Here is a 237,853-nt window from a genome sequence, read left to right as displayed (position 1 = left end):
TCCAGTAACACTGTGAGAAATATTGGAACCATTTTTAATGTGCATATCAAACTATGTAGGACTGCTTTCTTCAATTTACACAATATCTCTAAAAGTAGACACATCCTGTTTCAGAATGATCCCATAAAACTAGTGCATTTATAACGTCTTGCTGGACTACTGTAATTTATTATTATCAGGCTGTCCCAAAATTCCCTAAAAAGCCTTCAGCTGATCCAGAATCTTACAGTGAGTACAGACAGGGACAAGAAAGAGTATATTTTGCACATATTGGCTCCTCTTTGCTGGCCACCTGTTAAATCCAGAAACAACTTTAAAATCATTGTCCTAAATTAAAAAATCTTAAAGAGCTCATAGAACTGTATCACCCCAATAGAGGACTTTGCACCTCACACCACAGGCTTACTTGTGGTTCCTAGAGTATTTAAAAGTAAAATGGGAGGCAGAGCCTTCAGCCCTCACAAGAGGCCCCTCCAGCGCTGGGTGGGGGGGCCTTTTGTAAATTTTTGCCCCTGCCCCAACAGATTCTAGAATCACCAACTGGCTGCACTGTAAGACGAATAAATCCATTGAAAATGATGAACATGACCTCGCCATTGACCGTGAGCACACTATGAGTGACGACCCATTGGGTGATTATTGTGTGCAACTTTGATTAGAGCGATCCTTGAGACGTGTTGACTTTTGACCAGGATATTTCCTTCAACGCACATATTAAACAAATATGCAAGATTGCTTTCTTCCATTTGCGCAACATCTCTAAAGTTAGAAATATCCTGTCTCAGAGTGACGCTGAAAAACTAGTTCATGCATTTATTACTTCCAGGCTGGACTACTGTAATTCATTATTATCAGGATGTCCAAAAAACTCACTGAAAAGCCTTCAGCTAATCCAAAATGCTGCAGCAAGAGTCCTGACAGGGACTAGAAAGAGAGAGCATATTTCTCCTGTTTTGGCTTCCCTTCATTGGCTTCCTGTTAAAATGAATTCAAAATCCTGCTCCTCACATACAAGGTCTTAAATAATCAGGCCCCATCTTATCTTAATGACCTTGTAGTACCATATCACCCTATTAGAGCACTTCGTTCTCGCTCTGCAGGCCTACTTGTTGTTCCTAGAGTATTTAAAAGTAGAATGGGAGGGAGAGCCTTCAGTTTTCAGGCCCCTCTTCTGTGGAACCAGCTTCCAGTTTGGATTCGGGAGACAGACACTATCTCTACTTTTAAGATTAGGCTTAAAACTTTCCTTTTTGCTAAAGCATATAGTTAGGGCTGGACCAGGTGACCCTGAATCCTCCCTTAGTTATGCTGCAATAGACGTAGGCTGCCGGGGGATTCCCATGATGCATTGAGTTTTTCCTTTCCAGTCACCTTTCTCACTCACTATGTATTAACAGACCTCTCTGCACTGAATCATATCTGTTATTAACCTCTGTCTCTCTTCCACAGCATGTCTTTATCCTGTCTTCCTTCTCTCACCCCAACCGGTCGCAGCAGATGGCCCCGCCCCTCCCTGAGCCTGGTTCTACTGGAGGTTTCTTCCTGTTAAAAGGGAGTTTTTCCTTCCCACTGTTGCCAAAGTGCTTGCTCATAGGGGTCATATGATTGTTGGGTTTTTCTCTGTATCTATGAAGCGCCTTGAGGCGACTTTTGTTGTGATTTGGCGCTATATAAATAAAATTGAATTGAATTGAATTGAATTGAATTGAATTGATTTGATCACGTCCCTACCTCCAGTATCCAGGTCAATGAGTTATGAAAAAATTCTGGGCTAATTGCAATATATACAATATCAACCGTGTTTAGAAGCAGCGGCGCCCACCAGCCAGGTGAGTGGCAGCCAATCAGAAGGAAGACAGACAGGAGCTGCTTGTTACTGCACTATGGCCTCACACAGTGGTCAGCGAGGTCCCATTGTGAAGCGTCAAGCTGAGTGTTTTCTGTTGCTTTCGTGGTGTTTTCAAAGCAGAGATGACATGCGAGGGGTGGATCTGAGTGAGAAACCAAGGGAGACTGCACATTCACAGGCTAATGACTTGTAAATCACACGGTAAACAGAGCAGAACAGAAGTTTATCTGCACATTTAATCCTGCCAAAATCTTAATAAAAGGAAAACAATTATAACAGTATGTAATTTTTCTACACGATATAGAAATGCTGCTGTAGTACATGAAATAAATCTGGACTCTGGGTTCAATTTGCAAGGAATAAACGTGTACAGAAAAAGTCCTGGTAGCTCGTTGTCCACACCCGTGATCATAAAACTGAAAGTTTCTAATTACACTATAGAAAATCTAGTTAAAAGTCAAAACTTTATATCTTCCTCCACATTTTTCAAAGCATTCAGGTGGGCCAGATTGGAGTCTTTCTCAGACTGAATCTGGCCCACGGGCCTTACATTTGACACCCCTGTCACAGAGCACCACGTTGGTTTTCCCAAAGACATCTAACCCTCTTTTTTGCCACAAGACTTATCCTCATACCTGGTTTGAGAGATGGAATCCAGCTGGACTGGAGCTAAAATTCCAAACAGAGTGCCTAAATCAACAATAGATGAAAACTGAATGAATTTATTATCAGTGACAGACCTGAAATGAAAACAAGAAGTCAAACCACAATCAAACCAGTCCTGATTCACGTACCTCGTGAGTATATCACATACAGCTCTGCAAGTTTGAGGAAGCACTTGTGTAATAAATTGTTTAAGCCTTTCACACGGGACTGTGTTCATTATCATTTTTATCACATTTTTGTCAGAGACTTCCTCAGGCTATGGATTTATGACTCAAAGCACAAACCCTTTTAAACTCAAACACACCATCTGCTCCTCATCAAAACTCTATTTCCATTGAAATATTATGTAGTAGTTTTAAGAGTGTTCCCTCTGTAGTATTTTCACACTTTTTAATGACATTTTTTAATCCAGTGACTGCAATCCAGGGCAAGCACGTCCTTGCAACCTGTACGGCCTTTTGCAAATACCTGAACCTAATTTGCACTTTCAAGCACGCTTGGACGCCTCCGGCTTGACAACAGTTTGGGAAAATGGTTTGCTGTTGTATCGCTTCAAAGTACCAGGCACTCGAGTGGGAGAAAATGAAGAAAATGACGCATTGTTTGTGGAATTACATGAAATCATGTGAGGGTGTAGAAATTATTTACAATAGCTGTTACTGCTTTTTGAATGAAGCTTTCCCGGGATCTGTTGTTTAACTGCCTGAAGGTGGATGTTTAATACTTGTCAGAGTTAGTCAGCCTCTTTGAAGAGAAGAAAACTAGAATTTCTTTTGGGGAGTGCTTGCTCTCTAACAAACTTCATGTACTTATAAATACAGGTATCACTGGTGATACATTTTGTCACTTCTTCTCTTGAAAAAACACCAATCTTTGGTTCATAATCAGAGGCCTGTATTATCAGCCTCACATAATTTCAGGTTCAACTCTGGGTGGTCAGTTGTGAGAAAGGTGGCTAAAAACTTAATAGCTATAACCTCTTACTGGGATCCACTGCCATGGCAACTTCTGCTTCACACCTTGCATGCATCGGTTAACAGATTAATGTCGCCTACTAACCAATCATTTTTGTGGGAAAGAAGCATCGCCATTTGTAAAAGACGTCGTCTTCAAGTCTCACATAGAAAAGCACAGATCGGCACATAGTACAGTTGCACAAATAAAAATATTTTTACTTTATTATGTTTGTGTGATGTTCATTGGTGGATTAATTTATAATATTTAATACATTTAAAGAAATTAAATTGAGTTGTTGTCAAACAGCTAACAGATCATCTACAGAGGAATGGTTTATTTGAAGAGTTTCAGTCAGGTTTCAGAGCTCATCACAGCACAGAAACAGCTTTATTGAAGGTTACAAATGATCTTCTTATGGCCTCTGACAGTGGACTCATCTATGTGCTTGTCCTGCTAGACCTCAGTGCAGCGTTCGATACTGTCGACCATAATATCCTATTAGAGCGATTAGAACATGCTGTAGGTATTACAGGTACTGCACTGCAGTGGTTTGTATCATATCTATCTAATAGACTCCAGTTTGTGCATGTAAATGGAGAGTCCTCTTCACACACTGAGGTTAATTATGGAGTTCCACAGGGTTCAGTGCTAGGACCAATTCTGTTTACATTATACATGCTTCCCTTAGGCAGTATCATTAGAAGACATAGCATACATTTTCACTGCTATGCTGATGACACCCAGCTCTATCTGTCCATGAAGCCAGATAACACACACCAATTAGTTAAAGTGCAGGAATGTCTTAAAGACATAAAGACCTGGATGGCCACTAACTTTCTGCTTCTTAATTCAGATAAAACTGAGGTTATTGTACTCGGCCCTGAAAATCTTAGAAATATGGTATCTAACCAGATTCTTACTCTGGATGGCATTACCTTGGGCTCCAGTAACACTGTGAGGAACCTTGGAGTCATTTTTGACCAGGACATGTCCTTCAACGCACATATTAAACAAATATGTAAGACTGCTTTCTTCCATTTGCGCAACATCTCTAAAATTAGAAATATCCTGTCTCAGAGTGACGCTGAAAAACTAGTTCATGCATTTATTACTTCCAGGCTGGACTACTGCAATTCATTATTATCAGGATGTCCAAAAAACTCACTGAAAAGCCTTCAGCTAATCCAAAATGCTGCAGCAAGAGTCCTGACAGGGACTAGAAAGAGAGAGCAGATTTCTCCTGTTTTGGCTTCCCTTCATTGGCTTCCTGTTAAATCCAGAATTGAATTCAAAATCCTGCTCCTCACATACAAGGTCTTAAATAATCAGGCCCCATCTTATCTTAATGACCTTGTAGTACCATATCACCCTATTAGAGCACTTCGCTCTCACTCTGCAGGCCTACTTGTTGTTCCTAGAGTATTTAAAAGTAGAATGGGAGGGAGAGCCTTCAGTTTTCAGGCCCCTCTTCTGTGGAACCAGCTTCCAGTTTGGATTCGGGAGACAGACACTATCTCTACTTTTAAGATTAGGCTTAAAACTTTCCTTTTTGCTAAAGCATATAGTTAGGGCTGGACCAGGTGACCCTGAATCCTCCCTTAGTTATGCTGCAATAGACGTAGGCTGCTGGGGGATTCCCATGATGCATTGAGTTTTTCCTTTCCAGTCATCTTTCTTACTCACTATGTATTAATAGACCTCTCTGCATTGAATCATATCTGCTATTAACCTCTGTCTCTCTTCCACAGCATGTCTTTATCCTGTCTTCCTTCTCTCACCCCAACCGGTCGCAGCAGATGGCCCCGCCCCTCCCTGAGCCTGGTTCTGCCGGAGGTTTCTTCCTGTTAAAAGGGAGTTTTTCCTTCCCATTGTTGCCAAAGTGCTTGCTCATAGGGGTCATATGATTGTTGGGTTTTTCTCTGTATCTATGAAGCGCCTTGAGGCGACTTTTGTTGTGATTTGGCGCTATATAAATAAAATTGAATTGAATTGAGTTAGGCTCAAAATAGCAATATTAATTCATTTGAATTCAACTATATTTCTATAGCACGAAATCACACCAACACTTGTGAGGCGCTTTATGTTGTAAGGTAAAGACCCTACAATAATACAGAGAAACCCCAAATCAGACCACCCCCTATGAGCAAACACTTGGTGACAGTGGGGAGGAAAAACTCCCTTTTAAAAGGAAGAAACCTCCGTCAGATCCAGGCTCAGGGAGGGGCAGGCATCTGCTACAACAGATTGGAGGGGGGGGGGGGGGGGGGGGGGGGGGGGGGTGATAATGGTAGCATCTGAAAGGATACAACCTTCATCTAGGGAGCAAATTAATTTAGAATTGAAAATGTAAGCTTTAATGAAATATGCAGTTATAATTAACTTCCTAGGACCTGGCGTCCACATATGTGGACATCACATTTTGGGTTATTTAGACCAAGTGATATCCACTTACAAGGATGTTATACTGCTACTGTTCTATCGAAATTTTAAACGAATATCCTCACATGTGGCTCTCAATCAGGTAAAAAAAAAAATCTGGTAATTCTTTATTTTTATATTCATCGGGTCCCAATATGCCCAAATATCAAGAGAAATTAAAAATGCATGCTGTGGAAGAGTTCAGGTCTTAGGAGGTTAATCTGAGATCTTGCTGTGCTGTAATGATGAGTTCGTGATACTGGTAAGCCCATTGACTGACCCAGTCGCCCCTTTTCCAGCCAGCTTTTCTCCCTATGTGTGTTTCTCCCGCTGTGAGTTATGTTCACACATTTTTATATTTATATTTCAGTTCTCTTCCTACTACACACACACACACACACACGCACACACACACACACACGCACACACACATTGCTTCTTTGAAAGCCACTTTGCTGCCAGTAGACCTGTCCATGTTTGTCACAGGTCAACAAGACCTTCACGTGAATGCTTTTGTGGATAGATTGGGAGACCCTGGGTGGACATCTTCATGTGTCAGTGTTAGAGTAAGTTAATTGAAAAACTATCCTTCATATGGACAAAAAATTGTGTCCAAAAGTTGTTTGTTTTTGTTTCTTTCTTTCTTTTTTACTATAACGGCAGCTATTATAATCTGAGCTAAACATTAGTATCTTTAATAAACAAATACACAGGGAACTATACTCAGCTAGCAACAACCAAAAAAACCTTTGAAGGATAATAAAAAGTCTCGAGTTTTTTTTCCAGATCTTTCAGATATATGATTAGAATGTATATTTGTCTAGATTCCAACTTTCAGCTGGTTCCCTTTTGTGTTCAGCTGTTGACCACCACAACACTAGCTCAGGATTATTATTTTTTTCTTGCTGTGCACACTAACATAGCAGGCTTAACCCAGCCCTGTATTCAGCTGTACCTAATCCCAGTGTTGGTGTTGTACCAGAATCATCATAGTCAATGTCGGTCCAGTTTAGAAGTGACCAATCACATTGTTATGATGTCATAGTTTTACGACATGGAAAAATCTGCTGATGTTCACTCAAGAAAACATCCTGAAAAGGGGGCAGTTAAGTGTCAGGGTTAGGTGATCAGGTTATAATTAGGGTTGTCTTTATGGTTATGAGGTGAGGGTTAAGGTTTGGTGTGTGGTGTTTACACAAAACAAAATGGTTACATCACGACTATGCAAATGATCACTTGCAATGTTGAACAATAGTTTTGATGATCCAGGAACAGCACCAACACATCGCATCAGATCGTGCCTGTATTCACCCCATTTCCAGTCTTTATGCTAAGCTAAGCTAATGTTTATTCTAGTTTGCTTTTTGGCAACACATGAGGCTGGTATCAGTCATAAGCATATACGTGTCACGGTCCGCTGTGACGGACCGAGTGGAAAGTGCGTGGAGGACTCAGGTGCAGACACGAGTGATAAGGAAGTGGACTTAAACAAAAGCGAGCCTTTTATTGTGGCTGATGAATACAACAGAAGCAAACCAGAATAAGGGCAGCACAAGAGCAATGACTAAACAGAAACCTAAACTGGGAATAAACTAAGGTAAGGCTATGACTTGGAATATAATAGACCGGGCATGGAAACACGGAGGGTGGGAACACAGACGACGCGACACAGACTGTACGAAACACAGAGACTAAATACACATGAGGGATGATCAGGGGAAGTGGATGCACACGGGGAACACAGGTGACACTGATAATCATAACAAGACACGGCAGGAGTGAACGTAACACTGATGGGAGATGGGCAAAGTAAAGCAGGAAGTACACAGAGGTTCAAACAGGAGGAGAGAGAGCACGGGGAGAACGCAGACATAACGGGCTGGGGAAAACATAGAATAAAGCACAAGGAGAGACGAGGGCTCATAAATACACAGAGGGGCACACAGGGGGTAAGAGTCACGAAGGGAAAACACATAAGGAACAACGTAACAGATCAACCCAGGAAGCATGGCCTAAATAAAGAACAAAATACAAAAATACATGAAAACTAAGAATACTGGGCCCACATGGCCCAGGACCATGACAATACGCATGAACTATCAGACTATGCTACTGAAGCATCTCCCTGTGCATCAGGCAAAGCCTTTTAATGGAGATGCCAATGTGGGAACAATCTTCCTGTCAGTTGCCAATTAAAACAACAAAACATCCCAGCAGACTGAAAAGCCCTCTGACGGATGAATGAGTGTTATATCATTATGTTGAGAGTAAATAGCTGTGTTCCACTGGAAATGAATGCACTGAGATCATACAACACATAATTAAATACTGAATTGAGATCTTAATAATAAACTGCATGTTTAAAATCTCAGCAAACACCTTTATTTCACACAATCCACTCAATGCAGCTACATGAGGAACATAAACTATTATTCTGAGGTCTAAACAAGAACACGTGTGTTTTAGTAGCAGATTTTCTTTTCAGAGACTAAACTGAGTCACAGTCAGTGAGAGTACGGTCCATTAGGTTTGTTTTTGTTTTTTTAAAGATATTTAAGTGTGAATATTGTGTTGTTTCCTATATTTTAAAATCAGATTTGTAAAAAATGAAAAAGACCTCGTCTGCGGCTCTCCTGTAAAACCTGTGAAATTCAGACACACTCTGGTGCACAAGCGCTTCACACGTTCAAAGCGGAAACCCCGAGCTCAACAGAGAAAACCTCATCCCTGTTCACAGTGCCGCAGCTTGTCATTTTTGAAGTCCCAGTGCTGGGTATCAGCCTCTGTGGCTCCCGCTTGAAAAAAGACAGGCTGACAGAGAGGCTAAGTCTTCATGGACGCTCTGATCTCAGCTGCCCTCTGAGCAGCCATGGACTTTCTCCGCTGTATGGCTGAAGCCGTGGCCTCTGTAATGCCATGGTAGCTGTCCGTCTCCTGGGAGTCCTCGCTGTTCTGCGACTTGGTGCTGTCCTGCGAGTCTGGCTTCTGCCTGAGCGCCCGGCTCTGCTCCTCCTTCAGCTCAACATAGGAGCGGGAGAAGGTGTGAAAGATGGACGTGACAGGAAAGGCCATGAGGAGGATACCGCTCAGGATGCTGCTAAGCGCCACCACCTGGCCAGGGATGCTTCTGGGCACCATGTCCCCGTAACCGACTGTAGTCATGGAGATGACCGCCCACCAGTAGCTACCAGGGATGCTGGTGAATTCCTGCTTTGCGCCCATTTCGCTCTCAGCTAGGAAAACGAGTGGTGAGAAAAGAGCCATGGCCACGCACAGGAACAACAGCAACAGGCCAAACTCACGCGTGCACCTCCTCACTGTTAGGCCGAGGGTCTGCAAGCCTAAGGAGTGGCGGGCCAACCTCATGACGTAAAAGATCCGTAGTGCTCGGAGAACTCGGAGAACTAACCCCACCTTCTCCAGGTAGTTGTTCCCTGAGCCTGCAGGTTTCCCACCCACCGACAGAGAGTCCACGATGAGGGTGATGTAGTAGGGAAGAATGGCTACCACATCGATGACGTTTAGAGGCGTACGCAGGAACATACACTTGCTCTGAGTCTGAATGAAGCGCAGCAGGAACTCCAGGGAGAACCAGGCGACGCACACTGTCTCCAGAACAAAGATGTTATAGCATCTCTGGGAGCACTCACCCTGCAGAGGAGGGGGAAACAACAACAACACAAAGACAAGTGTTACAACCTTCAGCGAGAGAAACAAATCCAAAAGTGTTTTAGATGAAGGTGAGGTTAGGACACAGCATGGAGCCAGTCATTAAGAAGGTATTTTAAGGCTTGTTATTTCATCTACAGGGTTTGTTATTGACAGCCGAGGTTGCCACTTAAGCTCTGACAACAAAAATGTGTCTGTCCTCTCACAGAACAAAACACAGCAGAGAAGGTGCTGAAAGATTCATGAAGCTTATAAGTACACGCTTTGATTATCTGATTTAGGCAACCTCACTGAGTCACGCATCAAACCGCACTAAACAAAAGGCTTTAAGAGGTGTACAATGTGAAGATAGTGTTAACGTGAAGAGTCCCCGACAAATGAGGCTATGCTGGATTTTTAAGATGAAACACCTCTTTTCATAATAATCTACTGTAAAATCATCTATTTTTCCAAGCCTGATGAAATAGAGTTCATGAATATTTAAAAATATAATTATAAGAGATGACTTTATTTGATTAAGTCAAAGTTACCCCTGGAGCAAACTGAAAACATAAAGTGTGTGAGTATACTTTACATTTTTCTGACATGACTCAGTGTGATTAATGGCCGAGAAATATTCTTTGCTTTGCAGTTTCTGTGGTTTTACATTCAAATATGAGGAGATACAAAACAGAGACAAAATACAGCAAACATATGGCAACTTCAGCTAGCAAGAAATCTGCAGGCTAACAGCCAGAACTCCACACTGCAGGCAGTAATAAGTGGCTTTACAGCTAACCATCACCTTCCTCTTTAGGCATGAAGTACACAGTTACAAGGAATGGAGTTGGGGGGTGCCATAAACCACCCTGAGTGCTCAGAAAGAGTAGAAAAGTGCTAAGAACCAGTCCATTTGTCATCAGTTTAACTGAATCTTAAAACTAAGAATGAATTAAATTCAATTGTATTTATACAGCACCAAATCACAACAACAGTCACCTCAAGCTGCTTTATATTGTAAGGTAGACCCCACAATAATACATCAGAGAAAAACCCAACAATCATATGATCCCCCCTTGAGCAAGCACTTTGGAGAGAGTGCGAAAGAAAAACTCTCCTTTAACAGGAAGACACCTCCAGCAGAACCAGGCTCAGGGAGGGGCGGAGCCATCTGCTGCGACAGGTCGGGGTGATGAAATGATGGGATGCTTGAAACTGACTAATCCTTGAAACATTTTTAGTATACAGCCATGTTTGCTAGTCATGGCTGAGGCAGTGGGTTTCTGAAATAACAATCTGTTCTTATTTCCTAGTTGTCATATACTGATGTGATGACAGCGTGTTTCATATGCAGGAACTACACTCTAATACATACAGTACACCTTTACTCTTTTTCAGTGTGCAGGTTAGGTGCATATTTACTGCTTTTATACTGGAGAACAACACTGACAACACTGCTCCGGATTGTTTTCATGGTTTTCAATGATTCAGTTAATCCAATGACTGCAGTGCAGTGTTAGCCAAGCGCAAATGAAAGCAGTGAACAAAATGAATGAATTATTCATCATTATTGTGTGTGTGTGTGTGTGTGTGTGTGTGTGAGAGAGAGAGATGCATCTAAAACTAACAACAATTGAACAATTGTTAGTGTCACAATTATAAGTTTGTCATAGTACAAATAGGAGGCACAAACATCACACAGACTTTCTCTCTGGCTCAGATAATCGCTTTTTGTTTAACTTTTCTGTGATACTGAAATCATTTTTTTTAATTAGTTCTGAGGATGACAATCTTACAATTTGTAATATTTTTCCTAACACCACAAATGTGAATCTTGATTGAAACTTTAAACCTCTTGGTGTCAGGAGGTCACTAATCATTACAATCTATCCTCTTTCATCAAAGCTCATGACAATTCAATCAAGAGCTGTTTATCATAAAAGCAAAAATATAAATTTCCAGGCGGCAGAAGAGCAAAAATACCATCAAGGGCAAGCTGGAGTTCGAGGACATAGAAGCATGTGGACAGGAACAACTAAGCCTTTCTGAGCTCTATCAGTTTTTCCAGTTTGGACTGACAGGCCAAGATTCCCACTTCGTGTCGTTACCTCTTGGGTGGGATGTAGTGCAGAGACTAACATATGCTTTGGGTGCAAGTCCCAAGGTGGTATTAAGAAAATTATAAAATTGTGTCATGTAACTTTTTGGTCTGGAAGCAAACTTATAAGAAATCAGAGACAGCATCCCATACATTTCAAAAGTGGATATGACTCCCATCACAAGATAATCTCCATAAAACAGTTGACAGTAGATAAAAAGGTTAGGCTTCACACTCCAATTGAGAAATATGAAATAACACAATAACTATTAGATTAAAAGAATACCATCAGCTTCATTTTTGGGAGAATTATCAGCCAATTTCGACCGCTTTGTTCTCTCTTTTAAGGAAGATTTGGACAGCTTGCAGAAACTATAATACTGTGCTAAATATAACTGTATTCTCTGAAAAAATAAGTGCATACCCATTTACAGTTTATGTGCTACATATTTGGAAAAAGCAATCATTTGATCCCCTTTGGTGTACTACCCACAGCTATGTGAGTCGTGTCAGTAAAGTTAGCTTTTTTAAATATTAAATAAAAATAGAAATCTGTAAGTGTGTGTGCCTAAAACTCTCCCTCTGTCGGGAATCCATCTTTTAGTCCTCATGCTCCCGTGGCAAACCATCACATGGCAATTTTGAAGCTTCATGTGTTATTGCAGCACGGCCATTCAAATTTGAGCTAAAATCCACCCTCTAACCACATGCTGTCATTTCACATCCAAAGTAATGAGTCTGAAGCCAAAACAAATAAGTGTGCTACTATCCAAATCCTTAAGGAACACGCTCATTTTCACATGGCAACCAGCATGCTTCGCACTTCCTTTGTTTTTCTGCTCTTCCGTGTCCACGGGGGAATCTGTCTGTTTGTGACACATTTGCAATTGATGATGCCATCCCTTCGTTTGAATCTGACCAGTGTATATGTATTGTTCTCTGTCAGAGGCTTTCTGGCTGAGTGCATTCTCCACTCCCTTCTGCTCCTTCTCCACTCTGAAAAGCCTCTGATGTACATAGATGTACCGCTGAGGATCAAATTAAAAGCATGCAATTATTCATCTCAGCAGTCAGGGGACTCTGACCCCGTCACAGCTGAAGACAAGCATGTAAACCAAACAATGCAGGAAGCAACGGCTAACCTTTGATATGCACAGTAAGTTGGAGTGGGCTCCGTATAACAAACAGGCACACTTCAAGTACTGAGCTGCTCCTGTCTTTGGCACACCCAAGATTTTAATGGATCAATTTACTATTCTCATTTGTTCACTTCACTGGGCTTTACCATGTGCAGCGAGTGTCTGTGTGTGTAATTCCCACCCAGATAAACTCCGGTCTTTTCTTCCGCACAGCAATTTACCTGTTCACATCTTTGTCTGCAAGACAGCAAGTTCCACCTCAACACACAACATTTGAGATTAGGTCAGCTTTTTCAAGGAGCAGTTTTTACATTACAAAATGCCAGCATGACTGGAAAACAGCATTGTAATTATTTGTCTGGTAAGATGGTTATGGCTTTATTACCAGTCAGTGGTTCTGGCTTGGAAACTTTTGTTGTTGATCACCAGCTGAATTAAACTCATTATATGTTATTGAAACACCTGACCAAATCTTAAATATGCCCTGTAAATATGTGAAAACATTATCAGTCCCATGGTGTAAATGCACTTCCATGCTTCCTGCTACCATGGTTGCAGTGACAGCGCTCTCCTGGAAAACTCAGAAACAAGCTAAGATACAAGAGGAGAGAGACTGTCACCAACAGTTTCAATGACTTACCTGTAAAAGCATATTAAGACAAAGTTGCATCTGCCTTATGTTTCCTCTTTGCACAAAAACTCCTAACTCAGTCTAGATTTACTGAAATGTTGTGCAGCCACAGCTTTTCTGAATGGCCAAAAAGCAATAAGGAGTGAAAATCCAACCATCACTGAGAGGAATGCCTATGGGGGCAAACTAGCATGACAATCAAAGAACCAGGTTTTAAAAATTACAAAAAAGAATGGAGGGACACTTGTACAATGGCAACATTCAGCCACTATGAAAGGTTTGACATGCAGCTTTATTTTTCTCCTTTCTTCTTCTATTATGTGCCCACTGTTGGTGCAAAGTGTCCACTACGGCGTCTGAAAGCAATGGCAACTCTCACAGAGATGTACACAATAACTGTTACACAAATCACAAACACTAACACAGAGGAGCTGTCGTGTGGAAAACACTGAGCATGCTGACAGTTGCCTTGTGCTGCATCGTCTTTGCCTCATTCTTGTTGGTCTTTTGCTGCACTCTGTGGCCAGTGAGTAGATTGAATTGTTCAGAAGTGCTCTACTGCGTCGTTGTCCCCCCCATCACCCACCGCATCATCGACAAGGAGCAGCAATAAGACCATCTCACACAGCCATACAAGAGAGATTTATCTCTCTTGTATGGCTGTGCTCTGTCAGAAGTGTCTTTGAACTGCAAGGTTTGTTTCTATTGAAAAAAAAAGAGCTTCAAGGATGAGAACAAACAGTTTGGTCAGGAAATAGTGCACAGCTGTTTCCCTGCAAATATTAGTGGAAAGAGTCTGGGGCTGTCTAACACACTGTAGATACGAAACAGGGAGTGGAAATTCAAGGAAGTCAGAGCTTATTTTAGTCTTGTCTATCCCATCACAGGGTTAGGGTCTGACCTGGGCTAACAAAAAATAAATAAAACACTAAATTTATGAAAACTCATTGCATTGATGTGTAGTTTTAAGGTTAGATATATTTAATGCTACAGTTGCACTAGGAAAAATAATGATTGGAGACTGCGGTGCCAAAGTTATTGCAACCATGTGAAAAAATGAATAAACTGTTTTAAAGACAGGGACAAGGCTGCAGTGAGTGGCACTGTCAGTTACCACGTTCAGAGTGACTTTGGTGTATCAAGATGATGATAAAATGGAAATAAGATGGAGTCAGTCTGCTATCAGCTTGCAACTGAATGAGTCCATTTTACAACTACATGCAATCTGTCTGTGATAATACAGTAATTAACTGTCATAAATCAATGGAAATCACAAATCTGTTTCTGTCTGATAAAGATGACGAAGTTCACATTGACTACTTACATTCAGAGCCTTGCTTTTATACAGGAATAAAATCAGAATACAGCCAGTTGCCAACCAGTTGATTCGAGTTCGCTAATGCAAAAACTGCCTGAGAGTGATCCAGTCAGCAGAGAGCGAGTAAACTGTCTGGCTGTCCACCACCAGACAACCTGTGTAATCACAGTCGAAAGTGGTCACCCAGAGGTTAATGGTCTTGAATGCTCAGTGTCTGGGGGACCGGTTGGTCACCACAGCTGTTTGCAAGCTGTGAAAAAATTAAAAGGCAATCACCAGCTTTATTTTAGGAGGTTTCCATCCTATTTATACTCCATCAGCTACAAAGCAATCCCTTTGCTGATGGTTGATTGCTATAATGGACTTTGTGTCAGTTGCCCTCTAGTGTAAGGGTGTCAGACTCAACTGGAGCTTAATTGGGCCAGATTATATAAAACCACTGCGTAAAACAACATGCCTCCAAAAGGTTTCCTTTCTTTAGGTTCAAGAAAATGCAAAAAAGCTGCAAATAAAAGTTCAAGTGAAAGGCTCAATTAACCCTACTCCCTTACAAATCTGACACCACAGAAGCTATGATTTCTTGATTATTATTTTTCTAATTTAATGAGTGATGATTTGCAAAGAGACAATCAACCACCAGAGTCATTTAAAGAAAACCTGCAATTTCAAAACAATATGCCCCAGTTTTACTACTCTGTCTACTTCTACAAGTTACACCTCACAGTTTGGTGGTGCTTGGTGCCACTGCTCCAGTGCACCTCAGTGGTATATTTGATTCCCACTGGTAGTTGCTGCCATTGCTTGATTTAGCTGAGGTAACTGAAAACAGTTAGCGCCTCTCTTGTCTTCAAACTACTGAATTTCATTCACAATCCACAGCCTCTGTCGACCATACAGCTGTTAGTCTTTTACTATATGTTTTTAATTTAAAGTGACACATTTGCACCAAACTGAAAGAATCGTTGGAACTGAGGAGAATGAGGTTATCCTCAAGGTCCAAGAATAATATAATTCATTTTCATTTAGAGTTTTTAGGTTATGCCTCCATCAAGGTAAAACTGACATGTGATCATGTCAGTAACACAAAAACTACTGAACCAAAGTTCATCAACCTTAGTCAAGTGGTTATGTGTAAGGCAAATGCTGAAACTTCATTTAAGAACTGGTCCAACAGTTAATAGGTCATTGGCCAGAGTTTGACACCTATGTTTTAGAGCCTTCAGTTTTCAGGCTTCCAGTTTGGATTCGGGACACAGACACTATCTCTACTTTTAAGATTAGGCTTAAGACTTTCCTTTTTGCTAAAGCATATAGTTAGGGCTGGACCAGGTGACCCTGAATCCTCCCTTAGTTATGCTGCAATAGACGTAGGCTGCCGGGGGATTCCCATGATGCACCAAGTATTTCTTCTTCAGTCACCTTTCTCACTCATTATGTGTTAATAGACCTCTCTGCATTGAATCACACTTTTTTCCTTCCCACTGTCGCCAAAGTCCTTGCTCATAGGGGGTCATATGATTGTTGGGTTTTTCCTCTGTATGTATTATTGTTGGGTCTACCTTACAATACAGGGAGTGCAGAATTATTAGGCAAGTTGTATTTTTGAGGAATAATTTTATTATTGAACAACAACCATGTTCTCAATGAACCCAAAAAAACTCATTAATATCAAAGCTGAATGTTTTTGGAAGTAGTTTTTAGTTTGTTTTTAGTTTTAGCTATTTTAGGGGGATATCTGTGTGTGCAGGTGACTATTACTGTGCATAATTATTAGGCAACTTAACAAAAAACAAATATATACCCATTTCAATTATTTATTTTTACTAGTGAAACCAATATACACTCAACAAAAATATAAACGCAACACCTTTGTTACTGCTCCCATTCCCCATGGGATGGACGTAGAGACCTAAAATTCATTCCAAATACACAATATAACCATCCCTCCCAAACAGTGGTCACAAATCAGTCCAAATGTGTGGTAGTGGGCACATCTGCTATATTGAGATAATCCATCCCACCTCACAGGTGTGCCACATCAGGATGCTGATCTGACATCATGAGTAGTGCACAGGTGTACCTCAGACTGCCCACAACAAAAGGCCACCCTGGAATGTGCAGTTTTTTGCACTATTGGGGGTCTGGGGACCCAGAACCGGTCAGTATCTGGTGTGACCACCATTTGCCTCATGCAGTGCAACACATAGTCGCATGGAGTCTATCAGATTGTCAATTGTGGCCTGTGGAATGTTGGTCCACTCCACTTCAATGGCTGTGCGAGGTTGTTGGATATTCGTGGGAACTGGTACACGCTGTCGTATACGCCGGTCAAGCACATCCCGAACATGCTCAATGGGTGACATGTCCGGTGAGTATGCTGGCCATGCAAGAACTGGGACATTCTCAGCTGCCATCTGCCCTGAACAATGTGAACCATGATTCATCCGTGAAGCGCACACCTCTCCAACGTGCCAGACGCCATCGAATGTGAGCATTTGCCCACACAAGTCTGTTACGGCGACGAGCTGGAGTCAGGTCAAGACCCCGATGAGGACGACGGGCATGCAGTTGAGCGTCCCTGAGACGGTTTCTGACAGTTTGTGCAGAAATTGTTTGGTTGTGCAAACCAATTGTTCCAGCAGCTGTCTGGGTGGCTGGTCTCAGACGATCTTGGAGGTGAACCTGCTGGATGTGGAGGTCCTGGGCTGGTGTGGTTACACGAGGTCTGCGGTTGTGAGGCCGGTTGGATGTGCTGCCATATTCTCTGGTTGAGAAATGAACATTCAATGCACGGGCGACAGATCTGGTTGACATTCCTGCTGTCAGCATGCCAATTGCACGCTCCCTCATTGCTTGTGGCATCTGTGGCATTTTGCTGTGAGACAAAACTGCACATTCCAGGGTGGCCTTTTGTTGTGGGCAGTCTGAGGTACACCTGTGCACTACTCATGATGTCAGATCAGCATCCTGATGTGGCACACCTGTGAGGTGGGATGGATTATCTCAATATAGCAGATGTGCCCACTACCACACATTTGGACTGATTTGTGACCACTGTTTGGGAGGGATGGTTATATTGTGTATCTGGAATGAATTTTAGGTCTCTACGTCCATCCCATGGGGAATGGGAGCAGTAACAAAGGTGTTGCGTTTATATTTTTGTTGAGTGTAATATCTCCACATTCACAAATGTACATTTCTGACATTCAAAAACAAAACAAAAACAAATCAGCGACCAATATAGCCACCTTTCTTTGCAAGGACACTCAAAAGCCTGCCATCCATGGATTCTGTCAGTGTTTTGATCTGTTCACCATCAACATTGCGTGCAGCAGCAACCACAGCCTCCCAGACACTGTTCAGAGAGGTGTACTGTTTTCCCTCCTTGTAAATCTCACATTTGATGATGGACCACAGGTTCTCAATGGGGTTCAGATCAGGTGAACAAGGTGGCCATGTCATTAGTTTTTCTTCTTTTATACCCTTTCTTGCCAGCCACGCTGTGGAGTACTTGGACGCGTGTGATGGAGCATTGTCCTGCATGAAAATCATGTTTTTCTTGAAGGATGCAGACTTCTTCCTGTACCACTGCTTGAAGAAGGTGTCTTCCATAAACTGGCAATAGGACTGGGAGTTGAGCTTGACTCCATCCTCAACCCGAAAAGGCCCCACAAGCTCATCTTTGATGATACCAGCCCAAACCAGTACTCCACCTCCACCTTGCTGGCGTCTGAGTCGGACTGGAGCTCTCTGCCCTTTACCAATCCAGCCACGGGCCCATCCATCTGGCCCATCAAGACTCACTCTCATTTCATCAGTCCATAAAACCTTAGAAAAACCAGTCTTGAGATATTTCTTGGCCCAGTCTTGACGTTTCAGCTTGTGTGTCTTGTTCAGTGGTGGTCGTCTTTCAGCCTTTCTTACCTTGGCCATGTCTCTGAGTATTGCACACCTTGTGCTTTTGGGCACTCCAGTGATGTTGCAGCTCTGAAATATGGCCAAACTGGTGGCAAGTGGCATCTTGGCAGCTGCACGCTTGACTTTTCTCAGTTCATGGGCAGTTATTTTGCGCCTTGGTTTTTCCACACGCTTCTTGCGACCCTGTTGACTATTTTGAATGAAACGCTTGATTGTTCGATGATCACGCTTCAGAAGCTTTGCAATTTTGAGACTGCTGCATCCCTCTGCAAGATATCTCACTATTTTTGACTTTTCTGAGCCTGTCAAGTCCTTCTTTTGACCCATTTTGCCAAAGGAAAGGACGTTGCCTAATAATTATGCACACCTGATATGGGGTGTTGATGTCATTAGACCACACCCCTTCTCATTACAGAGATGCACATCACCTAATATGCTTCATTGGTAGTAGGCTTTCGAGCCTATACAGCTTGGAGTAAGACAACATGCATGAAGAGGATGATGTGGACAAAATACTCATTTGCCTAATAATTCTGCACTCCCTGTATAAAGTGCCTTGAGGCAACTGTTGTTGTGATTTGGTGCTGTATAAATACAACTGAATTGAATTGAATTGAATACTTTGGAACCTAGTATAGCTAAAAAACTAGCATTTACATTCACTGATGGAAGTGTAACAGTGGTCTCCTTTCTGGAGTTTCCATGTAAGCATTAATCATTATTGTCAGTTTTCATCAACCAGCTTTTTTTTTGTCTGGCAATAACAAAGACGATAACTAAATAAAAACTAAAGGTCAAAAACTATGATAGACAGTGACACTGACACTGACTGACACTTTTGTCAACAAACAAAAATATTCTGGAGAGACCTGATTCAATCACAACTGAGTTGGGACGAATTTGGGAGTAATCAAGTCAGAAGTAATCTCCTTTGTGCCTGTGACATACGGACACATTTAGCATTTGATGTCAATAAAGATATGATGCTTTGTGAAACATGCGGAGCAGCTCTCACGAGTAAAACCACAACAAATTTTTCCACCTTACATTTTAGTTAACTTAATCAACTTTAGGTTTAGTCTGCTATAATCTTCTGATCTTCTGACTACGACTAAAACTAAATTTAAAAACGTTTGTGAGCTGGGTACAGATTAGGTGAACTGGAAACTAAACAGCCCATGGCAGTGAATGCATTCATACAACTATTTTTAACTGTGGAAAAACAACAACCTGCCCCCACCCGCCCTCACTTAATGAAGTATTTAATAACCATTAGTGCTGATTTAACCTGTTTCATTTCACCAGTAACTCCAGGCTTCATGGTTGTCACCTTTAATACAAAACGCTGTCACTCAAGTATTTTTGTTGTTTTGTTTTTTTAATACTCATCTGGATTTGTCTCCTGAAAGCTTCAAACAGCAATCTGTGAAACTGAAAGCTGGTTTTGAGATTACTGTAAGTAACCAGGATGCTTGAGAAAGTGGATACAGAAAGTGCTCACTGATACAAAGAAACCAGGCAGAGCAGAGAGAAGTATTTTACACAAATTGTTATAAATAGACCAATATTCCAATGGTGACCTTCTGCGTGTGTCATAATTTATCATAATAACCAAACACTAATACCTTATCAATCACATGCCTTCTCCTCATAAACCAGGCAGTTATAGCTTATGGTTTAACTAATTTCCCCGGTTCTTCTGTGTTTGTGTATAATTACTGAGTTGAATCTTAATTAGGAGGTAAATTATTCAGCTCAAACCAAGAGTCAGTAATGGTATAATCATGATGACTTTGCCAGGAACTTAAACAATAATAATCATATTCACTGACTCTGCCTGGGAGAAAATCTCTAACCCACCATCGCTGCTGAGCTTGATCAAATTTATTGAATCATCTGAAATACATTTCTTTTTCAATAATGTGAAAACACTGCTGTAACTCACGCACGCGCCACACCGACCCAAGCAGTTTTGTACCTCATGGGTTCACATTTATTACACTCGGCTGTTTGGGGATGGAAGGAGAAAAGTTTTGTGTTTGCTGCGCAGAAGTATTTTAATCATGTTGATTTGTGGCTTGTGCGGTCTGAGAGCCACATAAATTTACTCATACGTACTTTTTCTCTTTGAAAAAGCCATTAATCAATATTTACGCACTAGTGTTACCAGCAGTCGCACTGCTAGTGTGTATTTGCACTTTATGACACGTGAATGTATTTTTCCACCTCTACATCCACTTTAACTTGTAACAAAAAGAAGGCTGTGTCTTTACACTGTTATTTATATCCTGTTCTCTGCTGTGACAAGCCATATTCCCCATGGGGGCCATTATGGTTTCATCTGCTCTAATCTTACCTCAAGTAGCAGCGGTATTGATGGCTGTTGCCTAACAAGTGTATGCCCTCACTCTATCTAACTTCTATGGTCAAATGTACCTCTATTACTCATGAACAGGAAATCGTGAAAACAAAGATAGCTCGGTGAAATAAGTCAACGTGACCGGGTAAACGGGTTTCTTTATATCTAGAAGCAGGTACGGAGGATTTTCACTTTTCGCTAACAGCACTTTTTCAGCCCATCACAGATCTGGTTCATTTGCATTAACATTTATGAGCAGGGCTAATGCACTTCAATTGGGCTGACAATGATTGCCTTAAAGAAAAACATTTCTGTCTGACTGACATTGCATTCAGCAGCACATTTAGACGAGTTGAAAGCTCGTCGTCTGGCACTGAAAATCCTTTCCATGTTGTATTAGATTTTTCTTTAGGTTTTGGAACAATTGTACCCTCATATCCCCTGAGAGTTATCACTGAATAAGTCAATATTCCTCATCTTTTCCACACAGTAGAGTTCTTCTTTTGTGGTCACACTGGGAAAATATATTTTCAACATACTTGGATTCACTGGTGACCATTAATGTTGCTGGCAGATAAGACTCCTCTGGCTGGAAATGTTTGCTAATGCAAATGCTTCTCGCTAAAGCCAGTGATGTTCCTTCTTTATGTGCGGAGAAGTTGTTCAGCTGGGTGTGCTTGCAGCTCCACAGGGAGAGGAAATTACAGCCAGCACAGCTGGAGCTTTTCTGTTACATTTAGCAACCAAAAGGTAAAACAAGTGCATTGCTTATCCTCCTTTCCTTTTAGTTTTTGTTTGTTTTCAATTAATTCTGAATCCAAATGACTACATTCCAGCTGGGTAACTATATGGGGCAGGTAAGCTACCTGTGGAAATAATGGCTTTAATTTCCATAGCTGTTGTTTTGATGTTTGGAACTTAGGAGTGTCCTGATTTGTAAATGAATCTTTCTGAAAGACAAACAATTGGCGCTGAAATCAATCGTGATAAAATAAATAAACAAATAAAAATTAATTCTAAGGTTTTATATATGAAGGCAATAAAAAGTAGTATTTATCAGATATTAAAATGAGGTAAATACAACCTCAGATGAAGAGCAACATAGCACGTTAACAAAACTTGAGCCTAAATGCAGAAGCAGTATATGAAAAACTCAGTACAGCCCATGATTCACCAGCTTGTAGAGCCAGATTCAGAAGCAATAACTTAAAGTAACTGCTTTCTGTATGACTCGTTCAGCCGCTCAGGTCATTGTGGAAGAATTTTGGCCCACTCTACAACATTTCTTCTGTTCATTGAGGCTTTCAGGCATTTGTTTGTGGATAGCTCTCCAACCACAGTAATCAGTCATTTGGAGTTTGACTGGCCATCGCAATACCTTGATTCTTTTCTTTTCCTACCATTCTGTTGTGGTGTATTTGCTGGTGTGTTTAAGATTACTGTTCAGTTGCATGACCCAGTTTCAGCAAAGCTTTGGCTGTTGGACACGTGGCCTCACATCTGGCTCTAGAAACTTCATGTATACAGAGGAGTTCAGTCATTGTGCCCATGTCCTGTGGCTGCAAGAACACGCCCAATCACCCTTCCACTACCATGTTTGACAGCTTATATGATGTGTTTAGTTTTCAACAAATGATGCCAAATATCTTAATTTTTTTTTATCTTCAAGGACATTATTTTAGAAATCTTGTGGTTTGTTCAGATGCAACTTTCCAAACCTAGCCTGTGTTTCCATGTTCTTTTTAAAGAAAAGAGGTTGTCTCAGGACAACCCTTCCAAACAAGCCATACTTGTTCAGTCTTTTTATAATTGTACTTTTAACATTAAAATTTAACACTGAAACCTGCAGAATCTGAGATGTCACTCTCAGGACTTTTGCAGCCTCTCTGAGTTGTGCACAGTCAGACTTTGGGGTTTGCTAGGATGTGCACTTCAGGTAAGACTGGCAACTGTCTTGTTGACCATCTTCTTATGAGTAACTCTTCTTACTGCAGAATGATGGACTTCAACTTGTTTGGAAACAGCTTTATAACCCTTCCAAGATAATAGAACCAATGCTGTTATCATTCCTCATTGGCAAAACTAAATGCTCCAAACCAGCAAACGGCCAAAACCTGCTGACGATCAGTTAATCAAGTTAATCTGATTAGCACCACCTTTCCCTCTTAATTCATATGGTAGAATAAGGGTGTACTTATATTTTCACACACTGTTTCTGAATCTTGGTTTAATTGTTGTTAAATAAATAATGGCACAGTGTAATAGGTAGGGATGGGTATCGTTTAGGTTTTATCCGATACCGGTGCCAAATCGGTACTTTTGAAACGGTGCCGGTGCTCAAACGGTGCTCAAACCGGTGCTTAAAGAATGGAGAACACAAAATTGGTCCAAAAACCTCTCATGTTCAGCTGTTTTTTTGTAAAAAGATAACAATGTTAGCCTTTTCTGCAGCTATGGGGCATATATGGTATCACTCTTGGCTGGAAGCAGTGCTTAAACAATGGAAAAAAGACAAACTTTGTCCAAAAACCTCTCATGTTTAACTGTTTTCCACTTTTTCTTTGGTCATTTTAGCCTTTTTGGCCAGGGTGAAGGGAGTATCTGCCATCAAACAAGAAGACAGCCGCATATAGCTATGATGATGTTTGCTAGTTCACCTTACATGCATTAATGTAATAACGTGGTTAGCCTACTCAACGTAAATCACACAAGAACAACATTAAGCTACTCACGCAGAGAAGAACGGCTGCTGCTGCCATCAAATACGGCGCATTTCTCGGCTTTTAAAAAAAAACGCTATGCGTCGCCAGGTGTTTCATGAGATTCGAGGTGTTACCTCCTTTGACAGTATCACAGTATCAGCTTAAAGCACTTGTTGCAGGCTGCTGAGTTTGCATATTTTGCTGTGAAGTACAGCCAGACTTTTAACCGCTTCGCCTTGGACATTTTTAATCTGTAGCTCTGCGCTAACAGAACGTACGTACCTGGCCCCGCCTACTATCCTCAGAAACGTAAAACGATTGGCTAAAAGTGTATCACAGCTCAGGAAAAAAAAAGCACCGAAATAAAGCACCGAAATGTGCGCTGCTTTTCGGTCTGATTACTACCGTTTATGTCAGAACCGGTGCCATCATGGCACCGGACACCGGTACCCATCCCTAGTAATAGGTCATGTTTTGTTATTTATCTGAAGTTGTACGTTCCTAATTTTAAAACCTGCAAAGGACCAGATTATTTCTATTTATGTCCTGATACATAAAGCCAAGAATAAACTCAGAAGCACAACTCGGAAGAACTAATCATAAATAAAAATTCCCGAGTAAATATAAGTATTGAACTAGGGCACGGCCCAATAGACCATGCCCCAGTCCATGGGCACAGTTGAAGAGGGGACCTAGGTCTACCCTCCTATAGGCCCACCACCTGCAGGAGGTGGCGTAGTGGTCAGTGGCACGAGTTACTGCCCCAAGTGGAGGAGTTTAAGTATCTCAGGGTCTTGTTCTTGGGTGAGGGGAGCAGAAGATCAACAGACGGATTGATGCTGCAGCTGCGGTGATGCAGACGCTGTATTGGTGCATCGTGGTGAAAAGAGAGCTGAACATAAAAACGAAGCTCTCGATTTACCGGTCAGTCTACGTCCCCGCAATCACCTAAGGTCACGAGCTTTGGGTAGTGACTGAAAGAACAAGATTGTTGATATAAGTGGCAGAAATGAGCTTTGAAATGAGGGTGGCGGGCCTCTCCCTTCAAGATAGGGTGAGGAGTTTGGCCGTTCGGAAGGGGCTCAAAGTACTATTCCACTTCAAAAGGAGCCAGTTGAGGTGGTTCAGGTATCTGACAAGGATGCCTTCTGGGTGACTTCTGGTTGAGATGGTCCAGGCATGTCCCACTGGGCGGAGGCCCTGGGGCAGGCCCAGGACACACTGGAGAGGTTATATTTCTTGGCTGGTCTGGGAATGCTTTGGCATTCCCCCAGACAAGCTGTAGGACCCAACTCTGGATAATGGACGAAACTGGAAGGGTGGATATATTTCCATATAAACACAATAGTGCTCATCATGTCTCTGAACATTACACTTTGAAACTGATTGTAGAGAAGGTCTGCTAAAGTTCTTGCATAAAACATGAACAATATTCCCACTGTTGTAAAGTCAAAGAGAATCACAATTCAACTAGAATTATTCACCAAAACTCAGAGTGAGCAGCAAATCATCACCACTGAGAAAAATGATGAAGCGGATCATCACCACCAATCATCAGCACACACTAAGACAAAATTACTGGCTTTCCTAAAGCTTTTGCGCACATCTTTCTTCCTTGCGATCACAGTCTGAGCTCTTGCTCCCCTGTTGCCCTGTGAGGATATATGACTGTGGCAGGGCTATACTTTAAAGTGGCTGGCATTTACATCACAGTGGAGTGTATGGGCCAGTGAGGCATTGGGCAGAGTCACTGAGGAGATTGCTTGTGTGAGAGAGAGAAAAAGGCGAGAGCCACTGAATGCTTCTCTAAGAGCCACATTAGATTAGACAGACAGGCTAAGTGCTTTCCATCTAAGACGACGCCTTAAAAACTTCCGGTTTCAGCCAAACTCTTTCCTCCGGCTAAAGAGATTGAGTGCATTGTGGCTTCCTGGGCTTAGGTTGCAACGCTCCCTTGGTTAACAGTGAAATGTCATTTAATTTACTGGCAAACTAGAACTGCATTTGAATATGTGTGCCAGCTGCTGCTCCTCTCTGTCCATCTAACAAGTACCTGGTATGAGCAGGTTTTTCCTCTCTCAGGTCCTGTGTTTGTTTGTTTGTATTTGGGAATACCTTCGTGTGTCACACTGTCATCTTTGAGATTTTTCTAAGATTCATCTACAGAAATGAAAACAAATGATGTCTAATGTGTCAGGCTGGTAGTAACAAAATGCCTAAAGATACAGTTTTAAACTGGTTCTCTGTTAATGTAGATACAACAGTACTGCTTGAAACCACTTTAAATTACAGGTCTGACTCCTTGGAAGTAAACGATAAAGAAATGAGGGGTGGTATGAGACTTGAATAGTATGGTAGTTTAAGTACAGTAAATACAACATTCGGGCACCTCCCCACACACGTCAGAAGCAGAGAGAGCGCCAAGAAGATCCAACGCATAACAGAGCTTTCATCAGTGTCAACAGATGTGAGACTAATGAAGTCAGATACAACACTAAATGAAGAGTGAGGTGTCAGTGTGATGGAAAGCGATATGAAGAAGTGCAGCAACTGTGGGAAGGCTAAAGTAGCTTAAATATCCCTATGTCAGATTTGCCAGTTGCCAGCTGAGCTGATCAAATAAATGATCATGTTGATTTATGTAATTGTTTCCTGACACTTCTTCCACTCTTAGCGTGTTGTCAAACCCTGGAGCAAGCCCACTTTATTCCAAGTTAGCAAGTGTCCAGTGACACAGTGCAGCATTTAAAAGCAAAACAGCTGACTAACAGTTTGTATCTAGTTTTGACCTTTAAATCCAATCCTATAATAACTCTCTTTACTGAATGTACATTACAACCTTGTGGAATCAAAATCAGTTTGTCCGTGTTGTGTTTAGAGCATACCTTTGACCCGTGTGGCCACAGTATCACTTTTAAATGAAGAGTGTACATTTCATTTACGTCAGTAAAATTCTATTCAAGGAGCAGCGCTGATCAAACGATACATTGTGGCATCATATACCAGCCAACAAGTTATTCCAAGTTTAGTTTTATAAAGCAGAGTATCAATTATATTGCCAACACTGGGGCCACATCATAAGCATCATAAACATTCTATCTAATAATTTTGCAATATATTATTACAATCTTGAATTGGGTAGCCTGTCTATTTAAGAAGCCATTTCATTTCATTAGTGTAATTTGTACAGAACATTTGTTGAGATCTAAATGGCAGGCTATTAAAGCCATTAGGATGCAGTGTAATAGAGAAGGAGGGTTAGTGGGCGGATTCAACTGGAAGATTCTAAGAAAAGTGTTTAGCTGGGTAAATGCTGACATTAGTGCTACGAAGGGGTCTACACATAGAACTGATTCACTTCTGAGCCAAAACATTAAACCCAACAGACTAGCACTGAAGGGATTCCTCTCATGTCACCAGAAACTCTGACCTGTACATAAGAAGGTGTGCTATGCTGCTGAAAATGCCAAGACCAGATACGTTGGCTTATTCTTCTGTGGACTGAGGTTGCTCCAGGCCTCAAGGGCCGGTGTTCTGCAGGTTTTAGATGTGTCCTTGATCCAACACAGCTGATTTAAATGGATAAATTACCTCCTCAACATGTCTCAACAGTTCTCCAGAGGCCTGGTAATGAACTAGTCATTTGGTTAAGGTGTGTAGACCCAGGGTGAGATCTAAAACCTGCAGGACACCGGCCCGTGAGGCCTGGAGTTCCCCACCCTGAGGACTGATCAGACCTGGAAATTAGGATTTTTTTTCCATCCACTTTTTATTAACCATGATGTTAGTTTGTTTTTATAAGCTCCTAAAAAGCCAAAGTTTTAGAGAGGTGGGTGGCACTGTTGCGAGAAGCTTCAGGGTTTGGGTCCAGCCTGGGACCTTTCAGTGTGGAGTTCTCTCCGAAAATACTGGCTTCCCCCAGCAGTCCAAAGACACGCAGAGGGTTAGGTTAACTGGTGATTCTAAATTAGCCTAAATGTGAGTGTGAATGGTTGTCTGTCTTTATGTATTAGTACTGCAACCTATCCAGGGTGTAACCTGCTTCCCATTTCATTGAATCTGCAATTAGATTTCACCGCCCACCACAACCCCGAATTAGATAGTTAGAAGAACATGGAGGGATATTCTTCATCTATAATGCACATTTTAAACACTTAGTGCCAGTTTCCATTAATAATAATAATAATAATAAAAAGAGGAAGAAGAAACACTTCCTCAGACAGCAAGGTACGAAGTGTCCACGACAGTCTGGGCAGAATACAACCAGATGCTAGAGAGTGTCAGCAGAGAAAAGCAACACAAAGTCCTGAAATGCTGTTTTACTTTGGTCCATTTGTTCCGGTGAAGCATTAAACAGCTCAACTGCTCATTAAGATGGTTTGGTGTCACCACATCCCATGTGATAATACTACCCACACAAATGCCAGCACCTGAGCAGAGCAGTGCATTTAATGATGCATGATCAGCGTTAATCGTTTCACCTGTCTGCAGTTCTAATGTTGTGGCTGATCAGTTCTCCAGACCAAACTCTTCTACAAACACTGACGGAGGAAAGGAGACTCTCTTCTGCCAATTACTCCGACAGCATGGTGTACACCACGACTGTTGGGAACATAACAGCTCGATCACACCTATATTTTTTTTATGCACCACTGAGAGAGAAACTTTTCTTCATCTCATTTTTCATTTATGAGCATGTGCACATTGCCCAATTAACATTTCTTACCAGAAGCTGTAAACAAAAGTGACTCTTTTATTTTATTCTCTGTCTCTAACTTCTGATACTTAAAAATACGTTGGGGGGAGTGGCACACTGTGGTTTGTCTCAGTTTAACATGGTAGGTTTGTCAAGAATGACACAGCTGTCTCATTATACCGTAAAATTCTGGGTTTGGGGGTTGCCTCCTATAGCTGCTTCAAATCAGCTTCCCGGCCCTAATGAACCACCATCTGCAAGACATTCCAGGGAAGCCCCGGTTGTTTAATTAGTGCCACAATGACACAATTTTCAGCTGTCCAATGACATACTGTTTTCTTGATCAGTCCTCTTCTGACTTGGATAATTAAATAATTTGATTTAGAATGACAGATGTCTTCAGTCAGCGTTCACCTTGTTTTCTGTTTCTGGCTGATTTTCCCGTTCAAGCTTACGTACATGCAAACACACCCGGCTGTGTTGATGAAGATGGATCTTTTAAGAAAAGGAAAACTGCCATATGGCCCCTTTATAATCACACTGAGGTCTTTTGACATCATTCAAAAGGTGAATTAGTGTGACACAAACACTCTCCTCAGCCTGATCTCAAAGTCTCTCACGCAAAGGCGAACATGAAAAGGAACCAGAGGGAGACATCGGCAGCTTTAATATGCTTTTTTGCTCCACTTGTCATTGACTGTGACAACATGTCTAGTTAGCTGGGGGGAAAGAAAAGGCCTGGGGTGGCAGTGCTTTTCTTCCTGCAAGATGAAAGCTAAATGCAGCAACAAGTGAATCCAATCTCCTTGCACTTTTAGACCTAATTAGAGCTCAGAGACTGCAAGTTATGAGCATCATCGCGTTATTTCACAATTTTACAGGTTCAAGCTTTGTATTGTTTTGAACGTACAGCATTTCCTCTCAGTTTGTAATAATCATACATCTTCTCTAGGGTATACTGCCATTAAAGGGCTAGGTCTATGATCTGGGATACACATATGATCGCGAGGTTTCTACCAAACAACTTTATATTTTTTATTCTTGAACTCTACTAGACTATTAGAATCAATAGTTTAAAATAATCCTCATTTATCTGATACTAGGTCTGAAATCAGCTATTGTGAATTATCTCCTCTTAGGCCAACTTTGATGCATGCATTTATAGAAAACAGACTGGAACAGACCAACAAACCAACAGCAGTTACCATCGTCCGAGTTTGATAAAGGGTCTTCCATGAAGCATTAAGAGTGAAAAGAAAATGCAGTATAGATAAATTATATTGTCAAATGTATTTACATGTCTGCCTTCTCACACACGTATGGACTTGAGTAAAATCCCAGCCCACCCTTTGCAGCTATAACACCTTCAAACATTCTGGAAAGGCTTTAAACGAGGTTTAGGAGTGTTTATGGGAATTTCTGACCAATGTTTGAGAAGTACTTTTGTCAGGTCGGACACTGAGGTTGGATGATAAAATCTGGCTCACAGTTTTCGCTCTAATTCATCCCAAAGATGTTCTGTCAGGCTGAGGTCAGGACTGTGTAGGCCAGTCAAGTTCCTCCACAGCAAACTCGCTCATCCATGTCTTTATGGACCTTGCTTTGTGTACTGGTGTGCACAAAATGTTCCCACAATATTGGGAGCGTGAAATTTCCAAAATGTCTTGGTGTTCTGAAGCACTAAGAGTTCCTTTTCACTGGAACTTAGGGGCCAAGCCCAACTCGTGGAAAACAACCAGACACCATAATCTCCCCTCCTTTGTCTATTTTTTGCATTTGGTATTTGGTAGTGGCTGCTATGATGTCTCCCTCTTGCGACAGGTGGTGGTCTTAAGTATTATTAGTAAACACTGGCATGTTTTATCTTTTGACCCCTCCATAGTTTACTTCTGTATGAATATCTATTTTTTTGCAAACAAATGTGCCCATTAGACTGATTGGCGTGAATCTCCTCAGCCTTCCTCATCTTCCGTATCCAGTTTACTGTGTGGCCATTTCCCACATCTAAACTGTGTTATGATCAAAGAGTGTCATTTCTTGCACCGCCACACTGGCAGGAAGTTTAAAACCAAAATCAGGATTTCTTGTAAAACCAAATTTGGGGTCCATTTGTTGACCTGTCCCTGTGGGCTGGCATACTTAGGTTAAATTAAAAGAGGACTAAACGTCATGATCTTTGGGATTCTTTATTATATTATTTGTGTGCTCAGTGGCCATCATACCAATTCCTTCATTTCCAAGGCCTCCTCCTAAAAGATGAGCTGACTGACAAAGAGCTTTGCTACAAGGGAAGTGTATTCATGCACTACACACTGAAAGCCCTGAAGGCTTGAATGAAAAACTATTTTTAAATTGTTTTCGGGATCATTATAAATTCTTAGAATGATTCATTTGAGGATTTTTTCTTTCACTTAGTTAAGGAGTGTTTCTGCATTTTTTTAAATCTGTGATCACTTTAGTGGAAAAAATTATTTTGCTAAAGTTATTGTATCTATATTTTTGTGTGTATTTTATGCTGTGTTGACATTTTGGTTTGGAAAACTATATTCTTGTACAAGTATATTTTGATTAGGACTTTTTTAGCAACAATTGTTGCCATGTTTATAACCTTTTGGGTTAGTTTTCTCTGCAGATGGGTTTAATTATCTAAATAATTGGAACTGGAATATTATCTGGCATATATATATACACATACAGTGGGGCAAAAAAGCATTTAGTCAGCCACCGATTGTGCAAGTTCCCCCACTTAAAATGATGACAGAGGTCAGTAATTTGCACCAGAGGTACACTTCAACTGTGAGAGACAGAATGTGAAAAAAAAAAAATCCATGAATCCACATGGTAGGATTTGTAAAGAATTTATTCGTAAATCAGGGTGGAAAATAAGTATTTGGTCAATAACAAAAATACAACTCAATACTTTGTAACATAACCTTTGTTGGCAATAACAGAGGTCAAACGTTTACTATAGGTCTTTACCAGGTTTGCACACACAGTAGCTGGTATTTTGGCCCATTCCTCCATGCAGATCTTCTCGAGACCAGTGATGTTTTGGGGCTGTCGCCGAGCAACACGGACTTTCAACTCCCGCCACAGATTTTCTATGGGGTTGAGGTCTGGAGACTGGCTAGGCCACTCCAGGACTTTCAAATGCTTCTTACGGAGCCGCTCCTTTGTTGCCCGGGCGGTGTGTTTTGGATCATTGTCATGTTGGAAGACCCAGCCTCGTTTCATCTTCAAAGTTCTCACTGAAGGAAGGAGGTTTTGGCTCAAAATCTCACGATACATGGCCCCATTCATTCTGTCCTTAACACGGATCAGTCGTCCTGTCCCCTTGGCAGAAAAACAGCCCCATAGCATGATGTTTCCACCCCCATGCTTTACAGTAGGTATGGTGTTCTTGGGATGCAACTCAGTATTCTTCTTCCTCCAAACACGACGAGTTGAGTTTATACCAAAAAGTTCTACTTTGGTTTCATCTGACCACATGACATTCTCCCAATCCTCTGCTGTATCATCCATGTGCTCTCTGGCAAACTTCAGACGGGCCTGGACATGCACTGGCTTCAGCAGCAGAACACGTCTGGCACTGCGGGATTTGATTCCCTGCCGTTGTAGTGTGTTACTGATGGTGACCTTTGTTACTTTGACCTGCAGAGAGCTGGGACCATTCACCAGGTCCCCCCGTGTGGTTCTGGGATCTTTGCTCACCGTTCTCATGATCATTTTGACCCCACGGGATGAGATCTTGCGTGGAGCCCCAGATCGAGGGAGATTATCAGTGGTCTTGTATGTCTTCCATTTTCTGATGATTGCTCCCACAGTTGATTTTTTCACACCAAGCTGCTTGCCTATTGTAGATTCACTCTTCCCAGTCTGGTGCAGGTCTACAATACTTTTCCTGGTGTCCTTCGAAAGCTCTTTGGTCTTGGCCATGGCGGCGTTTGGAGTCTGACTGTTTGAGGCTGTGGACAGGTGTCTTTTATACAGATGATGAGTTCAAACAGGTGCCATTCATACAGGTAACGAGTGGGGGACAGAAAAGCTTCTTACAGAAGACGTTACAGGTCTGTGAGAGCCAGAGATTTTCCTTGTTTGAGGTGACCAAATACTTATTTTCCACCCTAATTTACGAATAAATTCTTTACAAATCCTACCATGTGAATTCATGGATTTTTTTTTCACATTCTGTCTCTCACAGTTGAAGTGTACCTCTGGTGCAAATTACTGACCTCTGTCATCATTTTAAGTGGGGGAACTTGCACAATCGGTGGCTGACTAAATACTTTTTTGCCCCACTGTATATATATATCAGGATTGTTGTAAAATACTTGTTTTTTTGAGAATCCTGGTGTTTTCTTTGCACCTCTATGCTCACAGTTGTGTGCCTGAGATGACCACATTAGAATTATTAGCTCTACACTGATAACATATCGAGCCAAGAGTGGAAAAATCTATCTCAGATGCTGCAAGCCGAAGCTTTATTACTCACAAGGAATTTTTGTACATACATTTACCTTCTTATTCAGAAGTTTGGACATATTTAACATAAACAACCACCATTATAATTGAACAAAATAAGAAAAAGCACAATTAGTCAGCTGTGAGTAGGAACTAAAGTACTGTGAAAAAGTCTCATTTCTTTACATCTTGATAGAAAAACAGGAACTAGGTGCAGCAATTTATTGAAATGTGCAAACACGCAAAGAAAGAGTATGTAAGATAAAAAGGGAGTTTGCACAATTCTAACAAGCTTGTAAGTCAATATTTGGTATGACCACCTTTTTTTTTTTTTCGAACGCAGCCTGAACTCTGTTAAAAACATTACAAGGAAGATTGTCTAAGCAGTCTTCAGGAATAGTTCTCCAGGCTTTCTGGAGGACATTTAAAGCTCTTCTTTGGATGTTGGCTGCCTTTTGATCTGTTCTCTGTCAAGAGGATCCCACACTGCTTCTATAGTGTTGAAATTCGGGCTCTGCATGTGTTCTGTTGTGTGTTCTTGTGTTTTTCTATCCAGGTATGCTTTCATTGCATTGGCAGTGTGTTTATTTGTGTGTGATGATTGTCATGTTGACAATGAAACTGTTGCCTGTCAGATGCTTTCCATATTGTACTGTCTCTGATGGTCCTTTTCTGTGTTCATAATTCTATCAACACCACTGACCGAAATGCAACTCCAAACCAGACACTCTCTCCTGTACCTCTCTCATGACCTCCTTTATACATCATGATGTTGTGATTTCACATTTGGACATCTAGTATTTCCATTTTTGTGACCTTTTGCAGGTGCAGATTTACAGTTTTAGTGCTGATCTCAAACTCTGGCAGAAAGCAGACATCAAATTCTCTTTGAAATCTGGAGAATCGACCGCAACCGCGACTTTTGAAATCCTCCCCAAAGCCCATGAAAGTGAAGCAGTGAGGATAACCATCAGGGAAACTGCTAACATTCTCGCCCTAGTTCAGGAAATCAATTTTGAAAATGGATTTTGTTGCATCTCCTGAAGGTCAGGTCATCCTACGGGATCCTAGGGAAAGCCTCTCTGGACCTTCAGGTCCAGAATTACCAGAGGTGTGTGGTTGGATGTGCAGCTATGACCCGATAACCAGACTTCACATCAGTCTTCATAGTTAAAGAGCAGTTGGCAAGACTGAAGAGGGTCAGCAGCAAAACCAAGACCAAGCTCATCATTTTCTTTGACACTCATGAGGTTGTGAATTATGAATTCATGCCCAAGGGTCAATTCTGTTTAAAGCCAGGGCGCGTCTTTTTCTCCAAAAACAAAAAGAAAACAAACTGAAGTTCAAGGTTCACCATGTTGACAAAAACCAAGGCTCATTACAGAATTGGGCTTCCAAGATTTCCAAGGCTCTTTTTTTGACTAGTAGTGAACCCCTTTTAGTGAAAGATATACACAAACAGAACCATAAAAAAGGTTTTGATTGTTGTGGTTGGATGGAGTGGATGGAGTTAGAGTTGCCATTCTTTCAAAGGACATTTTGGGGCCATTCTTTTCTCCACACTAATTATATGTAGCAAAAGATAATTAATGGCCTAATTCCTCACACGGTAGCCCACACACTCCAAGTTACGCAAACATCGTGCTAACAGATGTAAACACATCCTTAAAATGTTTGCCTTGCCCATACGGGAGGAAAGTACAGACTGAAGTGCTGCTGTAGCTGTGATTCACTGCAAGGGAATGCTGCATATTTAGTGATCGGTTGACTGAACATACAACACAGTGAAGTGAGGCCTGAGTGCCAGCTGGAAACACAAACCGCCCAAATCGAGATCAGCAATTCCAAGAGTAAGGCTGAAATGTAGATCAGTTTAAAATATATATATAAAAAGTTAAAAGTCGTTAAAGTATATTCACTTAGGGTACTTTTACCAGCTATTAAAAGTACTAAGCAAAGCGCTGCAGTAGCTCACACATGTCAGTGCTAAGTTATGGCAACATTTATGGATGTCAGAGAAACTGAGGTGATGATGTAAGTTTCCCTGCTGCTGCAGTTTCTTCAGCATCTTTTTCTGTGCTTGCAAACTATTCTGTTGCAAATATTTGTTCAAATTGCAGACATTTTGATATCCTGTTCTAAAATAGTGCACATGCTTCTTTAGATTTTTTACAAAGATGGATAAAAGTCATGCTGAAGAATGAGTTACTGTGACAGTCAAGAAGTGCTGGCAGAAGAGAAATTGCCAGATTTCTCTAATTTATTTTCCTTACAATGTAAAGTATCACTGAGTACTTAGAAGTGAGCAGTTTTCTCTAATTTATTAGAATGTTTCATAATATTAATATTAGTGCTGTCAGCGTTAATCTCGTTAAAATGATGTTAATGCATAACCGCATTAATGCGGCAAATCTCTGTTAGCTAGTTAACGCGGATTGCCCCGTGCGTGGGGCTGCACGGTGCTAATGCGGTAACAAGCTAACCGCGCTAACACGTTGACGCCGTGCAGCCCCACGCACGGGGCAATCCGTGGTTTAAAGTATACAGCTGCTAACTGTACAGATTAGCATGTCACGGTGTTATATAACAATAATGAGCTTAATTCATATTAATTTTTTGAAGCAGGTCAAATAAAATCAGCCACATGGAGAGACATTCAGTGGGATTCTGCTAATGAAAAATTAAAATCCATTTATTCTTTTAAAGATGAATACAGAGCCTCGTTATCGTCCTTGTAAGGCGCTTGCTGTCACTTATTCCATATAGGAGAGAACATATATCATGTGTTGCTGTGTAATAACATATGCAGAGACTGTGAAGGGAGCCTCTCAATAATCTGGTATTCGAGTGAGGGGAGACGAAGCCTGAGCTGTTGTGCCTGAGCCTTCGCCTCAGTATGTGGGCTGCTGCATCAACATAATCTGAATTTTACTGAAGCAGCTGTACAGCACATACAGCCTGAGGCTATACTGAAACAAAGAGAATTGCTAGGACAGGGTTCCCTTCCCATCAGACTTAAAGATTGTTTTTGTGTGTAAAGCCATAACTGTGGTGTTCCTCATAAAGAATCTGCTGCTATACTGGATCAGCGCTGAGTGGGAGCCAGAATCCATGACTGCTATCTGTTTGTCTAAACTTAGTGAGGAAATCCTGTCTTATCTTCTAAAGTTCAGAGATGCCACCTTTGGATTTAGTCATGATTTCTAATAATAGATATTCTGGTGCCCAGCGCTGCAGTTTTTACTGAATAAAAGCAAAGCAGTAACTCAAAAAGGCTTCATTCTGGAAACCAGTTAGGAATTTTTGAATAATTTCAATTAAAATCTGTGGATCTGGAAAGATTTGCAAGTTCTCTTACTTAGAAATCATGGAGGGGTCTAATATTTTCAGCAGAGGTACATTTCCACTGTGAGACACAGAATCTAAAAAGAAAAATCCAGAAATCACATTGTATGATTTTTGAACAATTTATTTGTGAATTACTGTGTCAAATAAATATTTGATCACTTAAGTCAAAAAATGTTAGATATTGATACAGAAGCCTTTGTTAACAATTACAGAGGTCAAACGGTTCCTGTAGTTCAGGGAGGGATTTTGTCCCACTCCTCCATACAGATCTTCTCTAGATCTGTTAGGTTTCGGGGCTGTCGCTGAGCAACACGGAGTTTCAGCTCCCTCCAAAGATTTTCTATTGGATTTAGGTCTAGAGACTGGCTAGGCCACTCCAGAACCTTGATATGCTTCTTAGGAGCCACTCCTTGGTTTTCCTGGCTGCGTGCTTTGGGTCATTGTCATGTTGGAAGACCCAGCCACGACCCATCTTTAATGCTCTGACTGAGGGAAGGAGTTTTTTCCCAATATGTCACAATACATGGCCCCATTCATTCTCTCCTTAATACAGTGCGGTCGTCCTGTCCCCTGAGCAGGAAAACACCCCCAGAGCATGATGCTTCCAGCCCCATGCTTCACAGTAGGTATGGTATTATTGGGATGATACTCATCATTCTTCTTCCTCCAAAATGGCGAATGGAGTTAAGACCAAAATGTTCTACTTTGGTCTCATCTGACCATAGGACTTTCTCCCATGACTCCTCTGGATCATCCAGATGGTCCCTGGCAAACTTCAGACGGACCTGGGCATGGGCTGACTTAAGCAGGGGAACCTTCCATGCAATGCAATTTTAAACCATGACGTCTTAGTGTATTACTGACAGTAGCCTTGGAAACGATGGTCCCAGCTGTCTTCACGGCATTGACCAGCTCCTCCCGTGTAGTTCTGGGCTGATTCTTCACCATTCTTAGCATCATTGAAACCCCACGAGGAGAGATCTTCCGTGGGGCCCCAGTCCGAGGGACATTGACAATCATCATTAGCCTCTTCCATTTTCTGGCAGTTGCTCCAACAGTTGTTCTTTTTTCACCAAGCTGCTTGGCAATTGTAGCCCTTTCCAGCTTTGTGAAGGTCTACAATTTTGTTTCTTGTGTCTTTTGACAGCTCTTTGGTTTTGCCCATGTTGCTACTTAGACTTTGGCTGAATGTGGGGTGCACAGGTGTCTTTATGACAGCTAACGATCTCAAACAGGTGCTACAAATTTAGAATCATGAGCAGAGTGTAGCTGGACTATTTGAAAGCCAAATAACAGATCTTTGAGGGTCAGAAATCTGGCCAATAAACAAGTGATCAACTACTTATTTGACACAGTAATTCACAAATTAATTGTTCAAAAATCATACAATGTGATTTCCGGATTTTTCTTTTTAGATTCTGTCTCTCACAGTGGAAATGCACCTCTGCTGAAAATTGTAGACCCCTCCATGATCTCTAAGTAAGATAACTTGCAAAATCACACAATACTTATTGACCTCACTGTATTTTGAAAAAAAAAGTTATTTCTGAAGAGAACTCACTCTCTCCTCCTCCTCTCTGAGGTCGGGCATGGTGCTGACACACAGGGTCACAGCAGTGATGGCTACAAATAAGACCGAGAGGCAGGCGAAGATCTTCCCTGGAAGGCCCGAGTGGGGGTTCTCCACCATGTCCCTCAGCCTCCGCATGCAGCCTCCTGAAAAGGTCTCCTCTGGTCCTTCCACAGGCTGCTGGGTCTCCTCGCAGGACTGCGGTGAGTTGAGCTCGGCCCCCTCCTCCTCCTCCAGCCTCTGCTGCTCTTTGTACTCCTCCTGCCTTAATCGCAGCTTCCTGAGGCAGCACCAGTCCAGGTTGTTCTCCTCCACCCCCCAGTACAGCAGCTCCTCCTGGAAGGACAATGCACACATCTCCCTCAGGAGCCTCAGTTTTCCCGCTGCCAGGAAAGTCACGATGATGCGGAAAGCTGACGGGTTTCGGTCGAAAAAGTACTCGTTGCAGCTGCCGTCGTAATCATCGCACACGTCCATGATCTCTGCTTCATTGCTACAAGCCCGTAGCTTCCCCAGTCGCGTCAGAGGGAAGTCATCCAGCGTGGACCAGGGTATGTGGTACTTAATGCCACCCACATTGATGATGGCTGCCCCATCCGCCAGGTCAATCTCACCTCCATCCTCTCGGTGAGACTGAGGCTGAAGCAGGAGCTGAGCGCGCTTATAGAACAACCCCTTCTTGGATGTGACCTCTTGTGGGTTCTCCAAGCGTTTAAACTGGAATGTGGTGAACTGGTGATCAGTGCTCCCTGCCAGGAAGGCCACCTCCTGGTACATCCCTGCAGCTCTGCTGGGGGAATCCTATCCCGCACGATGCGATGGGAGGTGGTTTCACAGGGCTGGTGACGTGAGTCGCAGCTCGTCACCCATTCAGCAGCACAGCGCGTCTCTATATGACAGAAAAGACAAATATCTAAGTGACATCAGGTACATGCTCGTGGCCAATGCAGAGCAGTTAGACAGGTTTGTGAAGGTCAGACAGCAACTTTGATTTCATTCTTCGCACCGTCATCACTTTTTATTTGCACACAGCACTAAAATGTATCAGTTCATCTGAACGTAACAGCAGCAATTAGTAGATTTACTCAAAGGTGAATGAGAAGCTGTAGATTCAAAGATGGAGGAAGCTAATGAAGCCTATTAGGTGGTGCTAGGTGCTCAGAGAGTACTCTGCTTTGAATTATGTAAAAGAGGAAGACAGAGGATTACAGAAGTGACTGACATTACTTATTGCATTTGATTGCACAGAAATGCTGGTAGATGCATGTGTGTACGGGAAGTGGTTTTTTTTTTTCGTTGTCTCGCATGTCTACCCGTTTTCCACTATCCTACACAAAAATTATGTAAAAACAGATGACCCACTTAGAAGCATCAGCAAACTAATTTACCTATTTAAGGGGCTTTTATGAAATCCTGGGAGAGGCCTAGAGAAGTGGCATGAATGAGTATGTTTTTCAAAAGGAAACAGGCATAAAGAGAACATGCAAACTCCACACAGGAGATCCAGACCTACCCACTGAGCAGTAGTGGAAACTAATGTGTCTGGGGAACTATTAGTGCTTCAGAAAGTTCCCAGTCTTTGGAAAACTTCCTGGCATTATGAAACTGGTAACTCACTTTCTTCAAGCTGACCTCTCTGTACTTGTGACTTATATCATCAGGCTAGCCAAGTATATTTTAAGCTGCAAGAGTAAACCAAGTAATAGCTGCAATCATGGCTTTTAACTCCTTTTCTGGCTGGCCTGAAGATGGAACACATAGATGAAAAGTTTTTAAGAAAAAAAACACCTCAGTCAAGAGTCAGATTTTTTCCATAGCTGTATAAAATGATGTGGAGTCAAACAGCAGCGTAAGCTCAGAGAAAAGCAACTAGAGTTCATGCTGAGGTTTGAAATCAAAGCAGATAAATGAATAATGTTTTTCTATTCACTGCATCAGCAGGCTGTGAAAAGTTCGCTTTATTATCCTGTAGGAAATGTAGAACATCACACAGGTCCAATCGCAGCACGCTGAGACGAACATGAACACAGGAGAGGATCTACCTACAACACATGACATTAAAATACTGTTCAATATTTTATCTTCATCAAAGTGTTTTTTTTTTTACTGTTTTACCTCAAATTAATGAATTGATTTCCATGTGAGTGAAATAAGTCTTTGATCCTTAAGCAAAATATTTCTTAGAATTTGTTGGAGAAACCCTCGATGGAAGCGTTTCTCGTAGTTGATCGCCAGGTTTGCACATATCAGTTTCAGCTCCCTCCACAGATTTCCTGTAGGACTGAGATCGGGAGACTGGCTCCATGACTTTAATGTGCTTATTTTTTAGCCATTTTGTTGGCTTGAGGGTATGTTTTGGGTCACTGTCACGCTAGAAGGCCCATGTAAGGCCCATCTTCAGTGTTCTGGCTGAGGGAAAGAGGTTCTCCTCCAAGACTTTACAGGGCATGGCTCCATCCACTGGTACCTCCATGAATGAATGAATGTTACCATGTAGCCTCAGCAGAAAAACAGCTGCAAAGCTGTGCTTGACAGCGGGGATAGTAGTCTTTGGCTCATACTTACCATTTGTCTTCCTCTAAACATGGCAGGTCAAATTGATGCCAGTTTATTTGATTTCGGTTTCATTCGACCACATTGCATGGTTCCAGACCGAGGGCAATTGATGCTCATTTTATATTTCTTCTATTTCAGATTAATCACATCAACCTTTGTCACCTTCTCACTAAGCCTCTTGCTGATGTTCTTGTAGCCCATTACAGTCGTGTGAAGTTCTACAGTCTTGTCCCTGGCCTCTCCCCATAAGACAGCTGGGATAGGCGACCCTGAAAAGGATAAGCAGTAGCGGATGGATGGCAATTTCTTTTTCTCCAACTGTAATCACTAAAGATGAAAACAGTCATTGTAAGTATTATACGTTTGCCGAGGGTCTCTACTATCCTAAAAGATTAACTTAAGAAAGGTCCCAGAGACAAGTCATATAGGAATGGTTACTTCAGGCAGGACTCCTGTAGTCAAAAGAAATATCTCATTTCCATTGTCACACATGGTGGCAAGGCTCCATTCTAACAGTTCTGTGTCCTTTCATGGAAAGCCATGCATGGTGGGAGTGTCATCAAGACCCAGAACAGAGATCAGTGACATCAGAAACAGCAAAGGATGAGCAGGGGGGGAGGTGGGTAGCAAAGGGGATTGCAGATCCTTGGTAAATCCTAATGTGAGTATTGTACAGAAAGGTATCAGCTGAGTTGGCACTGAGCTAAGCTGATTTCCTTCAGATGCATTTAATGCCAGTTCCAGAGCCATGTTTAACATAACAGCGATACCACATATTGATAACAATTAGTTTTTCTACTGTCCAAGCACATTTGATGAGGAAGCATTACCTTTTTTCTTATAAATGGCAAATGAACTGTGTGTTTTTCTACACTACTGGAGCACTCGAAGCATTTATAAGCATGCCTCATTCACCTACTCAGACCTATTCAAACAAACACTTTTTTCTATGCCTAAGTGCTTTCTATGTAACATTCACACTGGGATGAATTCTTGATAGGACTACTTGGGGTTCAGTATCTCTCCAAAGATCATCTTCTGAAAATAACAGCAAAATTGTTTGTTTGTTTGTAAAAACAATCTACCTACAAATCAGTGCTGTTGAAGCAAGAAGTCTTGCTTTTGCACATTTCTGATTGAGTTTTGCAGTGATGCCTGAATGCCTGCTGTTGTTGCTGAATCAGACTTGTGTCATCACTCGCTGATCACACAGACAAACGTGTTGCTTCTTCGTTGCTTCTTTGCACATCTTTTCTCATCTTCAGAAACTCTTTGACTCTAATTACATATTTGTTGTGTTCAGTTTATAACCCTTTGCTTTACGTAACATGGGTATTTGCACACATAAACCAGATATGTATAGCAAAGGCCTGTGATCCTGTTTGCTGAGAATGACTGGACTGGACCCAAGGCAGTGGAGCTGATGTAGAGAGACTCGGAATATCGTCACAACAAATTAAGAGTTGGACCCCTCCAGCTATCCTCAGTTTCCTCTTCTATTTGTGGGGCCAATCAGTCTGAAACAGGTCGTTTTCTCCCGGGGTGGGGTTCAGAGAGCGTCACCTCTACAGCAACTCAAAAAAGTGGTTCTGACAGGAGCAGTTTATTGAGCATGACACTGCACCCCAGGGTGGCTAAAAAAGTACAGAGAGAATAAATTCAAGCTATATAGGAAGATGGCAAACCACGAACGAATAACATGTCAAATAAGGATTTATTTAGTCGTGAAAATCCTACATTTCTAGCCAAGTAAATGAAACATTAAAGCATTTGCAGCAAGAGTTTGGCCACCAGACTGCATTTGCTGATGTGTAGTCTTCATTAACGATTTTTTTTGATGTTCACTGTTTTGCTGAATCTGATGAGGCCCCTCCCCGATTATCTAAAAATTCTAAATATAATATTTTGCTCATAAGTTTACATACACTGCCAGAATTCATGATTTCTTAACCATTTTTCAGAGCATATAAATCATAACAACGAAAAAAACTTTAATTTCACTCATGGTTAGTTGTTGGCTGAAGCCATTTATTGTCAAATAACTGTGTTTACTCTTTTTAAATCATAATCACTACACAAACTACCCAAATGACTCTGATCAAAAGCTTACATACCTCAGTTCTTAATACTGTGTTTTGCCCCCTTTAACATCAATCACATCTTTAAGTCTTTTCTGGTAGTTGTGAATGCTGCTTTTTTATCTTCTCAGATGGTAAAGCTTCCCATTCTTCCTGGTAAAAAGCTTCCAGTTCCTATAAATTCTTGGGCTGTCTTGCATGAACTCAGATTGGTTCAGTGATAATGAGATGGCCACTCCAGAACATTCGCTTCATTTTGCTGTAGCCAATCAGAGGTCGACTTGGCCTTCTGTTTTGGATCATTCACATGTTGCAATGCACAGCTTCCGAGCTGATGAGTGCAAATTTTTCTCCAGTATTTTTTTTTTTTTGATAACTTACTGCACTCATATCGCCATCACTTCTGACCAAATTCCCTGTGCCTATGTAGCTCACACATCCCTGAAACATTAGTGATCCACCAACAAGTTTCACAGTAGGAGTGGTGTACCTTTCATTACAGGCCTTGTTAAATCCTCTCCAAATGTAGTGTTTATGGTTTTGGCCAAAAAGTTCCATTTTCGTCTCATCACTCCAAATGACTTTGTTCCAGAAGGTTTGATGCTCGTCTCTGTGCTGTTTGGCATTTTGTAAGTGGAACACTTACAAAATGTTGTTTATTGTGTTTATTGTGCATCAAGGGCAGGGATAGCTCAGTAGGTAGAGTGGTGGCCCCATGATTGGAAGGTCGGGGGTTCGATTCCCCTGAACAGCTACCCTGAGGTACCCCTGAGCAAGGTACCGTCCCTACACACTGCTCCAATGGCTGCCCACTGCTTCACTGAGTGAATGGGTTAAATGCAGAGAGGGATTTTCCCCACGGGGACCAATAAAGTACACTTTCTTTCTTCTTGAAACAGCCACACCACATTTTTTTCAGAGAGTCCTGTATTTCACCTGAAGTTATTTCTGGGTTTTTCTTTGTATCCTGAACAGTTTTTCTGACAGTTGTGGCTGAAATTTTAGTTGGTCCACCTGACCATGCATTGGTTTCAACAGAACCCCTAATTTTCTACTTTACAATTAGAGTTTGAACACTGCTGATTGTTTTGACATTTTCTTATACCCCTTTCCTGTTCTATAGAGTTCAGCTACCTTTTCCCGCAGATTCTTTGACAATTCTTTTGCTTTACCCACGACTTTGAATCCAAAAAACATCAGTACAGCAGCACTGGAGTCTGTCAGGAGTCCAGAAAGTCACTGACCTTTTATACACACCCACCAATTACAAGCAAACAGATCACAGGTGAAGATGTTTATCTTTAATAGCCATTCTTACCTTTTTGTTTCAAGTCGTGTGCATGTTATTAGACCAAATCACCAGGCTGTGTAACCATTGATCAGGGTCATTTGGGTAGTTTGTGTAGTGATTACTATTTAAAACGAGTAAACACAGTTGTTTGACAATAAATGGCTTGAGCCAACCACTAACCATGAGTGACATTAAAGTTTTTGTGTTATGATTCATATTCTCTGAAAAATGGTTGAGACGTCATAAATTCTGCCAGGGTATGTAAACTTATGAGCACAACTGCATGAGCAGTGATCATAATTATCATAATAACCCCCTCCCAAATAAAGTTAAGCTTCTCTGCCTATTATATCAGTCCTGCATACATATTAGTTTTTGTCTATCTGCCGAAATACAGTATTGGTATTAAAATAAACCAACATCTTAATATTTTAAATGGTAGTGGCATATTATCTTAGTAAGGACTCAGAAATATCTAAATATATCAAATATTTAAATTTAGTGTTTCTGAGGAAAAAAAATAATGGCCAATTTCACCAAATATCAGTACTGGTATCAGTCTTAAAAATCCTCTGTCCATTAAGCTCTAGTTTTACTGCAATCAGAACAGACTCGAATTTCTCAAATAAACACTGGACATTCGTGTAATGTAAAGTCTGTCTCATAGACCACAGAAAACTCAAAGGGTTCACATCAGTTTCCTTTTGCAGCTGTTTAATAACGGCAGGGTTAAAGAGCTGCAGGTAAAGCAGCTGCCTGTGAGCAAAGACTGATTTTTCAGTTTTTAGCTCAACATACTCAAGACAGCCACAAACTTGGGGTCAAGATCACATGTTTTAAGATCGCTCACCGCCCACATCTCCAAGCAGAGCTTTGTTGACAGTTTCAATTATATTTCATCGCTGAGAAGAAGGGCAGAGCGTCTTCTCGTAGCATGTACACAAAAACATTTTTGTTCAAACATCCTGTCTGATGGTATTCATGATATCTCTGAAAGAGACTGCAGAGCCCTCACATCTTGAAGTGAGGTTAAATAGGTTTAGCTTTAGGGTAAGAAGGCAGCTGATAGTAGAGAAAAGTGTGTGGGTTGTTCTTGTGATCAGCTATGAATGTAGAAAAGCAAGCTTGCCGAGCATTGCGGGGTACTCTGCTAAGCTTAGTTGTTCTTTTAGAACGACCCTGTACACATCCAGCTTAGTTTTTCAGTCTCTTTATCCCCTTAAAAATGAAAAGCTGTAACTAGTCCTTCCAATAAAACTCAACAAGAGTTAGTTCAGTCCCAATTCTAATTAGACACAAAAAGACACAAATAAAACCTGTTTCTTTTTAAGGTGTAGGATCTTCAAAACTCAAAACATCTGTTTAAAGTCTTGTAGCTTTAGATGTTTGAGAAAAAACTAGATGAGGAAGTTATTCATTCCTTTATTGGAAAAAGAACATTAATATCGATTAAAACGTATCTAGTGTAGTGAGTCCTGTATATATATATATATATATATATATATATATATATATATATATATATATATATATATATATATATATATATATATATATATATATATATATATATATATATATATATTTTTTTTTTTTTTTTTTTTTTTTAAATTAATTAATGTATTTATTTATTTATTTATTTATTTATTTATTTATTTATTTTTTCCTTGTATGCTGTGACTTTTTGTTCGTACACTCATGTGGACACTGATGGCCCTCCTGGCATTTCCCCAAGCCAGAGCAGAGGTTCATATCTAAAACAAAATATCTCACCTACTTTTACACAGAAGGACCTTATAGCTATCTTTATTTAATTTAGGGGTTTTTATTATAAGCCTCACTTTGTTTTTTGGCACCATCATTCTTATGGCAGTGCTCACAATACCACACTAAACATAACGGCCGCTGCATTATCGATGTACACCGTCATCGTAGAAACATCCCAGATGGACATAACAAACCATGCAGTAAATATATATTCGCTGCATGTTGATATTAACGTACTTGGCCATTTAAAATGGATGTAGCATAATATGGATGTTAAACTTTGAACAGAGCATTTGGCCGCTGTCATCTCAGCTTTTTGAAAACAGATGTATGGACTCTGCATACTCAATCGTGCACTGGCGAAAAGTTTGCTCCAGACTTAAGTGAATCCTTTTTTTTAAATCATCCTTTCAACACTAATAGGGCTAGCATTTCTAAAATGCATATCATCTTGTATTCAGTAAGACTAGAAACCATTGATTTAGGACAGCAAACTCATCAGGATAGTGCTGATTTAGGGAATGGATCAAGAAAGCCAAGCTGCCTTTTACTCTCTGTGGATCCAGAGGAGCTGGCCCCTGTTGACCATTAGAGAAAACACAGGCTCCATTTTCTTTTATCTTTTATACATTATCTATGGATCTAAGTGGTTTTAAATTTATCAGATGTGCTCCCTATAATCCACCACACAGAACACCCTAAACATGTATACGGGGCAGGAGGTAGTGAAATGAATGATTTTGGACACTTAGTCTAATTTTTAACTTTAGCCAACTCGTTCTCATCCCAGGTCGTCACATACCGCCGGTATGTTGCACATTCGGAGGCATGAGAGCCATTTGGACTGAATCTATACATGTTAATGTGTTTTATGCGCTGATCATAAATCACTTTGGAAAACACCATCTGATAGGGTCAAGGTTAGGGTTAGGGCTGGAATAGATGGCTGTAGCATGTGTTACCGCCGCAAGCGTTACTGTGAGGCGTGTCGGGACGTGATAAATCGTCGGTATGTTATGGGATGGGATGAGGATGCTCTGGCTTTAGCACATTGATCCAGTAGTTCTCAATTCCAGAGCAATTCTAATTTAATAAAACAGGACATCCAACATCCCCAATAGGTTGAGGTATCACAGCTCAAGTTACAGTTACAGCCTTTTATTTTTAATAAAAAAAGGCTTTTGTCACACCAGGTGACCTTCAACCCCAAATATTGGATCTGTGCAATCAAAAGTAAAAGAGTCACCTTTCTCTCTGTCCCTCTTCAGAAATAATAAGTGAAGAAGACAGAGAACTCTTGAAATGTGAATTGCTCTTTTACCTCCAACTGCTCATGAAAATACAATTTACATGAGTCTTTGCATAAATATGCCATCCTCGCATCACTGATGCATTTGCCTTCCCACATCCACTCAGCCTCCGTCTTTGTTAAAGGCCTGAAGCAGACGTCTGTTTTGACTGACACCGAACCTTCACCTGACCGGCTGCTAAATCACTGACTTTTTGGCCGCTGAAAGCCCTGCTCGAAATTATGAGCACCGTTGAGTTTCTTGCCAGCAGTATAGGTGCAGCAATCATCTCTGAGAAAATTATTTCATAATCTAGAATGACGCAAACTGCAATAATCACAGAAAGAGTGCTTCTCACGGCATAATCACATATGTACCACTCAGGGGAAGCAGCACAGAGTACCTATTAGATTATGACTCATGGAAGCTGATGGTTTTGTCCAGCCAGGTTTTGTCTCACTTAATAACAGATCCTTTGTTATGGATTCAATACCTAATGTTCATAATTGAAACTGGCAAACCAGTATGGGATGCTTTCCACACTGTGAATTATAAATGGGCTAAATGGGTTGGCTTTCCGTAACCCAAAGCCTATTATTTATGTACACTGCTTTGAAAGCTTAAAAAATGCACTTGCACGACTGTTCATTTTGAACCGGAATATTTTGGAGATCCAGCTTTGCAGATCAGACCGGGAAAGAGATGCAAAGGCAGAAATGAGCCTTGCAGCACTGACCCACCTACACTGCACTCACTGTAAGTTTGATCAAAGTACATTTTGTAGCTAAAAGAAAAACACTAAGGCTGCAGCAACTGATGATTGTGATTCAACTGAATCTATAATACTCTTCTTTATACTGTTACAGTGGCACAGGATCATATTAAACATGGGAAAAGCGTCAAATAATGAGGTATATGTATGCAAAAGAAACCCCTGTGAGCCAGAAGCTCAGGCTGCTGACAATTCTAGACGCTCCATTTCAGCTCCTTGGATTTATGTAGAACTCTCTGTTGCCAGATCCAGCCAATCAGAAGAAAGCTGGTTTAAAGTGAGAGGGAAGGAAACTAAAATGATTTTTTCTGGCAATGGAAGAACCCAAAGGGTAGCATCAAAGCCCAGTATGGCTTAAAAAGGGTTACATTTAAACTGAGAATAGTGCAAAGCTACTCTTTGAGCTCTACTACTAGAGCTCAAAGATGAATGTACGGAGCTGTCCAACTTCAACAACAATTAATCAATTATTTGGCAGTGTTTGTGTGGCTGTTGTTCTACCTGTAAACACAATAGGTTAAAAGGTTTTGAATACCAATAAAACTTTGTGGGGTCATGTTCACAGTCCATAAAAAGTTGCCTTACATCAAGGTCTTCAAGGTCAACATGATTCATGATTTATTTGTTGAAAACTGACAAAAAGTTTTATATTGTTAGCCTTACAAGTGTGGTGCGATTGTCAACATACAGTAAACATGTCATGTCAACTTTGACCTCGGGTCAGAGGTCAAGTTTTCTGAAAATCTCGTGAATGTGATCACTTGAGAATTTTGAAATTCATATTATAGGTGGAGACTGGGAGACTGAGGGGTATCTCTGGCCGCCAGTATTTTTTCAGCTCATTGCATCATCATTCCTGTGATGTTCCTGAGGGGGCTTCTATAAGTGTCCTTGAGGTGCTTAGTGGCAGTACTACAGGGTGCATTCTTTCATTTAGAGATGCTTTCATGCACATTAAATCATTACCTTGTAATTATTTTGGATCTTTTGATTGCCATGACTTGGAAAAACAATTTTCAGAAGCCAGAAATTGCGTATGTGCAGGCACAGAGTTTAGATTAGGGACACTTACACCTCAGCAGCTTAAGAGGGGGAAAAAACACAGTTGTGTCCATTGACTGCACTCAATTATTTTGACTCACAAGCACACAATGTGGTCAGCCTAGCTGCTTGCTACAGCCAGCAGCCTTCCATTCTTCTGCTCAAATTATTAGTAATTGATGAACCACCTGCACAGCCAAATTTTAGGGAGCTCTTTTATTTATTTATTTTTAATCTTTTTCATGTAAAAAATGACAAACGCTCACACACTGGGGCAACTGAACACCAAACAAGTGGTGGTCAAGATTTCAGGCTGCAGGGCCAACAGCTGAAACAAACTGTGATGCAGTAAATTCTCCTTTTCATGCAACATTTTGATTGTGTTGTCTTTTGTGCATCTGTAGTGTTAGCCACACTGTATCAGTGCTGAGGTTTTGGATCTAACTTTTAGCTTTATTCTGTGTATTCTCTGTCAGGAGGCATCTAATAGCAACACAGCAGACTTAAAAGTGTCTTTTTTGAGCAGCGTGTTTTGCTCTGTGCTTTTTACTTATGCGTTATTTATAATGGAATCAATCATGGGCCTGTTTTTCTCTTTTAAAAAAAGTTGCTCCAGTTGCTTTCATACAAGTCCGTCCAAATCCTCTCAAATTTTACATCATTACTACTTTTTATAGAAGTTTAATAAGTACGTGACCGTTTCAATTTGAAAATGAAACCTTCCCTTTGAGCCCAACACTCCGTGTCAATCAGCTAATTCAAAGGACTGGATTTCTCAAAGCATGAGATAGGGAGGGGAAGATAATGGGTTGAATAAATTGCTGCAATGGAAAGTATCTATTTGATGGTGGGGCCAGTTAGGATGGAGATGGAGTTTAGGGAACAAACATCGGGGGGGGGGGGGGGGGGGGGAGAAGAAGCTGCCTAGTTCCACATAATGAATATTCCCATTATGTTCCTTAACAAAGAACACAAGCAGAGCAGCAGCTTTCTACCTTCCATCTATCATGTCCCAAGAATCTGCAGGCTTCTCTGCTCCTTCTGTTAGCTCAACCTTCAGCTGGAGGAGGAGGAGGAGGAAGGCTAATGAGGGAAATAAGTTGGTGGAACTGTTTGCTTTCAGGGTGAACTTGATAAACCAACATATTTTTAATAGGCAAGACAATAGCCATGTTCCCCACCGCACAGGAAGGGTGGGGCGTGCTTTAACACACAGATTTACATTTCAGGGGAAAGAAACATTTGCATCCCTTTATAGCAGGTTAATGATCCCAGCAGGAGGAGGTGCTGGCATGTTTATACAGGCAATCCACACAGGAAAAACAAGAAAAAAAAGAATGGGGGTGCTTCTTTTTTTGAAGCTTCTCTTCTAGTCACGGTGCAACTCCATTGCTCAAATATTGACAGAAAAATCAAATAGTCTTCCTCTTGAGATGACAGGTCAAGGTTTGGTGCTCGTTAACCCTGCTCTAGAGCACATTTAAAGCAGGAGGCTGCTGGGAAGAGGCTCCTTAAAGGCAAGGTGACTATTTAATATGCATGAAAACATATTTAAATTAAAGAAAGCAGGCCGTAGTACTCCTCGTGCTGCCTAAAGGAATTACCTAATAATAGCATAACAGGAAGAGATGCAACTAAGCACCTTAACGACACTTCTGGAAGTCCCTTCAGGAACATTACAGAAATTATAATCTAATGGAGAAAAAAAAATTGGAGGATATTATGAATGTATTCGTTGGACCTAGTATCCTCTGTAGCCACTTTACTGCTCGCTATAGAATAATTAATGGGATAGTCCAGTGAAATGGAGGAAGTTTGTCATATTTGTGAGTTTAAAAGAGGAAAAGCCGGCAGTGCCTCTCTTATTCTTCAGTCAATATTTGAGCGCTTGCATGTCTAAGACTGACTATGCTGTCTCTACCGAGGCAACAAATAAAAACAAAACAAAAAAACAACCTGTAATGTGATGTTTTGCAGTTGTCAGACTTACCCGGTGTGTCGCTGGGCTTGCGTCCATCTGTTTCAGCCCGCTCGCACGTACGCGCCCCTCCGCGTGCAGCATGCCTGTAAGTTTCCCACGCAGATGGTCTGGGACATTGTAGTGAGAACGAAGCACCGAGCTTCACACACAGCCCGCACCGGCGTTTCAAGGCTTCTCAAAGTCACCGGTTTGAACGATCGAAAACGATCTGCGTTAAAATTCAATCATGTGGTCCAGCGGAGACGCCAGGGGACGCAGAAATGCTCCACACCCGCGAAGACTCTGTCCGGGCTGTCCCCGTCTCTTCATCATCAGAGGCGACGTGGCAGATGTTGCGGAGAAGCGTGTGCGTGTGTGTGTTTGTGTGCGTGTGGCTCAGAACAGGTGAAGAGCTGTGTGCAGCTCTCCGACGGCCACGCCGCTGCGCTCCGTCTGCTCAGGTGCGTCCGGATCTGCGCGCTCCGCGGTGCGTTCTGACTAACTGCGCGTCTGGGAGAGCAGGACCGCTTCTCACAGCGTCAGGGGGGAGTGTTTGGTATCTTTTCCCCTTCCCCTTCGCTTGTGATAAGATTAAACTCTCATCATTTCTTTTCTTTCCATGGGAATGTTTTAGTTTACATTTGAAATAAGAATTCAATTTTCTTTGGTTTGTTTTTAGGATCCCAGCACATCGAATGCCTTAATTTAGAATCTTTTCTTTAACATTTAGGTATTGATCAAAATGTATTTATTTATTTATGTATTTTAGGACCTCTGATTCTCATCTTTGTTGTCTGATATGAATTAAAAAAGCTTCCCAATGCAGCGGAAAACTGAAAGAAGTAGCCAATAAAGTGAATAAAGTTCAACGTCTTTGCGCTTTGGCCCTTCGAGAGGCAGACGCACCCAGCTGATTCAGTGGGTGTGGCTTTGCGGAGCTGAAAGACAGCCTTTAACAACACCAGTACGTTCTGTCAACAGCTGAGTGCATTGAAAATGAGAGACAGCCGCCAGTAATTGCAGGACTCTGATTGATGCTAGAGCAAACAATGGGGATGGCGGCGGAAGAATCCATTTGCAGGATATCTGCTAACAGCTCGGGGTTAAAGCTGCTGTTGCTCTGACATTTAAAAAAACGACAGGCCTGAGATTTAAATAGGAGCAATTTTCACCTACTCAAAATGTAATCAAGTGCAGGCATTTGTTTTTAGCAGTGGCATGCTGGCTGCACAAACTACCCTTCAACAGGTGGCATTAAATTAGACTACCATATGGAATGGCTGCTCCGTGGCGGTGATAATGAAGTTAATATATAATTATTCTTTTAATTTGCTTTAAAAACTATTTTAAGATAAAGTAGATCATAAAATGTCAGACTGTGTGATCATAGCATTGTTAATGACCCGTATTGCTCTTTTTTGTAATCTAACTAATGAATTTATTGTTGTTTTTAGGTCGATCAGCCAACAGTTTTTAAACGGCGGGTATGCTACTCAAAAACTGTGCACAAAGTTTTTGTTTGTTTGTTTTTTTTCATTTTTGTAACTTCTTTAACAAACAGATTAAGCAAAGGTGTATTTCTATTGTTGGGGTTAAACCATGGAATGATCCTGATATATGTGCAACTGATATTTTTTAATTTAAAAAGATACATATTTGTCTACAAATCTTTCAAGGTGATGTGATATGTGTTGTTGTTAATGATAAGCACATACAGCAGGCACATATATATGAGTACTGCTTCGGCATCAGCTTGTTCAGTAACTATTTATTATACAGGCAGTGAATTTCTATGAATAGTTTTACACGGTCTGTGTAATATCCAAAATTTAAATCAATATTAGCTGATGTCTGTGTGAGCCCATTGGTTGATGACTCAGGTGATATTTTTCTATACAGCCACTTGGCCATATGTAGTGCCTTAAACTTCAGCTGCTTTAGATTTCCCACAGTTTCTGTGCATCTGCAAGCTGCTTTGCATCCCACCCACACCCCAGCTTCACCTTTCATGCTGTGTCGTATCAGTTTAGATGATTTCCACATTTATTTCACCCATGCTGGAATCTGGCTGCTCTCTCAGACTCTGGCTGAGAGAGCATTTCCATGTATACATTTGGCTGTTCAGGAAGGTCCCTGAACCATCATTGCAGAAGACAATAAAAATCTTGTTTTGACTAAAGTGGTGCTGAATCACATGATAATGCATAAAAATAAAACAATAACTGTTTAAAATTTAACTTCGTTATTTGGGATTTGCAACCTACGAAAGCCACTGAACATAATTCAGAACCACTCATAAAATAGTTTTTTCTTATTATATTCTTGTATTTCTTATTATTTTTTAATAAAATGTTATTTGTGCTGTGGTGATGCCAGCAGGGAAACTTAAAATTATTTCTAAAGTCTAACAAACTGATTAAATAAAACGATAAAACATTATTAAAATTGAAATTGAAAGCCTTTATTGTCATTAAATTGGAAACAGCTCTATAAAAGTGCACATGTGCTTATAGCACATTATAAAAACTATACAATAATAATTTAACTATACACTTACTATAAATATAAATACACAGAGACAGACAGGCAGAGAATATTTCAGTGCAGAAAACTTTTGTGAAAGTTTGAGTTGAGTATGGTGATGGCTTTGGGGAATAAGCTATCCCTGAGTCTGTTTGTTCTGGCTCTTACAGATCTATAGTGCCTGCCAGAGGGCAGTAGGTTGAAAAGATGGTAGCCGGGGTGGGCAGTGTCCTTTAAAATGTTTCTGGCCCTACTAAGACAACGGGAGTTGTAGACAGCAGACAAGGAGGGCAGGGGGCAGCTGATGAGTTTTTGTCCTGTGTTTATCACCCTCTGCAGTCTCTTCCTGTCTGCCTCCGTGCAGCTGGCGTGCCACACATTATGCACTACATACTGTATATAAATGCCACTTGTTTTGCACATATTCAACTCTGTATATTTTATATATTTTATTATTATTATTATTATTATTATTTTATTTTATTTTTTACTATTTAATTTGTAAAAATGTGTATACACACACACACACACACACACACACACACACACACACACACACGTAGGAAAATATTTAGTATACACATCCAGAAATGCATACACTATTATATATTGTACATATATTTATTAGTTTCAGGTTGGCCATTCTTGTATTTTGCTCGTTTGTGTTGTTTTGTTTGCACATCTCTGTTGCTTGTGGGGCTCGCACACAAGAATTTCACTCGCATGTGCTGTGCCAGTGTGCCTGCACATGTGATGTGACAATAAAAAGTGATTTGATTTGATTTGATTTGACACTGTCGCTGCATAGGTCAGCAGGCTCTCGATGGTGGATCTGTAGAAGGTCACCAGCAGCGGGGTGTGTAGTTGCTCCTTCCTGAGCACCCTTAGGAATTGTAGCCGCTGCTTTCTTGAGGGCCGTGGTGTTAGCTGCCCAGGAGAGGTCTGCAGAGATGTAGACGCCAAGGAATTTGAAGGACTCCACTCGCTCTACACATTCTCCGTTGATGTGTAGGGGGCAGGGGCAGTTCTGTTAGATCCACACCATTCTCCCAGTCTCAGGACCTCATCTCTGTAAGCCGCCTCATTTCCCCCTGTGATCAGCCCCATCACTGTTGTGTCATCAGCAAATTTGACAATGATGTTCTCTGGGTGGGCTTAGTACACAGCCCTGGGGAGAGCCAGTGCTGAATGTGTGAGGGGAAGAGAGGTGAGGACCCATTATTATTACATATGAAGTTTTGCAACTTTGCAGACTTATTGTGGTCTGTTGCAATCCACATGTAATTACAGCAGACTGATCATACTAACTGGAAAATGAGTTTGTCACCTCTGTTTTAAATAAACCTGAATGCCTCTTGTGTCATTAACTGTGCAAAGTTAAGCCAGTGAGACACCTAATGGTAACTGGAAATGACTCCAAATTGAGTCAGACTAATTGTACAGTAATAATGCTTATGGCAGCAAACAGATGAGAGCAAGCCAGTGAGTTAAACTGGACTTAGACTGGTTCGCTCTCAGTCCTGACAGATTGAGAGATTATCTGAGAAACCACATAATTATTCACGATTCTATGCAAAAAGGAGGTGAAGAAGTTGGTGACAAAGGACTCATTTTTCCCATCATTACCGCTAATTTTGCTTTTATTTGACAAAAGCATGCAGTGGATTCTTAAACTCCCGGAGAGCAGCCATTTGGCTTTTCTACCTTTAAAACCCGGAGAGCAGCCAAATGGCTGGTAGGCTTTTAGCTAAGCTTTAGCTTCAGCCAAGTGGAAGCTAAATTGGCTAGTCATTCATATGTATATTAGGTTGTTACCTGGGAATTCTGGAGGGAGGGGAGTGGGGGTGTGTGATTAAGGGGGTGGGGGAGCTGCTAAAAGCTGTGCACTTCCTTTTGTGTTTCATCTTGATGCATTCTCAATCATCCAGGGAAATAAATCTCCAAAAGTCACCAACTTGGAGTGTTTCAGTTTGCCGTCTTAGGGAGAAATCAACACACATGGGTGTATGTCCTTTGTTGCTGAGATTTATTGATAAAAACAGTACAAAAAACCAACCATTTGTACACATATTTACAAATGGCCTGCTGAGTGGTGCATGGAGCATGTTCATTGGTTCATGGACCTCCCTGAACTAATGGCATTTATTGCAATTGTGATCTTGCGGGGGGTTTACAGGGTTCCATCGGTAAATGACTGCTGGTCAGCAAACCTGGGAAACCCACAGATAATTGGAACTATGGCACGAAACCGCTTCCAAGACATCATGCAACACCTACGCTTTGATGACAAGTCCACCCGCAGTGATCGAGCAAAGACTGATAAGTTCGCTGCAATTTCCAGTGTGTGGGGATCATTTGTCACCAACTGCATCACGTGCTACAACCCTGGTCTACATATCACCGTTGATGAACAGCTTTTCCCATCAAAGACTCGGTGCTGTTTCCTGCAGTATATTGCAAGTAAACCTGACAAGTTTGGGATCAAGTTTTGGGTGGCTTGCGACCTAAAATCCAAGTACATTTGCAATGTCTTCCCATATCTTGGCAAGGACCCCAATCGTCCCACTGGGGAGAGACTTTCTGAAAATGTAGTAATGAGGCTGATGGAACCATTCCTAGACAAGGGCAGAAATGTTAGCACGGACAATTTTTTCACATCGCTTTCACTTGCGCAAAAACTTCTTAGACGGAAAACCACCATCCTCGGCACAGTCAACAAGATTCGCAGGGAAATTCCTCAATCCACTCAAACCCCCACTCCCCTCCCTCCAGAATTCCCAGGTAACAACCTAATATACATATGAATGACTAGCCAATTTAGCTTCCACTTGGCTGAAGCTAAAGCTTAGCTAAAAGCCTACCAGCCATTTGGCTGCTCTCCGGGTTTTAAAGGTAGAAAGGTAGAAGCCTGGGGATGCTACTGTTAAAAAATGACAAAGACTTGCTTTAAAGATTAGAGTCAAGAAACACCACTCAATTGGCATCGCTAATGAACACGCTGAAAAGAAAGTGTGCTGGTGTTTGTAAATAATCCTTGATCTCTGTTTTGGTTCTTTTGTGTTTCTCGTGCGCTTGCATACACGAGTGTCTTCGTCTTGCCTGGAGTGATTGTTCTTGTTTGTCGTGTTAGTCTTTGTTCTTCTGTTTACTTTCAGCTTCCTTTTGTAGTTTTTAGTGTTTTTATTTCATCCCTTTATTTTTGTTTCCTCTCTCATTATTTCCTAGATTGAATTCACCTCTGCTTTGTCATCCCTCTCCTTCGTGTCTATGTAGTCACCTACTGTCTCCATTAGTCATTGTCAAGCTGTCGTCTGATGTTTCTTCATGTTGTCCATCATCCTCCTATGCTTCTCTTGTTGGTTGACTTGGTTTATTGGATTTCTTTCCCTCTGCTATAACTGTTCATCTCTGTTTGCTCACTATATAGTTTCATCAGTGATCTTTTTAGTTTACTATGTACTTTGTCAGCAGTTGGATCCACATAACTCTTTGTAACTGTCAAGGCTCGGCTGTGTGGCAGGCAGGAGTAGGACCCAAAATGCAGGACTCACAGGCACGAGGGAATGAACTCAAAAAGGCAGCTTTATTGCTGAAGAGGCAGAACATAGGAAATACAAAACTAAACTGGGAAAAGTAAACTAACACTCGGAGAGAGAGACACAGGGAAATCCACGCAGCATGAGGGACGACGTCACGCTGAACAGAGGGAGACGCAGACAGAAATACACAGAGGGTTAACGAGGAAAGTGGGAACACACGGGGAACACAGGTGACACTGATAATCATAACGAGACAGGGCGGGGTGAACTGAACATGACATGAACGGGCGTGAGAGTCACAAAGTAAACAGGAAGTGCACAGAGGTTCAGACAGGAGGAGAGAGAGCACGGGGAAAACACAGACATAACGGGCTGGGGAAACATGAAACAACCACAAAGGGAGACGAGGGCTCATAAATACATCGAGGGCACACAGGGGGAAAAAGCCATGAAGGGAAAACACTTAGGGAACAACACAACAGGGCAACTCAGAAAACATGGCCTAAGCAAGGAACAAAATACAAACATACAAGGAAACTAAGAACACTGGGCCAACATGGCCCAGGACCATGACAGTAACCAGTGCAAAAGAAATATTGAAATTGTGGTATCTTCTGCCTCCGCCTTGAGTTGGGATGGGAGAAAAGACAAAGGAGAGTTGATTTAAAGAGATCCTTTAAATTTGGGGAAATCTAATAGGGCTTTTTAAAAATACATTGTGTTATGCCTGCTTTTCACGGGATGTGAACTCTTCAAGCCCTTTCCCCTCCTTGTGCCTCCAACAAGGACTGTGTTTTTCTGTGTGTGTTTCATGAGCTAACTCTACCCACACAGAGGAATCAGATCCTCTTGGGCTCCTTTAGTCTGGTGACAGACATTTTTAATCTGCTTCCCATCCCTTGCATACATCTGTCTCTCTCAGCAGCCTGACTCCAAACTTTTCCTGTGTTTGAACTTGTTATTCAAGGTGCCTTCAGTTCACATCACTTGATGAGATGAAAATGGAAGGTTTCTGGTTGTTGTTGTTGTTGAAAATCATATTTAATTTAACCATTTTGGGTCACACAGCTATTCTTGGTTTTTATCCTTTACATGAAAAGATTATGTAGTCAAGGAGGGTTAAAAGAATCAAAACACAGCTAGGAACAAAAAAAAACCCCATTGCAGTGGGTTTAGACCCTGAGAGATAACTATGAGCCACACTGATACAGTTATTAGCGGCACTCCACAAGCATCTGACACTGATGAATTACCATGCTCCAAATATGCTGCATCAGCCATGTGGATACATAATAAACTTAGACTTCATCATCTCAACTCCCCTCCGCGGGAGGATGAAGGGGCTTGGCCATGAGTAACGAGCTGCTAAACCTGTGATTATGGTCATGGCATGTTTCCAGCCTCGTGTCCTCTCAGGTCTCCAATGATACGGGAGGAAAACATGAAAGGATGAAAGGGAGCACAAGGCCTCGATTTCTCCAGAGCGAGACTAAGAAGTGTTTACTGTTGGTTAATAACGCTTGTTCCAACTAATGCGCGCAAAAGGTCTGTCTTTGGTTGTAAAGCCTCATTAGCCATGTTTTTATTTCAAGGCCACATAGGATTAGTTAGGCTGTTGAAAGCCTGTGTGTCCGTGGTTCCCAATCTTCATATCTTGGACATGTTCCCATTGAAAGATTGAGTTACAAATATTCTTTTTATATCAGCTACATTTCAGTGGATTTTGTTACAATATTATTATAATACTACAAGGTAGGTGGTTAGGGGTGTGACTCTGAAAGGTCCATTCAACATTGTTGTAGCCCGTAGATTCATCACTCAAAGGCAATTAACATTTATAAGATGCCACAACACTCCTGCTGCTGTAGTAAACTCTTAATAGTGGAAATATAGTTGTTTACAATGATCAAACACAAAGAAGAGAGATGGAGACCTCAACAAAAGTAAAGAAAAGAGGAAGAAGACCACCCTCCAACCTCCATGCTCCACCTTTCTATGGCTTAAATGAGTGCAGGTGAGTCAGTCAGCAATAGGAATAAATCAGAGAGGTGAAAGCAGGTTAATAAGGAAGACAGAAAGACAGCAGGAGATTGATAGATGTGCTGGCACAGTGGGGTGTGCATAACATTAATAAGTGTGGAATAATGGGGATGCATAAACACCGCTCAATCCAACCAAAAGTAATGTGTCAGCCAAAACATAGTCTTTTCTTTGATGTTCTCAACTACAATGATGAAGTGTAAAAATAATGCTCAGCTTATCAGTCCCTGGACTGAGTTGCACATTTGACCAATGAAAACAAGACAAGCATAACAAGCATAACTTTTACTCAGCACTAAATCTTTGATGCTAAATCTTTGATACTACTCGCCTGCAGAGGATAATAGTCAGATGTAGTAGCTTTTCATTAAGGCGAAGGCTCCCTAGTTGCACATTCTTTTCCTATACCAATTTATTCATGCTATAAACATTCTGATTGCCTCCCTGCTTTGTTCTTCATCCACCAGTGCAAGCCATAGAAATGCTCCTTTAGGCTTACCCATTAATGATATTGTTAGCTAAAAGTATGTTTAGCTAACTATTTGCACCATTACGTTTAGCTAACAGTTTATATCATTCCTTTTGGCTAATTATTGCCAATTTAAGGTAATTATTTTAACTGTTTGTTATTTCACACAATAATAATTTTTTTTAACATAAGATAAGCTAATTGTAAATTAGCTGCTTTTACTTGTATTTAAGCTTTATCACCACTTAGTACCGTTTCAATTCATTCTTTTTTCTTTCTTTTTTTTGTGTCCCGTTTGGATCTTTAGCCATCAGAATTGTTGTCTTAAGGCCACCTGTGTGGATCAGCATGCTTGTATTCCAAAGGTTCCTTCATGTAATGATCTGCTAGAGGGTGTGGGGGGGCCACAGCCCCGTCCTCCAGGGCATGAAGCAGGTATGGAGGAGATCAAAACTCCAGACATCCAGAGGCCCCAGAACACAAGAGACCAAGGAAGACCAACAGAGGGGCAGCCGCGCCACTGTCCCAGTAAGAGCTGAGGAGAGTCCCAGATGAGGGCTCACTCAGCAGCCACCGAGCAGAAGCCAGGGGGAGTTGCAGTGACGCGCCCGTGAGCTCCGCTGGCAGCCAGCTGTGCCTGAGTGACCGAGCCCCAGGAGTGAGCCGTTGTGTACCCGAACGCCCATCCCCAGACACAAAGAACCACCAACGCACCGATGTCTGAGGGAGTCCGCCACTGGCAGGGGAAGTGGTGGTGGGTGGAGATAGGCCTCCAAACCTTGGAGGGCCTGAGATGTCCCCAGAGAGGTGACGCCTGACACCCAACCTGACATATAGACACAGAAATACAGGCACACACATATACAAACATCCATTCCCACCCTCATGCTCTCATATGCACTTACTCCACACTCAACCAACGTGGAGACAGACATAAAGAGACGCTGTACACACGATCACACTCCCCAAGCGTACTCTACAAACCGGGTCTAGGTACCCTTGCCCCTGGAGGGGGGAACTGCACCCAGACCCAGGTGGTGTTACCCTTTTCCCTGCGGTGGGGAGAGGCAGACCGCCCCGATTCCGTAGCAGCAGGGAGGCCCCACACTCCAGACCGTAGTCGGACGGCCAACTCCTCCTAGCCCCCCCGCTCCAGCAGGTCGCAGAGAACGGGGGTGAGAGAAGACTCCAAACCTCCCTCCACCTGCTCATTGTAGTGTTGATGCATGTGTGTTCTAAGGTGCAATTAAAACCCAGGAGGGCATGGAGCTACCTGCCAGAGAGCAGCAGGTAAGCGCATGGTCCCTCCTGCTAGCCCTCAATGTCTACTTGTATTTAAAATTGAGAGGTGGGCAACGACGCCAGGGGTGAGATGTACACCCTGATGGTAATTTGGACTCCGTGTATCGTGCCCACCCCCAAGATCCTATATGTATGTGTAATGAGAGTGTGAGTAATGTGAATGTCTAAGTTGTGGGATAAAATTGAGGCAGAGGCAGCCAGAAGGGGACAGAGGGGGGGGGTAGCCTCCTCTGCACCCTGGTGACACACCCCTACTCCAAGGTCCTGCATGTGTGGGTGGTTGTGGTGGAGCGGGAAGAGGGAGGCAGCTGGAGATGGGGAGGGAAGGAAGGGAGGGGCAGGTGACCCCTCCCTGGGGCCAGCTCCCCCGCTGACCCCAGTAGGCACCCCCATACTCCGCGACCCGCCAGGGAAAGTGGGCCCAGGCCCATCCAGACCGGGGACCAGTGCGGCAGCGCCCCCCGGCCCCACAGAGCCCGGGACAGTCCACCCAACCCCACCACAGAGAAATCTGCACCCACCCCACCATCCACTCATCTTCCAGACTACATGAGACAATAGACGCCCAGGCTGAGATCTTCCTCCACGTTTCAATTCATTCTACAGGTAATTGTATCAGGAGATTTTTAAAAATATTTTTTTAAGCTTTACTATACAATTCATGCATATCTCCTGAGCTCTCAATGAATTGCTCTATATACACCTTATACTGAGAATCACTGGCCAAATGAAGCAGTACTAATCAAGCAAATATGTTGTGTGTGTATATATGTGTGTGTTGCATTTTACTTTAATTTTGGGAATTAATGTTATCACAGAATACTGTTTCCTGTTACATTTTCACATTTTGGCCGGTTTAATTCTGCATTATGTATGAGGGGTAGGTGCATATGAGCTGTTGCTGCACCATTTCTGTCTCAAATATAGTTGGGTTCTTTTTTATTTTTTTATTGATTTTTCTCTCTTTTTTCTGTTCTTTTGTTTTTGGAAAGTACAGCTTGTTTCAGTATGATCAGAAAGAAATAAAATAAATGTAAATAAAATAAAATAAATTGGCCGAGTGCATGGATCTGAGAGTGTGTGTTCATTTACTTCCCTGTGACCAACTGATGATCTGTCAAGGGTGTATCCTGTCTTTCACACTATGTCCCCTGGGACCTTCTCTAGCTGGATTGGTTAGGAGATGGATGGATAGATGGATTGATTTCCTCACTGGATTGAGTAAATGTGGTACATCTTTAATTTTAAGCTTTTTTATTGATTGAGATTAATATTTTATTTGTTCAGTAGGTTATTTTTCAAGGGTACAGCAAGCAGCCTTGATTGAACATGTGCAGCCTGCTTCGATTTGGCTTTATGATAATGACCAGCTGTCGTAAAGAGACGCTCACCTTATGTAAGATCTTGTCATGATCTGAAGTGAGCAGCTTCAATATTAATGACCAAGCTGTTGATCTGTATCTTCCCATCGGTCTACTGGGGCTCAGCTGACAGCTTGTTGATATCAGGAGGGGTAATCCTTCTGGTGTAGGATAAAAAGAAGCTTAAAGTATCAAAAAGAAAATGCCCTTGTCTGTTGTGAGTAAAGTTGCCGATACTATAGATTGAGAAGATAGCACTTGTTGTAGAATTCATATAAAAGATGGGTTTTATGTTTAAGCATTTATACCTACTATGAACAATGGCAATATATTTTCCACCAAAGCCTTCAAGCTTATTTTTGTATAAATGTTTTCACTTTTATTTAAACAATGACTTTGGCAGCTTCTCTACTTCTTCCCACAGCAATGAGCTAACAATCATGTAATCATGTAATTTTCATCTGTGTTATTCAAAGGCTGATATGTATCATTCCACTGCACAACAGAGCTCGGACTAGACCGTATTTCAGAGTTTGCACTGCCTGTACACTGAGCATATGAAAGGTGAACATGGCTACCGTGGTATTACCCATTGTTTTGCGAAGTCCCGTTCTGAAGCCTCAAGTTGAGCATTTCCACCATCAGTAGTCATGAGAATTTGCATAATTATGATGAAGGAACTGACCTCCCAGCCCACTGTTCGGTTTCAGTCATTATGCAAATGTACTGTTTATAAGATTGGGGAAACCTGCAGTCAGCTGAGACTGAAGAAGTCACTTGGATGAGTGACGAAACATTTCTCCCACTGAAAACGCTACGTCCAGATGAACAGAATCAACTTTTGGAGAACTAGTAGACAGCTTTTTTTTTTTTTTTTGCTTTTTTTGCCCTTTCACCTTTGGTTTGGTTCATTGTTAGGTTCAAGTTAAGCTGGGCATACACTATTCAGCTCCTGCTCAAACTACACGATTGACTCACAGGGGTTAGAAGTTCGTAGGTCACGATGCAGGGTCTCACACTATACGGCCCGATGCTCTGATGCGACCTGAGTGCATCCATAACACGAAGCTTATAACACAAAAATCTGTGTGAGAGGCTGCGGTGACACCCTCACGACATCCGACAGGATTTCAAACAGGTTTGATTTTCTTACGACCAAATGACTGATGATCGGGAGCTGGTCGTGAGGTGTTAATCGCTTCTCGTTACCCCACGTATACTGCACGATGCACGACACACGATGAAGGCGAAACGCGGTCCGACCCCGAAAACGGTCGCACGACTGAAAAATCGGCTCAAAAAGGCAAGGCAAGGCAAGGCAAGGCAAGTTTATTTGTATAGCACAATTCAACAACAAGGTGATTCAAAGTGCTTTACAGAGACATTAGAAACAAGAACAAATAAAAAGCATGATTTAAAATTGATTAAAACAAGCAAATAAACTAACTAACTAATTAACAAACAAACAAACAAACAAACAAAACAGTATATAAAATCAAAACAGATAAAATCAGAACAGTAGATAAAATCAGTAGTTAAATGTAAGGGCCAAAAATGGCACAGTGTAAGCCCAGCTTTAGGCATTAAAAAATATTTGCAGGTTTGAGTACAGCACGGTCACATAGAAAAAGGAGCCAATTTATTGTACTTACTTGAACAGAAACACAACAATAAACTCATTTATATGGTACAACACAGCACAGCAAGAGACACAAAGATCTCAACACCAATAATTTGTCAAACATAATGGAATGGTTTTGTTCCATTATATTTTCTGTTTTAAGAGCATTACAACACAAGCAGTCTCTGGGGAGACAGCTAATGGAGATCTTAGCAGAAATAAAGATATAACATAAATGCTTTATACAGAGTGGAGGAAAAAGTTAAATGTCACTCTAAATGGAATCTACTTTCAATGCAGTTTTAAGACTGCATTAAAGAAATTTGTACTCCTCACTCCGCAGAAGCTTAAAGGTCTAGCTCCTCAACATCCAGTAATCATTGTGAGATAATGAGCCCTAATGACTAAATCACTTCAGGAAAAAGCACTTTAGAGTTGAACAAATTACATAATTGCATTTCATGGGGAGCAACTTCCACCTTTTATAGACTTTTTCTTTCTGGGTCTGTACAGTAGTTGGATTCAGGAAATGTCAATCAAGGCCAGACCTTGTGGGTAAAACGTGGGCACAGAGAGAAGTGTTATATTCTCCTCTGTAGCTGCTGTTATTCATTCACATCATTTAAAGGCAGAGCAATCGATATTTGTATTTCACCAATGGATCAAATGATGATGACTTAGCGATATTCATTCAGTAGTTAAAATGAAAATAATTCTATCGAGAGGGGAAATCTGCTAAAATCAGAGTGTTTGACTAAAGAGACATCAGATGGACAGAAATGCTTCTTAAAATGAGTGATCAATGTTTCTATGTGTAAATGTGAAATTCCCTTGCAGCACATTTGTCATTTAACTCTACAGATGAGGCTTAAAATAATATCATAATATATTAATCACAATTCCACTGACAAACATTTATAGTAGGATATATAATTTTTCCTTCAAATTAGAGGTGTAGCCACTTTTACAGGATTGTTGATCAGAGCCAACATAGCTGACTAAGATAAGATATTGATCCTGGTCAATATTTGTAATTGTAATTATTTACTAGGTTTTCCTATTTACATTTCTATTGATTTAATACAGTTTAGTTTTTATATATAAATCTGGTATTTATTGATTCATTGAGTCATAACATATTACACACACACAAAAACAATTTATATAAGCTCAATACCTACAAATAATGACTGAAAAGGCTCCAGCTGAACGAATGCTTATAATTACACCTGGCCTATATTCTTATCATTAAAGATTCTAAGTAGAAAAAGAAATAACATCAAAAATCATATAAGCCTCAAAAATATATTTGTAGAGCATTATTTTGAAGACCACACAGGAATTTCACATTTTTATCTTTATAAAAACATTATTCCACAATTTAACCCCAACAACAGAAAAACATCTTCGTTTAGTCTCTTTCTTTGTTTTTGTTTTTTACAGTAAAACAACAAAAGTCTCTCAGATCACACTTCTTGTCTTTTACTGAGAAAAACCTTTGTACAAAGTTTGAGAGTAAATTAGATTTAGCTTTAAATATTAAAAGAAACCAAACTAAATTTATTATTGTTTTAAAAGTCGACAATTCCACCAGAAAAAAAAGGGAAGTATAAGTGAACAATAAATGATATCTCATGTTATTATATTATTTTCATCTCCATCTTCATCCGCTTTATCCGAGGCCGGGTCGCGGGGGCAGCAGCCTAAGCAAAGAGGCCCAGACCTCCCTCTCCCCAGCCACCTCCTCCAGCTTATCCGGGGGGATACCAAGGCGTTCCCAGGCCAGCCGAGAGATATAATCTCTCCAGCGTGTCCTGGGTCTGCCCCGGGGCCTCCTCCCGGTGGGACATGCCTGGAACACCTCACCCAGGAGGCGCCCAGGGGGCATCCTTGTCAGATGCCCGAACCACCTCAGCTGGCTCCTTTCGATGTGGAGCAGCAGCTGCTCTACTCTGAGCCCCTCCCGGATGGCCGAACTTCTCACCCTATCTCTAAGGGAGAGGCCAGCCACCCTTCGGAGGAAGCTCATTTCTGCCGCTTGTATCCGCGATCTCGTTCTTTCGGTCACTACCCACAGCTCGTGGCCATAGGTGAGGGTAGGGACGTAGATCGACCGGTAAATTGAGAGCTTCGCTTTTACACTCAGCTCCCTCTTCACCACGACGGACCGGTGCAGCGTCCGCATTACTGCAGCTGCAGCCCCAATCCGTCTGTCGATCTCCGGCTCCCTTCTCCCATCACTCGCGAACAAGACCCCGAGATACTTGAACTCCTCCACTTGGGGCAGGAACTCATCCCCGACCCGGAGTGGGCACTCCACCCTTTTCCGGCTGAGAACCATGGCCTCAGATTTGGAGGTGCTGATCCTCATTCCCGCTGCTTCACACTCGGCTGCGAGCTGGAGGCCCTCACCCGATGAAGCCAACAGAACCACATCATCCGCAAAATCAGAGATGAGATTCTGAGGCCACCAAAGCGAAAGCCCTCCGCCACTTGGCTGCACCTAGAAATCCTGTCCATAAAAATTATGAACAGAACCGGAGACAAAGGGCAGCCCTGGCGGAGCCCATCACCCACCGGGAACGAGTCCGACTTATTGCCGGCAATGCAAACCAAGCTCTTGCAACGGTTGTATAGGGATCAAATTTCATTTTCATTTTTATTTATGTCATGGTCCTGGGCCATGTTGGCCCAGTGTTCTTAGTTTTCTTGTATGTTTTATTCCATGTTTCCCCTGCCCATTATGTCTAAGTTCTCCCCGTGCTCTCTCTTCCCCCTGTGTGCCCTCTATGTATTTATGAGCCCTCGTCTCCCTTTGTGGTTGTTTCATGTTTCCCCAGCCCGTTATGTCTGTGTTTTCCCCGTGCTCTCTCTCCTCCTGTCGGAACCTCTGTGCACTTCCTGTTTACTTTGTGACTCTCACGCCCGTACATGTCATGTTCAGTTCACCCCGCCCTGTCTCGTTATGATTATCAGTGTCACCTGTGTTCCCCGTGTGTTCCCACTTTCCTCGTTAACCCTCTGTGTATTTCTGTCTGCGTCTCCCTCTGTTCAGCGTGACGTCGTCCCTCATGCTGCGTGGATTTCCCTGTGTCTCTCTCTCCGAGTGTTAGTTTACTTTTCCCAGTTTAGTTTTGTATTTCCTATGTTCTGCCTCTTCGGCAATAAAGCTGCCTTTTGAGTTCATCCCCGTGTGTGTGAGTTTTGCATTTTGGGTCCTCCTCCTGCCTGCCACACAGCCGAGCCTTGACAGTACGACGTCACCAGATATGGACCCAGCAGCACTCAACCCACCTGAAGAACTGCGTCTGGACATTATCTACTCCGTGGAAAGACTCCTGCATCTGTGGCTCGAACATGAGGGAAAGGAATTTCGCCGTGCTGTGGAAACCAAACTACAGCGTTTAATCTCTGGTCTTCCCTGGCTACTCAGTGCGCTCCACCCACTCGAACAGGATTTAATCCGCAACGAGCTCCACCTTCATCCCCCAGCTGCTACTACCCACCTGCCTGAAGGGCCGGATGTGGAGCCGCTCGGCCCGTCAGAGCCATCATCAAAAAAGAAACGGCATTCACGCCGCCGACGCGCCACCCCACAGCCGGACATTCGGCCTTCTAATTCACCTGCTGTGCTACCAGAAGCTCCGTCGGCTCCCTCGCTGCTACTTCCAGCTCGGTCAGTTCCCTCGCAGCCCTTCACAGCTCAGTCAGCTCCCTCGCAGCCCTTCACAGCTCCGTTAGCTCCCTCGCAGCCCTTCACAGCTCCGTTAGCTCCCTCGCAGCCCTTCACAGCTCCGTTAGCTCCCTCGCAGCCCTTCACAGCTCCGTTAGCTCCCTCGCAGCCCTTCACAGCTCCGTTAGCTCCCTCGCAGCCACCCTCAGTTCAGTTAGCTCCCTCGCAGCCACCCTCAGTTCAGTTAGCTCCCTCGCAGCCACCCTCAGTTCAGTTAGCTCCCTCGCAGCCACCCTCAGTTCAGTTAGCTCCCTCGCAGCCACCCTCAGTTCAGTTAGCTCCCTCGCAGCCACCCTCAGTTCAGTTAGCTCCCTCGCAGCCACCCTCAGTTCAGCCATTAACTCCACCACAAGCTCCATTTTCACCTCTACCATCACTTCAGTCATCAGTTCGGTCTGCCACTCAGTCGCCCTTAGCTCCATCATCCACACTACCACCTGTTTCTCTTCCACCACAACCGTCACTACACCCAGCCACTCAGGCTGCTACTCAGTCAGTCATTCAACCCATAGCCCTGCCGTTACTATACCCTGTAGCTGAGCCACTAGCCGCCCGACCCACAGCCACTTCAGCCACTCCTTCACCTGTTACACCTCCACTACAACCATCACTGCAGTCTCCAGTGTCCCCAGTGCAGTCTCCAGTGTCCCCAGTGCAGTCTCCAGTGTCCCCAGTGCAGTCTCCAGTGTCCCCAGTGCAGCATCCCTTAGCACAGTCATCCACTCAATCACCAGCTCCACTTTCCCCTCAACTACCACTACCACCTCTAGCTCAATCTCCTGTGCACTCACCTCTGGTTCACTCTCCTGTGAAGTCATCTACTCCACTGTCTACTCCACTCTCACCACCTCCGTTACAACAGACATCAGTTCAGTCCCCTGTGCCAGTGCAGACGCCCTCAGTTCAGTCCCCCGTGCAGTTATCTACTTCACCACCATCAGTAGCTCAGCTCCCACTCTCACCCGTGTCTCCAGCAGCTCAGCTCCCGCTCTCACCCGTGTCTCCAGTAACTCAGTTAGCTGCCCAGCAGCCACTCTCCGCTCAGTCTCCTGTGTCGCCAGTTTTGCTCATTCACTCCATGCAGAGAGGTAACTGGATTTCTACTCAGGGTACTTTCCATGGTTTAGCCGCCGTTGGCACAGTTTGCCACTCCAGGGCTTCCCCAGAGGCTAGGTCTCAGTCACCAGCTGATTCTGGACCCCTGAAGTTTAAACAGCCCCCTAAGAACTGCACCATGTTCGCATTGCCTGGGCAGAGTCAGTGCTCAGTGCAGCGCCAGTTGTCCTCATGTCGGCCGAAGGACTTCATGCCTGTTGGCGTTGTTTTGGCCTCCGCTGGAGGGTCCGAGGGGCCCGTTCAGCCTCCTGTCTCCGCTGGAGGGTCCAAGGGGCCCGTTCAGCCTCCTGTCTCCGCTGGAGGGTCCGAGGGGCCCGTTCAGCCTCCTGTCTCCGCTGGAGGGTCCGAGGGGCCCGTTCAGCCTCCTCTGTCTCCGCTGGAGGGTCCGAGGGGCCCGTTCAGCCTCCTGTCTCCGCTGGAGGGTCCGAGGGGCCCGTTCAGCCTCCTGTCTCCGCTGGAGGGTCCGAGGGGCCCGTTCAGCCTCACGCCGCATCGGCTGGAGGGCCCGAGGAACCTGTCCAGCCGCCATCTGCAACCGCCTCGTCGTCGCCTGGTCCAGCTGCATCCGCGACCGCCTCGTCGTCGCCTGGTCCAGCTGCATCCGCGACCGCCTCGTCGTCGCCTGGCCCAGCCGCATCCGAGTCTTCGTCATCGCCTGGGCCAGCCTCTGCCTGTGCTTCTGCTACGCCTGGGCCAGCCTCTGCCTGTGCTTCTGCTACGCCTGGTCCAGTCTCAGCCTGTGCTTCTGCTACGCCTGGTCCAGTCTCAGCCTGTGCTTCTGCTACGCCTGGTCCAGTCTCAGCCTGTGCTTCTGCTACGCCTGGTCCAGTCTCAGCCTGTGCTTCTGCTACGCCTGGTCCAGTCTCAGCCTGTGCTTCTGCTACGCCTGGTCCAGTCTCAGCCTGTGCTTCTGGTCCAGCTTTGGCTTCCGCCTCTGCAGCTCCGTCCTCGTCTGGACCTGCCTCCGAGTCTTCGTCCTCGTCTGGACCTGCCTCCGAGTCTTCGTCCTCGTCTGGTCCTGCCTCCGAGTCTTCGTCGGCTGCAGCCTCCTCAGAGCCTTCGTCCGCTGCAGCCTCAGCCTGTGCTTCGCCTGGTCCCGTCTCGACTGGTCCTGTGCCCACCGGGCCTCGGCCAGTACGCCTGACACTGGAGAGCCGCCGCCGCTGCCTTCCGCGCGGCCAGGCCCCTGAACTGCACCGTCATCGCCTGAGTGGCCGCCGTCGCCTTCCGCACGGCCGGCCCCCGGACCGCCTTCGCCTGAGTGGCCGCCGTCGCCTTCCGCACGGCCGGCCCCCGGACCCTCTTCTCCTGGGTGGCCGCCGTCGCCTTCCGCACGGTCGGCCCCCGGACCAGCGCTGTCATCGTCGCCGCCGCCTCCCGCGCGGTCGGCCTCCTGGACTGCTCCGTCGTCTCCTTCACCGCCGCCGTTGCCTTGCGCACGGCCGGCCTCCTGAACTGTTTCCACGTCGCCGCCGTTGCCTTGCGCACGGCCGGCCTCCTGAACTGTTTCCACGTCGCCGCCGTTGCCTTGCGCACGGCCGGCCTCCTGAACTGTTTCCACGTCGCCGCCGTTGCCTTGCGCACGGCCGGCCTCCTGAACTGTTTCCACGTCTCCGCCGTTGCCTTCCGCATGGTCGGCCCCCTGAACTGCTTTGTGTTTGGGTTGTTTTCTTGGGCTCCGGTGTTTGCTGTGCTCTTCTTTTGTTTTCTGTTCCGAGCCCTCCGTCCTGGGCCCCCGCCGCCCGCCCTGGGTTGTTTTCTGTTTGGTTTTGTTTTTCTGTGTTTGGGCTGTCTGGAGCCAGCCCTTGAGGGGGGGGTACTGTCATAGTCCTGGGCCATGTTGGCCCAGTGTTCTTAGTTTTCTTGTATGTTTTATTCCATGTTTCCCCTGCCCATTATGTCTAAGTTCTCCCCGTGCTCTCTCTTCCCCCTGTGTGCCCTCTATGTATTTATGAGCCCTCGTCTCCCTTTGTGGTTGTTTCATGTTTCCCCAGCCCGTTATGTCTGTGTTTTCCCCGTGCTCTCTCTCTCCTCCTGTCGGAACCTCTGTGCACTTCCTGTTTACTTTGTGACTCTCACGCCCGTACATGTCATGTTCAGTTCACCCCGCCCTGTCTCGTTATGATTATCAGTGTCACCTGTGTTCCCCGTGTGTTCCCACTTTCCTCGTTAACCCTCTGTGTATTTCTGTCTGCGTCTCCCTCTGTTCAGCGTGACGTCGTCCCTCATGCTGCGTGGATTTCCCTGTGTCTCTCTCTCCGAGTGTTAGTTTACTTTTCCCAGTTTAGTTTTGTATTTCCTATGTTCTGCCTCTTCGGCAATAAAGCTGCCTTTTGAGTTCATCCCCGTGTGTGTGAGTTTTGCATTTTGGGTCCTCCTCCTGCCTGCCACACAGCCGAGCCTTGACAATTTATGAAAATAATATTTAGGTCTGTCTCAAACTTTTGTGAGTATTGTGCCCTGTTGCACATTTAGAAAGCAATTAAAGTGTATTTTCTGATTTACAGTGAACACCAGTCGTTAGGGAAAAGAGTGTATTATGTGACCTGTCGTGAGTAGTTTCTGGAGGCTGATGGCAGTTGCTAGATGATCAGAGGGTCGCTCGCAGGCTGCAGTGAACGGCAGTAGTTTGCATGGAAGACTCTGTCAGACACCCAACCAAAAAAATCACAAGGAGGGTTTTGGTGCAGAATCCACTTTGTAACTGATTTCACCTGACGACCACTTGTCAACCAGTTGGTGAACATGCATTTTACCACAGTGACTGGAGGTACTGTAGTGAGTCAGGGCTGCCAGGAAGTGGCTGACTGGTATTTAGTCTGTGGATTGGCCAGTTACTCCTGTAGAGAAAGTCTGAACTGGCTCTTTGTTCAAAGGGTCCAGGTTTTGATTTCATGGATGTTCCCCCAACAGACAATGCAGAAACCTGATGGAGCCAGGGACGAGGAGATTCGCCTGGCTCTACCTACCTACCTGTGGCTGTCTATCTTGCTTCCTCTGACAAAATACTTTTCCTGCGTAGCCTTGCAAGTCCAGTGCTATTTGTCAGCTCTACTTTATGATCACTTTGTAAAAAGCAAAAGAACCGGCGCCATGGGTCCGTTACATTTAAGGCTAAGAGCAACATATGAGAACCTTGTAAGCCACGAAATGTTCATACACAAGTTTTGTGCCTCTTGGTGTTTTACGAAGAGTTATAAAGGGAATGCACACAATTTAGAAAGGCGAAAGCAAAAGATCAATCAAATAGGAATTACCACTTGATCAATTCACGTAAACTTTATCCTAATTTATGTAATCTACTCTATGATAATACTGATTTCTGATATGGGTCTTGAGATGAATGAGAGAAAGGAGAAGCAGTACATCCTTGCCAGCGGTGGACTTCTCTCCATCCTGTGCCCAATAAAGTCCAAATGGTGAAGCAACGACTCAGTACAAAGTATTTCAATTGCTCTGAGACTTTGATCCAACATGGCAAAAAAAGAGCAGATCAGTCACATCCTGGTTTCCACTGCTGTTGGCATATTGAGTAATTTCCTATATCTCACAGCCTGTATGAGCAGTACTGTAGTTCTGCTAGTTAAGACACATTTCACTGCGTGTTGTACTCGTATAACTTTGCATCTGACAAAGACTCTTGAATCTTGAATCTTTAACCATAAAAAGAGGATTCGACGGAGAGGTTAGTGACGGAAGTGACGGACAAGGTAAGCAACTCATGTTGTAACTGACGTCAGACGCCGGAGATTTTGGTGGAAAATTAAAGCAAATGGTAGTTTAGAACTGAACAAATTCCTTTAAGCTTCAGTATTACCAAATACACTTATCAATTGTCTTATAACTAACAACATTTGTCTAAATCATCTCCAACACCCTGGAGAACAACGGGGAGAGTTTAGAGGCTCTCCAAGATTACATTGATCAGTGCTTCCAGGATCTCATAATGAAGAAGACTCAGAGTGCATCTTCCCCGGCCAAATCTGAGACGCCGTCGTCGAAAAGATGTCGTTCCTCATCTGGGGCTCTCCTCAGCTCTTTCCGGGACAGTGGCGCGGCTGCCTCTCTGTTGGTCTTCCTTGGACTCTTGTGTTCTGGGGGCCTCTGGATGTCTGGAGTTTTGATCTCCTCCATACCTGCTTCATGCCCTGGAGGACGGGGCTGTGGCCCCCCCACACCCTCTAGCAGATCATTACATGAAGGAACCTTTTAATACAAGCGCGCTCATGCTCACAGGTGTACACACGGGTGATCACACACACAAACTACACCCTTTTTGGCTGCTACCTCAAAGCACACTGTGCGCTGTTGATCTTACGTGCTGCACAATAATGTTTAATATTTAGTATTTACTGTTATATTCACGTAGATCCTCGTGATGTTGTTTATTATGTTGCTCTTTTTTTTCTTCTGCTTGTTTTCTCTTTTTTCTTTCTCAACAGGTGATCCAGGTGATTGATATTTGTATTTTTTGTCTGCTTATTTTGTTGGTTTTTGTTTTTTGCCCTTTATCCCTCACCTCGGCTTATAGCACTCACTGAACTCAAACGATCTCTCTCCTGTTTATACTGTGGGTGCGTTTTGGAGAATTTTTAATGGGATTATCTGGAATTATATTAGATCCATGATACTCTGGTAGCCAGAAATATTTCCAAACAAAGTTTGCCTTACCAACTTTATTAGTTGAACACAGTTGCTTTAAAGAGCTTACTGTCCCTAAGTGGCCTAAAGCAGGTATTAACACCGCTTTAATCCCTCACCTTGAAATAATAAAAAGATTAAAGCTTTATCTTTTTGTAATGCCATGAAACCCTTTTGGGAAGGAGAAGCTTTTATCTGCTGTAGATCAAAGGGATTTTTTTCTTTGTTGTTTTTATTCAGAATAGGACTAATCTTAAATTTTAGGACTATTTGCTAAAAGAAATACTTGTCATATTGTGTTGGGGCTTATTCAGAACTATCCCATTGTCTTGTTTTTCTTTTGTTTTTTTGTTTTTCAATTTTGGAACTAATGAAGTAAATTAATATTATCTGAGACACTGTAGAATGAGACATTTAAGTGTACAAAAAGGTCGACTCATGTTCTGATTATTTGTTGTAAAAGATCTGAAGTTAGTTCGGTTTGCACTACCTTCAGTCAAGTACTTTTCATGTGAAGCTGCAGTTGAGATAAGGATGCTGGAGGCAGTAAATAATGTACAACCTCCTGGAGAGCTTTCTTCACGGTATCACATCCCATCAGAGAAGAGCTCTTTCTCTTTTTATTGGGTGAGTCGACAAATCCTCTGCTGCTGTTGTGCAATACTGAATAGGTGGAGGGGAGCAGAAGGACCAACCGCATGCGATAACACTGTGAGATTTTTATCTCCTTTAAGTCACAGACGCAAACAATCTAACAACCAGAATCCCAGCTGTGGAACTTCTTTCTGCATATACATGGATCTGCATATTCTAGGTCATCACGCAAAGGGATTTGATTTGCAGAGTTCACATTAGATGCTGTACCAGCAAGTCTCCCGCTTTAAAATAGTACCTCGAGTCAGAGATGAAAAAGGAAGCGCGAGCAGGACCTGACATCCTGTGTGAAACAGGACACGCAAAGAAGAGCCCTGCCAGCGTCAGGGAGCAGCCTCAGCAGCAGCAGGAGCAGCTGGATCTCCGGATGAACATTTGACTGCTGCCTTTGTTTTACACTCATGCTGGCCCACTTCCCCGACAGGAAAAAGTGATGACACAGGAAAAAAACTGTAAAAACTTGAGCTTTTACGTCTATTATTCCCTCAAAAAAGGGGACATAAACACTTCGCCTCTGTCAGTGCGCCCCAGGGTGGCTGTGGCTACAATGTAGCTTGCCATCACCAGTGTGTGAATGTGTGTGTGAAAGAGTGGATGACTGAATGTGTAAAGTGCTTTGGGGTCCTTAGGGACTAGTAAAAGCGCTATACAAATACAGGCCATTTACTTCATGGACTGCCAACGTGATTTTCCTTGTTCAAACACTAAGAATGAGCGCTAACATCTTGAGATAAAATGATCAAGATTGCTGCCACTGCAGCAGCAAAATCAGACTTCAAACACATTAATTTTCTTGGAAAACAGGTGAAATGATTTCAGATTATCTGGTCTTTGATAAAACCAGCATTTTCCAGCTGAATGACTGGCACTGATATTTCATTGATAGTGCAATGAAAAACAAAAATAATTAGCATCTGCTGCTTCAGTCATGTTTCACCATCACAGGCTAATACTGCAGCTGCTGCCTGGTACCAGGTACTAGCTAGTGACCGTTTATTTAGATTCACATAACACCTGACACATCTCTGTCGACTTATTGGTTTTACCTTCAAGCCACCATCATTTGCACTTCATCACTGACTGAACTGTACCAGAATGGTCATGTAAACCTGTTTATAAATGGGACCTAATCCTCCCTCTACTGATAGGCTTCTTTTGTTTCATCCAATATATTCAGTACATATTTTGTATATATTCAAATACCGGCTTTTACAATACTGATCAAAAGTATTGAGCCATGTTCAGTGATTTATTGAAATGTACATGTAGCCTCTTTGTCATTTCAATTCTGATAGGTTACATGAAAAATGCATGTTGACCATACCTATCCTGTCACCTAATGAGATGGTAAATGAGATGGTTCTTCTATAGCGCTTTCCTTTCTTCATACAACATGCCTCATTCATCCAGTCGTACAAGCACCTTTTTCTACGCCTAAGTGCTTTCTATCTAACATTCACACACATTCATACTCTGCTGTACGCATCATTTAATCTTCCTGCCCATAATGAGGAAAGTAGCTTTTATCTACTGTGATGTAACTGTGATGAGACAAGTGGAAAACTGCTTCTGTCCGTCTATAGTTCCTACAAGGAGCTGTTCCCTGCAATCATTGGTCAACCTCACAGCACTAGTTCCTAAATTCAATCTTGAAACTATGTGATATCATCTGATGACAATTTAGTGTTCAATTAGCTTTCTAAAGTGTGGATTTGCTAACAATAGCTGACACAGTTATTGTTTGGCGACACTGGAAGCCTAAAAGAAATTCAATGAAGAATTCTGGAAAAGGACACGCGGCGGCGGTCCTGCATCTGTCCACAAAGACAAACAAATAATGTTGTGGCCAGTAATATTATACTTTAACCAAAGCTATATAATGATTTTCAGGTGCACTGTAATTCCTGCAAATCCATGACAATGCTAGCCTATTTGAATAACCCCTTATATGGACTTCAGTGTTTAGTGTCTGTTAGCAATGCTAGATGTAAGAAAACTATGATGACAAATATAATAGGACAAAGAATGCTGACGTTAGCATTTGGCTTCATGCATCGCTTTGTAAACAGTGAGTACAGCATGAAGAATTAACTGAAAATCTAACAGAAAGTGACCAGAATGTACAAACTTATGCTCTACCAGGTGCATCAGGCTTGTTCTTGTGTATATTGACTCTGTGTGCACTTTAGTATTTCAAAGATTTAGGATCAGACTATTCAAGAGTTTGCATGGATTTAATGATTTCCAGTCAAAGTTCTGGAAATCTGAAAGTCACATGTTTTTTCTGCTCCGAGGCTGTCAGAGCGCCTCTCTTTGATGCCTCTCATCACAGCCACGGCTGCGCTGCCGCACACAATCAGCACCCAGCCAGTGAGAGGCATGTGGGGCGGATTCATGGGATGGCACTGCCTGGCACATTCATTACTGCTGTCACCAGCAGCAGGAGACATCTCATAAATGGAGTGGGCTGTGGGTGTCAGAGGACGTCCATCTTGTCAAACAGCAATATTTGGGTTTGCCTATGCCGAAAACCACCTACACCTACCTCCCCTCTCCATCCGTCTCCACACTGTCTGCTTTGCTGCTCATTGCTACAGTGTGACACTGAAGGACAGTCATAGCTACAGAGGATACAGTGTGAGGTTTTACAAACTATGCGAGTGTTAAAGTAAACCTGTTAAACCCATAACATCCACCAGATTATCTCTTTAGGATTGGGGTTAGGTTAACATCCACCTCTTTCTATGGCATGCCCAACTGTAAGGCTGGAAAATAGCACTGTGGGCAAATCTCGAGCCACCCTTTATTTCTTTATATTTTGCTAAGAAAATGGAAAACGTAAATAATATGTGTTGTAATCAACTTTTTATTCTTTTTATTCTTCAACATAGGCTGAAATCTCTGAAGCGAGCTCTTTAACTAGTCTCCATGAATTGTTTTCCAGGTTTCTTGATGGACAAAGCTTTGTTTATTTTTTTAACTTTGGTGATGGGATTTGTGAAACGATACCACAGAGAGAGACTGATGCAGAAAAGACTTGAATATGTTTGACTGATGATATTGCTGATCTTCCTGATACAGATCCAGAATCCAACGGTTGTCTGGGAGAGGCTCATGGTTGGCCTTATCCTACAGAGAGGTGACAGACTGGCACATCAAAAAGAAAAGTAACCCAGCCTTCTGTACTGCTGAATATTTGACTGCTACAGATAACATGGTTGACATCAATAAATCCATTGCTTTATGAAGGCAACACTGTAACCAAGGACTAGCTTCTCTTTGCGCTTTGAGGTACTAATATTAATAATTTAATCATCCTTTTCAACAGAAGGCTTCCTTTGAACAGCTGATAAGAAACATTGCCACTTCCCGGTGGCATTGGTGTTATTGTCTTAGCCTCATAGTGCCTGCACCTTCAAATCTGTTTACGTGGTTATTAAACATTGTGTTCAGCTCCATCTGTAGCAGGAGACTTTAGAATTTAGCCACCAAATTCCAAATAAATGAAAAAATAGCTTTGACTCAGCATTTCTCAGTGCAGTTTTACCTGCCAACTTAAATGCAACTCCTGTGCTGCATCGTGATAAGGACAGAAATCCTTTGAAAGGAAAAACAAAAATAATTTGCATTGTACACAGCTGGAATAATCCCCCAATTATGAGCACCATTTCAAGGCTCATTACTGGACAAATTGACATAGTAAGAAGGATATGTTTTTCTGTAAGAAGCTCAGCAGGGCTGCCTTTGCAAACTTCTGTTCGTCCTACAGAGACAATGCCGAAAACGGCCCCTGATGTTTTCCGAAAAGGAGCTGAAGATAAACTACAGTGCACGACAATGGACAAAAATATCCTGGGTATTAGTGAGTGCTGTATTTCTGGATCAACGGAAATTAGCAGAGGTGTGGGGATTTTGATTAATATTCTTAGTCCTTAATGACTCGGGACCAGAAAGCTATTGGCTGATAATAGCTAGATAAGTCTTTGAGAGACCTGTCATCTGGATTTATAAAGATATCAGTCATTTGAGTTTAAGATGTAAGACCTCTTTGCATAAAAATGTTAAAGTGAGTCTTTAATTTATGACTAATTTATCTAAAAAGTCCAACAGATAACAGTGTCATTTATGTTTCTTTCAGTGTGGATCTTATTTTTACAGTAATTTACAATAATTCTTGGCAATAAGTCAAATCATATCTCGACTTATTGATCTTAAAAAACACACACACATACATATATATATAGTGAAAGTGTTGTTTTTTAAAGTTTTGAAGGTTTAAATTGGTGTCAGAAAAATGTTCAAGATCAAAACAGAAGAACAGTAGGACAGTATCTATTGTGGGCCTTTGATTAGCATCACACAATGGAAGTTGGCACATGATGTTGACCCAGTTACAAGCAGCACATTTACACTAAAATAGTGTCCCTCATTATTTCTGGAACCCATTAAAAACTTTTCTGACCTGTTTTAAACGTTGGTTTCAGTCTGCAACTGATATATGACTTAAAGGTAATTTGAAGAGGACTCAAGGGCCAAATTCAATTTGATTGATCTAATTTCATTATGCAGCTCTTGCTATCATGTATCTATCTTATCAACTTAAACCAGGGATTACTGATTCTCGTGTTCATGCATCTTTTTTTCCTGGAAAACCATAAAAAAATGTTGAAAGGATTACATGAATGGAAACACATATGTCATGCAGTGCTTGTAGGGTAATGTTAATAATGGAGTTAGTTAGTCAAGCTGGCACTGCTGCATAAACTCAGAGACACCAGTGGGTTTCCAACAAAAGCAAAGAAAAGAGTCGCTGTAATTTTAACTAATCTAATGATGCTCTAAAATGAACTGTATGGAGTGGTGTATGTCATTTCTAAAATGATCATTCACAGTTTTCTAACAGATTGGGGCATTATCTGTGGTTGCTGTAATGGCTTACTAAAATCAGATTCATCGCTCCTTTTCATTCATTCATTGACTTTCATCGTTTTACAGCAAGTTCCACCTCCTTCTAGTTCCCCACACGCTAACAGCTGCAGCCTGTCTGCGCTCTGCTAATCAAAGGTGTGGAAGGTTTGGACGACCTTTGATGTGAGTCTTGCTATTATGCTTTGCCCTGTATCATATTTGGAAATGCACTTGCATGACTCAAGATGTGAAAATCTACAATAATCCACATGAATGCCCCGAAGTCTGATGACAGGAAAGCTGAACCTTGGTCTGATCTTCTAGGAGACTTCCAGCTCGATGTGTGGGGGTATGTTCATCCATCACTCTTTTCTCAACTTTATTATGAACTTGATTTCCAAGTCAGTGGGTTTACATAAAGCAAACAAATATAATTAGCATGTTTTGGCAATTATGTTACGGTTTACACACTCTTTTATTCGTGGCATGATTTTTTTTAACCGTTTCTGCAACAAGGGCTTATTCCTACCTGACTGAAGAATCAGTGCCACCGGTCGTTTGCATCAGTGAGTCCACAGTAGAAGTCTGAAATGATCAAAGGCTCATCTCTCAATAGAACCCAATCTGACTCAAATTCTGTTGTGGAACCTTAAGAACTGTGAATAAAGAAATGATATTTCGTTATTCATAATTGTACTTTAATATTAAACATGCTAACTGAGATGTAGCTCTTCGTTTTTTGGAGTTTCTCTGGGCACTGCAGAGTCTGAGCTTCAGGTGGGTTGCTGGGACGTACTGGGGAGACTGGCAACTGTCTTCAGTGTTTTCCACTTGTGAGGAATACTTGTCACTGAAGAATGATGGACTTGTTTAGAAACATCCGTCCACACTGGAACCAATTCATACCAACATGGCGACCAGAGGCCATAGAAACACAATGAAGCAGCAAACAGACAAAGTGGTCACACTTACTGATGATCATTTGATCAAGTGCACCTAAGAATATGCGTTCTCACAGGACTGCTTAGATGCCTGTAAAAATGTTCTTTTTCACATCACTGTGGGGATACAATGGCTGTTGAAAATTAAACTAATAAAGAATAAAATTAATCAAATTCAATTCCAGTACTCCTGTCTGCTTTTCTACCAACATCTGCTATACAGAGAATGGATAGGCACATAAAGCGGACACTCCCGATTCTGGTAGCCCTTTAATTTATTCATCATGTTGTTATTTGTCAATGTGGGGCACCCTGCACCTTCACTGGTTATCATTTAAACCGCTTGTCTCAAAGATAAGAAAAGTTTAACTTAGATCCCACTTCACTTTGCAAGCCATTCATTCAGTCATTGTCGCTCATAGTCATGGAGTGTAATTGACTTTCTAATTCTCTGATCAACAAATTGCTGCTGGGAAGCAATTCAAAATAATGTAGTGTGTGGCTAACTTTAAATGTATATGATATTATAATTTTATTCATATATGATTTTTTTTATTCCAATGTATCTAATTATCAAACTGTTTTATAACTTGTTTTATTATGTTTCTTCTAAAGCATTTTACACCCCAATATGCAGAGCTGACAATTCTGTTAAGGTGGGATCCAACAGAAGGTCAGGTAAATGACTATCAAGCTTTCTTTCATTTTACTGTGTGAAAGACAGATATCATTATACTCAACTTGAGGCACTCTTTAAAGCCATCAGAGCTGCTCTCAGACGCAGTGTAGGCAGATCTGACCTCAGCTGTCAGTCAGACCAAAGTGCGTCACCAGTTTTGTAGTTTGTCAATCGTGTTCAAGACACGGTTAGGACAAAGATACAAGAATAAAATCAGCTTCAGCAGAAGTAAGAGCTGAGATAACTACAAGTGGGAGCAGCTGTCATCAGCTGTCTCATGAGCAAAGAAAGCATTTTTCCATTTTGTTCAATCTTTAGGTTACGTCTGGAGGAAAGATCTAAAGTCTCATTTGCATTTCTAGACTAAACAGCAGTTTTGTCTGCTTATACAAATTTCTTCAAGTCAGAGAATGGTGCATATAATTTAATTTTTGCTTGATAATTAAAATTAAAAGATTAAAACTGATAAAACAAGTTTTAAAAAAGGAGACTTTTCCATTTGATTACATTTTGTATGATGGATTGTGCAGAAAAAGTAGAATTGGGCTGAAAGATCTATTGCTTTATCACCTATTCAGGTTGTAAATCGTGTTTTTAAAAAGTAACTAAGTAATTAATTACTTTTGAAAATAAGTAATCAGTAAAGTAACGGGATTACTTTTTTGGGGAAGTAATCAGTAATTAGTTACTGATTACTTTTTTCAAGTAACTTGACCAACACTGCTGATTAGTACTGTATGTGCCACAGTGGTTGTGAAACACTGCTGTAAATGGTATTTATTAAAGTGAAAGGCAACAATATGACTCAGAGCCAGCTGTTACACCTGAACTGTGCTGAAAGTTTCTTCCTGTGAAAAGGGAGCCTTTCCTTCCCACTGTCACCAAGTGCTCATTGTGGAGTTCTTCTCTGTATCATTGTAGGGTTTACCTTACAATATAAAGCACCTTAAGGTGACTGTTGTTGTGATTTGATACTTAAGTTCGAAATGTAAAAATAACAACAAAAACCAACACAAAACTATATACATACATTAAAACTGAATTTAACTATTTATACATTTAATTATTTCTCTTTCTTCATTTCTGTTTCTTTCTTTTTTTATCACTGATGACAACTGTCCAAATGTTACAGCACCCTGGAGTTACCATAAAAATGTTTGCTGCCTTAAAAATGTGTTGATCTGGCCACACACCAGGCAGGAAACATAACATGATTTTGTGTTTGCAGGTTGTCAACATTTATATTCAAAGAAAGGTCACACTTCTTGTATCCACAGCCATAAAGCCGGATTCTACAAAAAAGGCTTTTGTGATGCAATTTGGCAGTTAAGGTAAGTTCCTCTCTGCAGGAAGGAGGTTTTGGGACCATGTAGTCTAAATTGAAGCTACAAAATAAGCCTAATTTACATTCAAATGTGGACATCAAAGCACTGCTGAGCACTATAGCTCTGTATATTCACAGCAGAGGATGATTTGCGCACGGGGAGGAAAAGGGCCTCCATTTACTGCTGTTTGCTTTGGCTTTTAAAGCAGCCGACGATCAGCCGTTCCAGGAAAGAAACACATCAAGCACCATAACAGATCTGGCAGAGTTGCGCTTTTAATAGACTTTATGACCGTGATTTATCCTGCTGTGTCCTGTGCAATCAACATCACACCTGAACACCCATTACTCTGACTGAATGACAAGATGATAGAGTAATATCACAGGTGTGTTTCTTTTTCTGGCCATAAAGCCCCAGACATCACCGTGCCCTGACAAACACAGCACAGAAGGAAATGTTATGTATTTGCCATCCATAGATGATTATTTCGGTCTTTGTTTCCCTCCTGCATCTAGAATTGCAAACTGATGACTTGCGCTGTTTGTAGACTCCAGTAATGAGGCTGTTTGCGTCTTTGTAGTAGGAAAGAAAACAGAAGCAGAGGTTCTTTTCAGGTTGCATAAACCCAAGCAGCAAGATGGAATGAAGGCTAATTCTGTTGGTTATTTTTAACCAACAGACCATTAACCGAGTGGCATCTCCTGGTGGGAGTCTATTGCTGTCATACACAATATAATTCCAATGTTTAAAACCCAACTAGGAGCAGACGGCAAAGGGCCAACAGACTTCATCCCGAGTATGATTACGATGTTAAAGGTGGTTAAGTTCAAAATGTAAAAATATATCATCCCAGAACAAAAACCAACACAAAACTACTGTGTTCTTTAGAAACAGCTTTATTAAAAGAAAGTATCTTTTCTCTCTAGGTTAAGTTGGAAATAAAGACTTTACATGTCAACTGTTCTTTCTGTTGAAAGTCAACATCAAATCCACACCAAGTATGGCTGTCAATCACTGTCACAGTTTTGGGGCATAAAAGGTGAAACAAAGTAAAATGTAAAACTTTTACTAAACAGAGACTCAAACAGACACCAGCCGTCCTGCCTTAGGACAGTAATTTTATTGAATTAGCTGAAATGCAAAATATGTCACTGCTGAGTTCTGCAAGTCAAAAGAAAAAGAAAACAGACTCAGTGCTATAGGTTTGACACTAAACAGATGCCAAACACCAGGGGTGAGCGTAAGCAACCCTCGTGCAGCACATGCTCCATTAGTCACAGTCTGTTCAAAAAGAAAAAACTGGAATGTGTATCGTCACCGATGTGCCTGAACTACAGGCAGATACCACCAAAAACAAAGAATGAGATGCTGTTTTGTGCTGCTTTCTCTCCACGCTGCCACGAGCGAGTAGGGACAGTTGATCATAAATATCTCTTGAAAAATTAGGCTGAAGCAACAATCATTTTTCTATTACACAAGAATCTTGCCAAAGGCATGGCTTTCTCCAAGGTCCTTATGTCACGCTATTGTTTTTTGTTTGTTTTTTTGTTTGTCAGAATTGTCACCCCCAATACCATGTAAGTGATAACACAGCCTCATTAGTTTAAAAAAAAAAAAAATCACAAATGTGACCACAGCACACAGGAATGTCCTGCAAATTCATAAAAACACCATTTAACACCAGTCAGTGTGGGTGGTATATAACAGCAGAGCAATGTTTAATGGGCAGCAACAAGCTAATGCTGATTCCCATTAGATAACTAATACCCCCAGTAATGAAAGATTAAAATGTTTTCACCGCTGAGTCGATGTATCCATAGATTTTGTGGTAAATTCTCAATTTGCTTGTTTGTCTAAAAGTATGGTATTTATATGTTGTTGTTGTTTTTTTAAAGGGCTGTCTCTCAAGCCTGGGCTATTTGACTTTTTTGAATGGGTTCATGCGAATATCGCTACAATAGTGCACTAATTACTCGGATGGCAAAATTAAAAATAAAAAATACAATTGTGTGAAACTCTTCACACTCTATCATGGGGTGCCATCTAAGACAGTAGAAAGCAAGGGACTGTCAAAAAACGTATGATGCATTGTCAGTGGTGGACAACTCCAGGCCTTGAGGGCCGGTATCCTGCAGGTTTTAGATATCACCCTGGGTCAACACACCTGAATCACCCGATTAGTTCATTACCAGGCCTCCAGAGAACTTCAAGACCTGTTGAGGAGGTAATTTAGCCATTTGAATCAGCTGTGTTGGATCAAGGACACATCTAGAGAATGCCAATGGTAGCTAGCAACCTAGCTAATTGTAGCATTTTTCTTTAATGTTAGTTATATCTTGTAGAGTCTTCTTCTTTGTAGGATGAACTATTTTAATGTTCTCTTTTGAATCTAAGAGGAGTTGAAAATGTTAGCCAAATACAGCAGCTAGCTTGACTACTACAGTCGGCTAATGTGGTTATTGTGTATGCTAATCCTGCAACAGTACTACAAGAATGTGTACTAGCGTCTGGAAAGAAACTACAATAGTAACTAACTTTGCTTTTTATACCACTTACAGTTAAATGAATAGCTCACATTTTGGGAAATATCTTAAGAGTTAAAGATGTCATGTATCCCAGACAGCTTAGTGTTCCCCCAACCCCCGAAAACACAGATAAAATCTATTGTTTTAATGAAACACAACATCTTCATTTCTTAATAAGTGACCTTTATTTTCATTACTGATAACCTGACAATTATTTTCATGACTAATCGATCAGCAGTTTTTTCAACATAATATCAACACAGAAAAATGGCTGTCAAAAGACTGAGGTATTTTTTTTTCCTTTTGCCTTACTACAGTTGACCAAATATTTACCATCATACATGAGAAAGAAAGAGTAAAATCTTCACACTGGGAAAGCAAAAACTGGCAAAGGTTTTGCATTTTTGCATAAAAAGGAGAATAAAACAAATATTTTATTATCAAATTATTTGTCACTTAGCCATCCCCACTTAGCCAGCTACAGGTGGTCACCTCTCGACAAGAAATATTTCCCAAAATATCAGACTAGTCCATCAAATCACAGAATGCTGAGCTACAAATGAAATCAGATTAAAAACCCAAACTAGATAAGGGAATTCAGATTTTGTTTCTTTTGTCAATTGGTGATTGGCTCCAGTGGGAGATAAGTAAAAGGAAGGTATCCATTCTAACAAAAGGATCAACAATTAAGGTAGCAGATGAAGGAAATGTGAGCCATATTAAAAACAAAGTTGGGATCACTTCATGGTTATAGAGCACAAAAGACTCAATAGTTGATCTCATTGTCGCAAATGTACCAAATGTACAAACACAACGAAGAGGAAGAAACAAGCTGTGGAAACACATTCATATGTCTAGATCTGCTGGTTGCATTCATAACACAAAGAAACTGTCAAAGAGGCCAAAAATAAAAATAAAAGTGGAAGTCAAGAGTAAAATATTTAGCTGCAGGCCTTAGTAAAACTATCTCAAACTCTTTGGCATGTACAATCAGCAAAATTTACATGTTATGATTTCACTCATTTGTTTCTCAACAATATAAAAATCGAAATAGAAAAACAAAATGTATCAAATTTCACGTGTCCTACAGATTTTTTATGTTACAATAAAATGTTAACATCAAAGGGTTTTTTTTGTTGCATTTTGTTATTTTTGCCAAAAAGGTTACACATCAATGCTACAAAAATCTAAGTCTTTATTTTTGTCTTGATTTTTGTACAACACATCCTTTCTGTACAGGATAATCTTTTTTTGTCTTCTTTATTTTCTATTACAACACTCATACATCCTAATTACACACAGATCCCAAGCAGAAAAATAATTGTTTAGGTACCATTTTTATGGGAGACTGGGGTTTTATTTTTATTGTCTTTGAGCCCCTTAATTTCATCATCACATAAAGTCATTTAGCTCTGCCTCCAAGGCGGCGGCCATCTCATCTTCCTCCGAGTTACTGCCTTCTTCTTCCTCGTTAGAGTCTTTGGAAGATTCATCGACAAATTTCTCCTCTTCTTTCTTGTCTTCTGTGTTGTTGCTGTCGACATTGTCTTCCTCCTTATCTTCCTCGTGCTTACGTTTCTGGCCCCTAAAGAAATGACACAGGATTATTTATGAGAACTTATAAAGCCTGATATTTATGAGATCCTGAGGAATATTTTCAGTTCGCACTATTAAAACATTCAATAAGATTTAAAGGTGCTTAATTTTGTTAAGTTTGTCAGAACAATGCTAGCATTTTACCTATTTCCTGCCTTTGTGCTAGGCTAGTTAGCTGTGGCTTCATACTTTGCAAAAACACATGAAAGCGATGTCACTTAGCAAAAAAAGAGCATTTAATTAAAAAAAACAACAACTTTGAAACATCATGAACGGAAAAAGTGCCTGCTTTTAAATTCTTAGCCAACTATCCAAATAATCTTTAGTTTCAGTCCTATTTTGAATATAGTCATCTCTTCCAAGATGAAAATGACAGCTGGATAAACAGATTTAATCTCTTTCAACATGTTCAAAACATGAAAGAATGACATTCTCCCATCTATTAAACTGCTAGGACCTTCTCAGTCCCCATATCGCACCTATTCCCCTCTACAGCAGATTATGGACTAATTTCTTGGACATCATGAATAACCATCACCCTAGCTTACATTAATCTGCATATCTTCATACCAAAATGAGCCTAATGAGTATGTGCAGATTAATGTATCAATTAATAAATGTCACATTTGCTACTATAGGTAGTCCACCCCATGACAAATGCTATGATTTGCTCGTGATACCAGTCCTCATTTAGCCCGATAATCTGTTTTTAGTCTACAAATCTCACACCCATCACTAGACAGTTGTTAAATTCATATATCTTATGCACAGCCTTCTCAATAGAAACTAAAACATACAGTGAATCCACCTTAAACGTTCTATACTGATGGTATATTTGAAGCATCTGTGTAGGTATTGTTGAAGCTGGAGGAAAGCACACATAGCTGAAGAATTCTTTGATATTACTGTGAACATGCCATCCCTCTTTTCACTCCACTCCAGTTTCTCCATGGCATCCTCAGTAGAATGGCTTATTAGCATGATGCTAATGAGGTGTGTAGGTGTTTTGTATGGTCATTGAGAAGGTCTGACACCGGCTCTGACAAGAGGACCCATCTCATTAGACCGCACTGTGTCAGACAGCCTCGCTAGCCTCCCACGGCAGTGGGGATCTGCCTTTGTGTTCATTAAAGGTCAGATGTCGGCTTACATCTGTGGAGAGGTTTCGTGACATGACGGTTTACAGCGGACCCCTGCAGACGGTGTCTGTGAGCAAAAGGGCTGCGCTTGTGTTACAACAAACGAGCTCAGAACCCCTGAACTAACAAGAAGTTTAATCTCCAGAGCCAGAAGTTGGAACCTCAGCGGTGAGAGGGTAATGTGAGGCTGAGCTGTGAGGGCAAGAGTGGATATGAGGAACTAATTATTATTTATCTGGAGACAACGGAGAAGAAAAGCCAATCCATCAATGTACTGTATCACGCTGCCTGAGCACGCCCATCACGCTATATGGGCCCGTTTATCAGGATGTGTGTATCACATGAATATTTCCATACCCACATCCACACCGAAGAATGGTGATTCTTTCCAAATATTAACAATGGGGACAGCAGGGGGCGGGAGGGGAATGGCTTCCCCCATTGCTTTCTGCTCTGCATCATTACATCCAATCTAAATCCTCAGCTATTAATCCAACCACACACAGACACACACGCTACTTACTCCCACGAAACTCATTCAAGTCACCTCCCAAGCAGGCTTCAGCAGCTATCCATTTTAAAAAATCTTTTTCACCTTCTGTTAAATGACATGGCTACAAAGGGAGAAGCTGCCGTTCACTAGTTTATTTACTAGTTAGTAACAGGCTGCAGAATAAGCCATCTACAGCTTCTTTCTTTCATTTAGATATTAAACGGTCATAGCTGAGGGTGTACAGTCCTGGTGCATGTACACCCTCTCTCTGCTCTGGATCAGGATGTAATAGAAATAAGCTAGTCCTTATTAGATATCAGCAACAACCTCAAAGAAGCTGCTGCCTGCTATGCATAGGTTATATGACCATTTCCAAACAAATCCACAGTTAAAGATTATTCACGCATATAAAACGTTCAAGACATTTGCCAGTTTTCCCAGGAGTGGACGTCCCAGCAAGTTTCTCCCCCACAGTCAGATCATTCAAAGCATGGGAAGCGCTACTAAACGACACCTGTGGTGAGGGGTGCTAGTGTCAGCGGAGCAGTCAAAAAACGGCAACATAGAGTTCATTTTTATTGGGTTCACTGGTCTGATTAAAGTTTTGTAGGAGAGGACAGCAAAAAATGAAAAAGTTCAGAAGCAGTAGGTAGTCTTCTACCCAACAGACTGTATATAAAAAGTCAAGACACCATAACAATGGCTGATCTCGATTTTAAAGCCTTAAGCACTTAGACCATGACCATCTTATTGTTTGAAAACAGGTATGTTGAGCCAGGAGAGAATCTGAAGATGAAATAGAAGAAACTGAACAGATGAAATGAGCAAATGAGACTGCAGAGTCATCAGCAAAGAGTTCATAGAGCAGAGGAGCCAAAGGTCATTCACCTGTAGACTCTTTACAATGAAACTTCTTTTTGCAAATACAAAATTTGCCCCCTATTGGCCATCATACAGAATGCAGGTTTAAGGCCCCAACCTCTAGGTTCACTGGGTTTCACTTTTATTCAGTCAGCACATTCACCAAGAGACATGCATGCTGTGGACTTTGTGCACAACTGGGGGTTTGTATATATGGATACTGAGCAACATGGACATAAATATTTATTATTAGCCTTCAAGCGGGAGTAGAAATTGATTTATAAATAAAGTATAGGGTTGTGAACAAAACAAAACAGACTCTTTTTATTTTTGTTTTGATGGCTATACAAGATGACCAAACTGAAAAACCCCAACCCCCAAACAACAACAAAAAAAACAAAAACACGAGGGATTAAAGCTGGAAGTGTTCACAATCTGCATATCATATTATTTTTAATAAGAAATGTCTAAATTACTTGCAGCTGCCAGTGCTACGCCTCGGTCTCCTAGTAGATATACCTATGGTATGAATTTGAAAATCCTACCTGACAATTTTGTTTAGTTATTGCATTCACAAGACTTTTAAAACACTTGATCTCTGATCTTGGAGTCAAAGTCACTGGGATTTAAACTTGTGTGAGATTTTTAATAGCAGATACATGTGTGCCATGAATGTGACAATCTTGCATCACCTTGCTGGAAAGTTACTGTATTCACAAACTTGGGTATCTATGCTGCCAGGGGGTGATGACAGTACCCTATCAGTCTTTTTGAATGATAAAACTATACAGAAGCTCAAAAATATGATGGATTTATGATCTAATCCAGCTTGCTTCATGTAACACTCACAGAGTTTAGACACATTCGTTACATGGAGTACTATAAAGCTATCATTACTAACTCACGTATGCAAAGCCCTGAGGGGTTTTGGTGAATGTGCTCCTCAGACTCTCAGTAAAGTCCAATATTTCACTCTCTCTTAAATGAATACAGTTCCATCGTTTTAAATGGCTCCACAGGAAACCCTAGAGCTGAGTCAGATACTAAAGGGGAGGAAACAAACCAAATGGGGACAGATGAAAGTGAAAAAGGCAGCCTGCTCCCTAGACAAAATAAAAAGATAAGACTGCTCGGTAATATAAAGCTTCCTCATTATTTTCAGTTGTATAACTGATACAGTGCAAGTGTTGAGATAATAGGATCTCTTAATGCACTTCTTTCATTTAAATTTCCTCATTACTGGATCTCTTATTGGCTAGTAAATTTGACGCTGTAGCTGTGAAGGCCAATCTGCCATAAAAACTTCAGGAGGAAGTTGCTAACAATGTACTTTAAAGTGTTAGCGAGGCACTTTTGACTTCTTTTTCAGCATGAGAGGATTTACCACTGTACACAAATGCTGGCTTGTCAAATAGCTGCAAATTATCAACAGCTAAATGAATTGGGCCCTAAGCCCAGAGAGTGTGCTTGAAATCAAACTGCTGTTGATAGCACAAGAAGTAGAATGGGGCTGACCTTCCAGGTGGTAATCCGCAGGCACAGTTCCTGCTAGTTATGAAAAAGAACTCAATTTTGTGTATCTAGCACCAGCTCACAACAACAGTCAGGGTGCTTTAGATCAGCGGTCCCCAACCCATGGACCGGTACCGGTCCGTGAGTCGTTTGGTACCGGGCCGCGAGAGTTGAGGCTTGGGTGTATGGTTTTCAGCGGTATTTTTGATCGTTTTTATTGTTAACTCAGTTTCCCTGGGTCTTTTCCCTTGTGTTATGAATAAATCTTCCTTTTTTGGTACCGGTACTGGTTTGATTTTAGTTGTATTTATTCGCACCTTAAAGGCCAGTCTGTGAAAATAGTGTCGGTCCATGGCGCAAAAGGTTGGGGACCGCTACTTTAGATGTTAAGGTAGAAACCCAACAACACTGGAGCATTTGGCAATTTGGGACAATGAACTCCCTTTAAAGCCAAAGCACCAGACTCAGGCAGGAACAGTCATCAGTTGTGACTGGCTGGTGGAACAAGAAGAAAGAGCCAATAAAAAAAACAGAACACAAGGAAACCATGGAAACCAGAGCAAAACACCACGTCCACTAGCACCTGATCCAGCTGTAACTAAGTTTTACCAAAAAGGACAATTTGAAGCCTAGTCTTAGAGGATGTCCGAGTCCTGAACCCCAACAGAAGCTTATTCCCCAGGAGAGAGTAAATAAAGTCAAACGCAATTCTGAAGCCAATGAAGAGAAGCCAGTTGGGCTGGTATTACCCAAATGATAAAAGGCATTGCTAAAGATTTATTATATTATATTATATAAGAGGATTAAAGATATATCCCAGTAAAAACCAATGTAAAAAAGCATGTGGTTATACAATGTGTTTCTGAGAACTATGCAACTGTTTGGAATTCTCACATTCATGCCTTCCAGGTGGTTTTGGAAATTAAAATGATATTGTGTTCCTCAAAAAAATACCAGAAACGTCAGTTATGAGGGTGCAAAAGGCGATAACATGCTTGTTATTAGAGACACAGATGTTCCGGTCATTACTCTGAGGTTTTATTATGTGTGTGTACTATGGGAGTATAATTGCATGAGGACATACTACAGAGCGCCTGCTAGCGAACAAATAGCCTGCAGCTACAAAGCCTAAACACATCATTAGAGCCACCAGTGATACAAAATAACAAATAAAAGTTAGGAGAAATGCATCTGCCCCAAGTTGACATACATTTTTATAAAACTGCGTTCTTCAATCCAGGCAGCACGAATGGTGCCCAGGGGAGCATTCAAAGGAGCTGCACTGGGAATGACTTCACAGAAAGGGCACGGTAACCATCCCGCTGATAGAAAAGTAAGCTCTTATTTAAAGCCGGGGCGCCGAACACCACCCAAGGCATCCTGATCTAGGACTGTTGAGGAGACGCAGTGAGAAATCACTTCAAACACTTCTGACAGCTCTGCTAACAGCAAGGAGGAAGGAAGGGTTGGTTGGAGGGGAAAGATGGAGCAGAAAGGCAGATGGAGCAGAAAGGCAAATGGAGCAAATGCAGTGGGGAAGAGGAGGAAACAGAGCACAGAAGACATAAGAGGGAGGTAATGAACTGAATAATGAACTAAACTTTGAGGGGCTCAGACCAAATCTTGTTGATTTCTTGGGGGGTTGATTTCTTACTTTCTACAGTTTGTTAAGCTAATTCCAAGATAACTTTTTCAAAACAGAGGATGGAAATCAAAATCAGATTTCCTTTCACACTTCATCCAACACTTTTTCTATCCATAACGGCCGTTTTGGCACAATGTCAACTACTCCCAATGTATTTAGCCAGCTAGAATTTATTTTTAACCATAATCCATATCATTTACAGCGGATATGTCAAGCACAGATGCTTACACAGATATATGCATGTATTCAGAAGCTCCATATGCAGAGAAATGATAAGCAGTCTATTTAAAATGACTGTTTTTCTGCTGACTTTATCTTCTCAGTGTATGAGGGAAGCTTGTCAGTTTTGCTTAGCTATGCTTCAAACACAATAGGGGCTTTCAGCAGCGTTCAAACCAAACAACAGACACAATGACAGTTAAACAACAAACAGTCACACAAGTCCCTTTTTGAAGCCACATGCTTTTAAGCCCCACTTTTCAACAAAGCTCACTTTCTGCACTGTTCTGTTCAGTAAGGTCAGGAGAAAAGTCAAGACGAAGACACTCAATTCATAACAAAGTACAACAGTAGTTGCCTCAAGGTGCTTTATACTGTAAGATGAAGAACCTACAATAATACAGAGAAACCGCAACTATCAAACAACCACCTATGGGCAAGCACTTGGCGTGAGTGGGAAGGAAAAACTCCCTTTTAACAGGAAGAAACCTGAGGAACCAGGCTCAGGGGGGGTCGGGCATTTGCCGCGACTGGTTGGAGGTGAGGGGAACCAGACAGGACCAAAGCCGTGGAAGAGAACCACAGATTAACAATAACATTAACAATTAAATACTGCTTGTGTAGTTAAAATCCATTTGATCCATTTGAAACCATTACACTAGCAAAAACCTGCCCTGCTGTGCTTTTTCAAATTCTACACTCTGTATTTTGTGGTGACTCAAACAAATTACAATATAATTATTTTACCGGCCAACCATTTTGACAAAATCTGCACGTCTTGCAGATCCCAAAACAGAAAAGCTTGTGGCAGGAAAACTGCAATACCAAAATGAATGTACGGCACATCTTGTGGATAGCGGCATCTTCAAATTTGCAAAACAAACCCCTAGATGAACTGCTGTTAACATGGGTAGTGTTAATCATTTAAAGATATAACTGGTACAGCCTTCCTATAGTTTTTAGTTTTTCTCTACTTTTCCTCTAAGACCTTTTTCTCCTTTAAAACAGTTCACCAGACGATAGGCATCTCCAAGCCAAGGCTGTGACAAAGGTGTGACGCAGCATGTCAACTGTGTGATTCCCTGTCAGTATCATTTATATCTTCCCCTGTCACCAATGTCTACATCAAACCACCCCCATCTCTGGCTAAGCCACAGGCTGCAGAATCACATTAAAGCCCCCCGGCATCTTATCATATGACTTCTGTTTTTTTTTTTTATTTCATTTCTGAGCGCTTACTTGTAGCATTAGCTTTGACGAGGCAGCAGGGATCATTTCTCAGGAGTTTCAGATGGATTTGGACCAGGATACGTTAGTTTTTACCTAAAAACACACTAGGGGATTAGTGAAACATCAATACTGATGAAGGGAGAAGACTCTGGTTCAATACTGCAACAAAAAACATCCATTACATACCCCAAAATCTTTGAGATAGGGCAGAAAAGTCTTAAAACACCAACACTTTGGACTGGTTCCAACATTGCTTAATTCATTTTTAAGCTTGCAATGTCCCCACTCATAAAATATTTGAGCTGTGTCTTTGCTTTGGGGCTTTCCGTCTCTATACTCTACCAGAGCTGTGCTAACATCACTGTTGACCCTGCTATATCTCTTATGTTGTATCATCCCCTCCCCCTCCAAAAATAAAAATTAAAGACTGTTCGAGTTAGCGAACAGTGACAGGTGACACATGACTGCGAGGTTACAGGGATATTCAATATAGTTGAGTGAAAAATGGAATGAGTCTACTCAACGCAGAACTTTGCAGATGTGCTTCGGGTGGTACATAAACCTCTAATCCCATCAGTGTGATACCGAATAATCAATGGATATCGGGGAAAAGGGCACGCTTCACATCATTCCTTTGTTTCCTCTTTCTTCAGGGACTGAGTCAGCAGACTGAACATGTGAATGCTTAGTCCAGTCACTTGGAAAAGAGCAAAGTTAATATTTAATCTTTATACATGGGAGGTGCCAAGGGTCCAGTCACAACAAGAATAAGTGTGTCTGGTACAGAAAAGATGTCGGAGCTCATACAGAGAGTCTGAGGCAATTATGACGCTGATTTATGGCTTTAACACCGAGATCAGCTCCACTTGGAAACAGAACACCTGCTGAGAAATAAACCTCGGATGGATGTCGTTTGATTGGACATGAAACAGAATTTAAACTACTTATCTAAGACCTGAAGTAAGAAAGGGCTTTTAATGTCTATAACACAGCAGCCTAAGTAAGGTTTACATTATTGAGCCTAATTAAAAACAAAGTATACTGGGAACTTCGTGTTCAGACAAAATCTAAGAGTGGAATTTATTTATTTTGAATATTTATATGAAGACTTTTATAATAAATCTACATTACAGCTTAAAAATCAGGACTATTTTTGATATTCCACAAACCCCCAACAACTTCAGTCCATGCTGTGGGTGGAGATTGCTAAGGACTTTCTCATCTCAAAGCATTTTTTTTCCTTAACAGACTAACTACCCCAGTGTTGGAATCTGGCTCCTGATGAGGTACTTTTTACACCTCTATTGTTGGCAGTTGCCTACTGACTAACAGCTCGTCTAATTATCAATATTGAGCCCTAAGTAGAGACCATAATCATGGTCTTCAATCAGTGGTGATTACACCAGGACACTCTTTGTGTTTTCGCTAAGCTGTGAAAATAGGAAAAAGCTTTAGATTCAAATTTGTGACGTTTGCAGTAAGACGACATTAGCACAGTGTCAAAAAACCAAACAAACAGAGCTTCCTATTTTGTGCGCTTGCAGAGTGACAGCAAAGCAAATGCGGAGTCACCAGGCAGAATGTGAATGTGAATCAAGTTTTGTGAAAATGCAATGATGCAGAGTCACACGTTCAGTGAAATGCCAGTCGCTGGGATGGAAAATAATGAGTCTGTCCCAATGATGGCTTCATGCCATCATTGCACTGTGAGACAGTTCTATCTCACAGTACAAACCCAATCCCAGAAACGTTAGGGTGCTGGGTAAAAGTAAATAAGAACAATGCAGTGACTTGCAAATTTCATAGACCCATATTTTATTCAAAACAGAACATACAAAAGATAACACGTTTAAGCTGAGACATTTTACTATTTTATGAAAAATATTATCTTATTTTGAATTTGATAAGAGCAACATGTTTATACAGGGCCATGTTTACCACTGGGTAGCATCACCTCTTCTTTAACAACAGTCCATAAACTTCTGGGAAGTGAGGAGACCAGCTGCTGGACTTTTGAGAGAGGGAACTTATCCCATTTTTGTCTGATATACAATTCAAGTGAATTTGAACTACATCTACAAAAAACGTTGCCATTCCAGTCATGAATATCCAGGCCAGGGAGTTAAAGTCACCTTTGCTCTTTCCAAAGACCCTTAAAACAAACAGCTTAAAAAAGTGTTGCCTACAAAGCAGGTTTATTGTGGGTATAATGGCAATCATAACCTAAAGTAAAAGCAGGTCAGGGTGGCTGAACAAAGCTGCGACCCATACCCCCTTTTACATGAATCACTGTCTGTCCAATTTCCAACAGTTAGCAGATATTAAGTGGTGACTAAAGTACACGAGTGAAGCCTCAGGAGTTTTTCAAAATCCACTCCCCCCCCACACACACCCCGCAAACATGTGTTGAGGACATGTAGCTTATGCATGACTGTATGGCTTATGATAAACAGTGGCTATTGACAGACCAACCTTTTCCTGAGATCCATCTCTCTACTTCAGATCAATGTGTAGTAAGATAATAAATAGAAAAACTGTGTGCGTCACCAGTTTGTAGGACAAAACTGGCTCAGATTACTTGCAGTTTCGGTTTTCCTTCTCGTGCATTTCTCCTTCCTCCCACTTTCCTATCTGTGAAAAGCCTGAATAAGCATTCCTTTTCCTCATGGTCTTCCGCCCCCTCTCGCACTGCTGAACTGTGCGCACAGGGATCACTACCCTGTTTTCCTTCTGCTTTGCTGAGGTTCGGCTTATTTACAAGAGACATGCAAGTTAAGGTGGACTGCTGCCGCCGTCTTTTAAACCCTGTGTCACTCATAATCCTTCTTTACTGCATGTGACAACTTCCAAAGCACCGTTGGGATTAAGGCTTGAGGTTTCAGTGTCAGACTAACAAGAAGGCTGTGTGTCAACTGACAAAATGTCCCATGGGATAGATTGATCCATTCAGAGAGCCAAGACGAGGCCTAAAGCTCCAGTTGCTCACACACTTCAGTAACCACTACATAACTAAAATTTTCATTTTCAATTCACTATTGGTGTTACCATCAGAGAATACACATTTTTCCTAGCTACAAGTGGTTGCAGGTAGAGCAGGGCGATATGGCCAAAAATATTTATCACGATATATATTTGAAAATTTGCGATAACGATATAACTGACGATATAATTGATGCGAGACAAAATACAGTTGTATTTTGTAGTAATGTTGTGGAGTTCCACAACATTACTAGCGCAAAAAGACAACCTTCCATTTATTTTCACTTAAACAAGAAGCTGGTTTTTATGTACATTAAAGCTTTATAAAAATGTAACAGTGCAAATGCAAATTCCTTGCTGAAAGTTTAACCAAAAGGCATTTCCAGTAGAAATGGGCTGACATATCCTGAGCATAACCATGTATAATATCCACTGAAGTTAAAAAGAGGTGCTTTGCAACATTAAACTGCAGTGTGCAGTACGCATTTTTTGGACCATAAGGTGCACGGGATTATAAGGCACATTAAGCGAAACAAAGCAGTCAGATAAATCAAACTTTATTAAACTCATTCTTCTTGCTTCCTCCACTTCTGTACCATTGATTCATTAATGTTGAATTCTCTGGCAGCTGCTCTATTCCCATGTTGTTGCAGTATATTAATGACTAACCTTGTATTGTGGATGGATTATCTCAGTTGTTCTCCTGACTGAAGTTTGGTCCGTTTACAGCATCCTGCCATGCGATTGCATTTGTCTCCAACTATCAGGAACTTTAACGTTAACTTTTATAAGTGGAAAAATGTTAGTGTTCGTCCTCCAGCTTCACTGTTTATGTTATGCTAACATAGCTGTGTCGCTAGCGATCATGTAGCACATCATTATATACCAGCTAGCCCAACTTCAGTAACCCTACAAACGTCACTGCTGTTTAGTTTCCTGTCTTCATTTATGTTGGAAGTGATAGCAGAGCTGTACGTTTTAATTTTTTCAGAAATCTCTCAGTCAGAACATGCTATATCATGCTTAGGTAACTAGCAAAACTAGCGAGCTAACTTCCGCTAGCTTCCTGCTAACTTCTAACTCCGTTAAATGTAATAAATTTTGTTTTCATGGATGCCTGGAAGTTAAACTTCATAGTTACACCTGGTAAAGCAGCAATGCTGATCGTTTTATTAAAGATGAAAGAATTTAGAGAGTTTTTAACTCTCAGTGATGCGGCAGTGTTGTTTGACCTGAAGCATACAGAGTTTAGGACCCAGATTACTCCCAGATTTAAGAGCATCTTAGTCCGACAAATACGACAATAACGACGGCCGCTTGCATGTTCTGCAAAAAAATGTGCTTTGTCGTGTATCTGACGGACAAACACCAAACCAGTTCCACATCACTGAAGTTGCACCATTTTTACAAACCAATTCTGGTTCATCTGTTTCACTCAACAATCGGCCATGTGCGTATGAAAACAAAGGCACTGCGCACGCGCGTTTTACTCCCATTCTATCACGATATTTCATTTTCCTATCGTTGCCTAACATTATACCGGTATTACCGTGAACGGTATAATATGGCCCAGCCCTAGTTGCAGGGGGTCGCTGACTGGTTTCTAGACCAGTGTGGCTGGGGCTTTAGTTATCTTTCACTACAGATACACATTTTGTAGACTTTTAGATAATTAAAGGTTTTATTATTGGTGGCTGATAAGGTGAGGAAAAGGAGCAATTGTCAATATGCCAAGAGCGCAAGTGTTAGTGTCAGCTCAGAAAATGCACTGATGTAGTGACAGGTAGCTATCAGAATAGTTTGCTAACATCTGAAGAGCCAGATAACTGCTCATGGCCAAACGCGACAGTGATGCACTAAAATGGTCAGGCTATGGTAATGGATGTCCCTACTTCATGTTATAGTTTATCCACAGTTAGCAACCGGTTAAATGACAAAAACAAATAAAAAAAATATAAAATAAAATTAAAACTGTCCTAGAAAAATCTTTGAAAACTATCAAGAAAACGTGATAAAGAATCTTAAATGTTAAAATCTTTTTCTACTTTTAGAAATGATATCAAGTTATAGGTTTTTTGTATCCGCAAGCAATTTTCCACCAAACCTCCACCCCAGCTCACTGTTTTCATACAGTTTCTAACTTAACTTCAGTGTGCTTCAAGTCTGACAGAAATATGCTGCCAAATATAAATTACTGCAGATGGAAATAATCTTCTTTTGACTACAGCAGTGCAGAATGAACCAGCTTTTTTTTTATATCCATATCACTTGTTGCCACGTGCACTTCCACCTCATGGCTGTGAGAAGCCTTGCTCAAAGGTACCCTGGTGCAGATTGGAGGGGAGGGGCAAATGGTCTCTGAGAAATATCCAGAAACCTTTCTTCTTTTTATACCACAGTTCACGTGTCTATTTCTCTCTAAAAAAGAACTTTGTGCTGAACACACAAATACTTTCAGAATGTGACAAAAACACTATCAAATTTAAACACCATTTATGCTGTTCTCCATCATAATGACACCTCACATTAATAACTTGAGCGCTGGAGCGTGACACCTTTTGTTCTCTGTGGGCTGATACTGATATCAGTATTTTAAAATATAGCAATATAAAGCTAATGTATTTTTTTCTACATTGTATCAAGCATTTCTGCAATGTAACTGACTAGACACAGAAGCATGTGGAGCCATTAGCATAATGCTAAAAACCTCTCTTCTGCTGATCTGATAGGATGCAGAGCTGAGGGAAGCTGGTCAGGCTTAGCCTCAAAGTCTCCTTGAATTCAAGGCATCTAAAATAAATTCTTACAAAAATATTCAGTGCTTGTAGCTCCTTCAACCAATGATTTGCTCATAACATACATAACACCAGGGTTTCCCTCTGCCTGTCTCTGTCCAACAATGGAATCAAGGACTTAACATCCAGCCTCCTTATGGTTAGAGTAACACAGAGTACAAGGATAAAGTTTACCCATATGTGAATTTGCTGTTAGAGCTCCTCACCACCAGCTTAAACCAGTTTCTGCATTATCTATTGGGGAACACCACTAGGAATTAGAAACTTGGACCCTCTAAACTGAAAGTTAGTCCAGACTTCCTGCATTAGGAAACTTAGTTAGTTGTAAATGTAACCCACATAAAATTAGGGTACCACTTTAAGGAGTAATAGATATGAGGAGAGATGGACAGCCTGCTCAACCAATCGAAATGCACAAGTCCCAGTATGCTTTGGCCAATAGGAAAGCATCCTGCCGCTGTGTGTCCCACCCACCTGCTCTGAGTTCGCTGCTACTGTATGTGTGGAGGTAGTCGCGTGCTGGCAGGAGAAAAAGAGAGCTGCGCTGCAAAACTTTGATCCCTGAGAAACCGACGTTTTTGGAGAAGGGTCTGGCTGCAGCCACTGGGGAGCGCCATATTGGAACCTCCACAGTAACCGGAAACACGTGACCTCCACACTAACCGGAAACACGTGACCTCCATAGTAGGCGGAAATACGTTCCTGCATGGATCTTTTTTTTTTTTTTTGTCTCGTTCCTGCATGGATCATTAACCTTGCAAATCGATCGTAAAGGTTGGTACGGAGTCTTCCATGTATAAATTTGCCGTAAATAATTATATAATTCTAGGAATCATCTACTTTGCTTACACTGATTACGTTGCCACTTTGTTAGCGTTACAACAACGGTCAGACCCCCGAGGTATCTAAACTTAAGTAAGGAATGTGTGCACTTTTGACACCTCTGGTTAGCATTTACTGGTCAGTTTCGGACATATTTGATTTTTGCTTGTTATTGAACAAATTCACTTCACTGCTTTTCACTATCTGACATCAATGCACATTGTTCCATTTACTGCATATTGCGCTTTATTCATGTCTCTCATTCCACCTGCATCAACATTGTAAAGTTTGTCACAAAGAGATTTATACATTTATAAATACTAATATTCTCTATTCCATTCTGTTCTGCTTTTTTATTGCCCAGATTTTAGTTAGCCTTTGTTAAATTGTCTTTTATATGTCAATATATATGTATGTCACAAATAAAAGTGTCTTGTAAATTATGTTTTTGTAAAGAATTTTCTCCCCAAATCTCTTACATGCTAACTGTAACGTGGTATTTCTGCTAAAACCTGAACTTAAATGTGTATATGATGTTTATCTGTTTTTCTCTCAGTTTTAGATGCACATATCAAATTTGAATTCCGCCACCAAGCCAGAATTGCAGGAATGCACAACATGTTGCTGAAGACTCTTTCACTGCCCTCTGTGCCCCACTTTCAGCCCTACTGTCAGGGCAAAGATCGAGGAGCATATAAATGGATACATTAAAAATGCTTTGCCTTTCAAAGGTATGTTTGAAAGGCAAATAGCAATGGCCCTTTTTATTTTTAATCAGCCTTATATATATTTAATAACTATAACTTTGTATATTTAATAACTATGAGGTATTAAATATACCTCATAGTTAAAGTTATAAATATGCACTTCTTTTCAGCACTTCTGCAGTCTCTCTGTTGACTTTTCACATTGTACAGTTCAGTGCATTGTAAATAAAATAAATAAATAAATAAATAGGAAGATTTATGAAACCATTAGGACTTTATCACCTTTTTATCTGAAACGTTACTGGTACTATATATAACCTAACTGGCATTTAAAGAGTAAAAAAAAAAGAATGTAGATAAAATTTTGGTTTTGATGAAAAGGACTGGTGCTAATTTAAAGAGTCAAGTCGCTAAAAGTAGATAAATGTTTTAATAAATATACATATTACAGCATTTTGTGAACATACACAAAAGTAGCCTATTTTGGCAACGAACAAGCTGAGAGAGAGTTTTATAGTTTTTGCTCTCCTTGAACAAAAATAATAGTGCATGATAATCAATGTGGATGTTAATCAATTAGATGTCCCAGACTCTACTGTTAATAATACAGCAGTCCCTCGTTTATCGCGGGAGTTACGTTCGCTACGCGAAGTAGCCAATTTTATTTTTTACAATTATTATAGATGTTTTAAGACTGTAAAATCCCTCACCACATGCTTTATGTTTCTCAGACATGCATGAACATTTTCAAACTTTTCTCTTTTGTTTAAACACTCTTAAAGTTCAACCCATTATAGAAACATAAGTCCAGTATTACAAAATGAAACCGTGCAAAACTTTTCATGTGCAGATTTATATAAATTCGACAAGCTAAACGCATTCTGTAGTGTACAGCAGTGGTCCTCAACCTTTTTTGCACCACGGACCAGTTTAATATCAGACAATATTTTCACGGACCGGCCTTTAAGGTGTTGCAGATAAATACAACAAAATAAAATGATACAAACAAAGACAAAAACGGTGGTATTTTGTAAATATAATAATAAACGCGAATTCGGCTGTGTAGTTGTGTAACTTTATGAGCAGCGTCTTCCTGAAATGCGCCAACATTGAGAGTAATGTCCTCCTCTCTGCTTCTTGATGCTCTCTGGTCGCTATGGTAACACGTAAATAGTTCTTTCAAAATAAGACACGACCACAACACGGGAAAAGACCCAGGGAAACCGACTCAACGGACCGGTACTGGTCCGTGGCCCTGTTGGAGACCGCTGCTGTACAGGAGACACTGTAGTAGGTTGATTGACAATGGTCTACAGCAATCACAACGCACAACACAATGTACTGTAAAAAATAAATTAATTAATTAATTAAAAAAAAATCAGCGAAACAGTCTGCAAAAGGTGAACCGCGTTATTGTGAGGGACCATTGTACAATAATTTCCAGTAGCACTGCTGATATATGATATGGTGAGTTTTGAGGTTGTCTTCAAACAAGTGCATTGTACTAGAAAAAGGTGTTTGAAGGATTAAAAATGTAAAAAGTGATTTTTTTAATAAACCCAGATTGTTAAAAAAAACCCACTTAGAATCAAATTTATTTATCAGCAGCATCAATAGTAACAAAAATACACTTTAGTTTTCGCTGTCAAAGTCGATTTAACTGAAGTTATGTGTTTCCGGTTAGTGTGGCGGTCGCAATATGCAGCCAGATGCTCTTGTGGGAGTTTTTGGGCTGGGAAAAGTATTAGATATAAGTTGCAACTAACTGTGCTGCACATAAGTTTGCTGGTTATCAGCTATCTTCCATGTTAAACGTAGCCAAAGTGAGTAAACAGGCGATGCTGCAGTTTTCTGGCAACTTTAGAAAGTACCGCGTGGAGCTAAACTGTTAGCCTTTGTTAGCTCTGGTTGCCATCAACTGCCTGAAAGTTCATCTCAATCTGCTTCCAGAAGTAAGGTAACACTTGAAGCGCAACTTATGTTTATTTTCCTTCACGTCGTATTACTGTTATTAAAGAGAAAAACAACATGTCCTGTTACGTTATTTAGAGCCCTGCATTTTCCAACCGAGAGACACCATACCATTGTCTTTGGCCGTGATGCACTGAGATCGGTGAGCACATGTTGTATGTCTCAGTTAGTTCACGTCTGTTTCACATTTTATCGTTGAGAAACTGAATTAATCTCAATTGTTTGATTAATAATTGTCGCATATGCACTGACTTTACTTGGTTTAATGCATAGTTTGTGTAAGAGAGATGTTTTATTTTTGCAAATTTGAGTATTTTAATTGCAAATTGATGTTGAATGTGATTTCAACAAAATCCGAAGTTGTGAATTATAGCTAGAACAGCATAATTAATATTTGAATTGCTCTTCTGACCCTGTCTGTTGACAGGTCAGGTTTTTTTTGTATGCTGAATTGTTCCTGAGGTGGATTCCTCCGGTGAAATAGACGGCGAGCCTTCCCTCCTGGACTTAGAGAGACTGAGATTCGCTTCTTTTCCACTTGATGATCTGCTGCACCTTGCGGTGTGGTAGTACTGTATCACTCACACTTTTACACACAGCTGGTTATACATGAGACCACTGACTGACATTCTCTCACCACTATTTTCTTTCACACCCTGGGAATTTTTTGAACTTTACCCCTTGGACATTTTTTATTTGGGACTCTGAATAATAAGCTGTTGTGTAGAACACTCTCCACATGTGAAAAGAGTGTGGATTTTCATTTGAATGTACATTGGATTTGTGTAATCTGTTTCTATAAGAATTAAGGAGTCAGGTTACTAGGGTGCACCCGAGCATTGAAACCCAACATTGAAAACCAAAAGTAACACTTGGCCAAGTCATTGTCTTAGTAGTTTATGTGTTTTAGTTTTCTTTCATTTTTTGTAAGTTTCCTTTCTACCATTGTAAAGTGTCTTTAACCTGTGCTTGTCAACCTTATGGTTTATTTCACTAAAGTTGGCTGGTTCTTTTGAGTTACATTCTTGTCTCTGTGTCTCATTTAAACACACCCCTGTGCTCCTATAGTCGAGCCTATTGGCCCATTGATATATTCTTTTCAACAATTCCCCTTACTGTGTTACATAAATGATACAAGATATTTATCCCAGAAGGTCACAATGCCTGATTACTTCCCAAACCAATTTGTTGAAGATTTGTTGGACACTTAGCATGTCAGACATTTTGGACTCTCTCGCTGTATGAGCATCTACCTGCTCTGAGTTACCCAGCTACTTTGCACAAGCACACTGAAGTAACAAAAATGATGTGGACCCTTTATCAGTTGAAATTCTATTTTTTGAATTTAATTTTGTTGCTCAGCCGCTGACATACAGAGGATCCCTTTAACAGGTAAACACAGGCAAAGGTGAAAAAGCACAAATTTACAATTTTTAAATTATTATTATTTTTTTAAACCATCCACCAATCCATCACAAATGCTGCTATACAACACTGTCTAGAAGAAACGGTGTGCGCACCCACACCAGCACACACACCTTACCTCCTCAGCTAATATGACAGCTGACCTTATAACAACTCCGACAGCAGCAGTTTGTCTGAGGAAAAACTCTGGATTATGGGAAGAGATGGAGGCTTTGTCACTGAAACAACTGTGCTGGCTGCTGCTGATGAAGAGCCTTTGTACCTGACAAAACGCAAAATCACAAAGCCCCGGGGAACAGGAACAGCTCTGACTGCAAGTTAAAAAGAGAAGGCAGCCAGCTGAGTTGCGATATGAAATCAGTCACAGAGGTAAATCGGTTATAAGTGACAAGCTTGATTCAATTAGGCTGTTTGTTTCCTTCTCACCCTGAATGTCAGACACCTGCATAAGTTCCTGCTGTAATTGTAGACGTTTAATTAATCTACAGCGAGCGTCAACATGCCCTGCAGCAGGGGACAGATATGAAAGCTTCGCCTTTACCGAGACAGAGAGAAAAAACAAAAACAGCGCTCTGTCTATCTATGGGTTCACAAAAACAGCTTTAATAAATGCAAATAGAATAATTTGAGCACATAGAGCAGAGATACAGTGTCATTACAGCAGGCCTCGGGTTGTCAGGCGATCCTTAAAAGCAATTACCTCAAACTGGGCCCTCGGGTGCAGACGTTGTAATTGGAAAGCTCATGGAGTCTAACTTACAACATGCACACATGCAGATAACAGCCTCAGCTTTCCCTTTACAACCCGAACCAACCGTCTTCAGGAGTGAGCAGCTCGAATGTAATGAAGATTACAATGTCAGCACTTAACAGCAATTTCTTCACATTTGAACGAGGGTAACACGGTTCACGAGCTCAACGGATAAACAGAAATTCTGCCCAAATTAAAAGCCTGATTGTCGGGACTTCAAGCCATCTACTAAAACATGCTCACAAATTAAATACTTTGATCTGTGAGAACTTACCAGTAAATTGCTCTTTTTAGACTTCAGAATGCCAAACACTGGCAATATAAGCAAGGAAAAAGAGAATAGCCAACTACTGACTACAGTGTACTTCAGAGGGCCACAGATGACATGAGAGAGCGACTGTAGCCCAAGAGTGACAAATGTGCAGAAACAGGTGCGGTACAAGCTGCAATTTATACCCCGAAACCTCAGTTTTTCTCTTAACTGGATGGAATTATGGCAGCTATAATAGAGATGAGGAAGCAGTCAAGGGAGTGCTCTGAATGTGTGTGACAGGGTGAACTGCTATAGTGAAGGATGATGTTGTTTCTCTGTAGACTAAAGTGCTTCGGAGAAGAGGAATAAAAATTTAGAAGATAAAACGAGACAACATGAGGTCAGTAAACCTGTCAGGGGATCAAACTCATGTCCCAAAAATTAGCCTGCAGAGAGACACAAAGGTTGATTTTACAGTTTTTGAAGTTAAACTATTCTGGCTCGCTTGGAAACCCACGAGCAATGCCTCATGCGGCAGAGCAGGTCATCTAATAATGGTAGTTGGTGGTTCGAGCTCTGGAACCACCAGTCCCTTTGAAAAATGTAAATTTGATCTTGAGTTCTGAATACATTTACTGAAAAGGAAAGACCAGAAGTGTTCAGCAGACTTGTATCACTTCTCACAGCCTCTGCTCATTTTTGATTTTTCACGTTTAAAAACGTTCTTGCTGTCCCCATGTCGAGACTGAAACACCGAGGGGACCGAGCATTTGCTGTTGTGGCCCCCAAATTATGGAATAAGTTGCCCCTCCATATTAGGCTGACTCCAACACTTGAGATTTTTTAAATCACTTTTAAAAACACACCTTTTCTCCAAGGCATTTTAGGAGTAGCACCAGAGTCAGCTTCCAGTCAGTAATAGTCAGTTTTAATCTGTTTTATTTATTAATTTTCATTATTGTCCATGTTATTAATCTTTTACCATTTATTTCCCCCAGAAGCAACCTCCAGCAATGCTCCCCCAGCAGTGTTATAGGTGCACAAACAAAATGCAGAGAGACACACAGGCTTTCCACAAGTCTTGTGGACGGTTTAGAAAACCTACGCTGTGCTGCCATGCTCTTTAGATAGAAGGCAGCTTTCTCCTTCCAAACAAGCCGCACTTGTTCAGTCCTTCATCAGTGAGTTCAATGTGATTTTGCAAACTCACTCGTTTCGTGGGAGTACTGTGGCGTTATTATATTAACACGCACCTGAATGCTCCACACAAGAAAATCACCAAGCCAAGTGCTTTCACAGAGGCACTCACACTTGTAATTAGTACTTAATGAAGTGCATTTGATTAACAGCACTTGGCTGCTACTTGCCCCATTAATGCCTATGGAAGCAGTAAGGGTGTACTTGTGTAAACTCTTTTTCACATGAATGTACATAGAAACAGATGCAACAGGGGATCTTTGTAGTGGTTTCCATGGCGCCACAGGTTACAGGGGTAAACAAATGAAAACTGCAAGACTAGAGTGGAAAACAATTTACTCTGAAAAATAGATTCTAAAAAGCAGGCGGCTATGCTTCTCTTGACCCAGAGTAACAAAGGCCTCAATCAAAATGAGAAGGCAACTCGTGTTTTTCCCAGGAGGTAAAACAGCACTACAAGATTACAGTGGGGCAAAAAAGTATGATGACAGAGGTCAGTAATTTGCACCAGAGGTACACTTCAACTGTGAGAGACAGAATGTGAAAAAAAAAATCCATGAATCCACATGGTAGGATTTGTAAAGAATTTATTCGTAAATCAGGGTGGAAAATAAGTATTTGGTCAATAACAAAAATACAACTCAATACTTTGTAACATAACCTTTGTTGGCAATAACAGAGGTCAAACGTTTACTATAGGTCTTTACCAGGTTTGCACACACAGTAGCTGGTATTTTGGCCCATTCCTCCATGCAGATCTTCTCGAGAGCAGTGATGTTTTGGGGCTGTCGCCGAGCAACACGGACTTTCAACTCCCGCCACAGATTTTCTATGGGGTTGAGGTCTGGAGACTGGCTAGGCCACTCCAGGACTTTCAAATGCTTCTTACGGAGCCACTCCTTTGTTGCCCGGGCGGTGTGTTTTGGATCATTATCATGTTGGAAGACCCAGCCTCGTTTCATCTTCAAAGTTCTCACTGATGGAAGGAGGTTTTGGCTCAAAATCTCACGATACATGGCCCCATTCATTCTGTCCTTAACACGGATCAGTCGTCCTGTCCCCTTGGCAGAAAAACAGCCCCATAGCATGATGTTTCCACCCCCATGCTTCACAGTAGGTATGGTGTTCTTGGGATGCAACTCAGTATTCTTCTTCCTCCAAACACGACGAGTTGAGTTTATATCAAAAAGTTCTACTTTGGTTTCATCTGACCACATGACATTCTCCCAATCCTCTGCTGTATCATCCATGTGCTCTCTGGCAAACTTCAGACGGGCCTGGACATGCACTGGCTTCAGCAGCAGAACACGTCTGGCACTGCGGGATTTGATTCCCTGCCGTTGTAGTGTGTTACTGATGGTGACCTTTGTTACTTTGGTCCCAGCTCTCTGCAGGTCATTCACCAGGTCCCCCCGTGTGGTTCTGGGATCTTTGCTCACCGTTCTCATGATCATTTTGACCCCACGGGATGAGATCTTGCGTGGAGCCCCAGATCGAGGGAGATTATCAGTGGTCTCGTATGTCTTCCATTTTCTGATGATTGCTCCCACAGTTGATTTTTTCACACCAAGCTGCTTGCCTATTGTAGATTCACTCTTCCCAGTCTGGTGCAGGTCTACAATACTTTTCCTGGTGTCCTTCGAAAGCTCTTTGGTCTTGGCCATGGCGGAGTTTGGAGTCTGACTGTTTGAGGCTGTGGACAGGTGTCTTTTATACAGATGATGAGTTCAAACAGGTGCCATTCATACAGGTAACGAGTGGGGGACAGAAAAGCTTCTTACAGAAGACGTTACAGGTCTGTGAGAGCCAGAGATTTTCCTTGTTTGAGGTGACCAAATACTTATTTTCCACCCTAATTTACGAATAAATTCTTTACAAATCCTACCATGTGGATTCATGGATTTTTTTTTCACATTCTGTCTCTCACAGTTGAAGTGTACCTCTGGTGCAAATTACTGACCTCTGTCATCATTTTAAGTGGGGGAACTTGCACAATCGGTGGCTGACTAAATACTTTTTTGCCCCACTGTAGATGGCAGAAAATCATAAATTAATACATTTGGTGCTCTTCTCAGGCAGACTAATTCACTTATGATTAGTTTTTGTATGGAAGCCAAAACACATTCAGGCACAGACGGCAAGGAAAAGATGCATATCAGCTGCGTAGCTCAGCTGGTGGGCTTTCATCTCCCTTGTTAACTTGCAGGAGATTTCGATGTTTATCTGCATGAACTGTCAATTTAAATGGTGGAGTCACAGCTTGAGACTATCTAACCTTTGGAAATGGCATCTTTTACTAATGTATCACACAATACAAAGGACTGAATGTGTAGCATGTGATGCATGTGCGCATGTTGTGACACACTGAAGACAAGGCTCTCGTCTTGAAACACGATGCCCTCAGACAACAAGATTAAGCCAGAAATGATTAAGATGGGTAATAATTACATAACGGAGCAGTGAAGGAATTGAGATTTCACACTGAATGATAAAACGCAGTGGCAAGAGGACAGAAATTTGATGTGTAGTCTATATGCAAGGCCTTTTCTTAATCCCCAGAAAAAGGGCAGAGTGCCAGAGTAGATAGCCAGCTCCACACAGAACTATCGCCTGCAGAAGAACAAAAAAGAAAGGTAGCAGGGAGCGAGACGAGAGAGCAAGGCAAGACAGAGCGAGAGGAAGAAAGCGAGACCAGCGAGTTCCAATTCACAGTACGCCAAGATGGGCTATATTTTTACTTTCCCCTTTCATCTCTGTCAAAGCACACACTGAACAAAAGGAGGTAAATGCTGATGAGACCAGCCAGCCTCACTGTGTTGCTTCTGTTTCTGCTGTTTGCAAAACAGAGGACAGAGCATGCAGGGGGATTTAAGTAATCAGGTTTTCAGTGGTTCTACACGTTTAAAGATTGCTTCCCCATTAATCAGCAGGCTGTTATTCGATTATGTAAAAAACATGTTATGAATATTTACTTTTAGATGTTAGTAATCTAAACCCTGCATATCATGTTATATAACCATCCTATTACTGAGCAAGGCTGGGTGTTTTAACAAGCCAGGGCAGCTTTACACAACATGAATGCATTATAAGCTAACACAGTGAGCTTGTGAGTGTGTTTGTGCTTGACTAGCAAATCAGTTAATCTGTTTTTTTAAGTGCCACTTATGTAGAAGCCACAACAAAAATCAACCAAAGTCATATTAGCCAAGCTGCGAGGGGGTGGTTTCTTTGCGATCTGATGAGGTGATGAATGTCAAGTGTGCTAACTCCAAGTAGCTGCACAAACTGTTTGCTGACGAATAAGCTGACACCGGAGAACTTGAGCTATGTGAAAGCAACTATTATTCAATTAGGGAAATTCGGGTTCTGGTGGGTGGTCAGGGTTCACTGCAAACAAACAAGCCATTAGTGACAGTGTGAGGAGAGCGAGTGTGTCTCACAACACTGATATGTTTCCATATTGTGTGCTGACTTTTCAGGAAGTGCAGCTCTCTTAACCTCAATACAGTTCTTTTAAACATCAAGATTTAGTTCACATTTTCACATATTGCTACAATCAACATTTAGTGCTAATTGGCAGAAGCACTGAAGATACAACTGAAGTCGCTCCGTAGAACTGCTGACAATACATTAACAAGTCTGAGTCACTGAACTCACGCTAGTTTAACTAGAGCAGGATCTCATTCTTCTCTGCTCTTCATGAGCTCTTCCATCAAGTCTTGTTCTTCCTGAACGCCTCTATCTGGCGCTTTGTTTTATTTTTATTCACCTCCTTGACGCCCTGCTTGGTTCCTCGTTGTTTTACCTTGTTTAGTTTCAGTTTCTTGCATAGCTGGCTTATGCCTGATTTAGACTTGTAAGAGAAATTTCTGTCGTAACCAGAAACTGCTGTTAACCCAGTGCCGTAACCTGAAGTGCACCTCCCGAGAAATGTAACTACACATCGGGTCGACACAGCCCGTAATGACTTGAATGGAGTGGAAGTAGAGCTGGGCGATAGAACGATAACGATATGTATCGCGATATAACTTTTACTCGATAGAGAAATTAAGCTATCGCGATAGACCTCGCCGCTCTTGTCCTAAAAAAAAAAAAAAAAAAAAAAAAAAAGGTCAGCCAATCCAAATTAAGTAGCGCAGAGCCGAACCAATCACAGCCGCAGCGTCACGTCGCGTGACTTGTAACGTACAGCACAAGTGCCAAGCCGCACGTGTGTTTGTTTGGGAAGCAGCCAGCGGGTAATGGAGCCAGCGCGTAATGGAGGAAATGAGTGTGCCGACTAGAAAAATCAACCGAGCGTGACCGAAGAGAAAACAGATGATGGTTCCAATGCCGGAGAGATTGTCGAACGGAAGAGCCATAGAAGTTCTGTAAGGCAAGGCAAGGCAAGGCAAGTTTATTTGTATAGCACAATTCAACAACAAGGTGATTCAAAGTGCTTTACAGAGACATTAGAAACAAGAACAAATAAAAAGCATGATTTAAAATTATGCTTTTTAGTGTGAAGGTATTTCGGCTATTTCAAGTCTGACAAAAAATAGAGTAGCGTGCACTGTAAATTGTGCCGAAAGCAAGTCTGGAAATACAATAAACCGGTGCATGCGTCACACTGCGCCACGTTATTGTTTCGGTGAAATGAATTTCTACAATACTGTTACTGTTAATTCTACTCTCTGCAGTGTTTAAATGCTTACATATACACACAGTTACTGTCCGTCCACACATACGACTCGGTTCTGCTTCTATGCCCCAGCTTTGTTTACTTTTTCCCACCGAGGCTTCTAGACTTCTGATTGGCCAACATTTCTGCACGGTTAGGAATCTAGCGCCACCTGCTGCTTTGGCATGTTCATAGCAGCGTTTTCCTTCATTTCTGCCTTTATGTGTGGACGAGATTATTTTTTAAAACGAAAACGGAAAATCGCCGTTTTCAAAAATACCCGTGTACGTTTGGACGTAGCCTCAGTCTCTGACTGGAAGCGCTAATTCGTCATTTGGCTTTTGTCAGACTAAAGTAACTGTTAAAACTGTTTGAAAAGCTAAGCTATACAACAAGGAGAGATTGAGAATTTCCTTTTAGTTCTCAGTTTATTTGATATTGACAAAAGTTAGTCAGTTTTGTCTGTTCTTCTGTAAAACAAACTAAGATTTATTTTTAGAATTAATATTTTGTTTCTAAGTGGAATTGACAATTTAGTCTGTTTTGTTTGTTCTATTTTGAAACTTAAACGCTTTAGTGGCTGCCTTTTGTGTAGTTTGCAATATTTGCCTTTATTTATCTGAAAAAGTCTCATGTTCCTTAAGTACATCTACCCTGTTGAACTTATTATGGGAAATAAATATTTAAATAAAAACAAGCTGCTGATTATTTCACATTTTACTTGTGAGCAACGGCACATTTAAATCTTACAAATATAGTTATTTGGCTTATATCGTGATAGATATCGTTATCGCCTGAAATGAAAAAAACATATCGTGATATGAAAAAATCTCATATCGCCCAGCTCTAAGTGGAAGGTTGTGGTTTAGCGTTGGGAAGGGTTTCCGTGTACATCACAAGTTAGGATGTAGCTTTCCAGCAGCTTTCCAATCTTTATTCTATTCACCTGGGTTTCAGTTATCTTGCTTTGTCCTTGGCTGATCTGGTTTATTCTTATAAAGCTGGGCCCCAATGGGTTTTGCCCCACTTTTCATCCTATGCCTCTTAGCTTCTCTGAGTTGTTTTGTTACAGACCCTCCTACACCCAGCTCCAGAGTCATTACATTTTCTCCTGTGTAAAATCTAGTAGGTGTAAATGTAGTAGCTGACTCATTATTTTCTTAATTAATTCAGGAAAATTTGGAAGAAAGTGAAAAATCCCCACAACACTTTTTTTTAAAGTAGTTAAAACCATCCTAAAAGTTTATCATGTAAGACATGGAAAAGCACCAAAGCCTGAGAAGGGGAGATGTGGAAACAAGACAGTTTGCAATTTACATAAACATTTACTTGAAAGTCTGTTAGAATGCTAAATACTTCTCACGGGTTACTGCATAGTCAACTATTTGATTCTTCTTTATCATTACTTCCTCATGATGCAATCATCAAGGACCTCGCTTCCTCATACTGGGAGAATTTGATACAGCCTTATGTGCTTTAATGAGAAAACGTCGGGCTCTGGCTGCTAATGCTACTGCTTACAACCAAGTTCAACAGAAGACACTTTGAAAACATGACACCTTTCCAGGCTCTCTGTCACAGAGCATGTTTGCCGTCAAATAATTTGAAGAACTACCTCTGTGTGCTCCTCATCACATTCTCTTGAAGTCGACTGAAAATGTCATATGATCAAAGAAAGATCTGAAGATTTCTGACGACTTTATCTCCGTTGCTTTCATAAAGGTGCGCTCCAGTGCAGCTTATGCTACAGCAGGTAAGACAAGAATCACTGAGGAACCTTCGCTTCATATTCTAAAGATTCAGTTGGGAACCTTCACAAGCAAAACTAACAATTCGACCAACCCCCAGGCTTTTGTCACGGATGGTTAAATAATTAGCATTAGTCATAACCATCAAGTAAAAGAAAATACAACTCTCTTTGGATTTGGATTGGATTAAACTAAATTAATATTCTATCCCTATAGGTCCTCTATAGACGTTTGGCTTATTTACTCAGAAATCCACAAATCCTCCAGAGGGAAACAAACTGCCTCCAAAAAACAGAACAAAAAAAAGAGCTCTGACGAGTTGGACTGTTAGATCTTTTGCCTCTCTTCCCCCTGTGGCTCTTTTGCATAAAGCATCACAGACTGGCTGGGTTGGCAGACGCGGGGATGCTGTAACCAGTTCACTGACGTCATTTCGGATGATTTCTGAAATAGAAGCTAAACTTTTTCCAAAGAGTTCTGGTACTAGATCGAGACAACCCTTTACAGCTTCACAAATGGGTTTCCTGGGTCCTGAATTGAAATAATCAGATGAGAAAACAACGTAATCAGCCGGGATAGTTTCCTCAGCCCGGGTCTAAAGCATCACCATGCTGGAGTTTTGCAGTCTGAATATCCAGAGCTGTCAGAGAACATACAAGGAAAACATTTTCCCCTGGAGGAAAATGTGCACTTTGTCAAAGAAAGAACAAAAAGTGATGACTACAAAGTGAAGCGGCCGTCTCTTGGAATGAGGAACATCTGAAAATAGTGCTGAGACTGGGGATTCTCCAGTTTTCCATGGGACTATGATTTGGCAAATAGTTAAAGGACTGGGGCCACAACAAAAGGCGTCATCATCAGGGAACACTAACAAACACATTCATCAGCCAGCTAGTGTTTCCTCCTTTAGTGCGCTTACATGCAATGTGTGAGAAAGCAATGACGTCTGCAGGAATCAGCATGATTTCCTTGATGCTCCTGACAAACAATTTTACTCTAATGAATCTTGGGTGCCAGGAACAACAGGCTCTAACTGCTGATGCTGGAAACAAACCCATCCCAAGAAATTTAGCAATGATACAAGCATGAGATGACAAATGAATGCTGGGAAGCAGAACTAGTGGGAGAGAATGATTATTCTATTTAGATACAGAACAGAAAAAAGCCTTTCACAGCATGGCTCCAATTCATCAAGGTGTGCTGCTTTACACAGCCGGTAATATATCCCGAGGCACACGTTTTACACCAGTTATAATGAAGTATGTAGTCCCTTTACCCAACTTTGAGAGCTGGAAGTATATTCAATCTGTATAGTAAATTTGCGTGACTTGCAGTATTTTCAGACACAGGCATTTATATATATGGCACTGCAGTTTTCTGCAAGTCTGTCAATGATGCCACTAAAGTGCTCAAATATATCCTGGGTTTCAGTGCTCACCACATTTAACGGCAAACTTTTACGACCCTTTAACAGCACTGAATGCAGTTTGACACTTTTATCAGTCATACTGGACAGAAACAAAGCAGACGGGTTGATGGATGAGTAACGCATGCATGTGCTTATCTGAAGTCTGCATAATGTGGTGAAGTTTAGCTACAATGTTTGCTCGAGGGATGTGCGCTGCCTGAAACTCAGCTTAACTTAAACAACATTCTTTGCTGAGTCTATGCTTTAGTTCCCTGTTTCACATTGATGTTTTAAATCTTTCAGTTTCATTGTATCACCAGAGAGACCCCCACAGCTGGAAGAAAATTTGCCGTATTGTGACATGCTTGATTAAACAAACAAACAAAAATCAGATTCTGATTCTTTAATAGCTTCAAAAGCTAGCAGAGGTGCTTTGTTTCCCTTTGAATATTGTGATATTTTCCAAATGGCTCTCATCATTATCTTTAAACACTCACTTGTTCCAAACAAAACCACTACATTGCTTATGAGGTGACTTTTATATTAAAACAAACATAAAAAACTGGTCTGAACAACTATGCTTTAAATATCAATTTGGATATTGTGCTAATACACTGTTAACTGATCAGGATGCACAACTGTACTGTGTGATAGTGCTGCTGAGGAACTGACAACAATACTATCTTACCTTACAAGCTACTGGACTCTGGAATGTAAACTTCTACACAGGTGCACTACATCTATAATCTATAGAGATTTACATCAACCATGATGTCTCTTAATGGGACTCAAAGACATTGACAGAGATTAACATCACATATACCTCTCAACTGAAGCATAACAAAACTAATCATTTTCAGCAACTGCACTTTGAGCTGAATTCTTAAGGCGGACCACTAAACTGACAGAACATATATTAAAAAAACAAAAAACAAGCTCCATTGGACCGATAAACAGATTGCTGCTTTATAAGAATAGACCAGATGGGCATTGATTCACTGTTTTTAACTGCTAACCTTCCTGGTGTCTATTGCTGAAAGGTAAAGCTAGAATTTTGTGCCTGAGGCCTGAAGAAGAATCAGCAAGGAGATGGAGCTACTAGATTACAAACCAAATTTTTAAATGTGGTAGCAATATTATCACATTCACACTTGTGCTGTTAATGTACAGTTTGAGAGTTGTTTTTTCTGCTGCTATATGAATCCATTATACTCTTGTAGAAAATGTATGTAAGGTCAAATCCAGAATTTGTAGGCATTGCTGTGTGTTGAATTAATGAACATCTTTCCAGAGCTATTACAGTATAAATTTGTATATACAGTCTATAACAACAAGGACACATCACTTGATGGAACAGTGTCGGATGGAACAGATGTATGACTTTTTAATCAATTCAGATTTCTATACGGGTAGTAGACACAAGTACAAGTAGTGCTGTGCAAATGTGCTGAGGATGCTATATATTAGGGCAGGGCAATATGGCCAAAAATATTTATCAGGATATATATTTGAAAATATAAATGAAACTTTATTAGTGCAAAAAACCCCATCAATGTATTTTCACTTAAACAAGCAGCTGTTTTTTATGTGCATTAAAGTTATATAAAAATGTAACAGTGCAAATGCAAATTCCTTGCTGACAGTTTAACCAGCAGGCATTTCCAGTGGAAACTGGCCGACATATCCTCAGCATAACCATGTATAATATCCACTAAACTTAAAAAGAGGTTATACACACACACAATATGGTAATATTATGTTTACAAACCAATTCTGGTTCATCTGTTTCTTTCGCCCTTCTCATTCTCCGTCGCCGCAATGCTTTTTCTGACATATGCTTATAAAAACAAAGGCAGTGGGCATGCGCGTTTTACCCATATTCTATCATGATATTTCATTTTCTTATCATTGCCTAACATTACACCAGTATTACCGTGAATGGTATGATATGGCCCAGTGTAGATCTGGCATTAAAGACTTCTAAGCAGTGTTTTTGGCTTACAACACATTTCTTTAATGACTGCTACTTTGTCTCCAGTGTCAGAAATACTTTATGCCTGTATGGCCTGCTATGAATACGTTATCTATGTTATCTTAAATAATGTACATAACATTACAAAAAAGCTTCTAGTGTTGATATTAAACTAAAATGTCAGATAATGAAACCTACTTCCAGACAGATTAGTGTCTATATGTTAGACATTTAATTTAAAAACATATAACAGTGCCTGAGAGAGCAGGCCAGGCCATAAGACGCTTCATGAATACTTGAGAATGCATAAGGAAATCCTTTAGGTTAAAAAATGATGTGTAGGCTTTATTCACCTGCAACAGCACAAAGTCAGCACAAAGATTACAGTAAGTAACACTGCACAAAAATCCGTTTCAGTTCCCCGAGGCACAATACATCCCATACTGTGCAGCATGCCCTTTACTTTAACATCAGCGGCCCATTTGATAAACCCATTTCAACAACGTGCCTCAGGTTTATTGCTGTGGCATCAGAATCATCCACTAAGAAAAGGGGGACATGCACCATTATGTGAAACATTTCCCAGGGTGCCTGCTGCTCGCAAACAACATATCACTTAACAGCAGCCGCCTCCCCACCCTCCACATGCAGTGGCACCACATTGCAATACTGAAATGTGGTCTCAGCAAAAACACTCGATATTAGCTTAATTCATTTTACAAAGCAGAAACTTACACGAGAATGAAATATTAATGTTTACGTGTACAGCAACGACCAAAGTGAAGAATATTCAAGCAGGGTAGCTGTCATGTCACCTGAATAATTAACTTGCTTACTTCAGCTGAGTTCAGTGAGTGAACTCTTACATAAGGATAATTATTTCACATGCAGAACTTATAAACTATCATTTAAATACTTCTGTTTGTAAACATTTATTAAATTATTGTGAAAGCTGTGAAAAATCCTAGAAGCATGTGGTCTGTGACTCAGCTATGAAAAAGGAAGATTGTACTGTCGCTGCTATATCTGACTAAATTAAATACCGATTTCTTCCCCACTGCTATCAGACTCCTGAACAGCTGACCTACCTCAACTGCAATTTGCACATCAGGACACTTTGCACGCTAAGTTCATTTTACACATTAAGCTCTTTTGTACATCCATTTACATCGACATCATCATACCTCACTTGTCTTCACTTACTTATTTTTGTACTTATTTAGTTATCTTTCATTAATTTTATCCTTATTTTTTTAAATCTTTATTTATCTTAATATCTTGTCTTATTTTTATCCTTATTTATCTTGTTCCTTCAAACCTACCTAACTTGGGATTTGTGTATGAACAGCAAAGGAAGAATTTCATTGGACAGAGAATTGCTATTTCTTCTGTACACATGACAATAAACACTTTGAATCTCTTGAATGTTAGTATTAAGTTAGCTAACACTACAACATATGTACCAATATTAAACCTTAATGCTAGTTACTGCCTGCAGTAACACACAACGAACACCTTTCATAAAGGATTGCAGTGACACAGTGTATAGTTACTAGTGACAACCAAAATTCCAGAGGAAGAGAAAACAAACAAGAGCAACTCGCTCTGCTGACACTGAAAAGGTTAGCTGGAAAAGCCTGAGTGTCCTTTTTTTAAAGTTGCTGTAATAATGGTCATGATAACTGTGTTGTGAAAATCTGATACTGTGGTTCTGTATTTTATTTAAGATTAAGGTTTTAAGCGTACATTATTAATATTTTAATCTCTGAACTGGAACTTCTGGTTAAGCTAACCTGACTGTATCAAACCTATATGAAAGCTAAGTTGTCAAGCTAGCTAAACAGTGAGTGTTGACTCTTCCGTTGATTATCAGTTTATTAATATTGTTTGGAGATCGTGCTAATTATTATTAATTATTAACATTTACTTCTTGTTTTTCTGCTGGAAGCATCAAAGGACTCAATTCAGCAAAAGTGAGGTAAGTGTAAGTAGCCAAAATTATTGACCTGATTTAGAGGTTTTTTGTAATAAATTGGCAAAAAAGCTTATTCAACACAGTTACACAAGTTCATATGAAACCTGTGAATTATGGTAATCCTCAGTAGAACTTGTATACAAAACTAGAGATCAATTGGTTTCTAATTTTATATTTTAAAGAATCACGATTTAGATAACAACAATTAAATAAGTTGGTAGAATTATTCTCGTACTCCCCCATATCAATAAGTTGTATCTCTGTCTGCAGGCAAACATGAATATCTGTTTAAAAAAAAAAAGAGCATAAAAACTCAAGAGACTTTTGGCATTTCCCAGCACTTTCAGCAGCTTACAAATCAAACAAAACACAAGGGGATTTGTGTCAAGCACAATCAAACTTTATTCGTGGTTTCCTAATTCAATACAGAAGAATTTGAGAAAATGTTTTAGGTCAAATTAAAAATTCCTAAGGGGAATCTAGGTCATCACGGCAGCAGAAGATAATGAAGATGGAAATACTGCGAAAAAAAGCAAATTGCATGGAGCTGTCTTTGTAAGTAAAGAGAAAAAGACTTGCTTTATTATCAGTAGCCTTCAAAAAGACTTGTTTAACAGCCTAAAGGTAATTCTCAATAAAAGGCTGCTCTCAACATTGAGCTATTCACAGATTGAGATGAAACACTAGAGGATATCCCTGATGGCTTACCCTAAATCTTTCAACTTTAACTGAGGATAATGGTAAATAGCAAGGTGACGCCATGAGGCCCTCCGGATCATAAATCGTCCTAATTTAAGATTTAGTAGTGCATTCATTAAACACTGAAGTCACTCAGTTCAAAATGAGTAAGGCAGGATAGTCACAGTGAGAGAGAACAAAATGAGCTTGAACTTCTTGGTAGGTCCGGGGCATTTTGCAGCACTGAGTTTCATTCATGTTTAATCAGCTCTCAGACTGTAGCACCTCTTTGATATCACACAGTGGGCACAGTGAGAAGAAAGCCATGACTGCAGGCTCTACTGCACATCTATCCTTTGATTAATGAGAGGACACCATTTAATCACTCCTTTATCCTCAGGAAATTTCAAAAGACCAATCTTTAGACTCAGCTGAGGGACTCCTGTGTGTGGAGGGGTCATTGTCTTCCATTATCTACTTGGACATAGAATAGAATATTTCTTAGCACATTTTAATGAGTGTGTATGGGTGTGGGTATGCATGTTCCCTTTGAAATGATAGTTTAAGGCTCTTGTTCTCCATTGTTCCAAGACCGGAGTGGATATTGATGGGATTTAATTGACATTAATGTTATTGTCCATTTTGCTTGTAGGTCAGGTTATTTATTGATTACTTCACTGATTCCTGATTAACTTTATGTGGAAGCCATTGTGGAACCAAAAAAAATGTTTTATCACTTGAATTGGAGTGCATTGTAGAAAGAATCTGATGATTTAGAACACTCCCAACACAAATGTTAATAAAGCTGCAAAACCATAGAGGCCAGACAAACCTGATGAAGAGTGTAAGAAAAGTACTGCAATACATTAAATAGGAAGACTTGTAGCTAAAGGGAAGGCTCATTGAATAAAAAGCTGAATGCAATGGTAATTCTATAACCATGTATTTTATTTTCCAAGTACTACTGCTCTCTTCTGAAGATGCTTGTTAACCTAACAAGCAATTCTAAACTGGCGCTAGATATAGATCGAGTGTTGTTGTCTGTCTCTTTATACTGGCTCTTTGATGGATACTAAGATTTCATGCAAGACTGCAACACTTATTTCAGTTTAAAGGTCTTTTTATTTCTGTGTTAATAATCTTGTTTTTCGTGACCAGAACTTCATCGACGTTGCTTTACCTCACAGCCTGACATTCACAGTAAAATTCCTTCATACAATCTCAGTACAACCACCAGGTCAAGTTGTATAAGAAATGGACCCTTCACTTGTTTTCCCATCTTCTGTTAAAGGCTCAGCAGTTTATCAGCAAACCATGGGACAGCACTATATGGGTCATACATAAACAGATGGTGGGACATGATCTAATCTGGCCACAACGGGAAACAGCGGTTCAAAAAAAAAAACAAAAAAACATCCAACACAGAAGCTCCAAGAAGATGAAACACATTTCAAATTTCACACTTTGTAGTCCGACAACCCTGAATGGAAAGCTTTACAACTCATTTGCCTCGTCCATCATCTCTGTTCTGGCGATGTTATAATAACAGGCTCGCTCAAGCTGACAAGTTCCACGCTTTCATTTTTGTTAGGAAAACAAATACACTCCAGAGATATGTGGCGCAGGAAAACGGAGACATGGGCTGTCTGAATGAATGTGTATCACCTACAGAGACAGGAAATTAAAAGTGAGAAGTCCTGATAACAGCACACATGTCTGCAAAGTGAAGGGGTCTAATTGTGCTAAAAGATATGACAGACAAAGATGTGATGTAATTAGTTCAGCAGATGATGCTGGAATGAAAAAGCTAATGGTGACAGCTTGAAAGACATTAATCAATGGAGGCATTCGAAATTTGAAAAAGAAAAAAAAAAACGTCCCTGACATGTCAAAGTATAGTTTGTTTCTGACATCTGACATCTATAATGTTGATGACTTCAGTCCAGCTCCATTAGCACTTTACTTAAATGGCATTTCGATTACCTGCCTCCAAGCTCTCACCTACATTTATTTTATTCAAAATGATACAGTGTGGAAGCTAATGGATTTTTTGGCCAATACAGGTGCAGGCAGAAGAATAAAATGTGACGCGTGGTTCTTAGTCCACAAATTCCCGAAGATAAACACAACTTTTCTTCACAGGTAAAAGTTATCCAGTAACAGAAATTTCCAAACACACAAAAAACTACAAATAGCTAGCTAAGCATAACTTCAATGGGAAAAAAATGAAAAAAATGTAAAAAACAAAAAACAAACCAAAAAACCACAAGATGAATGAATGCACAAGAATGCACAAACTACCAGACTTCAAAGAAGTAGGAATGACTCAGCCTCCCAGTCTCCAGCTGTCTATGTCGACAATGGAGTACAACCTAAGCTTAAAGATAATAAAACTTGTACTGTCAGCATTAATGTCATTAAAGTGATGTTAGTGAGCTAACGGCGCTAACGTGGTGCATCCCCATCCACGGGGCAATCCGTGGTAACTTGTTAATGGAGATTTGCCGCATTAATGCAGTTATGGCGTTAACGTCATTTTAACGAGATTAACGCTGACAGCACTAAATAAAACTGAAAAATATTTTAAAGCTAGGATGTTGCATCTTGGGTTGATATTTTCAGTTTAGCTACTGGTTTCCTTGCATATTTTGCTGTGGAAGTACTGCGTTTTGTTGGAAGTTGTTGAAGTAGCTCCCTTTTACATGCTGATGTGTTCACTGAGACGATTGTATGATCCATTTTGGGTGCATTTCCATGTTTTAAGCATGAAATTAGCTTACTAGTTACTTTGACGAGGTTTAAGCATTAAAAGCTCGCTGGTCAGTCATCTCCATGTGTTCTGTCCTTGGTCTTTCTCCCATTGCTCATCTTCTTAGCTTGGCCTGGATTTACTGAAGGGCTCCTAAATGTGGATTCCATTTATGTAAAATCATACTAAGTCTTCACCACAATTACATATTTTAACTGTAGGCAACACTAACTAACTGTCAGAGAGGCTGACAGATGCTTACGGCACATCAGTTGACCAATCTAGTATTTGCTAAAGCTTCACAATGACATGTTTTTGTTTTTTTGGTTTGTTTGTATAAAAGTCAACCCGACACACTGTTATGTTGATCGCTCTGGGCGAGTGTTTGTTGAAGCACCACACATATGGCTTTCATGGTTTGCCAACCTGTTCACCAACTCTCCGGTTGGTCTTCTGCACATGCTCCTGCTCACTCTGGTCTCCGGCTTGACTATATAAAAAGGAAAACCTCGTTAGGAAGATCATCACCACCTGTCCCTGCAGCCTCCCTGGCACCGCCCCCTTGAGCTCACTGCATCACTCCTCCCCTGCGGCTGAGCCAGGGACCACACCTCCACCACAGTTCGGATTTCTAAATAATATTTATTGGGTGTTTATAATTCATGTAAGCATTATCAGTTACAATTACCATCAATCTGCATTTTGTTATTATTCAATTCAGAACTGCCCAGACCAGGCACAGTGACATTCCACCAGAATCCCTTTGATCTCTGATCTTCTTTATTATGGAACGCCAGGACTGCCATAATGAATTAATTAAATACACCATTAAATAATTAATTAAATGTGGCAATAATTAATTAAAATTGGAATTAATTAATTAAATAAATAGTTATGACACATGTAATTAATTAATTATTGACACATTTAATTAATTATTTATGTATTTCACATTTTAATTAATTATTGACACATTTAATTAATTAATTATTGACACATTTAATTAATTATTTATGTATTTCACATTTTAATTAATTATTGACACATTTCATTAATTATTGACACATTTAATTAATTATTTAATGATATATTTATTTATTTCATTTTGGCAGTCCTGACGCCTGGCTCTCATCATGAAATAATTTTATCTGTCAGCCTCACCCATCAAACTCAGGGGGCGGGGTTAACGCTGATCGAGTCAAAACCATTGCTTTGGCCTGGTGGCCATTGTTTCTAGCACACAACAACCGGCATGTGGAAGCTAACAGAACTGAGCTTTGAAAAACCCTGTTTGTGTGTTACCAAATACCGTTTTAATATTTTTTTTAGCCGAGAATGTAGTGGTTTAATCTTCATGTGTCTGGTCGGTTTGTCAAGATACAGCCTCTTTGCAAAAGTGTTTCGATGATTTCGGAGATGTCTGCCCAGTCTCACGGCAAAGCGTGGGATAGACCCGCTCGCCTCGCAAGCAATCCCACCGACAAAGCGCAGGCCCCGGTACACAGCTGTAGTAACCCCCGCTGACTTCTTTTACTGAGGTTATATTTATCGATGTTTTATTTCCTGATGTTCTTATGTGTCCTACGTGTTTCAGTCGCCAATTCTGAATTATAACTAACATTAAAAACATGTTTAAGGAGGAGAGAGAGCAAATAAATCTGTTTAACATCTGATCTTTGGGTTTTTGTTCAGTAATCAGCGTGACCTGTGTATAAACACATAAAAGAGATAACGTTGGTGTTTCCGTCATGTAGTAACTGCTGGCTTTAACTGTACAAAGGTTGTTCGACACTATGAAACACATACAGACTTCATGATGTTCGGCTAATATTTTTATTGTGAATATTAATCATGCTGACCTCGCTCTGTACACCACGCAGCGAGGTCAGCATATCCACGATATCCTCAGCTCCATGAGTTAACACAAAGTTTCCCAGCTGACTATCTAACTGCCAACTATTCCAGAGACGTGAAAATATACAGCATAAAGAAAAGTGTAAGAGACTCAGCAGCAGATTAGAATAACAGTTATACATTTAATAAATCACCAAATGAATCCAAGAAACGAGCAAACCTGTTCCGACAATTTGAATTTGTATTCCCTCAGCTGCAGACTCGCTGCTGTTTAAATGTTTGAAAAGGAAGATTAGATATAAAAAACGTCAAACATAGACTCAGTCTGCCTTCACATTTGATATGAGGCCAGCACGTATAGTGGCCTCAGCAGGCTATTACTGAAATACACGTGCTATATCATAAACTATGATATAAACAGGGAGGTCCTATTAACATGTTTAGTTTTAAAGGACACCTTCCTGCCTTTAGTCTCATTCATGAGCAGTATTAGTTTTCTTCTAACATCCAGAAGTCTGCACAATGTGTTTCATAGTTTGTAACAAGCCTTTGACAGGTAAACATAACATGACCGAAAAAGCAAAAAAAAAGCAAAAAAAGAGAGAGAGAGAGAGAGAGCGAGAGAGAGAGAGTGTTGACATAAGAAGAGAAAATTCTCTCAATTATGGAGACAGGCAAATGGTTCATTTATGTTTGATGTGTGTTTATTCCTCCCTAAATATCGTCGGTGAAGTTCGCCATGCATGTCAGATTTTCCTGCGCATTTTTATACCTCTGCCAACAGAGAGAGAAAAAAAATCACATTCTAACAGACAGCTGGTGCTTAGAATACAGTTGAATAACTATTAAAAAACAGATGATATTTAGATGATAGTTCAGTCTAACACATGTGCCAGTGAACCATTAAACGTCTGTGAAACTATGCAGTTATGAAACGTAACTTTAACCTCAGCCAAACCGATTTGCTCAGTTGTAAATAAAACAGCGAAGTAAACGTGACCCGACAGACAGAACCTGAGTGAATGAAGTCCAGCGTTTAACCACTGAGAGCTAAAACTCAGCTGAGGTTTGAAAGCTGTGTGCCGGTGATTGGACATCAGCCGCTGATAAAGCTGTTCGCCTATAAAGTGCTCTGTAAGGAAACGAGCTCCAGCAGCTCTGCGCTCGGGGAAAACACTATATTTACTTATCTTGTGCAGAAAAATGCGCTGACATTGCGTTATATCGAGCACCGGCTGCCCAGTTAAACTGTGACTATCACCAGGTAACTAGGCGTGTTTCTTGAATTAGCAGCAGGTGTTAAACAGCTGACAGATGAGGAGGAGGATGCATGCAGGTAAACTGAGGGTCTGCTGAGCTGATCGCTGGTTTCGTGAGAAAAATGTCAGCTCGTTCTTTATGTTACAGAAGCACAGAGACACAAGACCAGGCGGAAAGAGACGATCGTTCGGTGAAAATGAGAATCTGCGAATGCAACATGTGGAACACGGAGAGTGGAATATGTAAACAAACCGGTTAACGTAACCCCCTCGGTGCACTCTGCATGCTAACTGTTAGCAGAGCTAGTGAAATCTCTGAAAACATCTGAGCACTTTTGCAAACATGTTCTATGTTGACAACCTGACCAGACATACGTCGCGACATTCGCGGCTAAAACACTGTTAAAAGTGTAGCTGGTGACAGAAAAACGGGGTATTTTAAAACTACACCACCACCATTGCTGCTTGTGATTTGATCTGCATTCTGGGATAACTGGCTGCCCCAAGTCTACACAAGCAATCGATTTTCTAGGATCGACCTGTTTTGACTTACTTTGCACGGCAACCAATCAAATGTTAGAGAAGCTGCATGGGCAGCGTTAACCCCGCCCCCTGAGTTTGATGGGTGAGGCTGACAGATAAAATTATTTCATGACGAGAGCCAGGCGTCAGGACTGCCAAAATGAAATAAATAAATATATCATTAAATAATTAATTAAATGTGTCAATAATTAATTAAATGTGTCAATAATTAATTAAAATGTGAAATACATAAATAATTAATTAAATGTGTCAATAATTAATTAATTACATGTGTCAATAATTAATTAAAATGTGAAATACATAAATAATTAATTAAATGTGTCAATAATTAATTAATTACATGTGTCATAACTATTTATTTAATTAATTAATTCCAATTTTAATTAATTATTGCCACATTTAATTAATTATTTAATGGTGTATTTAATTAATTCATTATGGCAGTCCTGGCGTTCCATACTTTATGACATCAGCACACTAAAACCTTTAAAGAGGGGAAAGGTTCTCATTCTTGTCAGTCTTTCAAAGATAGTGGAAGAATTCACTAGGCAGGAAAACACTTCAACTACTCGAAACTTCAGTTTCTGACACAGTTGACCGTATTTATAAAAAATCTTTTAGTTAGTACAGAGATTTAGCATCAACTTCAATTTGAAATATGAGTCTGTCAAATCCTGTTGTATGCAACCTGAGAGCCGAGAACGAAAAACTTAAACAGCAAATCAAAGAGCTGAAAAATGAGAATAAAACTCTCAAACAACAAAACTCTACCATACGTGACCTTAAAGTCGAGAACGCCGACCTTAAGGAGCAAAAAAGAGAGCTCATAAATGAGAACAAAATTCTCCAAAAAAACATTGAAGTTCTCTTCAAACGAAGTGGGTTCTCTAAAAACAAGAGGAAAAGAGACCTGCAACTAGAGAATGAAAAAATTCACATCAGAATTCAAGAGCTGGAATATTTGAATAAAGTTCTACAGGATGCACAAAGCTCCAATAGCAAAGAAATTCAGCAACACAAAGAGGTGATGCAGGAAATGCAGGATGAAATCAGAGAGCTGCAAAGCAAAAAGGCAGGCTATGTTATAAAAGTGAAAGGCATGGAAAAGGACAACCAGTCTTTAAGAAAGAAAAATGATGTGATGATAAAACGCATGTGTGAGCTGAAAAGGGACTTTGAAAAGGAAAAAGATGACATGCAACAGGAAATACAGGCTGTTAAAACTGAGCTCCATCAGGCAAACACAGCCTTTAAAGAGTTAGAAGAGAGTGAAGAAAGAAAAAGGATCATGAATGAGGAAAGCAAAACAATGGACAGTGCACAGCTCAGACAGACCCTGGAACTCCAATGCTTTGCACATGAAATTGACATATTGAGGCATAACGAACTTCTTGAACCGGACCTCCAGGAGCTTTCCAAAAGGAGTGGTGATTCTCAAAAAGAACTGAAACCACACGATGAGGGTGTGAAAGGAGAATCACGGATCTTCAAAGCCACTGAGAAAGACTCTGAACATGATTTTAACATGACCAACAGAGAAAAGGAGTTGTTGTGCCATGAATTTGAGGCACTGGAAAGAGAGCTTGAAGAGGTCAAGAAAAGTCTGTGTGATTTACAGAAAGCCATGAAAACAGAAGACATGGCGTTGCAAACCCAAGCTCAGACTCCCAAAGTTTCACAGGAAGAACATAACAATCTGATAAACAACTACGATGTCCAAGTTGACATACTCAAACAACAAAATAAGGCCTTAGAAAATAAGGTTAGTGACCTTACCAAGAAGATGTGGAATGGACGGGAAGCGATGAGACAAATGGAAAAGAACTTTCAAGAACAAAGGAAGCTACTCGAAATTCTCTGAGGAGAATTCGAGGAAATTTAGCACAACTACGACTTTGGCCCTCCCTATTAAACCTGGTTAACGCAGGTTCAATAGGGAGGGGTGGGGGGTATAACTTAGACAATGGAAATTCATTTGATTTAATTGGCCCAAAATGAGTGACTGCACCCAGACACTCAGTAGCAAACAAAATTACAGAGATTCAAGAGAGAAAACAGTTTCTGCATAGACTCCTATAGTACTGCAAGTCATATCACTTGGTGTCCTGCATAGAGTGCAGGTTTAAGGTATTTACGTATCTTTCAGAATTAGAAGCTATGCTGCGTCAGGGGTTATAACAGCTGTGCCCCCCCCAACCGGTCGAGGCAGATGGCCGCCCCTCACTGAGCCTGGTTCTGCCGAAAGTTTCTTCCTGTTAAAAGGGAGTTTTTCTTTCCCACCGTCACCAAGTCTAAGGAGCTTGGAAAGAAAAGCGCCTGGACTTCTTTAACTTAAAGAAGTCCAGGCGCTTTTCTTTCCAAGCTCCTTAGACTACTATGGCCTTGATGACTGAGAACCTTCACAGACACTGTCATCAAGGGTTTGCTCACAGGGGATCGTCTGATTGTTGGGGGTTTTTCTCTCTTATATTGTATGGTCTTTACCTTACAATATAAACAGCCGTGAAGCGGCTATTTTTGCGATCCGGTGCTTTAGAAATACATCTTAGCTGAACTGAACTCCATAACATCTGGACTGAAATGCCTACACACAACGGTAGGCATTTCAATCAAGAGCTCTGTCCAAAACGTTCAATGACAAGCATCAGCACCAGGATTGTTTTTTAGCTCACCAACAGTTCATGTTCCATACCCAGTTTTTATTGTAACTGCAACTTTGTAAGACTGGGTTGGGAGATGTTCTTGTGGTGAGCTTTTATTCACATAATTGGTTTCTTTAATAGTGAAATAAAATAAATTTGTATAACTGGAAACAGCGTTCTCATGTGTGATTATCACATTGTATTCTTTAAACCATGTAACAGAATATATAATATATATAATTTACTCATAGTAATATTAATATCTAATGTGATTGAGTTTCCTCATCTCTACTTATGTGCTGATGTGTTCACTGAGGCCATTGTATGGTCCATTTTGGCTGCATTTCCATGTTTTAAACATGAAATTTGCTTATTTAAAGGGTGTCTCATGTATCTCTTATGCAGAAATATGTGTTGCCTAGCTGGACAAATGTAGCACAGGTCTACTATTATTGGCCTAATGCATTTTAACAATCATTTCAGCATCCAGATAATCTCTCTCATGCTCCCTTAGATGAATTTAGCCTGGTTGTCATGAAATAGGCATTTGAAACAATAACTACCAGTATCTTTGAATGTGTGTGATTTCACTAATCCTGCATATTTTTTGCAAGACAACTGGGTGTTTTTATGTAAAGAATGATCTGAGAACACTGAGGCTAATGAAGTAACAAGAGAAACATAGTAAGTAGTCTTTCAGTTTGCATGAGTAATTTTGATTATTGTTCATTTTCATTTACCATGTCAACATGTTTTAGAGCAACGTTTTCTGATTTTGAGCTCTTTTAGGTGTAAGTCATCGTCAGTGATTACCCTAATCTGCTCACACAGATATGTAGAGCCAAATACTGTCAATAAGGCCTCTGCAATGTTCTGAAGACAGTTAAACTTGTCAGGTAGTGATGTCCAGCAGGTGAAAATGCAAGCTCCATGAACACGCACAGCTGTGGATTCCAGCTGCTTCGATGTTGCATTAACTGGCATTAACTCAGCCAGTTAATGCGAGACAAATCCAGCTGCTCATTAAAGATTTCTGGTTTGATCAGAAAATACAACATTGATCCATACACCTGAAAGTCCCAAAAATGCATTGTGTCTCGAGTCTACAGATGTATCCGTGTATCTCCGTGGTGCTGATGCTGTGCTGAGCGAAAAGCTCCTGAAGCTTTTGAAGTGTCGGAATGTGGAAAGCTAACAGCGTCCCTCTCACCAGTAGGCTAAGTTATTTTTAGCCAATTACAAGATGAATCTGGTACTTGGGGTTGTTAGTTAAGATACCGTCATTAAGAAGAAGCACAACAAATGTGTCTATGCGAGCTGATTTGCGATGTGCACCACTGGCGCGGCCATTTATTTTTTGATGCACCTTCTCAGATTAATTCACTGTGTGTCGTGCCCAGGGCTGGACTGGGACAAAAAAACAGCCCGGCTTGACTAAAGACCGGCCCACCAGGTATTAAAGCCATAAAGCCTTTGAATGAAAACAAACGCTGTTGTGACAGTGATGTACACTGTCTTGTTGGTATATGTATGATTTCTATACATTTTACATCAGATAAAAACTTTGGTTCAGATAATTATTTAATAACAGCCAGACATTTTAAATGAGAATAAGAAAGAAAAGTATTTCTTTGTGAACCCCTTTCCCTGTTGATGCCCTACCTGGCCCCCCTGGCAAAACTTTCCTAGATCCACCCCTGCACAGTTACCAGCTGTCAGCTACGTAGAAAAAGGATCCTGGTGCTATTTATCTCTCAGAAACAGTTCATAACTTCCCTTCAACTCATTCATGTCACCTAAAAGGTAAACCTGTTTCTCCATCACCTGTTCAGCTCTGATGATTCAGTAAGGACATCTCCTGGTTTCATCTTCATGTTTCCCTCTCACCAGATATACAAACCGATATCATGACCAGCAGCTTTTACAGCTGTGGCTCCAGCAAACATCAGCTGATACTAGAAGGTAATATTAAAAAAATTCTAACAACAGCTGATCAAGCTTAAACGTGCTGCTGTTGTTTACCGCGACATCCGCTGGATTCCTCTTTCTGGCGCAAAGTGGGCAATAAACAAACAAGAGAGAAAAGCCGATCAGCTGATCATTGATCAGTTTCATGATTAAAGTAGAAACAGGAGAGAGAGGGGAGAGAATGAGAGAAGAAGAGGCAGCTGTGCAGCGTAACGACAGAATAAATCCACCTTTGTGTCTTTTTTCATTCTAGCTGAAGTCCGGGACAAACTGCGTCCCCTCTCAGCTCAACACGAAACGCGCAATAATTTCTCTGAATGTGGGAGGATTCCGTCTTTTTACGGGACGGTTGGCAACTCTACTAACTAACCTTATGAATTAAATAAATTTCACCATCAGTAACATCAAAACACCCACCCAGCTGTATAGAAACTCCGTCATGCTAGCTAGTACGCAGTACGAGTTATTGTAACGGACTGTAAAAAGTCAGCACAACGAAAATAAACTCCACCTAAACTTGGTTTATATCTGACCCAGATAGACTGCAGGTCATAACTTCTTACCTGAAGTTCAGTTCACCTGACGCTCGAACCGGCGGCCGCCTCGGGTCTCTCCTCGTCCTGCCTCCGATCTCCCTCATCCACGTGCTGGCCTCCACCACTTGTTAATGTTACTGAATCTGTGGAAGCTCCGCGATGCCACCACCAAACAACTGAGTTAGTTTTACACACCGGCCAGCATCTGGCCAATCCAACACCTTTCATTGTTTATACCGTTACAAAAAAAAAATAAAAATCATCGGGCCACCGAGCAAATGCCCGGTGTGTCTAGCTATGGCCGTGCCATCAGTTAACCCTTCGCGTGCCAACTGTGACACGCGTGTCTAGGGTTGCCAACCCCTGATGTAAAGAATGATCTGAGAACACTGAGGCTAATGAAGTAACAAGAGACACATAGTAAGTTTTAGTCTTTTAGTTTGCGAGATCAATTTTGATTATTGTTCTTTTTCATTTACCATGTCAACATGTTTTAGAGCAACGTTTTCTCATTTTGAACAACTTCAAACCATAAACATGTAATTTTAAAAATAAAACAAGTAATAAATATATACAAGTATAAACCTTTATAATCAATCAATTCCCGTTTACCGGTTACTAATCAAAACATGCAATAATTACGTATCCTAGCTAGTTCAATTAGCAGCAGGTTGACTGAAAACTGGAACGTATGTTACTGAGCTGCTGACATTACAACGTTGCTTACAGATTGCAATTCAAAGCTTCAGTTTTATTCAGCTGTTGACCTTTTGAGACATGTTGCCATTCACGTCCCTTCGTTTTTTTTTTTCATTTTTAATTCAATTCACACCAATGCCAATTTGTCCTTATAAAAAGTAGAAGGAAAAAGAAAAAATCCTCACACATTTATTCTAAAATGAAAGGATGAAAATCACAGGAAGAGAAGCAAATTGGTTGAAAAGGGTTATTTTGAGGTAAGGAAAGGGTCATTTCAGATGTAATTATCTCTAGGCAGAGTGTGAAAAATTGTCTGAATATGGTCTTTGGTCTGGTCAGGTAATATCAGAATGTACATAAAGATGGGCTTATCAGAGAAAAGACAGTACCCCATGGATTCTGTTCACTCTTAAGTATTTATTGTATAATAAATTAAATGTTAATGTTAATCTTGGTAGTAAAATCGCAGCTGTAGTTGGAAGCAAGTCCCTGAGCTATTTGTCACTTGGCACCAATACTTTCACACAATAGTCCTTAACTGGAAACCTCTATTTATGGTTTGGCTACAGTCCCAAACTCTGCAGTCTCCCGAGAGCTTCCTAATACACTGAAAAGAGTCATGATGGGAAAGTACTTTTTACACTGAACAGGAGGTAAAGCTGATGCATAAATTATAGAATTATCTGAGTGATGACTGGTCCCTGCTGTACAGTTTGTTTGTACAGCATCAGTCAGCCCTATATGGGTCTCATCAGCCCACTTAAACCTGCAGGGCTTTCTGAAGCCTCCTCTAACATGTTTTACTGTAACAGAGGAAATCTTTTATGTTGACAGGAAAGGAGTTCAGTGTTTCCTGCATGTTTACTGTAGATGAAGCAGAGAGAAAGTGTGTCAAACAGCTTACAGGATTAGAGCTGTCACAGATAATGAGTCTGTACTATAATTACTATATTACAGGATAGGAGTTACTGTATATTTGAACTAGGCCGGTAACATGAACAGCATATGAGGGTATGAAGATAAAAGGCAGTAGGGTTTGTTTGTTTTTTTATTTCAGGAAGCTATTACCAGGAGAAGCTCTGTAATTTGACCACTGGACAATACTCACCGACAAAAAGAACGTTTAAAAATCAAAACGACTTGTTCTTTTCAAGTGTTACATTTGGCCAAAGATGCTGTGGAAGCTTAAAAGTGCTTTCTAGAACTTAAATGTTTTTAATAATGCTGAACAGCCCATCCATCCATCCACTTATCCGCTTTGGACTATGGGAGGAAGCCGGAGTACCCGGAGAGAACCCACGCAAACACAGGGAGAACATGCAAACTCCACACAGAAAGGCCAACATCAGGCCATCAGAGTGGCCTGATGTTGGGATTGAACTCAGGAGCTTCTTGCTGTGAGGCAACAGTGCTAACCACTGAACCACCCCCTGCTGAACAACCAATTCAGAGAAATAAGCATGTTACAGCTGCTGTTTCTGCCTCTATAGCCTCCTTTCTTATTAAATTCTGGTCAATTTATCAATGAATAAAAAAAGGAAAAAGAGCAGTATTAACCCACAATTATTTTAAAGCATAAGAGCAATTTTTCCTCATCACAGATACATCTTTATCACCATCCAATACTGTCAGCAGTGAGTGCAGAACATGGTGGTTTGGAGCCAAGCAAATTGCAAACTACTGTGTGAAATACTGCTGTAAATTGAAATAATGACCTGACAGATGACATATGTAAAGAATATCAGCTGAGACCAGCCCCAGCAGCCCCAGCCCCAGTTCTTTCACCTGATAGCAAATTAACAAACCAAAGAGACTGCAAGACTATTTTGGTTTAAAAGCTGGCTTCATTAAACTTACAAGTCAAACTAGATAGCATTTGTATTGCTTTACATAAAAATAAATACATATTAATAAGGCTCATTACATCATGTTCAATCTGGCAAAAATCTGTCACTCCTGTGTCTTCATCTAAAAAAACAGAAACCTCCATGCAGGGCACCCAACCCACAGAGTTTAACCAGTTATACTTTTACAGTAAGTCCCAGCCTAACATGTGCATGTGTGCTCTCATATATGTATTAAAGAGGCTACAGAAAGCAGTCTTAAACAAGACTAAACACCGATCATTCTTGAGTGTGAGGTCAGTAATAAATGTCTCATCATGTCTGAATGAAGCCAATCAGAACATTAATATCTTGCTCGCCTTTGTCTGAATGTTCCATTTTCCACAAATGAAAACGTCAACAGTGCAACCCTGCTGAAACCCTGCTTTGAACTGAAAGATGTTGACATGCCAATATGCTATAAAAAAAAAGAAAAATACCAATGTGAGCCAATGATGAGCAGCAGTTCTTATGAAACATCCTATATAAACCATGGTTTCAACTGTCAAGCCACTTTTCAGACATAGATTCCTTTATTTTAATGACATCACCTCAACATGTCCACATGAGTCACTAAGGCAGGGGTGTCAAACGTACGGCCCGCGGGCCGGATCAGGCCCGCAAATGGCTTTAATCTGGCCCATGAGATGATTTTGTAAAGTATAAAAATGAGCATCAATTTTTCAATAAACTAACTGCTGTTCCAATTGTGTCCATTGGATGGCGCAATAGCAATTGTGAGCTACTTTGTTTTGCCTGCGAAATTTAAACCCGATGTGCTTTGGCACCCTTATTTCCCCAATATGTCTCTGTCAAAAAAAAGAAAAGTGGATGCAGAGTGCAGAGTGTTCCAAGAAAAATGGTCATCCTCCTATTTATTCACGGACGTGAATGGGAAAGCTGTATGTTTGGTGTGTTCCCAGCATGTTGCAGTGCTGAAAGAATATAACCTCCGTCGCCACTATGTGAGTCTTCATGCCGACAAATATGACAACTTTCAAGGACAGCGGAGAAGAGAGAAGGTGAATGAACTGTTGGCGGGTCTGAAGAAACAGCAGTCTGTGTTTACTCACAGCTGAGACAGCAGTGATGCTGCAGTGAAAGCTAGCTACCTCATTGCTAACAAAATTGCACTAGCTTCAAAACCATTGAATTCAGTTTTGAAAAATTCAGGTTCATCCCTCTTCCGCAGTGACCCTCAAAACCTCAAACCTTCTTGTATAATCTTAAATCTGTCAGAGTGTTTCTCCTCATCAAAAATCTTTCACATCAATCCCGACCAGCAGCTAATGACACCAACAAATCCCCAGGAGGGCTGAAAAACACCAGCCCACTGGATTTTTTCCTCTGTCTTCAAAGACTTTCTTACTCTTTTATTAAAGACATTTCATGTTGTGACAGAAAGTTAAGACAGATGGGGTTTGGGTGATTTTGACTGAACAAGATGAGTAAATTCTTCCTTTTGCTCTGTAGTTAATTCGCGGAGACAGTAATGAAACTGTTCAAAACACATCAGCAACAACCCAGAGGAACACTCTCTAAAAGGAAATGCATCCAGATTATCCATAAGTCATTCCTACACTTCTTGCTGCAGAATACTTACTAATATTGAGTCCTTGTTCAACCCGACCCTGTTAACTGTTTATTAAAAATAGTCAACTCTTTCCAAGGTTACTGAGATTTGAAGTTAAACTTGTCTTTTTAATTCTACTATGTGAAGAATTATAAAGTGTAAACATAACACAATGAAAAGACTTTTGTGGAAACTTCTGTGTAAAACTCAAAAAATTTTGTTTGGCAGAAGCTGACGGATATCTGAGAGCTGATATTTTCTGCACAAAGACTTAGCTTAATGTTTACTATTAGCTGTTTAACGCAACATTTGAAAAGAGTGCTTTATCTGGATCACTTTATGTGAAACAGTACATAGCCTACTTCCTGATGTGAGCAATCATTCCTTATTGTGTGGATGCTTTAAGCATCCACACTATTGAGTTCCTCTTGGGACTTCCGTACGCTTTTTGGCACTTAACTACTTCCGCAATTTTCAGCCGATTTTCACCGTTCAAATTTTAAACTATTCTGCTATTTCTGCTAATGTGTGCTATGTCTTTTGGTATTTTTCACTATTATACTTTTTAAAATATTAAGCTTAATTTGTCCCATTGAAATGAATGGGAAACTTCTGCAATTCTGCTAAAATTTGCTTGTTTCTGAAACTTAACTACTTCCTCATATTTTCACGTAGAACAAGCATTCAAACTTTAAAATGTTCACAAATTATTGGGCTATTCATGTGTGATTCAGCTTTTTCAAATCTTTTACCGTTTTACTTTTATGCCTCTTAAAGTTTTGAGTTGCACAATTGTGATTTTTCACAAAATACATGCGTTGTTATGGTTGCTATGCTCTTGGCTTCCAGTGTGCCACTGAAGCTTTTGCAGTCTTCTCTTCATGTCCGAACAACTGTTTGCTACTTGCTCAATTTTCACTCAACTTCCACAAATTATACATCAAAACGTAGGTATTTTTGCTGGCTTTCAGGAAATGTCACTATCATTGTTGTGGGATTTATAGAATTTTGGCAAGTCTCCTCAGACCAACACAAACTCTCAAAACTCTGCATAGAAAGTCAATGGAGAGCTTGTTCAAAATCATCGCTGGATTTCTGTAATGAGAGGCATATTTGAATCGTCATATCTCCTTAACGAAGCGACTTTAAGACATGAGGCTTGTCCCGGTATATCTTCAGATACTCCTGACGCTCACAATTCAAGAATTTCTTTCTCACCTATTACCGTTCTGAAATGAGTTGGACTTGTTTGAGGGTAGGAAATTCGTCCGTCGCACAGATTTCTTCAGATTTCAAACTCTGGAAATGAACCACTTTTTTCTCTCGTCATAACTTTTTGTTGGATTTCCACAGAGACCTGAAAATTTCCATGACTGTTCACCAAAGCCTGCTGTCTCTTACGGTGAAAGAATGATATCAATGCTCCAAATAGATTTCGAGTTACAAAGCGTTGTTTGAGGGCAAGTCAAGGCAGTTTTTGCTTCACTCTACTCAGTTATGGTGCATTACAAGTCAAATATCTTTAATAATTCATATTTTAATGATAAATTGTTAACACTGGAAGATTCCCCCATCTCTTCTGAACAAAACGGTGTAAGAATGACCGCTCTAGCCCCTACGGTTAGGAAATTATGGTCATTTGTTTGAGGGGAGTCGTCACTATGAGAAATAGACTGCAATAATCCTGTGCCTCTCTGTGCTGCCTGTGTAAACAGATGCACCTGTTTTGGCGGGAAAACGTAAACAGCCACTCTGATTGGTGGATTCAAATTCAGCAGCTCCCAGGCTGACCTAGAAACTTACTTCTCTCTCCCTGTGTGTGTGTGTGTGTGTGTGTGTGTGTGTGTGTGTGTGTGTGTGTGTGTGTGTGTGTGTGTGTGTGTGTGTGTGTGTGCGTGAGAGAGAGAGAGAGAAAGGCTTTTAATGGGATGATCTCATTCTAAGATTCAAATTCAATATATTTAGACTGGTTGACTGAATTGGATCTTGTGTGTGTGTCTCTCTGTGCATGTGTGTTTCCTTCTGTGTACATATTTCTGATTGTGTGGCTGTTATATATTTTTTTTGCTGATTTTTTTCATTTAACAAGTATATTTGAGGGACTCTCAGCATGTTCAGCATTTTTTCAGCTGTCCATTTTGCTTTTCCAATTTTTCTGTTTAACTTATTACTATTGTGCTAAATCAAACTATTTCTGCTATTTTATAAGATTTGTGCTTAATATACTATTTCTGCTTTTAATAGGATTTGTGCTTAATATAGTATTTCTGCTTTTTATAGGATTTGTGCTTAATATACTATTTCTGCTTTTTATAGGATTTGTGCTTAATATAGTATTTCTGCTAAATGTAGTATTTATGCTTAATCATACTATTTCTATATATTTCTGCCAGGCAGCCAATCCTCTGTGCGAACTCAGACACATATCACATATCAGGGCCTGCACGGCTTCCCAGCCAATCATGTCTGAGGTCTTCCGTTTCCTCTCTCGTCATATCTCAGCGACGGTTGTACAAAGAGCAATGAAAATCGCAGTCAAAGTACACCAAAGTCCGCTGATTCACCCAGCACAAGAAATATGCCTCTAGTCCACCTAGTTTTTGAGTTACACAACGTTTTGTAACTCCAAAAAACGGCGTTTTTCGCCTCTCACCGCGATCTAATTCTGACTCCTCATCACCCTGTTTTTCAAGACGGCTCCTCTCTTTCCCAGTGGCGCAGTTGGTAATGACACGGGTCTGCAAGCCAAAGATCGTGGGTTCGATTCCACCTTGGTCAACATGTTTTTTTCCCTACAAATTAATACACTGTCACAGACCAGTAATTCATATTCATCATTTATTACAATTCTGCAAACTGTTATGATTTTACCAGCTTTTCTAATATGGACCTCACATTCTTAACACTCCATGGCACAAATACTCTTCCCTTTAGGCTCTGTGTATGTGTGTGTGTATCAATATTTCTCCCATTTTAAAGTATTACTCCTCTATAATTGTATTTCTGTTAAATCAAAGTACTTTTACTACATCTTAGTACTTCTGCTCAATCATAGTATTTCTGCTAAATCATAGTATTTCTGCTACTTTTTGGTACTTGTGCTAAATACAGTATTTCTGCTAAATCATACTATTTCTACTATATTATATTTTTCTTTCTAAATATAGCATTTCTGCTATATAATTGTATTTATGCTATGTTATAATATTTGTGCTAAACCAGAGTATTTGTGCTGAAACATAGTATTTCTGCCAAATGATAGTATTTCTGTCAAATTATAGTATTTGTGCTAAAACATAGTATTAATTTAAAATTACAATATTCATAGTTCATCACAGTGTCTCTGGTAAATCACAATATTTCTGCTAAGTTCTGCTATGCTATTGTATTTCTGCCAAGTATTATGTTTCCTCTAAGATATTGCAGTTCTGCTAAGTTATTACATTTTAGCAAACTTCTTTTGCTTCTGCAAAGTTTTTACAATTTCAGCAACTTTTCAGCTTTTTCAGCTAGTTTTTGCAGACAGCTTCAGCTTAAAGCATCCACACTGCATTTTTGCAGGAAATGCAAATTTTTCTAGTTATTATTATTATCCATCTTAAATGTCAAAATTCTATTTATTTACCTTAAAGACAATGACATGTAGGACTTGGGTTAGCATGAACATTTTGTGGTTAAATAAGTTGTATTAAAGACACAGGTGGTGGCCTGGAAACATAAACAGTTGAACTAGATACCAACTTCAACTTCTAAAGCCCATTTCCACAAGACACTAATCCTTGATTGTAGCTGAAAACATGAAGAAAGATGGTGAGAAAGCAAAAAACTATTCACTTTTAAGTTCAGGTCAGTTGCAGGTGAATTCAGCAACTACGGCACCATGATTGTTTCAACTCTAACAATGGATTTCTTTCGGTTTTACAACTAATAAGTTAGCTAATGAGTCTTATTAGCCAACTGTTCCTGTTAGCAATTTCCAAACCCATAAAGAAGAAGGAAAAAAAGAACAAGGCAAATGTTACAAATGATCTGTTTGACCTCTACAGCTTATATCCGTCCATTAGTTATAGATTGTGGAAGACTGATCGTTGTGTTGCTGTACGTGTCCGATGTCAACTGTGATTTGATGCTTTCTTGTTGGTGCAGGCTATAAAGCAGGAAATCAGCTCCCTGGTGTCTCCTTTGTCACACACAGAGAGAGCAGAGATGCACCAAGGCCAACACGGCTCTGCTTTTCCACTCATGCCTCACGTCTACAATTACAGTGAATTAACAGCACAGTATTAAATCATATATGAATTATATACACCCATAAAGCTGTCTGGATTAACAACTTTTGTGACCAAGTTCCAATATTTATACGTTACTTTGCTACATTGCTAAATTTATTATTGTGCTTCTAAAAGTTAAATATCCCCTCACCCACATTCGCTCACAGCAGACGGCTGTCACCAAATGCTCATTGTACAGTTTTTTTTCTGGATTATTGTAGAGTCTTTACCTTACAATAAGGCGCCTTGAGGTGAGTGTTGTTGTATTGTATACAGACAAAAGTGAATTTAACTTATCTCACTAACTCACTGGTCTATTGTTGATTCTACATTATTGCTTCTTCTTTATCCACATCTGTATTTCAGTTTTGCTGCTATTTGCATCAGTTAGTTAGACAATAAAATGCACTGTGATGTACTGTGTGCACAGTCAACAAAGCAGAATCTCAACGGATCCCCTGCATGTGCCACATTACTTGCTGCCCTGAATGTGCACCGAGTCACAGCTGATTCACCAAAATAAAGCACTTTAAATCAGCAAACAAACAAACAAGGGAGTGGAATCAGCCCAATGGAGATTCTTACAAGCTGTTCATCTTTCAGTGCATTTTAAAAAGACTGAGCATCTAATCATCCAAGTGGAATGATTTGTGCAACTAAACAGCAAAACTGAATAAATCTACTGCGTTTTCTCAGATAGTTTTTGTCAGCTTTGCTCCTCAGAACAAAAAGTGCTGCTTTATTTCTTAAGAAACAAATTGCTGGCGCCGTAGGTGCAAATTCCCCGCTTTACAGGGTGTATTTCTAAAAAAAAAAATCTGATAAAAGCAGGACGTTATTATTTACCTGCAGTTAGCTGTCTAAATTTGGTGAACAGGAAGCTTGAAAAGAACCGTAATAAGAGCAGCGTTGTTTTCACTTTAAATGGAAACAAGAAAGGCTGAAGCAGATCCTGAATGATGGCAAGAACAAAACAGAGACATTTGCATCACTACAGTATCTTAGCAACAGATGTATGCCTGTTTTGTACCAAATACAAGGAAGTGGAAGAGCCAGGATGGAGACTGACAGAATGGCAACTATTAAGCCATCTCCCAGAGGGCCAGAGGTCCCACTTACTCCGTTCTAAAACAGGAAGCCGCTATATGAATTCTTCTAGAAATGTTAAACTGGGCAACAATAAAATCAAATACTTTTCTGTGTCAGACAGGAAAATTACATTAACAGGGTCTTGTAGACAGTCAGAGGCGGATACTGAGGATGTTTCCCCCCTCTCTAGTAAATGGCTCAGCTTTGCATCTTTGACATTTTAGAAATGGTGTTATGCAAAGTGTTTTATTTGGCCTCCTACTACACATGCAAATAAATACCTGCTAACAGAAAGACTCAACGTATGTACTGTCAAATCTGAACTATTATTCTGTTGGATTTATAGAAAAAAAAAACATGTTACAAACTTACAAACTACTAATTGGAGGCAGAATAATAATCTTACCATCATGATTGTAGCAGCTGTAGCATTTATGTATGTATGTATGTATACGTCTGGATGTATCCCATCTCCTCCTTCACGAATGAACTAATCTGAATAAAACTTTGCACAAACGTAGTTGCACATACAGTGATTATTAACATCTATATGATTTTTAAACAGGTTTATGGGGAATTTAAAGCCTTATTTTTCGTATTCATACTATGTTCTCTGTCAGCATCCATTTCACGTGTCACACTCTTTATGTTAGTTAACAGTAGGGCTTCAACGATTCATCGACTAATTCAAATAATTCAATCATAAAAAATTCTCCACACTAATTCTGTGCTCCGATGCTTCGGTCAATGCACGCTCTGCAGCGTGCAACTGTCACTATGGAAACATGAGCGTTTCAACCACAACTGAGGCAAAATGCAGACCTGCAATACGAACGTATTCAGGAGCAGCGTTTGAATAAAAGTCTGACAACATTCAGCCCACATGACTCCAGTTATAAACAAAAACACAGAGTCTGTTTGCACACCGCGAGAGCAAAGAGGCGGAGCCGCTACCGACACGGTGAGCACAGGTAGAGTGAAAGACGAACGCGTTTCCAGCTGTTTCTATTAAAATATAAAGATAACCTGTGAACGTGGTCTGATACCAGACTGGTTAGATGATACAGCTTAATGAAGGCTTGTTGTGTTTTTGTTAGTGAAAGTTACATTTTCTGTTTAGTCTAAATTAATTTTATTTCTTTTAAGTTTGTTATTTTACCAAAAGATATCGCGACTATTGGAGAAAGCCTCAAGTGTTCAGTCAAAGAACTGCATGTCTCAGGACTTAGACGCTGGCTTCAGTTTTCACCCTCAGAAGCTGCCACGAATTAATTTCTTGCATTAATTCATCATAAATGTTTATAAACAGTAAAATGAAAATTAAAAAAAAACTACAGAAGGAGAAATATCAGTAGCTCAGATTTAAAATCAACACATGACACCTTCAAGCAGTTCAGCTTCAAAGTTGTTCTGTGCTGTTTTAAACGGTGAATGATTTGTATATGAGAACAATGCTGGTTCCTTTGTGGTACTTTACTATTATTTACACATGAAAACTAACTAGGCTAACTTGTAAAATATCAGTGGAAACTGGAGAGAAACAGTGGTCAGTCAAGCTAAACGCACAGAAAGGAATTCAACGCTCCTGAGTGCAATTTTAACCTCATACAACAAAAACCTGTGAGCTGAATATTCTTTACAAACAGAAACAGTTGTCAGAGCATCACAGTGGTGAGCACAGGGTGATATTATTAGACTGTCGCTGGTGTCTTTTCATGGAAGGAACCAAACACCTACCAGCCAATTTCAGTCCACACTGCTTTCAGAATCAAATTTACACCCCTTCCCCTTGTGTGTCAGGCTGTTTAATCATGTGCTGCTCCTCTGCACCACCGCACAGACTGGAGGTGGACTTGCAAAGGTTTTCAACAACCAGTAAACAACACTGTGGACAGTGCGTTTCAGGCTTCACTCATTAGCGGCAACCAAAGTTGTCTGGGCAACCATGGATACTGAGCCACAGCCAAAACCATTCATAGGGAGAAAAAAGGAGAGGCTTCTGGGTGAATGCAGTGTAGAAAAATACTCAATTTTATGCTCTGACAGTCAGAGCAGTGAGGCTGAACGCTGAATTACACAAGGAAACCCAAGTCTTGAGAAAAAGGTGCAACGGTCAAATATTAGTGCTATTATCTAAAGAGCTCAGGGTGGAAGCTGTGGAGTTTCTCCGTCTACCTCGTCAAAGCTGGAGTTTAGCTTAGCAGATCTTTTCTTTATAATATACAACACAACAAATATTTAGGCCTGAAGTACATATTTAATACTTATACACAATTGCTAGGTGCATTAGGTACTAGAGGTGCTCAACAAAAGCACCATATGGAGTGGCAGAGGTAAAATGCACTAACAGGTGCAGTACAACACTACGCTGTATTTGAGTCAATAGAACAAATGACAGGAGTCCTGAAATTCAGAACGCAAAAGGAAACGAATATTTGAAATGAAAGGAGGGCGCATCTCAAGCCTCACAGTTAGATCAACACCCATATATAGGTTTAAAAAAACAAAACAAAAAAAAAACAAAAAACAAAACCCACAGTTTCGGGCCTCGGTGCGTTATCACAATATTCCTATGTAGAAATTATGCATTTACATTTTCCCCACTGCAGGTGTGCATTGCAGCCACTCTCCACACACTGTATTTGCAAATTTTAGCTTGTTTAGGACAACACGGCAATGGCATACTGTGAATACTGATTGACTTTAGTGATCTACTGCATTTTTGATTTTATTTTAAAATATATTAATTAGATGCATCATTAAAGGAAATGTAAAATTGAGTATGTAAAACAAAAAAAAATTCAGTATCATCAAAAATACCCAAAACATGTTTCAGCTAACTGTCTGCGTGTTAGCTGGCGGGCTACAGATCTATTTCACATATCTATTTGAAATGACACACAATAAGTGTCAAAGTCTTTAAGCCAGTTAGAACTTGTACACAGATATGCTTTTGCTAGCGATCAGCTAACTACAACTTAGCACAATGAGGCGATTAAATGAATTGGCTAACCTTATCTACTCAATACAGGATTTTGCTACACAAGTTAACATGCACACACTCCATGTTAGCACACATGAAGAGAAAGAAATATAGCTTAGTGTTGGAATTAATCCCAAAAATAAAACAATTCCATGATGAATGAAATGCAACTTTCATATCTGTAGTAGTATTATTTTAGAGGACTAGCAAATGTGGTGCATGCTTAGACAGAGGTTATTTACAACCCCAAAACATCCCTAAACTAAACTGTGGCAGTTTTATATTACCTTCTGCCATCCTAAAATATGTGTGCAAGTTGTAACATCCAGGAATATCTGTATTATTGATTGATATCTGTATTATTTAACCTTTACAATTTTTTTTTCTTATCTGGAACCAGATTGTCTGGGTCTAATTCATGCTTGCCATTTCCATCTCTTGGAGAGGCTTTTCATACATCAAAAAAATAGTTTTGGGCAGAATGCTTCTGTAGACTGCAGCGCATTTTAATGAGAAATGCTTAATTTCATAATAATCCACACTCTGAATGTACCAAAGACAGCAAAATACTTTGTCCTGTGAGATTAAACGCTGGCAGTCTGACGACTCGGCATGTTTTTCAGCAATAAGAGACTCTCATATGTTCAGAACTCTTCGAGCGCCTGCTGTCTGTTTGGAATTAGTCTCCATGGCAACGGACCAGACCGTCTGGCTTCAGCAAAGTAGTGCTGATGAAGTGGTGTGTTATGTTAATAGTCATCGGAGAAATAAGACCCTGAAAATATACAGTACATTTTGCAAGATTCCCCTATGGACTTGTTAAACTATAATTTAAGCTTAGCATACTTCTCACCTAGACATGTTTATGCAAGATGAGCATCACTGACAGTGAGTGCAAGCATCGGGGGGCAGTAATAGTAAATATCTGGCATGTAGATGGTTGTAACTTTAGAATAACTTTATGACTTCCCTCTATCCCACGATGCCTGTGTTTGAGGCCCAAAAAGCTGCAGCGGGGGGAGTTAAACGGCAAGAGATAAAAAGTTCTGTGCCTCACCTTGCCACACTTTGACACTGACTGGCCACATTGGATGGAGTCTGAAGCCTCTCATCGATGCTCAGCGCCTGAGGACCGAGTCTCCTTCCCACCGTCTGTCCAGCTCCTGCCTGCTGGTGCCGTTGCTGCTGCTCCTCTTCATCCTCCATCTCCTCGTTACCTGGCTTCTCCTTCCCTCGGCCCTCACTCTCGTTGTCGCTCTCCTCGCCTAAGATGTCATCCACCTATTATATTTTTGTTAAAAGGAGCTTTGTGAGCACATTTTTATCTTCTTTAACAGCAGCATGAATTCACACTGTAAATGCCACAAATACCCTTTTCATTTTGCATTTTGGCCTCCTCTCAAGTGCAAATTGGATTCATTAATTCCCTTCCTCCACAGAATACAAATTAAATCAACATGTCTTTATTTCTATAAGAAACATCTGGCAAATAATACATAAAGCTCCACTGAATCCTGGGAATCTTTAGTGAATATGGCTGTGAGAGAATGTCTGTTTATGCCCTCAGCCTTTCAGTGAAAATGCATTTAACAAATTCCAACCAAAGATTCGGTACGGAGGAACAGTTACACATCTACAGACATTGTGCATTACTGGAGAACACTGACATAAAGGACACTAAACAAAATACCTAAGAGAAAGGCCCATGACTGCAGCACATAAATTTGGATTTAAATATTTATTTCATGATAAGAATTGTTGTTTTCTTTTATTCATTTAAATTTCAGATCTTTATGTAAGACCACAAAAATTAACAAAGGATGTTATGTTTTCCTTTGGCTCATTTTTATGTGTTTTCCTATTCTCTCTAACCAACACACACACACACACACACACACACACACACACACACACACACACACACACACACACACACACACACACGCGCAGACTTATGCACTACTAGTTCTTTATGCTAATTAAAGCATGACCAAGAGCAAGGTAATAATGAGGTCAGTCTTTGTAACAGCTGTGAGCCAAAGGCTTCCAGGACACTTTCCTCTCTACTCTTGACTCTGAAATATCAAACAGGAAGCCTATCACGAATATGGTCATCTCAGGTACACAGCTCTGGCTCAGGAAGCCTCACTCATCACCTGCCTAAACCTTTTTTTTTTAATTGAGGAGCAGCCAATCAGATGAAAGCTGGCTTAAAGGGGATGAGGAGCTACAGGAAGCTTTTTTTTCAGGAAGTGAAAGAACTGAGGGACTGCACCAACATTATATAAGATAAATACAATATATAAGAATTTCTTAAGAGCTGTGAGCCTCCAAAAAGGAAAACATGAAACTGAAAATAAGTGTAGTGGGTGCCCAAATCTCTGGAGAGTACTGCAGCAAGGTAAAGATTAGCACATTTCATTGTTTGCCATTAAATTTCAGATGATGAAAAGCTCTATTAAAGGACTAATTCCTGTTCAAATTATCATCAAGGAGAACCTCGTACATTAGTCTGTTCGGTTGACCAACTACAGATTCTAATTATGCATGTAATTATATCTGGAAAGCACTTTTCCTTTTCCATATAATTGGGTAATATGCTGTACTGTAATGACGGTGATTAAAGTTGGAGGGATTAAAGAAGCTGGAATCAGATGTTTGATGCAGGTACTGTTGTATTAGTTCAAAGATAAACAAAATAAAATAATATTAATAATCTAATTATGTGCTGCTTATTTTATGTCTTCCTTTGTTTATCCTATATAACTCTCATAAGGATTACAGTTTAACATTGGTTTATTTCCTGGCTTGTTAAATTAAATTAGAGAGACGGTTGCACTGTCAAACAGTCAATGCCATACAAACTTCCTGTAAAAATGTCAACTTTTATTTTAATATTTCCATTTTGATGAATTTTATCAAAAAGTTAATTAAAAAATATTACACTATTTTAAAAAAAACAACAACAAAAAACCAATAACAAAAGCTCATCAATCCTTTATTGTATTAGCTGCTCAATTTATAATGGCAATGGCTACGGACCAACAAACTACCCAACTGGCTGCTTTCAGATCAATAGGAATGAATATAGCCTCAGCAAATGTCCAGTCTTTGACCTTAACAAGCATCAAGCTGAAAGTGAGATTAATGAGAGGGGCGTAAGTCAGGATCACGTCTGACATCAAACCAGGTTTTGTTGGTGGTTACATGAACAACACAGTGTGCCTTGGTTAAGGTAGAGGGTAAAAGTGCCAGTAGTAATAAGTCTGATGTAAAAATGGAGAAAGAAAAATTTTTAAAAAGGAGGTCAGGTTGTTCCTCGTGTTCCATTTGCTGAATCAAATTTGAATCAGCTTAACCCTTTAGGGCACCAATAAATTGCAGTGTAAGACAAATAAAACAGTTTTTCTTTTTATGTCTGTCAGGAAAACAAATGAATATTCATCATTAATTCCTTCTAAAATATGATCATCTCAGTCCAGTCTGCCCACGACGATCTACCATGAAAGCGAACACTAACAATCGTTTAGCCTCGTCTCTGTGGCAGCTGCTAAGGATTTAAATGGGTTCTATTTTTCTGTTACTACAATCAAAATATGAGGGACAGATGGGCTGTTTATTAAAAAGCAGAACAGTGTAAAAAACATTTGTAAAAACTGGCTTAGGAAAGCTATTTCATCTAAATAAAGTTAACATTCTCAGGTTTACAGTTATGATAAACAGACATTTGAACCAACACATATGAGGTTCTGACACTGCAGCTACTATATTTAACCTTGATGGAAACAAGCACTTCACCAGACTGCAGTGTCACAAACAACCAGCCTAAAGACTACGGTTGATGTGCTGGAGGTCCTTCCCGGCTGTGGAAAAGAACAAAATTATAATATACAAAGATACTGGCAGTCAATGATACTACTCCTCAGGCTCCTAGTAGATATACCTGTGGTAACAATTTCAAACTCCTCGTCGCCTTGTTCTCGAGTTATTGCATTCACAAACTCGGGAGTCCACGCTGCCCGCCTGCTCACCCGGCAGGGTGACAACAATACCCTATCGGCCTTTCATAGCTGAGGGGTAAAAAACTGAAGTGAAACTGACTTTAAAAGCAATGAAAAGCACCAACAGCAGCTTCTTGCACCTCTGCTGTTTGTAGTGAATTCTGTTCCCTTCCACTTCACAACCAATCGGCATTAGATCTACGCATTAAGTCATCCAAATTGAACTGCATTTTTGGAGGACTGAATCGGAGTATGTTTGTGTAGGCTGCAAACCGCTCAGCCATCTTAGGCTCTGTGCAGCCAAATACTTTAGCAAAAAGGACATTCAATTAGATTCTATTTATATATCAAAACTTTAAAAAAAATACAATAATAAAGAGAAAACTTAACAATCACATGACCGCCTTTGGACAAGCACTTGGTAACAGTGGGAAGGAAAACTTCCATGAACATATCCAGAGTATCCCGTGTCAGAAAGCCAAAAATGGAGCAATATTTTCTTAATTTGTAACTAAACATGATTTCTCCTTTCTTCCTGATAACTGAACAGGTGTTCAAATGACACGAAATGACTCTACTTAGATTTGGTGCCAACATTTGGAATCTACAACTAGCAAGCTCTCTTTTTCCGAAGACCATCTTCTAAAAAAAGAGCCAGTTAGCCTAGCTTGCATATCTCAGCTCCTAACTTACTCGGCTAACTAGCAAGTACCAAATTTGCACAATAGTTACCCTAAAATGCTCAACAGTTTGATGAGTAAGACCTACCTACATCACAACACAATGGAACAGGGAGTAATGGCATGCTTATTAAGAAGTTTTGAAGGAGCGTTGTGCTCTCAGTGATACATCTCAGGCTCTGGCTTACAAATGTTGCCAAATCACAGCACATGAAACACCTTCAAATCTGCTCATACTGGCATCAAGAATAGGGTTGAGTGACCTCATTAGTACCATCCCATTATTCCATTATTATGACACGTTAAACTAGCATCTCTACAAGTTAGTTAAGCAAGGGAGCTGAGGTCTGTTTTATCCGAGATCTCTACACAGTGAAAATTACTTTGCAACCACAAACCTCGCACCCCCCTAATGGCCAATAAAAAGAAAGCGGGTTTCAGGTACTTTTCAGATCCAGAAGCTACATATATCTTTAATACAGTCTACCATAAGTAGAGTTACTGACACAAAACTAGAACAAGGCAGATTCAATGTAATATAAATGTGCAAAACAACATTTGATCACTGATCATATCTGTTATTAATCTCTGTCTCTCTTCCACAGCATGTCTTTATCCTGTTTTTCTTCTTTTGCTCCAACTTGTCGCAGCAGATGGCCCCGCCCCTCCCTGAGCCTGGTTCTGCCGGAGGTTTCTTCCTGTTAAAAGGGAGTTTTTCCTTCCCACTGTCGCCAAAGTGCTCACAGGGGGTCATATGATTGTTGGGTTTTTCTCTATATCTATGAAGCGCTTTGAGGCGACTTTTGTTGTGATTTGGCGCTATATAAATAAAATTGAATTGAATTGAATTGAAACAATCAGCCATTGGCACGAAGCTAATGGCTGATTGATATTACATTCTACCATTATAAAAGGTATGCCAGTAGAGCAGAATAGCAGTAGTATAGGTTCTTAGAAAACAGGTCTTTATTCCACAGACAGGGGAAAAAGCACAGTATGTATCAATTTAAGAGCAAAACACTTACATGTACTGTGTGTGCATCAGAACAGTTCCTGTCTGCTACTCACCATGGAGCCACTGTACAGAAAGCCCCGTCGGCTTCTGATCATTTCCTTTCAAAGACCAATGTACAGTTCACTCTGTCAGGTAGGGTTCTTACAACCTTGGCAGAAACGGAAGCATTAACAATCCTCACAAAGAGCAAGGCAAACTTCCCACAGATTTTTCTCCTTTTTTTTCTCTCCTGGATATAATCAAAGGCCAACCAAAGAGCCCACCGTCAAACTTTTCAAAGCACAGCACGACGCCCCCTCAAAGCTTGTTTAGAGGCATGCTTTTGGTCTCATCACTGCAAGCTGGAAGTAGTGAGTGAATAAGTTTAGTGCAAGTGCGATTACAGGGAACGGAATCTATTTACAGCTAAATATCTCTGCTGCTAAACTATTGTGTTCGCCTTGTTTTTGACCCTCCCAAAGTTGACTGTGATGATAAATGTGTTCGAGGGAGGTGGCGAAGAGGTGAAGGAAACAGACTAACGACACAAGAACATGTTTTGATTATCACTCAGTCGTAAGATGCAGACAAACCACAGTAAATGTATCGTGTTTTACAGAATAGAAGATCACCTGTGGCAAATATTCTTTTGGCCGTTCACAGGCTGCCAAAGCAGCTGCGACCTGTTGAGAAACACTTCACGAGACATTTGAGTCATCTGGATCCAATTCTTTGAGCCCTGTAAAGCTGAGGTGGCTATTCAGCATTTGTTTTCTTTTTTAACAGAATGATGATAAAATACTCGGAGTTACAAATGTGATTTGATTAGTTACTTGACATCAATACCGGTTTAAAAGCACAGAGCAACAATGAGTATCACGCTCACAGTCTGAAGCAGCAGCTTGGAGCTTTAGATTTAGTTTACCTTTGCAGAGTTGTAGTTCAAATGTAAGCTAGCAAGTTGCAACACCACATTTGTGCTCTGTCCATTGCTGACAGGCATGCATGGCTTCCCAGCAACACTAAAATACGCCCCCCCCCCCCCAAAAAGGCACTTGTTGCAGTGACAAATGGTTAAAACTAGGGTACAGCTGTGCAAAAATAATCTTGCAATAACTGGATCGGCTGGAAAATCTAAAGTAAGGCAAACTAATAAAAGGCACATGCAGAGATGCCCATCTACAAACAAAGAGTCACAAAATATCTGACAGTGACTTCGCTGACTGTTGTTTGTTGATGTTATTTATGAAGGAGCAGCTCACATTTTTTAATATGTACGCTCAGGGCCATCTAAAAATGTCAGCTTTTGTTTTGTAGTCTCTGGCAGGTTGATGGCTTATTTAAAAAAGAAAACAAAGAAACTGCAGGACGCAACATGTGGGGAAAAAACAAAAAAAACCCACTAAAAACACAAAGGATACAAAAGCATATTTAAAAGGACCACAAACAGAACAATGACAGCTGTTACTCAAGATTACAGCTTGTAAGCATTAGGATATAGAAATCATTAGGAATTAAGCTGCATTGTTCTGAAAGACAGGTTTCCTGCCATAATACATTTATTCATACAAGACAAATAATTGTTTGGTTTTTTTAAAGAACATTTCTTCAATCATCTGTTTTAATCTCCCTGATTACTAATAATGGGCATCAGCCAAACTTTTATTTACACTTCTGCTTTCAATCTGTGCAGGTCCTACAGTGTTCAAAGCTGGAGCAGCAACACATAGTAATTATACCACAAAAATGCCAATCAGAATCAATACTGGAATTATTAATCAGAAGAAAAAACCCCTGCAGAACTCAGAACCACCTGATCATAAGCAACCAATAAAGCTTTCTGACTGGCAGATGCTTCAATTAATCGACTGACCCTTTAAAATCAAAGTCAGTCAGGTCTTTACATCCAACATGTTGCCTTTGAGAACCAACGACTCAGCTACTGTCTGAGTTGTGTGTCTCTCAAGCACAGATCTAAAATTCCGCTTTTTAACTCTTAACTTTAAGATTCATATACTGAGAAATAAGCCGACAGTCAATTATGATCAAACAAAGGGCAGCAATTAGAAGAAGCCTTTACTTGGGGGAGCACTGAACAGATGTTGCCCGGCGGAATGAGTATTAGCTTGGGCTGAGGTCAGCTTAAAGAAAATTAGCAGCCATTGATCAAATTTCTGCTCTGACATCTTACTTTGCATAAAGTATCTCTTACACCTTACCAGGCTGGTCTTTTACAGTCCACTGCTATTTGTCATTTTGTCTCCATTATTATATGTGATGGCATTTAATAAAGGTTTTTCTATCCATCAATACCAAAGACTTACATGAATAATACCCAAAAATTTTAACAACCTGACATAGATGGATGTTCATTTTAGCCACATTAGCTCCTAATTGAGTAGTCTTTCAAGAAATACATCAACCTCCTCCACCTATGGAGCTACGTAATGTTTTTATTTTTATTTTTTTTAAATGCATGGTCTACTGTGAGTTTATTATTACCATCATGTATTAATTTCACAATGCCAAATAAGACAACAGCTTAATCATTATGATGCTAAATAAATTATCACTGCCTTCTGTGAAGATCAGACTACAAGACAAGTGTGATGTAGGTCCTGTACACGTTCTAGCCAATTACACCTTTTCTCTTCTGTCAACGGAACAACCCTTGGTGAATAGCTGCAGACTTGCAACTGCTCTCTATACAAATACATTTTATTAAAGGGTTTTATCATGACTACAGACAACTTTTTCAGTGGTGGTTTAGTTCCTCTTTAATGGTGAAGGAATAACTGAGGCCAATGAAATGGCCTTTGTGAATGTTACTGAACTTTTTATCCAAAATATCAGCTGCAACAGGATAAGGAAAAGCAAGAGACAACAGCAGACGGCTCTACTTGAACAAACTAACCAGTTAACCTTTTCATTAAAGACTTGCCAGCTGATCTAGGAACTCCAGGGTTTCTCCAGTGTTTTTTCAGGGCATCGCAGCCTTAAGTTGACCCCTGTGTTTTTTCTAGACCAGGTTTGGCCAACTCCAGGCCTCACGGGCCGGTGTCCTGCAGGTTTTAGACATCACCCTGGGTCTACATACCTGAATCAAATGATTAGTTCATTACCAGGCCTCTGGAGAACTTCAATACATGCTGAGGAGGTAATTTAGCCATTTAAATCAGCTGTGATGGCTCAAGGACACATCTAAAAGCTGCAGGGCACCGGCCCTCGAGGCCTGGATTTGGACCCCACTGTTCTCAACAAAAGCGATCCTTACAACCCTTAAATTTGCTAACGCTTAAAATGCATCTTATTAGATCTACTGTTCCCGTGAACTGTTTATGCACACACATAAAGACAGCTTGGAAAAAAACCTAGAGATAAAATACAATTGAATAAAGAACAAGGCAAACGTTACGGCTTAATACAGTTGTACGTGTGTGTATGATTGGATGGGTACTTAATAAGGTAACTAAATTATTCATTGAGTCAGTCATATAAAATACCTTTACTGTGACTCTCACTGGTGCTCTTTGTATTGTATACAATCCAGTCTGTAGTCATACCAGTGTAACTGACAACAGATAATGTTGCTGCTGCAGGAGCAGGAGATGGCACTGATCTTTCAAAATGTGCAGCAAAAACAAACAAAAACACAGCAGCATTCCCTCACCAGCCTCAGTCACATACAACTATGAAAGACTTAGCTTACCTTAATTACCAAACAGAAGTGGACAGTAGGGGTGGGTGATATAGACTCAATATTAATTAATTCCAAAGAGCTGCAGTCACAGATGACAAACTTTCTAATTTAAAGTGAGAATCTATTGCTTTAAGCTGCCAGCAGCAGCATTATAGTGCAATAATAGTATATAGTAGTAATATTAGTATAATAACAGCAATATATCCTTAAACCAAAAATAAGTAAGAGAAAAATTGCCTAGCTAGTGTTTTCCCTGGTAATTTTTGGAACAAAGCATAAGGCTGATATGTGGCTGTTTTTCACACCAGGGAACAAAAAAAGCATAGTGTTGCTATAGCAACGACTTTGCTATACAATGTAAACATTTATACTGGTATTATTACGGACAATGTGAGCCTTAGTGGACAGACATAAGCGCAACAGCTAAAACAAAATGACATTAAAAAAATTTCTTTAATCTTTCCTGATTTATTCTTTATGCCTAAGATTTGTCTTATTCAATCAATTTTTACCTGTGTAAAAATGGCACACCTTTCTTCTCCTCCACTCTTCATTGTGACCTCCACAAAGAGGATGCACTGATGGAAAAAAAAACATCTGACTGACGGATATTTAAGACTGATCCCGATATTTGGTAAAAAATGTCTTTTTTTTTCCTTTTCTATTTATTGACTGCTATAAAAGCCAACATCAATAAATGGATAGATCAGCAGATAGCCAATAAATTGGTTGGGCTCTGAGCTTTACAAACACAGTTACATTAAGTGTCAAATTAACCGTGTCTGTTTTCTCTTGATTGATCGTTGTAGCTGCTCCAAATAATTCAATTAATTTAATTAATTGCAATCTTTTTTATACACCTGCACACACATATGGCGCTATGTCAACTGGTACATTAAACTGAACTGAATCACACCACCCCAACAACTTTTCTGGACAAAATCCAGTAGTACGTACCCCAGAGCTTAGCTATGAAAAGAACTTTCTTAAATCTTAAAGTTTTGGTGTAGGACTGGTTCGCCTACCTAAAAAAACATCACTTTCTCTTTATATTAAGGTAACTCACAGGAGAAAACAATATGCCTGCAAGCGCTACAATGTGTGAGGTAGGAATCCAGAGTGGGAGCTCAGCATATTTCTGTGCAGCCAATCAGCAATCATTGTTCTCACCAATTTCTGTTTATGCTGGGTTAGTGTACACGGAGCTCATGTTTTCAGCGTGAGGGCAGCTCATGGAGAACTTTTCATAGCAAAGTCCCAATGAAGAGGGATTACATAAGCTACACCCTGCCAAAATTACCGACTTCATCTCGGAAAGGTAGTCAGAGGTGGTAATAGAGCCGACGGCTGATTGCTGAATGGAGTAAGAGTGTTGATGGCTCGTTCAAAGTGAGGAGAGGAAGATGAGGGCTTTGTGCTGGGTGAGAAAATGCTCACTGGAGACCATCGGGAAAAGAAATTAATGGAAATGAATACGAGAAGTCGATGTGAAGATATTGTGATTGCTAGCTATTTAAAAAAAAAACAGTAATGTTATGCATTGGGACCGGTGAATCGGGAGCACAAAGAACTCCAACACCAATCTACTCATACCTGCAGCTGTTCATTAGCTCAGGGTCACAAACCCAGCTCTCATTGTTTTGAGTCAAGGGCATTCCCATCCTCTGCTTGCTCCTCATAAATAAAGGAAAGCTGAAGTGCTCAAACGGAAAAGATGCAGCAATCTTCTGAGAATGAACTTTTTAGAGGCTCTGTAAACAGGAACACGCTGGTTTCTTTTTACCATTATCCAGAAAAGATATGCTAAAAAATCTGAGGTTAGTCGAAGAGAGTTGCATAAGGCTGAACTGAAAACATTACTGTGAAATAACAGACCCCACGTAGCTTCAGGTGACAGTTTGTGTTATTACTTTTTAGATTTCAGTGTTTATATCAATGATGTGGGGGTTTTTTTAACCTTAGAAAAAAAAATAAACCTTCACCAAGTTGCTCAGAAAGGAATAGAAGCTTCTTTTTTTTTGTTGTTGTTGTTTTTTTTGTTTTTTTTTAATGTGGACCAATAGTGGACATTATGCAACAGCCAAATGAGAGATTTCTGCCAGGCTGCCAAAGACTGGTGCAAATGGAAACTGGACCAGATGGAATATTCATCCCGCTTCAGGTCAAGGGCTAAATGATGGATTCGTGTGACTGGGAGCAATAATTTGCTGGTTGTGTTGGCATGATTCCTGTTTGCAGCATTGGTCTGATTTGATCAGTCTAATGTCTTCTAATTAAATTCTTTAAAAGTTGTGAAACTCAAATTCAGCACCACAGACCGTATCACACACTCAGCTTAATAGGTAGATGATTTCATCTGAATAGATTCACTTCGCTCAAACTTGACCTAATACTCTTTTCTTATAAAGCTACATTGTCTTACTTCCAACGTATGTTTTCTAAGCTCTACTGTGAAGACAATATGGGTTTATGAGATTTCTAAATCAATGCATTCTGTTCTTGTTCACAAACGTTTTCAGAATTGAACTCTGTTTGGATAATGCTATGCTATCAGTGTATGCCCAGTTAGCATGAAAATGTGCTTTGTTTTTGCAGTTTTCAAGTAATTTCACATCTTCCACTTTCCACATCTTTCTCTAGAATGCGAGGCTTGTCAATCAGCTTTGAGTGTGATCAATCATAATAACTTTAAAGACAGCTAATGTTTTATGTGGTTGCAAAGCACATCTTAAGAACTAGTTCTGTCAGACAATAGCCCAGTCCTTAAAAGTTTGACAGTATTCTATAAAGTTGAGGCTAATTGAAGGACGTTTGAGTTTTTCTGTTAACACTGCCAGACAATTATCAGGAGTTAACATGAAGCAGCTAAATATAAGATTTTTTTTAAAATAGTCTTTTAAGTGAGCTTAAACAGCAACCCGAATTAAAAACCTTCAGTGAGTATAAATAGACTGACATTTAAAAACACTAAACTGAGCTAAAATCACAAACAAATTACAAACAAACAACTGAGTTGTTTATTACAATAAATTAAATAAATGACATCACAAAAACTGTCCAGTAAATGTATTAATTGCATGTCCAGAACTAAAAACACATCTTTGCATCAGACATAATGAACCTAAATTTAAGCACTCCGAGTATTTATACGCTATTGCTGTAAGAACACACGTTCAACCACTCAAATCCAAGTTCCCCTACTACATATTTGCTAATGCCAAAAGGCTCAGGACAGGTCTCCATGTCTGAGCATCAAATGCAATTATCCCTCTTGTATTTCCAGATTCTGTAGCATTCATAAATCATTAGTAAACGCTTGGACTGATGTAATCTGAGAACTGATATGATGACAAGTAGCAGTAATCAAGCTAGGGCACCCTGACCCCAAGAGGAGCTTTGCACTGGATTAAAAGTAAACTTGTGACTTTATTGCAAAGAAAATAAATACATTTAAGCTTTTAAATCAACAAAAACGCTCATTGTTGGCCAAATTAAATTTCACAGATTGCAAGTCTTAATACACTATATGTTGAAACTGGTGGGACTGCTATGCTGTTCACATTAAAACTTAAATTACAGGTCTAACTCTGTTCACAGAGAGCAGCAGAGGCTTTCATATACCTAATTCTGCATGTCTCTTTGGCACACATTAGCTGTGGCAGGGTGCAGCACGTGCCAAATGACTCTGCTGGCAGGAGACTGGGTTAAAATGCTCTCTCCTGGGAGACCATCCAAATGGATAAAACAGGTGTTATTACGGTTGGCTGTAGGGGGCTTTTTTCTTTTTCTTTTTTTTTTAATGAGACAGACAGATGCTAATGGTCGGCCTGCTTCTTCTACATTTATTTTCTTTCTTCTTATGATTATCATCTTCTATATTAATTCTAACAAAAATAAATAAATTTTGTTTGCCATGCATATCATATTTTGGGAAATACGACCAAGATCAATACTTGCAGGTGAAGAGTGACTGATGAATGCACTATGGTCTTAGACTTAATGAGCCATGTGCGTGGGGGAGCATGCTACTCCAACAACAACCAGTCTTATTGCTCGCCTGACTTTATAATACCCACATGCTCATTTATTTACTTGATTTAGAATCCTGGAGCAGATGACTGCATAGAGTCTCAGTAATAACATCCAACATAGGACTGATGGTCCACATTCCACATCATTATGTTAGCGAGAGCAATAAGACAAAACCGATTCCAGTCATTTCCAGTCATAAATGCAGCCATCAAGGGCACAGCAATTTCAAAGAAAGGTCATCCAGTTGGTACACGGTTATTTGCCAGGCAGCTCTGCACACGTTGCTCCAGGTAAACTGACACAAACACCACCATGTTACCATTGCTGGCATTTAAATGTGAGGCTGTCCAACTGACTCAAATGTGTACCTTACTTGAGCCAATTAAGTGTGGTTCTTTCCCTCTGCCCCTGAAGATCCAGAGTGTTTAAGAATGTCACAGACTGGCCTTTAGCAAAACAGTTCGAAGAGGATGACATTTGAAATGCAGTGCATCTACAAAGGACCCTTCACTTGAGTCAACTTCTCTACCCCTTTACAGAGCAAAACATGGTGAACGAGGCTTTAAGCTTCACTTGCAAGAAGCAAACAGTCGTGCCTTACAGTTCTACAAGTCTGATAAATTGTAGAGGTGGGAATCACCATACATCCCACGATACGATATTATCACAATACTTAACGCACGATACGATATTATTGCAATTTTTTAAAATATTTTGCGATATTCAGATTCTGTACATAAAGGTAAACTTTATCAATATTCATTTTATCTAATATCAAAGTCTCGCACTCAGTCTTTCTCTCATTTCAGTCAGTTTTATTGTTGACAAACTGAACGGTTTGTATTACAGTCTAGTCCAACTTAACTGAATGCAACCATCTGGTACAATTATAGCTATTCTGAACTATGCAATTTATGAAAACTATGCATCCCATTCAGCAACTGAAGAATTTGAAAGTAAATTAAAACAAAATATAATTTTACATTACATAAAAAAGTTTTAAACTTAATTAAAATAAAACATGTCTTAAATTTAGTTTATTGCTGCCAAAAAAAAAGTTAAACACATTTGGACAGTGAAGGAATGTCAGGATTCTTGCTCAGAAAAAGGAGCTGATCAACATGCTCTGAAGTCAGAGCATGTTCCAGTCCACAAAAACTTTTTTTTGTAACAAAATATCGATTTCTGCTCTCCCTGTATCGATACATTATTAGCAAACAAAATATCACAATACTACACAGTATCTATTTTTTCCCCCACCCCTAATAAATTGCTAAAGCTAATAATCTAAACTAAAAAAAACCAAAGGCCTATCAACGTGCCTTTATTCAGATACTTGGAAACATTTTTTAAACAGTTGCCCCTTTGTAATACTGTGATGTAATATGATTGTAAATGTATTATTTATGGAAATAACACAGTAAGATGATATAAGCGCTATGCAGGATGTAGTAGGATTATCATTTATTAATAGCGGAGTATGTAAAATTTCATTTCATTTCCTTGTCAGTCATAATTTATCTTTAAACACGTACACATCAGGCAGAATTAGTTTAAGAGGTGTTGGAATAGCCCAGTAGTGTGACTTTGAGAACTACAGCCTAGAGCAAATAAAATTATATGCCTTAAAATGTTTAAATAGACCACTTCAAAGTAAACATAAGGGTTTGGACACTGTATTTTTTCCCAAAACAGAGCAAGATTAAACAAATCATTATAAAATTGCCCCCAAATTAATGATTAACTTCAGAACTAATACCACATTTACACAATTGTGTTTTGGGAATAATACTGGGAATCAATTCTGGATACCTTATCAGGCAACTTGATCTTTATCCACTATAGTGCTACATCAGCAAGACGCTGGCCTTTAATTAAGACTGAAAATTAATGCTTGGTCCATGCTGTCATGCTAAAGTTTTAGTGCACATGGTTGTGATAAATGGGAAAAAAGCATGTGCTAGATAAAGACATGTGACTTTCAACAGGAACAGGACCACCAAACCTCACCCCTTCTGTCTTTATGCAAAGGAGGATTAATACTTATGAACAGTTAATTAAATTGAACCCAGAGTCAAACAGGCCGAGATCAATCTGCGACCCCTCCGGCTGCTTAGGGAAAAAAGCAATCCATGAATGATTGGCAGGCGGTTGGCTAGAGGTTGCTGACAGAGGTAAACTTGTCTGCACATGAAATTGAAAAGTGTGACTCAAACCAGGAAGAGAGGCCGTTTCTCTTCAAAGTAATAGCTGTGCCTTTTGAAACATATTTACTTTTACTTTAAAGGCACTTTAAAGTATTTGTTTTGCACTAATTCAAGCTTAACTATCGCTTGGCCAGTAGTTGGTGAGTGTTTGGAGACGGGTCAGCATCTTCCATGCAAGCTATGGGCAACTACAGCAATCTCAGCAAACCTGATGGGAATACACGTTTTTCCTAAGCAACCAGAGGCTGTCAGGAAATCGCAGAATGGTTTCTAAGCCTGTATGACCTAAATCTTAGAGCCAACTGCCATAAATGTCTATAATCCCTGATGTTAAGGATGGACCTATGGATAATCACGATCCTCTCCAATCTCAATTTCATCTTGTGTGTCCAACCTGGTTTGCATTCATTGCCAAATCCTGTTTAACAAGACAAACGTTCCTTTGCACTCTCCTTTTAAGGGCAGAAATGTGGGGAAAGTGTGATTTTCAAGCTTCCCCTGGGCATCGAAATATATCCCCCCCCATCTATAAGAGAGCAGCTATGAGGCTTTGACACTTCAGAAGATTGAGAGATGGCAGCTCTATCCTCCAGTAGTTCAGCCCCCTACTTCACACAAAGCAATTACAGAGTGCAAAAAGCTCTTATATCTGTAGGAGTTCACAGAGGATGAATAATTAGAATAATCAGAGCAATCCCTACAGAGATATGTGAGCTCATAATTTCACCAAGGTAGAACCAGTGAGAATTACCACATTTGAACAAACTACATTTTCCAAACCTCAGTCTAACAAAACAGTTAAGCTAATTTACTTACATGTTCATCAATGAATGAAAGACAATCATTTCATACTTAGAACACATACATGGTTTTCAAGCACCATACCATCCCTGTTTCAAAACAGCATTTCAAAGACATGAAAGCCATTTTTTCAGTCTAATTACACCAGGTCAGACATAATTATACCAAAGCTCTGACCAAACCACTGACTGCTCCATTTGCAGATTAATAACAAACCCACAATGTTCAGTTTCCATTGGGCTGCAGTGGTTCTAAAATCCAGTCTGTTTTCCTTTAGCCACAACATCTAAAAGGACCCATTAGATGCCTCTATCAGAAAGAATTATATTGAGTAATATTAATGGTTTTAGTACAATGAACTCTTTGTTTTGTGTGCTTACTAGGGATGGGTACCGGTATCCGGTGCCATGATGACACCAGTTCTGACATAAACGGTAACCAGACCGAAAAGCAGCGCACATTTTGGTGCTTTTTTTCCTGAGACGTCATACACTTTGGATTCTAGCCATTTTACCTTTCCGAGGATAGTAGGCGGGCCCAGGTACGTACGTTCTTTTAGAGCAGAGCTACAGAATAAAAAGTCTGGCTGTACTTCACAGCAAAGGATGCAAACTCAGCAGCCTGCAACAAGTGCTTTAAGCTGATACTGTGCAAAGGAGGTAACACCTCGAATCTGATGAAACACTTGGCGACGCAGCGTTAGCGTTTTTTTAAAAGCTGAGAAATGCACCGTATTTGATAGCTTGCTGCGAGACCTCACACCGTGCACATCTACTGCGGGTGTGGTGCCTGTTATCGGACCCGGAGTTCGCAACATCCCCCAAGAACCCGAAGAGGCGAGTCCTGGCCACGTTATTACATTAATGCACGTAAGGTGAACTAGCAAACACCGTCATAGTTACATGCGGCTGTCTTCTTGTTTGATGGCAGATACTCCCTTCACCCTGACCAAAAAGGCTAAAATGACCAAAGAAAAAGTGAAAAACAGCTAAACATGAGAGGTTTTTAGACAAAATTGGTGTTTTTTTCCATTGATTGAGCACTGCTTCCAGCCAAGAGTGATACCATATATGCTCTATAGCTGCAGAAAAGGCTAACATTGTTATCTTTTTACAAAAAAAACAGCTAAACATGAGAGGTTTTTGGACAAAGTGTGTGTTTTCCATTCTTTAAGCACCGGTTCAAGCACCGGTTCGAGCACCGTTTAAGCACCGGCACCGTTTCAAAAGTACCGGTTTGGTACTGTATCAGATAAAACCTAAACGATACCCATCCCTAGTGCTTACTGGTAAAAAGAAAATGGGAAAAGATGTACATTTTTAAAAAAAAAATCAAATTTCAATCTATTTATTCTTCTTCCAGACAGCAACTGTCCTACTCTAACTCAGCAACTGAACCCAGGCATGAACAGCCTGTCAAGCTTTGGGATTCATGGCATGCGTGTATAAGATGGGTGTTCAGGCAGAACTCTGGGTTGTCTGTTTTGTTAGCCTTTCCAAATCCAAAACAATAGAAAATATAATATAAATGAACTGAATCACTAGGCTATTTATGTTTTACTCTAAGCCATCAAACAACCTTAAAAGCAATGCTGTGCGACATCCAGTGGCACAGAACATTAAAAATACATATGATTTTCTAGCTTAAGTGCCAATGCTAAAAGCAAGCCTGATGGACTAATTAGCATGCTAGCTAACAGTAGCAACGGGGGTTATCTGCTATTCCAACACAAGCTAGTCAGGCCACGTCTTAACAATAAGACGCAGTTGCAAACTATACATCACAATGGAAGCATATGTATATAATTTAACAAATAAATGTTAAATAGCTGCTGGTTTTAGCAGTAGTGTAGGTCAGCAATATATAGAAGATGTGTGAGTCAGCTAAGGATCTATAAGCACATGAAGTGTAGGAGAAAAAAAATAGGGGGAGTGGGGAGTCTGTTTCCTAAAAGGTAAAGCAAAGCAGTTCCCAGGCTGAGTGGTTGCCTGCAGCTACGGAGTTACTTAACCCCAGAATTCAATCGAGTTAATAACCAGGCAGATCATTTTGCATCCCAGTAACAGGAGACAGTTTGTGGTTTAAAGCATGACCAATCACAATGACATCCACATCATTTAATTACATCTAACTAAAAGTGCAATTTCCTTATAGGGTCTATACCCAGATCTCAAGTTAAAACTTTAAGGGTTGAAAGCCACAAAACTATTATGTCATGTACAAAAATCTTCATTGTTTCATTATAAGAAGTCTTAATGCTTTCAATCCAGATTAATCTTTTGCTCATTACTTTATTCATTCACTAGCCCATGAAAGTCACCTTTAAAATAAATAGATTTGCTTGAAAACAATGGGATGGGCAAAGGAAACATTCCTTTCCCCCAATTTGTTTATATACAACAATAAACTACACAAGCATGCTGCACTTTTAAGCAAGGTTAATGAATGTCAACCAAAACAGTTCATTAGTGGGCTGTAAAATAAGAGTGAGTCTGTGAAATGTGCAAAAAGGGACCACAAAGTGTAAAGAGTACCTGAGTATTTTTTTTCCACTACTAAAGATCACAGATAGTATAAAACACAAAAGTAACTTCCAGGCTGAAAAAAGCCAATGCGGCCAAAGTGACTAAAACCTGCATTCTACCCAAAGACCACCAGATGGCGATAGCTGAGGCTGTGACACGTTTATGGCAGAAAAATTAAATTACATCTGTTTTATAAATCTTTTTCCAACTACTTTTCAAAAACGCGGATTACCTGTGTTATGAAACCACAGGATAATTAGTTAACGACTTGTCAACCACACACCAATGAGCGTGTAGTTTCACAGTCAGGTTTTACTATGACGTCACGTTTGCTTCTTCACAACCAAACGTTGTGAGCTACATCCATCTTTCATACTGTCAATGTTAGCGACACATTCCATTTTTTTTTATTAAAAAATGTTCATGGTGCAGCTTAAAGGTGAATGCAGTATATATATTAACTACAAAGAAATACAAAAGGTTGCTTTATTTTTTTCCAGAATTCTTACTTTTAACTTCCCTTTAATCATATTCAAAGGACAAATGAATCTAGCAGTAACCCATGCAGCTTTCCTGTGAGAAATTATCATTACATGCAAAAGAAAATAATTGCAATAATCCACCACTGACCTCACTTCAAACGTGGCTTGTCATACCCCATGTGAACAAGCCACATAGCTCTTTCACTAGAATAATCGCCCACCGAGAGGCTCTTGGCAGATCTCAAGGATCTGCTCTGCACTTTCCCCCCCTGCTGAAGCATTAGAAGAATTCAGAATTCCATTATGGAGTATTACCAAAGAGGGAGCTGAGCTCCCTGACATTAGTAATCACTTCACCTGCCTCGTGAGGCCAAAACTACAAAATGCAGTAAGCAGACAGAAGTAATAGTCTGTGGAAAGATTTGAATATCAGATGAAAGGTTGTGCTCCTGACGTTTTGACTGCTGTGAAAGGTTCCATTATATTTACCATTTGATAACATTTAACTTTTGTTAAATTTGCAAATTTTGCAACTTTTGCAAATGTTTCCCTGTCTATGCATTTGAACACAGCAGGAAAGGGCTGAAATATGTGCAGCATTTCCACTTCTAAATTGATGTCCCTCATTTGCAGTGCATAACTGTCTGACAAATATGGTGACATTATCAAAAGAACTAATGAGCTCAGAGGCATACGTGTTTTGCTGGATTAGATTTGGAGAACCAGTTTCTGATTTCCATTCCTACATCCAATGCAAAGCAATAACACTGCAGGTAGATGCCTGCTGTGAGTATGGTATGGAAATTTATTTCACAGTCACTGCTGAAATGAAACCATTTAATTGCCTCATTCCTTGTACAGAGAACTTTCCCTTTTCACAGTGTCTGTCACTGTTGGCGCAAAATGGCACAAGCCTATTTTGAATGTGTGTAACAGACTCATTAAACATGACAGATTTCTGTAGACTCCCTAGTCTAGCTCAAACGCCACCAGGTCGAATGCTGAACGAAAGTTTCGTCCGTCCTTACCTCTTTGTCCATGCTGTCCAGGTCCTCCTTGCAGAGAGTGTATAGCGGCATTGTTTCTGACATGCTTGGCTGTCGTTTCCGCCGAGATGGTCCAGGCTGCTCATCATCTTGGCCGGACTCTACTCCCTCGTCTTGCTGACTCTGGGAGGTTCCCCTAGGGTACACAAGTATAAAACAAACGTGAAACACTGAAAATACAAATAACTTTGTCCAAATGTGGTAGCTACATTTTATTCTGAAATTGGTAGTGGGTACTACATCAGAAAAACAGTTTTTAATGGCATCTGTGGTCTTTAAATGCTGTGCTGCTCAGATGTCACATGAAAGTGTACAATGGCCTGAATATTAATGAGAAATACACAACACTGTTATGTTCTATTATATTTCACTACTTTATGTTTTTATAGATGCACCTGCCTGCCCAGAGACCAGTGTATACACTATATGCTTGGGTCAGGTGTGATGTTACAGTGAGCTGGCTAACTACCTCCATGTTTGTTATTACTGCAGCAAAATGTTAGTTACATAATTGCTTTGTCACTTTAACAAATTTACTTGTTTCAAAAAATCTGCAGTTTGATATTATACTACCATAATAACCATGCAAGCTAGCTTTTCCACTCATACTGCCATAATGTCAGGAAGTAAGGTATCGTTGTTCAGCTGGGTATAACGTAGGCATGCTGCACAAATTTGGCAATGGTTAGTTCCCCAATTCCTTATTTGCAAAACAGCCACCTAAGTTACTAGACCAGCACATGAAATTGGATGATTTAGCTGACCTTATCTATTCAACTAAATGTTTTAGGGAAATCACTTGTAGTTTGTCCGTTTTAGCAAACAAGCTAACATCAGCCTAAACATCAGAAACACAGCTCCAGGCTGGATTTGATCCTGAAAACCCAACTGACCCTTCACAGAATGCCCTGCTCAAGTCCAACATACTGTTATCCTGAGGGGTAAAATATATTTCTATTTCTTGCAAATGTGATGTCAGGTTACCTGCTCACTCAATGAATTTGTTTGATGCCTTACATAATAATTAGCTGGTTAACCATAGCGACTATGTCATTGAGTAATGAGGCTATCGAAAGCCAAAGCTAAAATGTCTTTTTTGGCCTTGTGCAACGTGAGTGCTGGAGTCTTTATTGCACTGGGAGCTTGCTGCTTGTTGACGTTTGTGATTACTGGCATCCATTTCTAAGCTGCTGTTAGCGTTTCTCACTGTTGATTGGGAGAACTGAAAAGAAGCATTGTCACGTCTTTTGGATTTTCACAGACAATTCATCGAGCATCCTTCACACTGAAGTTATTCCATGTGCTTTGGAGGCAACCAACAAAGTCAGGGAAGGTCTCTTCAAAAAAATAAAAATAAAAATTGGATTAGAGAGGATATCTACATCGGGATTAGTTTGTGACATTTCTTTTAGAACATTGAGACGATGACACTTTTTCTCATTTCTAGAAAGATGCAGATTAACACAAAGATTTTCAAAATTTAGATAAGAGAAAAACAAACCGAACCAAACGAATCACCTTCCAGGCACAAGGATGAATAAAAAAAACAAAGAGTATCATTATCATTTTTCTGTCATATTTTTCTCATTTTATTCTTGATGCTGTATATGTTATAGTGATATTTACAGGAAATGTCAGGCACCAGAATTAGGTTGCAAACACTGTACATAATCAGCTCATAGACAAGTAGGTGTAGGCGGTAAAAGGGAGTAGACCAGTCACAAAACACACAGATAGGCTTTCTTCTCTGTAACGAGGGCCCAGTAGATGCAAATGGGAAGACAAACTTTTCTACGGTTCCTCTTGGCAGTGCTTAATTGAGCAGATCTTCTTTGATGATTCAATCCAAGGTTATGCAACTTCCTGAAAACTCCATAGTGCCTCTAATCTATGAATAAAATGAGCCAATTTTCCGCTTTAGATGATTAATTACAGAGTATGATCACAGATATATTCAACTTAAAAACACTTTGAGCTGCTATTAAAAGTTGGAGTCTGTAATTTTCTGGCGTTATTATAAAGCATGCAGGTCAGCGTCTGCATGTGGCATCCCAATGACAAACTGGCAATGTTGGTGACTGATGAATGACAGAGTGACAGATCAGAGGTGAACTGTGAAGCCATCCTTTCACCTGCCACATTATTGCTGTCAAACAAGGACGCGACTGGCAATTCTGATCACTGCATAGGGAGAAAACATCTGACTGCCCTGAATTCAAAAATGTAAACAATACAAGGTGGGAGAGTTGTCTGGGAGGTGAAGCCTCCGTGGCTGATGATATCCCTGACCATCAAAGACCATCAGTCCACACAATAACAGGGTGTTGGAGCCTTTTTATTATTCCTCAGTTGATGGCTAAGGAAGCTATACATCTCCAACGGGGGTAATTCATGTAGTAGACTATCACTACACTGGCAGCTGCTTTGGTTTACAAAGAAGGTAAAGATTAAATGAGAGTCAGGAGTCAAAGGAGTACACTGAAGATCTAATATAAAAGAGTTGTCTTTAAGCAGACTGGCTTAATGTGGAAACACTGAGCCACTTTTCTGAAACTGTAGGTACTTTCATAAGACGCTTCAGAGTTCAGCACTAGTTTATGGCAGTATTATAGAAATGGAAAACCAACATATTTAAAATGTAATGATATGATTATTAATACTTTGATAGAAGTGCTCCACGCTCTATTAAACTGGTGCAATGTTGTTGCATTGAGGTTGTGTAATTTGGTATATTACATGATGCATCATACATGGTGTATGATCCCCCATGATCCCTCACAAAATATTGTTTATTTCACGGTAAAGTCCTGCAGTACCTGAGACCAGACTGCTCTCTGGGATCAGAGAGCAACAAAGATCCTGCCGTGTGGAGGTAGGCTGATGGACGGGACACTGCAGGGCCCCTGCGAATCAGTTTCCCTGTGATGGAGTCATATGTGCGAACCTCTGGAGATGCAGGTGGAGTTCTCGGGTGGATGGGTGCTGGGTGGAAAATAGGTTTCTGCAGGGAGCCCTGATTGTCAGGGAGAAGTGCTGGACTGTTGCTCCTTTAATCAGACCAAAAATAAAAAGGAAAAAGAAAAATAGTCAGTGAAGTTTTGGGCTTCTGCAGTTAGTATGCTTTAAATCATCAATTGGCTGGTTTCCATAAGATCACAACGCCCTCACCGTGCTGTCTTAGAGTAATCCTCCTTCAGTGGGTAGAGCTGCTCCTCCACCCTCTCCCACCGTTCTAGACAACTCCAGAGCCAGTCTGGGTTGACAACGTGGAGGTGCTTGCAACCTTGTGCCTGACGGACCTTCTCGGTGCCTGGATGACAGAGATGGAAGAGAATGCGAGCGAGTTTTGACCTTACAATCGAAAGCCATTACCAAACACGCACTCACTCTGCGTCTGCTGAATAATTCAGATAGATGATCCCACTTTCCCTACTGGAAAGCAGAAAATAATTACCTGGCCAATATTTTTTGAAAGATAACAAAGGATCTATCTCTTGGAACCACCGGGGTCAACATCCATTCATTTTTCTTTTTTTCCCTGCCAAATCTGGGCATAATCCAACTCCTAAAAGTCAGGTTTTATTTGATAAAAAGTGCTGAATAACACTACAGACACAAAGACATCAGACTGAATTACTGAGTGCAGAAACTTGTACTTGATGTACAAGCTGAATGCTTGAGCAAAGTGAGCAAAGCTGCAGTTCAGCTGTATTTTGCCAGATCTATTTACATCCTGGTCAACATACTACTATTTGATAGCTACAAAAGTAAGATGTATCAAAACAAACTAATCTCTACAATTTAAATGTCCAATGTCAAACAGCCAAAAAATGCTCTCAGTGGAAAGATGGCTTTCAAGAAGCCATTCTTAACGAGATGAAATAGGAAAAAAAGGCTGAGGTATGAAAAATTACACTTGATCTTTACTGAAAATCAACCACAGCAGGTCTTACTGAGTGATGAATTCAAATCTGTAATGTCTAAATCTAGTCATCATCAACAAATATGGAGGTTGTAAAAAGAAAGGTATAACAAAGCTCAGGCTAAGATAAATATCTCTTATAATTTAAACTGTGAATCAGCAAAGCTACGCTAAGTAGAAGAAGAATAACAATATGGAGCTATGATGAGCAACTAAACAAGTACAGCTGAGTTTTTGTTTATAAACCAATATGACTGACACGCAGATTTATGCATTAGAATTCACTTTTGATGACCATTAATGTTTGAAAAAAATTATTACAGTCTATCAGTAGCTGTTGAGATATTTGCGTCTAGAGCAAAGCTGGAATGGCAGAGACTGCCAGGATTATAGTCACAGTTGCCATGGCCACTTCAAATCCACGTGGCTATTTTTTTTTTTACTCAAAATGAACTTTTAAAATGATTGATCTGACAGTTTAATTTTTCTGATACCATATACCCTTAACAGCTTTAACAGCAAAAATAAAACTTAACTCCGAGTTTGTATGTGTTTGTGTTAGGGGCCCATCAAAGAACAGAGTCTTGATGGACAGGTTTAATGGAGGAGAACGTGGGGGACATAAACAGCTTCCTGCTGTACCCCATGCCGTTAAGTGGGCATAGATGTTAAAGCTATGATTATTTAATCACTAACTCTCGTAGGATGTGTGTCATGGCTGCCCACTTTGCTGTTCAGCCAACGTAACAGGCATTTTCAGAAGTTATTTCCAGTTAAGTATCCTACTGCATATATTCCATCTCAGGCTATCCTGGTGATGTATGAGGTGACTGATTGCCAAGTGCTGCTCTCAGCAGGACTGCATCCCAGGTTAACAGTGCCACTTCCTATGCTTCTATTCACATGGTAAACTTGATTGGTGGCAATGGAAGCCGTGAATCTACAATTTCCAAGCTGGGTAAAGGGACTCTGACATAAAAACATGTTTCTTTCACTTCAGTAGGTCTAATTAGAAAAAAACAAAGTGTATGAATTTCACTTCATTCATTTCATTTCACTCAAGTAATGTTACTTAAATCTGTATGTTTTTATTTTTAGCACAACATTAAAACAAACTTTCATATCTATTCACGTATGCACTTCATTCCTGGGGAAACACTTTCTTCCATAAAGAAAAGCTGTATAGCTATGACAATACATTTTTCCTCCATTAGTCATTCATTGTATTTACAATTACATCTCTAAATGTTAGTTTTCGTTGATGCTGCATTCTTGCATGCATGCTCATATGCATGTCAGTGTAATCTAATCTCACTGATAACCACCTTACTGAGTTTCTGTTTCGGCAAACAGAGCATGCTGCTGCAGCTTCATTGGTACTGATGCAAAGAACTAAACCATGTTCGTAAGTTTAACCAGAACTCGTCACACCAGCGCACTGCTTAACTGTATGCCTGACCTCTACGATACATCAACTCTAATGACACTTTATTCACTGACATTTAAGCCTTACGTGAGCTTTCTTAAATTCACCATTCACCAAATGTCACCATTAGCAAACCATAATTTGCATTAATCACACAGTTCCAGCATATTGTTACCTTAAAGAAAATCACTAACTATATCTTGCTAAATAACAGGTCAGAAAAAGAGTGAAAGGTAGCAGGCGTTCAGCACTTGAAATCCACTCTTTTTTGGAAACGCTTGAAAATAAACCCATAAAAACTGAATTGTCAGATTTAACTAAAGCTGAGAACACTATGCACAACTATTAAGAAGTAGGGTTGAAACTAGTGATTATATACATAATCACTCCATCATTAATTAAATATTCCTTAAAGGAATAAATCAACTGAGAATGAGATTGCCCCCTGTTGTCCATTATGCGTCCCAGGTTTAAGGGATCTCTGCTTCACGCTTATGGCTTCATCCATCTTTTAATACAGTACATGTAACTTGCGACATCACCACTCAGTACCAGCAAAGCCTATACACTATACTTTAACTAGCACGCATCTGTACATACCGGCTCTTGCTGCGATGAGATGTGTTGTCCGATTGGGATTTTGTGCACTGAGAATCAGATTCTTGCTGATCTTGGCCCCCAGCGCTTTGGCATGATAGTACTCACGGGTTCTTTCCATGGGGTAGTTAGTGGGGTACAGACCACTGAATACTATCGTCGTCCCCTCCAGTGTCTTGCTTTTCAGCTCTGGGACGATCTTCCGAATGTCCGGAATTTCAGAGGCCTCCTTCCTCAAGTATGCCTCATAGCGGGCGTAATACTCTGCATGGATCCTTTCAAGCACCTCCTCTAAATAGATGAGATGATCGTCCTGGTCATTATCAGCTTCTTCCTCCTCTTCCTCGTCATCTTCCATACTCTGATCCAGCAGCTCCTCGCCCATGGTAACACCAGACTGTTCACTATTCTGGGACTCTGTTTCTGGCTCTCTCCTATCTGAGCAGCCATTTCCGAGCTCGGGGTCAGGCAGAAGAACTGAAGGCTCTGGTGAGTCAGAGCTGCTTTCACCTTCAGCTCTGCCTTTACTGTCCTCTTCCTTTGCCCCATCCTTACAAGCAGGTTCTTGCGTGGTTCCTTCCTGACCGGATTCCTTTGTCTGGCCAGACCTACTTTCACCGTCACTCTCTGATGAGGGGGGCTTTTCTGTAATGGAGTCACTGTCACTGTCACTGGAAAGGTCAAAGTCTAGGTTATTGGACTCATGTCTTGGTGCCGATGAGTTTGCACCTTCCTTGTCCTCTCGCGTCCCATTTGTATCGTCTTCCTTAACATTTGTAATCTCATCTCTCTGGGTGTCCTTGGATTCTTCCACAGGTTTTGTTTCAGTCTCTGAACCTTTATTTTGTCCCGATTCGTCCTCATCCGCTGTCGGGTGTGTCCGTTCTTTTGATGGCATGTCCTGAGAAGACTGAGGTGCTATGGACTCTTCCTTTCTGGAAACATTATTGTCCTTTGCCCTTTTCCTGAGGCCATTATTTTGCTCATCGACACCAAGCGTCCCTGTTTGTTCTGTGCTCTCTGCTGGTCGACTCGAAGAGCCTCCTGCTGGAAAAACACATAGAAGTTTAAAAGTATTCAAGGACACACGAATTAGAACCTAGAGGTGGGACTACAGTGAGATCAGCTTCTGATTCCCAAAAGTTACAACAACAATTAAAAAGGTGAGTTAAGGACTTAGCTACTGCCAGTGGTCATCAAAGATTATCTTCTACAACTGATGTGCTCAACAGAGGTTGTGCATTGATACTAGAGTTGCAGTACTAGTAATGGAGTACTGACAGCAACAAAATGGTAATGAACTAATGAATAAAAGAACTGTGCTGGTTTATAAAATTCTTAGAAAACAAATTCATAGAAAGATGGAATGTGTTTTTTTATTCTGTCCATTATGAAAAAAGTGAAATGGGCAATCAATACATTAATTAATATTTTTCCCCATCTCACTCCAAGTATATTATTTTAATTTTTGCCCCCCAAACATGTGCCTTACTTCCCTAAAAAAACTCACATGTTGGTGAGGTGGTGTATTTCAGGACAGGATCGGGTCTAAAGTGTTTTTTCATTATTGGTGGAACGATTTCGAGGATTGTATGGCTAGCTAGCTGATTATTCTTCACTTCCACCATGCTAAAGATATTTGGGACATGTCAGCACATCATTTCATTTGCCAACAGTAGGGTGGGTATTAAACCTGGTTACCAACTGAGTTACATTAGTACTACTGAGTACCGATTAACTTAATGATTCCATTGTTGTTAGGTACCAGAACACACATGGGTAGAGGAAGAACAAGACTGTATGAAATCCCTGGTGAAGAGCAACATGTTGAAGAGCAATAAAAATGTCTCAGGTGTGGTTAAACCCTATGCAGGCAGTGCTCTCTGCACCATTTTAACCTGCATCATTTTCCTTTTTTTGAACCACATAACTTTATTCGAGCTGATGGTTACATGTTTTATATTAATTCTGGAAGGTCTGTTGCCCTCCAATTATAAACCTCTCACTAATAACCCTCCTGACATTTCACACTCCTAGATTTTTGCTCAGGAAGCGCTGTTCCAATTTCCCCTTTTGGCAAACACTTCTTGGAGCAGAGTCTTCCTCTAAGACAAATTGAGGTTGTGTACACTGAATCACTCCGGTGAAAGCAACTCGCTTTGTGCTAACCAATCAGCAGCACAGAATTAAAAAAGAAAAATTTGGAATCAGGTTGTCATGTTTTCTTCAAGCAAAGGAGTTCGAAGGAACTTCGAATGAGGTTCCTTGTTCAAACAAGCATGCTGTATCACTGTGACCCACAGGGCTGGATGGACGAGAGAGGGCAGTGAAATAATCTGAGGAGGCAGGCCAGTGTGCATCAGCCATCAGAAAGAGAATTCAGCAAATTAAATAGTGAACAAACAAACTTTTCAAAAAAGGCTAATATATTCCAAAGTACAAAGAACCAATTACTCTGACATTATGTGATGCATTTCAAGCTTAGAAAGGTTGACAATTGCGTGGTAAGAGCAAGAACTTTTCATTTAATGTAACTGGAACTCACCCATGATATAACCCACACAGCTCTGGTCCTATATTGTTATTTATTTATTTATTTATTTATTTTTATTTAGTGATATATCAGTTAACCATGCAATAGGCTAAGCTTCAGCTGGACCACAACATAAACGGCTCATTAAAATTTTAAGATCAATCTTTATCATATTAAATTTTTTTAATAGAAAATATGGCTGAAATCTTCTGTGTTTGAATCAGTGGGGTTTATAATATAAACAGAAAAGTAGATCTACTGGGGAATAAATATTTGAGAGCAATACCGAATGCCTCAGAGCTTTGTCCACTATATTGCTTTAGAATATTGAACTACCACCTGGTCTCTGATTTATTCATAAATATAATGTGATTGAAAAATGGTGCATCACAATTCAGCTCAGCAGGACGGCAGAAATTAAGTGTTTGATACTCACAATTTCTTCAATGAAATCAGGATGCCAACATTGATAGTTCTGGTTGTCTGGGTAAGATAAGTTGGTTGTGCTAGTTTTGGCATGTAAATATGCTAAATTATTAAATAAAAATTTAAAAATAGCACTGTTGATGTCAGTGTTATTAGTTCTGAAGACTGGCAGTATAAAAGAAGAACATAGCTTCTTGGTCCTTGAAAAGTGACAAAGTCAGAGTACCCTTGAGCCAACAATCCCTTTAACGTTAACTAGTAATGACTTCATGAACTTCTTCACAAATAAAATTCTTATCATTAGAGAAAAAATTACCAATAATCATCCCACAGATGTAGTATTATCTACAGTTACTTTCAGTACCATTGATATTCATTTAGACTCTTTTTCTCCAATTGATCTTTCTGAGTTAACTTCAATAATTACTTCCTCCAAACCATCAACGTGTCTTTTAGACCCCATTCCTACAAAACTCCTCAAAGAAGTCCTGCCATTAATTAATGCTTCGATCTTAAATATGATCAACCTATCTCTAATAATCGGCTATGTACCACAGGTCTTCAAGCTGGCTGTAGTTAAACCTTTACTCAAAAAGCATCTCTAGACCCAGCAGTCTTAGCTAATTATAGGCCAATCTCCAACCTTCCTTTCATATCAAACATCCTTGAAAGAGTAGTTGTCAAACAGCTAACAGATCATCTGCAGAGGAATGGTTTATTTGAAGAGTTTCAGTTAGGTTTCAGAGCTCATCACAGCACAGAAACAGCTTTAGTGAAGGTTACAAATGATCTTCTTATGGCCTCTGACAGTGGACTCATCTCTGTGCTTGCCCTGCTAGACCTCAGTGCAGCGTTCAATACTGTTGACCATGATATCCTATTAGAGCGATTAGAACATGCTGTAGGTATTACAGGTACTGCACTGCAGTGGTTTGTATCATATCTATCTAACAGACTCCAATTTGTGCATGTAAATGGAGAGTCCTCTTCACACACTGAGGTTAATTATGGAGTTCCACAGGGTTCAGTGCTAGGACCAATTCTGTTTACATTATACATGCTTCCCTTAGGCAGTATCATTAGAAGACATAGCATACATTTTCACTGCTATGCAGATGACACCCAGCTCTATCTATGAAGCCAGATAACACACACCAATTAGTTAAAGTGCAGGAATGTCTTAAAGACATAAAGACCTGGATGGCCGCTAACTTTCTGCTTCTTAATTCAGATAAAACTGAGGTTATTGTACTCGGCCCTGAAAAGCTTAGAAATATGGTATCTAACCAGATTCTTACTCTGGATGGCATTACCTTGGCCTCCAGTAACGCTGTGAGGAACCTTGGAGTCATTTTTGACCAGGATATTTCCTTCAACGCACATATTAAACAAATATGTAAGACTGCTTTCTTCCATTTGCGCAACATCTCTAAAATTAGAAATATCCTGTCTCAGAGTAGGCCTGCTCGATTATGGCAAAAATGATAATCACGATTATTTTCACTGAAATTGAGATCGCGATTATTTGACGATATTTATTTAACCCTTTAAGACCTACTATAGAACCAAGTCCGCCAGAGCTTATATTATTTTTTTACATGTTGTAGTGCCATTTGTGGGAGCATTTCAAGTTGCTAAATAACTGTTATAGCCCATATTTTAATAATATGTATGCATTAAGTCCATAGTAACTACATTAATTGCAAAAAAGTGCAATAAACTACAAAAAAATAGAAAATCGTTTTTGTTTTGTTTTTTTACATATATTTCTACTTGGAGAAATTTAAGAGGTTTATCCCTCAAAACTTTAAATACAAAAAAGTTGCAAAAAATAGTTTACAACAACAGGAAATTTATTTTGAGTGTCTTCATAGTTTTATTTTGGAGATACACCAATTTTTATATACACTGCAGGTAAAACAAAAAAAACAATCCTATGATGCAAATTTGCAAAGAAAACAGCAGGTGCATCAAAATAAACTATTTTCAGCAGTGCAATTCGAGTTCTAAGCATCCCAGAAACTATTCAGAAAAGTCAAACATGACCAGTAGAGGTTTTTAAGGTCTACAAGTAAAAAACTACATTTCCGCGAAAATGACGTCACTTCCGGTTTCGGCCAGGAAATGGCGGACATGAGACAGTTCGCGCTGACATCTGTTTCACTGTGGGAAGTGTTATGAACAGCTGATCGGATCGGCAAAGCGTGTTTCTGGAATATTATGTTTTTGTTCCTGCAAGCGCTTTTTATGCAATTTTTGCAAAGCTTTATGTGGAAGGAAACCGTGACCGAGGACAAGCTGATGGCATCAGATGTAAGTACAACTCCTCCGGTTTCATATGCAAAAAAAATTATTGTGCTAGCTTACGGTTCAGGTTCTACAGGGATTTAAAAATAGTTACGCAAAACGGAGCGTGCTGCTCTGACTGGCTTTAAAGGGTTAACAATAACAATGTATTGAATAATGACTTTAAAAAATAATATAAAATAGTGTGCAACACCACTGAAGTTTTTTTTTTTTTTTACCTCTCTTTTCAACCAACGGCAGTCACTCTCCTCTCCAAATAACTTCTGCTTAGCTTTCCGAGCTTCCCTCGGGTCCTCTTAATCAGCGGTCTCCAACCTTTTTTGCGCCACGGACCGGTTTATGCCCGACAATATTTTCACGGACCGGCCTTTAGGTGTCGCGGATAAATGAGGGAGGGGCTAATAATCGGCTCAGTCATTTTTAATGATCGTTGAAAGCCCAGATCGTAATCGTGATTAAAATTCGATTAATTGAGCAGCCCTATCTCAGAGTGAGGCTGAAAAACTAGTTCATGCATTTATTACTTCCAGGCTGGACGACTGCAATTCATTATTATCAGGATGTCCAAAAAACTCGCTGAAAAGCCTTCAGCTAATCCAAAATGCTGCAGCAAGAGTCCTGACAGGGACTAGAAAGAGAGCATATTTCTCCTGTATTGGCTTCCCTTCATTGGCTTCGTGTTAAATCCAGAATTGAATTCAAAATCCTGCTCCTCACATACAAGGTCTTAAATAATCAGGCCCCATCTTATCTTAATGACCTTGTAGTACCATATAACCCTATTAGAGCACTTTGCTCTCGCTCTGCAGGCCTACTTGTTGTTCCTAGAGTATTTAAAAGTAGAATGGGAGGGAGAGTAGGGCTGGGCGATATGACCCAAAATTCATATCTCGATATTTTTTAGCTGGATGGCGATATAAGATATATATCTCGATTTTTTTTTAAGCCATAAAGTAAGAACAAAAAGAGAGTTCTTAGTCAAAGCTGTGTCCCAGATGTCACACAGGCACTTTTATTAACATACAGCACAGATGTACATGAAAAATTACTCAAAATTAAATTATGAGCATTCATTAAATAATAATGCTCCATAAATAAAAGAAAACAAGGTTGTTTTTGTGCTAAACAAAGAGCTCACAATTGTGCAGTCAAAATGTAAACTAAAAGACGCTGAGCGTAATAACAAAGACAGACAGATTTCACAGCTGCTCTGTTCCCAAGTTTTACTGTGTGACTGACAGCCTGGAGTTTGAAATCCACTTCATAACCACGTCTCTTACAGGTGCCATTTATGGTCCTTATACACACACAATACGGTAATATTACGTTGATGCACAGTACGTATCACTCCGCGAAGCTCCTCGGTAGCCGTAATGTGCCGACAATCTATCAAGCGGTGCAGCTCCGTAGCTTACCAAAGTCGTACTAAAACATTTTTTGACAGATTGCTGAGCGCCGTGTACCACATAAAATCGGTTCGCGGCCATCAAGCACAACCAGAATTCATACATAAGGCGCGCTATCAACTTTTGAGAGAATGAAAGGATTTTAGGGTTAGCGCGGTTAGCTCGTTAGCATGTTTAGCTCGTTAGCACGTTGACGCCGTCCAGCCCCACGCATGGGGCGATGCGCAGTAACTCGTTAACGGAGATTTGCCGTGTCCGTCTTGTCGCTGCCTGCACGTGAAGCGATGGGGTAGGAGGGGGAGTTGTCTTCAGTGAAGGCGAGGCGGAGTAACGTTGCGTAGAGACAAAAGTGGACGAAAGAGAGGCAAACTTGCGGCTCCACAACTATAATTATAACGTAACATAGACTATATCTCGTATAAAAATATATATATCGATATGTTTTAAAAACTCGATATATCGCCCAGCTCTAAGGGAGAGCCTTCAGTTTTCAGGCCCCTCTTCTGTGGAACCAGCTTTTTTCCTTCCCACTGTCCCAAAGTGCTTGCTCATAGGGGGTCATATGATTGTTGGGTTTTTCTCTGTACCTATGAAGCGCCTTGAGGCGACTTTTGTTGTGATTTGGCGCTTTATAAATAAAATTGAATTGAATTGAGAGCCTTCAGTTTTCAGGCCCCTCTTCCGTGGAACCAGCTTCCAGTTTGGATTCGGGAGACAGACACTATCTCTACTTTTAAGATTAAGCTTAAAATTTCCTTTTTGCTAAAGCATATAATTAGGGCTGGACCAGGTGACCCTGAATCCTCCCTTAGTTATGCTGCAATAGACGTAGGCTGCCGGGGGATTCCCATGATGCATTGAGCTTTTCCTTTCCAGTCACCTTTCTCACTCACTATGTATTAACAGACCTCTCTGCACTGAATCATATCTGTTATTAACCTCTGTCTCTCTTCCACAGCATGTCTTTTATCCTGTCTTCCTTCTCTCACCCCAACCGGTCGCAGCAGATGGCCCAGCCCCTCCCTGAGCCTGGTTCTGCTGGAGGTTTCTTCCTGTTAAAAGGGAGTTTTTCCTTCCCACTGTTGCCAAAGTGCTTGCTCATAGGGGTCATATGATTGTTGGGTTTTTCTCTGTATCTATTACTGTACGATCTACTGTACAATATAAAGCGCCTTGAGGTGACTGTTGTTGTTTTTGTTGATTTGGCGCTATATAAATAAAATTGAATTGAATTGAACTTGACATATTAGTGGTTGAGGTTACGGGAGCCTCGTCTGTGGTTGTGAAGTTTCTTCATTTTTAAACAAATGTACAATTTGCTACATTTTTACAGTCTTTTGAGGAACATTAATATCTGATCCAGACAGAAACAGAAACGAAAGCATTTAGTGAACAATCTATGTAATGTCTGAAACTGGACAATTAATTCGGCTCCTGTTTATCTGACTGCGTCATTAAATAAATAAATAAAATAGTTGATTGTTGGAAGTGACCCTCAACTATAGCCCAGACACTTCCCACAAAGATTCCCATCACCACTGCAGGCATAAATTTCTGATTAAAGGCAGAGAACCATGAGATAGTGTGTTTTCCAATTAAACTTCTCTAAGCATCACTTATTTTTATTTTATTTATTTATTTATTTATTTCACACTTGGTACAACAATTCAAACAAACCAACCACACTTTCTATCAAAAAGCACTACAACCATGTGTGAAAAGGAGCAGGAAGAAGAAAATAATCTTATTACAGGGTGTTTACCTGCATAAAAGAATTGTTGGTCCAGATTGTTTTTAATGGACATATTACCTTATCAAAGATGAGTGGGTGAACCATACCTTTCCTGGCCATCTGAGCTTCCCGTGATCCCGGAGGAGCATTGATGTCTCCCGTGCCCTGGAAGTAAATGTATTTCTTCACAGTGATGAGGTTAGGTGCGAATTTCCACACATCCTCTCGGTCATCGATGATACAGACCATCGAATCTCCACAAGGAAAAAGGTTTCTATCCAGGAAAGAAAGAAAGAAAGACAGTGCTCAAAACAACAGTAAAACTGCTGAGCGTCATGGCAGATGCTCAACACAGACAGCCCATTAAAAATCTAGTAGTGTTATTTGTGGTTACAGGGAAATAAGGGGAACATCAATTTCTTATATCAAAGTTCCGCTTTTGGGTTTCCAAGAAGAGGCATCACTGGCAACCACTCATAAGTGACACTGAGAAAGAACAATAGAGCTCTACCATTTGTGCTGCACAAACATGAACAAACAATGACAATAAAGACATTAAACAAATGGATAATGGCGCTAAGAAAATTATTTGGATTAACCAGCTCCTGGGTTTTTGGTTATTATCTGCTTAAAACAAAAACAAACAAAGAAAAAAAGAAAAACGGAACAAAAAGAAATGTTTTATTCATGTTTTTTTACTCAGTGAATTCTCTACTCATTTTGTTGTCACGCTTATTTTGCTCCTCTGCTCTCTGTTTCACCTTGTGTCTCACTGCTCCGCCCCCTGTGTAAAGTCTCTCCTCCACGCACTCGGAACACAGCCAATCAGAGGAGAAGGCAAAGCATAACAACTTGTTACACAACTGGAAACCGAGTGTAAATACTAGAATCAAATCCTTACATAACCACCAAAGAAAACCAAAAGAAACATACCCCGAATCTTTCTCTTTGTTTTTAAAACAAAACCCTGTATAGTAGAGTCCAGACAGAAGACAAGGACTGATCACTAGACTAAGCTGTGAGCGACCGATCTAGTCTTAGGTAGGAAATTCTCACCTAAGATTCCCAGTCTTTGAGAATGGATCGATGCATTCATCTCTAGAAAGGATTCGATGAGAGAAAAGCTTCTTTTCAGGATCCAGGAAGCCTATAAAGAAAAGCAAAAAAATGCAGATTTAAATTATTATTATTTTTTTAATCTATGCAACTGTAACCACTTCTTCAACACAACAGTGGATATTTTTCTTAAACTGACAAGCTTTTCTTGACCTTCTCTTTGGTCTTCCTGAATGCAATCAATCCAAGTTTCCCAGGGATTTTTACTGAAATAAAATGTCTATCAAGAAACGTGGACAGTAATGTACAGTGACTAAACAGGACAGCCACTGTACAGGCTGCGAAACCACAGCAAAAGCTGTCAATGGCAGGAGCGCTGATCTCAAACATGTTGAATCACTGCATCAGGGTCAGCAGTAAAATCCAATTCAAAATGCATTAAACATTCATCATATGGAGGCAGAACAGTACTAGAGTGAGACTGCCCCTACCATTTATTGCCTGATGAAAGTTTGCACCCAGAATACTAAAAACAAGCTGCTTAGACACACTAACATATCAATATAACGTTACTGAATCAGAAAGCTGTAAAATATTTTCATTTAGAAAGAAAGCAACATCAGGATTACTTTGAGCAGCCAAGCGCTGTGCAAAGTAAATATCTGCAAACTTGGCAAGAAACCTGCTAACATCTGAGACATTACATGGGTTTAGTAAGCGTTTTAAAGTTTAAGTACAACTGCAGCTTGCAGATAGATAAGTGATCCAACAAAACATCAGCAAGAACACAAAGTATGAGCAGACACTCCCCTCTTATGGACACAAACGGGTAGTACAAGGTGAAAAGTTTCCCAAAGTGTCAAAATGCAAAAAGTGAAAGTGTAAGGTGATTTAATACATATCCGAACTTTAAAGTGGAAAGGTGCTGCAACATGTAAAACAATACGCTCCTTACCAGCAATGGTGTGTGCATAAAGGCGGCTCCCAAATGTGAAGACATGCAGCTCATAGAGCTTGGCGATTTTCTCCAAGAACTCCTTGCAGTGTGGGCGAAGTCGTGTGTGAAGCATAGGCTCTCCTCGGCCAAGCTGGAAGTGGAAAATGCCCTGAAGGACACAACAAGAGATTAAGAAAACGTCAGAAAGAAGCTGCAGGGTTGGGTATCAGGATGCACTATTAAAGACATTATCATTGCCGACAAACTGAAAACCCCTTGATCTTGTTTTTAATGGGAAAACAAGGACTTGTGAAATACATGGGCAGGCTCAGCAGCTTAGTGTGTGTTTGTGTGTGTAGCTACATTACAGACTGATTTATGATTCTTTTATTTGCGCTACTTTTAGAGATCATTTTAGCATTTATCAATATCCTATAGCAGTGTCTTGTTGCTACAGCGGAGGCTGTTCAACAAAAGCTACATTGTACGAGTGTTTCAAAATAGCACTTTGCTAGAAATCAAAAGACGTGGTAGAATAAAAACCCTGCTGACAGTGATAGTTGTATGAGGGGAGACCAATACCTTGTTGGACATCCGTTGGCAGTGCTGTTCAGTGGTGTGAATCAGCGTCTGGTCCAGGTCTACCATTAGGACCAGCTTTTTGTTGCGGTGCAGTCTCTGCTGGTCCTCTCTGCCCAGCTGTTCTGCTTGCTGTTGGGAGCGATTGAAGGTAATGAGTGGAAAATTAGAAAAACGTTTGCACACTCTAGGTTGTGTTTTTGTACAGCACAGGTGCAAGAGATATTAGAGAGAGATATTTTCAAGGTTTATGGTTAAGAATTTTTTGTTTAAGTTTGTGTGAAATTGTTAGTTAAGTGCTTGATAGAAACTTAACGAACAGTAGCTGCGTCCAGGTCATTTGTTTATGCTCTCATTTAAAATAAAATTCTCTCTGCTTTTAAAGCTATGGCCTGTATATAAAAGATGGACACAGATCCCATTGTTAAGTGTGAGAATGAACAACATGAGCGTTAACAACATCAAAGAAGGAAAGATGTCAGGCTTATTTTAGAGAAGCAATTGTTGCTGTGAGAAGACCATTTCCAAACAATCTGAGGTTCCTGGTTCCACAAGGATTATTCCCAAGACAAAATATTAAAGGTAAATCTTCCCAGGAGTGGATGTTCCACCAAATTCAGCCCAAAGTCAGACTGCACATCCTCAGAGAGAGAATGTAAACAAACAAATTACTCTACAAGCCTCAGATAGCATACTAAAGTTTGTTACAGTATAAGAAGACTGGAGAAGTGTAGCATTTTTCTGCCAGAAGAAAACTTTGTCTCTCTACAAATAACACATTTGCAAAGTTGCATATGAACAAGCCACTGGAAATGTGTGAACAAAGGCCAAATTGCACAAAGCCACGTCTGGTGAAAACCAAATCAACACCTCATTCCAGCTGTCGAGCACAGTGGTGGAGGTGTGAAGGTTTGAGCTTGTTTTGCAACCACAGTCCCGGGCTCCTTGTAGTCCCCAAGTCGACTATTAAGTACTCTCTATGCCAAAGTACTGTAGAGTCAAATATAAGGTCATCTATTAAAAAGCTAAAGCTTGGCAGAAACGTTGTTAAATAGCAGGACAAAGACCCCAAGCAGCAAATCTACAAAAGAATAGCTGAAAAAGAAAAGAATCAAGATGCTGCAGGAGTTGAACCTTTCCTGCAAACCTCAATGAACTGAAGCAACATTGTAAAGCGTCAGTTCTTCCATAACAACTGTGTTCTATATTATTAGCAATTACTTCAAGTTATTACTGTTAGGACTGGTTTGATAGCCTACTGAATCGCAGGGTGCACTTAAGAGTTTCACAGGACAGCACAGAAGTCTGTAAAAACTTTATCACATTACTTTATTTCATGTTTACTGCACATTTACTCTGATTTAGGTCGAAATGAATTGGCTCAATGTCAAAGCAGCTATTACAGGCCTTTTTCAGTAGTACCTACTCGGTTCAGCTTGGCTCTTTTTATGGTTTTTCATTAGGTGGTAGTACTACCTAATGGTACCAGTACTCGGGTGGGATTCCAAGTGATCTGAGGCAAATTGAAAATGTGACATCAACAGACTGTATGCAAGCGAGTGACACCCAGCAACAAGGGAAATGGCTACAGAAGAACACAACACTGTGACCCCCCCCCCACCCCACCCCACACACACACACACACACCACATAGCAGCAGATATACCTTGGCATCATTGTTGTTGTGTTTGTGTCGCATTCAAATGACATCACAGGACTTTCTGCCGTTGCTATAACGACTGCACCTGCATTAGATCTTACTCAATTGTGATGGAAAACGACTGAAACAGGGTTGCGTTGAGTCAAGCCGAGTAAGTACTAGCGGAATAGCGCTCTTGGTAAGACCAGTCAAGAACTTGCAAATGCGTGGTCACCTACATTTAACTGATTAATCAATCATAAAAATGCAAGTCATATTTACCGGAATTAGGACTACTCGACTTTTGCAATAAAAAAACAAAAACAAAACAAAAACAAACACACACGCGTAAGGTTTATCTGGCCTGCCAGTCCAGTCCTCCACGTAGCTTCATCATATGACTCACCTCAGAGCTCACCATCAGCTCAGGGACACTATGCACCATGGAGACTGTTGCTGTGGAGATGGGAGTTTGCTGGTTCCCATTTGTGCTCTGGAGCCTGAGAAGGAAAAACAGAGTGGGCGTCACACATTTTTTGTATCTCTCAGGTCCTTGAACATATTGCGCCGGGAATAAAAAGAGAGCTTTGAAAAACATGCAGATTTGAAACTGCTCCACTTGACAGCCGCTATGTTTGCAGTGAGCACAGAATACACCTCACTTACAAAGTGATGGTGAGCATTTCAAGCTACTTCAGGAATATGTTAACATGACATCCAAAAGTGACACCTGCTGAGGCAATTCTGTGCCACATCATGTAAACTCTGTCTTCAATATTGATACCTTCAGAAAAAGAGCCAGACTTTTACTTCACAACAACAACAACAACAACAACAGCAGCAGCAGCAGCAATTATAGTAAAACACAGACTGTGGGTCTATGTAAAAATCATTTGGTGTGTTTTGGAGTTTTATTAATAGCTTCAAATGCTCTTGCTTTACCAAAGTGATACAAAGAAAAACTGCAGAGTGCGAGTGCTTGATTTGGGACCAGAGCTGCAGCTCTGCACTCTGTATATGATCTCTGGCACCATCTGATGGCAATAAATGAATCAGGTTATATCGCAAGCACTACATTCAGTCAGTGTTTAATTTCAGTAAAAGTATGAGCTTCAAAGTTATGAGGTTCCAAAAGTATTCTCTAACTGAACCACGACTACAACTGGTGCCTGCATGGCACTGTCAGCATGAACTTTTTACCATTTATACAGGACTGTTTCCCAGCAAACAGGCTGCTTGAGTTGAGAGACCACAAGTAACTTAGACATTAAATATAACTGGTTAATGCCGCGTATGTAACCTTAGCCTTTTTGTATCAAAAATATAAATGTCTCTACATTATTAGAGAGAGAACTCCAATAATGAGAAGATTATATGAGCTAGCACTTAGAGACAGTGGGAAGAAAGAACTCACATCTAATAGAAAGATACTTCTGGCAGAGCCAGGCTCAGTGAGGGGTGGACATTGGCTGCAACCAAATTCTTCAGAGGTGGGGCAGAAGAGAAGTATATATATTAAAATTACTGGTAACAGCCAGCGTTACCCCTCAGCCTCCGAGAAGGAACACCTATGGTATCAATTTTAAAAGCCTACGAGCCTCGAGTTATCACATTTGTATAACATTTAACCTTTGACTTTGAGATTTATACTCATTTTAACTTTAATGGCTGAGGGGTAAAAAATGGTTTGAAAAGCTCCTGAGAACCTTTTTGCATCTTGCAAAGGGTTTGACTCTAACTGAAAGTCAACCAGTAGATTGTTGTTTGAGCTAACTAGCTGTAGCAACCTTTCAAAAATCAAATCAAATCAATTGAGTAGATTATGTATATAAACAACAATAATGTGCTTTTTAAGTATCTTGAGGTAAGTGTTGTAGATGAGCTTTGCCCCACAGATCAAACACTTGTATATTAGGTTAAACTGGTGATTCTAAATTGGCCACAGAGGTAAATCTAAGTGTGAATGAATGTCTGTCTCTCTGGATTAGTGATAGTGATAGACTGGCATCTATCACTCCTATGACAGGCTGGACAGGCTCCAAGAAAACAGACAGAGAAGACAGAGAAAACAAAAGAAAGACATACTGCCTTTACCCAAAGCACAAGGACAGAAAATAAGGCTTTATAAGACATAGGTTCTATGGAGCTTCCATACATAGATGGTGTTGAACAAGTGGAAAAACAAAGTCTGGACTCTCTAGATCTACAAATGCCTCCCTACTAAAACATCCTCTGTAATCACATTTTAAAAACAATGATATCACATAGTTCAAATGCTTAGCTAAGTTTAAGTTCATTCATACAATTGAGTAAATGTAATATCAAAGATATTATCATCATATTATTTTGGTTTACATTTAATCATGTTTGTACATTTAAAGCCTACCAATAATGGCATTTTGCTTGGTTTTTGTCTTTGAAAACAGCGTTGGGTAAACGTCACAGCTATCTTTTTTTAAAGAAAACATGTTTTTAATTTTTTGACCAATGTTTTCAGAATAGTTTTCATTTACTCATTTTGCTAGGTTTTGTTCACTTTCCCCCCCCCCTTTTCTTCTGCCACCAGCATGTGAAATGACGCAACCGTGACATCCATCCCAAATGAGTGGTTTGCTGTTCCATTTTAGTTTGTTTTATTGTTTATAGATATATCTATGTAATAAAAAGGGGTAAGTTGTAGTTCTTGGGGGGAAATGCATGAGCAGATCAGAAAAACACAAAGATTTAAGTTAAAGACAAACAAACAAAAAAAGAAAGAAAGAGATAAAGCATGTATTTACTGAGTTAGATCTTGACCACATTCGGCACATAAGCCCTTCATGACAATGGGATGGCTGCATTCTTCTATTCTGGCTATGGTGCCCCTGCAAAAAGGAAAAAAAAACAGGAAAATAATTAAAGACCCAGTTTACTTGCTTGCAAACTGAAGCCTGAGACTGTGCACAGATTCTCATTAACTGTAGCATGCAAGTATATAAAGAAACATATAAAGAAAGGTATTAGTTAGGTGTTTTATTTTATTTAGCTGTAATAATAAGACGCTGTAAAAGTACTATAAATAGCTAGCAGTAGATTAAGCAGGGAGCAAGAGTTTACAAAGAGTACCTGAAAGCAGCACGACCCTTTCCTAACAGCAAATAACAACTATATCAGCTTTGAATGTGTATCAATATCAAAAGGTGTCGAATTTAAATGTAAAGATTTCAAAAACAGAACATTTCTTTTAAATCTGATATATAATTCGCATAAAAAGTGATGCTAATACATAATAAAGCACAAAAAGACCGGTCAAACCATTTAAAACGAACTTCAAAATCTCCTCTTTTGGTAATTAACTGCTATTAACGCGTATTAATTCTCCCGTTACTGTGAATTAATACGCGTTAAAGTATATATATATACGGCTGGTTCAAGCTCACGAGGATAACGGCTGCCTCCAGGGTCACTCTTCTACCTGTCAATCTGCACTGCTTGTATACAATTTTGTGCACGCGATAGTGGCTGCGTCAAGGCAAACAGCACAGCACGAGCGCATCTACCACGTGGTCGTGCCTTCAAAACAAAAGTGCGGAGCTTTGGGAATTCAATCATTACTGTACGTTAATAAAATTAACTAAAATTCTGATTTAGCAAATACAATTGTTTTCTAACTTTCTCTTCCACTACAATCACAACTCCTGAAAAAGCTCGATAAAACAACATTTATAAAACACGATGCTTTTATTTTGAAAGCCCCCCGACGAAACGCCAGCTTGTTTATTTTGCGGTACTTGACTCTGGTCGGAGCAAACGCTTCACTGTGTTGCTTTGAGCGTGGCTAGCAAACAAGCTAACGTCAGGTTAACAGCGTTAGCTCGTTAGCTAGCTTAGGTACAATGAGCGTGAAGACAGCTGCAACAAAACGGAGCTGACACAAACAGGGAACAGGTCAGCTAACATTAACGAGCTATAGCAAGCAGGGTGACTCACCCAGGAGATATGACTTCTCCAAGTTGACTGCATAACTCCTTCACTATTCCAGCACGGTCCGATTTCACCTTCTTCTCTGGCAGCCTGGCACCATCAGTCCCCTTCTCCTGAGGTATGGCTGCACACAGTGCTAGCACGGAGTCCACGTTAACAAGAGAGCCGGCTTTGACTTTCCACTCTATAAGCCGGACAGGGAGAGCCCCAGCTGGCCAGCAGATATCCGCCACCTGCACCATGGGGCCCTCTGCAGCTGCACCATCGCCGCCACCACCAAAATCTGCAGGAGGATCCTCCATCTGCCCCGCACTCTCCAAAAACAAAATCTCCTTACTTTTGAAAAGCTGACAACTTAAAAGGTATCCACTCGACTTCGCAAACCCCCGTGTATCATTAAAACGTGCGAACCGTCAACATCGAGGAGAATTAAAACAAATGTGCTGCAGATTTAAACACAGCAGCTCCACAGTCCCAGCTACGTTCGCTCTTCCCGCCCGTAAACAGGAAAGCGCAACACTGCAGCGACACGGGTCGCTACAGTATCCGGTATACAGCAAGCCACTCGCGAAAAACACCAGAGAACTTCTATCGTCTCCGAGAACGCCCACTCTTTGGATCTCTATTTTCTTAGAGGGCGCTCGCGAGGTAGTCCTGAATGAATACATCCCTGTGGACGTGAAGCCCCCAAATGTAAATTCCGTCGAGGATTTTATGCTGGGGACTTTATCGTGTGTTTTATAGGTGAATGTGAGGCAAAATATTTTACGGGGTTCGATTGTAGTTAAAATGCGTTTTTTGTGACAGCGCAATAATAAGACACTTTACGGCATCTGCCATTTTGATTTGGGGCATAAAGCTAGTGAATCCTAAATTGACCAATCAACTTGCAGGTTTGGTTTTAGGAAAATCCGATTCTCTTTTTTTAAGATAAAGGAAATGATGTAACTGTTGTTATGTTTTAGGTCGTAAAAATTATAGGTATGCAGAAAATAATGACAATAGTAATTTGTGGGTTTTTGTCTAGAAGCAGGTTTTACCCGTTTAGGTCCTTTTCACTTGTGATCATCGAGGACGAGCTCGCCGGCGCCCTCTGCAGTGCCGCTGGCTAATCTACAGTCAGTTTGTGTACAGTGGGATTATTAGGAAATGAAACTACTTCCCTAGATTATCTCTGAACGCAGTTTCTATTTAGGTTTCAAAATAAAACGACTCGTGCCTCTTTGTGACGCTTTTCACAATGTTGCCGTAAACTTTTAAAGTCACCAATGTGGTTATTCTAAGTGCTCCTTATTATAGATATCACCTATATAGCGCTTACATATTGTGTTAAAATCCGTGCAACCGTGAAAGATCATTATTTATGTTTTCCCTTTTTCTTTAAAGCTGCTGAACCCGCACAGACATGGTGTTACCTGACGCAACGTGATGTAACATATAAGTAACACTACACAAGTGTCTCATGGGGTTTTTTTTGCAATAAGAGCACGATATTTACAAATACAGTAATGTTTTAAGGTGTAAGTGAAGGAGGTTGTTATAAGTTTAAGAAAGCCTTAGGTTTGATTGTATAGGTTATACCGGCCCTCGAGGTATGTTAATATTTAACTTTCCAGGCTGAAGATGGGACTGAAGGAAGTCAGCAGGGGATATAGATGATGACCTTACAGGACAAGAACGTACCTCGCACTGTTCTAGCTACTCAGACGAAGAACTTAAGCACCTCCTTCCAGAGTGTTCCTTACAACTAACCGAGATGTTTCACTGCCCGATTTCTTTTTCACGCAGGTGTGAAAACGCCTTTCTTCTTATAGTTCACAATAAAAGCCATAGAAATAGTCTTGAAATACCAGCGATAAAACATAGCTTACACAAGTAGCTTCCGTTAACGTTTGGTTTTTAAAAATGATTTTATACTATGTTCTACAAATTATGAAATAGACATCATTTTCTTATTAAATGTATAAACGTTGTTGTGGGGTTAATGAAATAGAATCTTTTTTTTTCATTGAGGCAAAATTAGTAATTTAAAGGAACTCATGAAATTCCTGAAATTATATTTTAAATAAAATTATGTATATTGCACACCACGGGGCTTCTGTTACCTAACCTAGGTCACTGTCAGTAGGTGGATGCAGTAGGTCGTTGGATGGACTTAGCACTATTGTGGTTAAAGTTCTACAATCTATTTCCATCAATAAATAGACCTATTTGCTAAAGACAGGTTCTAGTTATTAACACAACGTGTGATGTTAAATTAAGTTTTCCTTTGCACATTTCTTAATTTTAGAAACACACACACACACACACACACACACACACACACACAGTGGAGGGAAGTATCTGCATTACACAGGAAGTTTCCCGATGATCCACATATTACATCCACCATGACTCGTCTCCCATATCATTGGCACTGTATCAGTGCAAAAGAGACAACGATAGTGCAAAGGTGGCCGAGGTGGTGGGAGCCAATCATAATTCAGATACACACATGTCCAGTGTTGGTAGGAACCAAAATTTCTGTGAGGTAGGGGGACCTTTGTGTGTCTTCAAGCAGGAGGTACGGGTGTGGTTTTAGGACGGATCTAATGAGTTAGATTTTTTTTCTAAAAGAATCACATCAGATAAGAAAAATGTGACTATTTTCAGTTATCTCAATAATAAATAAGTAAGAAATCTTTTCACTTGTAGTTTTTATTTGCACGGCCGAACGAGCTGTCAAAAAATAAACGGAAACTACAGTATGTGGGAGGGTACCATCTCGCATTGCGTTACCCTTTGGTTAAACATAAAGGGAACCAGTGTGCTGTTAGCAGTTTATGAAGGGGAAAGGTAAAGCGTTTACTGGTGGCTGCTGACACGGAATATTAATACGTCTCTTGGAGCGGGTCTGTTTTAATAACTCGGAAACATGATAGCGGAGAACTGTAAAGTGGTAAATAAATCGTATTTACTACACATTATTAACCCAATTCTCTCCAATTAGCAAGTTAATTGCTAGCCAGCTGCAATTGTTCCCGGTGTGTTGGCGTTTGTGTATATTATCTGAAGTTTAAACTAAATGCCAAGGCCGTGTTTCAAAACCATACTGCTACCTAGAGTGTTTTAAAGCTGGTTTTGACATGAGGTAAGAACACATTCAACACTGTTTCCAGCCATGATGTGAGTAGGAGAATGAGACTGCATGAGTGGATCGTGCGCGCTGGAACACTTGGGAGGATGGGGGTTGCTCAGGTCCCTGACCCCGCTGCCATGTGTGAATTCATTTATCAGCACTGGAAACATTTTGTCCCTCAAAAGCAAACTGCCAAGAACAACAAAGTCACAGTGAAGCTGCTCACGTTCGCCTTGAACCAGACGTTCTCGCTTCCCGTCCCTCGCGCGCACGTTTTCTTGTTGTTCCTCAGAACACAGCGTCTGTCCTCTGGGCCCACACTTTACTTCGTGCCCTAAACCTCTTTACCTAACTCGGGGGGTTGGTTAATGTTCACTTAACCTGTGCAAACACAGAGTTCAGATGTGTCAGATGGAAGTGGCGCTGTAGTTCACTCATACACTGCTTTGTTTTTCTTCAGTTGACGTTATGTCTGCATCAACTGGCTCTCCTCCGAAGAGCTCCGCTTCCTGGATCTTCATCCCTCCCAGCAAGGCGATCTTTCAGTTCACTCAGGTAGCAGACAGCTGAGGACTGTAGATGAGCTTCAGGCTATGTTCAAGTCTGCATGCAATGAGACTGTATGTGTGTGTTTTAAATCTTGCAGAGATGCTAAGCGCAGAGGCTTGTTATGGAAGACGCTCGTTGGCCTCTCTGTTGGCGTTCCTGTGGCGGTGAGCATCAAGTATGCCGTATCGCAGCCCAGACAGAGGAGACAGATGAGGATTGTGATTGAAGGGTTTGGCCGCTTCTGCAGGTTTGTATGAATGTCATTATCAGCATCATGAGATTCTAACACGTGTTCAGTCTGAGGCTGTGAAATGGTCTCTAAATGGTGACTTCTTATCTATTAAACTTGCACATTAGATTTGTATATCTAATAGTGTTCTCTAAGTATTGTCAGGAACATTAGCTAAAGTAGGTCATTTTTTTCATGAATGGATAAAAGCAAAAGAAACAAAAATATCCTGACAACATTTCCTTTTATGGAAAGCGATAATTTTATCCCTCTTATAAGGTTGTAAATTCCATCTCATTACTTTTAGTTTTTGGGTTACACCACAAGACTGAGAGCAGGGTGGAGACGGGCAGGAGCAGATGTGTGGCCAAAGTCAATGTATTCATTAAGCCAAAATGGCTTCTGTTTTGCCTCATTTATTATTCCACCAAGAGGTTACGTTTTTACTGTCCGTGTCATTCATTCTGTCTGTAAACATAACAGCCCAAAAAGTTAAGACTGAACTCTGATGAAACTTTGGGGGTGTAGAGTGGGGTCATGTTAGCTTTGCATCCACTAAGCTATTCAAGGTCAGCTTCATTGGTCAAAACCTGACAAAAAGCCTGATGGAAACTTAGAAACTGTTATTCTTGCTAGTGTGGTGTGTTTTATCAAGATGTATAAAATCTACTTTATAAAGACTGAAAGTATCAAAGTTGTTATATTGATGTGAAGCTCAAAGGCCCCATAGAGCTGTTTGAAACGGTGTTTCTTACTGCCATTGTTTGTATTGACAAACATATCGGCATATAGGAAATGATTTATTGGCATTCTAAGTACCTCTTAACTTTGGACATCTGATCTCTTCTTAAAGGTCAAATGAGGTATAAATATTATAAAAATCTGTTATCCTTTAAACTTTGCTTAAACTTCAGTTGCTTTTGTTTGTATTGGCAACATTTAGGAAGTGATATGGGTATATGACGATTCTAACTATCACTCTGCATTTAAATATTGACCTTTGACCTCACTTTTACGTTTCACATCTGCCTTTTTTCAAGTTGACCCCAGAATGTGTTTCATCCTTAAATAAGGCATTGCCAAGAGAAAGAGAGCTACCTAACTCAAGGGACGAACTAGTGTTGTCTATGCATAACAGACAACTTTATGTTACTGGCAGCCTGTTGCTGTGTAGTGTGTCCTTAAAGATTTGAGGAAACTGAATGCTGTGAGAAGGTCATGTCCTTAAAGAAGACCTGAGACAGCATCTGTGAGCTACATCGGGCCCTTCAGTTGGTGCATCTGTTCTCTGAAGCCTCCTCAGAAGTGGTCTCAGTGGAAGGATGGCCAAATTACACAAGAACTCAACTGAAAATGCATCAAGTCTGATGAATCTAGTCCTCACTGGACTGTATGGAGGATCTTGGGAGACAGACTACAACAGTATGACTGTAAAACATGGTGGAAGCTCTGTCATGTTTTGGGGCTGCATTTCAGCTAGTGGGGTTGGGGATCTTTTTAAAAGTTATGGATTGTACATGTAGAAAAGTGCCATCTGATTTTGGAAACCACTGTGGGAAGAGTCAAATTGTTTATGGCCTCATTTTCAGCACAATGATCCCAAACACAGTGCCGTAAAATACCTGGACAGTGTTCTGTTGTGTGTTTATTCCATCAGTCATGGATCGGCCCCCCCAGAGCCTAGACCTCAGCTTTCTTAAAGCATTAAAGCAATGTGGGAACATCCTGATACAGAACAGTAGCCAACATTCAAAGAAGAGCTTTGACTGTCCTTCAAGAAACCTGCAGAACTAGTCCCAAAGACTACTTGAAGAAACTGCAAGAAAGTTGACGTACAAGAGTTCAGGCTGTGTGGAAGAATAAAGCTGGCTGTGTTAAATGTTGAGGTTCAAGCTTGTTACAATTATACAAACTCTGTTTTTTCCTTCTTTGCTGTATTTACATGTATGTTTGCACGTTTCAATAAATCGCTGCTCCCCTTCCCGAGTTTCTTAGCAACACTTCCGCGCAGCGCTGTCTGTGCCTAGAAGCCATTAGCACTGGGCTTAATTGACCCATTCTTACCAATCAGAAGATCGATGCATTGATCCCTGATTTTTCCAGTCCATGTGCTGAGATGTCCTTGAGCAAGATATTGAACCCCAGTGTATCCGTGCAAGTGCATGCTTAGATAAAAGTGACATCTTTGAGTTTTCAACCGAGTAGAAATGCAGAACACACTTTTACCAAATGCTGCTAATAGGAAATCCAATCGTAGATGTTTTCTCTCTATTTTATAAGCTGCAGATATCTTTGAGCTGATGCTAGATTATTTAAGTTGATTTCCAGATCCCCTTCCTCACACAACCCTTAACGGATCAGTATGTACTTCCAGCGTGGAACCAGAAATCTCATGCAAATGCTTAAACCGTTACACCGCAGAACCATTGGTGCTGCTTAAATGAAATTAACAAGATAATATGTATGAAAACATGAGGGCAGAGAATGACTCTGCTGTATTGCAGCAGCCTATGTGTGTGGAGCCTAGTGGTAAATGAAGAGCACATAATTTTTATTACACTAGTGCTGTGTCACTGTATTTGAAGTACACTTTTGCTTTATTCTAACTTGCTGGAAGTGTAACAATTTGCCTTTCTCGGATCAGTTCAGACAGACTACATTTTTAAGAACATTTTGCAATCCTCACTTTTTTTCTCACTAATCTTTATTATAGAAAAACGATCTTCTTACCGCTGATCGTGTTAGGAATCGTCATCACATGCTAGCAACTCTGTTTATTTGTAAGTCAGACCTTTCAGTTCCAGTAATCATCAGATATGTGTGTGTCCTCAGATCTCTCTCTGTGGGACTCTTCATTTCCGCTGACTACTGGTGGACCACCAACGTGCTGCTTCATGGAATAGATGAGGTCAGTTTGTTTTTAGAGTGGGTAATATGGATTGACCCACTCTAAGCTTTGGCTGAAGCTCTGACAGACCAAGGATTTCTTCATGACACCTAATGCCAGGGTCAGTGTGTCGTTGCCAAGCCTGCAGACGTCTGTGTCCCGCTGCATGGATATGCTTCCCCAGATATCACTGACCCACTGAACAGTGGTACAGACAGCAAAATGTTCTTCAGATCCTTTTATGTCTGTCACATGTGCTCAGGGTGAACCTGCTCTCTCTGTGAAAAGTGCAAGGAATCAGTGGTGGAGCTGCCAATTCTGGTATTCTGTGGCATATGTCAGTCTCCGTGGTGCCAGGGAGTGAGCGCAGGGCCCACTGGAGGATGTCGACCCCTCAGGCCACCCTTATGAACCCATACAAGGTTCCCATGGCAATGACTTCAGCTTCCAGGCCCCTCTTCTGTGAAACCAGCTCCTAGTCTAGATTCTGGAGACAGACACCCTCCCTACTTTCAAGATCAGGTTTAAAACTTTTGATAAAGCTTATAGTTAAACCTGGATCAGGTGACCCTGAATCCTCCCTTAGTTATGCTGCAATACTTTCAGACTACTGCGGGCTTGTCATGGTGCACTCAGCATTTCTTCTTCACTGTGTTTATACCCCACTCTGCATTTCCACAGTGTGTGTTTTGTCCTGTCCTCCTGTTTGTTTTTGGGTTTTTCCTTCCCAGTGTCCCCAAGTGCTTAATCAAAAGGGGGGTGTTTTTTCTGTATTGTTTTAGGGTCTTTACCTGACAGTATAAATGCACCTTGAGGTTGCTGTTACTGTCATTTGGTGCGTTTATAATAAAAATGTAATTAAATAAAGTCTGTTTCTAATTGTTTCTGTCCTGTTGGAGGTCATTTTGTAGCTCTGGGCCTTCTATGGTCCTCTCCAGCTCTCCTAGAGTAACTGCCTTTCTCCTAGAATCTCCTCTGTGCTCTTGACAGGTTTGCAAACAAACCTTCTGGCAATGGGACTTATTGATGTTCCATGCTGGAGGTTTTGAACTACCTTTGCAGCCTCTGTAGGGTCCAGGTATCGCCCCAGCAGTGACACTGACACTAGCTAAATGCAAAAGTAGTCAAAAAACAGAAAAGATGAGGAGGTAAAAATGTCAGTGGCCACTTATAAAGCCATTCCTGGTTTGGGGGCTGTCTCATTGTTGCCCCTCTAATGCACCTGTTTTTAATTTCATTAACACCACCTTCTGCTGCTTGACTGGCCACATCAACATCCCAGAAGCTTCACTGAATTGATGCTATTCTCTCATTAAAATGTGCCCCTTTCATTTTTAGAGTACATGTACATTATTTTCTCCCTTCAGTCACTTTATTACATGTGGGGTCCAAGCTTCATGTGAACTAGAAGGAACTAGTTAGCATTGATTTTTAGCACTGATGGCGTTAATGCTTTCTGTACGTGTATCTTCCTGTTAGAGCAATCCATCCTACGTGACTGAGATGTCAGCTTGCCACCAGAGGGCAGCAGAGTCCATCGTGGAAGGAGCCATAAAGAATGGAGGCCTGTACATTAAGCTTGGCCAAGGCCTGTGTGCCTTCAATCACCTGCTACCCCCTGAGTACATCCACACCCTGCAAGTACTAGAAGACAAAGCTCTAAACAGGAGGTACAAAGAGGTGAGCAGTGCAGCACAAGCAAAGCACAGGACTCGTGAAAGGACTGAGTGACACTGGTCAGGATGTGTCTGTCTTTAACAGGTGGACGCTCTCTTTGAAGAAGACTTCAACAAGACCCCTGATAAGCTTTTTAAAGCATTCGACTATGAGCCCATCGCTGCTGCCAGCTTAGCTCAGGTTCATAAAGCCCTGCTGTTTGATGGGACTCCGGTCGCTGTGAAGGTGAGCTGCTGAAATCACTGGTCAAGTTACTTGAAAAAAGTAATCAGTAACTAGTTACTGATACTTCCCCAAAAAAGTAATCCCGTTACTTTACTGATTACTTATTTTCAAAAGTAATTAATTACTTAGTTACTTTTTAAAAACACGATTTACAACCTGAAGAGGTGATAAAGTGATAGATCTTTCAGCCCAATTCTACTTTTTCTGCATAATCCATCATACAAAATGTAATCAAATGGAAAAGTCTCTTTTTAAAACTTGTTTTATTAGTTTTAATCTTTTAACTTTATGCATCAAGCAAATATTAAATTATATGCAACATTCTCTGACTTGAATAAATTAGTTTAACATTTAAACCTATTTTCTGCACATTCCAGCACATAAAATAAAATATTTTTTGTGTTTACACTCACTCTTTCAAATAGATGCAAGTAAAACACAGCAGAAAATAAATAAAATCAAAGACTCAGCGGCCCTGTTGCTCTATTTTCACCTGCAAAGCAGGAGTTGGGTAGGCGGAGGTTTATCCTGGTGCAGGTGTGCCGCGGTCAGTTGAAGAATCCGCGAGTTTCTCTGTGAGTTTCCCATTACGTCATTGCGCACTCGGTGCTTGCTTGGAGGTTTAGGGGTTTTTTCGCTGTAAAAAGAAGTTTTCTTCCCACGCACAACGGACGCTAATGTTTTTGTCACTTTTTATGGAATCAAACTCAAAGTAAGGTCAGTACTTCCACGCTTTAAACGCTGCACGCTCATACTCTCTCCCACAATCGATATATGATCCATTGTTGATCTGCACACAGCTGTTGTCACCAACGGCGCACTCGCTAACGTCACTGTCGTGAGACATTCTCGCAAAAAAATCACGGTTTTAGTAACGCAGTGACGCAGCGTTCCTACAGGAAAGTAACGGTAATCTAATTACCGATTTTGCAATAGTAATCCCTTACTTTACTCGTTACTTGAAAAAAAGTAATCAGATTACTGTAACGTGTTACAAGTAACGCGGTACTGCCCATCTCTGCTGTTAACATTTTAAATGACCTCACTATAGCAGTGAAGCATGAGCCTCATGAAACAATGATTCAGTTATATCTGAGGTTTTATTTTTGGTTATGGGAAAGTTTGGTCCTGACTTTTAATAGTTTCTCGTCGTGTTTCACACAGGTGCAGTTCATTGACCTCAGGGATCGCTTTGATGGAGATATCCGAACATTGGAGATCCTGCTGGATATTATTAAGTTCATGCACCCCAGTTTTGGGTTCCGATGGGTCCTTAAGGTCAGAAAGTGTCTGTATGACTTGACCGATTCACTCGATGTTCTAAACCCAGGGTGTCCAACTTCAGGCCTCGAGGACCGGTGTCCTGCAGGTTTTAGATGTGCCCTTGATCCAACACAGCTGATTTAAATGGCTAAATTACCTCCTCAACATCTCTTGAAGTTCTCCAGAGGCCTGTTAATAAACTCATTTGAGTCAGGATGATATCTAAAACCCGCAGAACACTGGCCCTTGAGGCCTGGAGTTCACCACAGTTTTCTGTTTAGAAAACTTCAGAAGTTACAGAGTTTTATTGTAATTTGTGTAGGACTTGAAGGGAACACTGGCTCAGGAGCTGGACTTTGAGAATGAGGCCAGGAACTCTGAGAGGTGCGCAGAGGAGCTGAAACACTTTAAATTTGTGGTTGTACCTAAAGTCTTCTGGGAGCAAACCAGCAAGGTGAAGTTGCTGTCAGTGGTACATAGTAGTGCTGGGCGATATGGAAAAAATATTTATCACGATAGGAATTATTTTATACGACGATAACGATATATATCACAATGTACCACCTGACCTGTGGTCATCTGGAAAGTACGCAGTCTGTAAACAGCGAGCGCAGAGGGTGCAGTCTTTGTTAATGAAACGGATGGTTACGCTCATGTAGGGCTGCGTATCTCTGCTCGTCACCGTCCAGGCCAGTCGTCAAGGCATAATGCACAACACTGCAAACATCCTTCTCTACTTCGGGCCGGCATGCGTCATAAGCGAGGCAACTCGACTTTATTGAAGTGCTTACGACCGGACACAACGTACCTTGGATCAAGGACTTTGACGAGGTCACGAAAGCTGTCCTTCTCAACTACATAAACAGGGGCCATGCCTTTACAAATGTAACCCGAGATGGCTCCTGTGATTTGTTTATGGCGCTGGTACGTTTTCTCATAAGGGCCTTGTGTGAAAGACTGCTGTATCTTCGGCTGGCTATAGTTTTTCTTTTCCCAACTTGCTCCCATCGTTCCACAACTTGGTTTAGCTTGAATTTTCTAGATTCTTGAGTATTCCTTTTCGTGGACCTTCTGTAGGTGATAGAAGAGATTTGTTGTGTTGCCATCGGGTGCAGGAATAGTTTTGTAGCATAGCTTGCTTCTGCTCCGTGTTGGTGCTGTTGAACCCAAAATGTAACCAAATCACAGACGTACCCCCTCTTTTCGGTCAAAGTGCTTCTTCCTGGGCTGCCTGTGTAGCTGTCTCTGTCTGTTGCATGTCGGGGCATGAAACTGCAACATGTCGCACGTCCATCGTTTTGAGTTACCGTAAAGCATGTCACAAATCCGGGTGCATGTAAAGCAGCACCATGACGCAAAACCACAAGACGGAGTTTCTTTGCGAAAAATATCATTTTTTTTATACTTTATTTTCTCTTGCATAAAGTTAAGAGTATGTATAGTGAGAAGACAACACTAATATATTTGCCACAGGCTATTTAATGTTATATTTTATGTAATAATTTATAAAATTATGATAGAAACGACAGAAGACAAATGGCATGATAGACACTTTTCTATCGTCCACACGATATATATCGTCATATCGCCCAGCACTAGTACAGAATAAGTGCACAATAATACTGCTCGACTTCCATCAGCGTCCTCTTTATTTTTTCTCTCCAATACTCAGAGAGTGCTGACAGCAGAGTTTTGCAACGGCTGTAAAATCAACAGCGTGGAAGAAATAAAACGTCAAGGACTGAGTCTGAAAGATGTAAGCTGACGATACTCTAAATCCTCGAGTCACTCACCTCTTCTCACCCTCAACCAGTTGTGGCAGGTGGTTGCCCCTCCCTGAGCCTGATTGTGCTGGAGGTTTCTTCCTGTTAAAATACATTTTTCCTTCCCACTGCCGCCAAGTGCTTGTTATTGTTGGGTCTGTGCAACATAAACCACTTTGAGGCAACAGTTTTTGTGATTTGGTGCTATATAAAATAAATGTAGCTTTATTTTTCAGACTGCAGATAAACTGATCAGAACATTTGCTGAGCAGATATTCTACACGGGTTTTATCCATGCAGACCCTCACCCCGGGAATGGTAGGTACATCACATGGACTGTAGAGCACGGAGCCACTGGTGTTGTTACTCTGCATTTTTAAACCTCAGCATTAGTCTTTTGGTTTCCTCCATGTTGTTGTTGTTGTTCTTTTTAATGACCCAAAAAGGCTCATAATTTGGAATGAGGGTACATTTTAAACCCAACACTGGCTACCTTGTAAGGACAATCTTTACCTTATAGAAGTGATTCAAGAAAGTCCTGTGATTTCACTCATTAAAACTGAAGCACAAACTTCCTGGATGCTCTGTTCCACATAACAGGACATGTTGTTTGTCAGTTAATTCCATTAAAATCTACGAAAGGCATCAACACAGCTGACAAAGAAGCCAGACACCTGTAAGCCTTAGAAAAATCCAAATGAGAAAAGTCACACACTTGAGTGTTTATTAAGAAACTTGTTTATAGCAGGGTTGTTAAATCAGTGGCTATGTGGGAAGTTTAATTCTTTAAAATTCTGAGATTTTTTTTTTTTACTTTATTTTTTTACAGTAACGTTCATAAACAAGTTCAAGTTGTTTACTCATGCTAAAAAAAAACATATACATATCATATGAAATGACATGAGTTAGTAACAGAGGTTCTAAAGAGAAGAAGTCACTCAAATTTGGATCATGTGTTGCAGTTCTCGTGAGGCGAGGTCCTGACAACAAGGCGGAGCTGGTGCTGTTGGACCACGGCTTGTACGAATACCTCAGCCAGCAGTAAGAAACTGATGAGTCGGCATGAGATACTCTCAGGTTTTTCTTCAGCTATCTGCTTTAACTCTGACCTTTGAACTTAGAGATCGAGAGGCCCTCTGTAAACTTTGGAGGTCCATAGTCCTCAGGGACGAGGCAGAAATGAAGCAGCAGTCCAGCGCCCTCGGGGTCAAAGGTCAGGACGCTTGACTTAAACGCCATGTTAACTTTGTTATGAACAAATGTGGGGATTAAAATCAAACACGAGGGCTCGTCGTCCTCTGCAGAGTACTTCCTCTTCTGCGAGATGCTGCTGCAGCAACCAATCAACATGCACAAGTTGGGTCTGTCCAACATCCTGAGCAAGGAGGAGACGGCCTACATGCGTGAGATGGCCGTCCACCGCTTCGAGAGCATCATGCAGGTGCTGAAGTCGATGCCTCGGCCCATGCTGCTGGTGTTCAGGAACATCAACACGGTGCGGAGCATCAACATCAGACTGGGGGCGCCGGTGGACCGCTACTTTGTCATGGCCAAGAGGTAAACACCCTAACACAACATCTCAGGGGTCAGGGCCATTAAGGATGAGATCAGATTGTGTAAAGCAATATTTCTTTTGGGAATGTCAGTCGGTACTTAGCTTTAAATTAGTGGGTATGCTGCGTGTTGCCCCTGTGTGGATACAGCTGCAAGGATCAGCTAATGAGTGTGCACACCACAGTTTCACCCGTATACGTCACTTCTGACTCCAAAAATCATCAGCCAAAAGCCCTAATGCACAGACACCAGTAGGTGATGGCTTATGACTCTGTCCATCTGTTATCTACAGTCTGTTTAAAACACCTGATGCCTGGAAGTATTCAAACAATAAAGAGCGTAATGAGTCAATGTCTGCTGGGCAGTTAGTGTGAACCCTGAGTAAGCAGAACCCAAAGTGAGCCCCACACACACTCAAAGAAAACCAGGCCTCAGGATCGATACGTTTGTCCTTATTTGGATTTTTTGAGACGCTTTGAACTTTATTCTGTGCTTATCAAAGAAAAATGTCCCCACACGGTTGGTCAAAAAGCACTATGGATTTCTAGTTCAGGACCTTGCATTAATAACTTAAAGGCACGTGACCTCTATAGGACAAAGTTTTGTGAAGAAATAAAAACCGATCAATGCACCGCATTGAACTCCATCGCACACTGTTGAAGTTCACACTTCCACAGTCAGCTCATTTTCCAGCATGAAAGTTATAATAGAAATTTTCCCAGAGCGCAAAGTTGTTTGAGCAAAAATGCAGAATTTTAAACCTGACGCTGATGTTAGGGCTGAATTACATGTTTATTTTTAAATGTAATTTTGTGTCTCGGTGACCATTAAAGTTGATTAAAACAATACTTTAAAATATCTGCCTCAAGAAGTGCTGTGAGTGATAATCTTTTGTGAAGCCTCCACATCTCCAGCAGAATGTCGTAAAGGTTTGCAGATCTTGTGCATGTCTCTTTTTCTCATCAACAGCGCCGTGCGAGGCTGGGGGAAGATTCAGGCTGAGAAGGTCGGCGTCCTCCCCCAGCTTTGGCTCTTCCGCTGGGGGAGGACTGCATGGGAGAGCGCCAAGTTTGAAGTTGCTCTGAGGTGTGCAATAATTAAAGAAATTATATGTTCTGTGATTGGAGCCACTGAGCTGATTAGATTACTTTTACAGATCAGAGATGGCAGTGATGAGCCTGACACGTGCGGTCCTGGCGCTGCTCCAGTACTTGGGCCTCCTATCGCTGGACTCCGACTTGTACGAGTACCTGAAATAGCGCGCAAGCGTCTCACTACAAAGGATTCATTCCAAGCACAAGTGAACACAGCTCATCAGTGAGCCTTTTGCTGCTCAAGCAGCTCCGAGTGCTGGTGGTTTACGTTGCTGCTCGACCGTGAGCAACGTTCCCACCAAACCACCTTCAGGGTCTGCTGGGGGAGAATGTGCTCCACTGCAGGACTGGAAGCATCCGTTCCAGGGCGAGAGGAGCAACACCACCAATGGGACTTTTAAGTAATTAAATCTTATTTATTTTAAGAGTAATTTTGGGAAACCAAATCCAATGAGGTTTTTAACCTGCAGGTTTTTTAATGAAGCAGACATTTTCTCAGTTATTCTGTCAGACAGTATTTTGTCCAGTACCACCTGACTGTTTAAATTATGAGAACATGGTAATAAAACACGAAGAAATCACACCAGTCTTGGTTTGTTTTTTTCCCTCTTTTATACAAAATATTCTAAGAAAACAAATCAAAGTTTCCATAACAAAAAGTCTTCTGTTCACTATAAAACAACTCAGTGAAGAAGAAGCAGGAATGTGGCGTTCAGAAATGAGCCGTTACTCTGTCGATCTCCAGAAGGTCATCCAGGATCTGCAGGGAGAAGGAAATTAAATGAGCGAAGAGCTGAGCTAACGGGAAGCTCCGGTCTGCTGTTCTGTGCACTCACGATGTCCTGAGTCGTCCCGATCTTCTTGGCCAGCTCGCTGCGCTCCATCGTGCTGAGGTACAGGTACTTGTTGAGGAGCTCTCCATCCAGGATGTTCTTCACAGGATTCTGAAGGCTCCGCCTGTCGCTGTGCAGCATTCTGGATACCATAGACAAACACGTCACTCACATCAGCATCCTGAACTGTAACGTTTCATAATTCATGTCAGAAAGCTGCAGTGCTGCTAACCTGAAGGCTTTTGGGTTCAGACCCGCGTGATGAGGCAGCATGGTGGTGAGCGCATTTTGCAACATCAGCAGACGGCGGTAAGTCTTCTCCTGCATGGGGAGGAGCAGGCCGATGCCTCCATCCAGGGTTGCTGTGGGAACATGATTAGTTCATATAGGGAACTGAAGCTTCTCATTACCATGTGATTCATACTGGTTGTGATAAGTTCACAAAATAAAATCAGCATAAATCAGTAACGACAATCGCCTCACTTTATATTGTAACGTAAAGACTCTGAGCAAGTGCTTTGGTGACAGTGGGAGGGAAAAACTCATTTTTAACAAGAACTTTTAGTTTAGTTTTAAAACACATCGTTTACAGTTTATTTTCAGTTACATCAAATTTCGTGTTTTAATTTACTTTCATATCCTCTCACCCCAACCGGTCGTAGCAGATGGCCCCGCCCCTCCCTGAGCCTGGTTCTGCTGGAGGGGAGTTTTTCCTTCCCAGTGTTGCCAAAGTGCTTGCTCATAGGGGGTCATATGAATGTTGGGTTTTCCTCTATTATTGTACGATCTACTGTACAATGTAAAGCGCCTTGAGGCGACTGTTGTTGTGATTTGGCGCTACATAAATAAAACTGATATGAATTAAATTGAATATCTTTGGCTCACAGCACATTTGCAATGTTGTGACTGAATGTGATTCGGTAACATCAGCTTAGTTCAGTTAGTAAAAGGAATATTTGTTGGTATGAGTTTTGATTCTCCCGGTAAAGCCTTGTGCTACCCACCGAACCACGTGATGTGCTTGTTGTCCCAGGTTAGAGCCTTTTTGCTGCTAGCGTCCAGCGCCCCTCTGCACGGCATCCGCCAAAAAGTGTTGATGTTAGCTCCGGCGTTGAAGTCCGCTCGCCTCAGCAGGCGCATTCCTCCAAAGCTCTCTTTAGCTGCAACACACACACACGGAGCACTTAACAAGGACTGTGTAATTTTAAATTAAGTTACAAAACATCGACAGCACGTACCTTCAGGCAAATACATGTAAACATAGAGGTTCTTGTCTCGATCCGACACTGGAAGCAAGAGAACAGAAAAGCTTTGTGAGAAAACGATTTGATCATTAAAGTTTCTTTGTTGTTGTTGATTGTTTTTGTAAAATAAAGATTATTCCAGACGTTACCCAAGAATCCAAGCTGGTTGTTATCCACCATGAATTCGATGCTGTAGACTTCTAAAGGCTTTGCATCCTGTTGCCAAAACAATAAGAAAAGAGTTAAAACCCAACAGAGAAGGCTACAGGCCCCTGAATCATCCCCTGCTGCCAGAGCTGCTCTCGTCAAGATGAACCTGGCTGAAAGACATCAGTAATCACTCACAGATCTTCATCAGTACACCCTCCACTGTGTGCTGTAGCCACGGTTACTTAATCCTGATTTACACTCTCATACAGCACATCTTTCCTGACTGTTTACGACCCTGACTTCATTTGGGAATACTTGAAATGACAGATGTTTGAGTCTGGGACAGGCTCCACCCATTGAGTCGTGTCGTGGCGTTTCCTCCTCACCCTGCTGACAAGAGACAGCGTCTTGCTCTCCTCCTGGTAGCGCAGTAACGAGATGCTCTTCATCAAGTCAGCAGCCAGGATGAAATTCTTGATGCTGAACATCTGGTGGATGTAGAGCTGCGTGTCGATGAAGGCCATACCCGTCAGATCATTGTCCTTCAGGACCCACAGGAAGATCTGAAAGAGGAAGTTATACCATTTGTTTTTGCGGGCGACTCACCTCTTCGGGTGATTATCGCAGAATTTCAAAAATGAAACATTAAAGGTCATTTAAACTCCAGCGAGCATCCTGACAAAAAATTCAGTGGCTTAATAATAAGTGAGTTCAGATGAGAGGCAACCGGGCACAATCAGTCAGATTTCACTATCTGACTGATTGTGCAACATTTTCTAAAATATACAGTAGGGATGCACCGATACCGGTATCGGGTATCGGCCTCGATACCACATTTTCTAAAGTACTCGTACTCGTTAAAAGTCCCCCGATACCGGGGACCGATACCACGGTCTGAGACTTGTCTATGTTTGAGCGGCAGGTAAGGGGTTAATCACAGGCGCCGAGTGCCCGCCCCCAGGCGCCGAGTGCCCACCCCCAGGCCCCGGCTGCAGCTCAGAGCTGAGAGAAGGGCAGGCGAGACAAGTCAGCCATGTGGAACTATTTCAAAGTGAACGAAGACGCGAAAAGAAACAGCACGTATTACATGCTCCAGTCCCTCATTGAGCAAAAGCGAGTGCTGGGGGTGTCCGAGCATGAACTCCCTGACTATCTCACCGCTCACCAATGGGCTCTTATGGAGACGACTGTTGCCATCCTCGCCCCCTTTGAGGAACTAACTAAAAAAGTGAGCAGCTACGACGCACTAGCCTCTGATGTCATCCCAGCTGTGACTGTGCTTGTGAGACTTCTAAACAGAGAAACAGACGAGTAAATACCTCTCAGCCCCATGTAGCAGTGTGGAAAGTGAAAGGCTTTTTAGCTCAGTGTCACACATTATAGATGAAAACAGAAACAGTCTGACTGCTGATAATGCAGAAAAGCTACTTTTCTTAAAAAAAACAAAAACCCTGCCACTCACTTTTTCTCTCCTTTAAGTGAGTCATCTTAGACTTGATGTTAATACCTACCTCAGTTGCACTGACTGCCACAGTTCTATTTTGGTGGATGTTGTTAGTTTATTCAAATATTGTGCACTAAATAGCAAAGATGTTTATTAATGCCCCTTGTGTTGTCCAAAGCGGCAGAGTTTACAACAAACTGAAAAAAATACTTGAGTTGCACTGTCACTGTTTAAATGTATTTTTCATAATTATTTATTCTGTAATATGTTGCATGCAACATGCTTTTCATTTTAAATAAATGTTCTTAATTCCAAACCAGTCCCTTGTTTTTTTTTTGTTAAATTATAGGACTAAAGCTGTTACCTGTAAATTTAAATCATGTTTTTATTAAGTACTCGGTATCGGTATTGGCGAGTACTGAAATGCAAGTACTCGTACTCGTTTCCAAAAAAGTGGTATCGGTGCATCCCTAATATACAGCAATAACAAACTTTTAAAAGTACTAAATTTTAATGGTGGACAACTGATCCATTAAAGACCCTACAGTGTGACCCTTTTCACTGAGTGGGATGGTGTGTAGAGGCTGGATTAGAAAGCAGGCTAGGACTCCTCTGACCAGGTAAATGTTTGAGTACTGTTCAATAACCAGACCCAGTGTGACGGAGCACTGGTGTCGCTATATGCAGCCATGTCATGAGTGTTTTTCAGACCTTCTGGCCAATGGCTGACACCAGGTATCCGTTACAGTGACACAGAGCAGTCACCGGTCCCTTCTGCTCCTTCTCATAGAGCACTTTAAACTTGTTCTTGGTGAGGGGCTGGCCGGGCTCCGGCACCACTTCAATCACATCCAGGATCAGAATCTGAAGGTGAGACAAAATTGAAAAACAAAAAACGAATTTAATGGAAGTTAACAAAGCAGTTTTGTTACGAGGTGACATGTGGGAGGAAGAGACTAAATAATGTTTCATTTCCAGCTCACCCGGCCCCTGCAGGTGACCTCCTCCCCCTGCATCAGACACGTTCCTGCTGCGATGTAACCCTTCAGTCCAGACACAGTCTCCTGACTCCTCAGTGCCACCGTCTTCATGCACGTGACGTGTTCCCACTCCTCCAGGTCAATCCTTTATGGAGACAGACATCACAATCATTCACTCCTGTTAGCAACCATCTATCTATGATACAGCATCGTCCGGTCATAGATTATTGGGATTTATATGGCTGTATAGATTATATGTCAATATGGAGAAGGTGCTAGAAAGACTGCCAGCTCAGCAGGAAATCATCAATCAGGTACATATGGTCGAGCAGCCAGTGTGAGACGATTTTTTTCTCTGGGTGATTTTGTGACGATCGAAGCAACGCTGGGGGGGCTTTGAGTGGGGAAAAACACCCAAGTGTGCACTACGGGTGATTGATTTTTATTGTATAAATCATATACAGAGAGGGATACAAAGAACAGGGGATCTCAAACTGTGAGGTGGGTCACATTGGTGGGGCATGGAGGCCCAGGGGAAAAGCATGAGCGGAAAGTTGAATCAATATAAATTCTGAAGAGAAAATAAACATACTATATTGCACCATCAAGCAGACCTTTAGTTCACTAAAAGTCAAACCTGAACTTTTTTTTTGATAATGACTTGGGGAAAAGGAAGGTGAACTTTTTAAAGTGGGCGATTTGAGCAAAGCGAAAGAAAGCAGACCTAAAGCAGCAGCATGAAACTAAAATACTAAAACTGTTCTCCCGGGCTTAAACCAGGGAAACACTAGCTCACTAGTCTGAGTTATCTGCCTGTAACTAAGTTCTCCATCGTCCTTTGAAGAGGTCACGCTCTTATGCAAGTGAAGTGTGATCAAAGCGCTCAAAAAAGTTACATTACAGTAACTTGCAGTAAAGCAGCTGCTCTTTAGACACAGCATTTGAAGATACTTTCTGAGTGCATCTAAAACAGTTCGTTCAACTAAAAATGTTTCCTAATCTGAAGACTTTAAACTGGCAGAAAGCCTCAGCTGTCCCTGCTTCACAATAACAGATCAAATGATCCTGAATGGAAATGCACTTCAACATCAAACACAGGAATACAAAAGCTCAGTGCCCCAAAATATGCTGCTTACAGGACCCGGCTGGGCCCGGCTTACATAATGCATCGTTCAGCTGCTGACAGAGAAGCACTCAGAGGAGCGCTAATAATAATGCAGAGTAGTTAATGAACAGGGACTTGGATAAACCACTCAATATTTTCAACTGATGAAGGTAAGCAGCCACGTGAGACTAAATTTATAGTCTACAACAACTTGGATAAATGGCCCAAGACTTTCAATTAAAGCCCACACTTCTCCCACAGTCTCCAGTGGAACAGCTCAGGGCAGGGAAAATGAGAAAATAAAACTGGCACAATCTGGGCTGGACCACTTTCTCCATGGCTGCCCAGTATCTATTAAAACGAAGCATTTCTATTGATTTCACAAACTGCACTATGGCTCTTTAAAGCAGTGCAATAAAAAGCTTTTACCGTGTGTTGGGAATGGCCTCCCAGCTCACTGGAGAGATGAGCTGGATTGAGAACTTCTCCTGCTGCGGATGAATGTAGCGTTCATCTGCAGGGGGCAAGAGGAGAAACATCAATGCTCTCTATTCACATGGAAACAAATCAGCCAAAGACAGATCAGATTTAAAAAGCTCAAATAGCCAACTAAAAGTAGTTTGTCAAATACTTCTAAATGATCCCCTGAAGTAACCGATAAATAGAACCTCCCTGTATTTAAACAGCAATTAATCTAATCTAAGGTCAAATATTCTGTATGTACTGAATCTATATTCTTTGAATAAAGGCTGTCAAGTGATCAGTGAATAACATTTTTGCTGGAAAGGCTGATCACTACTTTCATACATTGATAATATCAATACCAACGCAGGTGCTGGGACTGGATAGCTACCAGTCCAATAGCATCGATACTTTGTTTCTATCCTCTGAGTTGAACTGTGCTAAATAAACAATTATTAATATTATTTATTAAATCTCTATATAATAATCTTTTTGTGTTGACTGTCAAGTCTGTTTTATTTCTACAGCACATTTAAACAACAGAAGGTGCTTTAGAGACGGTCTCCGAAACACTGACCTCGTTCTATGACTTCGTATTCCTTCTCCTCTCCTGTCATCCTCGGAATGCGTGTGCATGGTTCTTTCACACTGGTGCACACAGCATACACCTGAAAGGAAAAAATACAAAATCCCACTAAAAAAAAGGTTCACATCAAAGACTTAATCTCTTCAAAGTCACCCTGCATTGATTTTTTTTCTTTTCCAGTAAGAAAAACTTCAAGGCCAGAAGCCTTTCATCTCCTCGATCAATATGCTTTTATTTTGCATCGTGTTATCCGAGTGGATGTGTTTGAGTCCGGGGAATGTGTTTCGCCTCAAATGTGTGTCGAGGCTTCAGCGCCTTTGGTGCTGTGAGGGCTTAGCGAGAAGAGCCTTGCCTTGGATTCCACGTGGTAGGAGACATAGTGGACGGTGCACCTCAGAGGGATTTTTCTGACTGGCCACGGGGCGTCGTAGGACAGATACGTGGGCAAAACGCTGATCCTTAGCTCGCCCTGTGAGAGAGCACACACACAGAAAAGCCTCAAGGATCTGATTTGGTTTGTTTACTTCCTGTAATGTCACTTCTGGCTTGCTTTAGTGATCTTCAAACACTTTCTCAGCTGAGACAATTAAACCTGGTGCTGTTCCAGAATAATTACGCTCCTTCCTCTGTGGTCTCTTTTCTTAACGTGTGCAAAAAAACACTGAATTTCTAAACTCTTCAGGACCTCCACGTTTATATTCATAAAGCTCTGAGGACAAAAATGTCTGCACGTCGTAATTTGTCTACCGATTTCATAATAAAAACCAGCTCAGTGCAGTCTAGTAAAGTATAACAATAAAATAAAACAAACAGTTCTTGTACCTGTTTGTTAAAGTACAGAAAACCTTTGGGGCAGTTGATATTATGGAAGGGGGAGAAAGACTCAATGGAGCCATCAATGGTCATTGGGTGAAGCCTCAACGCTCCACGAGACGTGACCAACATCCAGTGAGGAGACGGGCCGCAGATAAATACCTGGGATAGCAAAGACACAAAAAGACTCCTGGTTGCAGGGCTGTTTCTTGAATAACAAAGGTCTATAATTAGTTCTTAACAAAGGCATTCTTACTCCTGAGTATCCAGAGATGTCCTCAAAGTATCTGAACCTGGCAATCCGACCTTTCACGCCAGAATTTTCCTCGGTGGCACTGCTCTCTGCTTTCTTATCTTTCTTGAGCTTGGATTTCTTTTCCCTGAAGTTAATGTTGTGGGGTACCTGTGGAGAGTCCGGTGACACGGTTAATGAGGCGTCACCTAAGCTGACTTGATTTAATTTTATCAGTGCACACACTTTTTTGAAGCGGACTTTCAGGTTGTTTTGTGGCTGTTGTTGATCATACTGGAACGCTTCATAGATCAGAAGCTCTTGTTCAACGTGGACCTAGAAAACAATGAAAATGTAGTTGTTGTTTTTTACTATGGTTTGTTACATCTGGTGAATGATTAATATGACACAGCAGAAGTGACTGTAGAGTGTTGGGAGGTGGAGAAGAGTTTTCCAACACAACATCTGACCTTAGCACTGAAAACTGTAAAAACTCACCAGCAAATATGGTTTACTGTGATTGTTGCCAAGTGAAACCAAAGCCACTTCTTTAACTAATGGAATCTCTCCTTGACGGGTGACTTCTTCTTTTTTACCCTCCCCCTGTGTTGCCGATTGGCCAGAGGAACTGTCCACCAGCACCCTTTGGCCCACTGGGAAGTTCTTCACCAGGAACACCAAGCGCCAGTCTGGCAGCTGATAAATCTGTTCAAATAACCAGCAGTCAAAATGAGTGAATGCAGAAATAAGCCCTAATGTTCTTCTGATTCTTTACTGTACATACTGATCATGTGTTATTTTCAAGTTCAGTTTTATTGTATGTTCACACAAACTGTAACAAACTGCAACAAACTGCAAGTCAACATCCAGGAAAAAACTGGCTGTGAACCACAGATCAATCTGTTAAGTCAGCGGTCCCCAAGCCCCGGGCCTCGGACCGGTACCGGTCCATGAGTCGTTTGGTACCAGGCCACAAGAGTTGAGGCTCAGGTCTGAAATGTATGGTTTTCAGGGTTTTTATCGGTTTTCAGCGTTATTTTGTTATTGTTTTTATCGTTAACTCGGTTTTCCTGGGTCTTTTCACGTGTGTTATGAATAAATCTTCTTTTTTTCTGTGCCGGTACTAGTTTTATTTTGTTGTATTTATTCGCGACACCTTAAAGGCCGGTCCGTGAAAATATTGTCGGGCATAAACCGGTCCGTGGCGCAAAAAGGTCGGGGACCGCTGTGTTAAGTGATTAAATAATAAGTCTCTTGTGTGTTTCTTCAAAGTCATGCTAGAGTTGTACAACTGTGTTAAGATTACAAAGTGTAGCACACCTTTAAGCTAATTTAAAATAAAATCAAGCTGTGCACTACAACACCTCAGAATTATATCATGCATCGGAAATGAGTCTCCATCAGCTCAGAGTCACAGCTCTTTGGAAACAACTGAAACTTTCCAAAAACATTGTTTACTTTGTTGTGAAAGTAGCATCTCAGACACAGTGCTGGCTGCTTTTTGTCCATCAAGTGTCACAACTACTAAACTAAAGTGAAATGTACTTTCACTGAAAACAATATACCTTCGTGCTTCGCTGCATAAAACGTATGAAATACATTACTGTTCCTCTAGTTTCTAAAGTAGCCAGCAATACCTAGAAGCTGCAGAGCATCATGTCAACTTCAAACCCTCTAAAACCTCCCTGCTTTTTAGCTTTTGATTTTTTAAGCAGCTTGCTAGCTTATTTCTTCCCCTCCAACAGCACCTGATAAATCCTTTTTCCCAGGAAAACAATGTTTGCTTGGGAGTAGAATAACACAGATCACTTTAACCAAACTAATTTGGAAATTGCTAATTATGTCTGATTTAACAGTGTGCAGTACACAGTTTCAACATACTGAAAGATCAAACACTCATATTACCAATAACAGCTTAGCTGAGGCCAAGAGTCTTTTAACTGCATAAAAATCACTGACAAAGGAAGATGCAGCCATTAGTCCAATTACCTCTCACCTCAAGAAAACCAACAGAAAGAGCAAGTTATGTAAACAATCAGAACCAACTGTGGAGGGGGGCTTTAAAAGGCTGCCCCGAAGCTGATTATTCACTGGTTTAGATGAAGACTGAACTCAGATTTCTCAATCAAACATTTCTTGATCCATGTGACAGAGTGTGATGAGATTGTGGTTAAACTAATGAGCTAAAATAAATAGCTAAAACCTGAGGTGGTTTGATATTCTCCTTTAGCGCCAATTAGGGCTTAGTGACATGGAGTTTTCTACCTTTTTCCAAAGTGTTCATACTGTTAAGAGTTCCCTCAGAAAAGTCTTGCCAGTGTTTGAAGCTCTCCCACTCTCCCTCTGTTTGTAACATGAGGAAACACTGTAAATAAAAACTTATCTTCTTCAAAGCATCCAGACGTCTTTGAGGAAAAAAAAGTGAAAAATATTCAGTCTAGTCTGTGTGACTGTGCAGTTTTATTAGTTTGAATGTACACTAAACAACTGCAGTCACAAAATAACACAAACTGACCGAGGGCGCAGTAAATGAAGTTTCTAGTGGAGTGTGACGGCTTCACTTCATTGTCTGAAGGAGCTTTCTGATGCCAGCAGAAGTGGTGAAAATGTTCTAAGATAGCAAACACTTGAAACCTTATTGATTCTTTTAGGTGTTTACAATCAGTGTGCTGCTGATTGTGTCCACAGCAGAAAATGGCTTTAGTTTGTGTGCAGGTCGGTACTGTAGGGAACGCACGGACTGTCCACAAGGACCTGATACAATCCCACTTCAGAGAAAATGAACCCTCCCCAGCTGAGTGCAGACGTTTTACCCAGTGCATTGATCATTACTTAAAAAAAAAAAAAAAACATCAAAAAGAAATACACGCTTTTAAATGTGACTTTAAATTACATCTCTCTTGTGAAAGTTCTAAAAGCATCTTACGTGTTTGTTTTCCATTGTAAATAGAATAAATGGTGAATCAGCATTCAGTAGATTCCAGTAAACAACTATCACCATACCTCCATCACTCCATTCTCCCTGATGATCATGCACCAATGGGTTGGCTCTGCTTTGCTCGAGGTCGCCTCGCTCCCAGACGTTGCCGGTGCCACAAAGCTGCGGTTCATATCTTCCTTGGCAGGCGTTGCACTCGCATTCGAGTCTCCGTACAGCATTTCCTCCTCGTCATCCACTGTGTTGCTGCACACGCATTTAATAACAGTCAGCAGTGTGAAGACTGGCTGAAGGCGTCAGTGAGGAGGCGAACTGAACTCTTACCTCATGTCATGGATGATGGTCTCTGCTTCAGACTGACTCCTGATGGTGTCCTCTTTGATGGAGCAGCTCACTTTGTTTTCTGTTGTAAACATTCCGCTCACGTCTCGGTAGGCGCACAGTGTGATGACACGAGATTGCTGTTAAATCAGAAACCAGTTTAACCAAGGTTAATACTGCTGAGAACCACATAAGAGCGTTTTGCAAATCCAGTTTCCATAAGAGAAAGACCGTCATGAACGCTGCCAATATTAAAGAAGTGAAACTGAGTCGGCCAACTCTGCTGGGTGAGCCTCACTGTGGCCAGCAGGGGGGGTGTTTGTTTTTGTGAACACCGGTCACTCACGCTGGGAATCTGTGGTTTCTGCAGTGCCAGTCGGTGCATCTTCCCCATGTACGAGTCAGACTTCAGCACAAACATGGTGACCACTCCCTCAGCAGTCATGATAACCACATATGGGTCAGCCACAGAGCAATGCACTATGGGAGAACCCAGGTCCACGGGGATGAAGTGGAGCTGTCTCACTGACAGAAAAAGAAAAAAAAAATTGTTAAAGGTATCACTCAAATGATGAACCAAAACAAACACACACACTAAACTAACGCTTTTAAAACACAACAACTTGTTTTACTTTATTTAATGAGGTTTTTGTTTAACAGCTTCCAGCTGCAATTATTCAAAGCTAAGGACAAAAGTTACAAAATAAATAAACCAACTAATTGTACCTCCTTCCAGCAGACGAAGGCCCATGGGAGAGACCTGAATGATGTACTTGTTGTCCCCAATGTTCCCAGCATACACAGTGGGTCCCTGAGTCGCAAAACCACTGGTATCCAGCTCCATGATCTCCTGACCTGTTTGAAGGATCTTCAGGAAAACGCAAAGATGCTTACATCCAACTTCAAAAGCAGAGATGAAATAATAAACAGTCTACAAGATCAAGCAGCACCTTCAGGAGCTGAAAAATAAAGCCAAACTTTGAATTCCCTCTAATAGTCACTACCACAGACTGTATATGAGGATAAACACGTCGGTTTTGATTTCCATATTTTGGAAAGCTCTGGTTTACTGCTGTTCTTATTTTAAAGCCAAAAGCCAGTTTACTTGGCTTAGAGGGGTAAGTGCTAAGCTATCAACTAACACTATCAAGCTTGGTTAGCAAGCTGCATCCATGAACTGTGCATGACACACAGATATACATGTCTACTTAATGCTAAGATCCTTTCATTGGAGTCAGTGAACTGGACCTTCGCTATGTGTGTGCTTGTGTGTGTGAATGGGTGAATGACTGAATGTAGTGTAAAGCGCTTTGGGGTCCTTAGGGACATACAAATGCAGGCCATTTACCACTTGTGGTGCCTTCTGGAGCATTTGAACAGATTCGTCTAACATGTAATTTGCCTTGTTGTCCGGAACGATCTGTCCAATAAGTTTGTGCTCCAGTTTTAGTGAGTGAAGCTCTCGTTTTTTATTAGTTTGTTACTAATAAAAAGTTACCAGGTATCTGTGTGATTCACCCATACAAGTTAAATGATCATTTCATTTGAAGCGCTTGATTTCCGCTTCTAACGCTAACATTGAGGCTTCAAAAGGAGTTCAAAACTAACGAGTGGCATCACTGTAGCTACTTCCACCTTTTATATACAGTCTGTGTTCCATGTTTTAAATAATCTTTCTTGTCAAAGAAAAGCAGCAGAGTATCAGTTACAGTCTTTTACCACGACTTCAATCACAACAAAATCGATTAACATGTTTTTACCATTGTTGAATCTTCTCTGCTCAGAATGAGGAAGCCATGCTTCTTCGCATCATCCTCCATGGAAGGTTCCGTCTTCTTCTCCTCTTCCTCCTTTTCCACCTCCTCTTTGTCCTTTTCTCCCTCTTCACCATCATCACCCGTCTCAGCCTCAGCCCCATCCTCTGACTCGTCGCTTTTTGCAGCCTGTGAGAGGCGTAACAAGCATGTGAGTTTAAAAGGTGTCGCCAGCACTTATTTCCAATGTTTATTAGAGAAATAACAAAATAACACTTTACTGTTTTGTCTTCTTTGACGTCACTTGAGATCACAGTCCACATGTCGTGACAACCTGGCAACTCAAACGTAGTGACTACTTGGGGTCGGATGCTTCTCTGAGAACAGAATTTAACAAATTAACAAATGAAAGAAGGGGGAAAAAACAGACACACGATTCTACTGTTGTGACTCACACACGCTTCCCTGTGTGCGTTTTAATTATGCGCTGAGGATTGTTGTTTCTGGGGTGTTTACAGGCTACTCCGTCGATCTCTGAGGCAGCCCTGGTAGACCCAGACTTGACTTTAGCACCGTGACTGGACCTGTGGCAGACGGGCCTCGCGACCACAGGTTTTAGGACGGTGCGGTACCAGAAATCATGAATGAGAGACTGATCTAGTAAGGAGGTTTTACCTGAAGCACAGACAGGGCACCATTCTTGCCGAAGCCAGAGCAAACTACAACTTCCAGGTCAGGCTCAGGGTTGCTCTGAAACTGTGAGTGGAATAAAAAAAATTGAGCTGACAATTCATAACAGCTAACTGTAGCATTAATATAAGACTGTTTCAACTGTCTGTACCTCCTCGGACAGGAAAGCAGGTTCACCCATGGAGGCATTTGCACAAGGCCCAATGTTCAGTATGCTATCACACACCTGTGAAAGACAGAAAAAGACTCTTCCTCATCTTCTATGCACATCTACACCACAGTTAAGCTTAGCAGTTAAGCTTTTTACCTCAAAGGAGTAGGTGGCCAGCTGAGTGCCTGACTGGGCCTCACTTCCATACACTTCTATCTCATCCACCTCATCTGACAAAACAAAGAAGTCGAGTATAACACAGACTGGCAGTTCTCACACACGCTGCTATTGTGCACATGTCAAACAGGAAATGTACCGGTCCAATTGGTGGAGGATTCAACTCGCTTCTTTTTGCTTGGTGGTTCCTCCTAAAAGAAAGAAAGAAAGAAAGAAAGAAAAAAGAGACAACACGTCAAATAAAACACATCACCTTTCAAGCGCAGTGAGAAAAACTAGAAAATACTATATCTAAATTCAACGCTCAAACTAGCACCAAATCTAAGAATTGCTGTATTTAAGTTTGCACCAGCTCACTTGTTTGTCTTTGTCTTTTTCTTTGTCCTGCCTTTCTTTGCCTTCCTCCGCTGGCGTCTCCTGCAGTTTCTCTGTGTACTTCAGGAGCAGCGAGTTTCCGAGGCGGGAACCCAGGAAAAGGTATCCGGGCTCCATGGTCACCATCTAAGGAAGAAGAGTAATGTAAGGCGACAGTATAACTGGCTGCATCATTCAGGGGGTCCACAGTTACAAGCGAAGCTTTTAAGATCAATTTAAGTGTCATATTAAAGCAAATTTAAGAGCTGACATGGATGGAAAAACAAGTAATTACTCCTAAGCCTTTGGTCAAGAAATGATCATATTTCCATTTCCATAAGCTAACAAGTAGGATGGCCAGGATGACACCTAACCATTTCTAACTATTATTGTGGGTTTTCACTGTTGTATTGCAAGACATCCATCCATGCACTTCAGCTTATGCTTTTCAGGTCGCCAGTCTGTCGTGGGGCTAACACATAGACAGGAGACAACCATTCGCACTCACATTGACTCCCGCATTCACACCTATGGGCAATTTAGTGTTTCCAATTAACCTATCCCTATTAACTGCATGTCTTTGGACTGTGGGAGGAAGCCAGAGTACCCGGGGAGAACCCCAACCCTATTGCAAGACCTGCATTTTGTATTTTTAAAGATGTTAACAACCTGAAAGAGTCGGTGGAAAAAGAAAGCATTGAATGTAAACAGGACGACAGCAAACGTCAGTGTTCATCTGGTATCCATTGACCCAAGTTCAGTAATTATGATAGCCTAAACCTTTTTCACTGATGTATGTTTAAAGGTTAACAGTGGTTTGATTCTCTCCTGTTGGTATAACCCTCTGAATTAGAGCAGAGGGATAAAAAAAAGCAACGTTTGCCTGCTCAAATCCTGCTCCCTCATGTCCTCTGTGTCTGTCCACAGAAACATGACAGAACGAGTATGTTTAAGAAACAGAGCTCCTGTATCACCAGATCATCACTGCTCACAGTCAGAGGCAGGACTTACGCAGGTCGTCAGGACGCTGGCAGCAGCTTTGTCAAAGTGGAAAGCGCGCACGCTCCTCATGCCGTCAGTTATCAGTGTCAACACGTAACTGCAAAACAGCAGCAGCCAGTAAGAAATAATTTAATGTCATCAACATTTGCATGCATGCTGCTGGTAGTGTTACAATAACTCACATCTCCCCTCCTTTCAGCGAGATCACCATCTTGTCGTAAGCAATAAAGTCAGACTGACAACAGTCCAGCGTGAGCTTCACTTCATCTTGTACACCTGCACAACCGAGACATGGTATAGAGTGGTGAGCATCACAGCATACCCAGAGATACACGTACAGGCGTGGGTTTGAAATGATTAATCTTACGCAGAGGAAAGGCTGTGGTCCCATTTGTCTGAGAATTGAGCGAGACTCCGTAGGGAGGAACGCTCTGGTTCAGATAGAGCAGCGAATTCACAGCAAACACCACCACACCACCTGCAAACGTTTCAAGTGTGATCAGCACTCGCTTAATGCAAATTCATATCCAACAGAGCACTGACACGCTTCCTCAGAACTCACCGATGGGTTTGGGGACAGCCATGACCTGTGTACAATCAAAGGGCAGATTACTGAGAGACCAGATGACAGGATGAACCTTCTGCATGATGTTGAGGGAGATTGCAACAATGCTGCAAGTGTCCTGACGGACAGCCACACGCCTGGGGAAAAAAAGCATATAGGAGAAGTGACAATTCTGATAAAAGTGGCTGCTTAGAAACTCAAATTAATACCAAGTTGCCAATGCAGTGTTTCCAGATGCATACTTGACTTGGGCAGAACACCAAGCATATATTAGGCGACTCATTTTCGTATTTTTTTTTCCTTTCTCCTGACAGAACTGAATCTGTTCGCACTAACCCAGGCCATGTCTGGTTGGGCTCAAAAAGAATGAGCAACGTGGGCTCGTAGTAGCCGTGGAGGAACTTCATGTCAATGATGTTGAGGAGCTTCTCATCTAGTTCACGGACGTCAATGATGTAGCTGGGCAAGAAGCTGGATTTAGGTCTGGAGAAGAGATAAACAGACAGCGTTCGTTTGAAAACTGCAGTAACATTAAAAGAAAAAGCATGTTTAGGTAACATCAAGTAGAGAGACGTTTATGAGGATCTAACATCCTTTTCTCTATTATTCTGTTTTATATACTCATTCATCAAATTCATGATGTAAAACAAGTTCATTTTGTTTTGTAATTGAATTCAAAAACAAGTTTCATATATTCTGTTCTCATGTAAAGTCAAGCGTTTCTGTTATAAGTTTCAAGAACACGACTTGTAGCTCATAAAAATCTGAAATACATCATCTCAAATTATTCAAACCATTTCATTTAAATTACAATTCAAATACTATGAATACAGTGCATCCCAAACTAGTTCACACAAAACCACAAACCCTCCAGACAAGGAGTGTCATTGCTGAAAAGGCTGGCTGTTCTCAGAGTGCTGGATCAAAGCACTGTTCTGCACTGTTTGAAGAGCCTACTATGTAACATAAGAGGCTGATGTCTCCGCCCTTATTTCTGGTTGCGTGCTGGTGCATTAACTGTTAATTATCATGTGGTCGTGTCCAGGTGTTTTACATACAGTGCCCGTCATGATAGAAATAAATACAAAGTCTTCACTATTTGTGGTGGTTAGTTTTTTTTCCAGAGGCAAAAATATTTGTCCTTCAAGTTTTTCCACTTCTTTGTACAATTTCTCTCCAGGAATCTGCTGATTGTGACTCCTTATATTGATGTTGTGATTTTTATGGTTATTTTTAACAGTTTTTATCTTACTCATTTATGATTATTGATACAATATTTGCTAACAGTTGCGAGAAAGTAGCTTAAAATGCAAAGGAGGGATGGACAGCTGTGAACAGTTAATCACAGTAACTGTGGGTTGTGTCCACCTGATGTGTAGTCATGTTACGTTGTAAGTAACTGCACTGTTGCTCATTGGTCCAACTGTCCTCTTCTCAGGTGAAAGTAAAATTTCCCTTTCATTTGGAAATCAAACTTATAGAGTCATGAAGAAGAGTGCAGAGGCATGGACTCCAAGGTGTGTCAAGCCCAGTGTGACATTTCTACAGTCTGTGACAATTTGGGTGCAATGTGACCTGACAGTGTTCATGGCTGTTGGTCCGCTGTGTTTTATCAAGTGCAATGTCAACCTAACTTTCTACCAGCAAATTTTAATGCACTTCAACTTTCGACCTGCTGACAAGCTTTATGGAAATGCTGATCCTTTTCCAGCAGGACCCACCCACAGTGCCAAACCTTTGGCTGAGTAGTTTGCAGACAAAGTTACTGCCCTTAATTGACAAGCTCAGCCAAACTGAATTTCATGGAGAATTTATGGATTTTATCAAGCGACAGTTGAGAAATACTAAAATTGGAGGCAAGCTGAAGGTCACTATGAAAGCAGCCTGGGCTTTGATCACCTCTATCTGCCCCCCACTTATGCAGTAACTTGTGATAAAGCCCATGCACTGAGTGTATGAATGGACATGGTTCTCAGAAGTTTCATTTCTGTCTTTTGATTGATCCTAGCAAATAATCTAATGATTTCAGATACTGGTGTCCCTTTTTTTCTATGAACTGCATCACGCAAAGCTACTCTAGTAGAGTAAAAAAAAAAATCAAAACAACTGAGCTGGAACTGAGCGCAACAAATCAACTTTAATAATTGGATGTATAGCTTACCCTTCTCCAACGCCACTCTCTTGTTCATCCGTTAGCGTGTCCTTTCGGAATGGCAGCACCACGAGTTTGGTGCCATAAACGAGCATTACAGCACAGCGATTCTCTGGATCTACACGGACAATGGGAATATGTACATTCTGTACAAAGCCATCCTGAAAATACAAGAACAGTTATATTCACAGTTGAGTCACTTTGACACATGAACATAAACTCAGGTTTATTTTTGTTGCTACATACTCTGAGCTCTGGCTCCTCAAAGTAATGAAGAGACAGTGTCTTAAGATCATGTGTCCCAGGATCATACTCTACCACAGACAGCTGGTGAGAGACAAAGCACAGGCAAAGGTCACTGAGAAACAATTCTAGGGGTAAACAGCATGGTTTATTTAAGCAGCACACTGCTTGCTCTATAATACCTTTGCATCTTTGAAACTCAAAAGGAGTGCATCTCTGCTGGCTCCAACAAGTTGTACACTGGCCATAGACATGATGTTCCCAAAGAGAGAAAAGGAAGCCACCTGCTCCAGCTTCTCTTTGCGAGATTTGGAATCTGCACAAGAAAAGCTGAGACTCAGCAAAACAACAAACATTTTTTTACCAACAGTAAAATTGTATTTGAATGAGATGCTTTCTTTGACATACCAGATGACTTGTCAGCCTTTGAAGTACTCTGAAATAACACAAATGTGGCATACGTCAAAAAGCCCTTTCATGCTTGTGTTAAAAAAAAAGGCACAAAGAAAAAGGGGAATCTTAGAGTTAAAGTTACCTCCACATCATGAATGATCCTGTAAACAAACAGTTGAGACGTTCCAGCTACGACCAGGTTCTTCTCGTTACTGGATATAAAATTGCAGTAGACAGAAAACTCCACTGAGGTCGGTGTGTGGGCTTGTCTGTACACGGCATACATGGTGGCAGGCTGCCCTCAGCATCTAACAGGTGAAAACACTCACGTCAAGACCTCTGACATCACTTCACCACTAAAACGACCGGTACACAGGTATGTGTGTATCTACGTTAAACAAAATTACCCACAAAAACTGCACAGACAGTCCGAGCGCCGTTTTATAGATTACGTCAGTGTACGCTTAAATAGGCTTCATAATGATCAAATGCTAGCTAGCTGATGACATACCCGAAAACAGCGCTACATTTTCTCTGTTTTTCAGTTATTAGCATTTATTCTGATAACTGGTTTAACTTAACCAGCGATATCCACTCGTGTTGTTAGGCTCAGCTTTAGTTTAGCTAGCTTCGAATAGCAAATGTATGGGAAAAGCCGGTTATGTTAGCTGCCTTAGCAGCACGCTAACGTTCCCATTTGTAGCTGGCATGGCATTGTAACAGGATACCGTTTTTCAAATGTTTTCACAAGCAGTGAATGTAACGCGTGGACGTACCTATGTCCGTCACGTTATCTGAGTTTGCAGCTTTATTGTTTCCTCCCTTGTTCACACTGAGCGTGACATATTTTGTGTGATACTAACTTAAGCTAGCTAACCGATAGCAAGGTTAGCTGTCGTTGTTGTGGCTGCGTTGGTCTTCTTCTTCGTGTTCTTTTTTTTTTTTGCCAACCACTCCAATGCACATTAGCGCCACCTATATTTAGCATTTTGATAGCAGCTGCTGTCTCAGAGTTACTTGTGTGTGTAAAGATCTTAAACAAATGAAGAGTAAAGGGGGCAGAGCTTATCAGTCTGTGGCGCTAAGGCTTTGTAACAGTGTCCCTCTACAATTACATTTATTTAGCTGACTCTGTGGATTCTTTAAAAGTAGCTAAAATCTTTTTTGTTTAATCAGGCTTTTTGTTGATTCTTTTACTGATTGTATTGTGTTCTGTTTTTGATTTTTTTTTAAATTACATTTTAATGGCATTTAATTTTCTTATCTTACTGAATGTTGTGTACAGCATTTGCCCACACTTGTCAGTGAAAGACAGCTTCAAAAACATTTCTTACTTATTAAAGCCAAGTTTATCCCAGCAGAGTGCGCCAAGCGAGTCATTTTTTAAAATAGGTTTTGTCGATGAGTGTGTAGATCCCACATGTGTTACAGGTACATCACATAATGAGGATTCATTGATATTGTGTGCTGCTCTCACCTTAACAATAAAATGTATAAGGAAACATAAATCAGAATACTTTATTGATCCCTAGGGGAAATTATTTATTATTTATTTAAATAAATGTAAAGAAGTGGTATCCCTTAATCCATAGTTTAATATGATTGGTCTGCTCACAATTTGCAGCTATAAGAGCTTCAAGTCTTCTGGGAAGGCTTTTCACGGGGTTTATGAGTTGTTGAGCTTAGGCTGAACTACTGTCGTTCCCAATCGCTTCCACTTTGTTTTAATACCACTAAAAGCTCACCGTGGAATATTTAGTAGTGAGAAAATTTCACGACTGGACTGGTTGCACAGGTGGCATCCTATCACGGTACCATGTTGGTATTCACTGAGCTCCTGAAACGGACCCATTCCTTCACAAATCAAAGCCGTGTGCATGTCTAGGTGCTTGATTTTATACACCTGTGGCCACGGAAGACCTAAATTCAATGATTTGGTAATACTGTAAACAGTAAACAACATTTTTTTTTTTTTTAAATATCGCCGGGCTCCACACAACTTTCTCCTCAGGTGTGCTGTTACAGCATGAGGTGTGCTACGACAACGATCTCCGAAATACATTTAGCGTCTTTTTCATTCATCATGTGTCATGTAAAGTTATAAGATCAGCACATTCTGGACAACATGTGTGCAGATACTACAGATCTGTTTGTTATAGGTCAACAGTGGTCTAACATCTACAAATAGGGTAAAAAACGACCATCAAACGCTTTCTCATTTAAAGTTTAATTTTTCATATAAATGAAGTGGAGTTCTCTTAAAACTAAATATTCTTCATTAAAAACAACAAACATGATGCTAAAAACAAAAGACTTTTGTAGTAACTGTAAGTCTAAATTAAACACAGCAAAAACCCAGGGCCAAAACTTTCCAGGATTTAATTAAAATCCAAGACTTGATCAGATAAGGATAAGCAGAAGAGAATGGATGAATGGATGGACTTCTTATGAGAGCACTTGGAAAAATGAAGGCACTGTAATTAAAATCAGGCTGTCTGTGCTCACTTCATTAAACAAGGATCAGCAGTAGAGAGAAGACAATCAAGAACTATCACATGTTGTGCAACACACATACTGGAGCTCACAGATCATTTTGGTTCAGAAAAACAACAGCACACAGTCCGTGACGTGTGCAACAGCTGCGATGGATATACGGCTTTAAAGTTTTAAGACAGAACATAGATCACGAGACTCAAAACAAGACAGATTTATCTTTAATTTGACAAAGAATAAATGTTTTCAACCCAAGCCCACCTGTACGTGAAGATCACTGGCGTCCAGCTGTAGAGCAGTGGACGACACACCTCTACTTTTCTTTTTTTTGCTCTTATTTTTACCACACTTAAGTTTTATTCTTGCACAGCCAAAAGAAAGAAAGAAAAACTTTAGGGAGAAACTCAAATAACTTAACCCAAACTTAAAACTAAATAGGAGTCATATTCTTGTACTATCAGATGTGACTCATTCACAATAACCTCATACTGACAGAAGCAGGCAGACAGGGGTGCATGTAGTACTGTCAGCAAAAACTTGTCTTCCACTTATAGGAATACAATGACATTAACAGAGGAAAAGCCAGGCTAATATTAACTGGCGTGTAGGAGTGATGGCAGTGAGAACCAAATCGACTATTACAAGTCAAATGTCACGCAATAAGTGCTGTCTATGTAAAGCCACGGCACAATGAGCTGTAAATGTGCTGAAAGGGCATGTTTAAGGTTACTGAATGAAAACTGGCTTGTTGGGTTCAGTCGCTTGATTCCTTTTAATAACATTACAACATAGTGAGGAAATCAAAGAGGGGAAACGATCAACAGAGAAGCACTTCATGGGTTTGATCACGGCTGATCAAATGATTACACCTTAGCCCTTTATAAACCAAAATTGATTTTTTAAACTGAAGGCAGAAACATTAAAGCATCAGCAGTCTGCTCTCTCTAAATTTCATCGCCGGCGTCTAATCCATTCTCCTCAGCGGTGGATTCTCTGGCATGTGATGAGATATTCTGGAAAAGCTTGTGTGTCGTTGAAAATGACAAACATCGACGGCTTGGTAATGTTATCAGTCACGCTGTCGTATCTGAGGGGGATATCTCCTGTCTCCTTCAGCGGGGCCGTCTTTATCGAATGGCAGCCTTTGGTGTAGTCTCCCGTTAGAACTTTGGACACAAAAATAAACTTGTATCCATCCGCGTTTGGCGGGGAATACTGATCCTGGACAGATAGAGCCGAGTTCACAGCAAAATAGACCCCCTGACCGTAGACGGTGGCTGCGTGGAGAAACCAGAACATCAGAAGATGTGACAAAACCTGATGTAAACAAGACAAAGAAAGCCAGCGTACCATTCTTTCCACAGAAGCTTCTGTTGAAGCCATGGACGCATATCTCCTTGACGCTGCTCTCGCTCGTGCCGTGGTACAGGGTGCGCTCGATCTGCGGGTAGGTGGCGCTCTGCAATACGCTGGCCTTCTTAAGCTTGTACTGATTGTACAACAGCTTGTTCATGAGCTTCTCAACCTGCAAACCAAACAAAAATGATTGTAGTCACCACTGAAGCCACAGTCAGCTGCTGCAAAAGAGACAGAGCTCATCGTTTCACCTGTATGATTCGGATTTTGCTGTGGTATTCCTGAATGGTCTCGTAGAATTGCTTCACCACGTTCTGGAATTCATCAGATTCCTCGTCCACTTTGGTTGCTTCAGGGAAGTTTGATAGCACGGAGTAGTCGTCTTCTGTTAAACAAATGATTTAGTAAGCATTATTTCAGTTTTTTAAATGATTCGTATTATTTAATAAAATAAACAGGGAGCTGCAAAACTGATGCAAGTGGAAAAACTAACTAACATACATCAATGACAAGAAGTGCAAGCCTCCACCAAGGCAGCTCGCTCTCTTTGGCGGTATTTTACTTTGAAGGGATCAGTTTATTTTGTATATATTTATTGTTTTCTTTGTTCTTTTTTAATTATACCACAAACAAAGACAGGACAATTTTAAGCAGAGCTTTAAAGGTAAAGAGATTTTTTTTTGAATGTTTGAGCTTTCATGACTTTGAAGATAAGGTCAGAGGTCCAAAGTAATGTGATATTTAGAATCCCCATATATCATTCCATATGCTGTCAATATAAACAGCAGCAATAAGAACCACAGTTTTAAATAGCTCTATACAGCATTATTATCATTTTGACCTTCGGATTAATCTAGTGACAATGTTGAAAATACACACCACGTTTATAAGAATAATAACTTCTAAGTCTTAAGGCTTTTAGTTTATTTCTGACTAATAAATCATGAAGTTGACCTTGAAGACCTTGGTGGAAATAAGCCTAATTTTAACAGATTGCTAACATGACCCCACTCTACACCCATACAAAGTTTTATCAGAATTCATTCTTAAGTTTTCGAGCTATGCTGTTTACCTTGGTGGACGTAATAAGTAGTTACAATTATATACATTTCCCTAAGTCTCCCCACTCAGCTGTTGATATGAAAATGTCTTTCTTTATTACATACTTTACTTTGTTTTATGTTTTAATAGTTTATTTCAGGCAGGTACACAATGCTAATACTTCTGACTGTGTGCTAATCTGAAAAAACACAGCGGAGCTAACTACAAATACACCTAATATTCCTCACAGACAACTTCAAGGGCTAAATACCGAAGCCAACATTCCTCTAATGGCCAAAAATGAGTCTGGCTGCAAAAGCAGATAAATCTGTAACACTGCTGCGTTAAAAAGTTCTGTCTCTATAGTATCCAAATGGACAGTTTTATAACAACTGTCCATTTGGATACTGTTAAAGCTTCAATTATTGGTGTGTTGGTGTAGCTGTTTGCTGGGCTTAACCTCAGCTAACTGGAGTCACTGAACCAGACCTCACACAATATTTGTGCTACTGCAGCACCTTTAATGAAGTTATATGAAAAATCATGTGGCCTGTTGTGTGATATAGCATAAGATAGCTGATGACATTTTTGACTTGCTAATCATTTTCTGGATTTTGTCTCTTTCACGGCCCCACACGCAGCATCATTCCACAAAAGGCTTAATAAATCCCACTTTACCTGGTACACTGTCACCTAAATCGTCTAATTCGAGCAACTTCCTGGAGATCTGCGCTGATTTCCCCGAAGCGATGTTGTGTTCTTGCATCTTCTCAAAGTTGATTGTGTGCGGCTGATTGTCTAGCAAGATGTCAACCTTCTTCAGCTTCTTTCTAAAGGCATTCTCAATGAACACTGTGGCTTCGGGAGAATAAGGAGCAGTGACGGAGGAGATTGGGTCGTGCCGCAACCACTGCACAGTATTCAGGATTTCCCGTTCTGGTACAGAATTGGAGATTTTCTCCAGAAGCAGCTTAACATCACACACAGCTCCCATCACAAAGTCTTTGAAACCAGATACGGTGATTATGGTCCCTTGAATCTGGATCTCAACTGCATGTTTCCTCTTGATAACGTCCAGACATGTCTTGTAGTACTCTGACATATTCCTCAAGTTCCTGTGCTCTATTTTCTCCTCAACCTGTCTCTGGCTCACCTTCTTACCAAAGGCTATGTCCACCCGAATCAAGTCACAGTTATAGCCTGCAAACACAAATAACTGGATGGTGTTGGCTGCTTCGATTGCATCTTTCAGGGGAATATTGATATTAGCCTTCTTTGGCTGGTGCACCTGGGGTGTCTCATCAGCCCCATTAGAAGAGCTTTCTTTTTGGCTCATATTCCTGGACAACTCCAAGGCTTTCTGCAGCTGCTCCTCTTCGTCCTCCAGGGTCCAGTGGCTCGACTCCATGGAGTACTGGATAGCTAAAGACAGCTGGGCCTCTTCCTCCAGATTGCTAGAATGGCCCAGAGCTCCATTATTGAAGAATAAGCCGCTCGCAGTGTTCTGATCTGAGTCAACAGCTGTCACATCGGAGTCCTGGTCCATCAGGCTGCTTGGGTCATCTGACGCCGTGTACAGGTCTACGTTATCCATGTTTTCCTGCTGGTCTGAAGTGGGCACACTGTGCACCAGTCTCTCATCAATAGCCGAGACGATTTTCTTCGCCTCCTCTAAAAGACCTGCAAAGAGTTAAATGCACAGTTTAAGCTGCGTAGAACTGACAGATACCTGCAAAGAAACCAAAGATGCTACCTCCATCTGAAGCATCAATTTGCATTGAATCTGACTTCAACTCCTGCGCAGACATTTTCGGGAAGTTTTTGTGAAACATCATCTGCCACGCAGCTTCAAAGATGTCCTGGAATAAATAAAACATTTGCATGATTTAGTTCCAACTTAATGTTAAACGACTTACAACTTCAAAAGACATCCTTAGTAAGAAAACGCACTATATGAGTAGTTTTGTATATCTGGACATTTTAGTTAAAAATTCCAGAGCAAGCGTAAACAATCTTAAAATCTTAAATATATCTTCAAATTCTATGGGTTGATCTGTTGTGAAGGGCAGCTTTTACCAGCCAAGAGCTATCATTAAATTTTTTTTATCCCCCAAAGATTTACTGGATTTAAACCTGCTTACATCTATTTATCATTCTCAGCTGGACTATTGTAACTCACAGGATATAGGGCTGCTTATTTTCAGCCTTTTTTAAAAGCTGTAAAGAACGACAACACATCACTTCTGGTCTGGTAGAACTGAACAGCCTGCCAGCAAAACACTGAACAGATTTTATTTGTATTGTAAGCCCTCCATGGATCAGCTGCAAAAACAGATTATGCATCCACTGTCAACATTTTCTTACTGCCCTTTTATTAATTAATCATTTCTATTTGCAGACGTCTTATATTTTAAATCTTTTGTTGATTTACTCTTATTCTGTTTCATTATTTTATAGATCTCTGCTCACCTCATATTGGTTACATTTTCTGTCATTTGGATTTCATGTTTCATGGTTGACTTAGTCTTTTACACTACCTATTCAGTGTTGTCCTATTCTGTATATTTTTGCATAACTAGAACATTATTCCAGCAATGTGGGAAACGACGACTACTACTAAAACTAAAGTCAAGCCTTGAGGTATAAAAATCAGAAACAACCACCTACAAATCTGTCAAGATAAGAGGAAGCAGTTTACTTTAAAAGCACAGAAAAACACATAAGATTACAGAAACAAGCTTAATTTCTTCCATCATTACCTGGTGAGGCAGGGGCTTCCAGGGCACATATTTGGGGCTGATGTAGACACAAAACTTTGCCTCCATCTCATTCAGAATGCTCTGACACTCCTTTTCATCTAAAAACCGGGCCACTCCTGGAGTGTTTACTGTGATGGTTCTAGTGCAGATTGAAGAAACTACACCTTGCAGCACCTCCTCTGCCATTTGGCAAGCAACAACGTGGCCGTGGATCTGTCAGGTACACCCACACACACGTAAAAATATAATTTATAAACACTCTGACTTTAATGACGTTTACACCACTACAGTCATGAAGCCTTTACATGCGATTCTGATACACACCTTTAAGCCACAATTATCCTCAGCCTCTAGTGGAAAAATAGACACTTGGTCCATGTCAACCAAGAGCTGATGACAGTGGATCTGAATGTACTTCAGCATGCCCGGCTCCATAGGGATGACCGTCTCCCTTTCAATGGGTGTAGTCAGAAACTGCATGATGGCAGCCTGCTTCTCATTCTCCATCCCCGTCAGAGTCCAAACATCAATATTCCCTCCTCGTTCTGACACCTTTACAGAGCAGAAACTCAGAGTCTGCAGGAACTCTGACCACTCTCTGCAATTCAGCATGCACTCATTTTCCTGGTCCATCGGCATGCTGAAGTAACACACTTGGGATTTTAAAAAGCTGCACGCCTTTTTAGCCGAGTCTTGGGTTAGAGACGTTACGGTAATATTAGAGTCTGATACGGTGTACAGAGTAGAGGAGCCACTTTGTGTCGTGGCTTGTAGAAGCCGTTCCTTTACATCTTTTCTGGCAAGAAATTGAGCCTTTTCCAGCTCAAGGGTGAAATGAGCCTCTGCTATGTTACAGAGAAAGTCCATGATGGTTTGTTTAACCTGCTCTGCCTGTGCTCTATCAGGTCCTTCAATGTAAACACCATCGTCTTTAGTTTGGATAATAACATTCGGGTTCGTGTTCTTGATGTCCCTTTGAATGGTACTATGCTGAAACAAAGCATGTTTCCCTGGGTCTGTGAGAGCAATATGACATGTTATTGTATCTGAATCATCGCTTTGTTCCTCCATTACTTCCTCTGCCTCCCCTTCTTTCACCTCCTCTACCTCCACCTCCTCTACCTTTGTTGGTAGAGGAGGTGGAGCAGCAACGGACTCCAAAGCCATTTCACTTGGAGGATTGCTGGAACTGGCTGCCGTGGGAGGACTCGTCTGCATCTCAATATCATTCACCTCCTCAGAGTTCTCAGTTGTGTCTTGGCTTGTCTCCACCTCTTGCGATGTTTTACTTTCTACAGGTACAAGAAAATCGAAGTAGGGCTTCACTGAGAGCGCAGCACCCTCAAGTTTGTGTGAGAGAGCCAGGACAGCATCCACAGCTGTTCAAGGAAAAACAAACATTTTCAGAAAACAAAGCAGACAAGTTTTAAAGGTTACAGTGTGTAAAACTTACATTCATAGTTACAGAAGGACACCTTTGCTGTATTCTCTGACAGCACGATGACCTCCTTTACGTCCTGGTTCCCGCCGCGACTGCTCTCAAAGTACAAAGTGACGTGGTCCGGAGTGGTTCCAGGGTGCAGATTCTCCACTAAGATTGAGTCGGGTTGTTCAACCTGTTCCACGGTTACTTGAGCCCCATCAAGTGTCCTCTTAGAGATTTGTGTGCTAAGTGTTTGGAAATCTGTAATATGAACAACATATTTCAGTCAGGACCACTACACTGCACCAATTCATCATGTAGAATTTGAATTATTTCACAAGCGGCCTGCTACTACAAAACCCGAAGAATCCATGGACCAAAGTCATTAAGATTTACTATCTGGAGACCACAAAGGTCTAAATCAACTCTTTGTTTTTAAGAAAAATTAAAGATATGCATTCAGTCGACCTGTTGCGAGCGGTTCGTGGAATTGAATGACGATCAGATCTCTCCCCGGTGAGGGATACAGGTTGTAGTCTTCCAGTCCCATTGTGTTCTCCACGTAGAGCTCTATCATCTCTGTGTTGGTGTTGGGGTTGATCCCCCGCAGCAGGAGTTTGCGCGGGTCCTTTGAGGCAGGCTTTCTCACACTCAGCTCAGCATTATGCAGAACGTGGTGCCCTTTAGACAGCACTCGGGCTGCGACTAAAAATGAGTGGAGCGGAAAGAAAAGAATTAGTATACAGTAAATATTCGGCACCGTCTATATCTGTTGTCTAAAATTAAAATGTTCTTTTGAACACAACAAGGTTTTGGTTCTACTCAAGTGCTTCTTACTATAAAAAGAAATGTTTACAAGTTTTTAAACAGTCAGGTTATCACAGGTCATTATACAGGCCAGCGTTTTTTAACCGAGTCTTCAACAAATTTGCAGGATGACATTTTGTCTTACACAGCATCAAGATGATTCTCTCCATCCTAACTCTGGGAGACTATTTAAGTGTTGACAGTGGTGCTGCACTGCATGCATAAGTTGTTTCTACACAGATATATTATCTAAGTTTATTGGTACTTACAGAAATTAGACTACAAATAGGGCAGAGAAATATAGCACCTAATGATACTGAGTTAATGAAACGGGGATAATATTTGTGGTCAAACTGATTAGAGATTTACTCACATTTCTACCCAAGCGATCATCACAGTACTCGGACATTTAGCAAAGGGAAAAAGACCGTAGTGCAGCAGTGCTGAGACAGGTCTGTACCAATTTTTTATAAGGAAGAGTGACCACACAATCTAAATCACTTCTACGCTTGCACTCCATGATAGAATATTTCTAAGGCAGCAGTTCAAGTCTGTGAATACATGCTCTGGACAATATGCTGTGTCCTGTGCCAACCTAAAAATGGCACTGCAGAGGAAAGCCATCGGCCAGCACAGTGATACGTGGACAGCTCGAGCCTGTTTGGGGTCCAAGGTGAAGTTTTGAACTGAGTGAAAAGAAATATCTATCGTTAATTAATACAAATAATCAGCTCAGCTCTGTGTTGTTCACACACAGAAAATGTACAATTTAAAGAAAAATATCGCCCGATTTTGAATTTGATGTCAGCAACATGCCTCAGCAGTTGGACTTTGGGGAGAGGATTGTTCTCTGATATAGGATTTTAGCAGCTAACAGCTATGTCACAGTTGTTTTGTTTCATGATGCTCCAAATGCTTTAAGAAGGTGAAAGGTCAGGACAGCAGGCAGGCCAGTTCAGCACAAAGCCATGCTGCTGTTATCTTAGTGAAATTATAAAGGCCTCCCCTGAAAAAGACGTCTAAATGAAATAATAGATGTGAAATCTCTACATAACTTTCAGCTGCAAACCCATGGGTATGATGCATCCCTACACCATCAGAGACGCAGCCTTTTAACGGGGCACAGATAAAGATTCTGATGGTCTCTCTCTGGAGGAAGCATCTGTGTTTTCTAAAACGTATTTCAAAGCGTGATTCATCTGACCACAGGACAGTTTTCTCTCAGTCGATTTTATATGACCTTTGGTCACGAGAAGATGGTGACTTCTGGAATCCCTGAAAGAGACCATGGGGGGATTCCCATGACAGACTCATGCCTGTTTTTAATGCAGTGCTGAATGAGGGCCTGAAGATCACAGACATCCAAGATTGATTTTTCTGAAATATGTGAGAAAATCAATCTTGGATGGCCTTCTTTTAATGATATTATGTGAATAAGGTGATTAGATATTGCAATTTTACAAACTGTGGATTACAATTAAACCACAATTTGTAGAAGCAGTTTTTTGCAGACTGGTGAACCTCTGCATATCGTTGCTTCTGAGAAACTGCCTCTCTTTTGAAATACAATCATGTCACTGCAAATAAACCTAATTAAGTCCAAAATGTTCTTGCAGCCTTTGTTTTTAACTTCGTTAAAAGAAGAGGAAATCCTACACTGTAACATGTCCGGGCTTTTTTGAGATGTGTTGCTGTGGTCCCTTTTTTTCCAGAACTCCCTTGATTCGCCTATAATTTTCTTTTAAAAAAAAAGTACATTTTCTCAGTTCAAACATTTGATATGTTTTCTGTGTTCTTCTGTGAACAGATTTGCAGATCACAGCATTCATTCACCCCCACTGTTTTGGAATCGGGATTGTATTACTACTAACATAGTTGTAGTAGCAGGATTTTGCTGTTGATATGGAGCTTATTATGAACTGTTTTGTATCCAACTGGTACTAATGATTACAAAGCAGAACTGTATTAAGTCATTATGTTCAGTATAGCTTAATCTACTAGTTATTTCCTCTGCTGCCTAAGTAGCTCTGAGTATACAGTGGTTTGAAAATGTGTTTGACCCCTTTCCTCATTTCCTAGTGTTTTGTCACACTTTTATGATTCAGATGATTGAACACATTTTAATATTAGATAAAGATAAACTGAGTAAGTACAAAACACAGTTTTTAAATGATGATTTCATTGATTAATTCAGAAAAGTTATCTAAACCTACCTGATCCTTTGTCAAAAAGTAATTGCCCGTTTTTTAAAATTATGAATTAGCTGTGATTAACCACAGCTAATTAATCTAAAGCTTTAATCTAATCTATAATCCGAAGCAGTAAAAGTCTGAAAGCTCAGAAATAAAACTCTTGTTTTCAAATCACTCAAAATATGAAGGGAAAGTCCCTTTTCTCTTAGCCCACTTTGGACTAAGTTTGGTCCTTTTTAAGGGGACTATAGGTGAAAAAATCCTTTATGTAAGAAATTTGGAAAAAAAGACAAGAAACAAATGACTGTCTGTTCACAGTGACTTGCCTGCTGCATCTTCAAACACGACTATGGCGCGGTCGCCATCCTTCACCACAGATACAAGTGGACCTCCACCAGAGCGCCGCTTGTTCTCAAAATATAAAGACAGAAGCTCCTCATCCACTCCTACAGGCACCTTCGACACCTCCAACGTCCTCTCCTCCACTCTTTCACCAGGCATCCTAAACAAAAATAGAGAATCGTGTTTTATTTGTCTGTCAAAACAATGCCAAATGCTTGTTCCAGCTTTTCAACTGTGAGGACTTCATATTTCATATCGACTTTGTCTTCAGAAATGCTCCAAAATGATTGAATTGTGTTATGGTACTGCTTTATGACATTAACACAAATCAAACAATAATGGAAGAATCAAATATCAAGGACAACTACACAATATTATATACGGCAACAATATTAATAACAAAGTACAGCTGTGACAGTTACTGCAGTAGTACAGCTGCACACATGCAGGTAAACAAGTACAGTACTGGGATGTACACAAAAGAGCATAAAGTTTCACGTCTGTCTATTACAAGTGGCATATGAAGCAGCTATTATCGACACATGTCACGGTTTCTGTTTTGCAATAACGTGTTAATAAAGTTTTAAACTGTCACTTTTAAACCTGTAAACATGGAAGAAAAAGCAAAACGAGGAAATCAGGAGGAGGCAAGCCTGCAGGTATAAAGGAATCTGTACTCGCTACTTTTTCTTTAAATTATAATTATATAGCTTACTTTGACAGATAGTTAGAGATTAGTCATAGTTTAGCAGTTATGAGCAGAGACAGCTTTAAAGTGGTGACTTTGTGTTTAAAATGCGATAGCTGCTATCGAGTATGAGCCTGTCGTGTCAGTGATTATGGCCTACATAGCACTGCTCGTAGCTACCTTACAGGAAGCCCGGCCTTTACATAATTTTAAGGACCAAAATGTCGTGCTGCTGTTTTTAAATTAGCCACACAGAACATATTCCTTAGTCTGACAATAAGCGTCACAGCAGCTCACTTTTTTTTTACTGCGTAGTTAACCTAAAGTTCATGTACAGCACGCTGTCACTTTGCTAACTGGAAAGTGAAACTAGCGGCTACAGCTGCCATGTTCAGTCACTGAAGCTATTGTTAGTCGCAAAGCTATTTATGCCGGCGACAGAATAAACTGTTATGTTTTCACACAGCTTTTAGCTCTGCTTACCTGTTCTACGACAACATTTGCTGTCAAAGCTAGAAGAGTTGAACTGTGGACTCTGAAGACTTCCTTGTTGTGCTGCTTGTTGAACGTCGGGTGGCGTCATCAGCTCAACGTGTTAAAGGGCCAACGCAACTTTGTGAGAGTTGACAGCTTACAGCAGTATTTAGTTTTAAGGGAACAGTATGGAGTTTGGTATACATTCGTTTGGTTTTCTTTGTTCTTTTTAAGAAGATTTGTAGTGCAGCAAAAATCAGATAAGGGCATCATTGCAAATGTTAACTTTGATTACTCAAACATCATGTAGGAGTATGTCATGGATAATATGTACTAATTTGTAAATAAAGGGACATCATTAACTATTAATAAAGACAAATATTAGTGCAGTACTGCAGTATATTTATAACTAACTGTGCAGCTCATTCTTTTTCTCTTGACAATACTCTTTAAATACTCTTTAAATATGAAACACATTTTGGGGCCAACTTAAAAGAAAGGCAGATGTGAAATGTAAAAGTGAGGTCAGAGGTCAAATGTGACATTATATTTGGATGCAAGCTATAATGTGATATTTAGAATCCCCATATACCAATCATTGCCTAAATGTTGCCAATACAAACAGTCTATAGACAGATAAGTTACTGCTTTTTAATCCATATGTATCCTTCTGTATACAACTTAATTGATGGACCTCTATAGTTTCTACAGTTCATTTCTGTGCATGTGTGGATTGATGGGTTGTTATGTCTGTGAAGGTTCTCAGTCATCCAGGTCATGGTAATCCAAGGAGCTTGGAAAGAAAAGTGACTGGACTTCTTTGAGTTTCTTGAAGACATTTCACTTCTCATTCAAGAAGCTTCTTGAGTTCTAAGACCAATTGGTGGAGTCTCATGTAAATCTCATTTGATTATGCAGATGATCAATAGTGGGTCAACAACCCTTATAAGAGACAACTCCCAATAGGGTGAAACATCTTCAAGAAACTCAAAGTTAATGGGTTGTTACCGACATCTGGTGAGAATTTCACGTCGATAGCATTTTAAAAAAGAATTTTACTTAGAAAATTGTGATCAACAGTTATTTTACCCGCTGTAAATGTAACACTTTACTTTTGTGACCACTGAAGTATATTTTATTGAGAACAATTGCCAGTACATAAAATTATGAATACAGGTCTGGAAGGGAGTATATTAATATTGTGGGGTGACTGAACATTGCTGGAATGTGCATAAGCACGTTTGAAGCACTCGTGATTAACAGACTTGTGAAACGACTGTTAAGTAATGGTTGGACAGAATTAGACTTTTTAGCACTTACGTGCATTTTATGGCTCATATAAAAGCCCTCATTTGATTAGGGCTACACCCTGAACAGTATAAACTGGATCCTGCTCAGTCACAGTGGTTTACAGTGTGAGTGCTCAGGTAGCAGCTGGGTCTTAGATTTCTGCTCCTTTCAGTTTAATTACATACATTTGCCAAAGCAATAAGATAAAGGGTGTAACATATAACATTTATTGAGGGCTGTTTTGTGGCTTAACACTTATTAAGTGCTAACTTAATACATAAAATGCTAGCTTCTTCATTCTTCTGGGAGTTTCAAGTATATCCGCTATTGCTAGGACTGCAATCTTCTGGACAGAGACTTCTGATGTTGCCAGAATCTGCTGGAGCTGGGCTTCCAGTTCCAGGTGTTACAGCTGCTAATGCAGTAAATACAAATGTGTCTTTTTTGGCCCCGACCAGTTGTTCCTTTAAGCCCTGTTTCAGCTGAGCTTTACTGTCACACGGTCTTTCTTACAGATGTTTCAGCTTAGACTCCCACACCCGTCACAACACTCTTCCACTTCTCACCAACTACCACTGTGTCTGACCAGTTGGTTGACAACTGATTGCCTGCCTCGAACTTGGCCGTGTTGTTCTCAACCACATTTAGTGGACTTCTAATTCATATACGCACTGTCACTAGGTTGACCTTGGGTATACTGTCTCAGCTTGGGACTCACATCCTGCTGCTATGGACTTCTTAATCTCTTGGGCAACTTGTGCAATATGCAGCTTGGATCCTGTCAGCTGTGACTGACTCCTTCCTCTACAGATCTTGTGCTCAGGGCCTGTTGTTGTGATCAGAGGCTGGTTGGTATTTCTCTATGGAGGGGCTTGATCTCTTACCATATTTCCTGCTTCTGTTCCATCTGTATGGTGGTTGTGGTTTTGATGGTTATGTAAAGGTTGGGACCACCAGATTCAAGAGCATGCTAACAAGGTAATATTGTGTTTAATTGCAAATATAACAAAAACTCATGTGATGACTACTTTCTAAATGAAAACTATAGCTTTATGTTGCAAAGAGAGAAGCAGGTCAAACTGAGAAACTTCAATGTGGCCTGTAGTGCATTACAGTTTTTCTCCATTGGTTTGGCTCATTTCTTGAAACAGAAATTACATTCTCAAAACTCTAAGATCATTTAGCACAACACTATAGCTCACCTGCAAAAGCTCACCTCTTCCAAAACTGTCCACTCAAGCTTCAGTCTAAATCCCTTTCTCATTTAAACAGTCAGTGTCTCCAAAATGGCAAAGATCCTTCTCAATAGCTTTGGCTCATTTCTCGACACAGATCGGACATTCTCATCATTCTTCGTGCTTTTGTCAAAATAAACCTGGATGGTTGATCACAACAACATGGTCCACCTGCAAAAGCTCATATCTCTCCAAAAACAGTTCACTCATGTGTCAAAACTACATTTCTTTCTAATCTGAATAGTCAGTGCCCCCAAAATGCATCGTCCCTTTGGCATTGTGTGAGTACTGCCATACAAAATGTTTAGATGTTTTGTCACTATGGGAGAGGACCAACAATATACAACAGAAAAGAGTAGCCTCCAAGGTTTGACATCACAGATTGCACTCACACTACCAAGGAAATTATAACCATTTTTTATTCACACGCAAAGAAAGTTTCATACATATGTAAAAAGAAAATGTACATTACAGTAGTAAATTGTATGAACACAAAATCAAAAAACAAGGACTTATTCAGTGGTCGCTGTACTCATTCTCCTGCTCTTGTCCACTGTCTTCACCCTCCTGATTATTTACACGCTGTTGTCCGTCTGGCCACAGATTCTCGTCCACATCACAGCGGATACTTTCTCTTGCGATGCAACGAGGGAAGAAACGGCGTGCATGCCGCAACCATCCCCTGCATTGATCTCCTGTAATGTCGTCACACGCTGCGTCCATAGCATGGAGCAGGGACGGCTGATCCTGAGCATGATTCTCATACACTATCCACCTCCAAGCAGAGAAAAACTCCTCTATCGGATTGAGGAAAGGAGTGTAAGGTGGTAGGAACCCCATGACCATCCTTGGATGCGTTGCAAACCAGCCCCTAATGAGTGGGCTATGGTGGAAATTGACATTGTCCCACACAATTAGATAAATGGGTAGGTGAGGCCCTATGAGACCTCTCTCATTTTCAGGGATAAAATCGGTATAAAGGCGATCCAAGAAGATGAGCTTGTGTGTGTTGTATGGGCCAAGACTGGGGGTGTGAGTGGCCACACCATTCTCAGAAATGGCAGCACACATAGTTATATTGCCCCCTCGCTGACCTGGGACATCCACTGTGGCCCGGTGGCCAATAATATTATGGCCACGTCTTCGGCCCTTGGCCAGGTTGAAGGCTTCATCCACGAACACCAGGATGTGAGGGGTCTCATGTCCTTCCAATGCCATCATTCTCTAAAATAGAGTAAAGAGCATAAAATCAGTCATACAGAAGAGCCATATACTACAGTTAGACAATTACATGTTCTCCCCCACAGGTTCAATATACTACAGGCCACTACTCCAGTGGTTCTAAACTAGTGATAGGCCTATGAGGAAGTACTGCAGGGGTATTTGATAGAAAGGGGAGTGGGAAATACTGATGACTTACTGAGATGTTACAGTAAAACCTACAGTATTAGATAGATTTGATTGGGAGACAACAAAATAAGGATTATAATGAGAATTGTATCATACAGTAAACTGCAGTTTTCTGTTGAAATTGTTGAAGTCAGATGAAGCAAATACTGATTCTGAAATCAGGTAAAGGAGGTATTGAAACCAAATAAGTGAACAACTGCTTACTGTGATTACAGGTAAGGTTATAATGAGAGACAACCAGTAACTGACTTACATTTACATACTGGTAGCGCAGCTCCTTCACTCTGTCAGAGTTCCTCTCAAATGGTACCCTGGAGATTTGTTTCATTGTCATCTGATGCTTCTTCAAAACCCGGTCTATTGTGGAGATGCTTATTGTGTTTATATTCTGGAATATATGATTGTCCTGAAGGATGCCGCCGCCGCCTCCGCCTCCTCCTCCTCGAGGAAGAACTTCCCCTTGTCCGTTTGCTTGGCCTTGTCTATCCATGTTCAGAGATCGGACTGGCTCTGGTCAAGCTCTATATATCTGTGTTTGGCAGCACACAATCATGGAACACACCTGTGTGTGACACTCCCCCTTCGTTAGTATAGTTTCACCTGACTGTCAATGACTGTCATCAATTTATCAAATATTCAAAGAAATTCATATATGGTATTCATGGTATTATGTTCTTGACCAATATTGACAATTGAGCAGACAGTTGTGCATGCGAGTACTTATACAATGAAATCATGCTGACATGTTTTGGAGGGAATGATCATTAGACTGAGAATCAATTAATCAGTTTAGATCTACGAGATCTATTCATTTGGAAATTGTGCTAAATGTGGGCTAACTGTATAACTGTAGGCTACCTGTACTTAATCATTTGCAAAGATGCACTGAGACAATTGAGACATGTACTAAGGCATTTGCCATTTGATAAAATGAATGAGAAATGCCATTCTGTTGTGAACATTTGCCAAGAGGTTTGGAGGTTTGTCTGTGTTATTTTGAGAATGTAATTTCTGTTTCAAGAAATGAGCCAAACCAATGGAGAAAAACTGTAAGACAACTATAAATAGAATGGACATTAATAGCACTCCATAGCCTTTAATACATTCTACAATCAGCTATCTCAGATTACTTTTTATAAATTATTATTTTTTGAAGGTGGTTTGTACAACTTACTTAAGATACAAAAACTATGAGTGTAATCGGCATTACAAAACACAAAACAGCTAATAAGCACTGAAGCCAGAAAGCAACTGTACTGTGACTCCATGGCATGAAATTACTGAGCGGTAAGAGAGGAAAGAACCTACCGGTTTCACAGCACTGAAGGCATAACACCTCATTTAGACTCAATTTAATTAAAGCACATAATAAAGAAGGCATACGTCATGTGTTTATGTAATTCACACTGAATATTTCATCAAAGCACAGATGTAAAAGCAGAAAATCTAAATTTTTTCTGTGTACTGAGCAGAAAGAAGAAATAATGACTTTTAGCTGTATAGGTCATGAAGGAAAAAGCAAAGTTATTATTGACCAAACTGTGAAGGGGATTCATGTAAATAGCGCCTCACCAATTAGGACTGATTAACCATCGACCATGCTTGTGATTACATCCTTAAAAAGAGAAAGATTAATCAGGAACATTAAATGCCGTGTATTTCTTTTCAAATCCCAAACTGTGAATCATCTAACTTTGTCTCAGCTGCTGCAGACTGATATGTTTCTGTGAAATCTGTGTAGACCCATCCACATACAAGCTCATGGCCATCTGGTGTAATTTGCACTCAGCCTACTCAGAATTTGTGAAATATTTTACAAATCATTAACCTTCTTGTCCTTTTTACACGTTTCAGCAAAAAGCTCCAGTCAATGACCTGAACTTGAACTGTATCAGACTATACATACATATATGTATGTATGTATGTATGTATGTATGTATGTATGTATGTATGTATGTATGTATAGATAGATAGATAGATAGATAGATAGATAGATAGATAGATAGATAGATAGATAGATAGATTTATATGTATGACATGCTCTTGCTAATATAGTATGCCTTGCCATGAGTGTGTTGACAAGAATCTTGTAAAATGACATCTCCACTAGACAAAATCAGAGAGGCAAGGCTGAGATGCTTTGGACATGTGCACAGGAGGGAAGTGGAATTGGATAAAGGGTGTTGAAGATGTAGCAATGGAGCTGCCAGGCAGAAGGAAAAGAGGAAGGCCATGCAGAGGGTTGGTGTGACAGAGGAGGATGTTATGGGACCCTCAAAAGGAGCAATGGAAAGATGAAGACAGAAGACACATGTCAATGTCAGTCACATGACACAGGTTGTTTTTACATTTTAAACTTTTTAATGTTAACTCTAATTAACAAATCTAGCAAATATGTAGAACAGCAAAA

The 237,853-nt window shown here is 40.6% G+C and overlaps 5 protein-coding genes across 8 annotated transcripts; 1 reads left to right on the top strand and 4 right to left on the bottom strand.

Annotated features, from left to right (window-relative positions):
* Nucleotides 1-8,621: 8,621 nt before the first annotated feature.
* kcng2 (potassium voltage-gated channel, subfamily G, member 2) lies at nt 8,622-38,584 on the bottom strand. The gene is made up of 2 exons (XM_085346071.1): nt 37,770-38,584; nt 8,622-9,541 (listed from the first exon to the last, which is right to left on the bottom strand). Exons 1-2 carry the CDS (start codon nt 38,553-38,555, stop codon nt 8,714-8,716), a joined length of 1,614 nt encoding a protein of 537 aa, XP_085202197.1. The 5' UTR covers nt 38,556-38,584; the 3' UTR covers nt 8,622-8,713.
* Nucleotides 38,585-85,168: 46,584 nt separating this feature from the next.
* On the bottom strand, nt 85,169-185,489 carry ctdp1 (CTD (carboxy-terminal domain, RNA polymerase II, polypeptide A) phosphatase, subunit 1). 3 transcript variants are annotated; one of them, XM_085346656.1, is made up of 13 exons: nt 184,992-185,489; nt 183,803-183,886; nt 181,429-181,522; nt 179,387-179,515; nt 178,823-178,973; nt 177,868-177,958; nt 176,919-177,085; nt 168,411-169,454; nt 165,631-165,772; nt 165,279-165,509; nt 162,445-162,598; nt 143,052-143,275; nt 85,169-85,494 (listed from the first exon to the last, which is right to left on the bottom strand). In XM_085346656.1, the coding sequence occupies exons 1-13, from the start codon at nt 185,285-185,287 to the stop codon at nt 85,302-85,304; spliced, it is 3,000 nt and encodes a 999-aa protein (XP_085202782.1). In that variant the 5' UTR covers nt 185,288-185,489; the 3' UTR covers nt 85,169-85,301. The 3 variants fall into 3 exon arrangements, with proteins under 3 accessions (XP_085202782.1, XP_085202783.1, XP_085202784.1); XM_085346657.1 differs by having other exon boundaries at nt 168,411-169,451; XM_085346658.1 differs by lacking the exon at nt 143,052-143,275 and having other exon boundaries at nt 85,419-85,494.
* A 2,306-nt stretch (nt 185,490-187,795) lies between these two features.
* On the top strand, nt 187,796-199,911 carry adck5 (aarF domain containing kinase 5). The gene is made up of 15 exons (XM_085346564.1): nt 187,796-187,923; nt 188,564-188,658; nt 188,750-188,899; nt 191,714-191,789; nt 193,248-193,448; nt 193,530-193,670; nt 194,835-194,948; nt 195,256-195,387; nt 196,606-196,689; nt 196,933-197,014; nt 197,659-197,737; nt 197,818-197,909; nt 198,001-198,253; nt 199,220-199,336; nt 199,407-199,911. The coding sequence occupies exons 1-15, from the start codon at nt 187,900-187,902 to the stop codon at nt 199,507-199,509; spliced, it is 1,743 nt and encodes a 580-aa protein (XP_085202690.1). The 5' UTR covers nt 187,796-187,899; the 3' UTR covers nt 199,510-199,911.
* Nucleotides 199,912-199,954: 43 nt separating this feature from the next.
* cpsf1 (cleavage and polyadenylation specific factor 1) lies at nt 199,955-218,839 on the bottom strand. 2 transcript variants are annotated; one of them, XM_085345768.1, is made up of 38 exons: nt 218,710-218,839; nt 218,076-218,241; nt 217,949-217,976; nt 217,723-217,856; nt 217,544-217,624; nt 217,307-217,458; nt 215,482-215,628; nt 215,143-215,282; nt 214,948-215,058; nt 214,763-214,856; nt 214,590-214,677; nt 213,582-213,725; nt 213,364-213,415; nt 213,204-213,277; nt 213,048-213,122; nt 212,882-212,962; nt 212,488-212,583; nt 212,213-212,395; nt 211,179-211,320; nt 210,799-210,977; nt 210,456-210,592; nt 210,197-210,377; nt 207,692-207,898; nt 207,440-207,529; nt 207,218-207,364; nt 206,971-207,123; nt 206,501-206,617; nt 206,140-206,230; nt 205,530-205,614; nt 203,999-204,140; nt 203,727-203,879; nt 201,958-202,134; nt 201,571-201,637; nt 201,416-201,463; nt 201,182-201,337; nt 200,410-200,539; nt 200,181-200,319; nt 199,955-200,104 (listed from the first exon to the last, which is right to left on the bottom strand). In XM_085345768.1, the coding sequence occupies exons 2-38, from the start codon at nt 218,217-218,219 to the stop codon at nt 200,057-200,059; spliced, it is 4,413 nt and encodes a 1,470-aa protein (XP_085201894.1). In that variant the 5' UTR covers nt 218,220-218,241; nt 218,710-218,839; the 3' UTR covers nt 199,955-200,056. The 2 variants fall into 2 exon arrangements, with proteins under 2 accessions (XP_085201894.1, XP_085201895.1); XM_085345769.1 differs by lacking the exons at nt 215,482-215,628; nt 217,307-217,458; nt 217,544-217,624; ... (2 more) ...; nt 218,076-218,241; nt 218,710-218,839 and adding an exon at nt 215,388-215,447.
* Nucleotides 218,840-220,252: 1,413 nt separating this feature from the next.
* Nucleotides 220,253-231,592, bottom strand: parp10 (poly(ADP-ribose) polymerase family member 10). Its single transcript, XM_085345991.1, has 11 exons — nt 231,518-231,592; nt 230,331-230,506; nt 227,474-227,710; nt 227,036-227,266; nt 225,907-226,961; nt 225,583-225,795; nt 224,577-224,682; nt 223,502-224,503; nt 222,034-222,167; nt 221,777-221,951; nt 220,253-221,703 (listed from the first exon to the last, which is right to left on the bottom strand). The coding sequence occupies exons 2-11, from the start codon at nt 230,503-230,505 to the stop codon at nt 221,405-221,407; spliced, it is 3,627 nt and encodes a 1,208-aa protein (XP_085202117.1). The 5' UTR covers nt 230,506; nt 231,518-231,592; the 3' UTR covers nt 220,253-221,404.
* Nucleotides 231,593-237,853: the final 6,261 nt, after the last annotated feature.

Source organism: Diplotaxodon limnothrissa, linkage group LG22 (assembly GCF_057381915.1).
Source record: "Diplotaxodon limnothrissa isolate DT_005_m linkage group LG22, D_limnothrissa_male_GT1.1, whole genome shotgun sequence".
NCBI classification, from domain to species: Eukaryota; Metazoa; Chordata; class Actinopteri; order Cichliformes; family Cichlidae; genus Diplotaxodon; species Diplotaxodon limnothrissa.
The sequence above is the reverse complement of the archived record's forward strand: the minus strand, read 5'-3'. Positions and strand labels throughout refer to the sequence as shown.

What these genes read in the sequence shown, in the direction of transcription:
- adck5 (XM_085346564.1), top strand. Translation starts at nt 187,900, where the DNA reads ATGATAGCGGAGAACTGTAAAGTG. An exon ending in GGGTTTGGCCGCTTCTGCAG is followed by an intron (nt 188,900 to 191,713) that starts GTTTGTATGAAT and finishes GTGTGTCCTCAG; the next exon opens with ATCTCTCTCTGTGGGACTCT. An exon ending in TCTGGGAGCAAACCAGCAAG is followed by an intron (nt 195,388 to 196,605) that starts GTGAAGTTGCTG and finishes TCCAATACTCAG; the next exon opens with AGAGTGCTGACAGCAGAGTT.
- cpsf1 (XM_085345768.1), bottom strand. Translation starts at nt 218,219, where the DNA reads ATGTATGCCGTGTACAGACAAGCCCACACACCGACCTCAGTGGAGTTT. An exon ending in TGGCCACCTACTCCTTTGAG is followed by an intron (nt 213,123 to 213,203) that starts GTAAAAAGCTTA and finishes TGTCTTTCACAG; the next exon opens with GTGTGTGATAGCATACTGAA. An exon ending in GAGGCCATTCCCAACACACG is followed by an intron (nt 204,141 to 205,529) that starts GTAAAAGCTTTT and finishes GTCTCCATAAAG; the next exon opens with GATTGACCTGGAGGAGTGGG.
- ctdp1 (XM_085346656.1), bottom strand. Translation starts at nt 185,287, where the DNA reads ATGGAGGATCCTCCTGCAGATTTTGGTGGTGGCGGCGATGGTGCAGCT. An exon ending in TTATGCACACACCATTGCTG is followed by an intron (nt 177,959 to 178,822) that starts GTAAGGAGCGTA and finishes TTTTCTTTATAG; the next exon opens with GCTTCCTGGATCCTGAAAAG. An exon ending in AGAGAGCAGTCTGGTCTCAG is followed by an intron (nt 162,599 to 165,278) that starts GTACTGCAGGAC and finishes TGTGTACCCTAG; the next exon opens with GGGAACCTCCCAGAGTCAGC.
- kcng2 (XM_085346071.1), bottom strand. Translation starts at nt 38,555, where the DNA reads ATGTACCAGGAGGTGGCCTTCCTGGCAGGGAGCACTGATCACCAGTTC. An exon ending in TCAGAGAGGAGGAGGAGAGA is followed by an intron (nt 9,542 to 37,769) that starts GTGAGTTCTCTT and finishes CCTCCTCTGCAG; the next exon opens with GGTGAGTGCTCCCAGAGATG.
- parp10 (XM_085345991.1), bottom strand. Translation starts at nt 230,505, where the DNA reads ATGCCTGGTGAAAGAGTGGAGGAGAGGACGTTGGAGGTGTCGAAGGTG. An exon ending in CCACGAACCGCTCGCAACAG is followed by an intron (nt 227,267 to 227,473) that starts GTCGACTGAATG and finishes TTCATATTACAG; the next exon opens with ATTTCCAAACACTTAGCACA. An exon ending in GCAAAATCCGAATCATACAG is followed by an intron (nt 221,952 to 222,033) that starts GTGAAACGATGA and finishes TTTGGTTTGCAG; the next exon opens with GTTGAGAAGCTCATGAACAA.